We start from the raw sequence: 243,793 nt of genomic DNA, 5'->3' as shown, positions 1-243,793 counted from the left end.
AAAAACCTTGCAGACAATTGGACTCCCACCTATGTGTATTCAAGATCTGTAGAAACCATACATCAATAATTAGATTATCATTTCAGGTAGACCAGACCATTGTTCAACAGAAGCGATCTTTGTTTACCCAAACCACAGGAGAGCTAGGTGTAGTGTCCTCTCCCAGCTAGGTGTTGTGTCCCCTCCTTTGGTTTAAATCTGTCCAGACAAGGTGACTTGCTGTGTCTGATTTAATCACCTTGATTAGAAAATGTGTATTGTGTTCTAATGCCTGGGATCCAAGACACAGAAGAAAACAAAACACACACCTACGGCCCGAGGCTATGCTGGGGGTATAAGTAGAGCAACCCAGAGAGCTTAGAGAGGAGTCACTGACCCTAGGCTAAGAGGTGATACTCTGCAGGGATTCATTGTGGGAACTATCATGTTGAATTGTATTATTGAAGTGCGCTGTTTATCACCTATTCTGTTCAATAAACCCACAATTGGTTTTTATCTACTACCGTGTCTGAGTGATCTGGTACCCCATATTTTCACACTGTCCGTTGTAACAGACAAGCGCCACTTGCTCAAATCACATTCATAATCAATGGAGGTACCAGACACATATCCAGAAGGTCAGTACAGTGTTATTTAACTTCTATGGAATATGGGAGCGGAAGACCCACTAGAGTGCCCATGTCAACACTACAATACCAGACACAGCACCTCACCTGTGCTTGTGACATCCCTAATTGGACTTTTGATGACTGGAAACATGTGGTGTGTGTTCATGTGGCATGGGTTGGGTCCGCTGGTCCATCTGAACATGTCATTGACCAGTAACCGCTATGTTGCAGTGCTTGGTGATCATTTGCAGTTCTTCACGGATTTCATGTACCCCCATACAGTGAAATATTCCAGCAGGATAATGCACCGTGTCATTAGCCCCAAGTTGTCCAGAATTGTCCAGAAGCATTTACCTTGTTCACCGCAGTATTTTCCCTTGCTGGCAGATTTTAGAAATACATTTGTGTTAGTGAAATCCTCCCCATTCCTTGAGAGATATACTTATAATATTTCACAGTATTCCACCTATTAGAGTTACAGACAGCTGTGAATAGGGAAACTATAATTATGGCCACATTGTATGTGTATCCATATATATTCAGTTAACGTTTAAGGGAGTAAATTTACTACAGCTTCTAAAAGTGACAAGTAGTAATGTTGCCCATTGCCCATGCAATTACACTGCACACCTAGGGGTAAATTTACTAAAGCTTCTAAAAGTGAAAAAGCCATGTTGCCCATAGCAACCAATCAGATTCTCTCTATCATTTCCTAGGATACAATAAAGAAATGATAGAGATAATCTGATTGGTTGCTATGGGCAACATGGCTTTTTCACTTTTAGAAGCTTTAGTAAATTTACCCCTAGGTGTGCAGTGTAATTGCATAGACGCATAAAACTCGACATACAGATGTGTCCATGTTTATCTTGGCCTTTAATAGGATTAACTAAACCAGGTCAGTCAGACTTAATCCCCTGATGTATTTTTATCTGTATTGTATTGCAGCTGAGAACAATAGATGAAGGCCTTATGTTAATAAGCCATGCTGTGCCTAGGCGCAGCAAAGAAGTCAAGATAAATGTGGACTCATCTGTACAGGTGGATATGAGCATTTTTCCTCTGTGCATGCAATCTGGGTGTAGGAACAGCAGAGTTGAGGTCAACTCTGAATCAGGCCCATAGTGTGTACTGTAATGTTTCAATTCCATGATATGTAATTTAATATAGGTAGTACACTCTCCACATATTCCATGTTCCTTGTGGTCTTGCATTGAGAACCTCTGGGGACCCATCCAGGTGTTATATCTGTAATTCTAGACCCATGTTTGCAGAACTAATTAATGTCCACGACAAGTCTGAGTAACCTTCTATATTTTGCACTGCACCAAATGCAGGGCTGAGCAGGAGTAGTACTGAACATCAGTGCCTAACCCTACCAAGCCTACTCCTCCCAACTTCTTCTAAACACATTTCATTTTTATTGCTGTTGTGATTACTACTTGCATCAAAATCTACTTATTAATAGTCAGCACTGTTCTTGGGAATACTACCACCGTCATCTATTTTATGATAGAGAGAAATTTCTTCAACATCCTTATTATAAAAGTGACTCATTGTCTTCATATCATAGTTGCTGTAGTGATTCTCACAACAACATGCCGCTATTACATTGCTTGCTGCTATCTCATGCTATTCATTGCTTTTCCATTTCATTGTGTCTACTAAAGAGACGTTAGCTAATCATAAAAAGGTGTGCGTGTGTGTTTGCATGTGAGTATTATGCACATGAAGTCCATACCATTTATGTCAGTGGTTATAGTATATGCAAGGAGTGAGACATTTAACATGGCACTGTTATCAATTTACCAGACTACAATTATAATACAGAATGGTACCTGACTAATATTCTAGTACAAAGCTTGAACAAATGGTAAAGATGGTTTGATAAGCTCTCACGTGGTTTATAGTTTGTACTTCCTTTCTTACACACTTCAGACTCAGGATGAACTAAAATTTTATCTTGTGAACATCACATTCTTCAAAAAGCTATGTGCAGATGTTTTTCATCAGTTACGGCTATACTTTTGGATTGGCTGCTTCAGCTATTCAGGTGCATAATCTTCAGTTTACAAACTTGTGTGCTATTATGGGTGACATTTAAAACACCCACAAGTATGCCACGAGGAGAAAGTACATTCTATGAGGTATGAAGAAGTTGATAAATATGGTTAAGTCTATATATATTTGGACACCTACACAATGTTTGTCATTTTAGCTGTTTACCAAAACAAATTTAAGTTACAGTTATATAATGAATATAAGAAGGGTGTAGGAATTACAGCTCTTTAATATGTAGCCCCTCTTTTTCAAGGGACCAAAAGTAACTGGACAATTGACTCAAAGCTAACGTAACATTGAGGCTATCGACACCACTTCCCTATCCTCCCTGTGTGACTCACTTTTCTCTCCTATACTGTCTCTCTAATGCCCTGAACAAGCCACATCCCTATACAATGCTTCCCTTACTTCTGCTCTTGACTCTGTTGCTCCACCAACCACTATTCATCCTCCCAGATCAACATGTAAACCCTGGCACATCACATGTACCAGATATTAGCAAAAATGCTCACGTATTGCTGAGTGACAGTGGAGGAAATGACACACTAAGGCAAACTTCCTCCATTTCAAACTTCTGCTCTCATCATTCAGTGCTGCCATCTCCCTCTCTAAACAGTCATACTTTCAGAAGCTCATCTCCTCCCAGTCTTCCAACCCCCGGTGCCCCTTTGCCACTCTCAACTCCCTCCTCTGCCCACCACACATTGTCTCCCCTCCTCATTCTCTGTTCTTGACTTTGCCACTTACTTCACATCCAAAATGCACTCCATACGTCAGGACTTCACATCCCACCAAACCATCAGCAACCAGCCACCTCCTTTCCCTTACCAGCCCTCCCCATCCCTATTACCAACTCTGACATCTTTCTCCAATTTATGTGGTGAGGAAGTCATGGCCGTCATCCGTTCCTCCCCCCCTCCACCTCTCCACTTGACCCTATCCCCTCCAGCCTCCTTCGCTACCTCTCTCTCTCTGCCTGCTCCCATCTTGCCCACCTCCTCAATCTCTTCCTCTCATCAGGCACTGTCTCCTCTGCCTTCAAGCATGCACTCATCTTCCCTATTCTTAAAAAACCTACCCTTGATCCACACACTCTCTACAACTATTGACCCATCTATCTCCACCCTTTTGCCTCCAAACTCCTTGAGCGTATTGACTATAACCACCTTACTGCCTTTCTTTCTTCCCACGCACTGCTTAACCCATTCCAGTCTGGCTTCCGTCCTCTCCACTCCAGCGAAACTGCCCTCACAGAAGTCTGCAATGCCCTAAGGCCCTTATCCACTCACTGGTCACCTCCAGACTGGACTACTGTAATCTTCTCCTATCTGGCACCCCTGGCAAATACCACTCTCCACTCCAATCTATCCTCAGTGCTGCTGCCCGGCTCATATTCCTCACTAAACATACTACAACCACTTCCCCTCTATTACAAGCCTCTCACTGGCTCTCCTTCCCCTTCAGAATCCATTTCAAGCTTCTCACACGTTCTTGCAAAGCCCTTACCCACTCCTCTCCCAGTTACATCTCTGACCTTATCTTCTTTTACACTCTTGTCCATACTCTTCGCTCTGCTAATGCACGCCGACTATCCTGCCCACTGATTACCTCCTCCCACTCCTACCTCCAATATTTTGCATGTGCTGTTCCCTTTCTCTGGATTCTATACCTCTCCCCCTCAAACTCTCCACCTCTCTACAAAACTTCAAACGGGCTCTCAAGACCCACTTCTTCACCAAACCCAGCCATCTCTCATCCTTAGCTCTCTGTGGCCTATTTTCTACCCCATCTTTGTCACCCCTGTGCGTGTGCCCCTACCCTCTAGAACAGGCATTCCCAACCACGGTCCTCAAGGCACACTAACAGTGCAGGTTTTTGTGATATCCTGGCATCAGCACAGGTGACTTAATTAGTAGCTCAGTTATTTTGATTTAACCGTCTGTGCTGCAGCCTGGATCTCACTAAAACCTGCACTGTTGGTGTGCCTTGAGGACCGTGGTTGGGAATGCCTGCTCTAGAATGTAAGTTTTCACAAGCAGGGCCCTCTTCCCTCATGTGCTTTTACATCTCTAACTTAACCCATCTTCTTTTCAATACTTCCTTTGATGGCACCAAATCCCTTAGTTTTCTGCTGCCCTGGTACTTATTTCAGTGTTGTCTGACACAGCTATGTTTATGTACTTGCCCTATAATTGAATTGTTAGTCACTGTTTTCTTGTTTTGCTTATTTGATTATGTACTCTGTAATTGAGCACTGCAGATCCCATGTGGCGCCATATAAATAAAGGATAATAATAATAATAATAATAGTAATAATAATTTTATTTATATAGAGCTCTTTCTCCAACAGGACTCAAGACGCTTAACGGATACATAGCATAATATAGTACAGAAAATAATGAAGTACAGAAAAGCTTTTCATAAAATACAGAAGCATGTAGATACTAAAGGGACATTATGGAAATGCTAGAGTAAACAGGAAAGTCTTGAGTCTACTTTTGAAGGATTCTATAGTTGGGGCCTCTCACACTGTGCGGGAAAGTGAGTTCCATAGAGTCAGAGCCGCATGACTAAAAGCTCGACCCCCAGATGAATTACGGGAGATTCTAGGTACTGCTACAAGTCCTTCATCTACAGATCGCAGTAATCGAGTGGGGCAGTATGGGGTCAGAAGCTGCCTCAGGTACCTTGGGCCCTGGTCATGTAGTGCTTTGAAACTCAGTAAGCCAATCTTGAAGATGATTTGCCATTTTACAGGCAGCCAGTGAAGGGAGTAGATTCTGGGTGTTATGTGGCTAAAACGGGCCTGGTCGGTTAACAGCCTGGCAGCTGTGTTTTGCACCAGCAGTAAGGGGTGCAATTCTTTTGCTGGGAGACCAAGGTAGAGGGCATTACAGTAGTATAATTGAGATGATACAAATGCATGGATGACTTTTGGCAGATCATCTGAGGGAATTAAAGCTGTTTCATGGACAGGTTTGGGCTATTCCTTTTTTATTTATTCATCAATTAAGCAAGCAAAAAGTCTGGAGATAATTCCATGTGTGGCATTTGTATTTGTCCAAGGAGCTCTCCATGCAAGTGAAAGATGCCATCCTTAGTCTGCAAAAGTAAAACAAAATCCACCAGAGAGATAGCGAGAACCTTAGGGGTGGCAAAATCAACACTTTGGTACATTTTGAGAAAAAGAATGTACTGGTGAACTCAGCAACACAAAAAGAAGAGAACAGTGGTCGATAATCACTGGATCATTTCCATTGTACAAAAAACACTTCACAACATCCAACCAAGTGAAAAACACTCTCCAGGAGGTAGGGATATTATTAACCAAGTCTACCATAAAGAGACGACTTCACAAAAGCAAATACAAAGGGTTTACCACAAGGTGCAAAACATTTGTAAGCCTCAAGAATAGAAAGGCCAGATTAGACATTGCCAAAAAAATATTTAAAAAAGCCAGACCAGTTTGTCAATCTCTTCCTGGTTCCTGCAGCATCTGATGGAAACAATAAGAATAGCCTATAACTATCTATTCTCAGAAAATTAAATAAACAAGCCTATTTAAAAAAAGGACTTACCTCCCTTGGGCATTAGTTGGCATATGGGGGGTCATTCCGACCCGTTCGCACGCATTGGTTTATCGCTGCGGTACGAACGGGTCTGGAATGAGCTTGCACGGCGACCGCACTGTACTTGCGTGACATTGCCCGGCAACATGGGTCACCGGGTTACGTCCAGGAGTACGAAGAAAGCGGTCGCACAGCCAACCGCAAGAAGATTGACAGAAAGAAGGCGTACCTGGGCGTCACCGGACCATTGGAGACCGTTTTCGGGGAGTGGAGAAGGAAATGCAGGCGTGTCCAGCAGAATGGAGGGCGGATGTCTGACGTCAAAGCCAGCCACAGCATCGCAGAGTTCGTCATACAGGGTAAGTATGTCCAGGGCTAGTCTTCTTTTACTTTAATTTTTTTTTAGCTTAGCAGGGCTAACAATAACAAAACTACTAAACAACAAAAATAATAGGAAAGAAAAACAACAGCAAAAAAAAACAAACCCCAAAAAACAGAAGACAATATGCTAAACATGAGAATACGCAGATTCCCAGTTTACAACGTTACTGCATTACAGTCATAACAAAGAGAACGTGCAGGCTTATCTCTCAAGTATACCTTTCGTAAATCAGGAGAAATGACATGACAACCAACTTAATCAGATATCACGCTCAAATACTTCCAAACAGCCAACTCGCTAATTATAGTTATAATTATAGAGCACTGACAGCAAGTACGAGCAAACGGGTGGCCGGCCGCAGGTCCCAGGGGTGACATACGAGAGGGACAGTCCCATTGCTAGCATAAACCCCTCTCACACAGCTCCACATGCATTCTACGAAGCTTGGCCCATCCCCCCAACAGTCCATTTTAGACACACAGTGGAGAGTGTCAGCCACTACAGTTCGTTGAGTTAGGAGAGCTGAGCCATCTACCCCACAGGTCATAATACTTCTGCCCCGCCTTCCTAGCCATGTATACGTATTTCTCGTGAGCGGCCGTTGTATTAACAAGCGAAACCCAAGACTGTACTGTGGGAGCATCCGTAGCCAGCCATAGTCTAGCAACACACACCTTAGCTAGAGCGCACAGATTGATCAGGTATTGTTTGCTAGGAGCATCTAGGGCGTCATCCTCCAAGGCCGACAACACACACACCGTCGGGGTACACACAACCGAAGGAATTACAGTGGACACCATGACATCAATAATACCGGACCAGAATATTGCCATCTTAGGGCAAAGCCAAATAACATGCCAGAAATCAGCACCCAAACCGCCACACTTAGGGCATCTGGCCGAGTGGGTACCGCCTATGCGGGCTAATCGCACCGGCGTCATATACACTCTGTGCACAATAAACAACTGAATTTGTTGATATCTAGTAGTAGTGGTAGATAATTGTGGAGAGCATAAAGCTCCCTCCCAGATCTCATCTGAAATTGGCCCCAGGTCGGATTCCCATTTATGTCTAAGAGAAGACTAGCAGTGAGTCCAATTTTAGTGATATAGATATCTTTATTAAATGATTTTTTGTCCTAAATTTTTTTCACATCGCAAGGAATTTAATCAATTAAAGTAAAAGTTATATTTTAGATTCATTCTTTTTCTACAGTGCGCCAACCAAGAGACAATCCTTTTCTATATGCTACTGTTTCCTATCTTTATTGTCTATGGCAGCAACCCCAGTTTTCAATTGAAATATTAATTCATTATTTATACAACTGTGGATTCTACTTTACAATTGTAATATTATAATATTCAATTATAGACTAGTGAAGAAGACACCCACTTCCCTTTCCCTTTATTTAGTACTACAATCTTACTAGCAGCAATATCCTTGCCTGTGGAGCCATTTTTGTGGAAAGCAATGATGACTGCACGTTTCCCTGCAGGTAACCATGGTTAACAGAGGAAGAACAATGATTTCAAGCACCACCCTCCTTTTAAAGCTTCCAGTCTGTTATTCTAACTCAATCAGCATGACAGATTGATCTCCAGCCTTGTCCTCATCAACACTCTCACCTGTGTTAACAAGCGAATCACTGACATGTCAGCTGGTCCTTTGGTGACAGGGCTGAAATGCAGTGGAAATGTTTTTGGGATTAAGTTAATTGTCATGGCAAAGAGGGACTTTGCAATTAATTGTCATCCATCTGATCACTCTTCATGACATTCTGGAGTATATGCAATAAGCAAATTGCAATCATAAAAACTGATGCAGCAGACTTTGTGAAAATTATTATTTGTGTCATTCTCAAAACTTCTGGCCATGGCTGTATATGCTCATCGGGTCACTAGGTTATGTGCTCAAGCATAACATTGGTGAATGTTTATTTAAGATATAATATTGAAATATATATGACAATAGCATGGTTACAATATATGAATTCCTTTTTAATTTCTAAATATAAAGTGCATACAGCAATTCTTATGAACAGAGCCACCATCATGGGGTACAAGGGATACTGATGTTCCAGGCAACCCAGTATGCACTGCGGCTCCCCCACTGTCTGATTGGCCACTGACAGTGATGATCATCTGCAGGATGCAGTAGCAGAACAGGATTTTGATGGTGGTGGGGCATAAAAGTTGCATGCCCCGAGTTCACCTCTCATTAGACGACAGAGACTTTAATGACCTTTGTCTCCTCCTATTCCCCCACCTCCAACTTGCCTCCTTTCTTCTCCTCTTCCACCTGTCTTGGAACAGCCTGTCCTACTGTACAGTAACAGTGGTACACAGACGTTTCCTAAGTCTGCCTCTGCCCCCATTCCTTAACAAGTGTGCCTCTGACATCCACTACCCAAGTTAGTCCCCTACTTCATGTGTTCCTGTGACCCACTCTTGCCATGTGTTCCTCTGCCCCCTCCCCATTTTCTCTATCTCTGCTGCCCTCCCCATCTATGACTTGGTCTCCCCTCCCCATGGCTGAAAGACAGTATGCAATGCCACATAACTGAGGATGGAGGTAAGCACGATTTTCTATTTAATAAATTATTTGGACTATTAAGTAATATATGCGGGATATCCCCCAGAAACACCCATTTTCAGGGAATATCCACAAATGTTAAAAATTCCCCAGATGTATCTAGGGATCAACCGCAGGATGATCTATGGATGGCATTAGCCGTTGTATACTACAGGACACACTCTGCCAAAAAGTACCAGTAGTAGTCATCTGCATTAATGATCCCTTCACATCTAACACATCGCATGGATGGGCTCCTTTCACAACCCATGTCCTTGGCTATCCTTTCTGATAAAGCTGGGCGATATTTAATTTCTTATTGCCGCACATAGTGGCAATAAGGAATTTTAATTAGCGGGTCCTAAACCTGATAATTAATATCTGTCCTCTATAATTGTGCTATCACCTTCAGTAACCCCCAACAATTACACTTTCTAAGTGTATCTAATATTCTGAACTTATTTTGTAACTTGTTCCTTTTCTGGGGGACGGTCTGATGGAATATAAGGAAGTGTAATGGACTTATAGTGTTGTGTGTGTGTGAGTGTGTGTGTTGGGGGTGGGGGTGGGGGGGTCATCCCAGCATATGCCTCCTCTGGGCTCCATGCTGCATCTCTGCATCCACTGGGTCACAGGAGGAGGTGAGGGGCCATGTCTGTTCATCTTATCTGGTCCCCACAATTTCTGATGGCGGCCCTGCTTATCTTCTAAAGTATTGCAGATTGGCCACCTAGAAAGAAAGAAAGAAACTCAATTAATATCTACTTTTCGTGCATTTACAAATAATTTATATTAATTAACTTTTCCAATTTCACTTTATCATACTGGTGACATTAGCAGACAATGGACCTGACTAAGAGGTTAATTCTACGGCATGCTAGGTTGCAAATGTTTGCAGAGTTGCAGCGGTGGTAATATGAAAATGCTAGTTTCAGCCTCCCACTTGTGTATTCGTGTGCACCGGACCGTGCAAGCACTGAGACAGCCACTTTCAATGCCTGTGAAATGTGCAATTATATTTCCAAACTACTTATTTATTTCAGTATTGTGAGGATACATTTCATATATGGGTTAAGAGGGGCCATTTATCATTTACTATTTGCAGCTTAATACCTGGAAACACCTGTTTTCGGAGAATATCTGCAAATATTCAGTATCAGCCTGATGTATGAAGGAGGGACTGCAGCAGATATCTCTGAATAAAGGCGGAGCCGCCATAGGTTTCTATGGGGAATGCGATGCTGTCAGATTTACCTAGTTCTGAAATGTGAAGCATACTGATGTTTGGCCTCAGTAGCTAATGCCATCTGAAGATGATGTTAGCCTCTGTAGCTTATAGGTTACAATTCACAAAATTTACCAGGAGAGATTTCCTCTGGGACCCTCCCTGGTAATGACTGTCGCCCATGAGTGGTCAGTAGGCCGCACATGTGCAGGTGTCCTGACACTGCTGATGCAGTCTCTTCACTCCAAGCATATCACAGGGCTAATTTCAGAGCTTTGATACACTCCAGCGGGATGCAGTTATGTGACCGACGGTCAGGAGACCTCCCCCTACATTCCACATCCCTGAAAATTCAGACGGTCGGCATGCCGTCCAACAGGGACTATTCCCACTCGTGGCTGTCCACGACACCCTTAGAGTGGGAATAGTACCTGTGGCGACTGCTGGTCGCCACCAAACCTGCAGCGTTGCGTGCGCAGTGAGCCTGCAAGGGCCTTACTACACTCACCTCCCCCATCGGTATTCTGCTGCCAGGATCTTGGTGGAGGTATGCTGACCACCAGTCTCCTGACTGCTGGTCACGCATACCCAACCCATTCCAGTGGTATAGTCACATACTGCAATACGATTTTAGGTGCAAATATTGCACCCATATCCCACTGCAATTGTGACTAATGATAAATGGGTGACTTAAGCAGTGCATGCGAGAAACTAGACATTTGATAGGCTAAAGTAATTGGATGCAGTAGCAGGAAAGGTGCATGCATGAATACGCATTTCCGTGCATATGTATCATCATAATGCACTACTATCATATGTGTCAGACAACAAGTGTGCATACTTAGGGTCCGTTTAATTATTTATTGGGTTTTAAATGCGAGCATTCAAATTTCTTATTGTTGCTATTTGTGGCAAAAAGAAATTCTGTACCACCCGGATAAATTAAGAATCACATAGAGGGACAGGGGTCCCAAAAAGAGCACATACTTATGATAAGTCAAGTAAAATGAAAGTAAAATGATTGCAACATTGATCACTTTACTTTCTGGTGTGGGACCCCCTGCTGCCTGATGTGCATTCAAAGTCATCAGACAACACATGTGCAAGTGGCTATCTGGAGATGGCGTTAGCTAACGGGTCAAAGCGCCGCAATATTGAACTTGGTAAAATTGCCAATATATGAGCCCCATAGAAATCTACTGATAGGAAATGGGCGAACGCCGATATGTGCTGTGGAACCCAAAGAATTTCTCCAAAGAATGCCTAAGTTTAATTGATATCCTCTGAAAACATCTATTTTGGGGGGATTTCTTGCAATTGTTGTGTCATAAATATACCACTTAGGCACCATGGTTACATGAGAAAGGTACAGCTCATACTTGGCTACTCTCCCGGATCCTGTGGGAGACACATGATTTTTCGGGTAGTCCCCCGCACCCCTGGAAGAGTGGGCAATCCTCCCGCATCCGCCCACTTCCTAGTGAAGTTGGCAGAATGGAGGAGATAAATACCTTGTATACCCAGTCCGTTGTAGGAGGTGGAGCCTAGTGACACAATTCCATTGTAATTGCGTCATTATAGCACCGCGCCTATGAAAAGTACGTCATTTTACTGCGAGGGGTAAGGACGCAGTTGGCCCGTCTTTGCCCCATCACTGCCCACCTTTCACTTCCATTCGGGCTTCTCCCGAAGAGGAGAATTCAGATCTTGGCAAAGCTTGGTACATAGTAACTTGTAAGTGATTATTTTTTTATATCTTATTTGTACGCACTTTTTTAATTTTAATGAAGTGTCATATGAAGAAGCGGGAATATCATCTTGACAATTATTAATAAATGTAAGTCACATTTACTATATAATTTTTTTTAAAACATAAATACAAATTAGACTAAATTAATTAAATGAAACACGTTATTTTCCACTTTAAAAATTAAATGGAAATGTTTCATGCTGCAGTAAATATGGAGTTAAGTAATGTGAATAGGCAGCCATAACTTTATATATTATAGTAGCCACATTAATGAATTAAGCTTCCTTTTTCAAAAGAAGGATTTCACAACTTCTCCTGGTGACTTTGGAATAGGGAATGTCCTTTTTGGTGCAGGTTCTACCAATAAAAAAAGTCAATAGCACTTCTTATAAATAGCTTCAAATTTATTTAAGAGTACATGCAGTTTGTTCAAACACCCCACAGATGGCAGGAAAAACAACATTTTGCATGACACATGGAAGGAAAAGCGCATAAACTGGTTATGCGTTACAGATACACTGCCTGCTTCTTCAGACTTGTTTATCCCAATTTTTCCCAAGTAATGTCTTTCATGTGCAATAGATGGAGAACAGTGAGATATTTCTCAAGTAATGTACTCATAGTGCAGTGAAGGGGAGCTGTGAGATCAGAGCGTCAGCATTCCATTCTTAGGGCCAGATTCAAATGTCCCCGTCCCTCCCGCCACCCTATCGCGCCCGCCGGCAGTATTCTAATGTTAACGCGGGCAGGCGCAACAAGTTCGTTTCAGCTTGCTACCCCTGGGAATAGCGAGCTGAAATGCGTGTAAAGAGACCCATTTGGGTGCCCAAATGAGTCTTTTCACAAACGCGCCCATTACGTTAGTCGGATCTAGGTGCTTTGTGCACCTAAACCCGAGTGTAATGGGTGCGATCAGCGCGACAACAGGGGGCATTTGAATATCACCACGCAATCTCCCATCACTTTAGACGGAAGATCGGGGGTGCAATAAGATTTAAATCCCCCTTAGTGTTTAAGTCTCAAGCCAAAATAGCAGCGTACCCATGAAACGCATAAAACCGTTTATGCTGTTCTTCTTCCATATGCCATATGCACATCGTTGTTTTCCCTGCCACCTGTGGGGTGTTTCAACAAACTGCAATGAACTCTTAAATACATTTGAAATGCATTTTTGATACACATACTCATTAAGGAAATACAGATTCTACTCAAATAAAATAGACGCAGTATGTACAACTCTACATGAGCCACTTAGTGTTTTTCAAATATTCATTGTTATTGTTTATGTATTTTTGTTCTTGATTTTTGTTCTTATTCTTATTAAAAATAATTGTAATTCACTTCAAAGCTGAAGTATATATTGTATCACTTATCAATAATGCCTATGTATAACAAAAATATTAAAATCTATATTAATGCCTGAGGATTGTGTCTTTTTAAGAATTCTGCTGTTTGATATATTTTCCCCCAAAGTATAATTAAGTCCTTTTAATAACTTACAAAGTGAAGTCCACGGGTAGAACTGGCATGTGCCCATGTGCAACCAAATGTGAAACTAACTTGGTGTCCTCGTCACCCTTAGTGATAACTGTTTTTAAACCCAAACTAAGGATATATAATGTCCATTACAGGGTGGTTACTTCTAATACAAAAGGTCTTTCCAGGTGTGTAGTCATTATTTGTACATAAAAATGAAGGCTAACCCCAAAAGCATCATAAATAATGTTTCTATATAGGAAAACAGTTTATGTTCCATGCATGATGGATGTCACTCATTAATATGCACAAAGAATGAAACATCAATTAAACAAAGTTGTCTCATGTGCATCCATGAATTTTTTAAAAAGTGAACTTTCATCTCCAGTTATAAACCCTTTATCAACCATCATTATTGATACATAAATTCATCATTAATCACCATTCACCAACATCTTGCATTAACCTCCTCTTAACTCCTAACTATCTGAATTCCGCTTTTTCTTCATGGAATGTAATTTTGCACTGTACTTTCAAGTTTTGTGGAATTTATCATATTTATATATTGTGGAATTTTGTGGACTTTACAATACAAGAACAGATTTGGGATGATGCTGGTCAATTCATTCTGTTGTGTATTGTCGTTGATGTAGGGGAAGGCCAGGAAACCTCCTCCGAATGAAGAAAAAGGCGAATATTCCCTGGACAGTTTTGATATTGCTGTGAATCTTTAGTGCAGTGGTAAGTGCAAGAGTTCTTCTGTCATAAAACTATATAAATAACTTTCTACAGTCAATCTTGGATTCTGCCTTCTGGTCATGTCTTACTGTAACTTGACTGCCCCTAAGTCATTTTACAATTACTGATCTACAGCCTGAATGCATTCAAATACTGTACTGCACATCTGATGTGTCAAGTAAGAATGAGAAGCAAACTAGTAATACTACCTTTGCTACTCACACATAAAATAGCTCATATGAATTCTTGTAGGTAGTTTGACTCATTTATCTTGTGACTACAAAAGGCAACACATCTTGTTAAATATTTTCAGGAAGCAATGTTTGGAACAGCTTTCATATGACTGCTTAGATAATAGTATAACCGTATCTAATTTATCTGATCAGGTCCACAGTGTGAGCATGCATTGCCATTCTCCTTTACACACATTTGTGTAATTTTCAAGATATTATAACAATTATTTATTATTATTTATTAAGTTATTTATATAGCGCACACACATTCCGCAGTGCTTTACAGAGACTATTTGCCCATTCACATTGATCCCTGCCCCAGTGGAGCTTACAATCTATATTCCCTACCACATGTACATAAGCACACATTCATACTAGGGTTAATTTGTGTTGGGATCCAATTGACCTACCAGTATATTTTTGGATTGTGGGAGGAAACCGGAGTACCCGGAGGAAACCCACACAAGCACGGGGAGAATATACAAACTTTGCACAGGCAGAGCCATGGTGGGAATCGAATCCATGACCTCAGTGCTGTGAGGTGGTAATGCTAACTATTACACCAGGCTTTTTCAACCAGTGTGCCGTGGCACACTAGTGTGCCGTGACCAGTTGCAAGGTGTGCCGCGGAGCCAGAGCAGCTTACTGTACTTTCAGAGTGAACTGTTGGCCCGGGCTCTTCTTAGAGGATCAGTCGTGCGCCGACCTTGACCTATGCCTTGAAGATGCTGCGGTGTGATATCACGGACACTGTGTCTCACCACCCAGCCAGCCCACCCACATACACATATTCCAGTTCCTGCCTGCACACAGCTTTCCTTGCCCACCCACATCCACACCTGCCGACCGCCCGCTGCTCAGTATTCGCAGCACTCCACTATCAACAACCCCCGCCACTGAGGGACAGGAAGGAGGACAGCTGACCGGTAGGGGCTAATATTTGTTATTTTATTTCTCCTGTGGGGAACAATAAGATTTATGTGGGGAGAATAAGGATTTATGGATTTATGGGGGGAATAATGTGAATAATTTATGTGGGGAGCAATAGGATTTATGTGGGGAGAAATGTGATTGATTTATGTGTGAGCAACATGATTTATGTGGGGAGCAATAGGATTTATGTAAGGAGCAACATGATTTATGTGGGGAGCAATAGGATTTATGTAGGGAGCAACATGATTTATGTGGGGAGCAATAGGATTTATATAGGGAGCAACATGATTTATGTGGGGAGCAATGGTGGTCATTCCGAGTTGTTCGCTCGCTGCCGTTTTCAGCAGAATTGCGATCAGGCTAAAATCCGGCAGTTCTGCGCTAGCGTATGGGCCGCAGGGCGCACGCGCTAAGTACTTTCACACAAAACTATGCAATTTTACACAGGGCGGAGCAACGCTTTTCAGTCGCTCTGCTGATCGGTAAGTGATTGACAGGAAGTGGGTGTTTCTGGGTGGTAACTGAGCGTTTTCCGGGAGTGTGCTAAAAAACGCAGGCGTGCCAGACGAAAACGCAGGAGTGGCTGGGGAAACGGGGGTGTGGCTGGCCAAACGCAGGGCGTGTTTGTGACGTCAAACCAGGAACCAAACAGTCTGCAGTGATCGCAATCTAGGAGTAGGTCTGGAGCTACTCAGAAACTGCAGGGAAATATTTAATAGCAGAACTGCTAATCTTTCGTTTGCAATTCTGCTAAGCTAAAATACACTCCCAGAGGGCGGCGGCCTAGCGTGTGCAATGCTGCTAAAAGCAGCTAGCGAGCGATCAACTCGGAATGAGGGCCAATGTGATTGTTTTTTCTGTGTAGGCCAATGTATGTGTGTTGTTTTTTTTTATTACTGTGAGGGCCAATGTGTGTGTGTTGTTTTTTTCTGTGGGGAACTGATGGTGTGCCTTGGCAATCTTAAAATATTGTTTGGTGTGCCGCAAGTAAATAAAGGTTGAAAATCACTGTATTACACCTCAAAAATGTTAAATGTTCAATTCAGATACATGAATGTAAAATAGCACTATGTACAGATCTATTAAAAAGTAAAGTATTACCACGGGATGCATACCCAACCCATTACCACTGGTACTCTTTTCCAGACAGTTTCAGCTCCTATCTTTAGGACAGTGCATTAATGGGAACATACTATAGAAAAATGAAAAAGCTAAGATCAAATTTATGTATCTATATATGAATGTATTTCTGTCCCTTTGAGTGAACCAATCCGCACTGCATTTCTGCCCTTCCCTGCTAACATGATAACTTGCTGCGCATAATAGAGAGCATGGTGGGCATACTTGGTATAAGCATTCCAGCTATTTCATTTATAATAAACAGCTCTTTAATACAGAGATTTTGGTATTTATTAGTGTCAGATAGATTAAAACAAACTGGTCTCTAAATGATCACTTCATCCAGTGGTTTCCTTACCCTTGGGGTAGTTAGTGGTGAAAGGTAAGTAGCTAAGGCAGTTATACAGGAGTTTTGTGCAGTACCCTGGGAGATCCATAGGGCTCCAGTACAGTGTGTGGGGCAGTGCTGTAACTAGGTGTGTACGGAGAGGGCACCGCACATAGCGCTGAAGGGTGTCATGAGCCACTGCTGTGGCTCATTCCTATTTGCATTCTGTTTATGTTATATTTCTGTTTGCATGCCAGGGTTTCTCATGTACTTGTTTAGAGTACTGTTGCTGGCCGCCCTTGGTGAGTTTGTGTAACTGCAGCCTGTTTCCACTGCAGCCTCACCTGTCAGATAATTAGGCCATTATGTGATGAGTCTGTGTAACTGCAGTCTGTTTCTTGTATGTGTGGCCTGTGCTCTCTCTCCTGTCAGTTAATTAGGACATTACCTTGTGTCTGGCTTCCAGCCATCCTGATAGGGGCATGCTTCCTTTATTACCCAACCTGCCCTTCAGCTGAGGCTGGTTATAGATTCTTTTTCCTGTATGTACTAGTGCCTGGTCCCTGTCCTATGGTGTGGAATCTTGAACTTGTACAGTTGGTGTCGTTGCATTGCTTGGGATTCCCGGTCCAGTTTGAATCGTGTGTGTCCTGTCAGAGTTTGGAGCACATTACCCTTGTTACCTGAGTCCCTGATAGTACATGTGAGACCTTGCCTGTAAGAAGTATCAGACAGCTCCGGTATTTCTTGCCTTGTCTTGCTAAGTCCTGCCTAGCCTGGAATCCAGGGGTCTCCTGCAGCTAAGTGTTCTTGTTGTTTATACTTTACTTTGACAAATTCTTTAGGAACTCATTGTGCAATGATTTATTATTCATTCCATCCCGTGCATTGTTGTACATGTATATACGGTTTAGTTGTTTATAACATCTAAGAGTATTGTTGCTCCCACAGTTTATTTGGTTGCTTATTATATCTTACACATTACTGCATTCTCAGTCACTTGTGTATTCAGTGTCATTGCTCTCAGTACTCTGTGCCTTGTAATACGTGTAATATGTTTGTGTTAATAACTCTCTCTTCAGTCGGTGCCTTGGTTCCTATGTTGGGATTTCGGCGGCCGCACATATAATCTGTTCATTTTCCGTTTTGTATGTTCTCCCATTAGCAGTTATGCTAGTCTTAGTCTCAGTTGGTGCCTTGTAACATTGTAAGACCTGGGGGCAGTGCAGTCTGGGCGGACCTAATTCGCCCATTCAAACACAGCTGCTAAAGGAGAAGACTAGCTCTGCAGGCACCAAGTGACTACTGGGAGAAATAATGGAGTTAGGGGTAGAGTAGGCATTGCTGCGGTCATTCCTAACTAGCCTAGCTTCAATCGTGAGTACTGGAACGATCCAGATTTCTGAAACTACATTGGTGAATGTTACTAATAACGTTTAGAAATGGGAATCTTTCTTTGTTTTTTGTGGTAATCCTTTTACTGTATATGGAAACTAGGTAATAAATACTGTAGTCAACCTTTTAATGGTAATAATAACTCTAGACATTATTATTCTTTTTTTTTTGTAACTGTTTTGTTACGTTATTAGTAACATTCACCAATGTAGTTTCAGAAATCTGGATCGTATTAGAACTAAAGAAACTGTATTTGAACCAAAGCTATGACTACAAAAGTTTAATTATTATGCACACAAATGTTCACAATGGGGTGTGGCAATAACCCCACAGCAGTGCCGTAACTAGACTTTTTGGTGATAGAATTTGCAACCCCCCCATTTTTCCAATAGGGACATAAGGTGCATGCCTCGCGGGGAAGGGGCATGACAGGATTGATCCCAAGCAAGTTTCAACATACGACTAGTAATAAAGTGTAAACCACAAAAATGTGGCTAAGCCTAAAATTACTTATCTGACTAGTATTTCTCTTTTCTATGTGTCGCAAATAAAATTGCTTAATATTGTATTACCCCGTGTGTGTAGACATGATGCAGAATTCAGTTAGGTACGTGCTGCTTATATATATTATTATATATTATATATGTTATTATTATTATTATATATATTATGCATGTAATCAGCCTCATTTGCTTATAGGAGAGATACAAGCTTGTGGGGAAGTCAGGATGAAAGGCATTTGGCCCCTTAACTTACGGTGACATTGTAAAATACTTGTATGTGTATATAGGGCTCTCCCAATTATAATTGTTTAAGTTGTTTTAGGGGTTATTTTAAGTATATTTGCTATATACACATGAACTGCTATGGCATACCTGCTTCTTGTTGATGGGCATAGGGATAAACAGCACAGTGCCAATACTGATCTCAGATGAGATCTAACCTCCAAACATAATACGCACAGATGTTCTTTTCATTGTTTATACATGGCCTAAGCATCTGTTATGATATCTATACTGATTTTGTAAATAACAAAGCAATGTTAGACGCTGCAAAACACAAAGTCAGCTGCTACAGTATGCTGGTTTTCTGGCGTGGGACTACAGGAAGCTGCCAGATAAACATCTCTATACGGTAGTAGGGTTTGAGATAGAATCAGCAGATCAGTTACAGCTTCTGAAAGCATATCTGGTGTGCTAGTCTAGTTTCTATGACTTTACAGTGCAGAATGTAGCTGTGTGCCAAAGTGGTATTAAAATTATATTACAAAAAATATAAAAAGTATGATTACATTCTAATGAATCTGAAATTTGCATTTGGAAGATGTAATCTATGTACTGAAAGCTGCTAGCTACAGTAAATCATTAAGCCATTATGGTGAATGTATGCAAATGCACTATATGCAGAGCTGCATGCCTCTTGTGATTCAGGGTTCTATTTACTAAGCCTTGGATAGAGGTAAAGGGGAGAGAGATAAAGTACCATCCAATCAGCTCCTAACTGCCATGTTACAGGCTGTGTTTAAAAAATGACAGGAGCTGCTTGGCTGGCACTTTATCTCTCTTTTCACTGTATCACTCACCAAGGCTTAGTAAATAGACCCCTGAGAATGGGGAAGGGATGCAGACGGATTACAGTAAAGGCATGTTACTGCAAGTGCAAATGCAGTCTGATGAAGCCGTGCTACATACTGTACCTGCCTACTCTTCCAGACATTCTTACATTTCAGACAGCAATTAAAGTCTCCAAGAAGAGTAGCAACTTCACAGATCTGAAATTGGGTAATTTTAAGGTCTTGATGATGAGATTCATGGTGAATCGTGGAAACGTGGCCACGTCCTGCTGCACGATGCAGCAATTATGTGATTCACAGCATCATGCTTCCCATACCTCCCGCCAGGACTGCTCCACAATCTCCCAGAGGACACCATCAAAATGTTGTAGTATTTAAATACCTATTAATGGAACCAGCTGGCTTAACTCTAAACCAGGGGTTTGCTCTGGCTGCACTAATCGCTAGTTTCTTTTGACTGGAGACTATTTGATCAATCCACTTGACAATAGCACAATAGCAAGTACAAGTGATTAGCACAGGCTTGACTGCAACAGCAGGTATGTAGTCTATAGCTGGATACACACTATAAGATTATCTGTCCAATCTGGCTGGTTAGAACAAAAATCTGCTAATGTCTGGGAGCAAATGAAAATCAACAGTTTGCTGCAAAATACCGGAAACTGGATAAAAGCGGTTGTTCGGATAAATTGGTTATATCAAACGGATTTAATCAATTTGTCTAAATTACCATTTTTGTCCGTTTTCCAGTGTTTGGGAGCAAATGGACACCTGTCATTTGCTCCCACACATTAGCAGATTTTCGTTCCAACCAGAAAGATTGGACAGATAATCTTATAGTGTGTATACAGCTTAATTCCTCAAATGCCCGTGCAACCTATTTTATGTAGGAGAGACCTGACGGATGCTTAAGGAGATAAACAGCCTGTATCTGTCATCTATAAAGAGGAGATTGAGTGGTTGAAGCACACAGATGGACCTTAAAAATGTACCTGTAGCAAGACATTTCATTGAGAAGCAACACAAAGTCAAACAATTGAAGTGCTTCATTATAGATCATATTCCACCATTAACAAGCGGCAATAGAGAAAGGATGCTGCTGCAGCAGTCTGTCCCCTGATGGACTGAATGAAGATTTTAGGATGGGCTGCTTTCTATGATTCCCTAATTTTGACTTGTGAGATGTATACATGCCTTGGAGATCCTGTTGTATTTCTTATAATGGCATCTTGTGTTTTTGATGAGATATTACATAGACACACCTTGGAGATACCGCCGTGTCTCATAATGGTGTTGTAGCTGCTGCACTCAAAGAAAGACCAAAAGACAGCTGAAGTGAGTTGTGGAAATTGAAAACAATTTAGAACCCCTTTATTGATTCTTTCTTCAGCGATAAGTAGAAATGAAATGAGCTTACATTAAGCAACGTGGACGTAGCGCCAACAGGAATGTGTATCATAAAGAAGGGCCCGCCCCCAGAACTGAAGCTAAGCAATAAAGGATAAATTTGGCATTTCTGCTTATGATAGAACATTATTATCCTTTATTGTACATTTATATTGTTACATTATATCTGCAATTGTATTTTGCAGCATGTATTTAACATGATTTACAGTATTTCCCTTTCTGCATTCTCCATTCACAGTTGTCTTTTCCCTTTTACTGAATTGGTATTTATTTATGGTAAACTAATTTTATTTATACTTACCCCTATCAAAACAAAGGGTTTTGGAAACAATTCTTAACAAATTACTTTTCTTTTTTTTGGGGTTTTTGAGTGCTACTCCTTCTTACTATATATTGTTATAGTACCTACTGGTACTATTGGAAGTCACCAACCAGTATATATGGTATATGGTACAGAAATACAGTCTATACAAGCACCTTGGTTGTCGAGACATGGATACTTATACATTTTTTTTAATCCTGGTTTATCCATTAAGTTTGTATATTACTCTGGTAACTTGGTTAATGGCATTTACAACATCTTGGGGACAGACTTTGGTGCCTTGTACCTTTCTAGTCACGCTTTTATGGATACCACAATAGTAAAATAATCTAATAAAATGCAATAATAATTCTAAAAGTCCAAAAATGCCTTAGTTAGCCTTAAGCCTTGATGGCTGAGGCCAATTGATGATCAAAAGCTTATTTAAATCTATTTGTAGCCTCAAATAAGAAATAACACAGCTTTGAAAAGTCATCAGGTTATTTCTCAAGTTTACTAAACAATGGGCTTGAAGGCAAAATCAGACTTTGCATATATGTTTCTGTCCTGGTTGGCAGGTCTTTTGAAAATAACGGAATGTCATCTAACTAAACAACAATGGAAGGTTGGAGAACAACTTAAAAAATAATAACATTTCTGGAAGATGGCTTGGGCATTACTGAGACCAAATAACTCTTTCAGACATACTCTAAAATCCCAGGTCTTTGCACTTGAACACGCATTAACCCTGGATTTCTGTATGTCTGAAAGGCACCAACCTGGGAACACATTCCCGTATCAGTTCCCCTGCTCTTGACCAGGGGTTTTCCCAGGACTTTCGTCCTGGTAGAAAACCTGGGTTAAGTGTAAATGGTGCAACCTGGAGTTTTACTCCCATGTCACACTTAGAAGCCTCTGATAGGCTGCAGGGCTGTCTTTTCATATGGGCTCAATAGGCACTTGTCCAAGGGCCCCAGGAGTCTAAGGGGTCCTAGGTTGATAGCTGAGGGTCCCCTCTTTCCAGGGGTACCAGAATTTTTAAAATCGTCAGTGGGGAACCTGAGATATCCGACTTCTAAGCAGTGATCCCCATCCGAGCCTGTTAATTGCTCTTCCCAGCCAGATATCTCGGGTTCTGTCTGACTTAGATTTTTTCTGATGGTATACTACAAAAGCTGGGACTCTCCCTTTTTGGTGGACACTGCAGCTTGTCTCCACTATGACCAGAACCAGACATATCAGCCTTCCAGCAGCTGGTCCCTGCTCCATCTACACATGCTTGAAATGCAGTTTTATATGTTCGTTGGTGGATTGCTCTGGCTCCTGAACTCTGATCCTCAAGACCCCAGTACCTCCTGAAAGGCAGGACTCTCCCAAGTCTCCAGTACCACCTGAAAGGCAGGACTCTCTAATGTTTTACCCCAAAGAAAGCTAAGAACTCTACTTCCAGGAACTGGAAAAATCTGCAGTCAAGCAAGCTGCCCTCCCACCGGAAAATGATGAACATTAAGCCCACTCCACTATCCACCCTTCACCTGTTTATTAAACCCTGCCCTACCACCCTGGAAGTCATGTACAGGTACCCCTTCATTCAACCCAATGCTCCTTCCACAGTTTAGTGTTCTACCTCCCACCTCATCTCCCACCATCTGTGCAGTAAAAGAGTAATGAGCACAAATTGCTGCTCCAGGTCCTACATGCTGAGAGGAAGATAGAACACCCCCTACCACCTGCGGGACATCAAAGCTGACGCTGATAGCACCTCCCTCCCCTACCGATGCAGGATGGGTAGGGGCCCCAGTGCATTGCTTTGCCCAGGGGTCGACACTGCTGTTAAGATGGCCCTGATAGGCTGTGCAGGCTGCCTTTAGGGGGCAGGGTCCTTGATGCCTGGAGGGGCAGAGTCCATGATGCAGGGAAGGGGCAGTGTCCATGATGCAGGGATGGGCTACGGACTGTGTTTGTGTGATTGCTTGAGTGTGTATGAGCATGACATGTATGTGTATATGACATGTATGTGTGTGAATGTATGATTGTGATGTGTGTGTATGACATGTATGTAGCCTGGCAACCCTGGCTTGTAGAATATCAGGGCAGACCCAGCTTATGTCTGAAAGGGGACGACCCGGGAATATCCCTGGTCTCAGGTGTAGTGTAAAAGGGGGTCTCCAGCAAAAACCTGGGATTTTGTTGCAGTGAAAAACCCAGGTCTGAGCTGGGAAATTCCCGGGTCATATGTGTGAAAGTGGTACAAATTGCATGACCAGATATTCGCAGTAAAAGACAGATAAGAAGCAGCTCCTGCTATCAGTGTTGCTCTCTATCAAACCCTCTGGTGCTGATTGCAGTACAGGGTGGTTTGACTGGGAAACAACCAATGAGAGAGCTGCAAAAGCTGTGTCTATCTGGCTTTCACTGTGCCACTGTCTGGAGTCTCACCTCCTGTTCACTGCATTAGCAAATGTGAGGATGCAGATCCCAGATCAGACAAGTACACAGGCTCTTTATATCAAAACAATTGTAAAACACATCATCATTTAGGATTTGATTTCTTAATAGAGCTGACATATTGATTTAGTTTTTCCCTATACAGGTTGAGTATCCCATATCCAAATATTCCGAAATACGGAATATTCCGAAATACGGACATTTTTGAGTGAGAGTGAGATAGTGAAACCTTTGTTTTTTGATGGCTCAATGTACACAAACATTGTTTAATACACAAAGTTATTAATAATATTGTATTAAATGACCTTCAGGCTGTGTGTAGAAGGTGTATAAGAAACATAAATGAATTGTGTGAATGTAGACACACTTCGCCAAATGCACAAAGTTATAAAAAATATTGGCTAAAATTACCTTCAGGCTGTGTGTATAAGGTGTATATGTAACATAAATACATTCTGTGCTTAGGCCCTCATTCCGAGTCGTTTGCTCGGTATTTTTCATCGCATCGCAGTGAAATTCCGCTTAGTACGCATGCGCAATATTCGCACTGCGACTGCGCCAAGTAATTTTACAATGGAGATAGTATTTTTACTCACGGCTTTTTCATCGCTCCGGCGATCGTAGTGTGATTGACAGGAAATGGGTGTTACTGGGCGGAAACACGGCGTTTTCGGGGCGTGTGGATAAAAACGCTACCGTTTCCGGAAAAAACGCAGGAGTGGCCGGAGAAACGGGGGAGTGTCTGGGCGAACGCTGGGTGTGTTTATGACGTCAAACCAGGAACGACAAGCACTGAACTGATCGCAGATGCCGAGTAAGTCTGAAGCTACTCTGAAACTGCTAAGTAGTTTGTAATCGCAATATTGCGAATACATCGGTCACAATTTTAAGAAGCTAAGATACACTCCCAGTAGGCGTAGGCTTAGCCTGAGCAACTCTGCTAAATTCGCCTTGCGAGCGATCAACTCGGAATGAGGGCCTTAGATTTAGGTCCCATCACCATGATATCTCATTATGGTATGCAATTATTCCAAAGTACGGAAAAATCCCATATCCAAAATACCTCTGGTCCCAAGCATTTTGGATAAGGGATACTCAACCTGTAATTACAATTGAGAGACAGCTCAGTTGAATAATTATTTCCATGTTATTGATTGATAATATGTGTCACATTTTGGGTCAAGATGTATTTTTAATCTGTGTATTCCAGCAATTTTTATTCACTTACATCACTTATATTTTGCCTACCCACACCACGATTAACACATTAGTGTCTTTCACTCTCTCGTTTTTCCCTATTTTTATTGTTCTTCACTGTCTGATTTTTGTAAATAGGATGATTACATTATCCAATACTAGCCTGATTACCAGTGGATAATGTCCACCCTGCAAACCAATTGTAGATGGTATATCAACAGTCTGTACTTTTATTTTATCCCATATATTGTACTAATAGGCAATCTGGACTTCAAACATACTGTACTGTTTTCTTTTTTTTGTCGTTTGTGTGTAGTTTGTAGAAATGTACTCCATGTTATTATGTGATTTGTGCTAGTGGAGTAGTATTTTATTGGATTCAATTAATAAAGGGTAATACATACAGAGAGAGCACTGTTCAGTGGGCCTAATTCAGACCTGATCGCAGCAGCAAAATTGTACACTGCAGGTGGGGCAAATGTAACATATGCAGAGAGAGTTAGAGTTGGGTGGGGTGTGTTTAAACTGAAATCTAAATTGCAGTGTAAAAATAAAGCAGCCAATATTTACCCTGCACGGAAACAAAATAACCCACTCAAATCTAACACTCTCTGCACATGTTATATCTGCTTCACCTGCAGTGCACATGGGCCCTCATTCCGAGTTGTTCGCTCGCAAGGCGAATGTAGCAGAGTTACACACGCTAAGCCGCCGCCTACTGGGAGTGAATCTTAGCTTCTTAAAATTGCGACCGATGTACGCGCAATATTGCGATTACAAACGAGTTAGCAGTTTCAGAGTAGCTCCAGACTTACTCTGCCTGTGCGATCATTTCAGTGCTTGTCGTTCCTGGTTGTCGTCACAAACACACCCAGCGTTCGCCCAGGCACTCCCACCGTTTCCCCGGCCACTCCTGCGTTTTTTCCGGAAACGGTAGCGTTTTCAGCCACACGCCCCTGAAACGCCGTGTATCCGCCCAGTAACACCCATTTCCTGTCAATCACATTACGATCGCCGGAGCGAAGAAAAAGCCGTGAGTAAAAATACTTTCTTCATAGTAAAGTTACTTGGCGCAGTCGCAGTGCGAACATTGCGCATGCGTACTAAGCGGATTTTCACTGCGATGCGATGAAAAATACCGAGCGAACAACTCGGAATGAGGGCCATGGTTTTGAACAATTTTGCTGCTGCTATCAGGTCTGAATTAGGCCCCGTGTCCCTTCCTTTCCTTGTACAATATTGATTTACTCTCGGGAGCACCCAACTCTGCACTGTGTTAATAGATGATAATATTAGTACATCAACAGTTAATAGTTAAATAGATTTATATCATTTATTAGATCTCCTGATCACCACCTTACATATCCTGCCCCCCTTCCTGAACTGAGTATTATTGTATAGTGTGTATAAATTATAATTTCTGCATTTTGCTGATAAACCAAAATCGTGGTCACAAACACGCTCCTTTGATTATTGGATCAGATAGCAAAGATAGAAAATGTCAGCCTCAGTCTTCTGATATTGGGCCTACTGTATTTCAGACCTGATCGTAGATGTGCTAATCTACGATCAGTCATACAGACATTCGGGGGGACGCCCAGCACAGGGCTAGTCCGCTCCTCATGTCAGGCCCGACCCCCCGCACAAGTACAAAAGCATCGCACAGCGGCAATCCTTTTGTACTGGAAGAGTAGCTCCCTGTCAGCGCAGCTCCTGCGTGCTGGCAGGAGCTACTCGATACTGTGAGGGTCGCAGTGGCTGCGTGTGACGACATGCAGCTGTCGCGGCCCGCCCGCCCAATGGCCCGGGCGGACTGCGCCCCCTAACAGGCGGCCAAATGCTTCCGGCCTGCCCCCTCCTGCCCAGCAACTGCCTCTGCCTGTCAATCAGGCAGAGGTGATCGCAGGGCTGATACAGCCATCGGCTGTCTGGAATGCGATGGCGCACTGCGGCGCCGGCGCATGCGGAGTTTAGACCTGATCGCTGCTGTGCGAAAACGCACAGCAGCGATCAGGTCTGAATTAGCTCCATTGTGCATTGTTTGTGCAATGTTTGTGGTCGGGAATATATGTTTGTGGGCGGGAATATGCAAATTCAGTGTGATGTGGCAGAAAATTGGTTACTTAAAAAAAAAAATCACTTAAGCTGGGCAAAGACTATATAATTATCTGGCAGATTTGGCTGGTTGGAATGAAAATCTGGTAATGGATGAGAGCAAATGACAATTGACCATTTTCTCCCAAACACTGGACAATGGACAAAACCTGTCGCTCATACAAATTGGTTAAGGGGGTAATTCAGACCTGATCACTAGGGTGCATTATTTGCATCCCTGCGATCAGGTAGTCGCCACCTACAGGGGAAGGGTATGGTGTGTGTGCAGGTGTGAGTTTGCTTTTGCTGCAGAGCTGCACAAACATAAGTTTGTGCAGTCTCTGCACTGCCCAGGACTTACCCGCTGCGATGATCGGGGCCGGAGCTGACGTCAGAAAGCCTCCAGCCTAACGCCGGGTACCTCCTGCGTTTTCCCGGACACTTCCTGGATACAGTCAGTTGCCACCCACATACAGCCTCTTCCTGTCAATCTGATTGCTGACCGGCGATCCCCATTGCTGCGGTCCGTTGTGCCTGCACATTGCGGTGCATATGCATGCGCAGTACAGACCTGATCGCAGGCTGTGAGAAAATGCAGCCTAGCAATCAGGTCTGAATTACCCCTAAATCTGTGATTTAACCAATTTGTCTGAATAACAGGTTTTGTCCATTTTCCAGTGTTTGGGAGAAAATGGTCAATTGTAATTTGCGCTCATCCATTACCGGATTTTCATTCCAACCAGCCAGATCTGCCAGATAACTGTATAGTATATGCCCAGCTTAAGTATGTTACTCGCCCATAGGGGAATGAACAGCAGTGTCAGGTGACTTGTTTCATCCGGTGCTTCGGCTAGAGTTCAGGTGACCTAACTTTAAGAAGTGAAGCTCAAGAGGTGCCTGGAAACAATTGTAAAATCTTGTCTCTGCTGACCTTTGGATGGCGCTAAGTGAATTGAAGTTTTCACACTTTATGGGAGGAATGGCTAAGTATAAAGAGCCAAGGAGTCTACAATACATAAAAAACTGGGTGATGCTGTTGTAATGGTGAAGTGCCTTAGGAATCAGACAAGCAGTGCACACAAATACACAGAAACATACCTTTCTTCCTGAAGCATTTGAAACAATGTCTTCTTAATCTAACCACTAATGTTATTGCAACGATCAGGAAAACAACCATACATAGAACGATAATTATTGTTTTTGTCTCTGGAATATTGCCACCAAGATCTGAAACAATAAATAGAAAGAAATTACCATGTGTAACATTTTCACGTTTCATGCAATAACAATATTCCTATAAAACCTAGATGATATATAAAGAGGGTAGACTTTTAGACAAAACAAAACCTGCCATACTTGTTATGGTTGCATATATTACATTACATACAAACACACTGGTGGCATTCTTTCTACAATACAAATCAGATATTGCTTGGGAAGTTGTCTGGTACAGAAGTTCCCACAAATAGGTTTCTTTGTTTTAACCCCAAAGTAGCTTGTCTGAAGATTGTGCCGGCCATTCTACCATCTTCTCCTTTCCTCCAGTGACAGATTTTACCTAGGTGCTACAGCACTGCAGCTCTCCCAGTAAAATCTGCCACTCGCAGCGGCAGTGACTTCCCATTGAAAGCAGTTACTGCTAATCACAACCAGGCAGGCAAGACAATGCAGAACCCCTGCCAGGTAAGGAGCCACTGCTGGTTATGAAATAGCCTGTAGATATGTTTTGGGTCATTATCTTGTTGTAGGATGAACTCTACACCATCTAGGCATAAACCAGGGGGAATTGTATGGCACCGCAAAATGCTGTGGTAGTCTTTTAGGTTGAAGGTACCAGTCATGTTGTGCAAATCTGAGACTGGGGAAACAGCAAATGAGTCCCAGACCACCACACATCCTCTTCCATGTTTGACAGTTGGTGTCACATTTACTAACTTCTCTGTGGTTTTAAGTCCAATCACTTTAAATGGTGGACTTAAACTTTAAATGGTGGACTTGCCAGGAACTGGCTGCTTTACAAGTCATCATTTAGTAAACAAATCCCACACATTGAGGAACCATCCTTTCGCCTACTAACATTCACTACGGTTAATTTTGTTTGGAGCCAATTAACCTACAAGTATATTTTTGGATTGTGGGATGAAACCGGAGAACCCGGAGGAAACCCACGCAATTACAGGGAGAATATACAAACTCCACACAGTTAGGGCCATGGTAGGAATCAAACCCATAACCTCAGTGCTGTGAGGCAGTAATGCGAACTATTACACCATCCGTACTACCCTGATATATGCTATATATGCTATATAGTACTCTTAAAAGGACTCATTCACAGTATTTTCTAAACTTGTATTGCAAACAGAGCACAACTATGGAAAAATGCCAGGGAAACTATCAATGATATCTACACAAACTGCAACAATATATGGGGTACAGAGGAGATTGTGATTAATTGGAGCTGACACCATAAAAACATTGTATGATCCTTAAGCTGCATCCACACTATGAGATATTGCATACAATATTGCTGATATTGTATGATTGCATACAATATTGCATAGTGTTTAAACAAGATTTATCATATGATGCACGGCCCCGCGCGTCACATTTGACATCCAACATCTGACCTGCATGCAGTCTTGATGGTGCAATACTGTGAACTTTTTTGTAGTGGGTACATACAACCATATGATTTTACGGCGTTGATGTCAGCCTAGACCCTTCTCTTCCTTCTTGTACTTGTGCTGCCTTAAAAACGACTCCAGCCCCGTAAGATATAATTTCATCTTATCTTATTATTTCATTGTATAGTGTGTATGCCTGACATCCTATGTCGGGAAATTGTATACAATATTGCATGGTGCGCACATCATACTAGTGTGTACATAGCCTAAAAGTGAAGATAAGCATATATTAAAGAAAACTGATGCAATACGTTATTATTTATTTATTAACATTTTCTTATGTAGCGCAGCAGATTCCGTTGTGCTCGACAATTGGAAATAACAATAATATAACAAAACTGGGTGATAACAAACAGTCATAGAGGTAGGAAGGCCCTGCTCGCAAGCTTACAATCTAAAGGACTTATAGTTTTTAAGGCTTGAGAAACATTGTTTCTTTTTTTGATATTGTATATCCTTCAAGCTATGGGGGTATCCAATTACCCGCGGCTAGCTGTATCGCCGGGAGCTATCCTATTAACCCCAATGCGGCATGCTCCTCCCCCCAATGCCGGCTCTTATAGCGGATTATAGTTCGGGTGCCTGAGGCCCCCGAAGCAAAAACTGCAATAAGTGGGCTGCCAGAGCTGCGATAACATATGGGATCTGGGACTTATCCTCGATCACATGTGCTTTTGCGTGATCTCGGGTCAAGTTTTCAACAGATGAAAACGGCCTGTAATAGGACACTGTGATAATGACCATCAGTCATTAATCGCGATATCTGGCTGTTTTCATCAGCCAAAAACAGATTGAGGGTAAATTGGATACCCCCCTATTTGTATATTGTGTATATGAAACATAAATACATTTCATTAACACTTTGGTCTCATCCACAAGGTATCACATTATGGTATGCAAATATTCCAAAATATGGAAAAATCAGAAGGCCAAAATACTTCTGGTCACAAGCATTTCGGAAATGGGAGACTCAACCTGTATTACAATTATTATTTTATTATTATTATTATTATTATTATCTACTAGGAAACACTTCATATAAGTCTCCCCTGTACTAAGAGGCGTGACTTCCACATTATCAAGTGGGTGAGGTTTCTGATTATGATAATTTCATCATCATGCCCCTGCCCACTCAGTGTTGATTGAGTGATGCTGAAAGGTGTAATTGTGTCAGCATTGCACACCTGTGAAGACATCAAGCCCTCTTCTGGAAGGATTGCCTCCTGTCTCAGGAGTCTAAGAGGTTACAGTCTAATCTGAGTAACTCACGGACATTTCAGGACAGTAGGCAACTTTAGATGACTTTAGTTGAACTGTGCATTCCACCCTGAAGGCATTTTGAGGGATCTTCACAAGCAAAGCAAGCAATCACTAGTAACTATTCACCCAATACTTTACTTACTATTGTGTTTATTTCATAAGGTACGCTCTGTGCAAAAATGAGCTGTAATCCATAGCAAGTTAACCAGTAGCAAATGCAGGCTTTCTAAAGGGGGGGATTTCATGCCACACTCATGACCAATGTGCCCAATAGTTTCCTACTCTCCAAATCCCAGTTGGCTCTCCCGGACACCTGAAAGAGTAGGCAAGGTCCTCATTGCTGCCCACTATCTGAGTGAAGTAGGGGTGTGGGCAGCTTGATGATGTAATTTGCATCGACACATGTCATCATGACCCTGCCATCTGGCTTCACAATGCAGGGAATCTTGGTTTTATAGAGCGTGGAGGGGGCATAATGATGTAGCCATGGGGTCAAGCATCTGTTCATCCAGTTTGACTGCATCACACAGTCCCCACCTGGCTGCCCCCTCCCAGAGAGGACAGCCAACAAGTCGGCAACTATGGTATACACGAGGCATGGCTATCATTTTAGACAAATACACTGGCAGTGCTGCATGCACTACTGTTAGTTGTGTTCAATTCTGAAACAGAGCAGTGTGACTGATCAAAGCGGGTGCTCAAATGCTAGGTACACACTATGTAATATTTTTCATTCAACTGACGAGCGACACATCACACAGTACAAAACATATTGTGTCAGCCCTGCAGCAGAGCCGATTTCAATATATTGGCACATCTGGATGTCTGTACGGCTGATTGTGCCATATGCCTGCCAGGAACTGTCAACAATAATGTCACTACGGGTTTTTGTGGCAGAATATGTCAGCCGGTGTATTGGTAAGTGTATATGCACAATGGGACTGATTGAGGTCCAGTTGTAGTAGCAACGAATGTCGCAAAGTACCGATGTTCAGTACTTTACGCATGTGCCAGACCCATACTGTGCAAGTGCTGACGGGTCTGTGACATCAGTTGCACTACTACTGATTGACATTCTGATGCCGTTTGGAGGCAGCGGAGAAGGGGCAGTGTGTCTCCGCTGTTATGGGGGAGGGAGATTTCTTGACCTCTTTGGTGTTGCTGTGGTGGCCAGCTTGTGCAACCCAAAGGGTCAAACCGCCAGCCTATGGTGTAGCAGATGATCCGATGCTGTTTCCTAGGATACCGATGGCGGAATACCGACAGCCGACAATGCAGACAGCCAGAATACTGGCTCAGCAGGGCTATTCCCACTCATGAGTGTCCACGACACCCATAGAGTGGGAATAGATAAGGTGGCAAAAGCAACAAGCCACCGAGCCCGCTGCGTGGGGAGCGCAGCGATCCTGCAAGGGGACCCGTAGCGCTCGCCCCGCTGGCGGCATCCTGCTGGGCGGGAAGCCACCATCGGGATACTGACAGCAGGCATCCCATCTGCCGGCAAATCATATGTAACCAATTAATACCCCTTTTACACTCGCACTCCCGGGTCACTCCCGGGATGCTTCCCGGGATGCGTCCCAGGATGCCTTCCCGGGACTGACCCCTTTCACACTGCACTAAGACCTGGGATCGACCCGGGACAGCCCCATTTACACTGATCCCGGGATATCCCTGCAAATGCATATGCATGTCATTAGAAATGGCCTTTTTTGGCTCACATAGATGAGGTCACACTAGTCAACAAAGGGAGGGGTGGTGCCTGCTCACACCATTGCTGCAGTCATGGCCGACGGAGTACCAGTGTGTATGCCTGAGCTCATGATTCTTTCTGCTTTGCAGATGTTTCATACAGCCACTGACAGCATGATGCAGCTTGTCACACTGTGCAGTATACTGCACATATATTTTATGAGGAGGAGGAGGGCGCAATTTATGCTGGATAGGGCTGCTAGTCGCCGCCAATATTTGCGCAGGAGGAGAGCCCTCATATCATCCAGGATGAGTACCATCCTGAGCGTGAGTATGGGCCCTAACCGCTCATTTTGGTCCAGAGATCGCCGGCACGGAGAAGCCTTTATGAGGACCGTGGAAGCTTACCAGGATGAGGAGTGGATGGCTAACTTCCGTGTGTCTCGTGCAACCTTTAACTACATCCTGGAATTACTTACCCCAGCACTTGACATGCAGACCACCAGGCTTAGGAGACCCATCGAGGCACGCAGGAGATTAGCTATTGCATTGTGGTGGTATGCTACCCCAGGAGAGTACCGCTCAGTCTCATGCTTGTTCGGTGTTGCGATCTCCACCTGCTGTGTCATAGTCCACCAGGTGACTAAAGCAATTGTATCTACCTTATACAAGCGCTTCATATCTCTACCACAAGGACAGTGCTTACAGGATACCATCAAAGGATTTGTGAAGCGAGGCTAGCCGCAGTGTGGAGGAGCGATTGATGGGACACACATCCCCATTATTGCCCCACGTGACAACCATGCTGACTATTTTAATAGGAAGGGCTGGCACTCCATCATATTACAGGCTGTTGTGGACCACAAATATTGGTAAGTGTTTATTTTTGGGGTGGTGGGATGAGTTGCATGTGTGAGTTTTACATTCTAACTTTTTTAAATTTTACTGTTCTTTAGTTTCCTAGATGTGTTTATTGGCTGGCCAGGCCGATCTCATGACTCCCGAGTTCTTGCCAATTCTGACCTGTACAACATCGTAGAGGAGAACCAGGGAGGCTGGCTGTACCCCAAAGAGTGCGCAAAGATTGTGAATGGGGTGGAGATCCCTGTCCACATCATCGGGGATGCTGCATACCCTTTACGCCCCTGGATTATGAAAGGCTACACCCAACAGGTCCAGTTAACCCCAGAGCAACAAACCTATACTCACACCCTGAGTTCAGCAAGGATGGTGGTTGAGAATGCCTTTGGCAGGTTAAAAGGAAGATGGCGTTGTTTGATGAAGCGCAATGATGTGGACCTAAAGAATATGCCTAATGTAGTAGCTGCGTGCTGTATACTGCACAACATCTGTGAACTGAAAAATGAGCTATTCCTTCCTGAGTGGACTGTGCAGGACCCTGAGGTTATAAACCCACATGTGGAAGGTGCTTTGTTTGGGACTGCCTCAAACTCCGCTGCAGAACAAATACGCCACACTATTACGTCCAACCTTGCAGCACTGGTACAATAGTGTTTAAGAATCAGCACAAAATGTTTGGTGAATTACGTTTTTTTTATTTTGTATTCCACCTTTGATCTTTGGTTTCAATATTTATGATTTTCCAAAAAAACCACATTGCCACAAACTTTGTATACAGTATATGCAGAAACAATGTAGAAAACACTGAAAACATGGTCTACTGTTACGCACAAATGGGAATGTTATGCATAGATTTGCAAACAAGTTTTGATTGGCATAAAAAAAAAAACACTGGTAGGCTTGTAGATACAACACCATAAACCACAGTGTCCCTGCAGTATATTATTACTGTGTAAAAAATAAATAAAAAGTGCTTTAATGTAGACACTATACAAAACAGAACATAGAAAAAAAATTAAATAAGGCACAAACAGTTGTGCATAAACAATGACCACACTGTGGTTATTTAACAACAAATAACAACAATAAGAAATTCACTGTGTTTCACGGCAAATTGCGCAATACAGTAAACTCTGTGCTTTGCGCACTAGATGGTGCAGTATTTGGGGCATAGTATGGGCCAGGATTAAATGATGAAAACCCCTGCTCAGGGTATTGTGAGTTGTGGTGTTGGATTGGTGCTCTTGAGGTATTGGTCATACGCTCATAGAACGCCATGTTCATTTGGTGCAATTCCCTGTGGCGGTCATACTGCTCTCTACTCATGCGTTCCTGCATTGTCATGACTTGGGAAATAAATGCATCATGCATTTGGCGTTCTGCCTCTAGAAACCTGTCGAGCCTTGCATCCTCCTGTGCGGACATTGTAGCGTCCATCTCTCGGAGTTGGTCGACAAGGACATTTGACATGGCTTTAGCCACTTGCTCCGCTCTGTTCAGTTTCTTCCTTCTAGGCGGTACGGTGTAAACTGTGAAGAGAAGAAATACAAAATGAGCGTATATAAAAATAGCAGCGTTAGCAAACATGTGTTTGTGGCATTAATCCACCTACACACTAGCTACTCTGCAACATTGAACTATTTATAAAAATGCAAAGCCCCCCTGGGTGGGGGCAGAAATTGCAAAGCGTGCCACCGTGCCAGCAGCGTGCTGAGCGCAGTGATCCTGCAAGGGGCTCATTTGCGCTCGCCACGCTGCTGCCACACTGGCCACTCATACTACACACATAACCGGATGATTAACAATTGTGGATTTGTGCTATGAGTGTTATTTTCTAAACATGTACTTACTGTTTTTCTGTAAAGTTGGGGTGACGGTACTTTGTACAGTCCCACTGTCACTGGTCTGAGCTTCCACAACGTCTTCAATGGTTGCAGTTATGCTGTCGTCGTTTCTGGATGTGTTTATGGACGGCTGGGAGGATGTGTCGCTGTCCTCAGGTGTGTCGTCAATTAACAACGGGGATGACGGACAGACGTCACTGCTTGTCTGTGTCTCTTCTGGAGTGCCTTCTGTAGCAGTGTACTGTGAACTGGAAGACAGACTCACCGGACTGCATATAGCTGTGTTTCCAAAGATATTGGCACAGATGTCATAGTACTGCCAGTCGATACGGCCAACACCGCTCTTTTTCCTGTTGTTGTCATGCACCTTCAGAAACTGCTTTTTAAGAGTTTTCATTTTGTTTAACACTTGCTGCTGTGTGCGGATGATTCCCCTGGCTTCCAGCATCTTGGAGATGTTTTTATAAATCACTGCATCTTTAACTGTGCCTGTGATCTGCCTCATTATTTCCTCCTCTCCCCTAATGCTCAGCAACTCTCTAACCTCCTGGTCTGTCCAGGTCGCCATGCTGCCTTCCTCACACGCATCAAGGACGCTCCCCAGGGCTCTGAAAGATGACATCATCTTTTCTGAGCCCATGAAAGCTCCAATCGGAGGCCTTTTAACAGTCCCGGGTAGTGAATCCCGGGACGGGCCCTTTCACACTACCAAGCTTCCCGGGACGGTCCCAGGACCAACCCTGGTCGAGACCAGGGTTGAAATCCCGGGATGCTCGACCCGGGAAATTGTCCCTGTACCCTTTCACACTGACAAAAATCCCGGGATGATGCGCGTTCACGTGCAATATCCCGGGATTTTCATGCAAGTGTAAAAGGGGTATAAGAGTACACCATCAGAATCAGTTGGCTGCCTCCTACCTGTTCACAAGCAGTTACTGCTTGTGTCTTTGCCGCTTGTCTGGATCCTGGAATATTAGGTTCCTCCTTGGAAAAAGTGTATGTGCAAGAAATATAGAAAGCCCCAACCAGTCCCCAACTTAAATCAATAGCACACTCATTTAGTACTTCCTCCCTGCACCAAGTTTAGACATTAAATTGGGTGTACTACGAATGGCCGGCTGTTGGGAACCTGGCAACAGCCGAAATGCCGGCAGCGGTGTAATTGCAAAAGAGCCTCTTGCGGGCACGCTGCGCTCACCACGCTGCGGGCACAGTGGCACGCGCCAGAGGGAGAATAGTTGTCGGCATACCGGTGGTCAGAATCCCGGCAATGGTATGCTGAGTGCCGGGATTCTGACAGCCAGTATATCGAGTGCCACCCATTAAATTAATAGCATTCTCAGCAGTAACATTAAATTATATTATCACATACAGTATATTAAATAAATCTATTTCCCTCCCAAACAGACCTTTAATTAAATATTTGCATTCACAGTTAATAAATAGCCATGATTCTCCCCAAATGCAGTCCCACTTTTAATTAAAAGCAAGTAAAAAAAACAACATTTAAGTTAACCTTCCATTCATCCTACCTTAGATTAATACCATGACCCCACTTTTAAATTAAATAGCCTCCACCATAACCTCACTAATAGATTAATAACCTTAACCCACCAATAAAAGATTAGCTCCTACCACTGTTCAATTAAATGCCAACCACCCACCCATATTTCCTATTTCCTTCCCCGTCACCACACATACTTTCTTTTATTTAGCGTTGCACGCTGCAGGGTCAGATACTTCTGTCTGTCTCTTTTACTCCCTGTATACATGGGATAGGGCGAATGTCATGCTGGTGCAATAGCAAGAACGCAGACATGATATAAGGGAAGGTAAGGGAGGAACGGCTGAGGACAATGCAAGACCACTTGCAGTAAGTTTGCTGTACTGGGCTTAGGGGCCAGCCACCAGGAGCAATACAGTGTCCCAAGACCACCTTATTTCCAGGTTGGGGGATTTTTCCAGTCAACATGACCGCCCTATGTGCATGCCTAAATAAGGTGACTGGACCTAGTCAGAGGCCAACCAGTCCAGGGCGTATGAAGCTTACTGACAATTGCACCTCCATCATCCTAAGTGCGCACCTGCAGAGATATTGGGGTATATGCAATTGCGGTCGAATTCGCGGCAATTTTCACCGTTTTTTAATTCGACTCAATTCGACAGGTGAATCCCGGAAGGTGGCTTCCGGAATTCACCATATTCAATAAAAAACGGATTCGCCAGAGTCGCGGGCGAAAATCGGCCGATTTGGCGGATTTTGCCGCGATTTTAAAAAACGGGAAAAACCCGAAAAAAAAATGGCGTGGGGTCCCCCCTCCAAAGCATAACCAGCCTCGGGCTCTTCGAGCTGGTCCTGGTTCTAAAAATGCAGGGGAAAAATTGGGCAGGGATCCCCCGTATTTTTAAAACCAGCACCGGGCTCTGCGCCTGGTGCTGGTGCCAAAAATACGGGGGACAAAAAGAGTAGGGGTCCCCCGTATTTTTAACACCAGCATCGGGCTCCACTAGCTGGACAGATAATGCCACAGCCGGGGGTCACTTTTATGCCGTGCCCTGCGGCCGTGGCATTAACTACCCAACTAGTCACCCCTGGCCGGGGTACCCTGGGGGAGTGGGGACCCCTACAATCAAGGGGTCCCCCCCCCCCAGCCACCCAAGGGCCAGGGGTGAAGCCCGAGGCTGTCCCCCCCCATCCAATGGGCTGCGGATGGGGGGGCTGATAGCCTTTTGTGATAATAAAAAGATATTGTTTTTTCCATTAGTACTACAAGTCCCAGCAAGCCTCCCCCGCAAGCTGGTACTTGGAGAACCACAAGTACCAGCATGCGGGAGAAAAACGGGCCCGCTGGTACCTGTAGTACTACTGGAAAAAAAATACCCAAATAAAAACAGGACACACACTCCGTGAAAGTAAAACTTTATTTCATACGCCGACACACACATACTTACCTATGTTGACACGCCGACTGCCACGGTCTCCGACGATCCGAGGTACCTGTGAAAAAATTATACTCACCTTCCAGCGTCCAGAGGTACATCCAGGTCCAGAGATAATCCACGTACTTGGCAAAACAAAAAAACGAACAACGATCCATACCGGACTAGAAAGGGGTCCAATGCTTTCACATCAGACCCCTTTCTCCCGAATGCCGGGACATCACGTGACTCCTGTCACTGAAGTCCCTTCAGCCAATCAGGAAGCGCTACTTCCGTGGCGCTCATCTGATTGGCTGTGCGCTGTCTGTGATGTGACAGCGCATCGCAAAGCCGCTCCATTACTTTCAATGGTGGGAATTTAGCGGCTAGCGGGGGGGTCACCCGCCGGTCAGCCGCTGACCGGCGGGTGACCTCACCGCTAGCCGCTAAGTTCCCACCATTGAATATAATGGACTGGGCTGTGCGATGCGCTGTCTGCTCAGACGCACAGAGCCAATCAGATGAGCGCAACGAAGTTGCGCTTCCTGATTGGCTATAGAGACCTTTCTGTGACAGCTGTCACTGACAGGTCTCTCTGCATTCGGGGATAGGGGTCCCATGTGTCAGCATGGGACCCCTTTCAGTCCGGCATGGAGCGGGTGTTCGGTTTGTTTTTTTCTCCAAGTACGTGGATTTATCTCTGGAGCCTGGTTGAGGTGAGTATATTGATCTTTTATTTTCAGGTACCCCTGGATTCTACATGGAGAAGAGGACCGATGTCGGCGTGTGAACATAGGTAAGTATGTGTGTGTCGACGTATGAAATAAAGTTTTACTTTCACGGTGTGTGTGTCCTGTTTTTATTTGGGTATTTTTTTTCCAGTAGTACTACAGGTACCAGCGGGCCCGTTTTTCTCCCGCATGCTGGTACTTGTGGTTCTCCAAGTACCAGCTTGCGGGGGAGGCTTGCTGGGACTTGTAGTACTGCTGGAAAAAACAATATTCTTTTCATGATCACAAAAGGCTATCAGCCCCCCCATCCGCAGCCCATTGGATGGGGGGGGACAGCCTCGGGCTTCACCCCTGGCCCTTGGGTGGCTGGGGGGGGGGACCCCTTGATTGAAGGGGTCCCCACTCCCCCAGGGTACCCCGGCCAGGGGTGACTAGTTGGATATTTAATGCCACGGCCGCAGGGCACGGCATAAAAGTGACCCCCGGCTGTGGCATTATCTGTCCAGCTAGTGGAGCCCGATGCTGGTGTTAAAAATACGGGGGACCCCTACGCTTTTTGTCCCCCGTATTTTTGGCACCAGCACCAGGCGCAGAGCCCGGTGCTGGTTTTAAAAATACGGGGGATCCCCTGTCAATTTTCCCCCCGCATTTTTAGAACCAGGACCAGCTCGAAGAGCCCGAGGCTGGTTATGCTTTGGAGGGGGGACCCCACGCCATTTTTTTTTAGGATTTTACCGTTCCAGCAATAAAAAAAAAAAATAATAATAATAATATTTTAAAAAATATATAAATAATATTTGTGCCTCCAAAAAAAAAAAAAAAGTACCTAATCCCTTCTAATATAAATAGATCTGCTATTCCCAAAAAAAAAAACACAAAAAAAAACATGTTTAAATTTTTTTTATTTGTTTTCACCCTCCAAAGTGTGGCGGATTGAAAATGACGAATTTGCTGTCTAAAAGCACTGCTGTCGAATTTCCAAACTTGAATTGAATATGCTTTGGTCGAATTGCAGCACTTATATCATTGCAGAAAAGTCGAATTTGCAAAAATTCGAATTTCAAAAAGTCGAATTTTGAAAGTCCGTTTTTTGGTCGGAAAGCACTGAATTGCATAGGCGAATTTTTTTTTTGGTCGAAAATGACCCGAAATTCGACAATTTCGGGAATTCGACCGCAATTGCATATACCCCATACTGTATACAGGCACGCACGCACACACGCACGCACACACAGTATATTTCTAATCTTAATTGACTAGTAACCGAATCAAATTGGTTACTGTGGTTTCCATCTTTTCACACACTGCACAATGCAATAAATACATTCCCAGATACCAAAAGATGCTAAATACACAGCTAATCGCTGTCGTTGAAACAACTAGGTTCGGGGACGATTTTCTGATATCATTCAAATCATTTTCTATGAAACCTGACTTTGAAGTGCACTTTAGTCAATTTTATAAATTAGTAATGGGTTGTCTGCCCGGGATGTAGTTATGTGACTGGCGTTCAGGAGACCGCCGGTCACCCGTCTGCCCTACATGACCTGCCCACCTGGAAATAACTCTTGAGTGGCTGTGGGTGATCCAGTACTGTATTAGGCATATATAAAAGGAAACCGCTCCTGGCATCACCTTCCAAAAGAACGAGAGACTGTATAGGATAGAGTGAATATAAGCACCCTGTTTGTTATGTAGCTAAGCTAGTTGGAGCTGGTTTTTGTGTTGATAATTTTTAATAGGTGCTGATGTATGTCAATTAAACATTATCCAATAGGGAGTAGTTAAGTAGGCGGGTTCCCTGGTTGTTTAGGTAGCTAAGCTAGTTAGATCTGGTTTTGTGTTGATATTTTCTAATAGGTTAGTAATAGATGTCAATCAAGCATTATCCAATGGGGAGTAGTCGGGTAGGCGGGGTAGATTAGTTTATTTAAGTGCTGGCAGAGGATTCATATTCCTCTTGCCATTTTGTGATCCCTGGACTGGTAAAGTATTGTGTATCACTCTGCAGGTGTTTCATTAATCATAAATTGAATTTTGGGTTTTCAATTTTTATGTTATTATATCAATTAGCTTAACTATAATTGATTGGTTTTGTTTCATTATATTACTAAAAGTTTTGTTGTGAGGTAAATTTCGGGAGCTATATTTGTCAGTTTCTGCTGCTATTTTAATTGCTTCTTGTTAGCTATAATGCCTCGTCCCCGCCGCAGTGCGCCCCCTCCCCGCCGTTTAGTTGAGGTATCTAGACCTCTTTCTTCAGCAGCTGCCTCTCCGGCCGTGAGGGGAGCGCGGCGTTTCTCTGTGAGGGGAGCCGGTCACGCAGCTCCCAGCGCTCGCGCGGCCTCCAGCACTCGCGCGGCTCCGTCGGAGGTAGCGGTGACGAGTCACCCGCCTCCCTCTCCGTCCCCCTCAGTGCTGCGGGCCTGGCTGTCGGGAGCGACAGCCAGCCCTGCGAGCACACCCCGCCGGCCATCCCCAGCATTAAGCAGCGGGTCCGGTGCCTCGGCACCCGCCGCTCCAAGCCCCGCCCCGTTACCATGGCGACGGACCCGGCGGCCGTCAGCCCCTCTCCCACAGCTTTAGGAGCTGGGGAGGGGAGAGCAGGGGCAGGGATAGGCGGGCAGACATTAGTAACCCAAGGGAGAGGCAATATATTAGCCTCTCCCATTTTGGGTGAAAGTAATAATAATGTAAACGTGGTGGGGGCAACAGGGAATTTAAGGAGTTCCCCAGGACCTGCAGTAGCAGGTTTGGATGCGACAAGGGGATTGTTTGCAATCCCCCCCCTCCCCCTTTTTCCCATCAATTTAATGTGCAGACAAGGGGGAATTTTCAACCCCAGCAAGGGTCCTGGTCCCCGTATTTTAGTCAAGGGGCACAAGGAAATGTCGCGCAGCTGCCTTTAACAGGACAGCAGCATTTCTTTAACCCTCAATATACCCAGCAGTTAGGTAATTTATATCAGCCGTTTGCTTTCCCACAATTTATGCATATTCCGAGCCCCCCGCAGGCGGGCCCTCAATATGGGCATTGGTTTCAGCCTGCGCCTAATCAATTTACGGGTGTTCATCAGACAGGGATGCCTCCTCTGCCACAAGTTCCTCCACCAGCTAGACCCCCATCACCAAGGCAGTCAGAGAGTCAGACAAACGTGCGCTCTCAAGCACGTGCATCGTCGGTTGCACCCGATGGGTCAGACGGGGCGGGGCGGGCAGGAAGTAACGCTGTTTTATTGAGTCCGCAGGTGTCAGCGTCTCACGCAGCTTCGTTAGATCCGTCGGCAGACGGTGGGATTTCGCAGGATCAACAATCATCGAGTCAAGTTGCGGCGGGCGCGTCGCACAACGTGGGACAGGAGACCGCAGGAGACCCAGGCGAAGGTCCTTCTACATCAGGAGCTGGTAAGATAGTTACAGAAATTCAGCTTAGCGCAAAATCTTCGCATTCTGCCGAATCTTCGGATACGTCTAGCTCGCTGGAGAATCCGCGTAAATTTATGCGGACATTCGTTCAGCATCTTAGGGGAAAGCGTAAGGTTTCAAAGGGAGGGCGCAGTGTAGCGGGCAGTTTGGCTCCAGATGCGTCAGGCGATAGTGTGCATTGTGCAAATACGGCAATATTGAGGGGAGTAAGGTCTAAGGTGAGGGAGCGTATAAAGAAAGGGCGCTTCGTAGATATGTTCGCGATTACACACGAAGCTAAAAAGGCTCTAGATACAGCAAAGGCCGGGGGGCCAGTGGTGGAAGAGGCAAGGAGGAGTTATCCCAATTGGCTTACGGGGATGTACATTTTTGCGGCTTGTTCTATAGAATCTCGTCCATCGGAGTTTCTTAACGTGATTAAATATCTGCATCTTATTCATAATATGTTTCTGACGGCTAGACATAATGTTTGGCGTCAGTGCGACGAACTATTTAGAAAGAAGCAAGACGGTCAGAAATTGCTAAGTTTAGGTTTCAAAGATGTAGAGGTTTGGTTGGAGGTAACTCATAGTAATAGGTCTTTTACGGAGTCGATGGGTCGTAAACAGCCCTTTCAGTTTAGACCAGGCTTTAACACAGGAGGAAGGGGAAAATGTTACGCGTTCAATAATGCGCAATGCAGTAGGGGAACAACATGTAGATATAGACATATCTGCTAGAGATGAGCGCCGGAAATTTTTCGGGTTTTGTGTTTTGGTTTTGTGTTCGGTTCCGCGGCCGTGTTTTGGGTTCGACCGCGTTTTGGCAAAACCTCACCGAATTTTTTTTGTCGGATTCGGGTGTGTTTTGGATTCGGGTGTTTTTTTCAAAAAACCCTAAAAAACAGCTTAAATCATAGAATTTGGGGGTAATTTTGATCCCAAAGTATTATTAACCTCAAAAAACATAATTTACACTCATTTTCAGCCTATTCTGAACACATCACACCTCACAATATTATTTTTAGTCCTAAAATTTGCACCGAGGTCGCTGTGTGAGTAAGATAAGCGACCCTAGTGGCCGACACAAACACCGGGCCCATCTAGGAGTGGCACTGCAGTGTCACGCAGGATGTCCCTTCCAAAAAACCCTCCCCAAACAGCACATGACGCAAAGAAAAAAAGAGGCGCAATGAGGTAGCTGTGTGAGTAAGATTAGCGACCCTAGTGGCCGACACAAACACCGGGCCCATCTAGGAGTGGCACTGCAGTGTCACGCAGGATGTCCCTTCCAAAAAACCCTCCCCAAACAGCACATGACGCAAAGAAAAAAAGAGGCGCAATGAGGTAGCTGACTGTGTGAGAAAGATAAGCGACCCTAGTGGCCGACACAAACACCGGGCCCATCTAGGAGTGGCACTGCAGTGTCACGCAGGATGTCCCTTCCAAAAAACCCTCCCCAAACAGCACATGACGCAAAGAAAAAAAGAGGCGCAATGAGGTAGCTGACTGTGTGAGAAAGATAAGCGACCCTAGTGGCCGACACAAACACCGGGCCCATCTAGGAGTGGCACTGCAGTGTCACGCAGGATGTCCCTTCCAAAAAACCCTCCCCAAACAGCACATGACGCAAAGAAAAAAAGAGGCGCAATGAGGTAGCTGACTGTGTGAGAAAGATAAGCGACCCTAGTGGCCGACACAAACACCGGGCCCATCTAGGAGTGGCACTGCAGTGTCACGCAGGATGTCCCTTCCAAAAAACCCTCCCCAAACAGCACATGACGCAAAGAAAAAAAGAGGCGCAATGAGGTAGCTGTGTGAGAAAGATAAGCGACCCTAGTGGCCGACACAAACACCGGGCCCATCTAGGAGTGGCACTGCAGTGTCACGCAGGATGTCCCTTCCAAAAAACCCTCCCCAAACAGCACATGACGCAAAGAAAAAAAGAGGCGCAATGAGGTAGCTGTGTGAGTAAGATTAGCGACCCTAGTGGCCGACACAAACACCGGGCCCATCTAGGAGTGGCACTGCAGTGTCACGCAGGATGGCCCTTCCAAAAAACCCTCCCCAAACAGCACATGACGCAAAGAAAAAAAGAGGCGCAATGAGGTAGCTGACTGTGTGAGTAAGATTAGCGACCCTAGTGGCCGACACAAACACCGGGCACATCTAGGAGTGGCACTGCAGTGTCACGCAGGATGTCCCTTCCAAAAAACCCTCCCCAAACAGCACATGACGCAAAGAAAAAAAGAGGCGCAATGAGGTAGCTGTGTGAGTAAGATTAGCGACCCTAGTGGCCGACACAAACACCGGGCCCATCTAGGAGTGGCACTGCAGTGTCACGCAGGATGTCCCTTCCAAAAAACCCTCCCCAATCAGCACATGATGCAAAGAAAAAGAAAAGAAAAAAGAGGTGCAAGATGGAATTATCCTTGGGCCCTCCCACCCACCCTTATGTTGTATAAACAAAACAGGACATGCACACTTTAACCAACCCATCATTTCAGTGACAGGGTCTGCCACACGACTGTGACTGATATGACGGGTTGGTTTGGACCCCCCCCAAAAAAGAAGCAATTAATCTCTCCTTGCACAAACTGGCTCTACAGAGGCAAGATGTCCACCTCATCTTCACCCTCCGATATATCACCGTGTACATCCCCCTCCTCACAGATTATCAATTCGTCCCCACTGGAATCCACCATCTCAGCTCCCTGTGTACTTTGTGGAGGCAATTGCTGCTGGTCAATGTCTCCGCGGAGGAATTGATTATAATTCATTTTAATGAACATCATCTTCTCCACATTTTCTGGATGTAACCTCGTACGCCGATTGCTGACAAGGTGAGCGGCGGCACTAAACACTCTTTCGGAGTACACACTTGTGGGAGGGCAACTTAGGTAGAATAAAGCCAGTTTGTGCAAGGGCCTCCAAATTGCCTCTTTTTCCTGCCAGTATAAGTACGGACTGTGTGACGTGCCTACTTGGATGCGGTCACTCATATAATCCTCCACCATTCTATCAATGTTGAGAGAATCATATGCAGTGACAGTAGACGACATGTCCGTAATCGTTGTCAGGTCCTTCAGTCCGGACCAGATGTCAGCATCAGCAGTCGCTCCAGACTGCCCTGCATCACCGCCAGCGGGTGGGCTCGGAATTCTGAGCCTTTTCCTCGCACCCCCAGTTGCGGGAGAATGTGAAGGAGGAGATGTTGACAGGTCGCGTTCCGCTTGACTTGACAATTTTGTCACCAGCAGGTCTTTCAACCCCAGCAGACCTGTGTCTGCCGGAAAGAGAGATCCAAGGTAGGCTTTAAATCTAGGATCGAGCACGGTGGCCAAAATGTAGTGCTCTGATTTCAACAGATTGACCACCCGTGAATCCTTGTTAAGCGAATTAAGGGCTGCATCCACAAGTCCCACATGCCTAGCGGAATCGCTCCGTGTTAGCTCCTTCTTCAATGCCTCCAGCTTCTTCTGCAAAAGCCTGATGAGGGGAATGACCTGACTCAGGCTGGCAGTGTCTGAACTGACTTCACGTGTGGCAAGTTCAAAGGGCATCAGAACCTTGCACAACGTTGAAATCATTCTCCACTGCACTTGAGACAGGTGCATTCCATCTCCTATATCGTGCTCAATTGTATAGGCTTGAATGGCCTTTTGCTGCTCCTCCAACCTCTGAAGCATATAGAGGGTTGAATTCCACCTCGTTACCACTTCTTGCTTCAGATGATGGCAGGGCAGGTTCAGTAGTTTTTGGTGGTGCTCCAGTCTTCTGTACGTGGTGCCTGTACGCCGAAAGTGTCCCGCAATTTTTCTGGCCACCGACAGCATCTCTTGCACGCCCCTGTCGTTTTTAAAAAAATTCTGCACCACCAAATTCAAGGTATGTGCAAAACATGGGACGTGCTGGAATTTGCCCATATTTAATGCACACACAATATTGCTGGCGTTGTCCGATGCCACAAATCCACAGGAGAGTCCAATTGGGGTAAGCCATTCCGCGATGATCTTCCTCAGTTGCCGTAAGAGGTTTTCAGCTGTGTGCGTATTCTGGAAAGCGGTGATACAAAGCGTAGCCTGCCTAGGAAAGAGTTGGCGTTTGCGAGATGCTGCTACTGGTGCCGCCGCTGCTGTTCTTGCGGCGGGAGTCCATACATCTACCCAGTGGGCTGTCACAGTCATATAGTCCTGACCCTGCCCTGCTCCACTTGTCCACATGTCCGTGGTTAAGTGGACATTGGGTACAACTGCATTTTTTAGGACACTGGTGAGTCTTTTTCTGACGTCCGTGTACATTCTCGGTATCGCCTGCCTAGAGAAGTGGAACCTAGATGGTATTTGGTAACGGGGGCACACTGCCTCAATAAATTGTCTAGTTCCCTGTGAACTAACGGCGGATACCGGACGCACGTCTAACACCAACATAGTTGTCAAGGACTCAGTTATCCGCTTTGCAGTAGGATGACTGCTGTGATATTTCATCTTCCTCGCAAAGGACTGTTGAACAGTCAATTGCTTACTGGAAGTAGTACAAGTGGGCTTACGACTTCCCCTCTGGGATGACCATCGACTCCCAGCGGCAACAACAGCAGCGCCAGCAGCAGTAGGCGTTACACGCAAGGATGCATCGGAGGAATCCCAGGCAGGAGAGGACTCGTCAGACTTGCCAGTGACATGGCCTGCAGGACTATTGGCATTCCTGGGGAAGGAGGAAATTGACACTGAGGGAGTTGGTGGGGTGGTTTGCGTGAGCTTGGTTACAAGAGGAAGGGATTTACTGGTCAGTGGACTGCTTCCGCTGTCACCCAAAGTTTTTGAACTTGTCACTGACTTATTATGAATGCGCTGCAGGTGACGTATAAGGGAGGATGTTCCGAGGTGGTTAACGTCCTTACCCCTACTTATTACAGCTTGACAAAGGGAACACACGGCTTGACACCTGTTGTCCGCATTTCTGGTGAAATACCTCCACACCGAAGAGCTGATTTTTTTGGTATTTTCACCTGGCATGTCAACGGCCATATTCCTCCCACGGACAACAGGTGTCTCCCCGGGTGCCTGACTTAAACAAACCACCTCACCATCAGAATCCTCCTGGTCAATTTCCTCCCCAGCGCCAGCAACACCCATATCCTCCTCATCCTGGTGTACTTCAACACTGACATCTTCAATCTGACTATCAGGAACTGGACTGCGGGTGCTCCTTCCAGCACTTGCAGGGGGCATGCAAATAGTGGAAGGCGCATGCTCTTCACGTCCAGTGTTGGGAAGGTCAGGCATCGCAAACGACACAATTGGACTCTCCTTGTGGATTTGGGATTTCAAAGAACGCACAGTTCTTTGCGGTGCTTTTGCCAGCTTGAGTCTTTTCAGTTTTCTAGCGAGAGGCTGAGTGCTTCCATCCTCATGTGAAGCTGAACCACTAGCCATGAACATAGGCCAGGGCCTCAGCCGTTCCTTGCCACTCCGTGTGGTAAATGGCATATTGGCAAGTTTACGCTTCTCCTCCGACAATTTTATTTTAGGTTTTGGAGTCCTTTTTTTTCTGATATTTGGTGTTTTGGATTTGACATGCTCTGTACTATGACATTGGGCATCGGCCTTGGCAGACGACGTTGCTGGCATTTCATCGTCTCGGCCATGACTAGTGGCAGCAGCTTCAGCACGAGGTGGAAGTGGATCTTGATCTTTCCCTAATTTTGGAACCTCAACTTTTTTGTTCTCCATATTTTATAGGCAGAACTAAAAGGCACCTCAGGTAAACAATGGAGATGGATGGATTGGATACTAGTATACAATTATGGACGGACTGCCACGGTTAGGTGGTATAAAAAAACCACGGTTAGGTGGTATATATTATAATAATAATACAATTATGGATGGACGGACTGCCTGCCGACTGCCGACACAGAGGTAGCCACAGCCGTGAACTACCGCACTGTACACTGGTTGATAAAGAGATAGTAGTATACTCGTAACAACTAGTATGACACTATGACGACGGTATAAAGAATGAAAAAAAAACCACGGTTAGGTGGTATATATTATAATAATAATACAATTATGGATGGACGGACTGCCTGCCGACTGCCGACACAGAGGTAGCCACAGCCGTGAACTACCGCACTGTACACTGGTTGATAAAGAGATAGTAGTATACTCGTAACAACTAGTATGACACTATGACGACGGTATAAAGAATGAAAAAAAACCCACGGTTAGGTGGTATATATTATAATAATAATACAATTATGGATGGACGGACTGCCTGCCGACTGCCGACACAGAGGTAGCCACAGCCGTGAACTACCGCACTGTACACTGGTTGATAAAGAGATAGTAGTATACTCGTAACAACTAGTATGACACTATGACGACGGTATAAAGAATGAAAAAAAAACCACGGTTAGGTGGTATATATTATAATAATAATACAATTATGGATGGACGGACTGCCTGCCGACTGCCGACACAGAGGTAGCCACAGCCGTGAACTACCGCACTGTACACTGGTTGATAAAGAGATAGTAGTATACTCGTAACAACTAGTATGACACTATGACGACGGTATAAAGAAAGAAAAAAAAATACCACAGTTAGGTGGTATATATTATAATAATAATACAATTATGGATGGACGGACTGCCTGCCGACTGCCGACACAGAGGTAGCCACAGCCGTGAACTACCGCACTGTACACTGGTTGATAAAGAGATAGTAGTATACTCGTAACAACTAGTATGACACTATGACGACGGTATAAAGAATGAAAAAAAAACCACGGTTAGGTGGTATATATTATAATAATAATACAATTATGGATGGACGGACTGCCTGCCGACTGCCGACACAGAGGTAGCCACAGCCGTGAACTACCGCACTGTACACTGGTTGATAAAGAGATAGTAGTATACTCGTAACAACTAGTATGACACTATGACGACGGTATAAAGAATGAAAAAAAAACCACGGTTAGGTGGTATATATTATAATAATAATACAATTATGGATGGACGGACTGCCTGCCGACTGCCGACACAGAGGTAGCCACAGCCGTGAACTACCGCACTGTACACTGGTTGATAAAGAGATAGTAGTATACTCGTAACAACTAGTATGACACTATGACGGTATAAAGAATGAAAAAAAAACCACGGTTAGGTGGTATATATTATAATAATAATACAATTATGGATGGACGGACTGCCTGCCGACTGCCGACACAGAGGTAGCCACAGCCGTGAACTACCGCACTGTACACTGGTTGATAAAGAGATAGTAGTATACTCGTAACAACTAGTATGACACTATGACGACGGTATAAAGAAAGAAAAAAAAATACTACGGTTAGGTGGTATATATTGTAATACAATTATGGATGGACGGACTGCCTGCCGAGTTCCGACTGCCGACACAGAGGTAGCCACAGCCGTGAACTACCGCACTGTACTGTGTCTGCTGCTAATATAGACTGGTTGATAAAGAGATAGTATACAATACATACAACAATATACTACTATACTGGTGGTCAGGCACTGGTCACCACTAGTCACACTGGCAGTGGCACTCCTGCAGCAAAAGTGTGCACTGTTTAATTTTAAATTAATATAATATTATGTACTCCTGGGGGCTCCTGCTATAACAACCTGCAGTGCTCCCCAGTCTCCCCCACAATTATTATAAGCTTTGCCTTTTATACATTGATGTGCAGCACACTGGGCTGAGCTGAGTGCACACAGACTGAGTCACACTGTGTGACTGGCTGCTGCTGTGTATCGTTTTTTTTCAGGCAGAGAACGGATATAGCAGAGAACGGATATATTATATTAAAATAAATAAAAGTTAACTAACAACAACTGCACTGGTCACTGTGGTAAACTCTGTCTGACTCTGCACAATCTCTCTCTCTCTTCTAATCTAATTTCTAATTGAGAGGACGCCAGCCACGTCCTCTCCCTATCAATCTCAATGCACGTGTGAAAATGGCGGCGACGCGCGGCTCCTTATATAGAATCCGAGTCTCGCGAGAATCCGACAGCGTCATGATGACGTTCGGGCGCGCTCGGGTTAACCGAGCAAGGCGGGAGGATCCGAGTCTGCTCGGACCCGTGAAAAAAACGTGAAGTTCGTGCGGGTTCGGTTTCAGAGAAACCGAACCCGCTCATCTCTAATATCTGCATGCTGTGCGGCGGAGGTCACGCAGCAAAGGATTGCAGCAGGTCCGCAACTCAATCAGGGGGTAGAGGGGAGCAGAGGGCCGCGAATAGGTAAAGCCGAGTCCCCGGTAGATGTAGTAGTTTTAGAGCATTGGTTGGACCGCTATCCTCTCAGGGAGGAGGCGGCATTTTTATTGCAAGGTTTTAAGTTCGGTTTTAAATTGCCAATAGTTAGGCCAGTATTTGTTTTAGCCAGGAGGAATCTTAAATCAGCTAGAGATTATCCAGAAATAGTAAGAGCCAAAATTGCTGCTGAAGTTAGTTTGGGGCGTATGTGTGGACCTTTTAAAAGTCCGCCTTTAGCTGATTTTTGTGTTTCGCCATTGGGGGTAGTTCCAAAAAAGGAGCCGGGTAAATTTCGGATAATTCAGCACCTTTCCTATCCGGAAGGGGGCTCAATAAACGAGGCTCTCGACCCTTCTTTGTGTAGCGTTAAGTATCAGTCTTTTGAGGAAGCCGTTGATATGGTTCAAGGTTTTGGGGTAGGAGCTATGTTAGCAAAAGTGGATATAGAGTCGGCTTTCAGATTGTTGCCGCTGCATCCGGATTCATTTAAATACATGGGTTTCAAGCTTGAGGGCCAATTTTATGTGGACAGGTGTTTGCCGATGGGCTGTTCAATTTCGTGTTCTTATTTTGAATGTTTTAGTTCATTTTTACAGTGGTGTGTGAAGGCTGGCACAGGTCAGACAGGAGTCGCTCATTATTTGGATGATTTCTTGTTAGCAGGTCCTGCGAGTAGCTCGGCATGTCATGAATTGCTATTTTCGGTGCAAGCTCTTTTTTCAGTAATGGGTGTACCTGTAGCTAAGGAAAAAACGGAGGGGCCTGTGACCCGTTTATCTTATCTGGGTATAGAGATTGATACTGAAGCAGGACTTTGTCGGTTGCCGGCGGAAAAAGTAAATGGTTTAAGGAGTTTATTGGAGAATTTTATTTCTGCAAAAAAGATGACTCTGAAGCAGGTACAATCACTTCTGGGGTTATTAAATTTTTCTTGTAGGGTCATTCCGATGGGAAGGATTTTTAGTCGTAGGCTAGAAAGAGCCACAGCAGGGGTAAAGAAATCGCACCATTTTATTCGCATTTCATCAGAATTGAAGGAAGATTGTAAGGTTTGGTTAGAATTTTTGAGAGAATTTAATGGGGTTTGTATTTGGTTGCAGGAAGAGGTAAGCAATAGAGATTTGCAATTTTTCACAGATGCATCAGGGTCCCTAGGTTTCGGTGCATATTTTGAAGGTGAATGGTGTGCGGAAGCTTGGCCTGAGGAATGGTGTAGGAAAGGGCTTACTAATAACATGCTTTTACTTGAGCTTTTTCCAATCATTGTCGCGGTGGAGATATGGGGATATAAACTAGGTAATCAAAGGGTTTTGTTTTGGTGCGACAATCTAGGGGTGGTTCAAGCAATCAACAACCAAAAGTCTTCATGTTATCATGCGTTGAAGTTGTTAAGGCATTTAACTCTTAAATGTATGCAGAAGAATATAGAGTTAAGTGCTAGGCATGTGCCTGGGGTGAGGAACGAGGTAGCGGATGCTTTGTCCCGTTTTCAATGGGATAGATTTAGAGCATTAGCTCCAGCGGCTAGATTAGAGGGTTTGTCATGTCCTAAATTTGTATGGCAGATCATCAATCCGGCATGAAAGCGTTAGCATTGAAGGCATTGGCACCTGGGACGTTGAGATCGTATTCTGCAGCATGGAATGAGTGGCAGGCGTACATGAATTCGGAAGGTGGTGGTAAGAGTGTGCAGGATGTTATGTTAGCGTTTGTATGGTTAGGGCATGAAAAGGGTCGTTCTAAAGCGGCTATGTCGGGTGCTTTAGCAGGAATCTCATATTTTTCACGTTTAGAAGGGTTGATCGACCCAACTAAATCTTTTATGTTGTCAAAGGCAATGAAGGGGTGGTCTAAAGAGCAGGCAAATATAAGAGATGAGCGTAGGCCAATTGACATCAAGCTTTTGAAAGATCTAATTATGGCCGTTTCGGGTATTGCGATAGGAGAGTTAGAGGTTAAACTTTTTAGTTTGGCATTTGCAGTGGCCTTTTTTGGTGCATTAAGAGTAGGTGAACTAGTTGCGAAAAACAAGGGTTCAGTTGATACGGGTATATTGTTGAGTAATGTAGTAGTTAGGAGTGATAAGCTTCTTATTAAGATACACCGGTCCAAAACAGATCAGTTGGGAAGGGGTAAATGGATTTCTGTTCCTATGCATTTGGAGCCGAGCATCTGCCCAGTAAGATTAGCTGAGGCCTTCGGGCGAATTCGTCCGAAAGGGGGGGATCAGTGGTTGGTACATAGGGATCGGAGTCCTTTAACTAAATTTCAATTCACAAGTATTTTTAACAAATGTTTAATTGCATTGGGCCTTCCATTAGAGCATTACGGGACGCATTCTTTCAGGATAGGAGCAGCGACTTGCGCAGCAGTGGCAGGCTCTTCCAAGGAAGAGATTAAGAGGTTGGGACGGTGGAAGTCAGATGCTTACAAGCGTTATGTTAGAGGGGATAAGTTGCATTAGTAGAGGCATCCTGCGAGTTTGTTATTTCGGAAACCCAGGGCCATAAGCTACCCGCCGTTAAAGGGGGATTGGAGTTCTTTTCACCTTTTCCCTCACAAGAATTTTTGAGGTTTGGTGTCGTTCACCTCCATCTGGGTCGCCAAAATAACTAAGTTTTATCCCTCCCTGTTTTTTAAAGGTTTGTTGAATCATAAGTTAAATAAAATATTTTATTTGTTTTGCTGTTTTTTCTGCAGGTTTTTTGACATTGTCAAGCCGGGTGTGGATTGTGGGGCATTCATATGTCTATTGGGCTAGTAGGCACAAGGCATCTAAGTCGTTCGCTTTTAAAGTGAGGTGGATAGGTATAAGGGGAATGAGATGGAGCAATTTATTGAGTGTGCTTTGGGATGGTGAAAAGAAGTGGGGTGCCCCTGATTGTTTGTTGATACACTTAGGAGGCAATGATTTAGGTACTTGTAAGGGTATAGAGTTAATTAATAGCATAAAGAAAGATTTTCAAATAATTGCTGAGCATTGGCCGGCGGTTAAGGTGGTATGGTCAGAAGTGGTACCGCGTAGATTTTGGAGGGGCACCCAAGGGGGAGTGGCGTTAGATAAAGTGAGAAGGAAACTCAATGCCGCAACCTCCAGATTTGTTATTAGTTTAAAAGGGAAAGTGGTTAAGAATCCAGATTTGCGTTACGAGAAGGTAGAATTGTACAGATTAGATGGAGTGCATTTATCGGAAGATGGTTTGGAGTTGTTTGTCACAGCATTGTTGGAAGGTTTAAACGAATTGTGAAGGGAGGCTGGTTTGGTGGCGGTTTCGAAGTCTGGAGTCTTCGAATGTGGCGGAAAGCAGTGCTATTCGGCGGCTCAATTTAGCGCAGCAGAGCTTGGCTAGCATTTCCCCTTTGAAAAAGGCGAGTCGGTCACTACCTCAGGGGAGGACCAGGTCACCATCTTAAGGAGGGACCAGCACTGTGCTAATTAAGGGGAGATGGTTCTACCCAGGACGGACTGCGCAAGGGGCGGAAACTCCGCCCCATTTATTTAAAGATTCTAAAGTTTTAAGCCATGGCCGAGTTGCCACTGCTTTTTGCGCCACCGGTGATTAACAATTCTAATTCCAATTTAATAAATTTGGCTGTGACCTCCAATTTTTCCAATCTATACAGTTGTACGTGTCATTATTTCTAGGTTATTTGGTTCTAGTTTGCATAATAATAAAACATATGGGTGACTTAAAAAGAACGAGAGACTGTATAGGATAGAGTGAATATAAGCACCCTGTTTGTTATGTAGCTAAGCTAGTTGGAGCTGGTTTTTGTGTTGATAATTTTTAATAGGTGCTGATGTATGTCAATTAAACATTATCCAATAGGGAGTAGTTAAGTAGGCGGGTTCCCTGGTTGTTTAGGTAGCTAAGCTAGTTAGATCTGGTTTTGTGTTGATATTTTCTAATAGGTTAGTAATAGATGTCAATCAAGCATTATCCAATGGGGAGTAGTCGGGTAGGCGGGGTAGATTAGTTTATTTAAGTGCTGGCAGAGGATTCATATTCCTCTTGCCATTTTGTGATCCCACCCACCCACCCAGCAATTTAAATTCGTGAATTGTGTTTTTCTGTCAATGTACTTTGAAAGTTTTTTATCGTTGGAATAATAAGTTATAATTATTCCAGCAAGTGAGAGGCGCAGCGGGCGGAAAGCAGTGCTATTCGGCGGCTCAATTTAGCGCAGCAGAGCTTGGCTAGCATTTTCCCTTTGAGAAAGGCGAGTCGGTCACTACCTCAGGGGAGGACCAGGTCACCATCTTAAGGAGGGACCAGCACTGTGCTAATTAAGGGGAGATGGTTCTACCCAGGACGGACTGCGCAAGGGGCGGAAACTCCGCCCCATTTATTTAAAGATTCTAAAGTTTTAAGCCATGGCCGAGTTGCCACTGCTTTTTGCGCCACCGGTGATTAACAATTCTAATTCCAATTTAATAAATTTGGCTGTGACCTCCAATTTTTCCAATCTATACAGTTGTACGTGTCATTATTTCTAGGTTATTTGGTTCTAGTTTGCATAATAATAAAACATATGGGTGACTTATTATTTTTGTAAGAAGGAATTTGATTCTCATCCAATTTTCAAAAATATGTACAACAAACAAAGTGATGTAACTGTTGCCAATACATAATAAGGTCCAGCTGTATTATATTTGCACTGTAAATAACGCCAGTGCTTTGCATAGGTAGAAGGAAGTGGAGCCTTAAAATACCAGCATCATTTTCCCTTTCATTTACAGGACAAGTCTATTATCAGTCCAATAGTTCTAGACTGCGTGGAAGATAAACAACATACACATACCAGACTTGATGTAAGTGTAGTTTGTAAATTATATTGTGGTCTAGATGGATTACTAGATCACGCAGTCAATTATATTTTATTGTCAAGATGAAGCTGATGAGCATTATATTCTACACAAGTAAATATTTGTGAGTTTTTATAGTAAGTGTAATATGCACCATGGTGTGCAATATTATGCTATCTTGTAGGGACAAACACTGTAAGTAGAATATTTAACTTTTAATATTGATTCATAAATAAAAACAGGCTTCTATTACTCGGTGCTAACCCCCCCCAAAAAAAAAACATGCAACATTACACAAAAGAGAAAATAACTCATACACTCATATAGTGACAAGCACCAATGAACAACATACAATATAATAAAATCTGTTTTCTGTATGTGTGCCTGTCTAACCACATGGATATATAGAAGGGGTGAGATAATCATCCGACTGCAGTGTTGTGAATTTAATAATAGTTTCACTAGAAATAGAAATGTTATTGCAGCATATTGCGCAAACAGCAATTAATGAGCCACAAAATGCAATAACTAAGGTCACATTATATTCTCAGTATAGGGGTTAAACATAGTAGTGCTTAGCTTTGCCAATATATACATATAGCACAAGGGACCTGATTCAGAGATGAACGCAGATTGCTGCATACGCAGCCAGATCTGCGACCATCTCCTCACATGCTGGGCGCCTCCCAGCTCAAGGCAAGGCCACCCAGCAGCATGTGTGAAGGGCTGCCTGCCGACACATCCAACTAAAGTTGACCCCTGGCTGCGCTGTCAGGTGGTCGGCTGCCATTTTTTTTATTAGAGCGGCTGCGTATAAAATCATGCAACTGCCCCGAAAATGGTTACGGCACTCCCCCATTCGGCGCACGCCCCCGCCCCCCAATGCCAGATCGCTGCCTTGTGAATGCCCAACGCTGTCAATTATACTGTGGCCGCATCCTTCCTGGATGCGCCCGCAAAGTTTAGGGACCATATGGATGCAGCCGCTGCTTATGGACGTGCGGCTGCGTCCATCTCTGAATCAGCCCCAAAATTTGCATAAGATTTATAGTGCGCGTACCTACAAACTGGTTACTCATCCTGTCCCTTATTTGTTTGCATACCTGAAGATGCTGTGGACGTAACCATTATCATATACACCTGACACTAACAGGATATTAGTGCACAGTATCATTACAGTGATTCATTTGTTTATTTATACTCAAGGCTGAAGCGTTCCCTCTCCCCTTTTTGAACTCTCTGCTAGTAATCTATGGAGCGTAGGGACCGTCAGGATCTTAAAGAAGCGCATATATTTCAAAAGTTTAGTATGTATAGAGTGATGAGAGTCAGGTATTGTACATGCAATGCTTTGCCTGACTGAGGGCAACACCGTATCTTCCAACATTTAGGCTCACTGGATTGGGGCAGTGATGTGACTGCATCACGATGGGTGTGTGTCTGAATAACGGTGGAGGCGTGTCCAATTCGGAAAAGTGCAACACCCTCTATGTACCTCCACCCATTCATTCACTGCTGCGAGCACCACTTATGCTGTTCTGCCGAGACAGTCACAGTTGGGATGAATGCAACATGGAGTGACCCAACATATCATGGGGGAGAATTCTGAGTGTACAAATAGTAACAGCAGTCTCTATTTTTTGATCCCTAATTATCTCTATATTAACCATTTCAGTACTGAGGGTGATCTCGCACCTGTGATGAACTTTTTAGCATTTGTCTGCTAATTCCTTCTAACATGTCACATAAAAAACAGAATTACCCAAAAAGTTTTTTGTTTTTTTTAATTGAGATTGTAAAAGTGAACTAAGATTAAATTTGGGCATTCTCTCTTATAAACACTACCAAACAAATACTTTGTGGCTCTTGATTTGGCATCACACCACCTTTCCAAAACAGCAAAAATGCATCATTTAACACATAGGGGGTCATTCCGAGTTGATCGCTCGCTAGCTACTTTTAGCAGCCATGCAAACGCATTGTCGGTCAACCCCATAGAGTCGGCATGCATTAGGTCGCCAGGTACAAAAGGTCAACAGATGAAAAGTCGACAGTGGTTAAGGTTGACAGGTATAAAAGGTCGACAGGGTCAAAAGGTTGATATGACAATGGTTGACACAAAAATAGTCGACACATGTTTTCTGGCCACATCTTGTATATGTCATGGTTTGTGATAAACATCAGTAGAATTGTAGACACTGACAAGCTGGCTTTGCTCACCACGTTTTGGGCAAGGTGGCTCGCTCCACTACCACTGTGCTCGCTACAGGCTTGCTATTCCCAATCAACCTTTGTCATTTTGACCTTTTCAACCTGTTGACCTTAAGTACAGTTGACCTTTTGTACTTGTCGACCTAATGCGTGTCAGCCATATAGGGTCGATATAATGACTAACTAGAAAGTGCAGATCTATCATCTGGATATCCTTTCAAAACAATGTTTTCTGTGGTACAAGGTGCTATTGGACCCGATTCAGAGGTGGATGCAATTTCAGTTCTTTCCACAAATACCCACTAGTTTGTGGTCTACGCATGTATCTGAGCCTACAATGGTCTTGTGACAGCAGTCACAAAGTGGTTTTATCCTCAGTTTAATTTGCAGACTGCAATCATTTTAGCACTGAAGTGGTTGAAGAAACCACTCTTATCAGCTCAGATGTTTTATTTAATAAGTTATTTATGTGCAATTTCACTCTGATACAAACTAATTGGCTTTTATTAATGTAATGTTAACTTTTGACACTGCAGACCAAAGTCCAAAACTCAATTTTAACTATGAAGAATGTCAGTACTTTGCATGTCAGAAGGAAGTTGATTCTTTAAATACCAGCTTAACTTTCCCATGCATGTCTATTTCCTGCAATGCACTTTATGAAGTTTTAGTCTATATGGAATATAAGCAATTTACACATAGGGGGTTATTCAGGTTTGCTAATGGGCAAACCCATGTGCACTGCAGTTGGGACAGATGTAACGTGTAGAGTTAGATTTGGGTGGGTTATATTGTTCTGTGCAGGGTAAATACTGCCTGCTTTATTTTTACACTGCAATTTAGATTTCACATGTTACATCTCCCCCACCTGTAGCACAACATGGTTTTACCCATTAGTGTGCTTTTTTTGGTTTGCTAACAACCCTGAATAAGGCCCATAGCACACTCATACAATAGGTGTACTGGTACAGAGGAAGGGAATTTGTACAGTTTAAGCTAGTGTTTTTACATAACAAAGTATTATGTTATACTGTGGGATAGACAAACCTACAATATAACTTACTGTTCTGCGAGGCTGTATTCACGTTTGACGTAGATTCACGTGCTCTGTGAATGGCATCTTCAAGATCTGAAACAAAGGTTTTTTTGGGTTTTTTTTTAAATATACTAATAGCATTAAAGTGAAAGATAATTTAATCAATCCCTTAGATATAGACAGTAATAGCATAACATTTTCTATAAAATGGCAGTATTGCTATGGTTCCCTATAATGAAAAGAAAGATTGCTTTAGACCAAAAATTTTATATGTATATAAATCTGAATCCAGGTTTGCTAATAAGGGATTGTCTATTGTTATTTCCTTGCTCATGCTTGTCGACACTAAACATAACAACAAAAAACAGCTTACTGGCAGTGACGTGTGGTGAGGTGAGGCAGAGCCTTTCCTGTTATACTAATGTATATGCCAGAGTTTGACTATTTAAAGTGTATGAAAAATAAGAAAGAGTTACGGTAAAACTTAACTTCGCGAACTCTTTTTTTCTTCACAGATCATGGGATCCACAGGGTTAACCTTGGGTATGATCTGGTGGAGACCAGATCTGGCACGAACAATAAAGCTTTGCGAGGCTCGCAGGATGCAGTGGGCTCCTCTGCCTTCATACCCCGCCCCTATGCTCAGGCACATCAGTTTTAGTTAACAAGACCAAAGCACGAGCTGGAGAAAGAAGAGAAGAAAGTATGGTACACACAGAAAATCACACTCTCATAGAGAAGAGAAGGGAACTGGTGACCGTAAGGCAACCCATTGAAGCGTGGTGTGTCAGGGTGGGCTCCCTGTGGATCCCATGGACCTCGAAGAAAAAGAGTTAACGAAGGTAAGTTTTACCATAACTCTTTCTATTCTTCTTCAGGTCCATGGTCTCCACAGAGTTAACCTTGGGATGTCACAAAGCAGTTGTTATAGGGAGGGAACGCTCCAAAGCTGAAAAGAGTTCTTGGCGGCCAAAGGTTGCATCCTGAGAACCAAATTTATCAAAGGCATAGAATCTAAGAAACATGTTGGCAGAAGACCATGTGGTAGCCTTGCATAATTGTTCAGCAGATGCTCTGAGGCGTGCTGCCAACGAATGACCCACAGAGCAGGTAGAATGAGCAGATACTGTACTTGGAACTGTGTGTAAGCCTGTGAGATGGTTATGCGAAGCCAACGTGTCAATGTGTGTTTATTGGCTGGCCAGCCCCGCTTACGAAATCCATAGAGGATGAATAAGGCATCTGTTTTCCTAACAGAACTAGTGCAGTGCACGTAGATCCTAAGAGCACAGACCATATCCAATGAGGCCTCCTCTGGTGAGAGACCAGGTTCCTGGAAGGCCGGTACCACAATTGGTTCGTTGACATGAAATGTAGATACTACCTTAGGTAGGTACAAGGGCGTAGCTACCATAGGTGCAGGGAGTGCAGCTGCTATGCCCAGAGCTGAGAGGGGCCCATCTTCCCTGTCATAGTTACATGTGTTACACACATTTTTCACCATTGCTATAATGCTGGAGGGCATTATAATGTTACATAATATGAAGTGGAGCACTATAATGTGGCACAATATGAAGAATAGAACTATGGGCATAATATTAACATGGGGCACTGTAATGTGACATAATAGTATGTCATACTATGAATTGGGGATACTGTGTGGCATAATGTGTACTGGCAGCCCTACAAAGTGACATAGTATTGACTAGGGCACTACTGTGGGGCATAACATTAACGAAGGCACTGCTATGGTTCAGAAAATGAACTTAGACACTATTACAGGACATAACATTAACAATTGCTGCAGAAAGGCGTCTTGCTAAAATCATTGGGACAGGTGCCTCTTCAAAATGTTACTATGGGGCCCACAAAGTTCTGGCTACGCCCCTGGGTAGGTAACCATGTTTAGTCCTAAGGACTGCTCGGTTGTGTTGGAATATCAGAAATGGGAACTTCCAGGAGAGAGCTCCCAAATCAGACTCCACGGGCTGAAGAGCTAGTAGAAAAAGTCTTAGCGGTGAGCCACTTGAGGGTCTACCATTTCCAGTGGTTCAAATGGACTGCGTTGTAGAGCCCTAAGAACCAATGACAGGTCCCAAGGAGCTATAGGAGGGACGAATGGAGACTGTATCCAGAGTACCCCCTGAAGGAAGGTACGCACATTTGGCAAAGGAGCCAGTCTCTTCTGGAACCAGACAAAGCCAAGACCTGGACCTTGAGAGAAGCCAGGCGGAGACCGATGGTGAGGCCTGCCTGCATGAAGGCTAACAATCTAGGCATCCGAAAGACCTTGGGGTCGTAGTGATGACGAGCACACCACTGTAAATAGGAGTGCCAAATCCGGTGAAAAGCCTGAAGCATAGTCGGAACCACCTCCCCAGAGAAACCTTTTTCCCTTAGGAGGATGTCTCAAGAGCCACGCTGTCAAAAACAGACGAGGCAGGTCCGGATGGAGGCAGGGCCATTGGGAGAGTAGGTCTGGACGAAGAGGCAGAGAGAAGGGCTCGTCTATGGAGAGATCTATTAGATCCATGAACCAATGGGGTCTGTGCCTTGCTGGAGCCACGAGTACAATCATGCCGCCATTCTCTTTGAATATTCGCAGGACTCTGGGAAGTAGACACTGGAGGGAAGAGATAGGCCAGATGAAGGCCCAGGGGACTGTAAAAGTTTCCACGAAGCTCACTCTGGGATCTTATGTCCTGGCCCCGTACACTGGAACCTTGTGTCTGGAGGCCATCAGATCGACATTTGGAAGTCACCATTTGCGCACCACCGTCCGGAATACCTGTGGGTGGAGAAACCATTCCCAGGCGTGAATGTCTTGTCGACTGAGGAAGCATGCTTCCCAGTTGAGGACTACTGGAATGAAGATTGTGGATAAGGCTAGGAGGTGAAGTTCTGCGCAGGCGAGAATCCTTGTTACCTCCTGCATCACTGCCACACTGCGAGTGCCACCCTGTGAATTTATATATGCCACTGCCATGGCGTTGTCTGACTGGATCTGTACTGGAGAACCCTGGAGCAGGGCCTGGGCCATCAGAAGGGCCTGATAGACAGCTTGAAGTTCCAGGAAGTTGATTTGGAGATCCCTTTCCGACAAAGACCAGCAACCCTGAAAGAAGTGACTGCCAGTGACAGCCCCTCCTTCCCCGTCCCCTGAGACTGGCATCCATGGTGAGGAGTGTCCAGTGTTGGATCCAGAACGGTCGGCCCTTGTCTAAATTGGTTGTGTGTAACCACCATGACAGAGATGTCAGAAGAGATTGGGACAGAATCAAGGTTTTCGGATTTGATTTGAGATGGTAACCCTGTCCATTCCGAGAGTATCAGGCGCTGTACAGGCCTGGAGTGAAATTGGACATATTTCACCATGTCTAACACTGAGACCATGGAGCCTAGGGTCTGCATCGCTGAATGAACCGAGACCCCAGGACTGCAGACCAGGTTGTGAATGCCCAACTGTAATGTTGCAATCTTGTACTGAGGGCGGAATATACGTTGTATCCTGGCATCCAGCAGTGCTCCCTGGTGCTGCATTCTTTGGGATGGGATGAGCAAGGATTTGGGCCAGTTGATTAGCCATCCATGGTACTGAAGGAAGGCCACCGAATATCCGAATTCCCCATTTCCGAAGGGAAGAACCTGGAATTGGAAATGCTGTTGTAGAGCAGCAAAGTGAAGATATCGTTGATGACAGGGTGCAATAGGTACATGGAGGTACGCATCCTGAATATCCGAGGAGACCATGAAGTCTGTAGATCGCATAGCCAGGACAATGGACTGAAGAGTTTTCATACGGAACCTAGGGACCTTGAGGTACTTGTTCAGCAATTTTAAATTCAGAATTGGATGGTATGATCCATTTGGTTTCTGAACCAAAAAGAGGGTAGAATAAAACCCCTGACCCTGCTGAGACTGTGGAACAGGGATAATAACCCCCAACTGTAGGAGGGATTGTATGACTCCAGACAGTGCTTGTGCTTTGTTTGGGTCCGGTGACGGAGTAGTAGGGAAATATTGTCTGGGAAGACGCTTCAGGAAGGAAAGAGCATACCCGTGAGAGACCATTTCTAGGACCCAGGTGTCTGTGGTGACCTGACGCAATGTGTGGGTGAATTGAAGAAGTTGGCCTCCAACCATGGGGTCACCCAGAAAGTGGATTGCCCCGTCAGGCAGGGAATTTGTCCCCTGGCTTGGAAGTTGGACGTTTGGCAGCCCAAGCCGTTATGGTCTTGGGTTTAGAAGTCTTGACTGTGCGAAACCCTCTCGTGAATGCCTGACCCTTCATTTTGCCACTGACAAAAAGACTGAAAAGACGAAGTCCTAGGTCATGCTGACGATGCTGAAGGCGGACAGGCTATCGTAGAGGTAGCAAATTTTTCCACAATTTTGTCCAGTTCTGATCCAAACAGGAGGTTACCTGTGTATGGCAAGGCTTCCAGGGTCTTCTCTGCATCTGAATCTGCTTTCCAAGATCGGAGCCACACAATGCGGCAAGCTGCAATGGAAACAGCAGAATATGAATCTGCTTTCCAAGATCGGAGCCACACAATGCGGCGAGCTGCAATGGAAACAGCAGAAGCCTTAGAGGATAACAGGACTGTGTCCAGAGCTGCTTCCCCAATGTAATAGGTTGCGTGTATTATTGAGTAGAGACAACTGGTCCTTGGTGGGATCAGAGGTGAAACTTTGTTCAAGGTTCAAGTCTCTATGGCCTTAGCCACCCAGGCTGTACCCAGGCCGGTATAACCATTGCTCCTGTGAGGGAGTACATAGACTTGAGACACATGTCCAACTACCTATCCAGCAAATCCCTAATTGAAAATGCAATAGGGATAGGGAATATTGAACTTTTAATTAAATGTCTCACACAAGCATCCACCATAAGTGGAGTCTCCCACTTTGTACAATCAGCTGGTGGTAGCAGATAAATGGAGATGAGCTTCTTAAGGACTGTACATTTCTTAGTAGGAGTTTTCCATGCCTTATGGCTTCTGTGAAGTGGTCCGAATGAGGAAACTCTGCTAAAATTACTTTGTGCCATTTACGCAGAGGGTATTTAGTAGTAGGGGCTGGTTCAGCATCTTCTAGCTGAAGTGACAACTTCACTGCCCTAATTAATGCAGCCACATGAAATTTGCGGCCTCCTCCTCCCCTGAGAGGAATTCAGTATCTGAAACCTCAGCCTGCTCGGCAGTAATTAATGATTCCTCTAAATCAGAGAGGGGATAGATTGTGAGGAAGGCACAGGCTGCTTAGACGTAGAGGGTGCAAGCAATGTACCTTGACCTCGCATGTTTGAAAAGCAGCCTAGGAAGCTCTGTATATGTGGTAGGGACGGGTGGGGCTGCAATTGCCTGATAAACAGGCTGTAATGAATATGGAAATCCCATAGAGGGAGCCTTTGAGGACTGCAGTGGTTACAGTATAGCCATAGTGGGAACCACGGGCTGCAGTGGTTGTGGTATACCCATAGTGGAAGCCACAGGCAGGGGTAGCAATATGGTCAGCTATCTTAGCAGTGTAGTAAAAGATGCCCATGGGGTTCTTGTACAAGTGCTGGAGGGCCTGTGGTGATGGGAGGCACCATACAGGTTGTCCACTAACCATCATGTTTCAATTCCTGAGGTAAGACCTCTGTGTTACAGGTTTTACATGCTACCATTTTAGAAGCCCCTGACTGCTTGGTCTTAGCTTTGTTAGACATAGCAAAATTATTGTGAACACACACAAATATGGCAATGTTCAGAGTGTAACAGGAGTTATGTGACAAAGAGGGTCATTCCGAGTTGATCGTAGCTGTGCTGTATTTAGCACAGCTACGATCATCTTTCCTGATATGCGGGGGGACTCCCTGCACAGAGCTAGTCCGCCCCGCATGTCAGTGCCGCCCCCCCCCCCCCCCCTCCCGCAGAAGTCCAAAGGCAGAGCCCTGCAAAATGACCTCCAGCAAGCCTCCCCTGCAGTGCACATGGTTTTGCCCAATTGCAAAAAAAAATCCTGCTGCGATCAACTTGGAATTACCTCCAGTTTTTATAGCTCTCATTTTGGGGGTAATTCCAAGTTGATCGCAGCAGGAATTTTGTTAGCAGTTGGGCAAAACCATGTGCACTGCAGGGGAGGCATATATAACATGTGCAGAAAGAGTTAGATTTGGGTGGATTATTTTGTTTCTGTGCAGGGTAAATACTGGCTGCTTTATTTTTACACTGCAAATTAGATTGCAGATTGAAAACACCACACCCAAATCTAACTCTCTCTGCAGATGTTAAATCTGCCTCCCCTGCAGTGCACATGGTTTTGCCCAACTGCTAACAAAATTCCTGCTGCGATCAACTTGGAATTACCCCCTTTATGTCAAACATTATAGATACAGACGTAGCCATGCTCATCCAGCCTGTGGCTTAGCCGCATGGGCGCACGCGCCACACCGAGATGCGGGTACAACTTAGTACACCAAGCTGTGACCGTATTCCTATAGATGCATGCATGCACACTTGCCCTGCCTGGTTTGCCGCAAATACGGAAAACTGTAGGCTGAATGAGTGTGGCTACATCTGTAAGTCCTTGCTCATCTTTGCTGCAATGCGATTGCACAATGCATTTGTTATGGATTGTGGTTGTGGCTAGTCACAGGTGCACGTTCATGGGCACTCGAAAACCAGTCACACCTGGGGGCTTTTTTAACTTGATTGTTCTAAAATGGAGCCCAGTGGTCTGGGTGGTCTCTCCTCAGGATAAAGATTGTGCTGGACCTTTTTGTCTCCCCAGCAGCTGCTTTGTGATTTCCTTTTTCTTAAGCATTACTACCCAGTAGGACTACATATCCCAGCACATTCTCCTTATCTGTGTGAGTGCTGTATTTAAGGGGGTCCAATAATAAAGGTGGGCTGTATGTACTAAATCCAGTACCCTCACAGGTGCGATGAGGAAGTACATATCTGTACATGCGATTGTTGCAAGGCATTAAGTCTACATCTATATAATGTAAGGTAAGGTCTCCATGTTACCCCCTCTCAATACAATTAGTGCTGATCTATTTCACTGCAATAAGGGTACAGATGTCGGATAGGAAAATGCATATTATTATCAGAAATAAAATTTGATAAGTAACATTAATAATATTATCCACGTGTCCCATCAAGAATCACCTTTATTATGTACAATGAGATGTAATGTTCAGGTTATGCAATGTAAAAGTAGCATTTTTCACACATTAAAAAACAATATAATATTACATAGATTAAACAATCTTATTAAGTGTCAAAAAGTACCTGACTGCTGAAAGGAAGCTTCTGTTTTCTCATTCGTTGCTTTGTTCCAGAATACACAGTTGTAGCTTTGAGTTATATCTATGCCTCTGATTGTGCTGGTTGTGTTATAAAAGCCATCCACAGTCCGAGTGTGGGAAGTATTATATGATGGGGAACTTACATTATTACCATTTTTTTTCCAATATACTTCTGCCTCAGGAAAGCCTAATGACTGACATGTCAAAGATACGTCATTGTCTTCAGGTGATATGTTAACGGAATCCTGAATGTTTATGAAAGATGCTGCAACAATAGAAAAAAAAGTGGTTAAAGAATATTAATTTCTAATCTGCAGTATATAATGTTGTTTTATTGTTTACTGTGCTAATTTATCTTATGGCAAATCAGAATCACCATCTTCTTTATTGGCCAGGTGTACTCATGTACACTAGGAATTTTTTGTGGTACAATGCATCGCCAAGCAGCAACATGAAGCGGGAATACATAGCATAAGAAGGGGGAAAAAACATATACATTACAAACATTACACGTATGAGTTCATACTGCACATTGCAACTGTACGATAGACTCGACACATTAGACATATTATACATGTATAACTAAAAACGAGGGCTGCTTGGCACAGCAGCATCGAGGCAGCCATCCACGGCACCATCTTGAACTCAAACAATGCATATAATACAGAATATTTAAGTAATGCATCAAAAGATAAACCACACAGACATAAAAAAAAACCTTGAGCACACAGAAAGCATAATGTATGATTGGTGTAGGCATTTTGGGTAATAGCCTCCAAGGGTTGTGTATTCCACCCTCACAAGGTATCAGGTGCAGCAGCCATCTTGGGCGCACTGCGTAGGATTACCCAAGGTGGAATAGTCCACCCCTAGAAGAGATACCACAAAATGGGGAGATTGCAGAGTCCTAAAGTTTAGAGTAGGGTTCCAACAAAACCATCAGGTTCATGTATTTTTCGGTATCCGGACTCCAGGTCGACAACAAAAAGGTCGACACACCTTAGGTCGACGCCAATTGGTCGACACACCTTAGGTCGACATGGACAAAAGGTCGACATGGACACAATGTCGACATGAAAAAGGTCGACGTGGAAAAAGGTCGACATGACTTTTTCGCAATTTTTTTCTTTTTTGGAACTTTTTCATACTTAACGATCCATGTGGACTACGATTGGAACGGTAATCTGTGCCGAGCGAAGCGAAGGCACCATGCCCGAAGCATGGCGAGCGAAGCGAGCCATGTGAGGGGACGCGGTGCACTAATTGGGGTTCCCGGTCACTCTACGAAGAAAACGGCACCAAAAAAACATAAAAAACTCATGTCAACCTTTTTCCATGTCGACCTTGTTCCTGTTGACCTTTTGTCCATGTCGACCTTTTGTCCATGTCGACCTAAGGTGTGTCGACCAATTGGCATCGACCTAAGGTGTGTCGACCTTTTTGTTGTCGACCCTCAGTCCCAGACCCGTATTTTTCATCCCATCCACAAGTGCACCAGATAAGGCAGCCATGTTGGGCGCACTACGAAGGTTATACAGTGGGAGATGAGCCATACAAGGGCCAAAATGCATGTATGGGAAAGCTGACACGTGTGTAGGAGTATGCTATACCCTGCATGGAAAGATCCAAATGAAGCACACCCTGCCCACAGAGAAACCATCCGAGGCAGCCATGTGGGATGCACTGCATAGGTTGCTGCTGGCAGGGTGTGCAATCAATGGAGGTAAACATTACAAGAATAGCACACAGTGGGGTGGAAGTACGCTGTAAGAAGAAAAATAAGAGAAAAACACATTTGCAGGAAAACTGTACTAACATTATTTTGCAAAAATTATAAATGTCCTGGTCACCTGTGGTTGGGTGTGAGAATGTGGGGAGCACACTAATGTCCAATGGAAATGACCCAGCAAAGTCTGGTCATGGTGCGCACGCCCCTCAGTTCCCTGTTCAGCTTGAGGGGTAGTCCCGAAAATTTCACATCACTGAGTGTATTTATAAATACACAGAAAAACGATAGATGAGTATACATCTGTCTGTATGTGACATTTCATTTTCTGTACAAGGCTGTCTTTAGATGAAATAGTGATTGTATCTGTTGTGGTTGGAATATCTCACTTCTGTCAAGGAAGTAGTTTATAGAGTACATGGAGGGATACCAGGGATGACTGTAAATACAGGGAATGATTGTAATGGAAGTCATACAGGGTTAATACAGTACCTTCTCAGTAGGCCACTTTCCATTGAGGCATCAAAGATCTGGACTACTAGGAGTTGCGGCCAAGTCTGTTTTGCAGACAGATCTTGCGATTTTTCGCTCTGTGCATGTGTCTTAGCCAAGCATACCACTTTGAGTAACTACGGCTGATTCAGAGTTGTACATATTTCATCAACGTCTCCACTTGCGACTGAATGGGTGTAACCGGGAAGAAACTGGACGTTCCACATAGGATAAACGTTCTGAAGTGTGTAGACAGAGTTGCAGACTATTCAGAGTTAAGCTTACTCCCAACTCCAAATACAGGCAAGGAGTCACATTTATTTTCTAGAATGAAATGATGCCGATTTGCATGCAATTCCAAAGCTGGCCCATATTGTGGGGCACAAGATGAGTCGGGGCTTATGAACGTTGGAAGCTTGGTTAAGAGCCCCCAAGTATTAATTTTTTTTTTTGCCATGTCTGTGGCTTCTGTCCCTTCATTTATATGATGGCTCTCTTCCTGTCACCGTTCATCCCTCGATCCAAGCTGCTGCCACAGGTGGCCCTTTTGCCTTACCCTGGCATCACCATTAACCTTCTAGCCTTCAGCAGCCACAGGCAAAAGGAGAGTACTACTGATCCTCTGCAGCTGTGCTGAGAAGGCAAGGTGCAGTCCAGTACCCAACAAACTCAAAACACAAGGTCATCATTAACAGTAATTGGACACTATTTTAATTAAAAACTGATATTTCAATAAAAATATTAACAGCAACTGTAGCTTTACAATTTAATTGTAACCTTTACATAACACTAATTTTGAAGTCCTAACTATTAACTAAAACTACAGCTGTGGGTATATTTACTAAAAGTCTATGAGATTCGATTTTCATCATTTTTTTGTCGATGTTTGGTCGATTTTTGGTTGATTTGTGTTTCAGGGTCTAAATCACACATTTACTAACAGATGATTTTTTATGTCCTTTTAAAAAAATACATCAAAAATCATCTGTTACTAAATGTGGGATTTAGGGGTATATTAACTGAAAGTCGATCTGGGCCAATTTTTGATCAATGATTGGTTGATTTTGTATTTCAGGGTCTAAATTTCACATTTACTAACAGATGATTTTTTAAATTTTTTTCCCCAATGTCATAAATCATCAAATTCATCCAAAAATCTTTTAAAATCGACTTTTAGTAAATATATCCCCTAGTCCCAGAGGTACACTTGGGGTTGATTTGCCACCACACCCAGCAAATTACCCACACTCGAGTCACATTTCTAAGTTAGGGCGAACAAGCTCTTAGTAAGTACTTGCTGAGAGTGATGTGAAGCATCGGCTGGTAAGTGCAACACTAATTGCATTAATTGGAGTTGGAGGGACAGTATTACTAATTTTTGTAGATTTATGTTACTGTATAAGATACTATATTAATTTGAAAGGGGGCCAAGTTGTGTTTGTTACACATAAGGGTCTTAGCGTTACTTACAAAGTCCAGTAGTCATAGATCTCTGCTCTACATATATAATGCTACAACTTCCAAAATGTAAACAATCAGCCATGTTGGACTCTTTCAGATGAGTCACCTGAGCATCCCAGTCATGCTCACCTGATCATCTGCTCAAATGAGCCTGAATTGCTTCCTATTTAAACCTGCACCTGGATCCAGCACATTGCCTCCCAGGGATTGTTCTAGGCTCGAGACATCAGTATCTCTATTGTTTCCTGTTTCCTGTTCACAACTGTGACTTCTGCATTCTCTGTGGTCTCCAGTTTCCGCATTCAAGTACCATTATAATCCATCTGCCTCCAGTGTCCTCTGCTGCCGTACACCTGCGTGTCTGCATTACCAGCTCACGCTGTGAGCGCTGCCAGCCACTGCTCCCGCTTGTGCCTGTCTTCACATCCGGTCTCTGGTAACTGCATCATCCCACAGAGTCTTCTCTCTCTCCTGCTCTGGACTCTGTCTACTCAGTCCTCACCTTGGGTGTACATACAAGCTATCGGCTACACTATCCTGCGGTTATTGATAGGTCTCCCTGCTCTGTAGTTCTTCCATGAGCAAGAACTACCTAAAGACTCCACGTTTCACCTTTGCTACAGTTATGCCCAAGGGTCTCGAAACTGATCTATAGAATAGACCATGGCAGTGTCTATTTAAAGATGGTTAGTATTAATGAGTGTCTTCTTCTCATTAATTATTCCTCAATCTTATTTTATCTAACACACATTATTATGTTTACAAATGTAGCCAGCTACATCTTTGCTGCGATGCGTATGTTATGTGCAAAGATTAAATGCGGCATGCTGCGAATAGTCACATTCCCTATGGGCATTTTTTTTGCAATTGGTTTGCTAAACATGAATATATCTGTATATGCATAACCTATCCTATGTCAAGGCCTGTTCATTCTCATGGCAACCCTATCTGATCATTTTCTTTGCAACTCTAAGCATGGGTTACAATGGCATGGCAACAGAGTGAGTGGTGTGTGGTTCCAAGTGTGGTTGCTCTCTGACCTACTGTACCTGAGGATAGAATCTCAGAGGATTATTTATTTGGTCTTAACCCCTCAATGTGAAGAATACAGAATAGAATCACCTGCATTAGCCAAGATGTGCAGCCTTCCTTCTCTACATGGTAGACTGCCTCACAGGGGTCTACATGGTAGACTGCCCCACAGGGGTATAGGGGAAATCCCTGGTGGGCATCACTGCCTCAGAGCCCCAACCACTCCCATAATGTCAGATTGTTATTCTATGAGAGGGTTAATTGAGAGGGTGAATTAACCACAAGAATAGGAATATGGATGAACATGGGTGCTTTTTTTTGTTTTTTGAAATAATATTTTTTTTTATTGATTAAACAGCAATAACACATAGAAAATAAACAGAGTACAAGCAATGCTACATTCAAGTCTCACAAGACTCCAGGTACAGAAACATGGACACAATGCATTGCACAATGGCCCTCATTCCGAGTTGTTCGCTTGCTAGCTGCTTTTAGCAGCATTGCACACGCTAGGCCGCTGCCCTCTGGGAGTGTATCTTAGCTTAGCAGAAGAGCGAACGAAAGATTAGCAGAACTGCTACTAAATATTTTCTTGCAGTTTCTGAGTAGCTCCAGACCTACTCCTAGATTGCGATCAGCTCAGTCCGTTTAGTTCCTGGTTTGACGTCACAAACATGCCCCCGTTTCTTCAGACACTCCCGCATTTTTCCCTGACATGCCTGCGTTTTTTAGCACACTCCCGGAAAACGCTCAGTTACCACCCAGAAACGCCCCTTTCCTGTCAATCATTCACCGATCAGCAGTGCGACTGGAAAGAGCCGCACGAACACCAGCAAATCTACTAAGTTTTGTGTAAAATAACTTAGTGCATGCGCTCTGCGTACCATGCACATTTAGCAACAAATCGCAGCATAGCGAAAATCGGCAACGAGCGAGCAACTCGGAATGACCACCAATGTACAATACTAGGCAACCTTACAGATAAGCAAACACATATAGGGGAGAAACAAGAGGGCCAGACAGAGACAAACAAGGGTAGACATGGAGATAAGCACAATCATTAGTACGTGCATGTCACTCATGAGTCGAACAGTATATTGCGGTGAGAGGAAATCACGGGACAGAATTGTCTTTCGGAGAATGTAAAACCGACAAATCTACTGGATCATTGTATATAAGGCCTAATTCAGGTTGAATCGCAAATCACGATCCAACTGGAATTTTTATGCTTGGCCCGCAGGTGCATGTGCAGCGCCCATCCTGCACATGCGCCTGTATTTTCTGTGGGGGGTCCGCAGAAAATGCGATTGTCTCTGCCTGTCAAGGCAGTCGCGGAGCAGGGGATCAGAGGACAGTTAACGCTTCATTTCTAGAGAGGAGACGGTGCGACGTGAACGGGGGTTGGAGTCGGCTAAATAGGGGCGTGTCATGGATGTGATCACATGCAGCCACCGTGATCATGGAGAAGGTGGCGGGTCTCCTGCTGGCGCATCCTGGGATCTTCACATTAAAGATACCTTTATGGGTTTATACTGGCCATCTGCTGTGTGAGTACGGTATGCCATCTAGGACATTCCACTCTGCACGTCATATGATCCATGAATTAAGAGATAATTGAAAGAGATATTCTTGGACTTATTCCTTGTGGTTGACATATTACACTATATTGTTTTTATTTCTCTTTCATGTCTCTATTAAAACTCCAGTGAATTTCATTGAGAATTACACCCACCTAAGAGGAGAAGCCTTGGTTATCGGTCATCCCATTAGAGGAAAGTATTATTGTTCAAGCGCTTAAGATCTATGTACACTCTCTTTTTTGTATTACATTGTTGTTTTATGAAGTAAGGTGAAACTTCTGGGAGTTGTATTGGGTCCAGCCGCTGTAGTGCCTGAATGTGATTTACTCAACTTTGTTCCATTAATATGCTTAATGCATAGCACAGAAGCTGATTTCCATAACTGCGCTTTAGCAGCCTTAGTAGTAATCAATATGTGCCCTAGGAGATAAGCGTCGCCACTAAGGAGCTGCTGTGAAGAGTAATGAAATAACGCCACCATAGGGTCAGCAGGAATTGTCACTAGTAACACATCCTGTATAAGAGAAAACACCTCAGACCAGAGCGGATGGAGCACAGGGCGTTCCCAAAAAATATGATAAATACTCCCTATACAGCCACAGTTCCTCCAGCAATACCGGGAAGTAGAAGGCTATGTTGCCGCTCTGGTGTGAAGTATGCCCTCTGACACAATTTATATGAAATCTCAGAGTGGCTCAAACATCTTGACATCTTAAAATAGTTTAATTAAACTTTTAACAAAAAGTTTAGTTACTATGAAATTCTACCATTTTGTTATACCACCTCTGTGTTGTGGAGAGGTCAATCTAGACAATAACAGTTTAGGGAAAGGAGGGAGAGCATACGCCCCATCTAGGTAGGTGGTCAGCCAATGACATAATTGAAGATTTTTTTTTTTTAAATTCAGTAATTTTTTATTGATAGTGTTTTACATATACAAACAAAAAAAAAAACATACAGCAGCTAAACCTAGCTCAACAAACAGGTCAAGTACAAAAAATAGTATATCAAAAACATCAATGACATTGGATTTAGTATATCTGTTAAACAAGATATGACATGTAGCAGGCAACATATCGCATATATATAGTCAATACAACAATAAGGAGTCATTTCTAAAGCCTCCATGCTTCCCGCATCGCCCCAGAGCAAACAGGCATAATATCACATTCCGTATTAGCTACAGTATACATTACACAGGATACCTTCCCCTTTCCATCACGTCCCACCCACTCCAATGGCTGACGTATTCCATCTATCCCATTTATTAGAGTATTTAACCAGCATGTCACTAGATCTAAACATTGCTCGTTCATGGCCAGAAACCTCGTTGACCAGAGCCCGCCAATGAGATATATTGGGTAATTCAGGGGAGAACCATTTTCTGGCTATCAAGACTTTTGCCAGAGTGGTTAAGCATAGTACATAACGATATATGACCAGAGAATGCGTCTCTTCAAGGTCTAACCCGAACAGGCACAATCTAGAGTTCATTGCTGGCAATGATGGTTCTGTAAGGACAATATCATTCCAAACTGCAGCCCAAAAAGGTGCCAACCTTGGGCATGACCATAATAGGTGCCAAAAGTCAGCACCCTCCCCATTGCACTTCGGACAGCAGGTATCAGAGCGAAGATGTGCACTATACAACATTACTGGGGTACGATATGTTCTATGTAAGGTATACAAATATACCTGCTGATATCGAACACACGGGGTGGTATAACGAATGGATCCCAAAATCTGTATCCATTGTTCATTGGAGAGATCGCCAATATTACCTTCCCATTTAAGTTTCAAGGGGTCAAACAGATGAGAATTAACCTGCACATTCAATGCGGCATAAATCAGAGATATGTATCCCCTGGACCCAAACGAAAGGAGCAATTTCTTGACTGGAGACACCGATATAGTTAAGGGGGCCTTACCCAGCTGCGCCTGCAGTGCATGACGCAGCTGGAGGTAGTGAAAAAAAGCAGTATTAGCAACAGCATAGTCGCCACGTAGCCGCTCAAATGATTTAAGTATACCATTATCATAAAGCTGAGCAAATGTTGTAACTCCCATCCGCCGCCATAAAGTATCCGAGGATAGGGGCAGTAGCTCCCTATAAGAGGCATTAAACCACAGGGGTGTATCAGTATCAATGTCTTGCCAGTCAAAAAAGGTGTGCGCCAATCGCCAGACCAGAAGAGCCTGTCTAAGAATAGGGGGAAGACCAGAGAGAGTAGAGCCAGATAGCAAAAAATTAAGTAGAGAGAGAGGAGACTCCAACCACTCGGCATAGAACCACAACAATGTGTCCCCACCTGCATCCAGGAGCCAACAAGAAAGGTAAACCAGCTGAGAGGCCAAGTAGTATAGTTTCAAATTAGAGAGCCCAAGACCTCCATCTAACTTGGACTTAACCAGGGCCTTCATAGCCACCCTAGGCGTCCCGCCTCCCCAAACAAAAGAGTTCAATAGAGGAAAAAACTTTTTTAGGTATGTACACAGGAGAATGTTGCAGCACATACAGATACCTGGGTTGGATAGACATTTTAAATAAATTAATACGGCCCATCACAGTGAGAGGAAGCTTCTTCCACAGGTGATCCTTCTTTTTAAAATTACGTGTCACAGGCTCCACATTTAACGCAACATAGTCCTGCGGACAAGGAGAGATCCAAATCCCCAAATATTTAAACTGGAGGGTCCACTGCAGCGGGCAAGAGGAGTCCGTCACATCAGGGAGAACACCAGATATGGGGTAGATATTGGACTTGTTCCAATTTATCTGTAAACCAGAATAAGTTCCAAAATGATTAATTAACTGCAACATAGTGAGTAACGAATTCTCAGAATCATTAAGAAATAAAAGCATATCGTCAGCATATAATGCGATAGTATCAACATGGCTCCCAACCTTAATGCCTACAATGTCCGAGGACATACGTATGCAACTAGCTAGCGGTTCAATTGCAAGGGCAAATAGGGCCGGAGAGAGTGGGCAGCCCTGCCTCGTACCCCTCTCCAGTGAAAAGGGTCGTCACACATGACCATTGACTGAAACACGAGCAGCCGGGGAAGAATAGAGCAACTGGACCCACCGAACAAATTTAGGACCGAACGCAAATTTATGAAGCACTTCCCACAGGTACCCCCATTCTACCGAGTCAAAGGCCTTGGCAGCATCCAGGGACACCACCACTGCCCCGCCTCGGACCTGTCCCCCCTCTGCAGATGGCAAAAGAGTCTTCGGAGGTTCTGTACCGTAGACTTCCCCGGCATAAAACCCGTTTGGTCACAGTGGACAATAGATGCAACAACTTTATTTAAATGAACAGCTAAAATTTTAGCCAAAATTTTTACATCTGTAGATAATAGGGAAATAGGGCGATAGGAGTCCGGGGAGGTGGGGTCCTTACCCGGCTTAAGAATTACTATTATTATAGCCTCAGACATCGAGGGGGGCAAAGAACCGTAGTCAAATAAAGTGTTAAATAGTTCAACCAAATAAGGGGTATAGTATTCTTTAAAGCGTTTGTACAATTCAATGGGTATTCCGTCACACCCGGGAGCCTTATTATTGGGGAACGATGCTATAGCAGCATCTAATTCCTCAGTGGTGAATGGGGAATCCAAATATTCAACAGATTCCGGAGACAGTTGGGGCAATTGTACTAACATTGAAAGACGTTAGACTGGAAAACAGGAGAAAAGAAGAGAAAAGGAGAAAAAGGTGAAATGACACAATGACAGAGAATACCTCATCAGAGCAGCAGGCGTACAAATACGCAAAATGGGGGAGGAGAAAAAGTTCGGAGCAATCGAGAAACAAGGACGCCAGAACACACCATGACTATAAAGATACATTGCAGCCTTAAATCACCAGCAGTACTTGAGCATAACAAAAAATACCAATATTTAAGCAAAAAAACAATAAAAAGCAACAACCCAACCACCCCCCATCCTGTACATCCATCAGGAACCTAGATCTACCTATATCCCCAACCAAGCTTCCCGTTACCTAAACTAAAAAAAAACTAAATAGTAAAGGTCGTAAAAAGGGAACAGTTAGGAGTAGACACCCCCAACTACTATATCACAGCAAGGGCTCCCTGTAAAGGAGAGTGGCCCCCGGTAAAAAGACATACAAATAAACCTTAACATACAAAAGTCAACCATATGAACTCTCACATAATAAAAAAAAAAGAAAAACCTGAGAGAGAGAGAAAAAACCACAGAATAAACCTGCGGTACAATAGGAGCTCCATTCAGCGAGGTGCACGGGGTCTCTGCTCCAGCCATGCCTCGGCCTCTCTCGGAGAGTTGAAGAAATGGGTAGAGCCCTCATATATCACCCGCAGTCTGGCAGGGAACAGCATTGAATACTGAATCTGCCTGTCCCTCAGCTTTCGTTTGACCTGAAGAAATTGGGACCTGGATTTCTGTACATCCATAGCAAAGTCAGGAAAAACAGACACAGAGTGGTTATCGAACTGCAATGGACCGTGCAACCTGGCCAGGCGGAGAATGACATCCCGATCCTTGAAGTGGAGCATGCGGGCAATAAAGGTGCGCGCTGGGGCACCGGGAGGGGGGGCCTGAAAGGGTAAACGATGTGCGCGCTCCACCGCAAATTGTGCACTAAAATCATCTTTTTTAAACACATTGAGTAGCCAGTCCTCCAAGAATTTTTCTGAATGTGTACCCTCAGCTCGCTCAGGCAGCCCCACAAAGCGTACGTTATTTCTTCGTAAGCGGCCCTCCATATCCGACAACTTGGTTTTAATAGCAGCCATCTGGGATGAAAGGTCAGCGACACTATCCTTGAGTGGTGCAGTCACATCTTCAATGTCAGAGACACATTGCTCTACACCGCCCACACGCTCACGCAGCCTTTGCATGTCATGACGAATAATTGAGATATCAGCCTGAACCTGGCCGATCTTGTCCGTCACCCTCGTCTCAGACGTATTGATGGCTTGCAGAATTTGCTGTGTGGATTGCATGACATCAGTAACAGAGGTTTCCTCCGAAGCGTGCTGCGGTGAGGGAGGTGGTGTAGCCTGGGTACGCGGGGGTGTCGGCCCGCGTGGATTTCTAGCAAATCTTTCCAAGCGCGCAGCAGTGGCAGCAGCATTGCCGTTTTTTCCCATAGCACTGCAGGAGGAATAATCGCTTCAGGAAAAAAAGAGTAAATAAGCACAAAGAGAGTGGCAAAGTCTTATATAGTGAAGCTTGGAGTACAGAAGCTGCTTCAGGGAATTAAGAAACACAAAATGCACCCCTGAGTGTGATCAAACAGGATCCAAGATAAACAGGGCACAGTCAGTATTCATAGAAGGCAGTGCAGCACATCAGAATTGTAATCCAAATATGTTGAGAGAGACTCAGGCCCAATGCAGGGCCCAGGCATAAACATATATACTGCAGCACACTGGGTGGGAAGCAGCAGGCCTCTGTAATTGCCAGCAGCAGTTAATAATGGAGCATGTGTCCCAGCACCACAGAGAGGGGAGGGGAGAGTACCTTGTGCAGGGAGAGGTCACAAGCAGGGCAGAAGGCGCTGCTACGGGCCGGGGAGGTCCCTCCACAATGTCCAAATCTCTGCAGGTACAAGGCGCACAGCGGCGCCAGACGTCTCAGGGGGTGCAGGAGAGGTTCACACAGCAGCAGATGAGTGTCAATTCCAAAAACACCGGGGTTAAGGATGGGTTCAAGGATGAAGAATAGGGAGCTACAGCAGCCTGCTGCTTACTCCATGCTGTGCCAGGCCACGCCCCAATTGAAGATTTTTTTAAACAAATCTTGTTTAGGGATATGAAATTGCGTTTGTAGGTGGGGGAAGGACACTAATCACCCTTCAGGAAAAATATCTCTTAAGCTCGATAGGCCTGCTAAATGCCACGTATCAAGCATCAAATCAGGAATGAGCCATGCTATAGTCAAAAGCGTAAGGTCAGGGATGGGCAAAGATACATCATCATTTACAGAGACAATTCCATGCAACATGGACAAAGTTGTCCTAATCGCAGCTCCCGGACCAAGCAGCTGGGTGTGGAGGTAGCCAAAGCAAGTCTGTAAGTGTCACAGATGATACAGAGGAACGCTCTATCATTACCCAGGGCTTCGGCGTCAGGGAAGCAAACCAATCTCGAACCTGATTAAGTATGCAGGCTGCATGGTAGCCGTCTAGATTAGGGTATGCCACACCACCTATATGTTTGGGTAGAACATGAATCCGTCTGGCAATGTGAGGCCGAGCACCTTTCCAAACATATTGGGATAGGATCTTATTAAATTTATCAACTACAGATATGGGGAGAGGTCTGGGGATAGCACGGAATAGATACATAAGATTTGGGAGTAGGATTATTTTAGCAGCTGCAATATGCCCCAACCAAGATATCTCATAAATTAGCCAATCTTTAACAAGTTTCTCAAAGCTGCATAGCAACACATTATAAATAATCACAATCAAACAAATCACTGTCGCTAGATAAATGAACCCCCAAATATTTAATAGATCTATATTGCCATGCATACCTATATTTATACCTATATCCATGTATACCTATATTTATCTTTAAGCAACTGAACCACCTCTTCCGAAATGTTTAAGGGAAGAGCCTCAGTCTTGGACGCATTCAATTTATAATAAGAAATATGAGAATACTCATCTAACATCTGGTGGAGTGACGGGAGGGATTTTCGGGATACAGCAAACATAAGAGGATATCATCCTCAAATAAATTAATAGTATGAGATATTCCCCCTATCTCAGGTTCCCTGATGTTGGCAGCAGATCTAATCTTTTCAGCCAGAGGTTCAATGGACAAAGCAAACATTATGGGAGACAAAGGACATCCCTGCCTTGTCAATATCAAACCCCAAGGATAGACAGCCGTTCACAATTACCTTCATGGAAGGAGAGGAATAAAGGGCCAGAACAGAGTCTACAATCCGGCCGGAAAAAGCCAAATCTTGTCAGTACCGACTGTAGATAGCTCCAATGCGATCTATTGAACGCCTTCTCGGCATCCAAAGACAGAACTAATAGCGATTCCCTACAGAATCACAGTATTCAATGATGTTGAAGACTCTATGAGTGTTATCAAGAGCCTGCCTGCCCGGAATGAATCCAACCTGGTCAGCTGTAATTAATGAAGGAAGAAGGGGACCGAGGCGAGAAGTAATTAGTTTAGCAAACAATTTAATATCCGTATTCAGTAGGGCTATGAGGCGATCATTTTGTACGGAAGAAGGGACCTTACCCGGTTTTGGAATCGTTACAGTTTGTGCTTCCATCATTTCCTTAGGAAGTCTCCCAGAGGTAGACGCCTTATTGAAGACTGCCAAAAGAACAGGCGCCAAACTACTTTTATAACACTTATAAAAATTAGCAGGATAACCATCCGGGCCCAGGTCTTTGTCAGCTGGCATAGCATAAATAACAGCCTCCACTTCAGGCAGAGACCAGGAAGCACAGAGAGATTGTCAAGTGTCCAAATCCAGGGCAGGCAGGTTCAAACCACTCAAAAAAGTGTCAACATCAGAATCATATGGTTGAGCGGTGTTAGAGTCTGTATGCAAATTATAAAGTTGGGAATAGTATTCTGCGAAAGCATTTGCAATATCAGATGGGTCCGAAACTTTAGCACCTGTGGAATTGTACACATGGTGCACTCGTGCTTTCGCATGACGACCTCTCAACTTCCTAGGAGGCTTTATTGCCAAAACCATAAAATCTCTAATTCAGGCGAGACAGATTGCGTTGAACTTCTCAGAGAGAAAGTATTAATCTTCTCTCGTGCCTGAAGTTTATAAAGCAATCTATTAGTGGGTTTCACTTTGTGCGCAACTTCAAACCCAGCAGCCTCTTTTTCCGCTGCTTGAAAACTAAGTCTATAAGCCTTCTTAAGTCTGGCAGCGGTTTGAATGGCCGACCCCCGCACCACAGCCTTAAGGAAACACCAATGAATAAAAGTGTTCGTCTCCTCGGGGTGGTTAGTTTGGAGGTACAGGGATATGGAGTTCTGAATGGCCTGTTGGGCCTCTGGCTGAGACAAAACAAAGTTACCAAGTCGCCATGGGCCTGGGGCAGCTCTACGTGTCTCCAAGTCCCAGTGAACAAAAAAGGGGGAGTGATCAGAAAATGTCATGGGCAGTATGTCAATCCGACGTATAGACGACAAAGTCCACCTATCCGTCAGAACCAAATCAATCCTAAAGTAGGGGCGATGGACATGAGAATAGTAAGTATAATCCTGATCTGTCGGGTGTTTCACTCGCCAGGCATCGTGCAGGTCATATTCTCCTAACAAATTTACGAAATCCAGAGTCAGATTCCGGGGGCGCAGCAGGTTTCAAAGCAGTTGAGCGGGATCTATCAACTTGAGGTTCCAGAACCATATTAAAATAACAGAGAATCAGAACAGCCCCCTTAGCATGTTTCTGGAGAACCGTGCAAAATGTCCTACAAAAATGGAGTTGTCTAGAGTTAGGGGCATAGCAGGAGACTACGGTAACTTCAGCATGGTCAAGTCGCCCAATCAAGATCAGGTATCCCCCTTCAGGGTCTGAATTTTGAAAGGCTAAAACAAATGAACAATGTTGGGAAATAAGTATGGCCACTCCAGCTTTTTTAACAGGACCATTGGCTATATAGCAGTGAGGGTATCTAGTATCACAAAAATGGGGATGGTCTGACTTGCGGAAATGCGTTTCCTGGACCGCAACAATATGTGCTTTCAGCTTATGAAAGGAGGACAGAGCTAATTTCCTCTTTTGCAGTGAGTTCAAACCTTTGGCGTTAATTGAGACAAAGATAACCATGATTAAAATTAAACAATATTATCAGAGACAAGCGATGATCAAAACGTGCACTAAAAGGAATTATGAAGAATATAGACAGAGAAAGAGGAACACAAGACAAAGGACACATGAGGAGGTACACATATAAAAAAACAAAAACAAACAGACTCTAGGAGGAGTCATAGTATGGTGCCAAAAACAAACGCCTCATTCATAAAATACAGGGGGGGGGGGGGGGGGGGGGCGGTGGTAGTGGCCTACTGCCCAGCACTCGTCCAAAAAACAGCAAGAGCGAGCTCAGACTCAAACCAATTAAAACTTGGTACAATTATCAATCTGCATAAAAGCAAGGCAAAAAAAAAAAAAAAGAACCTTAGAGGCCTCAACAATACTGACCAAAGCTGTATATAAGATACGGTTAAGATATGGTTAATGCCTTAATACGTTCCATAGTACAGGCAAAAATTAATAGCAAATGAGACCACATTACTATGGTATCGATGCCTTATGATCATAACGGGGAGAGAAAAACAGAAAACAAGTAGACGAGTCAATGAAAAGTCAGTACAAACAAGAAACCTCAGTCAATGAAGGAGTCTATGAATGCTTTACAACCGTCACTCAGTGAAGGCGGCGGTCTGGGGAAGAGGCGCCCGAATCCCCGTAGAGGTTCCATCTGGCAAGAAGCTTCATACCATCTTCCACTGAAGCAATGGACACAGTGGAACCCTTCCTAGAGACCAGGAGCCTAGTCGGAAAACCCCATTGACAGACTATGCCTTCCTTCAGAAGAACGGCCGTGACAGGCTGGAATGAGCATCTTTTAGTCAGAGTAGCCTGAAAGAAGTCTCCAAAAAGTTGTATGTGTCCCAATACATCCTCAGAAGAAGATGACATTCTGGCAGCTTTAAGCAAGGCTTCCTTAATATGAAAGACGTGCACTCTCATTAAGACGTCATGAGGGAAACCGGGGTAAATCAGACCTGATTGCTCGCTAGCGTTTCTTGCAGCGCTGTGATCAGGTCAGAACTGTGCATGCGTATGCACCGCAATGTGGGTGTCCGACGTCAATTCCGGCCCGGACAGGCAGAAGTGATCGCATCGGCTGAGTAAATCCTGGGCAACTCAGAACCTGCACAAAGTTTTTTTGTACTGAGCAGCTGCACATGCATTGCACACTTGCACAGCTAAAATACACTCCCCGGTGGGCAACGACTATGAGAATGCAGGACTGCAAAAAACAGCTAGCGAGTGATCAGGTCTGAATTAACCCCACCATCCGGAGCATTCCTAGCTCCCGGCAATATGTGGATACGATCGATTAGGAGATCGGATGTGGAAGCTGATGGCAACAGCTTCTTAAACAGTTCAATCACCACATCATGCAGAATACTATTAGAGACGTTTTCAGGAATGCCCCGCAACTTGAGATTATTCCTACGCGATCTGTCCTCCAAATCAGCCATTTTATCACGTAGGAAGGCCACCTCAACCTCTAAGGTGTCGTGGGAGACAACCAGATCATTATGGGAACTCACCACCTCCCCCATTTTAGATTACAAATGATCAGTGTGCTTTCCAAGATCATCTGTGGATTGTTGACAGGCTTGGAGCGTTGCACGAAAATCCGCACCGACTTAGTTCATGAACTGAGCCAGTAGGATCTTCATGGTGCCCACAGACAAGGCATCACTGTCCCCCATCTGTAATGGGACAGTGTCACTTTAGGAAGCAGACAACACTGCTACAGCAGCAGGGGGAGGGGGAGATTTTGTGCCAACACTAGAATTGATTTTCGCCTGAGTGGTCACACAGTGAGGCGATGATTTGAAGAAAGCCACCTGTGAAACAGACTTGGAGACTTTTCTTCAGAGGCATGATGATATAAAGCAAAATCAGAGGAGATCAAGGCGAACACAGAAGGCGCAGTGTGAAGACTCTCTCCAGTCAGTTCTATAATAACATCTCAGAGCATGGACGAGTGCAGGAGGGAAAAAGGTGAACCATTAGTGCAGGCAGCTACATCATGGAATGAGGAGACCATCACAGAGTAACTGTGCATACCCCACTGGAAGGCAAGTATGCCCCACACACAAAAGGACCAACTGCATCCCTGGAAACCGCTATTAATTGCAGGGACATAGAAGGATGGGCAATGAAGTGGTTAATGAGGGGTTAGGAGCAGATGAGGCATAAACAGTATGTACTTCCACAACTTCCGCTAATATCCCTTTTCCACTAGAAGTCTCGGGTCTGACCCGGGATTTGGAACATGGTTCCAAGCCAGGTCAGACCCGAAATGAACCCCTTTTCTGCAACCCAGGTGCAGTGCACCCAGGTGCAGTGTCTCCTGGCCGGCACTTGGAGATGACATCTCTAAACATGCTGTAAACTGCACCCAGGTGCACCCAGGTGCAGTGTCTCCTGGCCGGCGCTTGGAGATGACATCTCTAAACATGCTGTAAACGGGTCCCGGGTCGGATGACCCGGGTAACCCATTTACACTACACCCTTACCCAGGTCATTCCCGGATCCAACCCAGGTAGCTACCCTGGTTTTTCCAGAGGGAGCCGTTTCCACTGCAAAAAAAACCCGGGTCGATGCGCGCCCCTGTCCAAAAACACGTTTTTTTTTTAGCTAGTGGAAAAGTGGTATAAGAGAACCCAGGGGGCACCACAGCAGTTGCGGCTCCCAGACTCCAATACGGTGGGCTCACGTGCAGCAGTATGTGTATGGGATCCCTGCACTTATCAGCCGACAAGCGGGTTCCCCGGAGACAGCACAGCAGTGAAGGCGCACTGCTCCCGGAAACCAGGTCTCTCCGGCAGTGTGATTAGCCGCGACTGAGCCCCAAGCTCCGGTGGCGGCGAGTAGCAGGAGACATGAGCCGCCAGTTACAGGAGACACTCAAAGACGCAGGCAGATCAGGACTCTGTGCTGTCCGAATCCCAGTCCATGAAAGACGGCAGGGGAGCAAGAAGCGGGTCTGGGGCAAATTGCAACCTTCACCTCCAGCTGCAAACTCGATGCCCCAGCTTACAGCGCGATCGAAGGCCGCAACCTGCAGAGAGGCAGGGGGCCTGTCCCAGGTCTGCACCCTCCTGAGGTACAGGGAGGACACACTGGGAAGCCCCAGGCAGGGCTCAGAAGTAGAATTTGGGGTATCCAGCAGGAGCTGCAAGACTCGCTTTGTTTATTTCTATACAAATTACATAAAGATTTGTTCTGCTTTCAATCGAAATTACTGGTTGGGTTAAAAGATCTAGGGCCAGATTCTGATATGTATGTATTTGCACAGCTGCAGGGAAGCACTGTGCAATACCATACAAATAAAATGCAAATGCAGCAGAAGGCGACAGTAGGAGATAGACGCCTTCCGCATGCATCTGCGAGATCTGAGTGCTGTGTCTGAGGATGCAGCATCATATCACCATTGTAACCATCAGTTACGAATCGTGATGGTAGCAGCCCTCGGTCAGTCTGTATAACCTATAGCTTACACAGACTGGACCGGATCTTTATATCTGCAAACGATGATGCAGACCCTGGGCCCAGCATGTCTGCACAAGATGCGGTTAAGTTGCCGGCTGTCAGGATCTGGCAGTCTGAATACTGACACCGGAATCATGACACCCGTCAGAATGCCAATGCCAGAATACCGAAAGGATCAGAAGACAGACGCCAGAATCTCGGGAGCCGGCATCCCGATTATAAGTATAGTGGGAGGGTTAGGGCCGGGAGGGGGAAGGTTAGGTTTAGGCGCCACCTGGGGGGGGGGCATTTAGGCTGAGAGGGGGGAGGTTAAGGTTAGGCACTTAGGGGGGAGGTTAGGGTTTGGCTGAGGGAAGGGAGGGGTAAGGGAGGGGGGGGAAAACATACTTACTACTTAGCTCTCCCCTGTCGGGATTTCACAGACTGGGATGACGGCATTAGTATTGTGGCTGTCAGAATCCCGTCTGCCGGTCATTCATACTGAGCCCGCCTACCCACCGGGTCACCTCCCCCGCTCCACCTCCCAAATGCCACAGCATGTCACTCATGCTACGACTAAGTGTGGTCAGCAAACAATATTGCAAGATCCGTTCTGCAAATGTGCATAACAGGTCTTGAGCTTGCGCAGACTCATAACCATCAGATTTGTATGTAAACCATGCATACAAATTCGAATCAGTCCCGTTATGTTTTCCTGTGTGAATATAAGCCTAACCCCCCATTCCCTGCATTACTTTCCCGTGTGAAAATAACCCTAACTCTCCCCCTTAGTGTCTAAACCTAATCTCCCCCGCTGGTGCCTAACCTCCGTCGCAGCAGCCTAACCCTAACCTTCCAAAAGCAGCCCCCCACCCGCAGCCTAACCCCCCGGGAGGCACCGAAACCTAAGCTCCCTATCCCCACTCTCTCCCACAGCCCTGACCTGTTATACTTAAGTTCGGGATGCTGGCTGTCGGGATTCTGGCATTGTTATCCTGATCCTGTCAGGATTCTACCATTGGCATTTTGACAGTTTTCGGGATTCCGCGTCAGTATTCCGACTGCTGGGATCCACACAGCCAGCATCTTAAACGCATCTCGTAATAACTTTTCTTTTACATTTTCATGTATTTGGCCTTTTCTAGACCTAATGCAGTTCTCATTGAGTTTTAGACACCGGACTGGAGTCCGGTATCTTATGTACAGCACATTAATGTGATATATATATATATATATATATATAATCAATCAATCAATCAATCAATCGTGTACGGCGACACTCAGGTAAATGAAGACAGGACAACAACAATAAACAACAACATTACTCCAGCCACAAAGCAATATCAGTACGTGGCTGAATGTACAGGCAACAGGTGTATCTTGTTATGATCTATGTACATGTGGATGTGTATATGTTTCTATGGTGACGGGTTTCACTGGTGATGTCATCAAAGTACTCACGGCATTGTGGAAGAGACACCGGCGGCGCTGGACAGCGTGGTGAATGGTGAGCACATAAAAGGGTGAGTGTACTTGCTTGTTTTTTATGCCCTGATGAAAAAGCGGAGTCTTTGAAACGTTGGCTACAGAGGCTGGTGTCCTGTCTTCATTTACCTGAGTGCCGCTGTACATGATTGTTTACATGGGGGAGCTGCAGAGGTCTCCTTAAACGGAGGGCAATGGGAAAGGTACCGTTCTGTTATGCGGAGAAGTGCTAGGCTCATTGTGATATTTTTTATATATATATATATATATATATATATATATATATTACTAGTGATGAGCGGGTTCGGTTCCTCGGAATCCGAACCCCCCCGAACTTCATCCATTTTACACGGTTCCGAGGCAGATTCGAATCTTCCCGCCTTGCTCGGTTAACCCAAGCGCGCCCGAACGTCATCATTCCGCTGTCGGATTCTCACGAGATTCGTATTCTATATAAGGAGCCGTGCGTCGCCGCCATTTTTCACTCATGCATTGGAAATGATAGTGAGAGGACGTGGCTGGCGTCCTCTCAGTTTTATTCAGGTGGCTACAAATATCTGTGCTCACTGCTTTATTGTGGGGACTGGGGAGCAGCTGTATTATATAGGAGGAGTACAGTGCAGAGTTTTGCTGACCAGTGACCACCAGTATTATACGTTCTCTGCCTGAAAAACGCTCCATATTTGTGCTCAGTGTGCTGCATATATCTGTGCTCACACTGCTTTATTGTGGGGTCTGGGGAGCAGCTGTATTATATAGGAGGAGTACAGTGCAGAGTTTTGCTGACCAGTGACCACCAGTATTATACGTTCTCTGGCTGAAAAACGCTCCATATTTGTGCTCAGTGTGCTGCATATATCTGTGCTCACACTGCTTTATTGTGGGGACTGGGGACCAGCAGTATTATATAGGAGGAGTACAGTGCAGAGTTTTGCTGACCAGTGACCAGTGACCACCAGTATTATACGTTCTCTGCCTGAAAAACGCTCCATATCTGTGCTCAGTGTGCTGCATATATCTGTGCTCACACTGCTTTATTGTGGGGACTGGGGACCACCAGTATTATATAGGTGGAGTACAGTGCAGAGTTTTGCTGACCAGTGACCAGTGACCACCAGTATTATACGTTCTCTGCCTGAAAAACGCTCCATATCTGTGCTCAGTGTGCTGCAAATATCTGTGCTCACACTGATTTATTGTGGGGACTGGGGACCACCAGTATTATATAGGAGTACAGTGCAGAGTTTTGCTGACCAGTGACCACCAGTATTATACGTTCTCTGCCTGAAAAACGCTCCATATCTGTGCTCAGTGTGCTGCATATATCTGTGCTCACACTGCTTTATTGTGGGGACTGGGGACCACCAGTATTATATAGGAGGAGTACAGTGCAGAGTTTTGCTGACCAGTGACCACCAGTATTATACGCTCTCTGCCTGAAAAACGCTCCATATCTGTGCTCAGTGTGCTGCATAAATCTGTGCTCACACTGCTTTATTGTGGGGACTGTGGACCACCAGTATTATATAGGAGGAGTACAGTGCAGAGTTTTGCTGACCAGTGACCACCAGTATTATACGTTCTCTGCCTGAAAAACGCTCCATATCTGTGCTCAGTGTGCTGCATATATCTGTGCTCACACTGCTTTATTGTGGGGAATGGGGACAACCAGTATTATATAGGAGGAGTACAGTGCAGAGTTTTGCTGACCAGTGACCACCAGTATTATACGTTCTCTGCATGAAAAACGCTCCATAACTGTGCTCAGTGTGCTGCATATATCTGTGCTCACACTGCTTTATTGTGGGGAATGGGGACAACCAGTATTATATAGGAGGAGTACAGTGCAGAGTTTTGCTGACCAGTGACCACCAGTATTATACGTTCTCTGCCTGAAAAACGCTCCATATCTGTGCTCAGTGTGCTGCATATATCTGTGCTCACACTGCTTTATTGTGGGGACTGGGGACCAACAGTATTATATAGGAGGAGTACAGTGCAGAGTTTTGCTGACCAGTGACCACCAGTATTATACGTTCTCTGCCTGAAAAATGCTCCATATCTGTGCTCAGTGTGCTGCATATATCTGTGCTCACACTGCTTTATTGTGGGGACTGGGGACCACCAGTATTATATAGGAGGAGTACAGTGCAGAGTTTTGCTGACCAGTGACCACCAGTATTATACGTTCTCTGCCTGAAAAACGCTCCATATCTGTGCTGCATTGTAGTATATAGTAGGAGTACAGTGCATAATTTTGCTGACCACCAGTATATAATATATAGCAGTACGGTACAGTAGGCCACTGCTCTACCTACCTCTGTGTCGTCAAGTATACTATCCATCCATACCTGTGGTGCATTTCAGTTTTGCACAGTTTGCTGACCACCAGTATATAATATATAGCAGTACGGTACAGAAGGCCACTGCTCTACCTACCTCTGTGTCGTCAAGTATACTATCCATCCATACCTGTGGTTCATTTCAGTTGTGCGCAGTATATATAGTAGTAGGCCATTGCTATTGATACTGGCATATAATTCCACACATTAAAAAATGGAGAACAAAAATGTGGAGGGTAAACTAGGGAAAAATCAAGAACCACTTCCACCTCGTGCTGAAGCTGCTGCCACTAGTCATGGCCGAGACGATGAAATGCCATTAACGTCGTCTGCCAAGGCCGATGCACAATGTCATAGTAGAGAGCATGTAAAATCTAAAAAAATAAATCTCAATAAAATGACCCAAAAAATCTAAATCAAAATCGTCTGAGAAGCGTAAACTTGCCAATGTGCCATTTACGACACGGAGTGGCAAGGAACGGCTGAGGCCCTGGCCTATGTTCAAGGCTAGTGGTTCAGCTTCACCTGAGGATGGAAGCACTCATCCTCCTGCTAGAAAACTTAAAAGAGTTAAGATGGCAAAAGCACAGCAAAGAACTGTGCGTTCTTCTAAATCACAAATACCCAAGGAGAGTCCAATTTTGTCAGTTGCAATGCCTGACCTTCCCAACACTGGACGGGAAGAGGTTGCGCCTTCCACCATTTGCACTTCCCCTGCAATTGCTGGAAGGAGCACCCGCAGTCAAGTTTCTGATAGTCAAATTGAAGATGTCACTGTTGAAGTACACCAGGATGAGGATATGGGTGTTGCTGGCGCTGGGGAGGAAATTGACAAGGAGGATTCTGATGGTGAGGTGGTTTGTTTAAGTCAGGCACCCGGGGAGACACCTGTTGTCCATGGGACGAATATGGCCATTGACATGCCTGGTCAAAATACAAAAAAAATCACCTCTTCGGTGTGGAATTATTTCAACAGAAATGCGGACAACTGGTGTCAAGCCGTGTGTTGCCTTTGTCAAGCTGTAATAAGTAGGGGTAAGGACGTTAACCACCTAGGAACATCCTCCCTTATACGTCACATGGACCGCATTCATCAGAAGTCAGTGACAAGTTCAAAAACTTTGGATGACAGCGGAAGCAGTCCACTGACCACTAAATCCCTCCCTCTTGTAACCAAGCTCCTGCACACCACACCACCAACTCCCTCAGTGTCAATTTCCTCCTTAGACAGGAAAGCCAATAGTCCTGCAGGCCATGTCACTGTCAAGTCTGACGAGTCCTCTCCTGCCTGGGATTCCTCCGATGCATCCTTGAGTGTAACGCCTACTGCTGCTGGCGCTGCTGTTGTTGCTGCTGGGAGTCGATCGTCATCCCAGAGGGGAAGTCGGAAGACCACTTGTACTACTTCCAGTAGTACAAGTGCGAGGAAGATGAAATATCACAGCAGTCATCCTGCTGCAAAGCGGATAACTCAGGCCTTGGCAGCCTGGGCGGTGAGAAACGTGTGTCCGGTATCCACCGTTAATTCACAGGCAACTAGAGACTTGATTGAGGTACTGTGTCCCCGGTACCAAATACCATCTAGGTTCCATTTCTCTAGGCAGGCGATACCGAAAATGTACACAGACGTCAGAAAAAGAGTCACCAATGTCCTAAAAAATGCAGTTGTACCCAATGTCCACTTAACCACGGACATGTGGACAAGTGGAGCAGGGCAGACTAAGGACTATATGACTGTGACAGCCCACTGGGTAGATGTATTGCCTCCCGCAGCAAGAACAGCAGCGGCGGCACCAGTAGCAGCATCTCGCAAACGCCAACTCGTTCCTAGGCAGGCTACGCTTTGTATCACCGCTTTCCATAAGAGGCACACAGCTGACAACCTCTTACGGAAACTGAGGAACATCATCGCAGAATGGCTTACCCCAATTGGACTCTCCTGGGGATTTGTGACATCGGACAATGCCACCAATATTGTGCGTGCATTACATATGGGCAAATTCCAGCACGTCCCATGTTTTGCACATACATTGAATTTGGTGGTGCAGAATTATTTAAAAAACGACAGGGGCGTGCAAGAGATGCTGTCGGTGGCCTGAAGAATTGCGGGCCACTTTCGGCATTCAGCCACCGCATGCCGAAGACTGGAGCACCAGCAAACACTCCTGAACCTGCCCTGCCATCATCTGAAGCAAGAGGTGGTAACAAGGTGGAATTCAACCCTCTATATGCTTCAGAGGATGGAGGAGCAGCAAAAGGCCATTCAAGCCTATACATCTGCCTACGATATAGGCAAAGGAGGGGGAATGCACCTGACTCAAGCGCAGTGGAGAATGATTTCAACGTTGTGCAGCTGCTCACCTTGTCAGCAATCGGCGTACAAGGTTACTTCCAGAAAATGTGGAGAAGATGATGTTCATCAAAATGAATTATAATCAATTCCTCCGTGGAGACATTCACCAGCAGCAATTGCCTCCAGAAAGTACACAGGGACCTGAGATGGTGGATTCCAGTGGGGACGAATTAATGATCTGTGAGGAGGGGGATGTACACAGTGAAAGGGGTGAGGAATCGGACGATGAGGAGGAGGTGGACATCTTGCCTCTGTAGAGCCAGTTTGTGCAAGGAGAGATTGATTGCTTCTTTTTTGGTGGGGGCCCAAACCAACCAGTCATTTCAGTCACAGTCGTGTGGCAGACCCAGTGGCTGAAATGATGTGCATGTCCTGTTTATACAACATAAGGGTGGGTGGAAGGGCCCAAGACAATTCCATCTTGCACCTCTTTTTTCTTTGCATCATGTTCTGTTTGGGGACTATTTTTTTAATCTGCCATCCTGTCTGACACTGCAGTGCCACTCCTAGATGGGCCGGGTATTTGTGTCGGCCACTTGGGTCACTTAGCTTAGTCACACAGCTATCTCATTGCGCCTCTTTTTTTCTTTGCATCATGTGCTGTTTGGGGACATTTTTTTTAATCTGCCATCCTGTCTGACACTGCAGTGCCACTCCTGGATGGGCCAGGTGTTTATGTCGGCCACTTGGGTCGCTTAGCTTAGTCATCCAGCGACCTTGGTGCAAATTTTAGGACTAAAAATAATATTGTGAGGTGTGAGGTGTTCAGAATAGACTGGAAATGAGTGGAAATTATGGCTATTGAGGTTAATAATACTATGGGATCAAAATTACCCAAAAATTCTATGATTTAAGCTGTTTTTGAGGGGGTTTTGTAAAAAAACACCCGAATCCAAAACACACCCGAATCCGACAAAATTTTTTCACTATATATTACTCTGTACTCATAACAATCTTATCAGTGTTTCAATGCAAATTCTATAACGGAGTACATTTTGATGCTACTAAAGGACAATGGTGGTCATTCCGAGTTGATCGCAGCCAGCAACTTTTTGCTGCTGCTGCTGCGATCAACAGTCCACGCCTATGGGGAAGTGTATTTTAGCTTATCAGGGCTGTGATCCCTTGTGCAGCCCTGCTAAGCTAATTAAAATTCAAGCAGAAGACTAGCCCTGGACATACTTACCCTGTGCGATGGATCCAGCGATGATGGGCCCGGCTTTGACATCACTCCTCCGCCCTCCGTTGTCCTGGACACACCTGCGTTATACTCACCGAACCCAGAAAACGCTCTCCAACGGTCCGGATCTGCCCCTCCACGCCTCCTTGCTGTCAATCTTCTTAGCAGTCGCCACTGCGACCGCTCCCATCGGAAGCCGCAACGTAACCCGGCAACAATGTCGCGCATGCGCCCTGCGCCCGCCGCGCATGCGCATTCTGCACCCGTTCGCACAGCAGCGAAAAACCGCTGTGTGCGAACGGGTCGGAATGACCCCCTATGTGTGCTATATAAATAGCTGGGAATAAATAAATAAATAAATATATATATATATATACTGTATATATATAGACAAGATTATCAACATGTGCTTTATCATTATACATGTTACATTATAGTGCATTTCAAGGACTATAGTGTGTTCACTACTATACCTAATTTGGTAGATTATTCTGCATTATCTATCAGTATTTACTATATATTTATAAAGGGGCCCAGACCATGACCTGTAGTATCCATGTTAACATCCACAGTAACAGAGAAGCAGTGTTGGAGTAGAGCATGAAGGGGGTACTGGGGGAATGCAGAGGTAGGAGCACATGATTAAGGGGTGAGCCAGCCAACACTGGAGGTATGGCCAATCATTAAAAAGGGCATAGCCTACAGACAACATGTAGACAGTTAAAAGTCCGATAGGACAGATGTCAGATATTAATAAGACCGACACACAAAAGACCGACAAAGCATATATAGACAGTTAAAAGTCCGATAGGACAGATGTCAGATATTAATAATACCGACACACAAAAGACAAAGCATATATATAGACAGTTAAAAGTCCGATAGGACAGATGTCAGATATTAATAAGACAGACACACAAAAGACAAAGCATATATATATAAAGACAGTTAAAAGTCCGACAGGACAGATGTCAGATATTAATAAGACAGACACACAAAAGACCGACAAAGCATATATATAGACAGATAAAAGTCCGACATGACATATGTCAGATATGAACAAGACCGACACACATTCATTGCCAAAATATAATATTACACATAACAGACAGTTAGTAGACAAGTATTCTTACTCAGAAACAGGGCCATATCTTCAGTCCTGAGACTTGTAGTTCTCCTAACCACCCCTGTACACTCAGTCACGGCGTCGGGTCCATACCTGGACGCAACGCTCTCAATAGCTATTGCGGGTGGACGGGACTCATAGCGTCTCATCCTGGATGGCCCGCTATAGCCTGCAATAGCTTCGGCTACGGAGGGGTGCCGGGGGGGCCTTGCGCGTATGACTTTAGCCTGTATGAGTTGGGCCTGCTAGTTAGAATGCTGACAGGTCTGGCTGGGACCTGTAGTTCCACGGATGAGGGTATCGACGGGGGTAACGCTATTAGCGTAGGCGCGTCTTAGCTTAGACGGCATGCTGTTGCTGGGGTGACGATGGAGGCGTCCAGGACAGGGCGCCCCGAAATAGCGGGGGGCCGGACGGGAGAGGGGTGACTGAGGGGAAGGGGTGCGCTGCAGGGACTGGGGGGAGGTGTGGGGGGGCCTTGCGCGTATGTCTTTAGCCTATATGAGTTGGACTTGCTAGTTAGAAAGCTGACAGGTCTGGCTGGGACCTGTAGTTCCACGGATTAGGGTAGCGCCGGGGGTAACGCTATTAGTGTAGGCGCGTCTTAGCTAAGACGGAATGCCGTTGCTGGGGTGACGATGGAGGCATCCAGGACAGGGCACCCAGAAATAGCAAGGGTAGGGGGGCGGACGGGAGAGGGGTGACTGAGGGGAAGGGGTGCGCTGCAGGGACTGGGGGAGGTGTGGGAGGACCTTGCGCGCATGACTTTAGCCTGTATGAGTTGGACTTGCTAGTTAGTTATATGTATGTATTGTCGGTCATTTATCTGTCTAGGTTTGGGCTGTCGGTCTTTTACGTGTCGGTATTATTGGGGTCTGTTTTATGAATTGTCGGTCTCTTTTACTGTCTATGTATGCGCTGTCGGTTTATTTGCGTGTCGGTCTAATGCACGTCTGACTTGTGTTTTGTCGGTCTTTTGTGTGTCTGTGTATATACTGTAGGTCTGTTGTGGTTCGGTATCATTGTTGTCTGATGGAGGACGTTTCGGTCTGTTTTGTTGTCGATGTATGCGCTGTCGGTTTTGGGGTTGTCGATGTGACTGTTGTATGACTTCTGAACTGTCGGTCTTTGTTCTGTCGGGCTGTTGGCCTTGTCGGTGTTTCCCTTGTCTATATGTTACCTTTGTCTGAGTTTTATCTGTCGGTGTTTCACCACTGTCTGACTGGTGTCTGTCTGTCTTCTGTTGTCGGTCTTTTCGCTGTCTGCATTCTTCCAGTCGGCGTGTCAGCTGGAACCCGTGCTGACCAGCCTAGACTCAAATGCCTAGTGCTGGTCTTTTTTTTTTTTTTTTATAGATCCTAGGGATCTGGTCAGCTTTGTGGGGGTTTTTCAAACAAACTCGACCGGCACAGTTTTCCCAGTATTGGAGCGGGATGTAGTTGTGTGACTGGCGGTCACTATACCGACACCGGGATCTCAGCAGATTCAGAACCTGACAGTCAGCAGACTAACGGGGACTATTCTATGTCCACGACACCCATAGAGTGGAAATAGAACCTGTGGTGAGCGCAGTGAGCCACCGAGCCCACAAGGGGCTTCGTTGAGCTCACCCCCCCCTCCTCCCCCCGGCAGTCTATACATCGGAATCCCGGCACCGGTATGGTGACTGGCAGGATCCCAAATGGCGGTCACCCGAACCCAGACCCATTGGAGCATTTCTGCATGTGCATGCTTTCTAGACTTTTTCTGTGTGGTTTCTCAGGGCCTGATTCTGATTTGTATGGTATTGCATAGCCACTGGGAAGTGCCTGTGCTATACCATAGAAATTACATGCAAATGCAGTAGGAGGCATCCATAGCAGGGACGTGCAGTCAGGGGAGGCAGGGGAGGCAGTGCCTCCCCTGTCATTATTGATTAAAATAATACAAACCAGATATTTATGACACAGATTCTGTGTCACAAGTACCTGCTTTAGCCTTTGTATTATTTTAATCATATTTTGCCTTGTAAAAATGATTATAAATGGGTTCGGTGGCACCTTTCTCGGTGCCTCCTGCTGTCTCTGTGAAAGAGCTGAAAGCGGGGGGCGGGGACAAAAATTGGGCAGTAATAGCCAATTAAAAAAAGCCCAGTAAGCGGCACTAGTAGAAGTGCCTCTTAGACAGAGGCGTGCTTTCAGCCCATATGAAAGCACGCCCATCACTAGAGCAGATGTAATTGAGTAGTGGGCAGGGACTGACTGGCTGTTCTTCAGATGGCCTGTCCCTCCCACCTTCTACTCCCCCGCTGCCAACCACTGCTGCTGCTACTCTCCATCTGCCTGATGCCCACCCCGCTGCGCCGCTCCGTCACTTGCCTGCTTAGAGCACCCGTGTCACTCCTCCACTCTGCCTGTGCTCTGTCAGTACTGTTGCTGATGCCCTGGGAAGGGAAGGAGGGGGTCCAGCAGCACCAGCGCAAGACTTCCCCGGGACATGCCCCCTTCCTGCGGATGCCATGCTCAGGGGGGAAGTGGGGAGGACACAGGAGACAGCGCAGGAGAGGGGGGATAAACGGGCTGCCGCTGCTCCAGCTGAGCAGCAAACATGCTGTGCTGCTCGGCGGCAGGGCGGATTGGCTTGGCCGGACGCCAGAGCGATTGCAGGTCCCATTGTTTCATCAGCTCTGCCCATCACCAAACCCCCCCCCTTCCCGGACTGGCTGCCGCAAGCGTTAGCCACTTGTCCAGCTTACATTAGCGGCTACCAATAATGCCCCCCCCCCCTGCGCAGGGAGATCGGGCTTCAGTAGAGGTCCTGCCCCCTCCCGACTGTCACACAGACAGCGCCAGCTCTGGGGAATGTCTGTACTACAAACATTGGCCAGCCCCAGTGATGAGGGGGGCACTGCTGCAGCCAGGCATTTAGGAATTGAAGCTGTATAGCTGGTGTGGAGATGTGGTGCCACCCACCTCCCCAACCTGATCGTAGGCCACGTCCACACCCCATGTCCAAGTTCCCCTGGACCATGCAGAGAAGAGACGGGTGTGAGCTACCAGAGCATCGGAACTCATCACTTCAACTCAGTCTGGCCGAGTGTCCATCCGTCCTGTGTGAGCCTGCTGTCAGCATGGAGGAAGCAACGGTGGCTGGGACTCGGGAGCTGTAAAGAGAAGGTGAGATCCTTGTCTAATAGGCCCTACACACTGGCCGATACTACTGAAAGATATGAACGATCTCGTTCATATCGTTCAACGTTGGTGCTGGCTCGTTTAAACATGCAAGCCAATATGGTCAATCTCGTCCATATTAGGTTGCACTGCTCGGGTGATGGAGGGAGTGAAGAAACTCACTCCCCCCGTCATCTCCACCCTGCCACTGGGTAGCGTATCGGCCGTCAGGCACCTCGGCGGCACATCGCCATGTGTGTAGGGCCATTAACTTTTGCTCGCCAAGTTCAATCCTTTCCTGACTTTCCACTACTACTTCCATCCTGCCCCCTACCACTACTACTCTTAGTCTGGCCCCTGCTCCCTACTACTACTTCCAGTCTGCCCCTGCTCCCCACCACTACTACTTCCAGTCTGTCCCCACTGCTCCTCACTACTAAAAAATCCACCAGAAGTAAGGCGCCCTAATTAAACCTGTGCTGATGTGCTGTTGACTGCTCTCAAAAAACAGAGTAATAGCGACCCTGTATAACAATAAAAAAGGAAAAAAATAGAGAGCGCAACAGACTTAATACTTAATATTAAAATTTAATCACAAAGCCCATGTTATCTGGGTGTATAAAAATACCAAGTAATAGTGTACATATGTACATATAGAACCTAAAATAAATAAATGGGATCCTCCAAAACAGATTACTACTACTACTCTCAGCCTGCCCCTGCTCAGCACTTCTACTGCTCCCATCCTGCCCTCTGCTTTTAACTATTACTCCCACCCTGCTCCCTGGTGTGACAGAGTGTGTAAAGCTTGTGCTCCATGCCTCACAGTACAGTACCCATCCTAACGAACACCCCTGCCTCTGGAACATACTCGTGATACGCTCTACCGTCCGTCCTACTTAACATACAGTACCTCCGAGGCCAGCGGGTACATATACTATCCACCTTACTACCTCTTCCCCCCGGCCCTAGGAACACACATTCCCCACCCTGCACACTGGCCCCCTAGACATAGTACCCCCCCCCCCCCCCCCAACAATGGGGCAGCGGCCATTAGCAGCGGCAGTAGCCGGGATTGGCTTGGAGGCAGTAGGAGTCTTCGGTGGGACTCAACGGACATCATGGATGCAGTGCCTCCCCAGCCACTGACCTCACCACAGGCCACTGGTCTGTAGCAAATAGACGCCTCCTGCATGCATCTGCGATCCGCGTGCTGCATCCGAAGACACAGCCCTCGGTCAGTCTGTGCAACCCAAAATTTATGCAGACTGGCCGTCTGAACTGGGCAGCTGGGTCAAGGAAGTCTGCCTCCTGGGTGTGGTAGGTCTCCAGAACGGACCCAGTCGCTGCCCCCCAAACACAGCAGCATGTCAATAATGCTAACAATCAGATTTGTATGTAAACCATTGTATTTGCGCACAAATCTGAATCAGTCCATCAGTGCGGTGCTTTCGAGCTTAGTATATATCGACAGGACACCCACCAGGTAATATATTTCTACCAAAGGGGTGAGTTTCAAGCTCAAAGACATGGTGAGGGTGTAGAGTAGTGGGGGAAGGGGTGCGCCATGCATACAAACTGTCCTTGGCAACAATATTTCTCATAGTGTCCCCAATTTTCAGCATTGCTTAACACAAGGACAGCACAATAGAACAGGGAGAGATTAATTATGTTAACTACTAACCTGTGACGTCAAGTTTAATATTTTGGAAGTCAGACCCCCCAAGTTCTAATGCACAGAGGTACGTCCCTGCGTCGCTCAGTTTCACATCCTGGATCTGTAAAATGGCCTGTCCATTGTTCAGTTCTTCTAATAACAAAGTTGCTCTCCCTTTATATGTGCTCTCCTGGGTTAGCAAATCTTCCTTTCCATTCTTAAACATAATTACTTGTCTTGGCAATGACTGCTTTGGGCTCACATATTGCCACGAGACTTTCAGTTCATTTATGTCTTCCTTTTTTGAGAGTGGAAACTTGCATGTCATTTGTACTCTGTCCCCATATCTCGCTGTGTAAGTCAACTTGGGAGCTGTCACTATAAATAATGCTAAATATGAAAAGGAAAATATGACTAATCGATACGTAACAATCTACATAATTTACATTGTTAATAAATATAAATGTAAAAGCAACACTGCATTGCATTGACTGGAAATGACAGCATTACAAACAAGAAAGATGCAGACATTAATAGTAAAAGTAGTGCATGCCCTAATAGCAGGCTTTTGCACATATGCAGAGAACACACTTCATGATGCATCTGGATCTGCATGGCAGTATACTGTATGTGCCTAGTTTGCAAAACATCATCATCATGTATTTGCTCCTAACAGATGCACGTGTGCATAATTGCTGGTCTAAATATGACTCACTTTCTGAAATCTTTCAAAAATCTTGATAGAACTTCCCCTCAGCGTAAATAATGCATCCCACTGCAATAATGCATTTGTGTGCGTTTTCAGTGCATTACTACATAAAAATATGCCACTCGAGCTGGCATAGTGTCCACTCTACCCCACTGTGCACATTACTTTTTTTAAGTAATTCGGTGCAGGCTCATTTGTGGGATTGCAGTCTGCCACTGGACTGAGCATCCAGGCAAAACTAAAAATGCCACTTGAATGTACTGCCTAATATATCTTTTTTTATCACCTTTATCATTACTGACACTGCAAGGTGGGGTTGCCACTAAAGGGCCCCTGCAATGGTGGGACAGAGACCTGGCAGAGCGAGGGCCTCTTTTGAGCATGTGCTGATCACATGTACACAGTGAAACTCCAAGCGGGGCTTCACTGCACATGTGCCAGACACACAAAAGCTCAGAAGATACCACCACTCGGTCAATCTCACAGCAGTGCAATTACTTCCCCTGAATTTCATTAATTACATTTTTACATGTCTATTTAAAACACGTGTTGCATCCTTATCTGTACTAAGGCTCTCATTCAGCTTCAGTTGCAGTTTTGTGATTTTAGCAAAACTGCAACCGGCTGTGATCACATGCTGGGGGCAACCCAGCAGGCAAGGCCGCCCAGAATGCAAATACCCGGTAGCGATGCGATCACAATTCAATTGCGATTTGTGGATGCCCCTCTGCCTCCGCAGCCAGGCTGCAAAGGCAGGCGCAGGAAAGTCCTTAACAATTTCCCTTTGAACTCCCTAGCAGTCCCGGACTCACAATATAGTGCAATACAAATAAGATATATCTTAAAGATCTTAGGAGTATGCATGCTGTCGTTAACAATAGCTTCAGATCTAAAGATACATCAAACGACCCGCAGGACCGCGCACTGGATTGTTAACGTTAGTGAAGTGCAATCAATTTTCACTTTTACTTTCGATATATATCTATCCAATGTATCGAAATTGTGCGCATCACCCCTAAAGTCTTTCCAGTGTTTGGGCACCTTTAGGGTGCCTTACTGATTTAGAATATTTAATTTGATCTGCCCAAGCCAATTCAACTCCCATTCCAGTCTGTACTGTACTTACATTTTATTGAGGTCCATAGACTCCATACCTATTTAAACAGCCTGTACTATTTTAGCATGTGAAACTCTACCTCATCTACAGTATATGTTTGAAAATATTGGTGTCTGTATTAGTTTGCCGCTTACATTTTCTTTTAAAAAAATTACCTGAAGAGTTAATATGCAATTTTGCGGAAAAGTGAAACAGATGAGACCTCTTACCTAGTACTCTGTGGAAATCAGACAGCATAAGCAACAGAAACAGGAAGCCGGACATGTTTTATCTGGAACACATCATGATAGAAAAATACAGTCATCAGCAATCTGCTGATATAGATTTGGCTGAATTAGTAACACTTTTACATATTTTGTGCATTCAATGGCTGAAAGCAAAGCAAAAAAAAAGAGCAAATAACTATGGGCCTAATTCAGATCTGATTGCAGCTGCAAATTTGTTAGCAATTGGGCAAAACCATGGGGGTCATTCCGAGTTGTTCGCTAGCTGTTTTCGTTCGTAGCGCAGCGATTAGGTAAAAAAGCAGCACTTCTGCGCATGCATATGCGTCGCAATGCGCACGCGCAACGTACTTTCACAACAGCCGATGCAGTTTCACACAAGGTATAGCGATGCTTTTCAATCGCACTGCTGGCCGCAGAGTGATTGACAGGAAGTGGGTGTTTCTGGGTGGTAACTGACCGTTTTCGGGGACTGTGTGTAAAAACGCAGGCGTGTCAGATACAAACGCAGGCGTGCCTGGGGAAACGCAGGCATGGCTGGCCGAACGCAGGGCGTGTTCGTGACGTCAAAACAGAAACTAAACAGTCTGAAGTGATCGCAAGCTAGGAGTAGGTCTGGAGCTGCGCTGCGATCCTTTCGGTCGCACTTCTGCTAAGCTAAGATACACTCCCAGAGGGTGGCGGCCTAGCGTTTGCACTGCTGCTAAAAGCAGCTAGCGAGCGTACAACTTGGAATGAGGGCCCATGTGCACTGCAGGAAGGGGCAGATGTAACATGTGCAGAGAGAGTTAGATTTGGGTGGGGTGTGTTCAAACTGAAATCTAAATTGCAATGTAAAAATAAAGCAGCCAGTATTTACCCTGCACAGAAACAAAATAACCCACCCAAATCTAACTCTCTCTGCACGTTATATCTGCCACACCTGCAGTGCACATGGTTTTGCCCAACAGCTAACAAATTTGCTGCTGCGATCAACTCTGAATTACCCCCTATGTACCTGGACAAACCATGCTGCACTGCAAGGGGTGCAAATACATTTATTATTTTTGCATGCCGATTAAATACTGACTACTTTTTCTATGTACAGATGTGTCTCAGCTCATCATTGCCGTAAACAAGTAGGATGAACGGCCGCATCGCAATTGCAACTAGCCTCGCCTGATTGTGACCCATTTGTGGGGAGCATGCAATCCTAGCTGCTTTTAGCAGCATTAAAAATGCTAGGCCGCCGCCCTCTGGGAGTGTATCTTAGCTTAGCAGAATAGCGAATGAAAGATTAGCAGAACTGCTACTAAATAATTTGCTGCAGTTTCTGAGTAGCTCCAGACCTACTCCTAGATTGCGATCATCTCAGTCCATTTAGTTCCTGGTTTGACGTCACAAACACGCCCTGCGTTCGGCCAGCCACTCCCCCGCTTCTCCAGCCACTCCTGGGTTTTTACCTGATACGCCTGCGTTTTTTAGCACACTCCCTGAAAACGGACACTTTCCGCCCAGAAACACCCACTTCCTGTCAATCATACTACGATCACTCGAGCGCTGAAAAAACGTTGCTCGAGCTTGTGTAAATCTACTAAATTTTGTGTTAAATTACTTAACGCATGCGCGCTGCGTACCATGTGCATGCGCATTTTCCACCTAATCGCTCTGTTGCGAAAAACGGCAACAAGCGAACAACTCTGAATGACCACATGTGTGCGTATGCAGAGCACCCACACAACCGCGGGCACACTATTTGCTGCAAACAACATGTGACTTTTAGCAGTCACGGGTAAGATGACCAAGAATTCATCTATAATCCACAAATGCTGGACAGCTATTTTTTTTATACAGCAATTTCAGTTTAGATACACCCCTCACAAATCCAAATGTTACTTTTAATATGCCCCAACTACAATGTAGCATGATTTTGCCAAGATGCAACGTTACTATTTTCGTTTGTTTTAATCCCAGCTCAGCCCCTAATCCTCTATTACATCAAACTGTAACAATACAGATTTACATTATATATACATGATATACATTAAGTGGAAAAGATAGCACAAAATGAGGCAGCCATTGAATTATACCATTGGGAAATAGTCAATGCGCCATTTTACGTGTTTTACCTCCATTAAAACATGTAGCGTGAGATAAGAGTTTTATGCAGTGGTGAGGATTGTCTTAATACAGGATCAAGCATATTGTTCCAATTCAGTTATGATAAAGCCCTAATAGTATTATACCCCTTTCACACTGCACAAATAACCCGGTATCAACCCAGCATATTGCCGGGTCAACACGGGTCGGTGTATGGTGTGAAAGGGCTGATCGATTTCCCGGGTTGAATACCGGGTCAGTGGCAGTGTGAATGGGTTCCTGGGTGTCGATGCAACCCGGGACCCGTTCACTACAATAGGGAGAGGCGGCGCAGAGATGAGCTCATCTCCCAGCGCCGGCTCCACCCCCCCACCGCTATGGCAACCGGCCCGGCATATTGCTGGGTCGGGAAGCTAGTGCTTAGGCTCCAATGCCAGATCCCACCTGGGAAAAACTTGTTTCCAATTCCCGGGTGGGATCCGGCATTGGCTGTGTGAAAGGGGTATTACTAATACCCCTTTCATAACTAGCTAGCCACGGTAACCCGGGTTCTGGCTTGGTGTTAAAGGGTTTACCTGGGTTGTGTATAGCTGGTCTGCTACCCGGGTTAAAAAAATGTGGCAAAGAGCCGGATCACCAGCACTTGGAGATGATGTCATCTCCAAGTGCTGGCAAAGGGACAACCCAGCAATAATACAGGTCTAGTCAGGTGTGTGTGTTAGACTGAAGGCAGAAGGATCTTACTGCATTCCTTGCCAAAAGAAAACACACACAATCCGGTGTGATACATTTGCCACACAATGTATCAGATAGTATATATCTAGATGTTTCAATTGTTAAAAAGAAATATAACTGGAAAAAAATTACATACATAAATGCATTGATATATAGCATGATTATGTGAAAAACATATATGTGTGAGATGCTACACGGATAGATTATATGTTTATACCAAGCAAAATCATAATAAAAATAATAGAAATGGAGACAAAAATAAGAATAAAGATAAAAACAATGACGGTCTATCCGTTTAGAGGTCATTGTAATCTAATTTACAGAGCATAAATGGTTTAAAATTTCCCTGGAAACCAGTTATGGATGATATAAATGCCTTATTGTCAAAAATCTATCTAAGGGCAGATATACGGATAGTAATAGCCTCATATTAAACATATAAAGGAGGTTTGGAAAGGGATTCTGTTGAAATACCAAATTTATTCTGATATATACAGATACTGAACAATGGGAATGATCCTCAATATGAGGTTCAATACTAACTACACTATCAAAACATAGATGATAAATGTAGGAGAAATATTATGATGAGGATAAAAATGGAAGGAGGGAAGGAAGAGGGAGTATTAAGTGGCCAAGGAATACACCCTAAATTAATTCCAAGTCAGTGGTTTTATTTAGGCCCCCGGGGATTTGAGGGACTGAAGTCTCAGAATCCAGGCAGCTTCCTGCCTGCACAGGGTTCTGAAATGGTCCCCCCCTCGACTGGTGGCTGGGATATGTTCCAGTACTATCAGCTCGAGTCCCACAGGGTCACCATTGTGGTAGTTCACAGAGTGACGAGGTACACTGTGATTTGTACATCTGTTCAGAATATTCCTACTATGTTACATGAAACGTATTTTCAAAGGACATATAGTTCGACTCACATAATAAAGTTGACAAGTGCATTTCAAAAGATACACCACGTATTGAGTATTACAATTCGTAAAAGTTTTCAAAGCGTACTCTTTCTTTGATACAGATAATATCACATGTTTGGTTTTGTTGTCCAGAAACCCACAGGTGGTGCGTTTAGTATGGTTGCACCTATAGAAGCCAAGGACTTTTGGTCCCACTAGGGTGCGTTGAATGCTTTCTTGTTTTGAAGCCCCTTTGAAAAACTTGAGGCCAGAATATTCTTCAGATTACGTGCCTTTTTAAATATAATTGAAGGTGTTTGTTCTAAATTGTCAGCAAGAACAAGATCTGTGAACATAAGTCTATAATTTTTCTTTATAATAGTGGAAATTTTCTTAGCCTGTACCAGAGGCGTCACTCACCTCCTTAACACCCGGGGCGGCGGCTGAAAAAGGGGACGGGGCTTCACAGGAATGGGTGGGACTTAATTAGAGGGGCGGGGCTTTGAGGGTGGCACTTGTTTTTAGTCCATGGAAGGACCGAAAAGGGGGTGGGGCGTTGTGGGAAGGGGCGGGGCTTCACGTCCCGACACCATTTTTTTTGTCACTTGGGGGGTGTGGGAGGTGAGGGCTGACTCCCGGGGAGTGCTGTACCTGCAGTGCTAGCTCCTACACAGTGACAGGAGCCGAGTGCTGCACATAATATAACAGTGCAGCATTCGGCTCCTGTCACTTACAGGAGCCGGTATTTTGGTGTCATCCCTCGGTGGGTGACACTCGGGAGCGGGCCGCACCCCCCTTGTGACGCCACTGGCCTGTACATTGTACTTCGATATAAAAGATAAATTATAATTCTTCTAGATTTAGTAACATGGTTATCCTGTTGATTCTCATCGCCCTGAGTAACTTGTCTCATGCTGAGTGACATTTTCTGTTTAGAAGTAAACATTTCGGCTCTAACTAGGTCCCCAGAGTATTTAAGAGCCTCCTCTAGTACTTTTTGTGGGTATTCACATTCTTTAAAGGTAGCAATTAATTCACTGGCCTGTTTCTTATAAGTGGTATCAGAAGAGATATCCATCTCAGAATAGCAATTCACTGGCTCGGATGGGGACCACTGCTTTGAAGTCAGATATCTCCGGTTCCCCAGGGCTGATTTTACAAAAATCTGGTACCCCTGTAAAAGGGGACCCTCAGCTATCAGCCTAGGGCCCTTGGGCAACTGTCTATTGAGCCCATACAAAAAGACGACCCTGATGCAGTATGCATACTAACACATTTGCTGCATGACTGCTATGTAATGTAGCTATTACACTGTATTGTGGTCTAAAACTGAAATTACAGCAATGTTAACATAAAATGTCTCAATTCTCTCAATTTAGGAAAACAGGAACTATACTAAATGTCGCCTTCAACAGAACAGCTGTTGTTAGATATAAAATTATTCTGAAGTCACTGCCTGAAGGTTGCATCTATTTGTTGAACATTTATCCCAAGTCGATAACAGTCATTTTTGTAACAGAATTGTACTAGAACTGTTGCATCTATACCAGCGGTCGCTAGACGCGTGCTGGCTGCTGCCAAACTTCGGGGGAAGGCCGCAATTAATTCCCCCAGGGCAGGTCCATAGCGCTCCTCCGTCATGGAGGAGACAGACGCTAGAGGTCATACTTGACCTCTAGCGTCTGTCAGGCAGCACAGTGCTGTAGATATCCGGAAGTGCAGGGCGCTCCCAGCACTTCCATTTCACACCTGAAACAAGCATTATACCACTGACAACAAGCATGACATGCAGAGCATTACACCCCTGGCAGCGAGCATGACATACAGAGCATTACACCCCTGGCAACAAGCATGACACGCAGAGTATTACACCACTGGCAACGAGCATGACACGCAGAGCATTACACCCCTGTAACGAGCATTACACCCCTGGCAACAAGACCCCTGATAACAAGCATGACACGCAGAGCATTACACCCCTGGCAATGAGCATGACACGCAGAGCATTGCACCCCTGGCAATGAGCATGACACACAGAGTATTACACCCCTGGCAACAAGCATGATACGCAGGGCATTACACCCCTGTAACAAGCATTACACCCCTGGCAACAAGAGCCCTGACAACAAGCATGACATGCAGAGCATTACACCCCTGGCAACAAGCATGACACACAGAGCGTTACACCCCTGGAAACGAACATGACACGCAGAGCATTACACCCCTGGCAACAAGCATGACACGCAAAGCACTACACCCCTGTAACAAGCATTACACCCCCGGCAACAAGACCCTTGCCAACAAGCATGACATGCAGAGCATTACACCCCTGGCAACAAGCATGACATGCAGAGCAATACACACCTGGCAATGGACATTACACCACTGGCAACAAGACCCCTGGCAATGAGCATGACACCCCTGGCAACAAGCATGAAACCTAGAGCATGAAAACCCTGGCAACGAGCATGAAACCACTGGCAATGAGCATGAGACCCCTTACAACGAGCAGGTGATTTAAAATTAATTAGAAGCCTTAATGTGGGGCATAATGTGTAATGGACATTGCGGTGTGTGGCATAATGTGTCATGGGCATTGCGGTGTGTGGCATAATGTGTCAAGGGCATTACGATGTGTGACATAAAGTATCATGGGCACTGCAGTGTGTTGCATAATGTGTAACAGACATTACATGTGTGGCATATTGTGTAAGTGGCATTAAGGTGTGTGGTATAATGTGTCATGGGCATTGCGGTATGTAGCATAATGTGTAATGGGCATTACCATAAGGAGGAAAAATTACAAATAATGTAACAGGCATGAATCAGGATTTTTTTTTTCCTGTGGTGGCCAATATCTGGGTGTGCAGGTTGCAAAACTGGGGTATAAGATTGTCATTTCCTGCATACCACACCCCTTGCAGTGAGGCCACACCCTCTTTTTGGAGCACGCATGCCCATGGCTCATGCTAATTCTTTACTTTTAATATAGCAATGGGAGGGGCGCCAGAAACTTTTTTGGCAGGATGTTGCAAAATTTATAGCTACGCCACTGCCCACGAGTCCAGTCTTAACACTGAGAGAGCGCCAGCAACCATTCAAGTAAAGCATTTTTTTAAAAAAAAGTTGAGTAGCTCCTCAGGAGGTTTAATTTTCTCGAGTAGCTCACACCCCAATTAAGATTGGAGACCACTGATCTTTACGTTATGGAACAGTGCGTACTGGTCTTCAGTAATTTTATGGTCAATCCCCCGACCACAACTGGGGGATTGAGAATTTGCAGTGAAGCACCACTTATATGTTTAAATAATCATGAGCACTAGTGGAGTGTATTTATTGCAGTATTCGGTCTCTTCGGACTTAGGTTGACAATGTCTAGGTCGACCACTATTGGTCGACAGTAAGTAGGTTGACATGGTCTCTAGATCGACATGTTCTAGGCCGACATGACAGAAGGTCGACATGAGTTTTTCATTTTTTTTTACTTTTTCATGCTTTATGATCCACGTGGACTACAATTGAGAACGGTAACCTGTGCCGAGCACAGCGGTAGCGGAGCGAGGCACCTTGCCTCGCGAGCCATGAAATGGGACACGGTGCACTAATTGGGGTTCCTGGTCACTCTATGGAGAAAACAACACAAAAAATAAATAAAAAACTCATGTCGACCTTGTACATGTCGACCTAGAGACTAAGTCCACCTAGAAACCATGTCGACCTACTTACTGTCGACCAATAGTGGTCGACCTAGACACTGTCAACCTAAGTGTGGTCGACCGTATAATCCACACCCAGGGCCGGTGCAATGTCGCTCAACACCCTAGGTAAAACTTCTGCCTACTGCGCCCCCCCCCCCTCCCCCTCCACTCCCAATACCCTATTTCAACCCAGGAAAGGGAAGAGGGGTAAGTCAGGAGGGGTGGCTATAAGACAGAACGGGGAGCAGGAGAGTGAGACAGAGGGAGAGAGAGAGAGAGAGAGGGTTTCAGGGAGAGAGAGAAAAAGAGGGGGGAACAAGGGAGAGAGAGAAGGGGGAAAATGAGTGAGAGAGACTGTATCAGGGAGAAAGAGAAGAGTGAGTGAGATAGTGAAAGATGGTGTCAGAGAGAGAGAGAGAGAGAGAGAGAGAGAGAGAGAGAGAAAGGGTGTCAGGGAGAGAGGGGGGAGCGAGAAAGAAACAAAGAGAGAGAGAGAGAGGGTGTCAGGGAGAGAGGGGGGTTATCAGCGGGAGAGAGAGAGAGAGAGAGAGGGTGTCAACCAATGAGAGGGAGGTTTCAACAAGAACAGCAATTTAAGTTAAAGTAATTAGAGAGGGGTCAAAGAAAAGTCCACATCAAAAAGACATCAAATAACTAGCATATATTTTATGTAGCAGGTGGAGGTGCACCCAGAGAGTAAATATAGTATTGACAGAAAAAAGACATAAAGAAACTCTCTTGGAATTAGTTAAAACTTAAATTTTATTAGTTCTAATTAGAATAGATATACGATAGCTCTCAGATAAATTTCACATCGGGCATAATACAAGAAAGAAATTTCTAGGGTTGGCGAAAATATGAGGAATAATATTAAGAAATTTGAGTTTAATGACTCAATTCAAAACATATAGGTAGTCCTATATAAATATATTGACAGTCTGATACTGTTAGAAAATTGTACAGAACCTGAAATGTAGATAATAAAAAAGAATGATGCTTCGATATACTGTAAAGGGGGGTACTCACGGAGCGATCGCTGCTTAAAAACTAAGCAATCTGACTAGATTGCTTAGATTTTAAGCCTGATCGCTCCGTGTGTACCCCCTACAGCAATAGCGATGCGCAGCCCCGCGCATCGCTATCGCTGGTGCTAGATTGGCCTGCCGTGCAGGCCAATCTAGAGGGTCGCTCATTTCACCCGCTGGGTGAAATGAACGCCTCCCCGTCTCCCCCCCGCACGCTCAGCACACATCGCGCTGTGCTGAGCAGCGGGAGAGATGTGTGCTGAGCGGTTCGCTCAGCACACATCTCTCCCACGTCGGCCTGTGAGTACTGGCCTTAAGGCGTTTCACCAATTATAGGTCAGACTGACACTATATTAGGCCGAAGCAATTTCCACACACACAATAAATTAGTAACACGTGCAGTCACAAAATACATGATTGGCATATGCAGTCCATCTCAATAACCTGGATGTTAATGGTTAACAGATTCCCTCTGTATGATAACAAACAATAGTGTGTTGCTGAACTGGAGAACAATGTGTCAATGTAAAACTTAATGTGATACAATACTGCTGTGTAAGGGTAATGAAAGAAACAAATCAGAATCATTAAAGTACAGTTCAAAATAAGTCTGCCACATAGATGGGTACAATGTATAAGTTCTGCAGTGAAAATATTACTGTTTAGTTTAGATTCAGTGATGTATCTACCACAATAAAACTATGCATGGGTACACTCAGGGCAGGGGTGATAGAAAAGAAGGTCTTACGTGTATGAGCTCTGTAGGGTAGCTGTTGCTGTTATATGCAAATGGTCACAATGATAACAGAGTGTGTCCCCGCAGAGCCGGCACTCTATAGAGGAGACAGAGGTATATAGAATGTCTGCTATTAGAAAAATGGAGGCAGATTGTCACTGATGAATTTAATTAATTAAATTCAGTGCAGGGACACTGCTGACACATGATCCAATGAGAGGACTTTGGATTGGAGAGGTAAAGAGATGAGATGAGGTTTGGGCAGAGGAATTGAGCTGGAGAGGGGTAGAACAAAGTTTCGGTGAGGTCGTGGAGAGCCGCTGCTGCCTGCTGTGTGTGACATATAGTTACAGTGGACAGCGGTGAGCGGATCCTGCCGCAGCTGTGACCGGATAGAAGGAAGAAAGAGTGGGCGGCTGTGGAGAGCGGTCGAGTCAGTAGTGTGCCCTGTTGCAGTGCCCTGTTTTGAATTGAATAATTCAACTCAAATTTCTTAATATTATTCCTGATATTTTCGCCAACACTAGAAATTTCTTTCTATTGTTATGCCTAATGTGAAATTTATCTCAGAGGCTATCGTATATATCTATTCTAATTAGAACTAATACAAGTTAAGTTTGAATTAATTCTATTTTTTCATAGACAGGCGTGCCACAATAAGACAGTTTCTTTCTCTGCTTTTTCTGTCGAGAGAGAGAGAGGGTGACAGGGAAAGAGAGAGAATGAGAGAAAGAGAGTGGAGAGCAAGAGAGAGGGTGTTAGGGAGAGAGAGGGTGTTAGGGAGAGAGAGAGAGGGTGTTAGGGAGAGAGAAAGAGAGAAGGAAAGAAAGGGGAGTAAGAAGGATGAGAGGGGAGGGAGAGTGAGGAGGAGAGAAAGGAGGGAGAGAGACGGTGTCAGGGAGAAAGGGAAAGGGAGGGGGAGTGAGCGGGAGAGAGACAGAGGGTGTCAGGGAGAGAGAGAGGGGAGCAAGAGAGAGTGTGTCAGGGAGAGAGAGGGGAGAGCCAGTGAGAGGGAGGGGGGAGCGAGCTAGAGTGAGAGACAGAGGGTGTCAAGGAGAGAGATAGAGTATCAGCAAGAGAAAGAAGGAGAGAGAGAGGGGAGAGAGAGACAAAGAGGGGGAACAGGTGGGAGAGATCAGGGGTGTCAGGGAGCGAGCAAGATGGAGACTGGGAAGAAAAAGACAGGGAGAGTGTGTCAGGGAGAGAAAGTGATATAGAGAGGGACAGATTGAGAGGAGAAAGAGGGAAAGAGAGAGGGGAGACAGAGAGAGGGTGGAGTAATGAGAGAGAGCGCATCAGGGAGAGAAAGAGAGGGATGGGAGAGAGGGAGAGAGAAAGAGATAGAGAGGGGGAGAGAGATGGAGGGGAGAGAGAGAGAGAAGGGGGGAGAGAGAGAGGGGGGAGAGAGAGAGGGGGGAGAGAGAGGGGGGGGGAGAGAGAGAGGGGGGGGAGAGAGGAGGGAGAGAGGGGGGATAGAGAGAGGTGGGAGAGGTGGAGAGGTGAAAGATAGAGAGGAGGGAGAGATAGAGAGATAGGGGGAGAAAGAGGGGAGAGATAGGGGAGAGATAGAGAGGGAGGAGGGGTGGGGGGAGACAGAGAGGGGGAGAAATAGAGAGAAATAGAGAGGGAGGAGGGGTGGGGGGAGACAGAGAGGGGGAGAGATAGAGAGGGAGGATGGGTGGGGAGAGACACACTACCTGTTTCAGCCTTGCTAGGCATCAGTACAGGTCTCTGATGGGGGCGGGCACTTCACGGCATTAGGACCCCGCCCCCTTCCTACCCGCGAATCGCGGCAATACATTCCCCTGCTGCCAGGAGCCGGCCAGGTGGACTCGAGTTGTCCCGACCGCCGATATTTGTCGCATTGTGGGGTTCCCTCAGGACAACCCCGTCTGTCCTATAATCCGGCCCTGCACACATACACAGCACGCTGGCACTACAGCGCCTCAGCAGTGCCGCCACCATGCCAGGCTCCAGCTGCCGGGGAAGAAACGCCGGCACTGCCATAATCATACTCTGACTCACCATATGTCCACATGGTGCTGCTCAGGGGATCTCTGCTGTACATGGGTCTCCTTCTGGTGCCCCTGCTTCCGTGCTGCCTGTAGAGCTGCAGGGATCCATCAGAACGGCTATCATGCAGGGGGGTCCCAGCGGAAGTGGACAAACCTGCCCACGGAACAGGGGTGGAGGAGCGCCAGGTGGGAGGCATCAGGTCACGGTGGTGTATGGAGCACATGGGGGACCAGCTGACCTATGCACGCTGACACACTGATGTCCACCCCGTCTGGCAAAAGAGATGGGCGGGCGCACGCCGCACACTCGTCAGACTACGGGTGTAAATTGCTGAACAGAACAGATCAGATCTCAGACATCAGTTCCTGCCATAACTGTGTGTCTAGAAGAAGACCTTCATTTTTCCCTCAGGCAGCAGCGGGCCGCCCTTCAGGTACCGACGCCCATAGGCAGCTGCCTAATGGAAGCGCTGGCCCTGTCCACACCCATCTATTGCATGCATCTCTTGACTGTTTATACTATTTTGGCTGAAATGTGCCTATAAATGCAGCATCTCCACCAATGATCTGCTACACCCCATGCAGCTGCTATCCGTACAGCACTGAGCTCTGCTCACTTTCCATAGATTAAAGCATACGGTTAAAATACCGCCCGTCGGCTGTCTAAATACCGCCATTCAACATTCATTATCCCTTTAAGAACTAACTACCATACTAGCTGTGGCAGCAGCTGCAACAGGTTCCAATAGCTAAGTCAGTGGTTCTCAAACTCGGTCCTCAGGACCCCACACAGTGCATGTTTTGCAGGTAATCCAGCAAGTGCACAGGTGTATTCATTATTCACTGACACATTTTAAAAGGTCCACAAGTGGAGCAAATTATTTCACTTGTGACTCTGTGAGGAGACCTGCAAAACATGCACTGTGTGGGGTCCCGAGGACAGAGTTTGAGAACCTGTGAACTAAGTGATATAAGGCCCTGTGCTAATTTAATGAGCATCTGATGAGAGATGTGTGTCACGGGATGTAGTTATGTGACCGGCAGTCTCACATTATCTCCCCCTACATCCCGCCTCTTCACCGACGGTCGGCATGCCGACCAACAGCGATTATTCCCACTCGTGGGTGTCCACAACACCCATAGAGTGAGAATAGAACCCCTGCCAACCGCAGGTCGCCACCGAGCCTGCAGCATGGCAAGCGCAACAAGCCTGCAGAGTGGCAAGTGCAGCGAGCCCACAAGGGGCTTCTTGCACTCACCCCCACCGGCATTCTGCAGCCAGGATCCCGGCGTCGGGATGCTGACCCCAGCCGCCGGTAAAACGATACACACCCACCACATAGCCTTTTATATGCTGCATTTCTGTCATACTGTTTAATAGATCATTGTGATGTCATTGCTTCCTGATTATGAAAGTGAAAGCATTAAGGCAAAATGAGACAAATCTGAAGTCAGCTGCTTCTGAGAAAGCCATCAATAAAATGATATGGATAGCTCAGTAGCTGCCAGTAAACAAGCATATTTGTATATTTGTATTACAGTGATAGCCATACAGTATATCATACCCTCCAACATTTTAAACATAAAAATCGGTACAAATTATGGAAGGGGGCGTGGTCACAGGTAAAAGGGCGTGGTCACGCCCTTTTACTATACTTTCAATGGAAGTTTGGAGAGCCAAAAATCAGTACAGACCATAAAAAAAGGTACTGTACCTGCCAAAAAGGTACAGCTGGAGGGTATGGTATATTTATAATCACTGGCGTATTTATAATGGGTGCAGTGTGTGCGATGCACACGGGCCCCCAGGATCCAGGGGGCCTTCATCGCACACCCTGCACGTTTCCCCCCGTGATTCGCGCATGTACAGTAGGAAAATCACTGGGATAATGGCCACTGCACCACTTTCCCAGAGATCTGCGCATGTGCTGTAGACTGTGGGACAGTGCTAGGGTCCCCTAGCCCAGAGTCTACACAGCACTGCCGGCTAGAGAGAAGGGGCCCAGCCGGAGCCTGCACACAGGCCTCCTCCTCTCTAGAAACGCCCCTGTTTATAATCATAGTCACTTAAACAAAAGATTATTTTATGATCTGTAAAATGACTTATAGACTATATGGCTCCAAACAACTCATTTTGTTATTCTCAGTCACAGTCATTTACTAACATAAGCTGTGAGAATGCTGCTTGATTGATGTTCTAATATAGTAACCGAAAATGGGAGTGAGGGGGTGGCTAAATTCCCAAAACTGGAGGTCTCAGCAGCTCAGCAGGGGGAATCCCTTTTCTTTTTTTTTAATCATAGTATTTATTGAAACAGTTTTACAGATAACGGGGTACAGAAATAAAACAGGGAAAAAGATCAAGGGAGCAAGGACCCAGCTTCATCAATTGTGAACTGATGCCAACAAAACCACTTCTTTAGGGGGGAAGAGGCTGGTATGGATATGGGACGCCAGTAGTCTCCATCTCAGAATGAAAGTGTACCTTCGCACATAACTTAGCCATAGTAGAAAGTGAAAGGCCTTTCTATTTATGGGCCAAGCCACCATGTGAAGCAATGAGGAGGTGAGTAAACACAAATCTATAATGTTAGGGGAGTTGGTAGGGGAAGCAAAAGTAACAATGCTATGTCAGGAGAGGGAGACAGATCACAAACAAAAAGCTTAGGTAGGGCCTTTATAGAGAGATTGTGAGTAGGAAAAGGACTCAGAAGAAGCTACACATTTGTCCCATACCTTAAGAGACTCATGTGAGGAGGGAGGGTAGTAAGAACATAAGCTTTGTAAATGATTAAACCTCACACGTCAGATGCATCCACGCGCCACTCAAGCACACTTATCTTATAAAATAAAGACACAACAACTGTAATTGGCGTGAAAGGGGTCAGCTTTTATTTTCTGACTGAGAGGAAGGCCTATTAAATACTAAAACTAAAATGCAGACTTCCCTCTCTAATGCTGCATTCAGACTGCAAATGCCGGATCCTATTCGGTAAGACAAACGTGTACTTACCGGGTGGGATCCGGCATTTGCACTCCGCTGCTGGCTTTCCGACTCGGCAATATACCGGGTCGGTTGCCATAACAACGGAGCGCGCAGCAGCAGCAGGGGCGGGGGTGGAGGCGGCGTCGGGAGATGAGCTCATCTCCAGCGCCGCCTCTCCCTATCTTGTGAATGGGAACCGTGTCGCATCGACACGGCTCCCATTCACACCGCACCTGACCCGGTAATCAACCCGGGTAAAACCCTTCTTTTTTACCGGGTTGATTTACCGGGTCAGGCGACCCGCTAAATCGGCCAGTGTGCTTTCACATCGCACACTGACCCGGTTCGACACGGCAATATGCCGTGTCGGTACCGGGTTATTTGTGCGATGTGAAAGGGGTATAACTAAGGTGGCGGGGAGAAGAACGGTTAAGCATGATAAACGTAACATGGGTGATCAATGTTATAATACAGAAAAACAAGCAATAAAAAACATATGTGTGAGGGAGCCTTCTGCCCCAGATGTTCCGGGAGCGGCCTCCTGCCTCCATCCCAGACATCGAAAAATCAAAAATCCAAGGACAGGGGTCGACCTTCTGCCACTACCCCTGCCCACCAACAGTTGCAGGGATGGAGGTACGCTCCACCCCTACATGGTAAAAATTGGGCCACCGGCTCCGCCATCCACATATGTTTATACCAGTTATATGGACCCACTTGGTAAAGCGATGCCCGTAAACTAATTATAAAACTATAAAATTTACCTAAAAGTACACCCAAACTTACTAACCTTGAACTCATAATTAAAATTAAGTAACCGTTCAGAAACCGGCCAACTGCCAGGTTACCAACCTGCCACCGCCACCTACTCCGAAAAGACTAACTACAGGGACCTAAAAAGCAGAACAAAACTAACTAAAGAGACCTAAAAGTAGAACATGGACTAACGCAACGGAACCCAAGAAAAACTACCTAAAGGGGCCTAAGAATGTGAATAATGTCCTCCAAGAAGATCAGCATGCCAGCCGGCGACAAATGCACCCCGTCAGACCAGTACTGTGTCGGATCACGGAAGGAGATACCACCGTGCGGCACGACCAGGCCGCCATGCTGGAGGACAGCACGACCGACAACCGAATTGACCCGCCTCCGAACTAGGTCAATCGCCCCGGGGTTAAAGGCTCCACGCCAAGACCGCCGAGGGACGATGTCTGACCAGAGGATCAGGCAAAACGACCAGTCAGCCATAAGTTCCAACAGCTGACGTCTGATCTCGAGGCGAATGTCGAGCCCAGTGCGGCGCACCAGATCATTGCCACCAGATGCAAGACCAGAAACCGCGGGTACCCAAATCGGCCAACTGCCGCCCGAAGCCAGTCCCGCAGGCCGTCCCCAGCGGAGGCCACTACGCCCCCACCAGCGCACAGCCTGCAGCTCCGGCCGGGTTGTGTCGCAGGCCAGAGCAGACACGAACAGCCAGTAGATGTATGAATGGCCGTCAAATCATATAAAGTGCGGATCTAACCGCCGTCCTGCAAAAGAAGGGTGTGACGCAGGTTAATAAACAAAATAAAGATAGTACGAGTAGTAGATGGGCAACCTAACTGCGTCCCTAACGAGGAGGGGGTTTTGGGGGGAAGGGTCGCCCAATTTGACTTGAGGCAAAAACACAAAACTTCGTTAGCCGGCAAAAGCCGTAATTAAAACCAACGATAAAACAAAAATTCCTCAAGGCCCCCGCAATCGCAAAGTGCAACTGCGACGAGCGGCTAGTCCTCAAAGGGGCGCACTGGGAGGAAAAAGCCTGATATAGCGTATGACTGCACCAGACCTCCACATACCCAGTGCCCGGACTTCGACTTCGGACCAACCCGCCGCAGCGGCTGCTGACGCAGCGCCGATGCGGAAAGAGTGAGTCCCAGTGTCGGCCGGAGATAGACCCAGGTACAAAAAGACAACGTTCCAAAACCGACCGGGAGTGATAGCTGGACAACGGGGAACCGTCACGATGGACGAGCCACCCGGTGGGCGTTGGAGGCCGAAGGGACGAATAAGCCTGGGCCGCGGCCACTGGACAAATTCCCCGCGCACGAGCCTGACCCATTCGAACCCACTGCCCCCTGCCGACTACGTCCGTCTTGGAGCGCTGAATCCGACACCACAAACCGTCGGGGCATACGACGACGTGGGCCGCCAGCATGGGCGAGGCAGAAGTCCGAGAGACGGACCCCAGCTCACCCACCCTGAGCGCACCGTGGAAGGCCATCGTAAAGGCCGCCATGAAGAGGCGAACCTCGTATCCCCATATCGTATCCCCGTATCCCCGTATCGTGAGCGCTGAATCCTACACCCCAAACCTTCGGGGCGTACGTCGACGGCCTTTATTGACTGAAAGGAAGGCCTATTAAATCTAAACTTGGATGAAAAAACTCCCTGTCTAACTAAGGGACGGTTGAAAATATTTATCACCCATAGCAGAAAGCAGACAGCTCATGAAAATAAAATATCTCAAAATTATAATTGAAATAATAACCTAAATGTTGGAGGGCCTTCTGCCCCGATGTTCTGGGATCGGCCTTCTGCCGCCATCCCTGAGGGCCTGCTACCCAGATGTTATGGGATCGGCCTTCTGCCACTATCCCTGAAGGCCTGCTACCCAGATGTTATGGGATCGGCCTTCTGCCACCATCCCTGAGGGCCTGCTACCCAGATGTTATGGGATCGGCCTTCTGCCACCATCCCAGACATCCCGAATCCAATGCAACTATGGGCCATCTGCCTTGTGAGGGGTCATACCCACTATGGCCCCTCTCCAGAAGGTAGCGATTCGGCCAGATAAGCCGTAAAAGTTGCAGGAGCCAAAGACCTATGGCCTAAATCCTCCAATCCGCACACAGAAGCAGGACAGAAGTCCCCTTGGATTAGAGCTGCAGGAGCTAACTGCCGAAACCACTGACAGTCGCAGCGAGAAAGGGTATCATCAATTTCGTTGCGCTCGGCCGGGACATGCTTGTCTCGCAACGTAAAGTTGGTCACCCAGCACAGCAAGACTATCTGCTCGAAGACCCGCAGTCCAGCAAGGATGTGGACTCCTGCCTAATGATGGCAAAAACCACGCCCAAATTGTCGCACCAGAAGACCACCTGTTTGTTACGCAGGGCATAGCGCCAGAGCGCCACTGCGCCCAGTATGGGAAAAATATCCAGCAACAGCAAGAATCGCAAGCACCAGAGGCGTCCGTGAAAAGCTCCAGAGAGGAGGTGAAACGAACTAGAAATCCGTCCCAAATACGTAAATCCCTCGAGTGCTAAACTAAGAAAATGATGAGGGCGTCTAAGCCCAACTGTCGCCCGTTCCAATTTCCCACAGAAAAACTCTACCCAATGGGATAACCGTCCAAGCAAAAAGAAACAGGCCCAAGAAGGATTGAGCCTGTTGTAGAGTAAGATTGTCCGCGGCGAGCTCATAGAGGATACCATCGGGAAGACGCAACACCTTGTCCCCAAGGAGCCTTCAGAGACCACCGACCGTATCCATCTGAATCCCGAGGTAAACAAGGAGGCGGAGGGACCCTGCCAATGGCTACCGCAGCAAGACGACACAGCGAACAGAGCCAGGTGGGCCGAGCAAAAGAAAATCATCCAGGTAGTGCGACATACCCCACTCGCCCGTCGCCTGCTGCAGACCCCAGCGGAGGAAAGAACTGCACCTTGCAAAGTCAGCACACGAGAGAGAAAAAACCCACAGGGAGGCAGCGATGGATGTATTAGCCATCATCCAGTTGAAAACCCATAAATCGAAAGGCGAAAGGGTGCAGCGGGGGGAGCGAAATGCTGACGCGATGTCCAATTCACACATCACCGCCCCCGGACCAAACGACTGAATGGCATCTATGGCCGAATCAAACTTACAGATTGGTAAACGACCCTACCCGATAATAGGGATAGCCTCATTAACCGATGACCCGAGAGGACAGGAAAGATGGATGAGAAAACCTATCATCCCGCCCAACGACAATGCAGCCGCAAGCTTCTGCCGGAGCACGCCCGGAAACTCCCGAGCCGAATGCAAGTTCGTACTAGCCCCGGGATCCGCCAGTCCATGTATCGGCAAGAGGCAACCAGGTGTGAAAACCCGAGTGTAAGAATAGGGCATCCACCGGCCGCGGGAACCGTCGCAGCCAGGGTATGAGCACCCGAAGTCTAATTGGGGTGGGGGCTGTGGCCAGCGCTTGGGGCCGCGGGAGCGCGGCTCTGCGGGCTGCAATTACCCCTGTGCCGTGTACTGGGGCAGTCCTTGATCCCGTGGCCTCCGCCACAGCTGATGAAGGAGTGACGAATGCGACACCGCCGCCCCAAACCGCATTGGGCAGGATTGAAAGCGAAGAATTAACCATGCCCCGCGCGCAATGAACCCACTCAAAAGCTGGCACAATGAGAGGCAGGTCGTGGAACCCGTCGTTCCTGCTGTACCGGCTGAACCCTGAGGCAGCTCCGAGCACAATACCACATCCTTTTTACCGAAGGTATAGATCTGCCGCCCATGCTGTCTGCGCCGGAAGTCCTAGTAGTAACGCCGCCAAGTATGGTACAGCACGTGTATAAGGAATTGAAGGCGTACAATGTTCATGTGTTCGTCCGGGCGCGACTCTGAGTAACACGCCGCAAAGATCAACATGCAGCTAACTCAAGTCGGGTAGGAGCGCAAAGCGTCCTCGCTGCCCCGGCCCTTTTGCTTAGCCGAAAGCAAGGCTATACACGCATCACTAGGAAGAGCAAAATATAGACAGATAGGCCCTTACGGATCCGGTCTCAGACCCGGGGCCGGAGACCACGGTGCACTGCCGTGTTGGCGCAGTGAACGGTGTCCGACTCCCCCGACACTTGCGAGGCGGAAGAGGTTGAATGCCGTCGCTCGCGGTGTTTGCGACGCTTGACCCTGTGCAAACCGTCGCAGGAGGAGGACACACCCTCCGAGGACGTGGAGGCAAGGGAAGAGTCCGTGCCCCTGCGCCTATCGAGCTTGCCGGTAACCCTACGCGCACTGCTGCCGCTGCAAGAGGAGCGGGACTGAGTACTAGATCCCCCCCTACTACGGGGGTAACTGCGCTCCCCTTGGACCAGTCAGGGTCCGATGAAGACTCACCAGTACGAGGGGGAACTCCGTCCGTCCCAGCAGCCGCCATACGACTTGTAGATGCGCCGACTGACTCCATTCCTGGCCCAACGTCCGCGGCTGGGGAAACAAAAGCGACAATGTTCCCCTGTTCCCCCAACGGACCCGCAGCCGCCGGGGGTGGGGCAGGCGGGGCGACCATCACGCCAGAGGACAGGAGCGGGGTAAGAGATTGCCCATTGTTATCCGCCAAAAAAGCGGCGGCCCATCCCGGTCTCCCGGGTACGGAGGATAACAAGGGAGCCACCGTAGACACGACAGCAGCACAAATTGCGGACAAGATGGTGGCGTCCACCACGGGTGCAGCCGCCGTGACAGGGGCTCTAAGATCAGACCCGGCACGCGAGTCGCGTGCCCCACGGGAGGTACTCAAACCTCCCGTCTGGAGCAAGGCCCCAGGAGGAGAAGCCGGAGAGTCGCCAGAACTAGAAGGAGGCAGCTCAACTTCGGACTGAGGGCTGTCCGCTGCAGCTACGGAGGCAGACATCTGGACGCGTGGAGGGACGGATCGCTCGCCTCCTGCCGTCGCACGCCACCCCCGTATGAGACCGGTATGGCTGCACGGTGACGGCTGGCGGCAGTACAAAGTGGGCCACGAGCAGACCCGGGAGGGGCCGGCATCACGGGTCCAACCACGGCAGGAGAGGCCAGGTGGCCCGTCCCACCGCGGGCGGACGCGGCACGCCCCAGGCCGACAGTCCCAGCAATATCCGGCGGCAGCAGCAGCCCATCCGCAGCCGCAGAGCGGGTGTGTCGCCCCGCCCTGCCACAGGAGGGCGCCTGCCGTGAGCATGTACCTGGGGAGCAGGAACAGGCCTCATATGGGCCCCCCAATTCATCGTGTGAAAAGTGGCACGCGAAGCTGCCCAGACCCCTGGCGTCTGGCAGCCGCACGATCCCCCCTCTCACCCAATGAGAGTGTGTCCCCCCTCCCTGTGTGTTTTTTATCTCTTTGTGGCTGCCCCCCCGGGCGGGAGATTGCCGCCGATGCGCAGGGCGGGAGATCGGTCCCGGCCCCACGTGGCTAGCCTGGCCGCCAGCAGCCCTGAGCGGCGGATCCAGGGACGGCAGGACACCGTCCCTGGCAGGCCACCTCAGGCGGCCGCCAACCTCCGGCGCTATGTCCAGCGCCGCAGCCAGCAGCGGTGACGGAGGCCTAAGGAAAGAGCGGGCGGGCGGCCGAGGACGGCCGCGCACGGCCGCAGACTTCTGCATCAGAGCGGGTGTGCAGCGGGCGCAGCAGGTCTACCCCTTGCCGGCCGGACAACAGCAGTGTCCATGAGCCGTGCGGGGAACCGTGCGGGGAGCCCTGCGCTGCGCCTAGACCAGTCCATGTCTCGACATGAGGAGAAAAGGAGGGGGGGGGGGGGGGGAAGGGGAGGCTGCAAAATGACAAGGACAGGAATAGAGGTAGGAGAAGCTAAGATAAAGAAAAAGGCAGAGAAAGGTTAGAAGGGAGAATATAGGGAGAAAAGGAATAAAGAGCTAGGAAAAAGGAAAGGGTTATAGGAAATTAAGTAATTTACAAAATTAATGCTTAGCAGTTCCACGAGAAGAGCTGAAAAGAGGGAGGAAGTACCATGTCAGCAGCCTATATGTATGACAGGCCAGCCCCTATACATGATCCAGCCAATCAGCCCCTCGGACCCTCTCTCTACGTTCCTCCCACCACCAAACATTAACCCCTTCCAAGCCAAGGTGATGCATTGAGCGGCGCTGCGGAAGCCCAGACGGTGCGTTTATGCTGCTATGGTCACAGTATGTTCCCTACGCAGTCTTTCTGCTTTAAAAATATGGGCATTCTAGTATAAAGTCCCGCACCTCCGGCTTCTCACACCCTATTACATTTACCCCCAAATGTCTGACAACGGCACATGTTTGAATCCCCTGTATGATGAGCTCTGTTTTGTGTATTTTAATACAGAGAATGATGTACACTTGTATGTTGTTCCAATATTAATTATATTTGTATGGGCATAGACTAAGATGTAGGAGTAGTCAGAAATAGTAGATGAGTCTATGGCAGGAGCCAGATGCTGACGCTGAGGTGGGTCTGAGTGCTTTAAATGCCAGGGCCTATTTTTACTCCTATTCCGGCCCAGGTGAAAGCCAAACCTCTTCAAAACTTATTGTACAGTATGTAAAGCCAATGTAAGCGATCAAATGCCTCTTTGGTGTGAGGGAAAGTAAAACAAACTCCTCGCCAGAATTATTAATCAAGTCTATCAACCAATTTGTCAATCTCCAACAACTGAGTTGTTATAGAGCCTGAACCCGACTAAAACTTCCTACAGTATCACAAGAGGGGGATGGTTGGACTTTGTATGTTGCCCAATGCGAATAAGACATAACATTTAGGACAAACGATGAAAGTCCAGGAATTGCTTCCCATGGTGGAGCATCTAAATCGAGCCATGCATCTCACACCACAGCGCTCAATAAGTATAGATGTTCGAGGACACATCTGTAATCTATTACTGCTGCTAATAGCAGAGATAACAGGTTTTAATTAACGTGGAAAAACTACAGACATTGATAAATATTAAATAGACCCCAATACTTCACTATATTGTCAATTTCCTTGCCAAATAAATGTGCCCCCCTCCCTCTCCCCCTTCTCAGGACCTTGTCACTGAGTTCTACATCCTGTAAAAACACAGTGGCCAGTGATCTGGACGATTGCTGGTATGAAGAATTTTTTTTTTTTATGAATCAGCACATTATCTTTCAGTAAACAATGCCTTAATCATACTCAGGGAATTTCCAATAACTTCCTCTTAAAAATGTTTATCACAAGGATTTTTTCTTACCACAGGCATGAGCACTACAATGAACCCCAAAACAATCTGCCTCGTTTTTCTCCAGCACCCATTACTAAGGGATGTGTGTTATTCTGCAGCAGCAGCTGCATGCATAATGAGTCTATAGATGGTCAGTGAAGCTAGGCTTTGTAATCCAAATTACAGAATGTGTCTATCCACTGAATTGTGTGATTAATCTCAGACATTGGGCCTAATTCAGACACTCCTCTAAAACGGTCAGTTGCCACCCACAAATGGCCTCTTCCTGTCAGTCACCTTGCGATCGTCCGTGCGATCGTTTTTTTTCGCACCATCCCGTCACTGCCCGTCGCTGTGGACCGACGCACCTGTGCAGTGCGGTGCATACGCATGCGCAGTTCAGACCTGATCACAGGCTGTACGAAAATGCAGCCCAGCGATCAGGTCTGAATTACCCCCATAGAGAAGATATTCATATTCGGGAGAACTATATCCATGGGAGCCCTTTGAAGTAATACTGTTCTGCACAAATGATTGGTTGAAACAGTATTAATATGAGTGAAAGTTCTTTATCAGTCAGTGGCGCACGCAGGGGGATTCCGAGTACCTGGAAAACCCCCTGAGGACCTGAATTTAATAGTTTAGAGACAGAGACAGTTGTGTCTTCGTCTCTGCAAAAGCCGCGACCGCAATCGCGACCACGGGGCTGCAGTATCAGAGAGCTCCATTGCTCTCTATAAACAGAATGTCCGGAGGGAGCTGCTGGCCACTCATACTCAACCACAGCAGCTCCCTCCTTCTTCTTACTAGTGCAAGGAAAAAGTAAATTTTTTACCATAAATGGCAAAAAAACAACAGGCGCTGTAACCGGGCTGGTTTTCTAAGCCGCTGTTGGAAACGGGATGATAGTCGTTCACCCCAATGGCATAAATATGAACAAAACAAGAAATACCAACTGCGCTAACATATGAATAGTATTTTTATATTAATTAAAATCAATATCACAAATACACATGTACATAAACAAACTGAATAATATAAACCGGCACTGATAGTGCCAAAAAACACAATATTAAAACTGAGCCTTAGTAAGCCTGCAACGCATGCGTTGACGTGAAAAAACAGGTATCCAGGTGAAGGAGAATAATTACCAGGTCCCTGGTGGTGATTCAGCCGGGTATCCCACCTAGCGGGGTTCTGGAGCAATCTCTCTATCCCACGCAATGAAGATGGTGGTTCTCCCTTTATTAATGTCCACACCGAAGGGACTGGAATCTCCGGATGGTAAACAACGTCCTGTGTATCACTTGCAGGAATCCTCAGGAGTGCCCAGGTCAGAGGGGGTTTTTTCACGTCAACGCATGCGTTGCAGGACTTGTTATCATCCTCCAACAATCAGTTGTTATACTGGTCATTTTTGCACAAAGACTGCCCCAAGTGAATAATCACTGTCAGAGAGTGGCTTACTAAGGCTCAGTTTTAATATTGTGTTTTTTGGCACTATCAGTGCCGGTTTATATTATTCAGTTTGTTTATGTACATGTGTATTTGTGATATTGATTTTAATTAATATAAAAATACTATTCATATGTTAGCGCAGTTGGTATTTCTTGTTTTCTTCTTACTAGTGCCTGTCTCCTGCAAGCCCCTGGGCTGGTATGTATAAATGTAGTACTGTACCTTTGTGTATGTATGTATGTATGTATGTACATACATACAGCATGTGTGTGCTTGTGTATGTATGTGTGTGAATGAGTGCTTGTGTATGTACAATATGTATGTGTGTGTGTGTGCTTGTGTATGTATGTATGAAAATAATGTGTGTGTGCTACACATATATATGGCATAAAAACGTTTGGATATTGAAGAAGTGCTGGTTTCTTCTGCAACATAGCCCCAGTTGGAGCCTCATGGTGTGGTTATACTTATATATATATATATAGTAGCGTGAAGTGGGCGGCACTCAAACAGACTTCTCAGCAAGTATAAAGATGATCCATTTATTATGCCAACATGTTTTGGGGATCCAACCCCGTCCTTAGGGCCAGACAAGACGACCCCCGTCCCGCTGCCCTGCAAAGTTTATTAAATTCATAGGCTTTCCCACTGCCCCATCAAAAATCTGAACTGAGCATGCGTGGCCACGGACCTCGCGGTTGTAGGTAGCGTCTCTCGTCTTGCCCAACAGAGCCTGTGATTAGCTTCATTATTGGTACATTTTATTCTTGCCTGTGTCAGCGGAGGTGGATGCAGTTTCTTCTCCACCCTCCCTGCCCCAGAAACTGTAAGTAGTACTCAGAGTGTGCCCTGTGGTGCAGCAGCAGGCAGCGAGATAACCAGGTGGGATGGGATGAAGGGCATTTGGCAGGGGCCTCCAAGCCTCTAGTTATGCCACTGCCACTCTCCCTCGCTTTTGTTTCTTTGTCACCTTTTATGTTTGGTGAGAAAGTATGGCAGTTTAGAAGCAGAGGCTTCACTCACCCATTAGACACCCGGTGCGGTAGCAACAAAAGGGGACGTGGCTTCACGGGACGGGCATGGCTTTGTGGAGGTGGCATGGCTAAGTGTCCCGACCCCTATTTTCATCACTTCAGAGATCTGGGGAGATGTGGGCTGCCCCCAGGGACTGCTGTGTCTGCAGTGCTGGCTTCTACACAGTGACAGGAGCCTGGTTGCTGCACATAATGTTACAATGCAGCACCCGGTTCCTTTCACTGAGCAGGAGCTGACACCCCTCGGTGGGTGACATCCCAGGCAGCCTGTACACCCTTGCTGTTGAAATGTGCTCCCCTTCAATAAATCATAGGCTGAAATCTCCCTAATGTGGTCAGCATCACCACCTTACTGGGCCGACCTTTTACGTGTGTTATTGGTATGTAAGATGGACACCTTGTATACTTTATTTCTCTTACATCCTAGAGGATACTGGGGTCCATTTAGTACCATAGGGGTATAGACGGGTCCACTAGGAGCCATGGGCACTTTAAGAATTTGATAGTGTGAGCTGGCTCCTCCCTTTATGCCCCTCCTACCAGACTCAGTTTAGAAAATGTGCCCGGAGGAGCCGGTCACGCTGAAGGAAGCTCCTGAAGCGTTTTCTGCATTTATTTTTCTATTTGTTGTTTTCAGGCAGGGCTGGTTGGCACCAGCCTGTCTGCTTCGTGGGACTTAGGGGGGGAAACGGCCCAACCTCTTAAATGGTTAATGGTCCCGTTCCCCGCTGACAGGACATTGAGCTCCTGAGGGAGCTATTCGCAAGCCCCACCACGGTGAGCATACAGTCCCGCTGCACGCCGCCACCCCTAACAGAGCCAGAAGAATGAACAGTGTTGAGTACTAAGCCGGCGCCCCGGCTAGCGGGACTCCAGCCATTATGGCGGCATGAGGGTACGGAGATGCACGTCTTCTACATGGGGCGGAATGTGTCTCCGGACACAGTACACGACTGCTTCCCTGTACACTGTACACAGTACCCATACTGGAACTACAGCCTTAAAACGGTTTTCTCCATTTTAAGCACCAGATTCCTCAGCCAGTATAAAAAAAGCGGGAAAACCGCGCCATTTAGTGGGCGGGGCTTCACTATGAGAGGATCCAGCAGCTCACCAGCGCCATTTTACCTCTGCAGTGTACACAGACGCTGACAGGACAGGGACGTGCAGCTCCTCCAGTGTAACTCCAGATTACCTTAGCGGTACCAGGGGGTCATAGCAGGGGGGGGGGGATGACTATTAGTGTACTAAGTCCTCTATCTGGGTACTTAGTCTGCGACCCGGCTAAGCTTGGCATTAGCGATAAGGGTGCGGTGGGGGGCTGGCTCCAAACATCTCTGTGTCTCCCTGAAGGGCTCTTTGTGGGTTAATTGTGCTTAACCTTTCCTGTGTGTGTGTGTACTGTCACATTACATTATGTCAGGCAGAGAGTGTGTGTCTTGTACCGCGGAGTGTTCCTCTTCACCAGGGGGCTCAGTACTGGGTACTCAGGGTTCACAGGCTAACGGGGCTGAACTGGAATGGGTTAATTCTCTTAAGGGAATGATCTCAACTCTTTCTTCAAAATTGTTTCGTAATGAGAAAGAGACGCAAGACTTAAAACAAACCGTGGATGAGTTTATTAATAGCGACTCAGACCCCAAAACAGCATCTCAGTACCCTCCCATTTGTCCGCAAAAACGATCTCTGACCCATATCCTGCAGTCTGACTCTGACAGGTCAGACATGGAGGAGGGAGAGGTGGACTCAGAAGTGGGGGTGATGCAGCTCTGTCACAGGTAATAGAGGCTCTTATAGAGGCTATCAGAGATGTTCTGCATATTCCTAATAAAGTGTCAGAGGAGTGTGAGGAATCATATTTTAATGTAAAAAAGAAGTCCTCAGTCACTTTTCCTGTGTCAAAGGAATTGAATACCCTGTTCGAAGAACCATGGGTTAATCCTGATAAGAAGTTTCAGATCCCTAAAAGGTTGCTCTCATCTTTTCCTTTTCCTTTGGAGGATAAGAAAAAATGGAAAATCCACCTATAGTGAACACATCAGTCTCTAGGCTGTCACGTAAAATTGTATTGCCTGTTCCTGGTGCAGCCTCCCTGATGGACACGGCTGATCGTAAAATTGAGACTACTCTCAAATCATTGTACACAGCTGCGGGGGTGGCCCAAAGACCTACTACTGACTACTCTCAAATCATTGTACACAGCTGCGGGGGTGGCCCAAAGACCTACTATTGCATGTGCGTGGATCACTAAAGCCATTGCTAAATGGTCAGGTAACCTAATTGAGGGGTTAGATTCCTTATCTAGGGGGGATGTTGTCTTACAGGACTCTGCGAACTTTATGGTGGAAGCCTTAAAGGAAATAGGATTGCTTAATGCATGCACTACTGCTATGCCGGAGTCGGCACGCAGGTGCCTGTGGCTAGGCCAGTGGACTGCTGACGTGGATTCCAGGAAAGGCGTGGAAGGCCTGCCATTCACAGGAGAGGCCCTGTTCGGAGATGAATTCGACAAATGGATCTCCACAGCTACTGCGGGTAAGTCTACATATCTTCCTTCCGCAGCCCCCCCCAACAAAGAAGACTTATTCAGCTTCTAAGTTACAGCCCTTTTGGACGGCCAAGTTCAAGGGCAAATCCAGAGGTGCTTCTATGTCCTCCAGCGGCGCAAGAGGTAAACCACGCAAACCAGCAACAGCAAGTGCTCAGGAACAGAGCTCAGGCTCTGCTTCCTCAAAGATTTCAGCATGACGGTGGACCGCAATACCTGGAATGCTGTCAGGTGGGAGCAAGCCTACAATTCTTCAGTCAGATCTGGTCAAATTCGTGCCAGGATCCCTGGGTCATAAATCTTATTTCCCAGGGCTACAGACTAGAGTTCCAAGAGCTCCCAACTCACAGATTCTTCAAATCAGGCTTGCCAGTTTCACAAGAGGCAAGTATAACTTTACAACATGCCATCCAGAAACTGGTACAGACTCACGTCATTGTTCCAGTTCCACCTCATCAGTTAAATAAGGGATACTATTCCAACTTGTTGGTAGTACCGAAGCCGGACGGTTCAGTAAGACCTGAAGTCGTTGAACCCGTATTTACGAGTATTCAAATTCAGAGATGGAGTCTCTGAGAGCGATGATCTCAGGTCTGGAGGAAGGGGAATTCCTAGTGTCTCTAGATATCAAGGATGCGTACCTTCACATTCCGATCTGTCCGCCTCATCAGGCTTATCTACGGTTTGCACTGCAGGACTATCACTACCAGTTCCAGGCCCTGCCATTTGGTCTCTCCACGGCACCGATAGTGTTCACCAAGGTGATGGCAGAGATGATGTTTCTCATCCGCAAACAGGGAGTGAACATAATTCCGTACCTGGACGAACTCCTGATAAAAGCACCGTCCAGGGAAAGGTTGCTGCACAGCATTGCTCTCTCAACCAAACTTCTCCAGTATCATGGGTGGATTCTGAATCTTCCGAAATCTCACCTAGAGCCAACAAGGAGGCTTCCATTCCTGGGAATGATACTGGATATGGAGTCGCAGAAGGTGTTCCTTCCGTTGGAAAAAGCATTGGTAAACCAGTCGATGGTTTGGAATGTCCTGAAGCCAACCCGGATATCGGTGCATCTGTGCATTCGTCTTCTGGGGAAAATGGTGGCCTCTTACGAGGCTCTTCAATACAGAAGGTTTCACGCAAGACCCTTCCAGCTCGATCTGTTGGACAAATGGTCCGGATCACATCTTTACATGCACCAGAGGATCTATCTGTCGCCACAAGCCAGGATCTCCCTTTTGTGGTGGCTACAGACTTCTCACCTCGTAGAAGGTCGGAGGTTCGGAATTCAGAACTGGATTCTGCTAACCAGAGACGCAAGCCTCAGCAGTTGGGGAGTAGTCACTCAGGGGGTGCATTTTCAAGGAAGATGGTGAAGTCAGGAAGCCGTCCTTCCAATCAACATTCTGGAACTCAGGGCAGTATACATTGCCTTTCTGCAGGCCTCACATCTTCGTCAAGATCGGGCATTTCAGGTACAGTCAGACAATGTGACGGCAGTAACGTACATAAACCGACAGGGCGGAACGAAAAGCAGAGCGGCAATGTCAGAGGTGTCAAGAATTCTCCACTGGGCAGAAAGAAACGCTGTGGCATTGTCAGCAGTCTTCATTCTGGGAGTAGACAACTGGGAAGCAGACTTCCTCAGCAGGCACGACCTGCACCCAGGGGAGTTGGGTCTTCACCCGGAGGTGTTCAGGTGCTTGTCAAGTCGATGGGGATATCCACAGATCAACATGATGGCCTCTCGTCTCAACAAGAAGCTAAAGCTGTATTGTTCCAGGTCGAGAGACCCACAGGTGGTGGCGGTAGATGCCCTGATGACTCCATGGGTCTATCAGATGGTGTACATGTTTCCTCCACTTCCTCTGATCCCAAGAATTCTAAAAAGAATAAAAAGGGAAAAGATTCAAGCAATTCTAATTGCTCCGGACTGGCCAAGAAGGGCCTGGTATGCGGATCTTCTGGAGATGCTCCTCGATGATCCGTGTCCTCTACCTCTTCGCGAGGATCTTCTGCAACAGGGCCCATTCGTCTATCAGGACTTACCGAGGCTACGTTTGACAGCATGGAAGTTGAACGGCTGATTCTAGCCAGGAGAGGTATCCCTACTATGTTCCCAGCCAGAAAGGTGGTAACGTCTAAGCATTACCATCGTATTTGGAAGAAATACATCTCTTGGTGTGAAAACAGAAAATTTTCTGCTATAGATTTCCATCTAGGATGTTTCCTGCTTTTTCTACAAGCTAGAGTGGATGTGGGCCTACGTCTGGGCTCCATAAAAGTCCAGATTTTGGCCTTGTACATTTTCTTTCAGAAACAGTTGACTTCTCTCCCTGAGGTCCAGACGTTCTTGAAAGGTGTTCTACACATCCAACCCCCCTTCGTTTCTCCCACGGCACCTTGGGATCTCGATGTGGTACTGCATTTCCTCCAATCGGACTGGTTTGAGCCGCTGCAGGAGGTGGACGTAAAATATCTTGCGTGGAAAACCGTCACACTGTTGTCCTTGGCTTCAGCAGGACGTGTGTCGGAGCTGGGAGCTTTGTCTCACAAAAGACCATATTTGATTTTCCATGAGGACAGAGCTGAACTCAGAACTCGTCAGCAATTTCTTCCTAAGGTGGTGTCTGCTTTTCACATCAACCAACCTATTGCAGTGTCGGTTGTCACTGACACCTCGTCTACTTCAAAGTCTTTGGATGTTGTGAGGGCTTTGAAAGTGTATGTAAAAAGAACAGCTCGTCACAGAAAGACGGACTCGCTGTTTGTCCTTTATGATCCCAATGAGATTGGGTGTCCTGCTTCTAAGCAGACTATTGCACGTTGGATCACACTTACTATCCAGCATGCTTATTCCACGGCAAGTCTGCCGTGTCCAGAATCTGTACATGCCCACTCTACCTGGTCGGTGGGTTCTTCCTGGGCGGCTGCCTGGGGTGTCTCAGCTTTACAGCTCTGCTGAGCAGTTACTTGGTCAGGTTCAAACAAGTTTTGGCAAGTTCTACAAGTTCGACACTTTGGCCTCTGAGGACCTTCAGTTTGGTCAATCAGTTCTGCAGGAACCTCAGCACTCTCCCACCCGGTTTGGGAGCCTTGGTACATCCCCATGGTACTAAATGGACCCTAGTATCCTCTAGGACATAAGAGAAAATAGGATTTTAATTACCTACCAGTAAATCCTTTTCTCGTAGTCCATAGAGGATACTGGGTGCCCGCCCAGTGCTTCGCATTTCCTGCACTGTTACTTGATTAAGTAATGTTCGTTCAGCCGTTGCTGTTCCTGTTTCAAGTTTGGTTAGCTTGGCTTTCCTCTTGTTGTGTGTGCCGGTTCAGAATCTCACCACTATCCTTATATATCCTTCTCTCGGAGTATGTCCGTCTCCTCGGACACAGTTTCCTAGACTGAGTCTAGGAGGGGCATAGAGGGAGTAGCCAGCCCACACTATAATTCTTAAAGTGCCTATGGCTCCTAGTGGACCCGTCTATACATGTGGCACTAAATGAACCCCAGTATCCTCTACGGACTACGAGAAAAGGATTTACCGGTAAGTAATTAAAATCCTATTTTTGTTGTGTATTGTTGTTGTTTAAATTGGCCCATCTTCTCAATTTCATCTTGTTGGAAGTATTTGCATTTGTCAAGTGGTTTCACTGATAGCTGGCTGTTGTTTTTTTCACTAATATATTAGTTTAATTGCTAAACAAAAGTGAAAAAAGTAAACCCAATCTATGGGGCTAATTCAGACCTGATCGGCACACAGCAGCGATCAGGCCTGAACTGCGCATGCACCGGCGCCGCAGTGTGCCGACGCATGCCAGACAGCCGACAGCTGTCTTTAGCTAGCGATCGCCTCTGCCTGATTGACAGGCAGAGGCGGTTGCTGTGTGGGAGGGGGCGGGATGGCAGTGTTAAGCCGCCGTTTAAGGGGTGCGGTCCGGCCAAAGCAGGCCGCAGTGGCTGCATGACAACCCTGGCAGCGATGAGTAGCTCCCGGCCAGCGCGCGCAGGATCTGCGCTGGCCGGGAGCTACTCCTGAAGTACAAAAGCATCACCGCCGTGCGATGCTTTTGTACTTCTGCGACTGGGCAGGGACTGACATACTGGGTGGGCTAGCCCTGTGCTGGGCGTCCCCCCGCATGTCTGTGTGCCTGATTGTAGATGTGCTAAATTTAGTACAGCTACGATCAACTCTGAATCACCCCCTATGTCTCATGTTGTTATTTATACAGTTTTAGGGGTCTAGGCCCTCATTCCGAGTTGTTCGCTCGCAAGCTGCTTTTAGCAGCTTTGCACACGCTAAGCCGCCGCCTACTGGGAGTGAATCTTAGCTTATCAAAATTGCGATCGAAAGATTCGCAATATTGCGAAAAGACTTCTCTGTGCAGTCTCTGAGTAGCTCGAGACTTACTCTGCCAGTGCGATCAGTTCAGTGCTTGTCGTTCCTTGTTTGACGTCACAAACACACCCAGCGTTCGCCCAGACACTCCTCCGTTTCTCCAGCCACTCCCGCGTTTTTCCCAGAAACTGTAGCGTTTTTTCACACACTCCCATAAAACGGCCAGTTTCCGCCCAGAAACACCCACTTCCTGTCAATCACATTACGATCACCAGAACTAAGAAAAAACCTCGTAATGCCGTGAGTAAAATTCCTAACTGCATAGCAAATTTACTTGGCGCAGTCGCAGTGCGAACATTGCGCATGCGCAATAAGCGGAAAATCGCTGCGATGCGAAGAAATTTACCGAGCGAACAACTCGAAATGACCACCCTAGTATGTACTAAGCCTTCAAAAGTGATAAAGTGAGGAGAGACAAAGTACCAACCATCTGAACAGTGGCGTAACTACTGCCCCCGCAGTCCTCGCGGTGGCTTGGGGGCGAGGGGCTGTGGGGGCGCCACTGACTTAGAACAGATTGACATGCGGACGAGCGTCCGCATGTCAATCTGCGGTCTCCTTCCCTCTCCTGCTGTGTTGGAGGGACACGGAGGGCACCGCGCGCGCCTCTCCAGTGTCCCTCCTGGCTCTCCGGCCGGTCTAATAAAGGAAGTGCCGTTCGTGAGCTCTGATTGGCTCACGAACCGGCACTTCCTTTATTAGACCCGCAGGAGAGCCAGGAAGGACACGGGAGAGGCGCGCGCTGTGCCCTCCGTGTCCCTCCAACACAAAGGAGCGGCGGGGGGGGGGGGGGGGGTTTGAATAGTGGAGCAGGCACTGTGGGGGAATATCTGGCACTGAGGGCATGTACCTGGCGGCACTGTGGGGGAATATCTGGCACTGGGGGCATATACCTGGCACTGTGTGGAGGAATACCTGGCACTGTGGGGCAATATCTGGTACTGGGGGGAGCAGGCACTGAGGGGGCTTATATGACACTGTGGGGGAATATCTGGCACTGGGGTCATATACCTGGCACTGTGGGGGAATATCTGGCACTGTGGGGAGCAGGCACTGAGGGGGCTTATGTGGCAGTGTGGGGGAATATCTGACACTGGGGGCATATACCTGGCACTGTGGGGGAATATCTGGCACTGGGGGGAGCAGGCACTGAGGGGACATATGTGGCACTGTGGGGGAATATCTGGCACTGGGGGCAAATACCTGGCACTGTGGGGGCATATCTGGCACTGGGGGGAGCAGGCACTGAGGGGGCATATGTGGCACTGTGGGGGAATATCTGGCACTGGGGGCATATACCTGGCACTGTGGGGGAATATCTGGCACTGGGGGCATATGTGGCACTGGGGGGGTATATTTGGCACTGGGGGCATGTACCTGGCACTGTGGGGGAATATCTGGCACTGGGGGCATATGTGGCACTGGGAGCACGGCCCTACCAACAAGCACTACCCCCTAGCAACGAGCATGACACCCAGTGCATGAAACCCCTGGCAACGAGCATGACACCCTGAGCATGAAAATCCCTGGCACCGTGCATGGAACCAAGAGCATGAAACCCCTGGCAATGAGCAGGTAATTTAAAAGTAATTAGAAGCCTTACTGTAGAACTTAATGTGTAATGGGCATTACGGTGTGTGGCATAATGTATCACGGACATTGCGGTGTGTGTCATAATGTGTCAGGCATTACGGTGTGTTGTATACTATATCACGATCATTGTGGTATGTGGTATAATGTCTCAGGGTCATTGCTGTGTGTGTCATAATGTGTCACAGACATTGTATGTGCTATAATGTATCAGGGGCATTGCAGTGTGTAGCATAATGTATAACAGGCATTGCGATTCCTGTCATAATGTGTCACAGGCATTACGGTGTGTTGCATAATGTGTCGGGGGCATTACAGTGTGTGCATATTGTGTCATGTGCATTATTGTGTGTGGCATAATGTCTAAGGGCCATTGCAGTATGTGGCATAATGTATACTGGGCATTACTATAAGGAGGAAAAATGACAAATAATGTAAGGGGCATGAATCAGGAATATTTTTCTTTCCTGTGGTGGCTAACGTCTGGGCGTGCAGGTTGCAAAACTGGGGTATAAGGTAGTCTTTTCCTGCAATGCCACGCCCCTTTATGCGAAGCCACGCCCATTTAAACGAAGCCACACACCCTTTTTGGCGCCGCGCGCCTTTGCAGCGCGCATATTTGCCCCTTTACTACTGCCAATTATGGGGGGGGGGGGGGCGCCGAAGAATTTTTTGGCTTGGGGGAGAAAAATTTCTAGTTACGCCACTGCATCTGAATAAAGGGAGATGGGGAATGGATATCTTCTGCACTAGTCAGTCTTTTGTTCTAATTTATTTCTTTGTGTTTTGTTGTTTACAAAAAAGTCCCCAATTTTTATCTTGAAACAAATTCTAATTCATCAACAGGAGGTGCTCCCATGGACAATAAAAATAGGAAATGGCAATGTTCAGAGAAGGACTAGGTCTCTTGGTTGGCGCACTTATGAAGAAAGTTTATATTTAAAATATAACTTTTATTAATATTGTTAAAATTGCCTTAAAATGTGAAAAATAAAGAGCAAAAATATAAATATACTGTATATATTATATTTTTGCTCTTTATTTTTCACATTTCAAGTCAATTATAACAATATTAATAAAAGCTATATTTTAAATAGAAATGTTCTTCATAAGTGCGCCAACCAAGAGACAGTCCTTCTCTATACATTGCCATTTAAAGTACCAACCAATCAGCTCCTAACTGCCATGTTCAGGCTGTGTTTTAAAAATATCAGGAGCTGGTACTTTGGCCCTCATTCCGAGTTGATCGGTCGCAAGGCGAATTTAGCAGAGTTACACACGCTAAGCCGCCGCCTACTGGGAGTGAATCTTAGCTTCTTAAAATTGCGACCGATGTATTCGCAATATTGCGATTACTAACTACTTAGCAGTTTCAGAGTAGCTTCAGACTTACTCTGCCTGTGCGATCAGTTCAGTGCTTGTCGTTCCTGGTTGACGTCACAAACACACCCAGCGTTCGCCCAGGCACTCCCACCGTTTCCCCGGCCACTCCTGCGTTTTTTCCGGAAACGGTAGCGTTTTCAGCCACACGCCCCTGAAACGCCGTGTTTCCGCCCAGTAACACCCATTTCCTGTCAATCACATTACGATCGCCGGAGCGAAGAAAAAGCCGTGAGTAAAAATACTTTCATCATAGTAAAGTTACTTGGCGCAGTCGCAGTGCGAACATTGCGCATGCGTACTAAGCGGAATTTCACTGCGATGCGATGAAAAATACCGAGCGAACAACTCGGAATGAGGGCCTTTATCTCCATCCACTTTATTTCTCTCCAAGGTTTAGTACATAGACCACTAAACTGGCCATACATCAGAATGATTTCTTTCCAACCAGGAAATGATAATCAGGCAGTGTGTGGAAGCAAACGATAATCAGACGTTTGTTCCCACTCGCTGAAAAACATCAGGAAACGGTTGCAACTAGTTGGGAAAAATCAAACCTAATAGCTCTAGTGTAGGGGGAACCTTCCCCACAACTAAACTATAAGTAGGTGGAGACTGGCTGTCAGCGTCCACCAACTTTTGACACACTCGGCTACAGTCCAAACAGCAGATGAGATGGGCTGTTTAAGTTACCACTAGGCTCATGCTAGATTATATCAGCACACTTGCAGTGGGCACCGTGGTCCTTCCTAAATTCTCGATTCTTTGGGCACTCTCAGTTCTACGGGAACCTCATTGATAATACTTTAAACCTAGTTCCTATGAGGGTAATACTCAGAAACTAGTTTACCTAAGTTGCATTTAATGATACACCTTGTTCACTTGCATCTGTAAACCCTGTGATCTACGCAGTTTGAACCGAACTGCAAGTTTAAAAAATAAGAATTTACTCACCGGTAATTCTATTTCTCGTAGTCCGTAGTGGATGCTGGGAACTCCGTAAGGACCATGGGGAATAGACGGCTCCGCAGGAGACTGGGCACATCTAAAGAAAGAATTAGGACTATCTGGTGTGCACTGGCTCCTCCCCCTATGACCCTCCTCCAAGCCTCAGTTAGGACACTGTGCCCGGAAGAGCTGACACAATAAGGTAGGATTTTGAATCCCGGGTAAGACTCATACCAGCCACACCAATCACACCGTATAACTCGTGATAGGAACCCCGGTTAACAGTATGATAACAAAAGGAGCCTCTGAACAGATGGCTCGCAATAACAACCCGATTTGTGTAACAATAACTATTTACAAGTATTGCAGACAATCCGCACTTGGGATGGGCGCCCAGCATCCACTACGGACTACGAGAAATAGAATTACCGGTGAGTAAATTCTTATTTTCTCTGACGTCCTAGTGGATGCTGGGAACTCCGTAAGGACCATGCGGATTATACCAAAGCTCCCAAACGGGCGGGAGAGTGCGGACGACTCTGCAACACCGAATGAGAGAACTCCAGGTCCTCAGCCAGGGTATCAAATTTGTAGAATTTTGCAAACGTGTTTGCCCCTGACCAAGTAGCAGCTCGGCAAAGTTGTAAAGCCGAGACCCCTCGGGCAGCCGCCCAAGATGAGCCCACCTTCCTTGTGGAATGGGCTTTTACAGATTTAGGCTGCGGTAGTCCTACCGCAGAATGCGCCAGCTGAATAGTGCTACAAATCCAGCGCGCAATAGTCTGCTTAGAAGCAGGAGCACCCATTTTGTTGGGTGCATACAGGATAAATAGCGAGTCAGTTTTCCTGACTCCAGCCGTCCTGGAAACATAAATTTTCAGGGCCCTGACTACGTCCAGTAACTTGGAATCCTCCAAGTTCCCAGTAGCCGCAGGAACCACAATAGGCTGGTTCAAGTGAAACGCTGATACCACCTTCGGGAGAAACTGAGGACGAGTCCTCAATTCTGCCCTATCCATATGGAAAATCAGATAAGGGCTTTTATAGGACAAAGCCGCCAATTCTGACACACGCCTGGCCGAAGCCAGGGCCAACAGCATGACCACTTTCCACGTGAGATATTTCAAATCCACAGTCTTAAGTGGTTCAAACCAATGTGGTTTCAGGAACTCCAAAACCACATTGAGATCCCAAGGTGCCACTGGGGGCACAAAAGGAGGCTGAATATGTAGAACTCCCTTGACAAAAGTCTGGACTTCAGGCAGGGAAGCCAGTTCTTTCTGGAAAAAAATCGACAGGGCCGAAATCTGGACCTTAATGGACCCCAATTTGAGGCCCAACGTCACCCCTGTTTGCAGGAAATGCAGGAATCGACCCAGTTGAAATTCCTCCGTTGGGGCCTTCCTGGCCTCACACCACGCAACATATTTTCGCCAAATGCGGTGATAATGGTTTGCGGTGACATCCTTCCTGGCTTTGATCAGGGTAGGAATGACTTCCTCCGGAATACCCTTTTCCTTCAGGATCCGGTGTTCAACCGCCATGCCGTCAAACGCAGCCGCGGTAAGTCTTGGAACAGACAGGGCCCCTGCTGCAGCAGGTCCTGTCTGAGTGGCAGAGGCCAAGGGTCCTCTGAAAGCATCTCTTGAAGTTCCGGGTACCAAGCTCTTCTTGGCCAATCCGGAACCACGAGTATAGTTTTCACTCCTCGCCTTCGTATTATTCTCAGTACCTTGGGAATGAGAGGCAGAGGAGGAAACACATAAACCGACTGGTACACCCACGGTGTTACTAGAGCGTCCACAGCGATCGCCTGAGGGTCCCTTGACCTGGCGTAATATCTTTTTAGCTTTTTGTTGAGGCGGGACGCCATCATGTCCACCTGTGGTCTTTCCCACCGGTTTACCAGCATTTGGAAGACTTCTGGATGAAGTCCCCATTCTCCCGGGTGGAGGTCGTGCCTGCTGAGGAAGTCTGCTTCCCAGTTGTCCACTCCCGGAATGAACACTGCTGTCAGTGCTAACACATGATTTTCCGCCCATCGGAGAATCCTTGTGGCTTCTGCCATTGCCCTCCTGCTTCTTGTGCCGCCCTGTCTGTTTACATGGGCGACCGCCGTGATGTTGTCTGATTGGATCAGTACCGGCTGGTTCTGAAGCAGGGGCCTTGCTTGGCTTAGGGCATGTCACGAACCGGTCTCTTACCTTTGCGGGTTCTGGGGTTCATCCGTTGCCAGTGCGGTTGCTCGCGGTGCTGTGCGCCCGTGTGGGGACGCGGCGTGATCGGTGGCACAGGTAATGCAGAATCTGGGAACTGTGAGTGCGGGGACCAAATGGCCTAAGGCACTGCGGTGTGTCTGCTGTATAGGAGGTGGCCATGTTGGAGACCAAATAGGTAATACAGAGCACTTGTGAAAACACCTGTGGGCAGGTGTAAGCCAATCCCGTGCTTGTGCTGCCTTTAAGTAGGCTGGGATTATGTTACTCTGGGCCAGTGCTTTGTTGTATCAACGCTGTGCTCTAGCTCTGAGCTCTCTCCGTGCATTCCTGTGTGATTCCCGTGGTCCAGATATCGCCTCCGTTCCCAGAGGTCCGTCTGCAGCCTTCACTGCTGAAAGATCCACCGGCTCTCCGCTGTGCTGTCAGTTAATTGCTCACCTACTGGAAACAGTTGAATTCCCAGAGTCTTGCATGAGGTTACCTTGTCGGCCTACCATTCAAAGTTTGGAGGATTCCATTTCCCTCAGCTGTTCGTTTGTTCAACTCTGCATTTAACCCATTCATCACCTTGTCATCTACTACAGTTTCACAGTGGTCTCCGGAACCCGCAAGTAATCCAATTCAGTACTTTATATTTGCTATGTTGTCATAACAAGGATAATTCTTCACAGTCTCTCAGTTAACTCTCAAAACTCCATTGCAAATCCTTACAGTTATTTCTTCATGTCTGCATTATCCAGTTAATCACATTCTGCAGTTCAGCATCTAAGCTTGTTTATATTTGGACAATTCAACATTTATTCATCAGCTTGTTTTTGCATACAGTACCATGAACATTTCTTTTATTTGTCTTTGAAATTTATCCTGCATATTATTTCTGCCATTCCTGCAATACTTCAGTATGATATGATGATTAACAAACTTGTCATTTAACTCTTTACTGGAATTGTTAATTTCAATAAATATATATAGAACGGAACTTTCTTCGTCCTCCCTGCTTCTTCATACCCCAGCACCTACACCTGTGGTTGGTCCCGGGTTAACGGATTCACAAAAACACCCGGACCTGACAGTAAGCACTGGCCACATGGATCCGTCAAGTGACCAATTCGCAGGAGGCGGTGCTACGTCAGATATCCTTTCCCGTCTGGAAAACCAGGAGTCTATACAGACACAAATAGTGCAGTTTATGAAAACTTTGGCAGACCGTTTAGAGACTCTTCATATGGCTATTAAAACGTCTCAAGTCCAGATTCCAACTCCGGTTGTCCCAGTAACCACTACAGCTTCTCCTGTGACGCTGCCTACGTCCCGCTTGCAGTTACCCTCTCCGAGTAAGTTTGACGGAACTCCAAAACTTTGCAGAGGATTCCTGAATCAATGCGAGATCCAGTTCGAACTGTTATCCGCTAGTTTCCCATCAGCTCGTTCTAAGGTTGCATATATTATTGCCCTCCTCTCCGGTCAGGCTCTGGAGTGGGCATCACCATTATGGGAAAGAGGTGATCCTATCCTCTCTAATTACAAGGAGTTCGTATCATCCTTCCGGAGAATCTTTGACGAACCAGGCAGGACCACCTCAGCATCTTTGGAGATTCTCCGTCTACGTCAAAGTTTACGTCCTGTCAGTCAATATATTATTCAGTTTCGCACGTTGTCTTCAGAGTTAAACTGGAATGAGGAGGCCCTGATCGCCGCGTTTTGGAATGGACTTTCAGAGAGATTCAAGGATGATTTAACTATCCGGGATGTGCCAACTAAACTGGATGAATTGATTTCTCTCTGTAACAAACTTGACCTACGTTACAGGGAGCGAAGTTTAGAGAAATCCAGGGCAGAGCGATCCAGTCCACGTTATCATCCTTGGCCTCGACAAGATTCTTCACCACAGTCTCCGGTAACGACAGAAGAACCTATGCAGATTGGACGCTCTCGCCTCACAGAGGAGGAACGACTTCGTCGTCGACAGGGTAACCTCTGCATGTACTGTGGGTCCTCCGAACATTTAGTTAAATTCTGCAAACTCCGACCGGGAAACTCTCGCCTCCTAGCTTATTCAAGAGAGGTTAAGCTAGGAGTTACTTTAGAATCACGTTCTGGGAAAGAGCCAACCTTGTCCATTAAATTAGAAGTTCCAAGTTCTACAGTGAAAGTTTCAGCTCTCCTAGATTCCGGGGCAGCCGAGAACTTCATTTCCTCAGCCTTTGTCATACGGTCTAAAGTTCAAACCATGCCTCTGGAAGCAGCAGTTGCTGTTACAGCAGTGGATGGAAGTCGAATTCCAGATGGTATAATTACTCATCGAACCGTATGTCTCAAGATGAAAATTGGTGTGCTCCATTCCGAATACCTCTCCTTCTACGTGATTCCCAAAGCCTCTCAAGATGTGATACTTGGTTTACCTTGGCTGCAGAAACATAATCCTCAACTTAATTGGCAAACCATGGAAGTCCTTTCGTGGGGTAAATCTTGTACCAAGGACTGTGTAGCTTCAATTGTACCTCTCCGGTCAATTAGCCTTCTCGATCTACCTCCGGTGTATCAATCCTTTGCGGATGTTTCCGGTAAACAAGCAGCAGACTCTCTACCTCCTCATCGCGAATGGGACTGCCCAGTCGTCCTGGTTCCGGGCAAAACCCCTCCTAGGGGACAAATTTATCCGCTATCCATCCCAGAGACGCAAGCTATCCGAGATTGGTCCACTCCTACAACTCTCAAGGGGATTCAGCGATTTCTTGGCTTTGCTAATTTCTATAGGAGATTCATTAAGAATTATTCTACGTTAGCTGCTCCCATCACAGCTCTAACTCGCAAGGGAGCAAATCCTACGAACTGGTCTTCTGAAGCAATCAAAGCCTTCTCTGATTTAAAGCAAGCCTTTGTGTCAGCCCCCATTCTTCGACAGCCTGATTTGAATCGTCCCTTTCTACTAGAGGTGGATGCATCTACAGAAGCAGTAGGAGCTGTGTTGTCACAAGTCTTTGAAGATAAAAAGGTCCATCCCTGCGGATATTTCTCCCGTAAGTTCCTCCCGGCCGAACGTAATTATGCAATCGGTGAGCAAGAATTACTTGCCATCAAGTTGGCATTTGAGGAGTGGAGATACCTTCTAGAAGGAGCACAACATCGCATTACAGTTTATACTGATCATAAGAATCTTCTATATCTGCAGTCAGCTCAGTGCTTGAATCCACGACAAGCTCGATGGGCGCTTTTCTTCACACGATTTAATTTCAAGCTCACCTATCGTCCAGGGTCTCAGAACAAAAAGGCAGATGCCCTTTCCCGGTCCTTTGCTTCTTCTGAATTAAATGATGCTACCACGAATCAAGCCATTGTAAATCCTACAACCTTTTTAATGACTCGAACCTCTCCAGTTCCTCCGCCTGGCAAGACCTTTGTTGCCACAAATCTTCGAAAACGGCTGCTTACCTGGGCTCACTCCTCTTCCTTCATGGGTCATCCTGGGGTTCTAAAAGACTCTCAAGTTTATTCAACAGTCTTATTGGTGGCCACGTCTCAAAGCCGATGTCCAAGAGTTTATTGCAGCATGTCCTAAATGTGCCCAACATAAGAGTCCAAGAAGTTCTCCACCAGGTTTATTACATCCATTATCCATACCCAAACAACCATGGACTCATATCTCAATGGATTTCGTGACCGATCTACCTCCATCAAAAGGGCGAAATACCATTTGGGTGATAGTGGATCGATTTTCGAAAATGGCACATTTCATTCCATTAACTGGGTTACCATCAGCCCCTTTACTAGCCAAATTGTTCATCTCTGAAATCTTCAAGTTGCATGGCCTTCCTCGAGAGATCATCTCTGATCGGAGAACACAGTTTGTGGCCAAGTTTTGGAGGTCGCTTTGTTCATCTTTAAATGTCAAGTTGAACTTTTCTTCTGCATATCATCCTCAGACAGATGGACAAACTGAGAGAGTAAACCAAGACCTTGAAACATTTCTCCGGCTATATATATCGTCCTCACAGGATGACTGGGTTGACTACCTTCCATTGGCAGAATTTGCTCATAATAATCTCTTCCATTTGTCTTCAGAATCTACGCCCTTTTATGTTAACTTCGGCTTTCATCCTCGTGTGCCGGAGTTCCATCCATTGCCAGCCCTAGAGGTTCCAGCAGCAGATCAAGAGCTTCAACGTCTATCCAGAATCTGGAGTTGTGTGCATAAGTCGTTGGTCAAAACTTCCGCTCGTTATAAATCTTTTGCAGATAGAAAACGTAAAGCTGTACCGAATTACAAGGTGGGAGACCAAGTTTGGATTTCTACGCGCAATCTCAAGTTCAAAGTTCCTTCTAAGAAATTTGCTCCCAAGTTTATTGGTCCATTTCCCATTGTAAAAGTACTCAACCCTGTGTCATACAAAGTCAAGTTGCCACCGTCTTTGAGAATTCCTAACGCCTTTCATACATCTTTACTGAAGCCTTTGATTCTCAATAAGTTCCGTACTACCCAGCCCAAATCTCCTAAAGTTCACTCTTTGCAGAATGAGGAATTTGAAGTTAAAGAGATTGTGGACTCACGTTCCCGATATGGACATTTACAGTTTCTGGTCGACTGGAAGGGTTACGGTCCGGAGGAGAGATCCTGGGTTTTCTCTGAAGATGTTCATGCTCCAAGACTGGTACAGAAATACTTCTCCAAAAATCCTGATAAGGTTCAAAGGTGTTCGGAGACCACCCGTAGAAGAGGGGGTACTGTCACGAACCGGTCTCTTACCTTTGCGGGTTCTGGGGTTCATCCGTTGCCAGTGCGGTTGCTCGCGGTGCTGTGCGCCCGTGTGGGGACGCGGCGTGATCGGTGGCACAGGTAATGCAGAATCTGGGAACTGTGAGTGCGGGGACCAAATGGCCTAAGGCACTGCGGTGTGTCTGCTGTATAGGAGGTGGCCATGTTGGAGACCAAATAGGTAATACAGAGCACTTGTGAAAACACCTGTGGGCAGGTGTAAGCCAATCCAGTGCTTGTGCTGCCTTTAAGTAGGCTGGGATTATGTTACTCTGGGCCAGTGCTTTGTTGTATCAACGCTGTGCTCTAGCTCTGAGCTCTCTCCGTGCATTCCTGTGTGATTCCCGTGGTCCAGATATCGCCTCCGTTCCCAGAGGTCCGTCTGCAGCCTTCACTGCTGAAAGATCCACCGGCTCTCCGCTGTGCTGTCAGTTAATTGCTCACCTACTGGAAACAGTTGAATTCCCAGAGTCTTGCATGAGGTTACCTTGTCGGCCTACCATTCAAAGTTTGGAGGATTCCATTTCCCTCAGCTGTTCGTTTGTTCAACTCTGCATTTAACCCATTCATCACCTTGTCATCTACTACAGTTTCACAGTGATCTCCGGAACCCGCAAGTAATCCAATTCAGTACTTTATATTTGCTATGTTGTCATAACAAGGATAATTCTTCACAGTCTCTCAGTTAACTCTCAAAACTCCATTGCAAATCCTTACAGTTATTTCTTCATGTCTGCATTATCCAGTTAATCACATTCTGCAGTTCAGCATCTAAGCTTGTTTATATTTGGACAATTCAACATTTATTCATCAGCTTGTTTTTGCATACAGTACCATGAACATTTCTTTTATTTGTCTTTGAGATTTATCCTGCATATTATTTCTGCCATTCCTGCAATACTTCAGTATGATATGATGATTAACAAACTTGTCATTTAACTCTTTACTGGAATTGTTAATTTCAATAAATATATATAGAACGGAACTTTCTTCGTCCTCCCTGCTTCTTCATACCCCAGCACCTACACCTGTGGTTGGTCCCGGGTTAACGGATTCACAAAAACACCCGGACCTGACAGTAAGCACTGGCCACATGGATCCGTCAAGTGACCAATTCGCAGGAGGCGGTGCTACGTCAGATATCCTTTCCCGTCTGGAAAACCAGGAGTCTATACAGACACAAATAGTGCAGTTCATGCAAACTTTGGCAGACCGTTTAGAGACTCTTCATATGGCTATTAAAACGTCTCAAGTCCAGATTCCAACTCCGGTTGTCCCAGTAACCACTACAGCTTCTCCTGTGACGCTGCCTACGTCCCGCTTGCAGTTACCCTCTCCGAGTAAGTTTGACGGAACTCCAAAACTTTGCAGAGGATTCCTGAATCAATGCGAGATCCAGTTCGAACTGTTATCCGCTAGTTTCCCATCAGCTCGTTCTAAGGTTGCATATATTATTGCCCTCCTCTCCGGTCAGGCTCTGGAGTGGGCATCACCATTATGGGAAAGAGGTGATCCTATCCTCTCTAATTACAAGGAGTTCGTATCATCCTTCCGGAGAATCTTTGACGAACCAGGCAGGACCACCTCAGCATCTTTGGAGATTCTCCGTCTACGTCAAAGTTTACGTCCTGTCAGTCAATATATTATTCAGTTTCGCACGTTGTCTTCAGAGTTAAACTGGAATGAGGAGGCCCTGATCGCCGCGTTTTGGAATGGACTTTCAGAGAGATTCAAGGATGATTTAACTATCCGGGATGTGCCAACTAAACTGGATGAATTGATTTCTCTCTGTAACAAACTTGACCTACGTTACAGGGAGCGAAGTTTAGAGAAATCCAGGGCAGAGCGATCCAGTCCACGTTATCATCCTTGGCCTCGACAAGATTCTTCATCACAGTCTCCGGTAACGACAGAAGAACCTATGCAGATTGGGCGCTCTCGCCTCACAGAGGAGGAACGACTTCGTCGTCGACAGGGTAACCTCTGCATGTACTGTGGGTCCTCCGAACATTTAGTTAAATTCTGCAAACTCCGACCGGGAAACTCTCGCCTCCTAGCTTATTCAAGAGAGGTTAAGCTAGGAGTTACTTTAGAATCACGTTCTGGGAAAGAGCCAACCTTGTCCATTAAATTAGAAGTTCCAAGTTCTACAGTGAAAGTTTCAGCTCTCCTAGATTCCGGGGCAGCCGAGAACTTCATTTCCTCAGCCTTTGTCATACGGTCTAAAGTTCAAACCATGCCTCTGGAAGCAGCAGTTGCTGTTACAGCAGTGGATGGAAGTCGAATTCCAGATGGTATAATTACTCATCGAACCGTATGTCTCAAGATGAAAATTGGTGTGCTCCATTCCGAATACCTCTCCTTCTACGTGATTCCCAAAGCCTCTCAAGATGTGATACTTGGTTTACCTTGGCTGCAGAAACATAATCCTCAACTTAATTGGCAAACCATGGAAGTCCTTTCGTGGGGTAAATCTTGTACCAAGGACTGTGTAGCTTCAATTGTACCTCTCCGGTCAATTAGCCTTCTCGATCTACCTCCGGTGTATCAATCCTTTGCGGATGTTTCCAGTAAACAAGCAGCAGACTCTCTACCTCCTCATCGCGAATGGGACTGCCCAGTCGTCCTGGTTCCGGGCAAAACCCCTCCTAGGGGACAAATTTATCCGCTATCCATCCCAGAGACGCAAGCTATCCGAGATTGGTCCACTCCTACAACTCTCAAGGGGATTCAGCGATTTCTTGGCTTTGCTAATTTCTATAGGAGATTCATTAAGAATTATTCTACGTTAGCTGCTCCCATCACAGCTCTAACTCGCAAGGGAGCAAATCCTACGAACTTGTCTTCTGAAGCAATCAAAGCCTTCTCTGATTTAAAGCAAGCCTTTGTGTCAGCCCCCATTCTTCGACAGCCTGATTTGAATCGTCCCTTTCTACTAGAGGTGGATGCATCTACAGAAGCAGTAGGAGCTGTGTTGTCACAAGTCTTTGAAGATAAAAAGGTCCATCCCTGCGGATATTTCTCCCGTAAGTTCCTCCCGGCCGAACGTAATTATGCAATCGGTGAGCAAGAATTACTTGCCATCAAGTTGGCATTTGAGGAGTGGAGATACCTTCTAGAAGGAGCACAACATCGCATTACAGTTTATACTGATCATAAGAATCTTCTATATCTGCAGTCAGCTCAGTGCTTGAATCCACGACAAGCTCGATGGGCGCTTTTCTTCACACGATTTAATTTCAAGCTCACCTATCGTCCAGGGTCTCAGAACAAAAAGGCAGATGCCCTTTCCCGGTCCTTTGCTTCTTCTGAATTAAATGATGCTACCACGAATCAAGCCATTGTAAATCCTACGTCCTTTTTAATGACTCGAACCTCTCCAGTTCCTCCGCCTGGCAAGACCTTTGTCGCCACAAATCTTCGAAAACGGCTGCTTACCTGGGCTCACTCCTCTTCCTTCATGGGTCATCCTGGGGTTCTAAAAGACTCTCAAGTATATTCAACAGTCTTATTGGTGGCCACGTCTCAAAGCCGATGTCCAAGAGTTTATTGCAGCATGTCCTAAATGTGCCCAACATAAGAGTCCAAGAAGTTCTCCACCAGGTTTATTACATCCATTATCCATAACCAAACAACCATGGACTCATATCTCAATGGATTTCGTGACCGATCTACCTCCATCAAAAGGGCGAAATACCATTTGGGTGATAGTGGATCGATTTTCGAAAATGGCACATTTCATTCCATTAACTGGGTTACCATCAGCCCCTTTACTAGCCAAATTGTTCATCTCTGAAATCTTCAAGTTGCATGGCCTTCCTCGAGAGATCATCTCTGATCGGAGAACACAGTTTGTGGCCAAGTTTTGGAGGTCGCTTTGTTCATCTTTAAATGTCAAGTTGAACTTTTCTTCTGCATATCATCCTCAGACAGATGGACAAACTGAGAGAGTAAACCAAGACCTTGAAACATTTCTCCGGCTATATATATCGTCCTCACAGGATGACTGGGTTGACTACCTTCCATTGGCAGAATTTGCTCATAATAATCTCTTCCATTTGTCTTCAGAATCTACGCCCTTTTATGTTAACTTCGGCTTTCATCCTCGTGTGCCGGAGTTCCATCCATTGCCAGCCCTAGAGGTTCCAGCAGCAGATCAAGAGCTTCAACGTCTATCCAGAATCTGGAGTTGTGTGCATAAGTCGTTGGTCAAAACTTCCGCTCGTTATAAATCTTTTGCAGATAGAAAACGTAAAGCTGTACCGAATTACAAGGTGGGAGACCAAGTTTGGATTTCTACGTGCAATCTCAAGTTCAAAGTTCCTTCTAAGAAATTTGCTCCCAAGTTTATTGGTCCATTTCCCATTGTAAAAGTACTCAACCCTGTGTCATACAAAGTCAAGTTGCCACCGTCTTTGAGAATTCCTAACGCCTTTCATACATCTTTACTGAAGCCTTTGATTCTCAATAAGTTCCGTACTACCCAGCCCAAATCTCCTAAAGTTCACTCTTTGCAGAATGAGGAATTTGAAGTTAAAGAGATTGTGGACTCACGTTCCCGATATGGACATTTACAGTTTCTGGTCGACTGGAAGGGTTACGGTCCGGAGGAGAGATCCTGGGTTTTCTCTGAAGATGTTCATGCTCCAAGACTGGTACAGAAATACTTCTCCAAAAATCCTGATAAGGTTCAAAGGTGTTCGGAGACCACCCGTAGAAGAGGGGGTACTGTCACGAACCGGTCTCTTACCTTTGTGGGTTCTGGGGTTCATCCGTTGCCAGTGCGGTTGCTCGCGGTGCTGTGCGCCCGTGTGGGGACGCGGCGTGATCGGTGGCACAGGTAATGCAGAATCTGGGAACTGTGAGTGCGGGGACCAAATGGCCTAAGGCACTGCGGTGTGTCTGCTGTATAGGAGGTGGCCATGTTGGAGACCAAATAGGTAATACAGAGCACTTGTGAAAACACCTGTGGGCAGGTGTAAGCCAATCCCGTGCTTGTGCTGCCTTTAAGTAGGCTGGGATTATGTTACTCTGGGCCAGTGCTTTGTTGTATCAACGCTGTGCTCTAGCTCTGAGCTCTCTCCGTGCATTCCTGTGTGATTCCCGTGGTCCAGATATAGCCTCCGTTCCCAGAGGTCCGTCTGCAGCCTTCACTGCTGAAAGATCCACCGGCTCTCCGCTGTGCTGTCAGTTAATTGCTCACCTACTGGAAACAGTTGAATTCCCAGAGTCTTGCATGAGGTTACCTTGTCGGCCTACCATTCAAAGTTTGGAGGATTCCATTTCCCTCAGCTGTTCGTTTGTTCAACTCTGCATTTAACCCATTCATCACCTTGTCATCTACTACAGTTTCACAGTGATCTCCGGAACCCGCAAGTAATCCAATTCAGTACTTTATATTTGCTATGTTGTCATAACAAGGATAATTCTTCACAGTCTCTCAGTTAATTCTCAAAACTCCATTGCAAATCCTTACAGTTATTTCTTCATGTCTGCATTATCCAGTTAATCACATTCTGCAGTTCAGCATCTAAGCTTGTTTATATTTGGACAATTCAACATTTATTCATCAGCTTGTTTTTGCATACAGTACCATGAACATTTCTTTTATTTGTCTTTGAGATTTATCCTGCATATTATTTCTGCCATTCCTGCAATACTTCAGTATGATATGATGATTAACAAACTTGTCATTTAACTCTTTACTGGAATTGTTAATTTCAATAAATATATATAGAACGGAACTTTCTTCGTCCTCCCTGCTTCTTCATACCCCAGCACCTACACCTGTGGTTGGTCCCGGGTTAACGGATTCACAAAAACACCCGGACCTGACAGGGCATTGTAGATGGCCCTTAGCTCCAAAATATTTATGTGAAGCGAAATCTCCTGATCTGACCACAGTCCTTGGAAATTTCTTCCCTGTGTGACTGCCCCCCAGCCCCGAAGGCTGGCATCCGTGGTCACCAGGACCCAGTCCTGTATTCCGAATCTGCGGCCCTCTAGTAGATGAGCCCTCTGCAGCCACCACAGCAGCGACACCCTGGTCCTTGCCGACAGGGTTATCCGCTGTTGCATCTGGAGATGGGACCCGGACCATTTGTCCAACAGGTCCCACTGGAAAGTCCTTGCGTGGAACCTTCCGAATGGAATTGCTTCATACGAAGCCACCATTTTTCCCAGGACTCGTGTGCATTGATGTACCGACACCTGTCCCGGTTTTAGGAGGTCTCTGACTAGAGATGACAACTCCTCGGCTTTTTCCACTGGAAGAAACACTTTTTTCTGGTTTGTGTCCAGAATCATTCCCAGGAACAGAAGACGTGTCGTCGGGACCAGCTGTGACTTTTGAATATTGAGAATCCAGCCGTGCTGATGTAGCACTTCCCGAGAAAGTGCTACCCCCACTACCAACTGTTCTTTGGACCTCGCCTTTATCAGGAGATCGTCCAAGTACGGGATAATTAAAACTCCCTTCTTGCGAAGGAGTATCATCATTTCGGCCATTACCTTGGTAAAGACCCTCGGTGCCGTGGATAACCCAAACGGCAGCGTCTGGAACTGATAGTGACAGTCCTGTACCACAAATCTGAGGTACTCCTGGTGAAGGGGGTAAATGGGGACATGTAGGTACGCATCCTTGATGTCCAGGGAGACCATGTAATCCCCCTCTTCCAGGCTCGCAATAACCGCCCTGAGCGATTCCATCTTGAACTTGAACCTTTTGATATAAGTGTTCAAGGTTTTTAAATTTAAGATGGGTCTCACCGAACCGTCCGGTTTCGGTACCACAAACATTGTGGAATAGTAACCCTTTCCTTGCTGAAGGAGGGGTACCTTGACAATCACTTGCTGTGAATACAGTTTTTGGATAGCCACCAACACTGCCTCCCTGGCAGAGGGAGTTGCTGGTAAGGCAGATTTTAGAAAACGGCGGGGGGGGGGGGACGTCTCGAATTCCAGCCTGTACCCCTGAGATACTACTTGAAGGGTCCAGGGATCCACCTGTGAGAGAGCCCACTGTGTGCTGAAATTTCTGAGACGGGCCCCCACCGTACCCGGGTCCGCCTGTGAAGCCCCAGCGTCATGCTGTGGACTTACCGGACGCGGGGGAGGACTTTTGCTCTTGGGAACTTGCTGAATGCTGCAGCTTTTTCCCTCTACCTTTGCCTCTCGGCAGAAAGGACGCGCCTCGAGCCCTCTTGTGTTTTTGGGGCCGAAAGGACTGTACTTGATAATACGGTGCTTTCTTTTGCTGTGGGGTAGCTTGTGGCAAAAATGTCGATTTCCCAGCCGTAGCTGTGGAAACGAGGTCTGAAAGACCATCCCCAAACAGTTCCACCCCCTTATAAGGCAAAACTTCCATGTGCCTCTTAGAATCGGCATCACCTGACCACTGCCGAGTCCATAACCCCCTTCTGGCGGCAATGGACATTGCACTTATTTTTGATGCCAGCCGGCAAATATCCCTCTGTGCATCACGCATGTATAAGACAGCGTCTTTTATATGCTCTACTATCAGCAAAATATTGTCCCTATCTAGGGTATCAATATTATCCAACAGGGAATCTGACCACGCAGCAGCAGCACTGCACATCCATGCTGATGCAATCGCTGGTCGCAATATAATGCCCGTGTGTGTATATATAGCTTTTAGGGTAGCTTCCTGCTTTCTATCGGCAGGATCCTTTAGGGCGGCCGTATCCGGAGACGGTAGTGCCACCTGTTTTGATAAACGTGTAAGCGCTTTATCTACCCTAGGGAATGTTTCCCAACGTGACCTATCCTCTGGCGGGAAAGGGTACGCTGCCAATAGCCGTTTTAAAATTATCAATTTCTTATCGGGGGAAGTCCACGCTTCCGCACACACCTCATTTAATTCCTCAGATGCAGGAAAAACTACTGGGAGTTTTTTCTCACCGAACATAATACCCTTTTTTGTGGTACCGGGGGTACTATCAGAAATGTGTAATACATTTTTCATTGCCTCAATCATGTAACGGGTGGACCTATTGGAGGGTACACTAGTCTCATCGTCGTCGACACTGGAGTCGGTATCCGTGTCGACATCTGTGTCTGCCATCTGAGGTAGCGGGCGTTTTAAAGCCCCTGATGACATTTGAGACGCTGGAACAGTCACAAGCTGAGTAGCCGGCTGTCCTATGTCGTCAAACCTTTTATGTAAGGAGCTGACACTGTCACGTAATTCCTTCCATAAGTCCATCCACACAGGTGTCGACCCCTCAGGGGGTGACAACACATTTACAGGCATTTGCTCTGCCTCCACATCATTTTCCTCATCATACATGTCGACACAGCGGTACCGACACACAGCACACACACAGGGAATGCTCTGACAGAGGACAGGACCCCACAAAGCCCTTTGGGGAGACAGAGGGAGAGTATGCCAGCACAGCGCTATATACCACAGGGATATCACCTATAAAGTGTGTTTTCCCCTTATAGCTGCATATATATTATACTGCGCCTAAATTTGTGCCCCCCCTCTCTTTTTTACCCTTTCTGTAGTGCAGGACTGCAGGGGAGAGCCAGGGAGCGATCCTTCCAGCGGAGCTGTGAGGGAAAATGGCGCCAGTGTGCTGAATGAGATGGCTCCGCCTCTTTTTCGGCGGGCTTTCTCCCGCAATTTTAAGATTTCTGGCAGGGGTTAATATACACCTATATAGCCTCTGGGGCTATATATGGTGTCAGTTTGCCAGCCAAGGTGTTATTTATTGCTGCTCAGGGCGCCCCCCCCCCAGCGCCCTGCACCCATCAGTGACCGCAGTGTGTGGTGTGCATGAGGAGCACTGCAGTGCTGTGCGCTACCTTGGAGAAGACAGAAGTCTTCAGCCGCCGATTTTCCGGACCTTCTTGCTTCTGGCTCTGTAAGGGGGACGGCGGCGCGGCTCCGGGAACGGACGACGAGGTCGGGTCCTGTGTGCGATCCCTCTGGAGCTAATGGTGTCCAGTAGCCTAAGAAGCCCAAGCTACCACCACTTAGGTAGGTTCGCTTCTTCTCCCCTTAGTCCCTCGGTGCAGTGAGCCTGTTGCCAGCAGGTCTCACTAAAAATAAAAAACCTAAATTATACTTTCTTTCTAGGAGCTCAGGAGAGCCCCTAGTGTGCATCCAGCTCAGCCGGGCACAGAAATCTAACTGAGGCTTGGAGGAGGGTCATAGGGGGAGGAGCCAGTACACACCAGATAGTCCTAATTCTTTCTTTAGATGTGCCCAGTCTCCTGCGGAGCCGTCTATTCCCCATGGTCCTTACAGAGTTCCCAGCATCCACTAGGACGTCAGATAAATATATATTTTTTAAATATGTCTATTGTTTGTACTTGCTGGTGTACTGTACTCCAGTGCGGTTTGTTCACGTGCATCTGTATGACTTGTGATCCACGCAGTTCGAATCCATATGCAAGTTTAAAAACGAAAAAAAAAAATTAAACAAAGCTGCCACTGATAGCACCCCCCATCTGTACTGCTTGAAGATGGTTAAGGGCCCCAGTGCATTGCTTTGCCCAGGGGCCTACGCTGCTGCAGTGGCGTGCGGTGAGGTCAGTGGCTGGCGAGGCACTGCAGCCATAATGTCCGCCGAGTCCCACCAACAACCCCTACCGCCGTCGAGCCAATGTACGCTACCGCCCCTGAGCCGATGCCCACTAAAATGGCTAAAACAAAGTTGGAGAAAGAACCTCTGACGTCACCAGCGCCGAACAGGGAACCTGAAATGTACACTTGCGGGCTCGCTTAATTTGCCGTGCTTTGGGCACTGTGGCTTGCTCTGCTCGCCACCAGGTTACTAAAGGGAGTAGTTGATGGCGTGCATAGTGAAAGAGCTATCCCGCCAGCCTAGCTCCTCCCCCCGAACATCAGAGGTCCTTTAGCTCACTTGGATCTACCATGCCCACTACTGACACTGTCCCTGCATGTGCGAAAGGCACACAAGCTCTCGGAAAATTGGGCGTAGTCTTGCAATGAGGATGTGACCAAACAACAAGTCCTCAATGGGAATGCTGTATCCATATGATGAAGGAGAAGGTGATGCCTTGGAAAGGCAGAGGGTGACGAGAGATGGTGATGGGGAGACAGTGATGCAGGGGAGATGCAGTGGGTGACGGAGAGAGGCAGTGGGTGACGGGGAGAGGGTGACAGGTAAAGGGGTGATGGAGAGAGGCAGTGGGTGACAGGAAGAGGGTGATGCCAGGGAGCTGGTGACAGGGAAAGGGTGACAGCAGTCGGTGCCAACTGCAGGTGACAGGAAGTGGGTGACGCCAGGGATAGGGTGATGCCAGGGAGAGGGTGACAGCAGTGGGTGACAACGGAATTTTCTGCGCTATATAAGAAACTGTTAATAAATAAACACTGTGGAGAGCACATTACTATCCCACTCTGTTGGCAGTATATCATAGAATATAAGCAGTACAACCCGGTCCCCGGTGAGCTTAGACCAGGGGCGGCCAACCAGTGAAAGTCAAAGAGCCAAAAAATCTTGTTAGGTACGTCAAAGAGCCGAAGGTAAGCATGCACAAATGGGGTGTGGCCTTGTGCCCGCTAGGCCACGCCCTGGTATAATATACATTGAAAAATCCAGATCCACATAAATATATTTTTAAAGCCAGATCCAACATAAAATACATTGAAGAAGTCACTTCCGCATAAAATAATTGAAAAAGCCAGAACCATATCAAATATAATGAAAGACGATTCACATAGTACACTTCAGCGAGCAATCTGCTTGTCACAACTGAGGGCCTGAGCTGACGGGAGGCAGCCTCAGTTGTAGGGGCTGAGATGTACCGGAACCTGGGAGGTTGTATCAGACCCCTGGACATGTAAGTAACATAATAACTGCCCGAAGGCGTGACCACGACAACTTAGATAAAAGTCAATGATGTTTATTATGACAACTCCGCATCACAGCAGCAATAAAGGAAAACGTAAAAGTCAGCAAAGAATAAATACAGTTCCTGAGTACTACAGCATGGCAGGAGCCACAGGGCACTGGTAGTGTGAGATAGTTCTTATGATCTTCTAGATGGAAAGTCCTTACCAGGCCCGGCTGTAGCAATGGAGATAACCCAGGATTGTACCAGCTGGTGTTCCAGGAAGAGCTGGGTTGCTGAAGGTAAAACAGCTGCTGTGGATACTGGCTGGAACCAGACTGTTGTTAGCACGGAGTGGATACTGGCTGGAACCAGTTAAATAATAAATGAACTTTGGGAGCGATGAAATGTGAACTGAAATGTAGAACTTGAGAGCGGAGAAATAATAATTCCGGTGGAGAGTGGTAAAGTGTAGAAAGGACACCGGCCCTTTAAGGGAAGCTGTATTCTGCTGGAAGCTGAGGCTGGAAGCAGGTAGTGTTGTAGCTGGAAACAGATGAATCCACAATGGATTGGAGAGTCAGGCTACACCGCAGGTGGAATGCTGGTGCGGGTCTCTATGGTGGAAGTCTTGAGACAGGAGCTGGAACCTGGAAGACAATCATAGAAGAGAGACAAACAGGAACTAGGTTTGACAACCAAAGCACTGACGTCTTCCTTGCTCAGGCACAGCTTACTTATACCTGCAGCAAGGAAGGGGTTGGCTAGGCAATTATGCAAATCAACAATACAAACAGCAGATTGGTGGAAATGATCAGATGACAGAATCCAAGATGGCTGCGCCCATGCAGACACTTGGAGGGAAGTTTGGTTTGTAATCCATGTGGTCTGGGAAACAGTAATGGCGGCGCCGGCCACCGGAGACAGGAGACGCCAGGCTGATAGATGCACATTTAACCACGCGGGCACAGCGGAGGCCGCGGCTGATGAAAACACCACTCTGACACTCTGCATGTGGAAACTCAGGAACAGCGGAATCTGGTCCTGGAACGCTGAGCCCGCCTTAGGAGGCATCTGAAGGGTAAGTAATGGCGTCCAGATACCCGGATCGTGACAGCACCCCCCCCTTTAGGAGTGGCCCCAGGACACTTCTTAGGCTTTAAAGGAAACTTTGCGTGGAAATTTCGGACCAAGGCAGGAGCATGGACGTCAGAGGCATTGGTCCAAGAGCGTTCTTCAGGACCATAGCCCTTCCAGTCAATGAGATACTGAAGTTGACCGTAACGGTGACGTGAGTCCAGGATCTTGGCCACTTCATACTCAACGCCTCGTTGAGTTTGGACTTTCGGAGTTGGTGGAAGTGAGGAATGAAACCGATTCAAGATTAGCGGTTTCAACAGGGAAACATGGAATGTCCTGGGTATTTTTAAGAAGGGAGGTAACTGGAGTCTGTAAGCAACAGGATTGATGACTTGATCAATTTTAAAAGGACCGATGTAGCGAGGTGCAAACTTCATACTGGGAACTCTTAACCTCAAATTCTTCGTGGATAACCATACCCGATCACCCACCTTGAGAGCAGGAACTGCTCGACGCTTCTTATCCGCAAACTTCTTGTACCTGAACGATGCCTTGAGCAGAGCTGATCGTACGCTCTTCCAGATATTGGCAAACTGATGCAAGGTGATATCCACTGCGGGAACAGAAGTTGCTGGAAGCGGTTGGAACTCAGGGACTTTAGGGTGGAATCCAAAGTTGGTGAAGAATGGTGTTGAAGAAGATGAAGAATGATACTGGTTGTTATGACAGAACTCGGCCCAGGGAAGTAATTGAACCCAGTCATCTTGAGAGGAGGACACATAGATGCGGAGGAAGGCCTCCAAGTCCTGATTCACCCTCTCAGTTTGACCATTGGTCTGAGGATGGTAAGCCGTGGAAAACTTTAACTTGACTTGGAGGACTTGACATAAACTTCGCCAGAATTTGGCTGTGAATTGAACTCCTCGATCTGAGATAATTTCTTCAGGAAGACCGTGGAGTCGGAAGATCTCTTGTATGAATACTTGAGCCAACTTGGAAGCTGACGGAAGACCGGTGAGAGGAATGAAGTGTGCCATCTTGGTGAACCGGTCAACTACCACCCAGATGGTATTGAACTTGTTGCACATGGGCAAATCTGTAATAAAATCCATCGACAAATGGGTCCATGGTCGACGGGGAACAGATAGTGGAACCAGTTGCCCCGCAGGCGACTGGCGGGATACTTTATGTTGAGCACACTTTGGGCAAGATGCAATAAACTCCAAAACGTCCTTTTTCAGAGTTGGCCACCAATAGGACCTAGAGATAAACTCCAGGGTTTTTTGGATACCTGTATGTCCGGCAAAACGGGAAGCATGGGCCCAATGCATGAGCTTCTTCCTTAGTGTCGGCTTCACAAAACTTTTCCCTGATGGGGGCGTAGAGTCCATCCCTACCGTGGAGAATGCCAACGGATTTATAATAGGATGCTTGTCTGAAGACTCTGACTCATTTTCTTGCTCCCATGAGCGGGAAAGGGCATCGGCCTTGCGATTCTGAGAGCCCGGACAGAACTGGAGTTTAAAGTCGAACCTGGAAAAGAAAAGTGCCCATCTGGCCTGACGAGGGTTGAGACATTGTGCGCCTTTTAGATATAGAAGGTTCTTGTGGTCTGTAAGGATGGTGATTGAATGAGAAGCTCCCTCCAACAGATATCTCCACTCCTCTAGAGCGAGCTTGATGGCTAGCAACTCCTGGTCGCCAATGGCATAGTTGCGCTCCGCTGGGGAGAACTTCCGTGAGAAGAAACTGCAAGGATGTAAATGACCATCTTTAGCCCTCTGAGATAACACCGCTCCTACTCCAACGGAGGAGGCATCCACCTCTAAGATGAAAGGAGAGTCGACGTCAGGCTGTTTCAGGACAGGTGCAGAGATGAACCTCTGTTTTAAAAGATGAAAAGCTTGCATGGCTTCTTCAGACCACTTGGACGGGTTAGCACCCTTCTTGGTGAAAGCAGTAATAGGCGCCACAATGGTGGAAAAGTCTCGTATAAACTTTCGGTAATAATTGGCGAACCCTAAGAACCTCTGGACCCCTTTGAGGGTTAAGGGTACTGGCCAATTCTGGATTGCTTGTAGTTTCTCAGGATCCATCTCTAGTCCGGAACCGGACACAATGTACCCTAGAAACGGAATGGACTTGACTTCAAAGACGCATTTCTCTAATTTGCAGTAGAGATGATTGACACGGAGACGGGACAGAACCTCCTTTACCCAGAAACGATGTTCCTCTAAATTGTTGGCAAAAATGAGGATATCATCTAGATAGACCACGACATGACGGTATAGAATGTCTCTGAAGATCTCATTGACGAAATGCTGGAAGACAGCTGGAGCATTGCTCAATCCGAAGGGCATGACGAGGTACTCATAATGTCCGTCACGGGTGTTAAATGCGGTCTTCCACTCGTCACCCTCACGGATCCGGATGAGATTGTATGCACCTCTCAGGTCCAGCTTTGTAAAGATGGTAGCTCCGCTAACTCTGTCAAAGAGCTCAGTAATCAGGGGTAAAGGATAGCGGTTCTTGATGGTAATGTCGTTCAAACCTCTGTAGTCGATGCACGGCCGCAGACCACCATCTTTCTTCTTTACAAAAAAGAAGCCTGCGCCGGCTGGAGAAGAAGAAGGTCGAATGAACCCCTTTGCTAGGTTCTCTTTTATGTATTCCTCCATAGAATGCGTCTCGGGGAGAGACAACGGATAAGTTCGGCCTCGAGGTGGAACCTTCCCTGGAACGAGATCAATCGGGCAGTCCCATTCTCTATGAGGGGGAAGGATATCAGCAGAAGCTTTACTGAACACATCCGTGAAATCTTGATATGGAGGAGGTGGAACATCAGACGACCTGGGGGAAGAGGAACAGACAGGCAACACTTTAAACAAACATGTCTTAGTACAGGAGGAACCCCATGCCAGGATTTGCGTAGTCGTCCAATCAATTGTAGGATTGTGAAGACGGAGCCATGGAAGGCCCAGGACCACAGGATGTGTGGCTCTTGGAATCACTAAAAGTGAAATAAGTTCGGAATGAAGAACTCCCACTCTCAGACGAACTGGTAGAGTCCTTAGAGAAATAACTGTATCAAAAATTTTACTGCCATCCACAGCAGTTAAGGAAAAGGACGAAGGAAGTCTCTCGGTGGGTAGGGACCACCGTTTAACATAGGCTTCGGTAATAAAGTTCCCAGCTGCTCCGGAATCCAGGAGGGCAATGACGTTCTGATAACGTTGAGCAACTTGAAGCGAGACTGGGAGGTTACAATCTTGAGGAGATGGAGAGGAGATCATTACTCCTAGCCGGCCCTCTCCTTGGCGAGCTAGGATTTGGAGTTTCCCGGACGTTTGGGACAGGCATTAATGGTGTGAGACGGAGCTGCACAGTACAAACAGAGAAACTCGGAGAGACGTCTTCGGCGCTCAGCAGGAGTTAAACGGGAACGGCCAATTTGCATGGGTTCATCTTTAGTTGGTGACAGTTGGCGAGGAGGAGGAGCAGAAGATTTTGGAGCAGATGATCTTCCACGCTCAGTTGCTCTCTCTCTGAAACGTAAGTCAACTTTCGTACAAAGTGAGATTAACTCATCTAACTTGGAGGGTAAGTCTCTGGTAGCTAACTCATCTTTAATACGCTCGGATAAACCATGCCAGAATGCAGCATACAGGGCCTCGTCGTTCCATGCCAGTTCGGATGCCAGGATCTGGAACTGTATAAGATATTGTCCTACAGTACGTGATCCCTGGCGTAAACGGAGAATCTCAGACGAAGCTGAAGTTACCCGGCCTGGCTCGTCGAAGATGCGCCTGAATGTTGACACGAATGCAGTGTAAGAAGATAGCAGGGTGTCGGACCTCTCCCATAACGGTGATGCCCAATCGAGGGCTGAGCCACTGAGAAGAGAAATAATGTAGGCAATTTTTGTACGGTCACTGGGGAAATTGCCAGGTTGTAGCTCAAACTGAATCTCACACTGGTTGAGAAATCCCCTGCAGAATCTTGGAGATCCGTCAAATTTTGCTGGCGTTGGAAGATGAAGACGTGGAGCAGGAATGGGTAAGGTGGGTGGGGTTATAGCTGGAGTCACTGTGGTTGACGCACCAGACGCGCCTGATCCACGGAGAGTGGTCTGAATCCCATCCAGCCGAGTAGAGAGATCCTGGAGACAGCGGATGATGTGGCCCTGTGCAGCCTCCTGATGTTCTAGTCGGGCTGCCAGTTCTTGCATCGGCCTGGCCGCTTGATCCTGGTCTCCGGCTGGATTCATTAGGTCAGTGCTTACTGTCACAACTGAGGGCCTGAGCTGACGGGAGGCAGCCTCAGTTGTAGGGGCTGAGATGTACCGGAACCTGGGAGGTTGTATCAGACCCCTGGACATGTAAGTAACATAATAACTGCCCGAAGGCGTGACCACGACAACTTAGATAAAAGTCAATGATGTTTATTATGACAACTCCGCATCACAGCAGCAATAAAGGAAAACGTAAAAGTCAGCAAAGAATAAATACAGTTCCTGAGTACTACAGCATGGCAGGAGCCACAGGGCACTGGTAGTGTGAGATAGTTCTTATGATCTTCTAGATGGAAAGTCCTTACCAGGCCCGGCTGTAGCAATGGAGATAACCCAGGATTGTACCAGCTGGTGTTCCAGGAAGAGCTGGGTTGCTGAAGGTAAAACAGCTGCTGTGGATACTGGCTGGAACCAGACTGTTGTTAGCACGGAGTGGATACTGGCTGGAACCAGTTAAATAATAAATGAACTTTGGGAGCGATGAAATGTGAACTGAAATGTAGAACTTGAGAGCGGAGAAATAATAATTCCGGTGGAGAGTGGTAAAGTGTAGAAAGGACACCGGCCCTTTAAGGGAAGCTGTATTCTGCTGGAAGCTGAGGCTGGAAGCAGGTAGTGTTGTAGCTGGAAACAGATGAATCCACAATGGATTGGAGAGTCAGGCTACACCGCAGGTGGAATGCTGGTGCGGGTCTCTATGGTGGAAGTCTTGAGACAGGAGCTGGAACCTGGAAGACAATCATAGAAGAGAGACAAACAGGAACTAGGTTTGACAACCAAAGCACTGACGTCTTCCTTGCTCAGGCACAGCTTACTTATACCTGCAGCAAGGAAGGGGTTGGCTAGGCAATTATGCAAATCAACAATACAAACAGCAGATTGGTGGAAATGATCAGATGACAGAATCCAAGATGGCTGCGCCCATGCAGACACTTGGAGGGAAGTTTGGTTTGTAATCCATGTGGTCTGGGAAACAGTAATGGCGGCGCCGGCCACCGGAGACAGGAGACGCCAGGCTGATAGATGCACATTTAACCACGCGGGCACAGCGGAGGCCGCGGCTGATGAAAACACCACTCTGACACTCTGCATGTGGAAACTCAGGAACAGCGGAATCTGGTCCTGGAACGCTGAGCCCGCCTTAGGAGGCATCTGAAGGGTAAGTAATGGCGTCCAGATACCCGGATCGTGACACTGCTGTGTTACTCCAGTCAGCTCCCCTACATGTCACTCCTGCTAGCACCCGCCTATGTCACTTCATCCAGTTTTCCTATGTGTCACTCCTGCTCATGCCATTGTAGCAGCTCCTTATTACCCCTTTCACACCGCACAAATATCCCGGTATCGACCCGGGTTGGTGTGCGGTGTGAATGGGCCATGGTTGAATTCCTGGGTTGCCTGACCTGATAATTCAACCCGGGTTATAAGCAGTGTTATTCCTGGGTTGAATACCAGGTCAGTGGCAGCGTAAACGGGTTCCTGGGTTGATGGGATCCGTTTACTACATAGGGAGAGGAGGCGCGTAGATGAGTTCATCTCCCAACGCTGCCGCCCCCCCCTCCCCCCTGCTGCAAATTGCCGAGTCGGGAAGCCACCTGTTAGGGTCCAATGCTGGATGGACTGTTTCTAATTCCCGGGTGGGATCCTGCATTGGCGATGTGAAAGGGGCTTAAGGATCCTCTGTTTGATGGGGGGTGTTTTATCTCTAGTATCTGGCTTCCTCAGTCCATAGCCCTTGTAGTGCCTCCGCGTGTCTTTTTGGAGTGCAGTGGTTACCGGATCTATTGTGGTAATGTGACTTCAAGTGTCGGGAGCCACATTTAAAGAAAGAAAGAGCCACATGCGGCTCAAGAGCCACAGGTTGGCCACCCCTGGCTTAGACCATGTCAAATTAAAGTATCCGCCACTCTCCCACGCAAATCCTGGCCAGCCCCTGCTGCAGCCGGTAACAGAGAGAGGAAACAACAAACCTGCTCCCTGTGGTGGGGCTGCTCTTCCTCCAGCACTTCCTAGCTCCACAAGTACAGGGCCTTGTCTGGGAGCAGGGCTGGTGTATGGTGGCACTGCGCCAAGGAAAAATTTTAGCCTACCACCCAACCTCCCTCAAAAACCCGCACAAGTGACTTTTGGGAAAAGCTGGTGAGCAGACTCTAGGACAGCACCAGAGTCTACTCATACACCTTTCAGACCGCCACCTATTAACACGGGTTATTGGCACATGAACGCACATAACCCGTGTGCGGTCTGAAAGGTGCAAGGGTTAAAATACTGGGTCGAGCGACTCTGTATTTTAAACTTGGTTGCGAGCAGGGTTGAACTCGTGTTCAACCCGGCTCACTGTGCGGTATGAACGGGAGCTGGGTCGATGCGATCTGTTTCTCGTTCACTGTGTGTGTATATGGGCTGCGTTTGGAGATCATGTGATCTCCAAGCGCCGCAACCGCAGCGTCACCACTGACGTCACCAACTCAGCAATATGCCGGGTTGCAGACAGCAGTGGCAAGGGGCCTGCAGCGGGTTGCACACTGTGAGCTCCCGTATCAGGCTCCAGTGTGCGACCCGCCTCAGGCGGTCTGAAAGGGGTATTACTTGTACCGCTGGCTAGAGAAGGGGGCCCGGATAAAGACGGCACATTGACCCCTCCTTGCTGAAAACACCTGGCTGTGTGCGTGCACAGATTAAAATAAAACCAAATCCCACAAAACATCACAACCCCCCTCCCCCATAGACACACACACACACGCACACACACACACACACACACACACACACACACACACAGACACACACACACACACACACACACACACACACACACACACACACTACATTACACCATCCCCAAATAACTTCAATATACAGGTACTATGATACAAGATAGTACACCATGATGGTGATACAACCCCCACCCCACCCGATATTATTTACCAAACCACTCCCCTAAAGATAATACTAATACAAAACCCTTATATAATATTAATATATTATATACCCCAACCCCCATATATAAAAAAAACACCCATCCCCCCTCCCACCCCCACCCCCCAAATACCTCACAGATCCTCACCTTTGATTGTGGGAGGTTCAGCTGCAGTGTCTATATATTCCCTCCCTGGTTTGTCCCACGGAGCTGGCTGGGAAGAAATCATATCTTCCAAAGTAGAGGCGGAAAGGGGCGTGACCTCCGCAGTGAGGGGGCGGGGCCTCAGGAGGGGAATAGGAATGGATGTATCGCTGCAGCCTGCAGTAGAGATTGGTTGCTGGTGCAGGGGGAGGGAGTGGCCATGCAAAGAGGGTAGGGGGGAGCAGGTATCGGGCACTGCTGCTGCTGCCTGTGCTGCAGCAGACATGTCAGACTGTGACATGTCTGCATGATCAGACAGCAGCTGAAAGGGGTGTGTGCGTGTGGGGGAGGGGGGCAGCGGCCGCAGCTTACAGTGTCCGCTGCTTATGTTCAGACAATAGGGGAGGGGGACAATTACATCTGCCTGTGAGGGGGCGTGCTTTCATATGAGCTGAAAGCACGCCCCAGTCTAAAGCGGCACTTCTGCAAGGTGCCGCTACTGCTAGATTTTTTTACGGGCTTTCACTGCCCAGCGCTTGGCCCCGCCCCCCTCTTCCTGCTCTCTTACACTGACAGCTGGAGGCACCGACATCGGTGCCTCTGAAACACATGTAAAACAGGTTTTTTACACGGAAAAAATGATTCAAATAATATCAACACTAAAGCAGATACTTATGACACAGAATATGTGTCATAAGTATCTTCTTTGTATTATTTTAATCATTAATGACAGGGGAGGCACTGCCTCCCCTGACTGCACGTCCCTGCGCTGCTGTCAAGTCATCTCTGCCTACACACATATATAAATATATATGCAGCACTGGTTACACCCCCATATCAGTAGCTACACAACTGCAGTGTTGGTCACACCCTGTGTGGTGGCACGCAGTAGGCCCTTCAGAAATTTCAGCTCCAGGCCTATGACGTCCTTAATCTGGCACACAGCCCTTTGCTGACACACAATCTGGCCCACAGCCCTTTGATGACACAGTCCTTAGTGCTGCACCCCACAATCTGAAACAGCCACAGCAGTAGTGCCACTGTAATGCTTGCAGCCCACAACCCTTCAGTGACACAGTCCGTAGTGCTGCACCCCACAATCTGAAACAGCCACAGCAGTAGTGCCACAGTAGTGCTTGCAGCCCACAGCCCTTCACTGACACAGTCCTTAGTGCTGCACCCCACAATCTGAAACAGCCACAGCAGTAGTGCCACAGTAATGCTTGCAGCCCACAACCCTTCACTGACACAGTCCGTAGTGCTGCACCCCACAATCTGAAACAGCCACAGCAGTAGTGCCACAGTAATGCTTGCAGCCCACAACCCTTCACTGACACAGTCCTTAGTGCTGCACCCCACAGTCTGAAACAGCCACAGCAGTAGTGCCACAGTAGTGCTTGCAACCCACAGCCCTTCACTGACACAGTCCTTAGTGCTGCACCCCACAATCTGAAACAGCCACAGCAGTAGTGCCACAGTAGTGCTTGCAGCCCACAGCCCTTCACTGACACAGTCCGTAGTGCTGCACCCCACAATCTGAAACAGCCACAGCAGTAGTGCCACAGTAATGCTTGCAGCCCACAACCCTTCAGTGACACAGTCCTTAGTGCTGCACCCCACAATCTGAAACAGCCACAGCAGTAGTGCCACAGTAATGCTTGCAGCCCACAACCCTTCACTGACACAGTCCTTAGTGCTGCACCCCACAGTCTGAAACAGCCACAGCAGTAGTGCCACAGTAGTGCTTGCAGCCCACAGCCCTTCACTGACACAGTCCTTAGTGCTGCACCCCACAATCTGAAACAGCCACAGCAGTAGTGCCACAGTAATGCTTGCAGCCCACAACCCTTCACTGACACAGTCCTTAGTGCTGCACCCCACAATCTGAAACAGCCACAGCCGTAGTGCCACAGTAGTGCTTGCAGCCCACAGCCCTTCACTGACACAGTCCGTAGTGCTGCACCCCACAATCTGAAACAGCCACAGCAGTAGTGCCACAGTAATGCTTGCAACCCACAGCCCTTCACTGACACAGTCCTTAGTGCTGCACCCCACAGTCTGAAACAGCCACAGCAGTAGTGCCACAGTAATGCTTGCAACCCACAGCCCTTCACTGACACAGTCCTTAGTGCTGCACCCCACAGTCTGAAACAGCCACAGCAGTAGTGCCACAGTAATGCTTGCAACCCACAGCCCTTCACTGACACAGTCCTTAGTGCTGCACCCCACAGTCTGAAACAGCCACAGCAGTAGTGCCACAGTAATGCTTGCACCCCACAACCCTTCACTGACACAGTCCTTAGTGCTGCACCCCACAGTCTGAAACAGCCACAGCAGTAGTGCCACAGTAATGCTTGCACCCCACAACCCTTCAGTGACACAGTAATCTTAGTGTTCCATCCTTTCAGTCTGACACACCACAGTAGTAATGGCAGCCCACAGCCCTTCACTGACACAGTCTTCTTAGTGCTGCAACCCACAGCCCTTCAGTCTGACACCCCACAGTAGTGCATGGGGTTGGGTTTGGGTGACCGTCATTTGGGATCCCGACCCCGGGAATAGTCAGTGTTAGCATGCCGATTGTCGAACTGTCCAACACCCGGGATTCCATTGTCGGTATGGTGAATTGCGGTCTTCCGACCGCCGGTCACATGACTACATCCCATTGCTTGTACCCCACAGCCCTTCACTTACACAGCATGCAGCCCACAGCCCTTCATAGTCTGCCACAGCAGTGCTTATTTGCACCTCAGAGCCCTTCACTGACAGTCTTCTTAGTACTTCAGCCCATGGTCCTTCGGTCTGACACACAGTAGTGCTTGTACCCCACAGCCCTTCACTGACACAGTCCTTAGTGCTGCACCCCACAGTCTGAAACAGCCACAGCAGTAGTGTCACAGTAATGCTTGCACCCCACAACCCTTCACTGACACAGTAATCTTAGTGTTCCATCCTTTCAGTCTGACACACCACAGTAGTAATGGCAGCCCACAGCCCTTCACTGACACAGTCTTCTTAGTGCTGCAACCCACAGCCCTTCAGTCTGACACCCTACAGTAGTGCATGGGGTTGGGTTGGGTGACCGTCATTTGTGATCCCCGCAGTCAGCATACCAACCCCGGGAATAGTCCCGGTTAGTCAGCATGCCGATTGTCGGACTGTCCAACGCTCAGGATTCAATCGTCGGTATGGTGAATTGCGGTCTTCCAACCGCCGGTCACATGACTATATCCTAGTGCTTGTTCCCCACAGCCCTTCACTGACACAGCATGCAGCCCACAGCCCTTCAAAGTCTGCCACAGCAGTTCTTTTTTTGCACCTCAGAGCCCTTCACTGACAGTCTTCTTAGTGCTGCAGCTCATGGTCCTTCAGTCTGACACACCACTGTAGTGCTTGCACCCCATAGCCCTTCACTGACACAGTCTTCTTAGTGCTGCAGCCCACAGCCCTTTAGTCTGAAACATCACAGTAGTGCTTGTACCCCACAGCACTTCACTGACACAGTAAAAAGAAATCTTGCCTTACCTTTCCCTGTTCATCACCACACACAGAGATGTTCCACCGACTAGCTTCTGCTTATACTGAGCAATGCATAGAATTTTACTTTCAGTTTCTTTTAGCTGTAATACCAGTAACTGCAGATCACTATGAACTCTCCTGACACGCTTCCAGAGTCTCATATTTTGCATGATGTTTATTACATTTCTATAAATGAAGGTGATTATAAAAATTAGAATGCAGTTTACACAATGCACGAAGGGCCTACTTGCCTACTGTCCCAAACTGCCCAGGATACTCACAAATCTGTGTGTGTTTGTGGTAGGAGAGAGAAATCTCCTGCATCACGCCCACTTCTCCCAGAAATGGTGTCATCATATCCCTGCCACCCACAACATAATGGTGCAAATAGCAGCATTACATTGTGGGAGCAGCGCCACAATAATGCAATAGGTGGCATCATGCCCCTGACCCTCCACATGGACCTTTGAGGATCTCCCAAACCAAAACCAAAAATGTAGGTCAGTAATACAGAATAGAAACATGGGTTATTTCATTAGGCTGTGTTGTGCTGTTCTAGAATGGAGCCTCAAAGAGATGCTCAGGAAATCTTGTTATGTTCAGAGCACATAATAGCCAAATATAATGTGCTCTAATAATTAATCTGTATCTAGATTTTTGCATATTGCAGTCTTGCAGTGATGTTTCTATAATGCATGCAGTGCATATAGACCCCTGTCTGCCGCCAGCGCCATTATTCTGGCGATTTCATTGGAAATATTCTGTGCCATAATTCTGAAGTAATCACCATATAAATGTGTCAAATTGCTGTAGAGAATTGTGAAAATATACTGCACGTGCAGAAAAGTCTGGCCCAGTGCTACAGTCTTTGTGATTTTCTGTGCATGGGCCAGCGCCTTTTTATTTTTTCAGGTTGACGGGCCCCACTAACATCTGCACACACCCTCCCTCCACTGCAGACAACTCCCCTTATACGTTGGAGAGGTGGAAAGCTAATGGGCCGGTAAGGCAAGCATATGAGTACAGTATAGGTGCATACACACATGGTGAGATTTTGACGATGCGATTTTGACTGTGTGCTTGCGATATTGGCTATGTGTGATTTTGACTAAGTGCCAATTTTGACTATACTTTGTACTAGATAGTCAAAACTGATTTTCCTGCACAGTCTATCTAACCTTGTGATACCGTCCCCGCCAGTGGCAAACGCAGGATTTGCATGGGGGGGTTTCCAGAACTGGGCGGAGCCAATCACGGGGGTGGGGACTGAGGTGACCCAGTATATGCTGGGTCCGTAAAACTAGTGTGTCTGTGTGTGTGTGTGTATATATCAGTGCCGTAACTAGGCATTTCTCTGACGTCCTAAGTGGATGCTGGGGACTCCGTAAGGACCATGGGGAATAGCGGCTCCGCAGTAGACAGGGCACAAAAGTAAAAGCTTTAGGATCAGGTGGTGTGCACTGGCTCCTCCCCCTATGACCCTCCTCCAAGCCTCAGTTAGGTTTTTGTGCCCGGCCGAGAAGGGTGCAATCTAGGTGGCTCTCCTAAAGAGCTGCGTCGCACGGTGAGAATCGGATAAGTCCGAATCTCACCGTGTGTATGCACCCTTAGAGTAAAAGTTTTGTTAGGTTTTTTATTTTCAGTGAGTCCTGCTGGCAACAGACTCACTGCAACGAGGGACTTAGGGGAGAAGAAGTGAACTCACCTGCGTGCAGGATGGATTGGCTTCTTAGGCTACTGGACACTAGCTCCAGAGGGACGATCACAGGTACAGCCTGGATGGGTCACCGGAGCCGCGCCGCCGACCCCCTTGCAGATGCTGAAGAGAGAAGAGGTCCAGAAATCGGCGGCTGAAGACTTCCCAGTCTTCTTAAGGTAGTGCACAGCACGGCAGCTGTGCGCCATTGCTCTCAGCACACTTCACACCAACGGTCACTGAGGGTGCAGGGCGCTGGGGGGGGCGCCCTGGGCAGCAATGAAAGTACCTATGCTGGCTAAAAATACAGCACATATAGCCTCTGGGGCTATATGGATGTATTTAACCCCTGCCAGGTTGTCAGAAAAACGGGAGAAGAAGCCCGCCGAAAAGGGGGCGGGGCCTATTCTCCTCAGCACACAGCGCCATTTTCCTACACAGCTCCGCTGCTAGGAAGGCTCCCAGGCTCTCCCCTGCACTGCACTACAGAAACAGGGTTAAAACAGAGAGGGGGGGGCATTTTGTGTGGTGATATTATAATATATTAAGATGCTATAAGGGAAAACACTTATATAAGGTTGTCCCTGTATAATTATAGCGTTTTGGTGTGTGCTGGCAAACTCTCCCTCTGTCTCCCCAAAGGGCTAGTGGGGTCCTGTCCTCTATCAGAGCATTCCCTGTGTGTGTGCTGTGTGTCGGTACGTGTGTGTCGACATGTATGAGGACAATGTTGGTGAGGAGGCGGAGCAATTGCCTGTAATGGTGATGTCACTCTCTAGGGAGTCGACACCGGAATGGATGGCTTATTTAGGGAATTACGTGATAATGTCAACACGCTGCAAGGTCGGTTGACGACATGAGACGGCCGGCAAACCAATTAGTACCTGTCCAGGCGTCTCAAACACCGTCAGGGGCTTTAAAACGCCCATTACCTCAGTCGGTCGACACAGACACAGACACGGACACTGACTCCAGTGTCGACGGTGAAGAAACAAACGTATTTTCCATTAGGGCCACACGTTACATGTTAAGGGCAATGAAGGAGGTGTTACATATTTCTGATACTACAAGTACCACAAAAAAGGGTATTATGTGGGGTGTGAAAAAACTACCTGTAGTTTTTCCTGAATCAGATAAATTAAATGAAGTGTGTGATGATGCGTGGGTTTCCCCCGATAGAAAATTATTGGCGTTATACCCTTTCCCGCCAGAAGTTAGGGCGCGTTGGGAAACACCCCCTAGGGTGGATAAGGCGCTCACACGCTTATCAAAACAAGTGGCGTTACCGTCTCCAGATACGGCCGCCCTCAAGGAGCCAGCTGATAGGAGGCTGGAAAATATCCTAAAAAGTATATACACACATACTGGTGTTATACTGCGACCAGCGATCGCCTCAGCCTGGATGTGCAGCGCTGGGGTGGCTTGGTCGGATTCCCTGACTGAAAATATTGATACCCTTGACAGGGACAGTATTTTATTGACTATACAGCATTTAAAAGATGCATTTCTATATATGCGAGATGCACAGAGGGATATTTGCACTCTGGCATCAAGAGTAAGTGCGATGTCCATGTCTGCCAGAAGATGTTTATGGACACGACAGTGGTCAGGTGATGCAGATTCCAAACGGCACATGGAAGTATTGCCGTATAAAGGGGAGGAGTTATTTGGGGTCGGTCCATCGGACCTGGTGGCCACGGCAACAGCTGGAAAATCCACCTTTTTTACCCCAAGTCACATCTCAGCAGAAAAAGACACCGTCTTTTCAGCCTCAGTCCTTTCGTCCCCATAAGGGCAAGCGGGCAAAAGGCCAGTCATATCTGCCCAGGGGTAGAGGAAAGGGAAGAAGACTGCAGCAGGCAGCTCCTTCCCAGGAACAGAAGCCCTCCACCGCTTCTGCCAAGTCCTCAGCATGACGCTGGGGCCGTACAAGCGGACTCAGGTGCGGTGGGGGGTCGTCTCAAGAGTTTCAGCGCGCAGTGGGCTCACTCGCAAGTGGACCCCTGGATCCTACAAGTAGTATCCCAGGGGTACAGATTGGAAGTTCGAGACGTCTCCCCCTCGCAGGTTCCTGAAGTCTGCTTTACCAACGTCTCCCTCCGACAGGGAGGCAGTATTGGAAACAATTCACAAGCTGTATTCCCAGCAGGTGATAATCAAAGTACCCCTCCTACAACAAGGAAAGGGGTATTATTCCACACTATTTGTGGTACTGAAGCCAGACGGCTCGGTGAGACCTATTCTAAATCTGAAATCTTTGAACACTTACATACAAAGGTTCAAATCAAGATGGAGTCACTCAGAGCAGTGATAGCGAACCAGGAAGAAGGGGACTATATGGTGTCCCTGGACATCAAGGATGCTTACCTCCATGTCCCAATTTGCCCTTCTCACCAAGGGTACCTCAGGTTCGTGGTACAGAACTGTCACTATCAGTTTCAGACGCTGCCGTTTGGATTGTCCACGGCACCCCGGGTCTTTACCAAGGTAATGGCCGAAATGATGATTCTTCTTCAAAGAAAAGGCGTCTTAATTATCCCTTACTTGGACGATCTCCTGATAAGGGCAAGGTCCAGAGAACAGTTGGAGGTCGGAGTAGCACTATCTCAAGTAGTTCTACGACAGCACGGGTGGATTCTAAATATTCCAAAATCGCAGCTGATTCCGACGACACGTCTGCTGTTCCTAGGGATGATTCTGGACACAGTCCAGAAAAAGGTGTTTCTCCCGGAGGAGAAAGCCAGGGAGTTATCCGAGCTAGTCAGGAACCTCCTAGAACCAGGCCAAGTGTCAGTGCATCAATGCACAAGAGTCCTGGGAAAAATGGTGGCTTCTTACGAAGCGATTCCATTCGGCAGATTTCACGCAAGAATTTTTCAGTGGGATCTGCTGGACGAATGGTCCAGATCGCATCTTCAGATGCATCAGCGGATAATCCTGTCTCCAAGGACAAGGGTGTCTCTTCTGTGGTGGCTGCAGAGTGCTCATCTACTAGAGGGCAGCAGATTCGGCATTCAGGACTGGGTCCTGGTGACCACGGATGCCAGCCTGAGAGGCTGGGGAGCAGTCACACAGGGAAGAAATTTCCAAGGAGTGTGGTCAAGTCTGGAGACTTCTCTCCACATAAATATACTGGAGCTAAGGGCAATTTACAATGCTCTGAGCCTAGGAAGACCTCTGCTTCAAAGTCAACCGGTGCTGATCCAGTCGGACAACATCACGGCAGTCGCCCACGTAAACAGACAGGGCGGCACAAGAAGCAGGAGGGCAATGGCAGCAAGGATTCTTCGCTGGGCGAAAAATCATGTGATAACACTGTCAGCGGTGTTCATTCCGGGAGTGGACAACTGGGAAGCAGACTTCCTCAGCAGGCACGACCTCCACCCGGGAGAGTGGGGACTTCATCTGGAAGTCTTCCACATGATTGTGAACCGTTGGGAAAGACCAAAGGTGGACATGATGGCGTCCCGTCTGAACAAAAAACTGGACAGGTATTGCGCCAGGTCAAGAGACCCTCAGGCAATAGCAGGGACGCTCTGGTAACACCGTGGGTGTACCAGTCGGTGTATGTGTTCCCTCCTCTGCCTCTCATACCCAAGGTACTGAGAATTATAAGACGGAGAGGAGTAAGAACTATACTCGTGGCTCCGGATTGGCCAAGAAGGACTTGGTACCCGGAACTTCAAGAGATACTTGCTTCAGCAAGGATCATGTCTGTTCCAAGACTTACCGCGGCTGCGTTTGACGGCATGGCGGTTGAACGACGGATCCTAAGGGAAAAAGGCATTCCGGAAGAGGTCATCCCTACCCTGGTCAGAGCCAGGAAGGAGGTGACCGCACAACATTATCGCCACATTTGGCGAAAATATGTTGCATGGTGTGAGGCCAGGAAGGCCCCACGGAGGAATTTCAACTCGGTCGATTCCTGCATTTCCTGCAAACAGGAGTGTCTATGGGCCTCAAATTGGGGTCCATTAAGGTTCAAATTTCGGCCCTGTCGATTTTCTTCCAGAAAGAATTGGCTTCAGTTCCTGAAGTCCAGAAGTTTGTCAAGGGAGTACTGCATATACAACCCCCTTTTGTGCCTCCAGTGGCACTGTGGGATCTCAACGTAGTTCTGGGATTCCTCAAATCACATTGGTTTAAACCGCTCAAATCTGTGGATTTGAAATATCTCACATGGAAAGTGACCATGCTGTTGGCCCTGGCCTCGGCCAGGCGAGTGTCAGAATTGGCGGCTTTGTCTCACAAAAGCCCATATCTGATTGTCCATTCGGACAGGGCAGAGCTGCGGACTCGTCCCCAGTTTCTCCCTAAGGTGGTGTCAGCGTTTCACCTGAACCAGCTTATTGTGGTACCTGCGGCTACTAGGGACTTGGAGGACTCCAAGTTGCTAGATGTTGTCAGGGCCCTGAAAATATATGTTTCCAGGACGGCTGGAGTCAGGAAAACTGACTTGCTGTTATCCTGTATGCACCCAACAAACTGGGTGCTCTTGCTTCTAAGCAGACGATTGCTAGTTGGATGTGTAGTACAATTCAGCTTGCACATTCTGTGGCAGGCCTGCCACAGCCAAAATATGTAAATGCCCATTCCACAAGGAAGGTGGGCTCATCTTGGGCGGCTGCCCGAGGGGTCTCGGCTTTACAACTTTGCCGAGCTGCTACTTGGTCAGGGGCAAACACGTTTGCAAAATTCTACAAATTTGATACCCTGGCTGAGGAGGACCTGGAGTTCTCTCATTCGGTGCTGCAGAGTCATCCGCACTCTCCCGCCCGTTTGGGAGCTTTGGTATAATCCCCATGGTCCTTACGGAGTCCCCAGCATCCACTTAGGACGTCAGAGAAAATAAGAATTTACTTACCGATAATTCTATTTCTCGTAAGTCCGTAGTGGATGCTGGGCGCCCATCCCAAGTGCGGATTGTCTGCAATACTTGTACATAGTTATTGTTAACTAAAACGGGTTATTATTGTTGTGAGCCATCTTTTCAGAGGCTCCGCTGTTATCATGCTGTTAACTGGGTTCAGATCACAGGTTGTACAGTGTGATTGGTGTGGCTGGTATGAGTCTTACCCGGGATTCAAAATCCTTCCTTATTGTGTACGCTCGTCCGGGCACAGTATCCTAACTGAGGCTTGGAGGAGGATCATAGGGGGAGGAGCCAGTGCACACCACCTGATCCTAAAGCTTTTACTTTTGTGCCCTGTCTCCTGCGGAGCCGCTATTCCCCATGGTCCTTACGGAGTCCCCAGCATCCACTACGGACTACGAGAAATAGAATTATCGGTAAGTAAATTCTTATTTTTAGCGCTGTGTGCAAGAAATGGCATTGGCGCCCCCCCCCCCCCACACACACCTTATGTAAAATATGGGCAGTGCGCGCCGTAGGCGCGCGCAAAAAAATTAGGGGCGTGGCGTCATGGGGAAAGGGTGTGGCCACAAAATTGTACCAATTCATACTACGGTGCACAGTAGTCTCCATTATTCAAATTACACCGCACAGTAGCGCAGAGCCCCTTTTTACACATTACGGCAGAGAGCGTGCCCTTTTTACACATTACAGCAGACAGCGTCCCCTTTTTACACATTATGGCAGACAGCGTCCCCTTTTTACACATTACGGCAGACAGCGTCCCCTAACTAGGCATTACGGCAGACAGCGTCCCCTAACTAGGCATTACGGCAGAAAGCGTCCCCTTTTTACACATTACAGCAGACAGCGTCCCCTTTTTACACATTACGGCAGACAGCGTCCCCTAACTAGGCATTACGGCAGACAGCGTCCCCTAACTAGGCATTACGGCAGAAAGCGTCCCCTTTTTACACATTACGGCAGACTGCGTCCCCTTTTTACACATTACGGCAGACTGCGTCCCCTTTTTACACATTACGGCAGACTGCGTCCCCTTTTTACACATTACGGCAGACTGCGTCCCCTTTTTACACGTTACGGATTTTATATATATATATATATACACATACATACATACACATATACAGACACACACAGAGAAAAAACGTCTGGCACTCAGCTACAATAAATCCACACACACATGAGGGCACAATGAGGTGAATTTCGCAAGTGGCGGTGCCCCTGACCCCCACTTACCACAGAGCAGGAGGACTGTGCTGCTACTTGTGGGGCTTTTCCTCAGACACGTTGGGGGTGACAGGTGCGTTGGGCGCTTGGGGAGTTAATAGCGCGATGCACATGCTATTGCTGCCAAACTTTTCTGGCTCCTCGTCCTCTGCTGCGGAGTGCTGTCCTCCTCCCTGTCAGCATGTCGCCAGATCACCCCACCGCTGCCCGTGCCCCGTAGTGCTCCTCTTCCTGCGTCCTGGGAGCATCCTGCCTGGCGTGGTTGCGGCCGCGGCTCTCATGAACCAGGAAGTGGTGCGCATGTGACCTGTCATGCTGCGCCGCCCGCTCGCCGTAGCTTCAGCACCGCTGCAAAGGGGGATTAATGTCCCCTTCAGCAGCAGCAGCAGACCTGGCCTCTTCTGCCTCCCCGCTCCGATGCTCTGTACAGTGGAGCTGAGGCTCGCCAATAGAGCTGTACGGAGCTCTGATGCTCCGTACACAGAGCTCCGTACAGCGTTAATACAGGGCCGTGACTGCGCTCCCCATATACATATATCTACACACACACATATATATATATATACACATATACACGGGTGGTCTTCAGTATGCAGGCGGTCGGGCTCACGGCGACCAGCATACCGGCGCCGGGAGCCTGACGGCCGGCATACCGACACTTATTCTACCTCGTGAGGGTCCACGACCCCCCTGGAGGGAGAATAGAATAGTGTGGCGCGCGTAGCGTGGCGAGCGCAGCAAGCCCGCAAGGGGCTCATTTGCGCTCGCCACACTGTTGGTAAGCCGGCCTCCCGGCACCGGTATGCTGGTCGCCGGGAGGCCGGCCGCCGGGAGATCATAGTGAACCCATATACACATATACATAGCATATTAAACATGCATACATATATATATATATATATATATATATATATAAAACAAACGGGAACAGCCCGGCACTCCGCTCTAAATGTAAGCAACTGCTGTGGTGCCCTCCCAATCAGGGACACAGAGTCCCGAATAGACAAATATGGTAATGCGGGCGGCACTCCGAACAGACTTCACAGCGTAGGTAAATGAATCTTTATTGGGCCAATAAAGATTCATTTACCTACGCTGTGAAGTCTGTTCGGAGTGCCGCCCGCATTACCATATTTATATATATATATATATATATATATATATATATACACACACACACATACAGTACACATATATATATATACATCATATGTGTGTGTGTTTGTATGTATGTATGTATGTATGTATGTATATACATGTGTATATATGTAGGCACATGGATATATATGTACTATAATTAAAATAAAGTAAACTTTTATTGCACTTGCAAGTGCCACCAGGAAGACAGCAGGCTGCAGAGGACGCTAGACAGTCATTAATAATACTCATGCAGCTAAAAAAAAATAAAAAAAAAATTTTTTTATTTTTTTTTAGTGGAGGGGGGTTTCTGGGTACTCGGAAACCCCCCCTGGGTGCGCCACTGCCCGCGGGACCCCGCATGGGGACTGCATCAGTAACGCAAGGTGGATAACACCTTGTGATTTGCACTAAACTTTCCTTGCAATTTTGACTATATAGTCAAAATAGAAAGGCAATATTTCACCATGTGTACACACCTTAACGGTGTTTACATCATCAAAATGGAGGGTGATGTGGTGATGCCGCTCTCACCCTCCCTTTTGATGATGTCATCAATGGGCAGAGGCGGATTGGGCATAGGGTCTACAGGGAAGATTCCCGGTGGGCCGACGCACCCACGGGGCCTGTTTTGTTTGAGGACACGTGGTCCTATTTATAGACATGAGTAAGATGCAAAAAAATTTGCATATATGAAAATGACTTTACCACTTAGCCTGTGATTGCAGATGATCTAGTGTATGCTCTGTCTGCCTGCTTGGCTGACATATAAGATTGACTGAATAGTGATTGGGATACGGATGGTGTAATGAGCAAGAAAATATATCTTTCTAAAGAATGATATTGTTTCCTAAATTCTGAAGGTGTATCATATAATGTGCTCATAATATTTAATTTTATTTCCTTTTAACTTCCCCCTTGATGCTGGACATCCCCACTATCTGGAAAGTTTGGGGGGAGGGTGCTGCTGCCATGGCCCATGGCTAGACCTTACACCTCTGGTGCTGCCCATGTGGGGCCACTAGTACAAATTTTTCCAGGGCCGCTTTTTGTTCCCAATCCGCCCCTGTCAATGGGCATGGAGATAGGTATGCATCCATAAGTGTGTTCGAGCTTCTGGATTCTTGGATGGCAGCTTGTAAGTGTGCGGTTCTAAATAAATAAAGTTTAAACATTTTTAGTAATCCATCTCTACTTCTGCTAACTCAGCTGTGTTAGCACCTAAATTACGGGAAAATAAGCTCTATAGAGCACACAAAGTGGCTGTAAGTGAGGGCAGCCGTGTTACAGCAATTTGCTACCTTATGCTACTGCATGTACTCCACTAATGCAGGAATTGTGCATTTGAAAGCATAAACCTCACACCGATCGTTTAATTTTACACCGGCCTCCTCATCTATCATCATTACAATCTGCACTTGCACCAGACCCGTGCTACATGCAGGGGATTCCCCTCCCCATATGCACAACTCACAATGGCATGGAGCATTTGATCCTGTGGCACTCCCTCAAGACTGCCTTACCACCGCCCAAATCACACCCTGAAAAACCCTATTTTATAGAAGGACAGATCCAGTCAAGTTGCATTCGACTCAAAATAAAACGGAGATATACAAAATGCATAAAATCACTTCTGATCATGCGCTGTATGCAAAAGCTCACTATTTGCGTCCATGAAGAGAGGTCTGTGTGACTTAGAATCAGCCCTTGTGAGTTTTAAATTTGTAATGGAAAAAGCAAAGGTCCTAATTTGCCTCAAGACATAAATAATAAGCAGATTATTTGTACGCAATTTTATAAATACAACATCTATAAAGCATACACATTTATAAAAAGGTGCCACTTCCACAGCCTGTCATGTGGCTAAAAAGGTAACTGCCCGAGAGCACAAAGCAAAGTTGGCTATCCGAATGTACCCTGTTCTATGGGTGTAAGCGTGTAGAGCTGATCCTATAATGACTACCCTCTCATTATTATTCATGCACGCTAAATTGGTCTGCATTTCAGCAGGCACCAAAACTGGCAATTGTACTTCAGCACATCAGTGCAGTATGTAGCACCATTTACTGGTCACTGCATGACTAACACACAATCCTGAAAGACAGGGGCATAGCCAGAACTTTGTGGGCCCCATAGCAACATTTTAAAGGGCCCCCTGTCCCCATGCTTCTACAGAGACATTTCTCTGCAGCAGTTGTTAATTTTATGCCCTATAATAGTGTCCTTGTTCATTTACTGAACCATAGTGGAGCCTTATTTAATGTTATTCCCCATAGCAGTGCCCTAGTTTCTTTTATGAATTCGTAGTAATGCTTAAGTTCACCCTATGTCACATTTCACAGCTGCCGGTGCACATTATGCCGCACAGTACCCCAAATTCACATTATGATATATAGTGCTCCCTGTTCATATTATTATTATTATTATTATTATTATTATTATTACTACTACAGTGCCCCGGTTCATATTACAGTAGCATTAAAATGCCCTCCAGTTCATTTTATACAACACTACAGTAAGCAGGTCCAGGGGCATACCTAAAAATTTTGCAGGCAAACATGGCAAAAATTTATATAACACATGTATCTTTGACAGGGAAGGTGCCCCTCTCAGCTCTGGGCCCCATAGCAGCTGCACTGCCTGCACCTATGGTAGCTACGCCCTTGCTAAAAGAAAACAAGTCAAATTGTAATCAGTAAATACAAAAAACATAATGGTCAATCAGTGGCGTAACTATGGTGTGGCTAGACTGGCAGATGTCCATGGGCCCACAAGGTAAAAGGGGCCCACTGAGATCCAGCATCTGGACGGCCCAAAGCCACGGTCTTGATTTGCTGTATCCCAGATGATCGTCTGCTGCAACCACGCCAACGCTGCTGCCTGCTGGGCCCGTCTGAACTCCCACTGTCAGCCGTCTACCTGAAGAGGCTGGGGCCTGCCATTGGGTCCTGCCTGTGGAGGTTGATATCCCTGCTGGTACACCTGTGGCTGCCCATTGATGTGTCTGTCCCCTGGGAGTGCCTCTGACTAGCATTCTGTACAGCTCCCTCCTCATCTACCAATTCCCTGTTTAGCTCTGCTAGTACTTACACAGTTGCAGCTGCACATGTAATCCTAAGGCTAGGGCAACACATAGCGGCGAAGCTGGTCCCGCTGAACGGGAACCGCTTGGCCGGAAGGAGGGTTTTGTGATCACACGGATCCTGTTCTGCCGGATGCCACAGAACAGGATCTGGCAGTGACACGACAGAATTTCAATAGAACACAGTGCTGCACAGCAAATGTATTTGTTTAATTTGAAATCCTGTTGCCCTGTCTTCTGGCTTAAACGCGGCATGCTGCAGTTGGACCTGGCGGCGGCACCACCGCATATGTGTGGGCGCCTGCATAGGAGCCCATGTGCAGGCTCCTTCCGGACAAGCATTTGGACACTGTGTGTCATCCTGGCCTAAGGGTTTATAGAATTCAGATAGGGGGCCCACCTAGTTACACCATTGTGGGCAATAAAAATGAAATACTACATTAATTTACAGGGCACAAGGTAGCTTTCATTGGAGTGGAAGATTCTATTATTAGTTCCAGTAGCTATGAAATGATTATGAAATAATGGCAATCATGCTTCACTGACAGTGAACACAGAAAACATCAGCCAAGCATGAAGAACATTACCATTTAGTTTGTGTCAAGTGTTTCAGCGTCTCATAGGAGAGCTTTAAGGAATGTTATGCAAAGTCTTTGGTTGTTCTTAGGGCCTAATTCAGACCTGGTTGCTGCAGCAGCAGCGATCGCATGCTGAAGCCCTGTGCCATCTGTGCACGCACAGCAGCCGCACTGTGCGTGCACACATAGTGAGATGCAAAGCCATCTCACTAGTGCAATCGCCTCTGCCTGATTGACAGGCAGAGGCGGTCGCGGGGCACTTCAGCTGCGCTTTCGGGGCATGGTCCGGACAATGCAGGGAGTGTCCAGACCGTGTGCGGGGCAGGGCAGGCCGTGTCGGCTGTGTGACGTCACACGCAGCCGCCGCAGCCAAAAACATGACGGGTAGCTGCCTGCCTTCGCAGCGCAGGCAGGGAGCTACTCGGCAGATGCGGAATCATCGATGCCATGCAATGCTTTTGCACCTCTGCATGGAAGGCAGGACCCGGCATGCGGGCGGACTTGCCCTGTGCTGGGCGTCCCCCCCACATGCCTAAGATTTTGATTGTAGATGTCCGTTTTTCCCCACATCTACAATCAGGTCTGAATTAGGCCCTACATATTATAGCTGTAAGGCTCAAGGCCTGAGAAACCTATATGTAGGAAATTAAGCTCAACAGGGCACTTCTCTGTTTAATCAATCAGGTGTGTCTGGATATAAACTTGTGGATACTTATAAATATATATATATATATATACATATATCATTTTTTCTTAAACACACACATGCAGCATATATGTATACACACAAGTGCATACTGTATATTTGTAATATATATATTTTTTATATACATTATTCCTAAACACACACATGCAGCATATATGTATACACGCAAATGCACAAATGCGAAAAAGGTGCATTTTTGGGGAAAATACACAAAAAGACACTCGGCATTAGTAAATGTGCTCATGACTAGGTATGACTAGTAGGGCTGATTCACATGAGTGTAGCAATGATGAGGGAGGACGCATCTGTATATCATAAAATATTTTATATATATATATACTGTATCTACTATATAAAAGCGAAAATTTGTCCTTCTGTCTTTCTAAATATTCCACAGTTTACAAGCGAAGATCATGAAATTTTACATATTAAAACACGGCCGAGGCAACTAAAACAATTAGAAATCCCTAGCAGTCCTAGGGGGGAGACAGCAGCACAGAGTATATCAGGAGACAGCATAACTCCGGAATTGCTGGAGCAATGTACTCACAAATCGGTACACATATGCCTTACAGTCTTGGAACAAGCACTGTGGGAGGAAGACACCCCTAGCACCCCTAGGGGTGAGGCAGCAGCACTGAGTATTTCAGCAGACAGCATAACTCTGGAATGTCTGCAGCAATTTACAACAAACTTGGTACACATATGACTTACACTTTGGAAACAAACACTGTGGGGGTCAGACACCCCTAGCACCCCAAGGGGTGGGACAGCAGCACAGAGTATGTCAGCAGACAGCAAAACTGTGGAAGGCCTTGAGCAATTTACACCAAACTTGGTACACGTCTCACTTACAATCTGGGTTTATGCTTATAGGACTATTTTGAGATCCATAAACTACTAGCAAGCAATATTTTCAGTAAGCGATTACTCTCTTATATTATTCTTTTTTACCTTTTTTAATGTATTTACAACCCACTACATGTTGTTTAAATATAGGAATCCTCTTGATATGAAATCAGGTTATTTAGAGTTGTTTAATCTGGAGAATTTGTTAAAAAACATCTAATAACTTTTTAGTAAGTACTCAATCATTCATAACCTCATTGATTCTAAATAAGCACAGTTACAAACTTTAAGAATGATGGTCTAATTACCTTATTATCATCCAAATAGGCACAGTTGTTTGCACTTGCCATTTGTGCAACCAATTCGTTTGTTATCATCTGATTATGAGAACCATTCCTATCATCTGATCATGAAAATTCATCTGATTTGAAAATCAATGAGTACTTTTATATTGGTCCCTTTACTCCTTATGACCATACACACAGATTTTGAGGTCTACGTACTCTGAACATACATTTGTTAATTGTTTTGGAGTCTTTCAATTGACTATCATTAATTAATTAACCGTTCTGGATAATCTATATAAGTATTAGCTGTCAATTTGAATGGACTAGCTAAGAAGCATGGTTTAATATACTCCTAAAGTTGGATGAGTAGAAAGAGTGTAACTATTCAATGTAAATACATTTGGTATAAGACTAATAAGTATACATATACGTGTGTATATATATATATATATATATATATATATATATATATACATACATATATATATATATATACATACATACATACACATACATATATATATATATATATATATATATATATCTGTGCTTAGAGAATCCCCTAAAATTGGAAAAGTATTGTGAATTATGTACTATCTTTGTACCTAATTGTGTCATCTTTGTATAATTTTTGTATTTAATTTAAAAGATTATGTAATTGCTCTGTTCATTAAGACACCCTTTTTTCTTGTTTTCTTTCTTTTTCACATCTAAGACACCCCTGTAGAAGTCGCTACAGACAAAACGCATTGGATGAAAGTTTTTTTGTCATTGTGGCATAAGTGGAAAAAAGCCATCTCTGATTGTATGTCGACACCTATTGGTGTATTATAATGTCTGTGAAAAATAACTATATTCTTAATACTTGTTAAGTGTTTTAATCATGTTTTTATTTATTTATTTATTAACAGTTTCTTATATAGCGCAGCATATTCCGTTGCGCTTTACAATTAGAACAACATTAATAGAACAAAACTGGGTAAAAACAGACAGACAGAGGTAGGAAGGCCCTGCTCGCAAGCTTACAATCTATAGGGTTTTATTAAATATTTAAAATATATGTCAAAGTTTATTGGGTGTACTTATGGAAACAGGCATAAGGTGTTATTAGTTCATCCTTATCACTCTGCAGATATATCTGCTTTTGAAAGTAACTAGTGAGAACACTTTAATACAATATAATCAGAGTGCTCCCCAAAAATAATGTTTGCAAGTTCAGAGTGAAGCTCCATTAGAACCCTTGGGTGAATACCATCCGGACCTGGTGACTTATTAATCTTTAAATGTTTTAATCGGTCACAGACTACGTCCTCGCTTAAATAAGTACCTATCAGTGGGATATTCTCATTATTGAGATTGTGTGTCAGTCCCTGAATTGGGTCCTCTCTAGTAAATACTGTTGAAAAAAAACTCATTTAGTGTGTCCACAATGTCATTATCATTTTTGCTTAAGACTCCCAACTTGTCTTTTAAAGGGCCTATACTCTCCTTCTTTAATCTCTTGCTATGAATGTATTTAAAGAATTTTTTGGGATTCGCTTTGCTTTCCATTGCTACTAGTTTTTCAGTATCTACTTTAGCCGCAAGGGGCTGCTTTGCACTGATCAGCAGCCTGGTGATCCCTCTGTGAGAGCACGGTTCCTGTGTGCCTTCCCAGCTAATAGAGCTGTAATTTAGAGCGGAGGAGGGCCCAGGGCTGTAGCCGGTGCCGAGCAACAGTGTGCAGTGTACAGTGGCACATAGGGTGGCGTTGTTGAAGCCTCCCCCACTGATGCCTCACCCCCTTCTGTAAACATATGGGTGAGAGGGAAGAGCTGAAAGAGCTGTCACCTTTATGCATGCCAAATGGAATAGGCTGTACATGCTTCCCCTGCCACCTCTCACAACAGCTGTAAACATTGAGAGAGTGGTAGGGAGGCTGGTAGCACTGCCCATATTGCACAGGTACATCATAAAGGTATCTCCCTCTCCTGCAGTTGTATACTGTAAACATTAGCAGGGGATAAGAGGTGGGCTGGAGGTCGTGTCATTCTCTCCTGCATACCGAAGCTGTGCGTAGAGAGCAGAGATTAAAGGGAAGGACGGAGCCAGCATACCCATTACTGAGCAGTGAGAGCCAGTCTGAGGGAGAGATGCAGGCAGCACAACTTGTACCCCTTTTCCACCTACGAGCACGGGTCGCAGCCGGGAGCCTGACACGAGAGCTGCCCCCTGCTGCGACCCGTGCTTGGCCCCTTTTCCATCAGCAGTCACAACCCGGCATATGCCGGGTTGGTGACGCTTCTAGTGACGCGGCAGGGGCGGCGCAGGGAGATCACATGATCTCCCAGCACCGCCCTTCCATACAGTGTAAACGGGAGCCGTGTCGCATCGACACGGCTCCCGTTTACACTACAACCCTACCCGGATCATTCCCGTGTCCTACCCAGGTAGATAGCCGGGTAGGATTCACGGGTCACTTGATCCGGGTTTACCCTTTTCCACTTGCAAAAAACACGGGTAAATGCGCGCCCCCGTGCATTTACCCGTGTTTTTTGAGCTAGTGGAAAAGGGGTATAATTGTGGAGTGGTGAGAACTGAACTTGCCCTCACTCACTACATCCATGAACACTTGACATTTTATGGGCTGCATTTTAATGACTGTAAAGCACTAGTACAAAGAAAGTTATAAGCCAAATACACAGTCGTATTCATTACTATGTGCAGCCTTATCTGGCGACAAGCTACAATATAAGGAGTGATTTTCCAGTATATTACACAGATAAGAGAGTCATCTGAAGTGGACTGGCAGACAAGCGTAACAAGACTTTGGTAACATTAAGGACACATTAATTGTATCAGTGCTCTCTTGCTAAACAAAGTATCGATAGAATCTGGGAGCACTGCCAGGCTGTCTACACATATTGGATACATGAGTAAAGGAAACAAAATTGAAACAGTTGCTTTACGGCTAAGCGAGAGTAATTTACCCTGTGGAAGCTTCCAGGCAGCATAACATATTCTACAGGAGTATATATAAATCCAATCAGAATAATTATCTCCTAAACAAGATTGGAAAGAGTTCAGCATATATGCTGATTTATTGAACAGCAGCATAGGATATTTGAAATTGAGTACAGCTTTGCAGATTGCCGAATAATAACCCAACACTATTGCTTTGGACTATACATTATATTAGTACAAGAATAGTATACAAATGTATGTATTTTCCTATAGTCATTACCTTCACTAGTTTATATGTACGTGAAAGTGTGTCATGCATGACGTTTAAAACCAAGTGTACACCTAGGGGTTTTTTATTGCCTAGGCAAATTCTGGTAGCTACCAAAAGGTAATTTTTGTAATGCATGCAGGTAAACTGTATAGGCCTTGAGGGTAGGATTAGAAGGGAAAGTGTAATGTACAACGTGTATTCTATTGTTATATTACTATTTATGTGGTACTACATTACTATATTCTAATTAAATACTATCATATTTAATTAAAGCACTATTAAATGGAGTGTGAATAATTTATTTAGCATAAGGAATAAATAGAATATAATAGGCTGTACCAAGCCAGCTCTGTAAAGTATAGAAAATAAGGACATTAAGTTAAGCTTGGGTGGAGGCACAGTGTATTGCAAGTATAGTAGAACATAGCACATCTTAATATACGTAACCAGGGGTTACATATCTATCTATCTATCTATCTATCTATCTATCTATCTATCTATCTATCTATCTATCTATCTACAATATTATTATTATTATTATTATTATTTTCTCATACGTCCTAGAGGATGCTGGGGACGCTTCAAGAACCATGGCGTATAGACAGGATCCGCAGGAGACATGGGCACTTTAAGACTTTGAATAGGTGTGAACTGGCTCCTCCCTCTATGCCCCTCCTCCAGACTCCAGTTTAGATTCTGTGCCAAGTGAGACTGGTCACACACAGGGGAGCTCTACTGAGTTTCTCTGAAAAGACTTTATGTTAGGTTTATTATTTTCAGGGAGACCTGCTGGCAACAGGCTCCCTGCATCGTGGGACTGAGGGGAGAGAAGCAGACCTACTTCTGTGAGTTTCAAGGCTCTGCTTCTTTGGCTACTGGACACCATTAGCTCCAGAGGGTCTGATCACTAGGTACGCCTAGATGCTCGTTCCCGGAGCCCGCCGTCACCCCCATTGCAGAGCCAGAAGTCAGAAGACGGGGGAGAAGAAGAAGATCAGAAGACTTCAGTGACGGCTTTGAGGTACCGCACAGCGGCCGTGCTGTGCGCCATGCTCCCATGCACACAGGCACTGTAGGGTGCAGGGCGGGGGGGGGGGGGGGGGGAGGGGGGGTGGCGCCCTCGGCAGCATATAAATCCTCAACAAAGACTAAGACTGGCAAATGAATATATAAGTGCCCAGGCACTAGGTTTAACCCCCGCCAGTATAAATATATGTAAGTAATAGCGGTGCTGAAGCGCACCATTAAGGGGGCGGGGCTTACCCCTCACAGCTCATTCCAGCGCCATTTTCTCCTCACAGAGACGCTAGTCCTTCCAAAACACTGCTGTACAGATCACAGTGAAAAACGAGGGGGGGGGGGGGGGGGACACAGTTGTTTGGTGCATTATAAGTTAAAAATAAAAAAAAGCACATTATATAATGAGCGCTATGGAAATGAGCTGGTAAACTCCTTCTGTGTTTCCCTGACAGAATGTACTGGGGTCTATCCCTTATAGCCAGTGTAATGTGTTTGGTAAAAAAAGAAAATGGGAGCGCTGGATGAATCTATTATATATTTTTTTATTATTAATGTTATTATATTAAGCACATAAAAATACAATACATAGAATAGCCTAATACACTGTTAGAACAATGATAATAAAAAATTCTTATATAAATATGTATAGGGCTGCCATGTCTCCTGAACCGATATGTGTAAAAAAAGTCTAATAGACCTTGATTAAGAGCTGCACTGATGCTTCATAAAATTCAGCCGTGTGTCCACGAGCTGAAATACACGTAGGAAGGAAACTGATGAGAGGTACCTCTATTAGAAATCACTGTTGAAATAAACGATCTCTCTTCTCCTTATACACATATAAGCCGCATTGGCAGACAGTGTCCCAGTGTTAGAAATGCGGACACCGGCACTGTATTGATATGTAATGAATAGAAGGTGATAATCAAATTCACTTGTAGTGTATCACCTGATGTAGGAGCCTCTCCGTTGAAAGTGCTGTACTAAGCCGGGTTTGCAGCGGCTCTATGCAAATGGGAGTACAGCTGGTCACGCCGCTAGTGGACTATCCACTCGATTGCGGTTATATTTCTCTGCTGTAGATGCTGTACCAATCCGAATGTGCAGCGGTACAGTAAGGTGAAGAAGCAGATTATCCAGCCGCTGGAGAAAAGTCCGTTTGATTGCGGCTATGCTCCACTCAGTGTATACAGCTCAAGAGGTATCGGGAGAGTGCAGCAGTCAGATGAAGTCCTTCAATGGAGTACCTTAACGCGTTTCTCGGCCTGCAGCACTGGCCGTTTTCCTTCTGATGAAACGGCCAGTGCTGCAGGCCGAGAAACGCGTTAAGGTACTCCATTGAAGGACTTCATCTGACTGCTGCACTCTCCCGATACCTCTTGAGCTGTATACACTGAGTGGAGCATAGCCACAATCAAACAGACTTTTCTCCAGCGGCTGGATAATCTGCTTCTTCACCTTACTGTACCGCTGCACATTCGGATTGGTACAGCATCTACAGCAGAGAAATATAACCGCAATCGAGTGGATAGTCCACTAGCGGCGTGACCAGCTGTACTCCCATTTGCATAGAGCCGCTGCAAACCCGGCTTAGTACAGCACTTTCAACGGAGAGGCTCCTACATCAGGTGATACACTACAAGTGAATTTGATTATCACCTTCTATTCATTACATATCAATACAGTGCCGGTGTCCGCATTTCTAACACTGGGACACTGTCTGCCAATGCGGCTTATATGTGTATAAGGAGAAGAGAGATCGTTTATTTCAACAGTGATTTCTAATAGAGGTACCTCTCATCAGTTTCTTTCCTACATGTATTTCAGCTCGTGGACGCACGGCTGAATTTTATGAAGCATCAGTGCAGCTCTTAATCAAGGTCTATTAGACTTTTTTTTACACATATCGGTTCAGGAGACATGGCAGTCCTATACATATTTATATAAGAATTTTTTATTATCATTGTTCTAACAGTTTATTAGGCTATTCTATGTATTGTATTTTTATGTGCTTAATATAATAACATTAATAATAAAAAAATATATAATAGATTCATCCAGCGCTCCCATTTTCTTTTTTTACAATATTTTTGATCCATTGTTGGGGCTGCCCGCCCACAACTGGTGAGCAGCCGTCTGAATCTAATTGGATTGTGTGTGTATTGTGGAGCGACAATTCTTTGTATACATAATGTGTTTGGTACACGTGTGTCAGCATATCTGAAGCTGAGTGCTCTGCCACAAACGGCTGTGGGAATGACTGTCGGCACCGCCGACTCCTAATGGTACTTGGTACATGTGAATACGTGCCAACATGTCAGTAGATGTATGTTCTTCCCAAGAGAAAACTATATGGGAGACACAGACGTGTAGTGGTGACCCTGTCGGCACCAACAATATCTGACTGGGTAAAAAAATGGCATGATAATGTGATGCATATCAAAAAGGGCTATACCTATATGTATATGTATGTATAGTAAGGTTACATAGGTCTGTGGCACGAACACAGACGTAGTAATATTTATGGAGGGTGTCATTCATAGAATAGATTTCCCTCAGACCCCTCGGGATCACATAAATGTTATTTTGCCCAGTTACTACTCCCGGAGATCGACACAACTACTGTTTCTTATGTCGACCATAATGTTTCCTGACTAGATCCACAAAATCGGCATTCAGTACAAGTTTCATACACATTAAGAACGTATTAACGTCACTAGGGACCCTGCTGTTCCTGTCAAAAGGGATATTTATATATGAGTTATATATATATGTATATATATATATATATATATATATATATATATAGATAGATATTTGTGTGTATAGGTGTATTTAAAGGTATATATATATGTATATATAATTTTTTTTATAATGAATGCTGAGGTAAAGTTATTCCTTCTCATGTGCTGAGCGGCCTTGACAAAATGTTTTCAAATCCTCAAGAGGATTCCGAGTGTTTATACTTTTCCTGCCGTGGAGAGAATAAAGTGAGAGTCACCCCCTGTTCTGCACGGGGCCCTGTCCCAAAGGAGTGTATGCAGTAAGATATGTGATACTCTAATTATGTGTCCGCACAGAGCCGGCCTTAGGCATAGGCAAACCAGGCAAATGCCTAGGGCATTTGGTATGCTTAGGGGCACCAGCCGCTTCTGCTGATCAAAATTATATGCGGCATGCCTATATTCTGTGTGTGACTGCGGCTGTATCTGCATACGAAATGCTACGTTGCAGTGTATTCCTGGAAATCACTGTAAAGTAGCATTTCATATGCAGATACAGCCGCAGTCGCACACAGAATATAGGCATACTGCAATATCATTTTAAACAGCAGAAGCTGCTTGTGCGTCCTAACCACATAGTAATGCAAATAAGATGCATTTTCATCAACAAAAGGCGCCCAACATTAGCAGAGCTGCCTACTGACTCATGCCAGGCATCTCCTGAAGAACTAGCGGTGGTGCTAGGGTGCACCAGCCAAAATCTTGCCTAGGGCATCATATTGATTAGGGCCGGCTCTGTGTCCGCATGTACGTTGATTATACTTGCATTACGTGCGCATGGGGGAGTAGTTGTATGCAGGGTACTCCTTAAGTTGGGTCATATCTATAACATTGCAGCAGACTGCCGTGCGACCACAAGGGATATAGGACTTTTGGGTTCGTGGGCCAATTCCATGGCGGTCTCGACTAGGAGGGCGTTGTGGATTCACCAATGGAATACTGAGGCTGACTCCGAGAAGAACTGGAGTCTCTTCCCTATGAAGGTGAAACCTGGTTTGGGGATGGCCTTGTTAAGTTGATCTCGGCAGATACCACTGGTAAGTCTACCTTCTTGCCCTATGTTCCCTCACAACGGTTGGTGGCACATTATTGTAGGATGCAGTCATTTCGACCGAATAGATACGGATTTCCCTTTCTTTGCAGGTAGAGGAAGGTGAAAAGTTAAGAGGTCAGCAGTCTTTTCAAGTTTGCAGATGCAGAAATCATCCTCTGTTTCTGCCACATCCACCGCATGACGCTGGGTCTATCTTGCGGGAGCCCACACCGGTGGGACCAAGTATAATACTCTTCAGTCAGTCCTGGAACGACATGGACCACTGAGTTTAAGAATAGAGTCCCAAGGGGGACATACTGCAGTTTCCAGATGTTTTCCTGCACCGATTTTTTCAAATAGACCTTACCGATTCTACTCTGGACGGGGAGGTAGTATGCGATGCCATACAAGAGTTGTGTCCGGATCAGGTCATTGTCCTGCTGTCCAAGTCACACAAAAAAAAGAAGAAGCTGTTATTCAAGCTTTTTCGTACTCCCGAGGCCGGACGGCTCGGTCAGAACAATCCTATCTCTAAAATCCCAAAAATTTCTACTTAAGAAGTTGAACTGCAAGCTGGAATCACTCAGCACATGGATCTCCAATCTGAAAAAGGAGAAAGGGGGTCTAATTATGGTTTCTTCCGCATTAGGCTTACCTGGGTTTGCTATTCAGGATTGTCATTACCAATTCGCATGAGTGATGGCGGTATGATGGTTTTCCTTCGATAGTAAAAGAGTAATTATTATTCTGTACTGGGATGCTCTCCTGATTACGGCGAGGTCAAGAAACCAAGTGGTGCAAAACGTTGCATTCTCCCTGACAGTTCTTCAACAAAGTGGTTGGCTCCTGAACATGCCAGAATCACTGTTGATCCCAACGACACAGTTGTCGGCGTTGGAAATACTGTTAGATACAGAACTATTGAGAGTTTGTTTCTTCCAGTGGAAAAAGCTCTGAGGATCCAGAGTCGGGTCAGATCTGCAACTGGGTCAATCCATCATTACATTCCGTTGATGAAAAAGATGGTTGCGGCCTACAAGACCATTCAGTGAGCAGGTTAAATGCCAGAGTGTTTTTAGCGGGACCAGTTGGACAATTGGTCCAGTTTCCACCTGGGATAATCCTGTTTCACTCCTGTAGTAGCGGCGCAGTTCTCAAAAGCGCAGGTTTAGGTTCCAGGACTGGATCCTAGGGACCACGGATGCATGCCTTAGAGGCGGGGGAGCTGTCACACGGGAGGAATACTTCCAAGGAAGAGGGTCAAGTTAGTATACTTGTCACCACATTAACAGTCTAGAGGTAAGGGCTATTTATAACGGTTTTCTACAAACAAAAACAAAACCAGCAATGGCAGAAGCCAGAAAGATTTTCCGCTGGGCGACGAAATCATATGCACGCTCTGTCAGCGGTGTTCGTTCCAGGGGTGGACAACTGGGAAGTAGGCTTCCTCGGCAGACACGTTCTTCATCCAGGAGAGTGGTGTCTTCATTCAGAGGTTTTCACAGAAGTGACAAGTCATTGAGGGATTCCTATAATAGACAAGATGACGTCTCGCCTCAATAAGAAGCTTCAGAGATATTGTTACAGGTCAAGGGACCCTCAAGCAATAGCAGTGGGTGTTTCAGTCGGTCTATGCATCCCCTCCGCTTCCACTCATTCCAAAGGTGCTAAAGATCATAAGAAGAACAAAGGTTCAAGCGATCCTCATTGTTCCAGATTGGCCAAGAGGGCTTAGTATCCAGATCTTCAGGAATTACTCATAGGAGATCCCTGGCCTCTTCCTCTGAAGGAGGATCTGTTACAGTAGGGGCCGTGCATGTTTCAAGACTTACCACAAATTCGTTTGATGGCTTGGAGGTTGGACGCCAGATCCTAGCCCGAAAGGGTTTTCCCAAGAAGGTCATCCCTACTCTTATTCAGGCCAGAAAAGGAGTAACCTCTAAACATTACCACCGTATTTGGAGAAAATACGTGTCTTGGTGTAAATCCAAGAAGGCTCCTACGGAAGAATTTCAGTTAGGACGTTTTCTCCATTTTCTACAAGCCGGTGTGGATGCGGGCCTAAAGCTGGGCTCAATTAAAAGTTCAAATTTCGGCTTTATCAGTTTTCTTCCAAAAACATTTGGCCTCACTACCAGAAGTTCAGACCGTCGTGAAAGGCGTATTGCACATCCAACCTCCTTTTGTGCCCCCTGTGGCACCATAAGATCTTAACGTGGTGTTGCAGTTCCTCCAATCTCATTGGTTTTAACCTTTATAGGAGGTAGAGTTGAACTTCCTTACTTGGAAAGTGATCAAGCTGTTGGCCTTGGCCTCTGCAAGACAGGTGTCTGAATTGGCGGCTTTGTCTCACAAGAGCCCCTATTTGATCTTCCATGAAGATAGAGCGGAGTTGAGAATTCGTCAGCAATTTTTGCTAAAAGTGGTGTCATCGTTTCACATGAACCAACCTATTGTGGTGCCAGTGGCTACTGACGCCTTATAAGAATCAAAGTCTCTAGATGTGGTCAGAGCTTTGAAAATTTATGTAGCCAGAACGGCTCAGATTAGGAAAACGGAGGCTCTGTTTGTCCTATATGATCCCAACAAGATAGGGGCTCCTGCTTCCAAGCAGACTATTGCACGCTGGATCTGTCATACGATTCAGCATACTCATTCTACGGCTGGATTGCCGTTACCGAAATCGGTGAAGACCCATTCTTCCAGAAAGGTTGGCGCATCCTGGGCGACTGCCCGAGGGGTCTCGGCATTATGGCTTTGCCGAGCAGCTACTTGGTCGGGTTCAAACACCTTTGCAAAGTTTTACAAGTTTTATACCCTGGCTGATGAGGACCTCTTGCTGGGTCAATCGGTGCTGCAGAGTCATCCGCACTCTCCCGCCCGTTCTAGAGCTTTGGTATAAACCCCATGGTTCTTGAAGCATCCTCAGCATCCTCTAGAACGTATGAGAAAATAGGATTTTAATACCTACCGGTAAATCCTTTTCTCTTAGTCCGTAGAGGATGCTGGGCGCCCATCCCAGTGCATACTGTATCTGCAGTTATTGGGTATGGTTACACACATGGTGTGTTGCGTTTAAGTCAGCCTGTTGCTGACGTTATTCATGCCGTTGCATGCAGTTTGCTGCTATTGGTTGTGTTTACACACAGGTTACGTTTTCTGTCAGCGTATTGCTGCATATTCTTCATGCTGTCGGCTGGTGTTCTATTGAATGCCACGTTCTGCGGCAAGCCGGTAAGATGCTCACCGTGGTTTAACAATAAATTCTTTCCTCGAAATGTCCGTCTCCCTGGGCACAGTTACTTAAACTGGAGTCTGGAGGAGAGGCATAGAGGGAGGAGCCAGTTCACACCCATTCAAAGTCTTAAAGTGCCCATGTCTCCTGCGGATCCTGTCTATACCCCATGGTTCTTGAAGCATCCCCAGCATCCTCTATGGACTAAGAGAAAAGGATTTAGGTATGAAAATCCTATTATTATTATTATTATTATTATTATTATTATCCTTTATTTAAAGTTGAAGACAATATAGGGCAAGTTCAGGGAATATAAACATAGCTACATCAGCAGATGACACCGAAATAAGTATCAGGGTGACAGAAAACTGCAGGAGTTGGTGCAATCGAAGGTGGTTAAAGTAAGAAAAGGATAAGCACGTGAGCTATCTAGTCATCATGTAGGTGGTGTGGCGGGTAAGTCCAGCTGAACCTGAGCAGGCAACATTCAGTGACAAATATGCCATAATGAAATTATATCTTGGCTCCATCACCTGAAAATGTTGTGGTGCCCCTAACAGTTTCGGACACATACTCTCAGCATGCCCTCATTAAACTTAGCCTATTTGCTAACACCCCACTGCAACCCAGTTATGACCATTCAGCCTCAAGTGGAGATGCAAATTATGCATATGAATAGCCTGTAGATGCATGCGTGTGGCTACAGAGCATGCGCAATGCTACAAAATGCAAGATACATCTACAAAACGGACATGTGTGCAACTCCGCATTGACGTCACAGTGTGGCAATAAATGTCCCTCAGTGTGTTGTTCATTAGAAGCCATAACATCTATCACCAATTGTACAATGTGAGCGATTCTACTATTTTGGCAGAAACTATATGCAAAATAAACACAAAACAAATTACATGTATTTGTTAAAAAAACATATATTACAAAAGAGAAAACTAATACAGAATTTGGATCCAGCAGCCAATATCATGGACCCGCCAGACAAACCCTCTCATGTAAACATATTCTTCTGATAAAGTGCTCAGTTGCAAGGATTTTTTTTCCATTCATTGTTGTTTTTTTCTTTATTCAGTCTTGTATTATGTGTTTTCAACTTCTGTAAAATTAATGTTAGTTGTTAAAACCAGTTAAATAGAAATACAAAGAATATATCTGTCAATTGGTTTCAATTACCTATTACATGCTAATTTAAAGTGTTATAATTAATTTTTAATTGTTGTGTCACAATATTGTGAGTAAATTACATAACTGTCTGCACTATATGCAGTATGTAGTGTGAGTTGTGCAATTTACTCAGAACATTGTATACTAACGGGTTCCCCTTTGCTCGTTAAAGGGCTGTGTATACTACAAGCATGGTATTCTGCACCTAGGTAATCTAGAAAAGTTATATTTAGTTATTTGTTGCCCATAGCAGGAATCAGTTACTTGTCACGACAACATACTCTGCTTATAACAATAAAATTGAAAGTACAGTAGATAGTTAATATTAATTTTACTAAATATTATACTGTATTTTTCACCAACCCTAGTAGCATGACTGCATCAGCCTCTATATAGAAATCGATATAAGATGGGGTGAAGAAAGGGAACATTATTAAGTAAGGGGTACTATTAGAAGTGGCAAGATGATAGAAATGAGTGTTGATAAATTGGTTAAAGGATGGATGATCATGGGGCTAATGGGTGGAAGGGGGTGATGATGGCATTACAGGATGGAATGGGGGTGATGATGGAGTTAGAGGATGGAATGGGGGTGATGATGGTGTTAGAGGATGGAATGGGGGTGATGATGGTGTTAGAGGATGGAATGAAGGTGATGAGAGGCATAAAGATCAGATTAGAAAAAGAGCTTGAAATGGGGGTCATAACGATTGTGGGAAACGTTTGAATGTCATTCAAAGTCTTTCATCCTTAAGGTCTCCTAAGTTTTAAGAAATAAAAAAACATTTTTAAGGGTTTAGGAGGGACCTTACTTATTACATATTATTTACCAAACATAGAAGAAAGATCTGCAAGCCCTCTGCACATAACTGTTACTTGGAATCTTCCTATTACCACAGGTTGAAGTTTATATGTAAAGGTTCTTATCTTACAGTACCTACAATGAGAGCCACTGATTCTTTCTGTAACAAGCAGTCATCAAACCATACTTTCAAATAAATTAGATTAGTGCAATAAAAATAGTACCTGCTGTTTTGAGTGTATATTTTTAAATGTTTCAGAGCTTTATTTACCTATGGCAGTATGTTCAGAGTTGTGGTCAGAACATTTTCCGGTAGACAACATACTGGCATTAATACAGTGAGTCTCATTTGTATGTATGTTGTTGTATAAGTTTGTTCCCTTCACAGAAAGACTTTTCCAGCGACCTGAAAGCATCAGAAAAAAAACTATATAAAATTTTGACAAAACTATACAAACCCAACTTTGGGGGTTATTCAAGTCGCATTGCATTTTGCCGGCGCCCTTGCGAATGCAGAGGTCCAGTCCTGTGCGTGCTCGGCCAATGCGATTGAAAATTTCAAATGGAAACTATTGAATATGAAATCTCATTTTAGGTAATGCAGTTACAATTTCTAGTCCGGTTGTATCACATGATCCCTGAAATTTATTTAATAGACAGTGGTTTATTAGATATATCAGCCTATTATAGCTGTCAGTGGACTCATTATTTCAGGCTGTACTCAGGGCCCAAACATGAGTCTCATTCTAGTTTATATGTAATTACTACGTGCTGCTTCTACTTTGTTACTTATACCTTGTCCCGAAGAACAGCATGCATAAATTCACAGCACTCTATTCAGCTCAATGGCAATCTAAGAAGTATATTTACTAAAGTGAGGGTTTTTAGAAGTGGAGATGTTGCCCATAGTAACCAATTAGATTCTGGCTATTATCTTCTGGAAGGTGCTAGATAAACAACAAGTAGAATCTCCACTTTTTTAAAAAAGCACTTTAGTAAATATACCTATGGTGGCCAATCCTGGGATCGAGATCAGCAGGATCCCAGGATTTAGGCCGGAAAGTGGCCGGGATTCAATCCCAGTACTGGAACTTCCAATCCCAGGGATTTTGGGATTAGCCAGTCCACTGTTTTTTTCAGTGTCGGGCAGCATTGAACGTCTTCAGCAGGCTCAGACGCTGCACGGCTCCTTCTTCTCAGCTCCCCCCTGCACCTGATTGTGCATACTGCCGGTGGTGCCATGAGGTCTGTGGTCACACTGCGCAGTCTGATGCCAGCCGCCTCCCGTGCCACACATGCCGTCCTCAGCCTGCAGCCAGTGAACCCTCCAACTGTAATGTCTAGGATGGTGAGTACTTGTGTGGGCTGGGGTGACCTGGACAGGTCCAGAGGAGGGGGGAAATCACTGAAGCTTTTAATTTTGAAAACTTCAACCCAATCCCGGGTATCCCAGGAGTCCTGGGATTGACCATTTTTCAATCCCGATACTCGGGATTGAAAAAAGGGCCCAGGATTAGCCTCCCTAAATTTACCCCTATGTGTTTTTTGGTGCACAAATGCCATCCGGATTCTACACTGCCTGTTGTATGAGGCAGTGCTCCAATATACAGTAGCCTCCCAAAGAGCACACTACTGTATTATATGTGGGAGGCAAAATATTTTGGAAAGTGTTCCAACTAATTGTTAACCACAGCATTGTAACTTGTTCCAAATAGCTTCTGAAAAGATTTAAAAACAAAACAAAAAACATTTCATTCACAATGATACTGTATACAAACTTCATTACCCCTACACTGCTATTGCCTTTCCAATCACAATGACCATCACTGCCTGATAAAGGACCTATTATGACCATTATATTATTCTCATACTCTCCATATGTTTATTATTAATAAATGAATTCACCCACAACATACTTGTACATAACGTATCTTCCTGCCACACAAATTTGTTATGCCATGGACCAATGGTTCTCAACCTATACTCTCATGTTTTCCCAATATCTCATGTTTTGAGGATTTCTGTCTGGAAGCGGGTGGGATAATTACTGGCTCAGCAAGAGAGCGAACTCCTGTGTGCATGCTTTAAGGAATCCACCAAACAGGACCACTCGAGGGTACTTGAGTACTGGAGTTAAGATGGACAATGTAATGCTGAACGCATCCTGTATGGGGGATGGGTTTGCGAGACCGCAGGTATCCGGGCAGTGTTATGCCAGAGGAGGGGGGGCGGTGTCTGCGCAACAAGCCCCTTGTGGGCTCACCACAGGTTCTATTCCCACTCTATGGGTGTTGTGGACACCCATGAGTGGGAATAGTCCCTGTTGGTCGGCATGCCCCGTATGAAAATGGTCATGTAATTCTTGTTCTCCGGAGAGCTTTAAGTTTTAGATACAGTATCATTCAGCTAAACCCATAAATATCTGGTGGGCAGGATGAATATTTTAGTGGAATAGTGGAATCACAAAGTATTAGCCCATCTGTTGGCGTTATCATAACATAAGTCTAGTTGGCAGTTTAAAAGCAGATAGGGATACAAGAAGCCAGAGCCAATTAACAAATCTAAATGTGCACAGCAGCACAGTGTATTTCAGAACATGTCCGCTCATGTGAGAGAGCAAGCATGGACAAGGCTGCTTGTGGTAGATAAAATGACTGGAAATTAGTATCACACTAGACTACAATTCTAATAATGTTTTTAAGGACTGATACCAATTAAGAAATTAACCACCATGGCTTAAATATACAATAGCACAGATAAAGGTGTTCACAAACTGCACACTGGTATGTGTTTCAAAAACTCCCTAAAGGGTGTGTTTAATCAGGAAGGAATTCAGATTGTTTCTGTTTTGGCATGAGAGGCAGTTTCCATGCCTGGGAAATGTATGCTTCCATCCCTTAAACACATTCATTAGCAAGTGTCTGCAAAACTTTCCTTCATGGAGTTTGTGATCCCACCCATCAGAGCAGTGTCATAAAGTGAGAAGCATAATAGAGGCAAAAAGAGGGTCCCACAACATCTAATGTAGGAAGATTGTCCAAAGCACCTCAATATGGTACACAGAGACAGATTCAGAGATGCACTGTAATGCAGCTGTGAATACGTACACAGCCACTGTAGGAAAATATACAATGCTGCAGGAACCTATATTTATACTGAGATGCCCATTGGCAGCTTTGCGAGCCTCAGCGTCGGTAGCAGATCAGTTGATTATCAAACTTCTGAGTTCTGAGTGAACTATGATTGTGCAGCATGGCCACAGGAAGACAGAGGACAGAACCATTGCAGCTGTGTACTGAATGGCAGTCGCAGGCAGAGACACGCCCCATGATTGCGAGATTACCGCCACTCCCCATAACCACACCCAAACAGTCCCTGAATGTCGATCACTTTGTGAATAAATCCTCTCTGCGACCGCCGTTGCAAGGCCATTGTGGCACATCCGCAGTGTGACTTAGACGCGTGCATATCACTCAATTGTGGCCATCTCTGAATCAGGCCCACAATTCATACTGTACATAACACTTGTCTGGGAACATATCAGAGGAGGGCGGTACTAAAGCTAGGTACACACTACACAATATTTTAAACAAAATTGCTGATAACAACCGTTTGTTACAATATTTTCATAATATCATTCCGTGTGTATGCACTAGATCGTTAGCACTCTTGTGGGTCACTAGTGACATTCTCCGTGCATGCAGCTCAATCTGGGGATGTCGCTAGCGATGCCATGCTGCCGAATGTAGCATGATGCCGCTCTTCCCCTCGCCGTTGCTCCATCGCTGCCGACATCGGCAAGTGTGTATGCGCTTGCCAATGTCAGCACCCTGCTGGGTCTTGTTGCTAGCAAGGTTGCTGGGTACACACATCGTCTAGTGTATACCCAGCTTTAGTGTGAACAGTCACAGAGTTGTTGGTTTTTTGTTCTTCACAATTACCTATATGCTGGTTTTCATAGCAGATTTTCTAAATGAACTACATTCTCATCATCGCACTGAGTAATAAAGTACATGATATTAGCTGGGTTAACTTACCGAGTACTATTAGCACAGTAACAGTTAGTATAAGTAATATTATGACAGTGACAGCAGCAAATATCCAATCTCTGCTTTTCTCTTTACTGTTAGTTTCTGACACTGAAACAGTATAAAACATTGTAAGTACAGATCAGCATGCATAGTGTTAAACAGCAATGCATCACATAATACCACAGAGAAAATACAGATTATTGTGTAAGTATTACAGGTGTTTTGGGGGGAGATGACACAAATATTTAATGATAAACAGACTCATTAATTGCTTCCTCAGACATGGACAGGGGTTTTGCTTTCAGTGTTATTATCACAACTATAACATAAGATCTCTAATGATCATACAAGTCTGCTACTGGTAATGCACCTATTTTCTCTTTTATTGAATAATACTTCAGCAAGTGGTACAAATAATATATTATTTCATTTCACTGTGTTTCATACACAGGAATATTTTACACAATTATATGAATGTACACACACACACACACACACACACACACACACACACACACACACACACACACACACACACAATACAGTAAACCCGGCACTCCATCTTGTTTTATTTTTTTGGGGAAGATGGCTGTGCTGTTGGTATTGGTTTGGGTCTGTGTTATTTTCCTTAACATTATCTGTGATATTCAGATGTAAGAAAATAGGGGGGGGGGGGGGGGGGGGTGTCATTAAATCCTTAGTGGGCCTATTGATGTATAGTATGTGCTGCAAAATGTATGTTGTACAGGGTAATGGTGCAATGTTAGAAGTGCAAAAATATTTGACTAATTAGAAAGCCAATTTGCAATAGAGCAACTATAACGGTCAAACCATTCAGTGTCTGTGGTGATCTTAATGGGGTTTTCCAAGGCGTGCTTGGGCACATCCATGTCGTTGTGTTGGCAGGGACCAATAATGGTTACACAAAGGATATTAGATATTGTGAAGGGAAGAAGGAAACTACAGAAAGATATCAGTACCTGGTAAAGTAAATGTTAGCCATGTTGAGTTTTTAATTGCTTTGTTCCAAAATAAGCAGGTGAACGTCCTATTAGCTGCGTCCAAGATTCTGATGACACTGGTGACATTAAACAGTCTTTCATCAGTTAGAGTGTAGCTGGTGTTAGGGACAAGGCTCAGGTTCCCTCTGTCACTCTGCCAGGTGACCTCAGCCTCTGGATATCCGAATGATTGACAGGAAATCTCCTTCATTGTCTCTCCTGACAAGGTGACCACATCTGTGACTCGTGTTGTTATTTCTTTGTATGGAGCTGGGGAAAATGCACAGCATATTGTATAAAATACAAATACTATACTACTACAACTTAGTAACTCATTAAAAAATATATGTTCCCTTGTCAGTGAAAATAAACCATCCAAGCACTACTCCTATCTTTTCTGCTACATTTGACCTAAAACATATTTTAAAATCATACAAAAAGTCTACTTATAGAAAATCAAATTGAACAAATGTACATTATAGTATGCCCACTTTTGTGTAAATAGCTGGTATTGGCTCATGTGGTGTATGGAACCTAATGGCAGGAAAAGGTTTAAAGGGATACTGCAAGATACCCATTGGTGACATACTCAGTATCCCTTTAAATCAACTAGCGTTTGATAGTGCAAAGACCAGGAGATGACAGGACAAGACAGAGGTGAAGTTGGAAGCAAGCAAAGACTAAAGTCTGACAGTGTAAATGGAATGCAGGCTAATGGTCAGGCTATTGAGCAGGCTGGGATAAAGATGGTCAGTTCATAAACAGGGAACATAAACAGAGATGTTCAGGAACAAGCTAGATTACCAACTGGTAGCAAAATGACTTTAAGTATAGTGGTATGTAAATAGCACTGAATGCACTGAATGTCCTTGTAAATCCAGTTGAAATCAGGTGCAAACCTACAGTACATATGGCTACTAGCGATGAGCGGGTTCGGTTTCCGAGAAACCGAACCCCCCCCGAGCTTAACCTTTTTTACACGGGTCCGAGCAGACTCGGATCCTCCCACCTTGCTCGGTTAACCCGAGCGCGCCCGAACGTCATCATCCCGCTGTCGGATTCTCGCGAGATTCGGATTCTATAAGCAGCCGCGCGTCGCCGCCATTTTCACACGTGCATTGGAGATGATAGGGAGAGGACGTGGCTGGCCTCCTCTCCGTTTAGTAGAAGTCAGAAGACAGTTGATTTCATTTGATTGCTTGTGCTTGTCTATTACTATAATTGTGGGGAGGATTGGGGAGCAGCTGTTAGGAGGAGTACAGTGCAGAGTTTAGTTTTTATCCGTTCTCTGCCTGAAAAAAACGCTCCATACCATATCTGTGCTCAGTGTGCTGCATGATATATCTGTGCTGAGTGCTCACACTGCTTAATTGTGGGGACTGGGGAGCAGCTATAGCAGGAGTACAGTGCAGAGTTTTGCTGACAGTGACCACCAGTATACGTTTGCCTGAAAAACACTCCATATCTGTGCTCACAGTGTGCTGCTTTATTGTGGGGACTGGGGACCACCAGTATAATTAATATTATATATAGGAGGAGTACAGTGCAGAGTGCACTGCTGTACCTACCTCTGTGTCATCATCCATTAAGTATACTATCCATCTACATTCCTATACCTGTGGTGCATTTTAGTTTAGCAGTTTGCTGACAGTGTCCACCAGGTCCAGTATACTATATATAGCAGTACGGTAGGCCACTGCTGTACCTACCTCTGTGTCGTCACTCGTCATCCATTAAGTATACTATCCATCCATCTACATTGTATACCTGTGGTGCCTTTTTTTTAGACTAGTTTAGCAGTTTGCTGACAGTGTCCACCAGGTCCAGTATACTGTATATAGCAGTACGGTAGGCCACTGCTGTGTACCTACCTCTGTGTCGTCACTCGTCATCCATAAAATATACTAGTATCCATCCATCTACATTGTATACCTGTGGTGCCTTTTTTTTAGACTAGTTTAGCAGTTTGCTGACAGTGTCCACCAGGTCCAGTATACTGTATATAGCAGTACGGTAGGCCACTGCTGTGTACCTACCTCTGTGTCGTCACTCGTCATCCATAAAGTATACTAGTATCCATCCATCTACATTGTATACCTGTGGTGCCTTTTTTTTAGACTAGTTTAGCAGTTTGCTGACAGTGTCCACCAGGTCCAGTATACTGTATATAGCAGTACGGTAGGCCACTGCTGTGTACCTACCTCTGTGTCGTCACTCGTCATCCATAAAGTATACTAGTATCCATCCATCTACATTGTATACCTGTGGTGCCTTTTTTTAGACTAGTTTAGCAGTTTGCTGACAGTGTCCACCAGGTCCAGTATACTGTATATAGCAGTACGGTAGGCCACTGCTGTGTACCTACCTCTGTGTCGTCACTCGTCATCCATAAAATATACTAGTATCCATCCATCTACATTGTATACCTGTGGTGCCTTTTTTTTAGACTAGTTTAGCAGTTTGCTGACAGTGTCCACCAGGTCCAGTATACTGTATATAGCAGTACGGTAGGCCACTGCTGTGTACCTACCTCTGTGTCGTCACTCGTCATCCATAAAGTATATGATAGAGATAAAAGCTTAGCTACCATGCTTAATTATAATAATGCAATTCATTTTAATATTACAAAGAGATTTGATTAAACTAGCTTGAACATATGGAAAATATAAAAGCTTGTGTTATATAACATCGTGTGTGAAAGTGAGCATCTGGTACCCTGCTCTCTCCTCAGAAACAGAAAACATCTAAATGTAGCTCCAGATAAGCAGAAGGACAAGGGGCATATGAAGTTATATAATTGTGTTAATCATTTACTGCCAATATTTGTGTATAAATATCGAAGCTGACCAAAATAAAGCAGATTACTTATGAGACATGCGGCTGTGTGTGTCTTCTTGAGTTTTCTCAGCAATACATTACGACCTGGTATCCAGAAGTGACATGATAATCAAAGGGACCAACCAGAGCTACCTAGACAGCTCTATCATTTAATGGGGGACTCTACGGGATGACTAACACAAGGAAAGGCATCTAATGAGAGTTTCTGTGTTGGAGGCGAATTGTTCTCAAGGACTCTGATTTCACATTGGGTGAGTAAAACGATGGGACTGCAGCCATATTTTGCTCAAAAATCAGACTTCTTGAGTGTAGTTCTAAGTCCATTATAGAGACAATGTGCATTTATGTTTTTCCTTGAACTGTCATTATGAAACCCGATTATCTTGTCACACAGCCTAGATTGCTTGAATTATGTTGTATTGCGCAGCTAAAAAGTATTGCTTGTTGTAATCTAAGGCAGATACAGGTGTATTGCTTGCGCAGCTAAAGTTTATTGCTTGTTGCAGCTACAGTATAAAGCTAAGGCATAAGGCGTAAGGCATATTGCAGTGTTGACATATGTTTGTATGTTCTATGTGTATGAAAGTTGGGTCAGCCATTTACGGGACCTGAATGCTAGCTAGAATTTGTGGTATGCTGACCAACAGTTGACGCCACAAATGAACAGCTTACTGTCTTGTCTGTGTCATGTAAACTGTCTGTTTTAAGATAACAAGAAACGGTGTAAAGTGTATAAAGGAGGTTGGTCCATAAGGTCATCAAAGACGGCCCTTGGCACGCGCAACCGTAGGCTTGTCCTGTCACCTGTCAATGGAAGCACCTGGGTGGTCATATGAGACACAACTTACCTCGCCTGCACCATTGATAAAAAACATTGTTACATGTTGTACAAAGTCCAATGTTGCTGAATGACTGAATCTGTGTCTATGTCTTATTAGCGCATGCGCCCACAGAACAATTGGAATAGTATACAAAGGCGTACCTAGTTTGCAATTGTGTGCGGTACAGAGGTGTACTAAGGTTAATTATTATGCAGGATTTACCCAGTGTCTTTTGCAACGTAGATAACCATCTCAGAATAGGAAAGGCATTTTAACAGAATTTGCTAGTATTGTGGGATATCATTTGGATGCTCAATTGTTATCAGTGCATAGAAATGAACCATATCCTTTATGCTTAGCTGATTAACCTACTGATCATTTTTTAAAAATACCAGCAGTGTCCAACAAGTTGTCACAAAAGTTAGAAGACTGAATATGGTGTTTTAGATTGCATGTATTGTAAATGTGATTTAGTACAGTCAGACAAGTTCAGTAGAAACAAAAATAGGCTGAGAAAGGTTTGTGTCCAGACAAAACTTATAGCCAGTGATATACAGATACTTCTCGTTCAAAGACATATCCCTCTTCACCGCAGGTGGATTCGGCCACACCCAGAGGGCTTAATTACCCCAATGGGAGGGAAAGGGAGTAAGATGAAGCGCTTAGCAGAACGTGAGGGAAGGAGAGGAATTTAGCGTATTAACGCTATCCTTAAAAGAGCTAATTTTCCAAAGGATGGAATCTTAGATACAGAGGCTTGGAAAAGGTTCCTGGCCACAGATAGTCACTGGTTACAAAAGAAAGGTTATTTGGACACTGTAAATATATGGCTTATTGTTTCACAAGAACTGGAAGATGAGGAAAGAATTAGACAGGAAGATTGTAGGTCTAATATAATACCACCACCCAATGTTACAATAACATGTTATGCTATTTATAATGATGGGAATGTGGAAGGGGGGTCAGCCCCCTCAGCAGTATCAATGCATGCAGAATCAAGGACACATGATAAAGCGGGAGTTTTAACTCCTTCAGCAACATATGCAGAACAAATGACACCTGAAAAACGTTATGAAAATACTTTAAGTTATAAAATAAATCCAGAAGGTACACTGGTTCTTAGGGATGTTATCCACTACCCTGAAAGAAAGTGTCTTTATTGTGGGAGATGTGTTCCGGAGGGAAGTGAAAAATGTTTCTTTTGTGGTAACTGGGTAGAGACAAATTCAGGACCATGTGAATCACAAAATGTTAAACCAAAAACTCCAGGGATATTTAGGAGGTTGTGGAACTTTGCTAGTAGTCCTAACAGAGATCCAAGAGGAATATCTCGTAAAAATTACAATGTAATGCCTGTTAGAGTTAGTAGTCATGCTAATCCCAGACATACAACTGACAGGTTACCTGGGGCTGAAGGTTATATTGCAGCATATGTGGAGCAGGAACAATACATACCCTGGCTCCCTTCAGAGGTTATGCGTACTCTTAATGACTTACCAGATATCAGAAAAAGTCCAGCTGAATTTGAAAAAAAGATTAAACAAGTGTATCTTGTGTATAGACCATGTTGGGTTGATTTAGAACAGATTCTTAGAGCTTCCATAGGAATAGGTGAATATAATATGCTTCTTGCCATAGCTCCCCAGGAGGCAGATAGTGATAGGGGGAAAATTGAGAATGCTCCCCTTGAAGCCAACCGCTATACTATGGCTTCAGGCTCACAACTGTTGTATAGAGTACAAGTCAGATGTAAGCAAATCAGAGACACTGCACCAGCTGAACATGATCTGGTATAAAAAAAACCTCAGCATAAGGGAATACTCTAACAACGCCAGACTGTTTAAGACCAGGTTCCTTAATGGACTTAGACCTGAATACAGGTAGCAGTTGTATGCAGTCCGACCAGAAGCAAATTTGATGAACATTACCTCACTAGTAGAAGTCCTAGAAGGGATTCAAGATAACGAGAAAGAAAGGAGAGATAAGAGAACTTCCAAAGCACCAGCTGTTACTATACATGTAGTGCAGGCTGCGCAGTCTAACACCAAGACAAATAAGGTCCAAAATCAAGGTAAAGGTGTAAATAACTCCAGGCCCTACACCACAAGAAATGTGCAGGGTGAAGACATGACTGGTAAATGTTTTTCGTGCAAGGTTTCAGGTCATCAGAAGAAGAAAAGCAGAAAATACCAGACATGGCTGAAATATAAGGACTCTGTCCCAACCTTCACGGTACAACAGGAATGACTGAATCCTGCTACGGGGTCCACCTACTCAAGTGACACCTACACTGACCCCATAAAAGGTACTGTTATGCTTACTCTACCTACAGGAAACACCCTAGAATGCCTTTTGGACACTGGAGCAGCAGTCACTGTACTTAAGAAAACTGACGTCCCAGAAGAACTCTTAACCAGCCACTATGTCGATGGGACAGGACTGGGAGGACAGCCCCTCCCTCTTCAAAGAGTGAATTTGTTGGGGGCTGATATCCTTAACATCATGCAAGCTACTATTCAGTATACCCCACAAGGAATCAAGTATACCAGCAATATTCCAGCTATCATGAAGCCTAGCATTGAAGCAGCAATTGAAGTTTATCTACATGCAAGTTTTGTATGACAGCACAAAGAAAGAGGCTTCAAGCTACACCACAGAGCAAGTTGAAGAAATTCCATGAGGAGAAAGGCCATGCACTTGGAGTCATTACACAGATGCATGGAAGCAAGCAACGCCCAGTAGCTTATCTTTCAAGCAAACTGGACAACATTATCCAAGGAGCACCCACCTGCATCAGAGCAGTTGCAGCAACAGCAGTTCTCAAACAGAAATGCATAGACATTGTGCTTAATCATGAACTGGTCATTCAGGTACCACATGCGGTGACTGAAATACTACAGCAAGCCAGAACCAAGCACTTATCAGCTGCAAGACTCACCAAGTATGAAGTAGCTTTACTAAGTGCCACAAATGTCACCATCAAAAGATGTACCACCCTCAACCCAGCAACTCTACTACCAGCCCTATTGCAGGAAGAAGGAGCAGAGTATGAATCTCTAGATTCAAAAGGAGGGAGAAGAGAGACATATAATATCTCTAGCAATGGTACCCAGAATAACCAGGATGATGAGGACCACATGAACTATGGGAATGCAGAAAGTGATGAAAATATTCACAATAAAAATTTTTTTTTTCCCATGACTGCATGGCTCTGATGGAACAAGAAACTCAACCACTACCTCATGTCACAGACACAACCCTTCCTGATGCACAGCACAATCTCTATGTGGATGGTTCAAGATACTATGAGGATGGGATTCCTTATACAGGATACGCAGTAACCACTAAACATGAAGTTGTGGACTCAGGATCCCTACCATTCCAGCACAAGATTGTGGGCCAGATATGGAAAAGCAGAGGCTTCAAGAAGGCAAGTGGCGAAAACATACAATGTGCTTCCCTGATCAGACAACAGTTGAGAGCTCTGCAAGGGCCACAGAAAATGTTGCAGTAATGAAGATCCAGGCACATGAAGAAATTACACTCCTGAAACAAGAGGCAACAATCTGGCAAGATGCTGAAGCAAAGAGGGCAGCAAAATGCCCCCAGCAGATAAGGCAAGCCTATACAGTAACCATTCCAGTGCCAGACCAAATGCCTGATTATGCTACGCTGATTGAACTTCAGAACAAAGCAGAAGAGAGTGAGAAAGAAGCCTGTGGAAAGAGAAAGCAACGAAACAACCAGTAAAGGTAGCCATCTACACCACACATACAGAAGTAACAGAAAGAAACAAAGCCTCAAATGCCTGATCTACAGGATTTGAAGAAATTTCAGGAACAAGCATGTCCTAAAGAAAAAGCAGCATGGCAGAGAAGAGGAGCCAGACAAGAAGAAGAAACTGACTTATGAAAATTAGAAGAAAAGTTATACTTACCCAGAAGCTTATACCCCCGTATGTGTTAAGTCAGCCATGGACTCACACACCTGGGAAATGATCAGATGGGAAACTTAGTCACAGAAAAGATGGATAGCTCCAGAATTTTATCCAGATGCAACCAAGTTTGTACAAGCCTGCTGGATATGTGGAAATGTCCAATCCAGGACAGAAGGTCAAGACAACCCTTGGAGCAATCCCCAAAAGTTATTTTCCATACTGCAAATTGACTATAACTAACTGCCAAAGATGTATTGATAGTCACAGACATTTTTCAGTTATTGGCCAATGGCAAAAGCTACAGCAAGATCAATAGATAGAAAATTAAGTTCAGAAGATATTTGCAGATAAGGAGTACCAGAAGTTACAGTATCAGATTAGTGAGTGTGTCACAGAAACCAGAAAGGGATGCTAAAGTGTTCTTACTGAAGAAACTGACACCTCTGTGTTCTCTAGTTTTTTTTTTATCTCCCAGATTCAGGAGCAGATCTGAATCCCCACAAGCTTTAACCAGGAGATTGGGTGTATCTGGAAAGACACGTGAAAAAGTCACTTGAGCCCAGATTTGATGGTCCATATCGAGTGTTTCTGACCACGCCCACTTCTGTGTCAATTAAGGAAAGAGAAACTTGGGTTCCACTGCAATTTTGCTCAAGTTAAGTTTGAACGATGAAATATGCAAACATGCAAAGGAGATTGTTGAAATAGTGATGTTTTTTAGCAAATTGCATATATCTGAATTTAAGATTCTATTTTGTTTCCCTTCCTTTCAGCTTGAAAGAAATTTGTAAAGTGTAAACTCAAAGAAGAAACTACAGAAGAGCTTGGCAAGAAGGAGCTGTGAGCAGTCTACCTTAATGGATATGATGTGAACGGTTCTTTACCTTCCGTGGGATAGAGTGACAAGCACCGTCCTATGGGAACATAGCCTTTAGCACCATTATAGCTAGACTGTTTGCTTAGTCTCTTGTAGGTAGAGTTTATGTGATGCCTTGTAGCTCAACTGTAATGTCATATTGTAATACCAGATGAACCTGTAATGTTTGATTATTATAAATAGGAGGGAAACTGATAGAGATAAAAGCTTAGCTACCATGCTTAATTATAATAATGCAATTCATTTTAATATTACAAAGAGATTTGATTAAACTAGCTTGAACATATGGAAAATATAAAAGCTTGTGTTATATAACATCGTGTGTGAAAGTGAGCATCTGGTACCCTGCTCTCTCCTCAGAAACAGAAAACATCTAAATGTAGCTCCAGATAAGCAGAAGGACAAGGGGCATATGAAGTTATATAATTGTGTTAATCATTTACTGCCAATATTTGTGTATAAATATCGAAGCTGACCAAAATAAAGCAGATTACTTATGAGACATGCGGCTGTGTGTGTCTTCTTGAGTTTTCTCAGCAATACATTACGACCTGGTATCCAGAGGTGACATGATAATAGAGGGACCAAACCAGAGCTACCTAGACAGCTCTATCATATACTAGTATCCATCCATCTACATTGTATACCTGTGGTGCCTTTTTTTTAGACTAGTTTAGCAGTTTGCTGACAGTGTCCACCAGGTCCAGTATACTGTATATAGCAGTACGGTAGGCCACTGCTGTGTACCTACCTCTGTGTCGTCACTCGTCATCCATAAAGTATACTAGTATCCATCCATCTACATTGTATACCTGTGGTGCCTTTTTTTTAGACTAGTTTAGCAGTTTGCTGACAGTGTCCACCAGGTCCAGTATACTGTATATAGCAGTACGGTAGGCCACTGCTGTGTACCTACCTCTGTGTTGTCACTCGTCATCCATAAAGTATACTAGTATCCATCCATCCATCTACATTGTATACCTGTGGTGCCTTTTTTTTAGACTAGTTTAGCAGTTTGCTGACAGTGTCCACCAGGTCCAGTATACTGTATATAGCAGTACGGTAGGCCACTGCTGTGTACCTACCTCTGTGTCGTCACTCGTCATCCATTAAGTATACTAGTATCCATCCATCTACATTGTATACCTGTGGTGCCTTTTAGTTGTGCGCAGTAAATATAGTAGTAGGCCATTGCTATTGATACTGGCATATAATTCCACACATTACAAAATGGAGAACAAAAATGTGGAGGTTAAAGGGAAAGATCAAGATCCACTTCCACCTCGTGCTGAAGCTGCTGCCACTAGTCATGGCCGAGACGATGAAATGCCATCAACGTCGTCTGCCAAGGCCGATGCCCAATGTCATAGTAGAGAGCATGTAAAATCCAAAACACAAAAGTTCAGTAAAATGACCCAAAAATCAAAATAAAAAGCGTCTGAGGAGAAGCGTAAACTTGCCAATATGCCATTTACGACACGGAGTGGCAAGGAACGGCTGAGGCCCTGGCCTATGTTCATGGCTAGTGGTTCAGCTTCAAATGAGGATGGAAGCACTCATCCTCTCGCTATAAAAAAGAAAAGACTTAAGCTGGCAAAAGCACAGCAAAGAACTGTGCGTTCTTCAAAATCACAAATCCCCAAGGAGAGTCCAATTCTGTCGGTTGCGATGCCTGACCTTCCCAACACTGGACGGGAAGAGCTTGCGCCTTCCACCATTTGCACGCCCCCTGCAAGTGCTGGAAGGAGCACCCGCAGTCCAGTTCCTGATAGTCAAATTGAAGATGTCACTGTTGAAGTACACCAGGATGAGGATATGGGTGTTGCTGGCGCAGGGGAGGAAATTGACAAGGAGGATTCTGATGGTGAGGTGGTTTGTTTAAGTCAGGCACCCGGGGAGACACCTGTTGTCCGTGGGAGGAATATGGCCCTTGACATGCCTGGTCAAAATACAAAAAAAATCAGCTCTTTGGTGTGGATTTATTTCAACAGAAATGCGGACAACAGGTGTCAAGCTGTGTGTTGCCTTTGTCAAGCTGTAATAAGTAGGGGTAAGGACGTTAACCACCTCGGAACATCCTCCCTTATACGTCACCTGCAGCGCATTCATCATAAGTCAGTGACAAGTTCAAAAACTTTGGGTGACAGCGGAAGCAGTCCACTGACCACTAAATCCCTTCCTCTTGTAACCAAGCTCCTGCAAACCACACCACCAACTCCCTCAGTGTCAATTTCCTCCTTACCCAGGAAAGCCAATAGTCCTGCAGGCCATGTCACTGGCAAGTCTGACGAGTCCTCTCCTGCCTGGGATTCCTCCGATGCATCCTTGAGTGTAACGCCTACTGCTGCTGGCGCTGCTGTTGTTGCTGCTGGGAGTCGATCATCATCCCAGAGGGGAAGTCGGAAGACCACTTGTACTACTTCCAGTAAGCAATTGACTGTCCAACAGTCCTTTGCGAGGAAGATTAAATATCACAGCAGTCATCCTGCTGCAAAGCGGATAACTGAGGCCTTGGCAGCCTGGGCGGTGAGAAACGTGGTTCCGGTATCCATCGTTAATTCAGAGCCAACTAGAGACTTGATTGAGGTACCTTGTCCCCGGTACCAAATACCATCTAGGTTCCATTTCTCTAGGCAGGCGGTACCGAAAATTTACACAGACCTCAGAAAAAGACTCACCAGTGTCCTAAAAAATGCAGTTGTACCCAATGTCCACTTAACCACGGACATGTGGACAAGTGGAGCAGGGCAGACTCAGGACTATATGACTGTGACAGCCCACTGGGTAGATGTATTGCCTCCCGCAGCAAGAACAGCAGCGGCGGCACCAGTAGCAGCATCTCGCAAACGCCAACTCGTTCCTAGGCAGGCTACGCTTTGTATCACCGCTTTCCAGAATAGCCACACAGCTGAAAACCTCTTACGGCAACTGAGGAAGATCATCGCAGAATGGCTTACCCCAATTTGACTCTCCTGGGGATTTGTGACATCGGACAACGCCAGCAATATTGTGCGTGCATTACATCTGGGCAAATTCCATCACGTCCCATGTTTTGCACATACCTTGAATTTGGTGGTGCAGAATTATTTAAAAAATGACAGGGGCGTGCAAGAGATGCTGTCGGTGGCCCGAAGAATTGCGGGCCACTTTCGGCGTTCAGGCACCGTGTACCGAAGACTGGAGCACCACCAAACATTCCTGAACCTGCCCTGCCATCATCTGAAGCAAGAGGTGGTAACGAGGTGGAATTCAACCCTCTATATGGTTCAGAGGATGGAGGAGCAGCAAAAGGCCATTCAAGCCTATACATCTGGCCACGATATAGGCAAAGGAGGTGGAATGCACCTGACTCAAGCGCAGTGGAGAATGATTTCAACGTTGTGCAAGGTTCTGCAACCCTTTGAACTTGCCACACGTGAAGTCAGTTCAGACACTGCCAGCCAGTCAGGTCATTCCCCTCATCAGGCTTTTGCAGAAGAAGCTGGAGACATTGAAGGAGGAGCTAAAACAGAGCGATTCCGCTAGGCATGTGGGACTTGTGGATGGAGCCCTTAATTCGCTTAACCAGGATTCACGGGTGGTCAATCTGTTGAAATCAGAGCACTACATTTTGGCTACCGTGCTCGATCCTAGATTTAAAACCTACGTTGTATCTCTCTTTCCGGCAGACACAAGTCTGCAGAGGTTCAAAGACCTGCTGGTGAGAAAATTGTCAAGTCAAGCGGAACGTGACCCGTCACCATCTCCTCCTTCACATTCTCCCGCAACTGGGGGTGCGAGGAAAAGGCTAAGAATTCCGAGCCCACCCGCTGGCGGTGATGCAGGGCAGTCTGGAGCGAGTGCTGACATCTGGTCCGGACTGAAGGACCTGGAAACGATTACTGACATGTCGTCTACTGTCACTGCATATGATTCTGTCACCATTGAAAGAATGGTGGAGGATTATATGAGTGACCGCATCCAAGTCAGACAGTCCGTACGTATACTGGCAGGAAAAAGAGGCAATTTGGAGGCCCTTGCAGAAACTGGCTTTATTCTACCTAAGTTGCCCTCCCTCCAGTGTGTACTCCGAAAGAGTGTTTAGTGCAGCCGCTCACCTTGTCAGCAATCGGCGTACGAGTTTACTTCCAGAAAATGTGGAGAAGATGATGTTCATTAAAATGAATTATAATCAATTCCTCCGTGGAGACATTTACCAGCAGCAATTGCCTCCAGAAAGTACACGGGGACCTGAGATGGTGGATTCCAGTGGGGACGAATTAATAATCTGTGAGGAGGGGGATGTACACAGTGAAAGGGGTGAGGAATCGGAGGACGATGATGAGGTGGACATCTTGCCTCTGCAGAGCCAGTTTGTGCAAGGAGAGATTGATTGCTTCTTTTTTGGTGGGGGCCCAAACCAACCAGTCATTTCAGTCACAGTCGTGTGGCAGACCCTGTCGCTAAAATGATGGGTTCGTTAAAGTGTGCATGTCCTGTTTATACAACATAAGGGTGGGTGGGAGGGCCCAAGGACACTTCCATCTTGCCAGGTGTTTGTGTCGGCCACTTGGGTCGCTTAGCTTAGTCACACAGCTACCTCATTGCGCCTCTTTTTTTCTTTGCATCATGTGCTGTTTGGGGAGTATTTTTTTGAAGGGCCATCCTGCCTGACACTGCAGTGCCACTCCTAGATGGGCCAGGTGTTTGTGTCGGCCACTTGGGTCGCTTAGCTTAGTCACACAGCTACCTCATTGCGCCTCTTTTTTCTTTGCATCATGTGCTGTTTGGGGAGTATTATTTGAAAGGGCCATCCTGCCTGACACTGCAGTGCCACTCCTAGATGGGCCAGGTGTTTGTGTCGGCCACTTGTGTCGCTTAGCTTAGTCACACAGCCACCTTGGTGCGCCTCTTTTTTTCTTTGCATCATGTGCTGTTTGGGGAATATTTTTTGGAAGGGCCATCCTGTCTTGATTGACACTGCAGTGCCACTCCTAGATGGGCCAGGTGTTTGTGTCGGCCACTTGTGTCGCTTAGCTTAGTCACACAGCCACCTTGGTGCGCCTCTTTTTTTCTGTGCATCATGTGCTGTTTGGGGAGTATTTTTTTGAAGGGCCATCCTGCCTGACACTGCAGTGCCACTCCTAGATGGGCCAGGTGTTTGTGTCGGCCACTTGGGTCGCTTAGCTTAGTCACACAGCTACCTCCTTGCGCCTCTTTTTTTCTTTGCATCATGTGCTGTTTGAGGACTATTTTTTTGAAGTGCCATCCTGTCTGACACTGCAGTGCCACTCTTAGATGGGCCAGGTGTTTGTGTCGGCCACTTGGGTAGCTTAGCTTAGTCACACAGCTACCTCATTGCGCCTCTTTTTTTCTTTGCATCATGTGCTGTTTGGGGAGTATTTTTTGGAAGGGCCATCCTACCTGACACTGCAGTGCCACTCCTAGATGGGCCAGGTGTTTGTGTCGGCCACTTGTGTCGCTTAGCTTAGTCACACAGCGACCTTGGTGCGCCTCTTTTTTTCTTTGCATCATGTGCTGTTTGGGGAGTATTTTTTGGAAGGGCCATCCTGTCTTGATTGACACTGCAGTGCCATTCCTAGATGGGCCAGGTGTTTGTGTCGGCCACTTGTGTCGCTTAGCTTAGTCACACAGCCACCTTGGTGCGCCTCTTTTTTTCTTTGCATCATGTGCTGTTTGGGGAATATTTTTTGGAAGGGCCATCCTGTCTTGATTGACACTGCAGTGCCACTCCTAGATGGGCCAGGTGTTTGTGTCGGCCACTTGTGTCGCTTAGCTTAGTCACACAGCCACCTTGGTGCGCCTCTTTTTTTCTGTGCATCATGTGCTGTTTGGGGAGTATTTTTTTGAAGGGCCATCCTGCCTGACACTGCAGTGCCACTCCTAGATGGGCCAGGTGTTTGTGTCGGCCACTTGGGTCGCTTAGCTTAGTCACACAGCTACCTCCTTGCGCCTCTTTTTTTCTTTGCATCATGTGCTGTTTGAGGACTATTTTTTTGAAGTGCCATCCTGTCTGACACTGAAGTGCCACTCCTAGATGGGCCAGGTGTTTGTGTCGGCCACTTGGGTAGCTTAGCTTAGTCACACAGCTACCTCATTGCGCCTCTTTTTTTCTTTGCATCATGTGCTGTTTGGGGAGTATTTTTTGGAAGGGCCATCCTGCCTGACACTGCAGTGCCACTCCTAGATGGGCCAGGTGTTTGTGTCGGCCACTTGTGTCGCTTAGCTTAGTCACACAGCGACCTTGGTGCGCCTCTTTTTTTCTTTGCATCATGTGCTGTTTGGGGAGGATTTTTTGGAAGGGCCATCCTGTCTTGATTGACACTGCAGTGCCACTCCTAGATGGGCCAGGTGTTTGTGTCGGCCACTTGTGTCGCTTAGCTTAGTCACACAGCCACCTTGGTGTGCCTCTTTTTTTCTTTGCATCATGTGCTGTTTGGGGACTATTTTTTTGAAGTGCCATCCTGTCTGACACTGCAGTGCCACTCCTAGATGGGCCAGGTGTTTGTGTCGGCCACTTGGGTCGCTTAGCTTAGCCATCCAGCGACCTCGGGCAAATTTTAGGACTAAAAATAATATTGTGAGGTGTTCAGAATAGACTGAAAATGAGTGGAAATTATGGTTATTGAGGTTAATAATACTATGGGATCAAAATGACCCCCAAATTCTATGATTTAAACTGTTTTTGAGGGTTTTTTGAAAAAAACACCCGAATCCAAAACACACCCGAATCCGACAAAAAATTTTCGGTAAGGTTTTGCCAAAACGCGTCCGAATCCAAAACACGGCCGCGGAACCGAACCCAAAACCAAAACACAAAACCCGAAAAATTTCCGGTGCACATCACTAATGGCTACACAATCCAACTGTGAAACATTATAGAAATACCTATCTGTGGACACATTCCAAAGAAAATGTAAAATGCACTGCAGGAGATTCACTCACTAATAATCACCTCTAGCGCAATAGATCAGTAGGTAGGTCACATGTTATGTGCAATAGACATACTATAGCACAGTACTGGAGATGGAAAAGGGGAAAGGGCTACTATCTGTAAAATAAAGAATTAAGAATAAAAGATGCTGCATGAACATGTGTTTGCATGTATGTTGATATTAAAGTGCCCTCTATAAGTGTCATCAATGACAGTCAAACTTTTCTCACTTTAACATGCACTGATGTAACGTCTAGAATAAAGCTAGTTATATAAGAATAAACCACTCTCCTACGAAACTTGAAATAGTTATCTGAATGTGTTTCAAATAGTATATGATGTGCCCATACTCTACAGGATTTCCAGGTAAGTATTATGGGATCTTGCAGAAGAGAAAGGGAATGTACAGTACATTTATGTTAATGCATCCTGCAGTTGCTGGCTTATAAATATTATTAACAGAGTGCAGAACATGAAGAAAAGCACATGGGGAATATGGTATAGTATAAAATTAGAACTTTCTATGACTATTTCCACATTTGCTGAGACAAGATAAATTATATGTAGAGAGTTCATATTCCAATAGGATTACCATCAGCAGCGGGTGTGTGTACTGTAACTGCAGGAAATCATACACTGTCTATAACACTACAGATAAGTGCAGCAGAACCTTAAGTTATAACATGCTGTGCAGCTTCATAACCACAAGACAAAACTATGGAAAAACCTGATTCTTTACATTTTTAAAACCATATATATATAACTCATAAATGACCTAAATGTGGCATACCTCTATTTGGTATGGCTAAGGGTGTATAAAATTCCATTTGTTAAATTATTAAAATGTCTACACTTACAAGGCTTACATTATCATTAGACTGAGGGACGTTTTAAAAATGAAGGGATCTATTTACTAAGCCTTGGATGGAGATAAAGTCGCTGGAGATAAAGTGCCATCCAATTGGCTCCTAACTGCCATTTTTCAAACGCAGTCTGTGGCATGGCAGTTAGGAGCCGACTGGCTGGTACTTTATCTTCAGCGACTTTATCTACATCCAAGGCTTAGTAAATAGACCACTAAATGAGGCATCAAAGAGGGATTTCTTAGGCCAGGTACCTCAACTGGAAGACATGTCTGCTGACCCGCCAACACAACGGCTGATTGGGTAAGCTATACACACATTTACCATTTGGCCACTTGATATATCAGTCCAGACCTCTGTAGGGAGACCACTGCCCGCCTAGCTGTGATGTCAGTATTGGCGGCACCTGGTGGGTCACCTGTATACACAGCCACACATGCCCATATACAGTATAACAGCATCAGCTGTGCTGCAATGCCAATCTCATTTGTCTATGAACAATATTGTTCACAGACATATTGGGTGCAAAGAACATTTGTCACTAGAATTAACAATATATCTGTCTAGTGTGTAGCCAGCTGGAGTATTAGGGGTCTATTAATGCTACTTAATAAGGGAGCAGTTAACTCAAAGTTTCTTAATGGGGGATTTGAACATTCTCCATGTACTAGTAAAGGAGGACAGACTCTTAATTTAAGATTTTTTTTCCAAAAAAATGTATATAGGGGATGTTGAAAGCTTTTCTGTAGATAAGGAATAAATGGGATTTCAGAGTGGAAATAAGAGTCATTAAGCAATTTATTTATTTTTATGCCAAGTCAGCATATTATGAATTATTTACGATTGTGGTTGTGGACAGTTTTAAACTGAGACTGGTTAACAACAGTCAGGCAAAGAGGTAAAAAGACCCAGCTCACAAGCTAACAATCTATAGGATAACAGCAGTTAGATTAATAAGGATAACTGCGGCACATCTATATATTGCATATCTGTTCAGCAAGAATGCAAGGGTGAAAAATACTTGGTGAACAATAAGATCCAGTCACACAGCAATGTTGGTTATCATCCCTATACAAAGAGAATACCTGTAAGTTTTGTGTGAACTGTATATAGAGATGACAATCAGCTTTAATAGAGGGGCAATAATTGGATAGAATAGCCTAAGGAATTATGTGAATGATAGGATGTCGTTTTTGATCGATGGAATTTATTTGCCGTTTGTGGACAGGTTGGAATTTTTTTCCGTAGTGAGGCTAAATTGTCTCCCTTCATACTGGAAGGTTTTGTTTTACTGTCCTGTGGAAGACACTTACAGCAGAATGTGAGATGTTGAACTTGATCATCTTGCCTCATTCAATCTTACTAACCTATATACAGTACTTGAGAATTAAAACAAGGTACTGTATGTATAAAATGATCAGATGATGGAGTAAACATTACCTTGTACTTCCAGAGTAATCATTTTATAGTCGGATCCTTGAGAGGATATAATGCAAAAATATTGTCCAGCATCAGTAATCGTCACGTTACGTATTTGCAGAACAGCGCGGCCATTATACAGTTCATGTGATAAAAGTTTCACTCGGTCTGTGTAGTCTTTGTCTTGCAATATTAGGACTTCCCTGCCATTTAAATACTTCACTAGTTCTACGCTTTTCTCATTATCTCTGCTGTGTTTCCATAAAACATTCAAATTTTTTACATCAGATTCCGATGTCATTGGGAAATGGCATTCCATGGTGACATCACTCCCATATTCCACAGTGTACTGCGATTTCATGGTCTGCACCGTAAATAATGCTGAAATATAAAATATACATTAAGTTAGAAAACAGTGACACAGGCAGAGGCGTTCGTGAGGCGGCGACCGAGCGTTTTCAGGGTGGCGGTGGGGAAACGGGGGCATGTCGACTGCATTTTCAGGGCGGCTGTGTGTTGTCATATGCAGCCGCTCCGATCAAAAAAATTGCGGCAAGACTCCTGCCGTTGCAGCAAGGCATCTTCAGTTTCTGCGCTCACGCTCTAATTGCAGTGCAATGGCAATTAGAGCGTGATCGCAGTGGGTGGGTGGTGGGTAGCATGCTGGGCGGCTTTGCCCTGTGATTGATGGCCCCCAGCATGCAAAAAAAAGGATTGAATATTCAAAAATGCAGTATCTGCAATCATTACTGAATGGGGTCCATTATCTCTTTGCATAAACGTAATATAAGTGTCAATAAAAGCCTTTGACACTCATGAAATGCTTAACATTTTACTACAGTATGCCATAGTAACATCTGACAAAAAGGTCTAAAAACACTGAAGCAGAAAACTTTGTGAAAACCAATACTTGTGCCATTCTCAAAACTTGTTGCCATGGCTGTATACCAGTAGTTGTCAGGTAATAGAAATAACTGTTAGATTTTTACTTTGTTACAAAAATGTTTCTGGATTCTGAAAACTGGAAACCGCATGAGATAAATGACTAAAAAACATTTTAGTTCAAATACTTAAAAACATTTATAACAAGAGTGTATTGTTTTATTAACAGTATTTCAATATACAGTATACTGTGAAATTCACATTTTTATTCAAGAGAAAATAATTTTATTTATAGTAGTAATAATGCTAATGTTTCATTTAAAGAATAAAGAGGGGAAAAATAATAAATTCCTTACCATTAAGAACAGTGCAACAATTCCACAAGAGAATGGCTTTCAGAATAGTGCTGTGCATGGCTGTCTGGAACCTAAAACAGAGAATCTGTTATATATTTCTATAACTCTTAGAAATGATTGAGATATGTCAACTATCGTTCAAGAAAATGAAAAATGTAAATCAGCAAAGTATGGAAAGGTAATAATTGGTTCAAGTTCATAGCAAAATTGGGGTTGTTTAACACATTACAGATAATACTGCACATTGCTATACAAAGTAATTCTTTTTCTTAACCCCATCTAGCGGAAACTCCTGTGGTTTATGTGCAAATGGAAACCATCATGTTTTAAAACACCTACGTCAGGGTTTGTTGTTCAGAGGCTAACAAATTCTTTGTGACACGCGCTTGTAAAGACTTTGTTTTGTATGTGACAATGCAAGTACTAAATTGGCAACTTCCAACCCCTGCTATTGTTTTGCAGTAGTTCCTTTGTGGAAGTGAAAATAAGCTGGTGACCATCCTTATTTTGTGTTTTAAAGACACCAATACGTATTCTATTTACTTTCACCACTTTTCTTAACACTCTGCTGAGCATGTTTGCAACTTTCATATTTCAGATCACACTCATTATGAGTCAGTAATTTTTCTGTGTTGTATACACACAAATCACATTTATTTATTTATTTTTCAGAAGACTTTGCATTTTCAGAAAATACAGTTTCTTTGATTATAACCCCTGAGACAATCAACCCCTAAATGGTCAAAAAAGTATGTTAATTTTTTTAAAATAATTATTTATTATTATTATTATTATTATTATTATTATTACTACTACAATTGCACAAAAGTGAAACACAAGAAAATGTGAGTGGGTTTTATTTGCTATAGTGTACAAAGAAACAGTTTGATGTTCTACTGTAGCATTGAATATTATAATGACATTTTTGTATTATTATTATTATTTTTATTATTATTATTATTAACATAATAATACTAATACTAATACTACTACTACTACTAATAATAATAATAATAATAAAAAGTATTTGCTATTGTGCACTGTTTTTAATTAAATGTATAAACTGCAAGAATAATATGGGAACTGCTGAAACAAATGGATTACCAAACCTTTCTGACTATACAAAAGATATAACATTTAATTCAATTGGTTGTTTTGAAAATGGAGTATTTTCCCCAAAATAAACTGAGAAGAATTTTGGAAACAATACTTTGGGTGGTATCCAATTACCACAGATAATTGTTGTGCTGGGGGCTATGCAATTTGCCCCGATAAGCCAGCGGTTATTCTCGATGCCGGCATTTAAAATGGATTATGCGGCACGGGAAGCATAATCCACGATAAGTGCCCCTTTTATCCATGATAAGTGCCACTTTTAGCCACGATAAGTGAACCCTTTTACCACGATAAGTGCTGCGAAAATACATAAGTCCATGGCTTTTTGCGAGAGGCAATTGGATAGCGGTGAAAAGTAAAATCATGAAAAACACCCCTTTTCGCTGTCGCAGCACTATGGTAGCTAATTGGATACCGCCCTTTGTGTAATATCCTAAATAATAACTTAGAAGTATTCCTGTTTAACTGTTTGGATAATATACAGTGCTTCCAGAAAGTATTCACAGCGCTTCACTTTTTTCCACATTTTGTTATGTTACAGCCTTATTCCATAATGGAATAAATTCATTTTTTCCCTCAAAATTCTACATACAAATCCCCATAATGACAATGTGAAAAAGATTTTTTTGAGACTTTTGCAAATTTATCAAAAATAAAGAACTAAAAAATCACATGTACATGAGCATTCACAGCCTTTGTTCAACACTTTGTTGATGCACCTTTGTCAGCAATTACTGCCACAAGTCTTTTTGAATATGATGCAACAAGCTTGGTCCATTTCGGCCATTCCTCTTTGCAGCACCTCTCAAGCTCCATCAGGTTGGATAGGAAGTGTCAGTGCACAGCCATTTTCAGATCTCTCCAGACATGTTCAATCGGATTCAAGTTTGGGCTCCGGCTGGGCCACTCAAGGACATTCACAGAGTTGTCCTGGAGCCACTCCTTTGATATCTTGGCTGTGTGCTTAGGGTCATTGTCCTACCGAAAGATGAACTGTCGCCCCAGTCTGAGGTCAAGATTGCCCTGGAGGTTTTCATCTAGGATGTCTCTGTACATTGCTGCATTCACCTTTCCCTCTATCCTGATTAGTCTCCCAGTTCTTTCCACTGAAAAACATCCCCACAGTATGATGCTGCCACTACCATGCTTCACTGTAGGGATGGTAGAGAATTTTGTTTTTCATGGTCTGAGAGTCCTTCAGGTGCATTTTGGCAAACTCCAGGTGGGTTGCTATGTGCTTTTTACTAAGGAGTGGCTTCCGTCTGGCCACTCTACCATACAGGCCTGATTGGTGGTTTGCTGCAGAGATGGTTGTCCTTCTGAAAGGTTCTCCTCTCTCCATAGAGGAATGGTGTAGCAATGACAGAGTGACCATTGGGTTCTTGGTCACCCACCTGACTAGGGCCCTTCTCCCCCGATTGCTCAGTTTAGACGGCGGGCCAGCTCTAGGAAGAGTCCTGGTGGTTCTGAACTTCTTCCATTTATGAATGACGGAGGCCACTGTGCTCATTGGGACCCTCAAAGCAGCAGATAGTTTTTGGTACCCTTCCCCAGATATGTGCCTTGAGACAATCCTGTCTCAGAGGTCTACAGACAATTCCTTTTACTTCATGCTTGGTTTGTGCTCAGACATGCACTGTCAAGTGTGGGACCTTATATAGACAGGTGTGTGCCTTTCCAAATCATGTCCAATCAACTGAATTTACCACAGGTAGACTCCAATTAAGCTGTAGAAACAGGATGCACCTGAGCTCATTTTTGAGCTTCATGGCAGAGGCTGTGAACACTTATGTGATTTTGTAGTTTTTTTGTTTTGCAAATTTGCAAAAATCACAAAAAAAAAACTTTTTTCACATTGTCATTATGGGGTATTGTATGTAGAATTTTGAGGGAAAAAATTAATTTATTCCATTTTAGAATAAGGCTGTAACATAACAAAATGTGAAAAAAGTAAAGCGCTGTGAATACTTTCTGGATGCACTGTACTACAATGATAGTAATTGATCATATACAAGACATTAATACTGCGGACAGTTCGAAACCAGTATTTTTTGACCCTATCGTATGACTCAAACAAAAGACGTTGATACTTATTACAGCACTCCCAAACAGAAGTAATTGGTGCAGCCTCCAAAGATAAAGATATCCCCAATCCAGTTGTTTCCAAACTTTTTTGAATTACGGCGCCCTAGAATATCAGAATTTTCTTCACGGCACCCCAAGGCCAAAAATTTCTTATTGAGAAATTTAGAAAGAAATATTACATTAAGTAGATTGCATTTATATGTCATCCTTAGGGTCAGTTGTGTGGTGAGGGACAAGATTTGCTTCTGTTTGGCCACATATTTTATGACTGGCAGCCACCAGCACTGGTTTTGCCTATTATATTGACCATGAATAATTTGAATTGGTCCTGGACCACCAACCCAGGGCACCCCTGCAAGTGTCCCAAGGCACCCCAGGGAGCCACGGCACACAGTTTGGGAACCTCTGCCCCAATCTTTTACATACAGAGTTCAAAAATTGTCCTTGGAGATGGCGCTCCCTTCTGTTCTTAATGTTCCTCAGTGAAATTTGTTTTTATACACATAAAATAGAGTCACGATTTACTCCAAAATAGGTAGTCCTCACTCCTCAGGCACAGGCAGTCAAATGCTTTCCACGTGGGGTCTTCCTCCGGATGGCAACGTGTATCGGTTTCCCTTCGTCAGGCCTCGGATCCGGGACTCTATTTTATGCAATAGTCTGATTTCTCACTCAGACAAATAGTCATCTGGAGTCCTTGAAGTGGATCCATTTAACAAAGGGGATTCGTTTGCTTGCTATTTGCCTTGGAAATACATCTATGCTGTATATCCTCACTTTGGGGATATTAGGAAGGTAATCATATCTCCACAGGGGGCGTACATTTTAAATGATTGTGGACATCTATCCTTCTATTTTAACCAAAACGCTTTTACTTCGAATAAGTTTGAGGTTCTTTTAAGGTAATAGGAGTAATAAGAGGGGTACTAAGGAGGTGATTGGTCCCCACTTTTTCTATTTCCATTACCTATCTTATGACTATCTGTTTTAAAATATTCCACTTTATAGTATGGATCTAATTTATAAAACATTTCTAAATGATTAAATAAAGGTTATAGTTATAAAGTATGATTCACTGTGTCCAGCGCGCACCACATTATTTGTACTCTACTAATTGTTTTTGTTTCCAGAAGAGCAGATATTTTTTTACAGAAGAGCAGATATGCACACATCACATCCGTGATTTATTTATTTATTAAATATAAAATTGCATTGTAAAGGATACAGAGGCATGTAAAACACAAAGAAAAAGGCTTGCTATTTGGGAAACTCTTCACGTTGGGCACAATTCAGACTTGGAAGCATTGCTGATGTCAGACATAATGGTGCAATGTTTTTTGTACTGCGAATGTGTCTCAGTCGCACCCTCTGAGTTGCTCAACCGCTAACATAAGAGGCCATATTCAGTCAAAGAAACTGCATCTACCATAGGGCACCGATTGGTATTACTGTGTGTATGTAGGCTGAAAGTGGGCATCTCAGGCCTGGCACATTTGAATACATGGATGTACACAAGGGAAGGTCGTTGTAGCGGCATTGCATAGAATTGCAGCCGGGCAACCACCAATAGACACAGCTCTAAGTGCTTCTAATAGCGGTTGAGCATAACCTAGTCCTGAGGCCGCTCCACCATCCCCCTGCCTCATGCCTTGAACATCTCAGCTTTTCTTAAATACTGTCATCAGGCTACCTCCCGCTTGCTTGCACCTCATGTCATCTGTCTGTCGACCCTTCCCACTAGATTGTTAGCTCTTCAGAGCAGGGCCCTCTTTCCTCTTGTTATCTAAGCCCTCTTCTCGACATATTTTCACTCGCAGCCGTCCCCTACTCAGCGACCATCTTTACCCACTTTTTCTCCTGCAGGTAAAGGCTCATCTATGGCCACCAGCCCCTAGTATGTCAGGGCCGGGTGTTTTTGTTAATCCGTTAACCCTGGACCAACCGAAGGTGTAGGTGCTGGGGTATGATGAAAACAGGGAGGACGAAGAAAGTTCAGTTTCATATATTTATTAAAGGCAACAATTCCAGTAAGAAGTTAAATGACAATTATTAGTCACCATATATATACTGACGTATTGCAATGAATGGTATAATGATAAACAGGATGCATTGAAGAAATGTTCATACAACTGAGTTTAAACAGGCTTGTGAATGAAGAATTGTCCAAATGAAGCAATGATTGGTGCCAAACTGTAAGGAGTGTTAACTGGAAATTGTAGACATAAATGAATAACTGTAGAGATTTGTACTGAAGCTTAAAGGTTAAACTGAAAGGCTGTGAAGAATTGTCCTTGATTGCAGCAACAATGAAAATACAATACTGAATGGAATACTTGCAAGTTGTGAAGATAACACTTGAAGCACTGTGAAACTGCAGCAGATGACAATGGTGAAGAATGAGTTAAACTAGATGATGAGAGAATGAGAACCAGGATGAAGTGGAAACTTCCACAGACTGTGATTATAGCAGGCAGTCACTTAATAGAGAAACAGGACTCTGGGGATTCCACTTGTTGCCACTTGGAGAGTGATTAACTGACAGCACAGCAGGGAGCTGGTGGATTTCTTGTGGTGAAGGATGCAGGCAGACCTCTGGGAGCGGAGGCGATATCAGGACCACTGGAACTACACATATCACGGAGAGAGCACAGGGCTAGGGCATAGAGTAGATACAACAAAGCACTGGCTCAGAGTAACATAATCCCAGCCTACTTAAAGGCAGCACAAGCATGGGATTGGCTAACACTTACCCACAGGTGTTTCACAAGTGCTCTCAGGTGCTCATTTGGTCTCCAACATGGCCGCCTCCTATACTGCAGACACACAGCGGTGCCTTCGCCATTCGGTTCCCGCACTCCCATCTCCCAGAACCTGCATCACCTCTGCTGCTGACCACGCAGCGTCCCCACATGGCCGCATAGCACCGCAAGCAACCGTGCTGGCAACGGACGGACCCCAGAACCCGCAGTGGTAAGTGATCGGTTCGTGACATAGTAGTACGATGATCACTCCCTCACTACTTACATCTTAGCTGTATTATGTCTTGAGAATTGTGGTGCTCTTTGTTACCTGTACTCTATTTCTGTTATTTATTTACTGTAATGCTAAGTTTTGTCTCCCTGTACTGTCCTTTGTACGGCGCTGCAAAACACTTGAGGCGCCTTATAAATAAAATGTAATAATATTAATAATAATAATAATAATAATAGTAATAATAATAATAATAATAATAATAATGCAGCTCTAGGCTCTTCTGCATCCACCTGTGAATCAGCATATCATGAAATGAGATAGCATTATCTTTCTAAACCTGCAATGCAAAGTTTTATAGAAAATGGTGTGAAAATATTCTTTTCATGTCTTTATTATTTTAGTAAAAAGGAGTGATTGTCTTACTCTTCTGATTAGCTTCAGGACTATTGGGAAAATGGCACTCCATTATGGACTGAATTTGTGTTTTGGGTGCTGGGAATATAAATAGGGAAGAGGTTCCAGACTGTGCACTTGAATTATACATTATGCATACAGGGCTGGTTCTTGCCCTTGTGGCGCCCCGGGCAAAAGTTAGGGACGTGGCTTAATGCAGGGGCGTGGCCAGTCACGCCCCCATTTGTAGCGCCGCTGAAAGGAAATTAAAAAATAAACAAACAAAGTATACTTACTATACCCCGCTCCTGATTCCAGACATGCAGACCTCCCCCCGGCGCCGCTCTTCTCCTCGGATCTATGGGAGAGACGTCAGTCATGAATTATGACCCCTAGCATCTGTGCTACAATGCTGTGCGGTGCGTGATGACGTCATTGCGCACCGCACAGCAAAGGTCCTCTCCATGAAGGGAAACTAGACGCTTAGCGTCTGATTCCCTTCACAGCGGGGGGACCAGCGCCATGAAGGGAAACTAGACGCGTAGCGTCTGGTTCCCTTCTCACAGCGGGGGGGAGGCACAGCGCGGGGGCACTGCTGGGGGGCACTCTGCACAGTGACGGATCTTGCCATGGTGCGGCGCCCTCCGGATGGCGCCGGTGCCCTCCGGAAGGCGGCGCCCCGGGCAAAAGTCCTCCTTGCCGTGGCAAGATCTGCCACTGTATGCATATACATTATGCATATGTTCCTTTATAATGTACCGGACTATGGTGTATTTTCTATCATGCATTGCTGTTATCAATCTGCTACTGTACATTATCATGCATGAACTAGCAATATTGATTGTACAATATATATCAAGGGCCCCAACCCATGCAGTCTCTAATAGTTGTGTAAGCCAATGTGGTGGCTGATCACACCCCTATGCATGGGTGTAAGTCAAATTGTATATTCAATGAAAGTCATTGTATATTCGATATTTAGAACACCATGATATTTATAATGGATGCACCTTATACGCATTGTATAGGTAATACGGTAAGGCGCGAATTACCGTAACGGTGAATTACCACACACTGGGCGGATTATGGTAGAAGGCACATTTTGTTCATAAATATCATACTGTAACACATGGCAAACATTCCTATATTTCACATAAAATACACATATCCACCATCAACCCAAAACACAGATTTAATATATACATATATGTTTAACAGCAACAAAGACGCAATAAAGATTGTATAAGCATAGGGACACATTATCTCACCATGTCTGGTATCTGAATGATCGTCATTTCATTAGCTGATATCCGGTAGTAGCGAAGAGATTATAGCATGTTGTATTCGCAAAATATTAGCAGATATAAGATATGTGGACATACTGTAATGTGCATAGTAATTAAGCAAGCAGCAGCCAGTTGGTCGGCGTTATACTGAGGGCATCAACAGTCACATTCCTGAGAGCAATACCTTTGAATGGACCAATGGATCGCCGAGTTATGAAAAATGTTTACATCACGGACTATTGAGAGAGGACTTAGCTTGATGTATTGTACAAACTGTATAAAATAGTGACCCAGAACCAGGCGCTCTCTCTCACACACGCGCGCACACACACACTCATGCACTCTCATACACACACACACACACACACACACACACACACACACACACACACACACACACACTTCTCAGAAGCCTGATGACTGGCTGCCTGGAATCAGGGAAACTTGTGTATGTATATTGGCTTTAACTGTTACTCTCTCATTGTGTGTAAATCTGATTGTGCGTTGGACCACAATTAACAGTATATGATACCGTACTCTCTTTTATTAAGGTATTAGCATGCATATAACCGCACGAAGCTTGCGTCCGCAGCAAACTATTTTGTATTGTTTTTTAATTAAGGGACTTATACACCTTAGTCCGACACTGGCAAGATAGTAGAATAAAAAGAGTGCAGATTGCTAGATACTGTAAGATACAGACTGCTGGAAGCGTACAGCACTGAAATCACTAGCTGATAGCAAGGACAGGCTGGAACCTGTGAATCACAGAAGGAAGGAATCAGAGCTACTGGCAACAGTCAACAGTCAGGCTGAGCACAGAAGTCTGGAGCCTAGACGCAGCTGAGGCAGCAACGTTTTCTGGGTGATTTGCTGGGAATCTTGGGAATCCTTTTATCCACCTTGCCATTTAGCGAATGGAGGAGGACGTCAGCTGATTTGCAGTTGGTGAAGCAAGATCAGCTCATTACCGGCAACATGGCGGCGCCCATCATCTGTGGTGGCGGGAACAGTCTGTGTGGAACCTACAGGGAGCAATGGGGTGTCACAGCAGCTGCAACGGGGGCTTCTGAGCAGCAGCCAGCACACTGACCACGGGACACCTGGAGCTAGACTGAGTGCTGCACCAGTAAAGAACGGGGTGTAAGTCCCCGTAGCCTGACAGTGTGCAGGTGAATGCTGAAATACAGATGGAGCCACACTAATCATGGCTCCTTCTGTGAATAGGCGCGCCTGCCTAGGCATGCCTAGGACTCGGCTTCTCCGCCTCCGACTGGGCACGTGCGCCCGTGACGGAGACGCACCCCATTCACTTGAATGGAGAGCATCTCTGCCCGCGCACCCAGACAGAGACGCTCTGAATGGGAGCATCTCTGTGCACACTCGGCATGACTAGGCGGACAGATCGCCTAGTCACGCCGGGATTGCTTGTTTGCGATGGAGCCGCCTCAGATGAGCGCGGCTCCATCTGTACTTGCAATTTCCCCTCTCCAGCATTATAAGGAAACCAACAAAACATTGGGATTTCTTTACCCAATAATGTAGAGTTCATGGTGAACTGGTCCTTAGCACTTTAGGGGGTCATGTAAATGACAAGTAACACTTCTATTTAGCACTGAATGGGTTAATAGAGACCGTTAATTACTACTAAGAATCAGACGTTGGGAGCAATTACCTATTAAAACTCCTGTTATAATTCCTGTTCTTAAAATACCATCTTATGTTTCCTATGTTTGTAATTCAAGCCTTAAATACTTAATTTTTTTCCCTGAGCAATAGGGACACCATATTAATTAGATATTTACTACCATATATAATATTAGATAATTTTCTGAGAAATCATTTTGATGACAATGTTCCTGTTTCCTGCATAGTGCTTACTGAAAAATCTTATTTGCACTGGGAAAGTACTGTGAGTCATTTCTCAGTTAAGAAGGGACTAGTGTGCATGTTGACTAAGGTGTAAGGGCCTAATTCACTAATATCCCTTTCAGACAGAGAAATCAACCCTGTAATTTCCTGGCACGGTAAGGGTCAATCCAGGTTTTTGTTTCTTTCTGAAAGGGTCAACCCGGGACTGAATTCCCGGGACTTCGACCCAGGTTTCCGCCTGGGTTTTTCCCGGATCTTACATGGGTTGCCGGCTGTCTGAAAGGGTCCGACCTGGGATTTTAGAAACGGGTCGCGGTTAACAGCGCTTATTGGCTGAGCTGGCGGGGCACTGGCGATTGGCTGAGCAGAAGGTTCTCTCTGATTGGATGAGCGGGCGTGGAACTGGTGCTGGCTTCTGAGGTCACAATTGTGCAGCAGGGGAGATGGAGAGAGACAGCATGGCACATTGGAAGGAGGAAGAGATCAGGGAGCTGCTTTCTGTTAGAGGGGAGGAGGAGATCCGGAAGCAGATTACTGGGACAGTGAAGGACACCACAATGTACACCAACATTGCCAAGATGCTTACCTCAAGGGGCATTGAGCTGACACAGCAGCAGGTAGTGAATAAATTGAAAGCTCTCAGAAAATTTTACAACAAAGTTCACGACCACAACAGGAGGAAAAGTGATGCTGCTAGAATGGAGTGGGTTTACTATGATCAGTGCAATGACATTTTTAGCAATTCTGCATTGGTTAATCCCATTGCCATTTCATTGTCCAGTTGTGCGTCCTCACGAAGCGCTACCCCAGACAGTAGCCAATGCATCCCACTGACGCCACCAATGTTCTGTGAAGACCACAAAACTGGGAAAAACCCAGGATTTTGCGATTTTTCTGCTTGAAAGTGGTATAAGGATTGCAAATGCAAAGCTGCTGCAGTCCTTAGCAATGCAAATGCAGGAGGAGGTGCATATCACTCATTGTGTATGAGATCAAAGAACAATGCTGCCATTAGAAATCGAGGGACCCAGGACTGAGAAAATAGGGATTTCAAAATGTACCATATTTTGTGCACATAATAAACTCAGTTGTTCAGAATTTGTGGAAAATAAATGACAGGTCCAAGCAGGAGATGCTGGCTGTAGCTTGTAAAATTTCTGGGCATTTTTCGGTATTCATTATAGCAGCTGCAAACAAAAGTTCCATTTGCCATGCAAATAACAGGTAGTAACCACGTGGAATTCCACCCTTTGTATGCTTCAGCAACTGGAGAAACACCAACAAGCAATTAGGATGTACACATCAAGCCATGAGATGGGGAGAGAGGGATGTAAAGATACAGGATTCCAGTTCACTCAGGCATAGTGGTTAAATGAACACCAATGGTGGTTTATTGAACAGAATAGGTTATATAAACAACTCAGCAGTCCTCAGTATTACAATTACACATGACAGTTCCCACAGTTAACCCCCCGGTAGAACATCACTTTTTAGACTAGGATCAGTGACTAATTTCTCCAGATAAATATCCTGGTTCAAGGTCCCACATCCAATATAATGGGTTCCACAGCAGAACCCTGGCAGAACTTTACCTCTAGCCTAGGGTCAGATAATCTTCCTTATACCCTGAACTGCTCTTTCTTATATAACTCCAGAAAAATAATGGAGAACAAAAATTTGGAGAATAAAATAGGGAAAGATCAAGAACCACTTCCTCCTAGTGCTGAAGCTGCTGCCACTAGCCATGACATAGACGATGAAATGCCATCATCGTCTGCCAAGGTCGATGCCCAATGTGATAGTAGAGGGCATGTAAAATCCAAAAAGCCAAAGTTCAGTAAAAAGATCCAAAAAAAGACATTTAAAATGGTCTGAGGAGAAACGTAAACTTGCCAATATGCCATTTACGACACGGAGTGGCAAGGAATGGCTGAGGCCCTGGCCTATGTTCATGACTAGTGGTTCAGCTTCACATGACGATGGAAGCCCTCATAACTGAAGACTTGACACTTATGGTGTTAGACGTGCATCCGGTATCCACCATTAGTGCAGTGGGATTTAGATAATTGATGGAGGTATTGTGTTCCAGGTACCAAATCCCATCTAGATTCCACTTCACTAGGCAGGCGATACCGAGATTTTGCCATTTAATTCCAGTGATTTGGACGTACAGTATAATTCCAGTGATTTTGCCAATTAATTCCAGTGATTTGTACATATAATTCTAGTGTTTTGGACATATAATTCCAGTGTGTTTGACTTTATTTTGTGTTTTAAGGCATAGGAATAAAATACACATTTCCTAATTAAGATGATTAAATCAGACACTATTCAAATGATTATCTTGCCCAATCTCCCATCTAAAGTGACGGGAGATCGTGGGAGCGATATTCAAGTATATGTAGTTTTCACGCTGATTGCACCCATGGAGGTCGTGTTTAACTGCGTAAAGCAGCTATACCCAACCAAAGTGTTGGGCGCAATCGCAAAAAGTGCCGCTTGGGCACCCAAATGGGGTCTGTTTTCGTGCATTTGCAGCTCGACACCCCAGGAGGGCGCAATCTGAAATGCAGGCGCTGGCAGCCATCACGTCTGAATGGAGCTACAATTGAATAGCTCTGTTTGGGCGCCCCCTAGTGCCGCCCAAAGAACCACTCTTTCTGCCCACATTTGGAACAAAAAGGGGGGGGACGACACTACTCCTAACTAGATCTCCTGTGGTTTATGGAAACAAAGTTTACTTCTGTTACACAAAAGTCTGGAATACCTGACCTGATAATGTAATTATTGGTGTACAGACTTGTTCCCTTGGCATATGTAAACAATAGAAAACTAGGACTAACATAAATACATTACCTAGAGTTGTAAAGATAACATAACACAATTGCATATATTACCAATATTAAGGCTAATTCAAACATTATGGGAGGTGTGCAGAGACATGCTTTGGGTAATGAACAAATACAAATACTGAATGTAGATAGTTGTATAGGGTGACATGGGGATAAAAAAATAATTATTCTCTCTGTTTTATGCAAACTGCTGAAGCCATTTGAAATTATATGAAGTGAGTTCAGACACTGCCAACCTGATTCAGGTCATACATTAATTAAATTACTAGAAAAGCAGATAGAGACGCTGAAGGATGAGATGAAACTAAGCAATTCCACTAAGTATGTTGGACTTGTAGATCAAGTTCTTTATTTGCTTCACCAGAACCAAGGGGTTTGAAATATTTTGCACTTGGATCACTACATTTTGGCATCCATGCTTCATTATAGGTTTAAGTCCTATGTGTAATATCTTTCTTTCCAACTGATATAGATATTAAGAGATACAAAGAGCTCATTATGAGCAAGTTGTCAGCTAAAGTGACACATGTATTCTACACTACATCAGTTTCTCCTGCAAATGTTACTGCCAGAAAAATAACTGACTTTTTCCAAGAGACCCACTAATGATGATGATGATGAGCAAGTCAGTGTACCAGCGTAAAACATTATGACCTCTTGTCAGGCTTACTGTAAAAGAAATGCCTACATATATTGACAACTCTACCGTAATGATAATCTACAAATGTGCATCTCACACAGTCCCTTGGAATATTGGGAAGAAAAAAGGCAATTTGGTACACCTTGTGCAAACAAGCTATGGTTTACTTAAGCTGCTCATTATCCAGTGTGTACTCAGAAAGAGGCTGGAGTTGGGGGTGGGGCTGCACTGTGGTTGATTATACTGTAAAACAAAGCACAAGATCTCCATCACTGTAGGGTGTGTGGCTTGATGCAGTGTCTAGTGACCTATCCAGGAAGATTCCCAGTACACAGCCAGTAGCAGCCAACATGATGAAGAAACTGATGGTTAATATGGATAAAATGCAAAGGAATGTGCTAGTGAGTGGCTGCTGGGGCTGGCCCACTCCCCTTCTATAGGCAACATACCCCACTGCCACAGGGAGAAAGCAGATAGTGCACAATAAGCTTTAGGGGGCTTCTGTAGAGGTTCTGAAACATTTAATAATGTGTTATTTTATGTTGGGAACATCTTCATGATAAGTGACCAGAAAGAAGGGATTATGGATATCTATGTGGATTGGGAAAGTTTATGGGGGCTGGCATGCCACACTGACAGAAAGAAAAAGTGCCCCCTGCAAATTTGCGAATGCATAGCAGATCGCTATCCACTTGCAGATGCATACGCAAATTCTGAAACATCGAACAGTATTTGCTGTCTGAGCAAATGTGAGTAGGTTTGAGACTGCCACTAATCTGTGATTGAGATGGACTGGAAATGGTCTGCGCTGACATCAGAGACCAACCCCAAAATGCCTGGGCACACCTGCGTTTTTTTCTGACACACCCAGAAAACGGCACGTTTCCTCCCAGAAATGCAGTCTTCCTGTTAGTCAAACAGAGGCTACATTGCATCTACAATCTGTATGCATTTTCTGTTGCTATTTACACGCGTGCGCAATGTGAATGCTACACATGCGCAGTCATACTATAATCGCTCCATTTGCAAATTCTCTAAATAGCAATCTATGCTGAATTAGGCCCTTGCTCTCTAGGCAAGGGAGAGATTTCAGTGTTTGGACTATGAATAAGAACTTAGAAGACAAAAGGGTTAGTGCAATATGTTTGTTGTCTTATTTTTTACCCACAAGTTGGTTTTATATATACACATATTTATATATATATATATATATATATATATATATATATATAGGGTAACAAAGTATATACGGCTGCACCTTTGTATAATGCACACATGACCCATTATATTCATATACAGTATGTCTTTTGTTGTTTCTGTGTACACACTTGGCCGATGGCACCGCCGTCTGATGAACCTAGTGACCATGCAACTGATTTTGATAAGCATACACACTTACCATGATATATCTGGCCAGTCAGAACCACCAAGTTGTGATGTTATTGTCAGCGTTTCCTGCAGCCAGCTCCACGGTCAGTCAGTCATCCATACACCCAGGTAGATGCACTGATATATATGCAAGATATATTGCCACCTGCTGAGCTGCATGGCCAATGCGATATGTCTGTAAACGTCATTCACAGACATATCGTGTTTACACAAGGGCCAATGCACTTAAAGATATATTGGGACAGATGTATGAAGCCTGGAGAAGGGATAAAGAATTGATAAAGCAGTGATAAGTGCAAGGTGATAACGTACCAGTTAGTCAGCTCCTGTCATTTTTCAAATCCATAATGATTGGCTAGTGCATTATCACCTTGCACTTATCACTGCTTTATCACTTCTTTAGCACTTCTCCAGGTTAGTACATCTGCCCTATTGTTTGTCATCTGTACTAGTAATATTTCACATAGTGTGTGCACAGCATTACTTTCAAACGAATTTAAAAGGCAAAAACAACATGTATATATAAAGGGGTATGGGTGGTTGGGTCGACTCAACTTAGGTCGACAGTCATTAGGTTGACCATGAAAGATCGACATGCATTAGGTCGACAGGGTCATTAGGTCGACATGGTCATTAGTTCGACATGTACTAAGCCGACAGGTCAAAAGGTCGACATGGTTTTTTTGGGGGGAAATTGTGTTGTTTTCTTCGTAAAGTGACGGGGAACTCCAATTATTGCACTGTGTCCCCTTACATGGCTCGCGGCTTCAGGCAAGGTGTCTCGCTCCACTACTGCTGTGCTCGGCACAGGTTACCGTTCCCAATTGTAGTCCACGTGGATTGTCAAGTATGAAAAAGTCCAAAAAATGGGAAAAATTTCAAAAACTCATGTCAACCTTTTGACCTAATGACCATGTCGACCTATTGTCCATGTCGACCTAATGCATGTCGACCTTCAGTTGTCGACCTAATGACTGTCAACCTAAGCTGTGTCAACCTAATGACTGTATCCCATCTAAAGATATGTGACTAACACACCACAGCAGTTACTGGAAGATACCGTCTTACTCAGCCACATTGTACAGAATTATTCCAACAGTTCCCTGATACTAATACATTGAAATACATACTTCGGGTAATACAATGCGAGACAACCGGAGCTCCGAGACTCCGGCCGAACTCATACATTTTTTTTAAAGCGTCAATCTTTTAAAAGGCAAAACCAACCTGGTTTTGCCTTGTAATGATTGCCTCTTTAAAAAAACATACAAGTTCAGCCGGAATCTCGGAGCTCCGGCCGTCTCACACTACATTACATCCGGCCCCTGATTTTCTATGGTATATAAAATTGAAGCTCACCTTTCTTGCCAGACTGCAGTTTTTGATATAACACTAAACTGATGCAATTTGTATTTATACTATGACTTTAACTTGGGAAATTACTAGAAAAAAGTCCAAGCAGGAAGAGCTTTACTAATATATACGAGTATACTTTTATTATGTTAGCAAACAAACTACAGTAGTGCAGTATTTCCTTCGTTCTCTAGAATACTTTAGGAGTTATTGCAAATACTTTAGGAGTTATTGTACATAAAGATGAGGCAGTTTTTCCTGAGGCAACGTTCTGAAATAAATGTTAAAGATTTGTATATACAACCTGAGATGACTGCAAATGTTTATAGCATTGCTGCTAACATGGCATAGGTATATCATTCTGTAAATAGGATCTGCTATGTCAGGATCATTTTAGTGCATTCTAGTATACATATGAGGCATAGGGCTCTATTTATAAGGAATAAAGACCTTTTCTCCTGCAAAAAAATAAATAAATCAGAATTAGAGCTCTCTAGTGTTTCCGTCACCCAGAGAGGAAGTGGCATTATGCACTTGTATGGGGAAAAAGAGAAAGTTCTCCCACAGAGCACTGCACACCGCTTCCTGGACATCTGTCCTGTACATGCGCCAGGAGGCACCTGCACAGTGAGCTTCCTTTAGCACTCATTCTGCATATGGCATTTTTTTTCTTTCTGGAAAAGACCCTAACCTCATGGCATGACCCGGTATTTCAATTTATGTACCACAAGAAACTCTGTCCATATATCCAGCCCTTCTGATCAGAGATTCACAATCTCATTGACTCTGTAACTGGGATATCCATACCAGACACCCCTTTATATGGGTTGGGCTGGTGACCAGTGGCTGGGATCGGGGCGATTAGCATACTGACGTCGGGATCCCGGCTGCCAGAATGCCAGCAAGAGGCGAGTGCCTCGAAGCCCATTGCTGGTTTGCTACACTTGCTACGCTGCGGGCATGGACACCCATGAGTGGGAATAGTCCTGGACCCCCTGCCGGCATTCTGGCAGTCAGGATCTTGGCATCGATATGCTGACCGCCGGGATCCCGACCACCGCGATCATAACTACATACCCTTTATATTCACTGCTGTCTTGCCCTATTCCACACATCCCACGATCATCTCAAAAACGATCCAACACATACTGAGCGCAGCTAAATGTCATATCGCGTTATAGTGGAAGTCGACTACACCCCCTCGCTGTCAGCCACTATCAATGCGATCTGGTCTACATATGGATTGGAAGTAATGATCTCATTCCTACATGACACCCTGGGACATTTTATTAAAGTTTGGTCCCTTTGGACAGATCACCTCGAGGCCGAACCGCCTTTACCCATGATAAAGTTTCACTATCTTTTGATTAGTATCTATTTACCTTAGCGATGCACACCGACTGGCTTCCCTTTCCTTCACTATCTCCTATCCCACCTTCTTTATTCCCACCTCCATTGTCTTTTATTTTCTTTGTTTAGCACTTATTTACGCCCTTCTCTATGCATATAGTTAGTAATCATGATATACTTATTTATATCAGTCTCTCTTGGTAGATAGTCTGCCATTAGTTATCCTCTCCTATCGTACAGGCCGGACTGTCTCGTCTAGATTTACTGTTTACCCGTTCTTGTTGATTTTGACCAAAACCAAACAGCTGTTATACTTTTGTCATCTTCAATTCTTTTAGATGTTGCAAAGAAATAAAAAATTCTAGTTTACAATGCTTTAAAAAAATATACCACAAAAAAACTCAAGTTGAAAAGGTGCAAAATTTGTCAGCAGAGTGTTGCAGTTCTTTGTAACTACAGTAGACCCCAAAGTCATAGTCAGCATCTCCCACCGGTTCCCATGAGCAGCTCCAGGTGTAAGAGATACTTGCTATAATACTATGTTTTTCTAACTATCCGGTAGGTCTTTTTCTTTTTTTCAAGAAATATTTTTATTGGAAAAAGTCTCAAAAACCAATGCAGACAAAAAGATGTTGATGAAACAGAACATTTCAAACTGACATTCAGGACATCACAAGGGACATCGCAAGAAAAGAGGTGCATCAACTGCATACTGTGTGGCAATAACTTTTTATAAAACCAAATATAACAAGGACGATAGAATATACCGACCAGAAAACCAGTATAGAAGAGAGAATAGGATAGAAAAAGGAAAGAAGAGGGAGAGGGAGGAGAGATGAAGAAGAGGGGGACCACCATGAAAAGCTCCGGATATAAATTCATAAAATGAGGAAAAGAAAACATATATCGCATGTAAACATACAAACATACAAACAGAAATACAACCCTTTCAGGTAAAGGTAAAATAATTCCAAGGTGAGAAATCATATTCGTGAAATACAGGTTTTAGAGTATGAGAACCAAGGTTCCCAAATTCGGACATATTTATCAGACCTATCACGCAAGGAGGCAGTAATTATCTCCATCGTGAAAATATACCATATTTTAGACATTACCATACTGAGAGGAGGAGACAAGGATTTTTTCCAATATTTAGCTATCGCACATCTGGCAGCATGGAGAATTTGGAGAACAAGTATATTAGCAATGTTACCTAAGTCAGGCAATGGAAGGCCTAACAAGGCCGTCCAGGGACCTAAGACCACCTTAGAAAGGATGGACCCAATAAGGGTTCCAATTTGATCCCAGAAAGGACGTATTTTGGGGCAGGACCACCAAATGTGTTTAAAATCTCCATCTTGACCACATTCTCTCCAACATAATGGGGAAGACCCAGGGTAAATCTTGTGTAATTTTGTCAGAACTAAATACCATCTGGTATAGACTTTATACGAATTATTCTTAATTAGAGAGGAAATAGAGGACTGAGACACATTTTATCTTATGATTTCCCATGAGTCCTCCCCAGGCAGAGGGCCCAGATCCTGTTCCCATTTACTTTCATGTGGGAGGACATCAGCTGAGTTTAGAGAGCATAGAAGACCATAAAGTACGTAGATAATACCTTGTCGTACAGGGGAGTAAATACAAAGTCTTTCAAAAGGGGTAAGCTGGCGGCATACCACAGCTTTTGGTAAGGACTTTAGAAAGGAGCAAAGTTGCAAGTACTCGTAAAGCATAGGGTGGGAGATTCCATATTTGTAGCTTAGAGCTTCAAAAGAGTGCCAGGAGGTACCTGTAATAAAATCGAAAACTAGTCGAGGCCGTGGGCTCAGGTGAAACCATGAATGTGAACGTAGGGAGGAGCCGGGAGGGAAATCTGGGTTGTCCCAGATAGAGGTGATGGGGGACGGGAAAGTGGAAAGCTTATAGTGCCGGGTGCAGAAAACCCAGAGAGAACAGCTGAATTTTGTAGTAGGAGCGCAAGGCGGCACCTCCAAATTAGGTTTAAATGGCGTAAGGAGGGATAGCAAAGTGGAAGTCTTGGCTAACATAAGTTCAATTTGTACCCAGGGTAGATGAGGGGTTTGAGAAAACCAAGTGAGTGCCTGACTTAAGTGAGTAGCCTGATAATATTTTTGTATATCCGGTAAGCCCCTGCCCCCAGCAGCTGGGCTTCTTATTAAGGTGGAGATCCTAATTCTGGGGGGTTTATTAGACCAAATAAATTTCATTAAAAGTTTCTGCATTCGGCACAAAGTCCCCGCGGGGATGCGCACCGGAATTGTTTGAAACAAATCTAAGAGCCTGGGCAGGATGTTCATTTTAACTGAGACTATTCATCCAAACCAAGCTATTATTTGTTTGTCCCACGCTCATAGATCGGACTATGGATCGGACTATGTGCAGAGAGAGCTAGATTTGGGTGTGGTGAGTTCAATCTGCAATCTAAATTGCAGTGTAAAAATAAAGCAGCCAGTATTTACCCTGCACAGAAACAAAATAACCCACCCAAATCTAACTCTCTCTGCAAATGTTATATCTGCCCCCCCTGCAGTGCACATGGTTTTGCCCAACTGCTAAAAAATTTCCTGCTGCGATCAACTTGGTATTACCCCCATAATACAGTTAGGGAGGATCGGGAAATTCTCGGAGTATAGAGACCCATAGGAGTTTGTAAAAAAGATGCCCAAGTATTTTCTTTTCTTGGAGTGCCAGGAGAAATTTAAATTAGTGGCTAGGAGATACCTGGTATCCTCACTAAGGTGTAGGGGGAGAGCCTCTGATTTGGCATAATTAATACGGTATCCTGAGTAAAAAGAATACGAAGACAGCGTCCGAAACAAGTTAGGGATAAAGGTATGAGGGAAGGAGAGGGTTAACAAAACATCGTCCGCAAACAGTGAAAGTTTGAACTCCATGTCTCCAACTACAATACCCTTTATATCAGAGTTAGCCCTTACCATACACGCCAGTGGTTCAATCGTCATGTCAAGTATTAAGGGTGACAACGGCCGGTAGGTCTTTTTTTAATCATGGGTAATTCGATTATATGTACAGTACTATGATATTAGTAATTCTATCCCACATTTACAGCCGGGTTACAAAACAGAAAGACTTTTATTATTGGTGCTATCACTATGAGTGTGTGGTATATCTACTGTATGTGAGATACTTGTTCTGGTCATCGACACAGTACAGTCTTTGCACTAGCCTAGTACAGCTTACCTGGCAGTATGCACAATGCACATTTCATACCAGGAAAGTAAGTTCATGCCTAGCGCTCGAGGGTGAAATAGATTGTGGTGCCCACTTAAAAACTTTATTATAATAATTAGTGCATATTTTTGAAAACCAACTTCTGCTTTCCTTTCTTTCAGCAGAGCTGCAGATCATTGTATACACTTTGATTTGTTATCAGATACATTCCAGACTCTTCAGCTGAAGGGTTCTTCAAAGAGGTTTACTGAGCATGGACAGCAGTCAGCAGTGACTGCAGCAAATCACTATGAAATGAGTGGAGAGAGATATTCTCTAGTTCAGAAGCCTCCTCTGTCTTTTTTTCTTGGCGCCCCTCTGAGAACTGGAGCCCGGTGGCAAATGTCTCTGTTGTGTCTGGGAATTATGCCACTGATTCATAGTGTTTTCTTTTTAATAAGCATTTTATCCGTGTGTGACCTATCTTTTTAGTGTTTAGTGTTTGTATACAGATGCAATTCAACAGCACTGGTTTGCAGTATAAAGTAACTGTAAATACTGAAACTTGGGGAGATCAATAGATATCACTACTGTGGCATACATTACCTGGGGAGAAACAGTGGGGGTCATTCCGAGTTGATCGCACGCTGCAACTTTTTGCAGCCCGTGCAATCAACTAGACGCCGCCTATGGGGGAGTGTATTTTTGCATAGCAAGGCTGCGATCGCTTATGCAGCCGAGCTATGCAAAAACATTTTGTGCAGTTTCTAAGTAGGTCTGGACTTACTTACCCACTGCGATGACTTCAGCGTCTCAGGTCCCGGAATTGACGTCAGACATCCACCCACCAAACACCTCAACACGTCGGCGTTTGGATCTCCACTCCCCGAAAAAACGGTCAGTTGACACCAGAGCCGGCCCTAACCAATATGATGCCCTAGGCAAGATTTTGGCTGGTGCCCCCTAGCACAACCGCTGGTTCCGCCTCTGACCTTGCACCTCTTTCCCAGCACCCTCACCCGTAGCAGTCCTTATTTTGGTGTTTGTACCCCCTATATTTTAAATAGGAACAGTTCGCACATTTGGCGCACAGACCAAAAAGGGGTGTGTTTTTGCTGGCAAGGGGCATGGCCACACAATAGTAACCCCAATTCCAATTACCCCACACAGTACTGCAACTTTATTCACATTTGATCATGCGATAGTGTCCATAATTCATATTAAATCCCACAGTAGTACTACTTTACCTTAAAAGTTACTCCTCACAGTAGAGCCCCTTATTCACATTACATCACACTGAATTGCTCCTTATTCACATTACACCACACCCTATTGCTCTTTATTCACATTAGACGACACAGTAGTGCCCTTTCTATACGCAACGCCACATACAGCACCTTATACACATAATGCCACACATTAGTAATGCATTTATACACATAATTCCACACAGTAACGCCCCTTACACATATGAGACACATTATTAATGTCCTTATAAACATAATGCGCCTTACACATTATGACAACCTTTATTAATGCCCTTTTACAAATAATGTCCCTTACACATATGCCGCACATTATTAATGCCCTTATACACATAATGACACACATACAGTACTACCCTGTTACACATATGCCGCACATTATTAATGCCCTTATACATAGTGCCCCTTACACATATGTTACACATTATTAATGCATTTTTACATGACACACATAATGCTCCTTACACATATTCCGAACACTACTGCACAACCAACCCACTCACATGCACACAGCACTCACACTGCCACTAACACTGTGACCTCTGCCTCTGCTTGCGTACAGAAGTGTCCTCATAAATCTTGCTTCAATGCTAACGTTGGGCACCTTTTTTAATGAAAATGCATCTTATTTGCATTGCTATGTGGCTAGGATGCATAAGCAGCTTCTGCTGATTAAAATAATATGCAGCATGCCTATATACAGCGTGAGACTGTGGCTGTATCTGCATATGAAATGGTACACACAGAATATAGGCATGTCGCATATCATTTTAATCAGCAGAAGCTGCTGATGCCCCTAGGCATATCAATGCCCTAGGCAATTGCCTAGTTTGCCTATATCTATGGCCGGCTCTGGTTGACACCCCAGAACGCCTTCCTCCTGTCAATCACAGTGCAATCGTAGCAGCAATCATTTTCTTCTTTAATTCAGTCGCTGCCCCGCGTGCCCAGTCGCTGCGCAGCGACACGCCTGCGCATTACGGCCGCTGCGCATGCGTATTACAGACCCGTTCGCACGGCTGCGAAAAAAAAGCAGCTTGCGAACGGGTCGGAATGACCCCCAGTGTACAACATTCATTACAATGAAATAGCAGTTTAAAAAAAAATTATTATAACCAGCAGAGAAAGAATGAGGTAAAGATGAGTTTTGTCTGTGAGTACTATTTAACCATTCATTCTTGTAAGGAGAAGAAGATCTTCCTTAACTACTGTATCTTGAATGTTTATCTTACAAGGACATGATATAAAGAATCAGAGAGCAGAACTTCCTTAAGCTGTCAGTGTTTTCCAGTATTACCAGTTAGTGAACACAAACAAGACTGATATAATAATGTTTATATACAGGAAAGTACAGAAACATTTTAAAAGTATAATACACACATAACTAAGAAAAACCTCACATCCATTATGTTATCTTACCTTACCAGTTACAGACACATTCAGCGAACTCATCTATTAGATCTCTGCTCTGTTTCCTTAAATGACAACATATAAGTATTTCATAAAGGGGGAAGTTCCGTACAGTTTCCCGAAGTCTTTATGGGAAATTGATTATTCATTTTACAACCATATAAATTTATTTCTGTAAGCCAAAGTGAAGGGATATTTTGAAAAATCATCTTTTAATGTTCCTCAAATGTTGAAAAATCATCTTTTCGGAAATCCTTTTAATAGTAGGATCAGCTTTAATGCTTAAAATAAAAGAGGGACAGCTAGTAAAAATGTCACTACATTCCACTGACTGTACAGAGATAGCCAAATGTACTACGCTATTATACAAACTTCTGTGTTTGTAATTCACTAAGCGAAACAGCAAATTGACAGGTCTCAGGCTGGTGCTTCCTTGCCTGCTGTGTTGCTTGCACCTGGTGGGGATACCAATTCCTGAGATCTCAATGGGCCCATGCTGCCTGTTTTGCAGGTCAGCAGCAAGGGGGTCTAGAGTCCTCTCTACAGCACTCTCACCAGCTCGGTGTTCTGGGTGCTGCCATGTTGGAGTGGTTAGCTGACAATTGAATCACCAATGGGAACCCAGATTCGGGACACATGAGCTCACGCACCAATCACAGCACAAGCAGGGGTGCAACAGTCCTTCAGGTGCTGCAGCAAATTGCCAGAGCAATGTAGCTATTCCTGGCATGTCCTTTGGTCAGGAATAGCTACTGGTCCCAGCCAGTTGTCAGCAATATCTAACGTGGTTCCAGTGTCTGGTTACTGCCTATCTGAAGCTTAGCCAGTCCCAGTCTGGCATCTGTGCCAGCTAGCCCTTTCCAGCCTGGCATCCGAAGCTTAGCCGTTTCTAGCCCAGTATCTGAGCCTATTAGCAGATTCAAGCACAGCATCTGTGCCATCTAGCCGGTTCCAGTCTGTCATCCATAGCTTAGCCAGTTACAGCCCGGCATCTGTGCTTATTAGCTGGTTCCAGCCCGGCATATGTAACTTAGCCGGTTTTAGCCCAGCATCCATAGCTTAGCCTGTTCCAGCCCAGCATCCACTCATTAGCCTTTCCCAGCCCGGCATCTGTAACTCTGTCAGTCCTAGTCCAGTATCCGAGTCAATTTTCCAGGTCCAGTCTAGCATCTGTATATATACAGCTAGTTCAAGCCCAGCTTCTTAGCAAACTAGTTACTGACCAGCAATCCAGTCCACCATTAAGAGTCTGTGTCATCCTATGCATTAGAACTACATACGCCAGCCCAGCTTCCTGCACATGAGCGCAACTACCGAATCTGCCCTAGAGTCTTCTTCAGGAACACATAAACCCAATAATCTGACACTACGATTTAATGCAGATGGGGAAACAGGCTTCCCTTATATACCTATTTGGCTATTGGGCCATTTTGTTAATTTCATACTTGCCGACTGTCCCTGAATGGCAGGGAGAATTCCTTAAATAGTTGTGACCTCCCTGACTCATGAGTCTCACAATCTCCCTGAGACTGGGAAGGGATATCATCACACTTCTCACCATAGATGAAACACTGTGGAGAAGAATAAGGAATAAGAGCATGTGTGCTACAAGAAAATGGCCACTGCTCTCCAGCTCACTGATGGCTAAATGAGTGGCTGTGTGCCTGAGGATGTGTGCTGATTTACTGGAGATGTGTGTTCCATAACAGGGTCTGTATGTCGCCATACAGGCAGTGTTGGGCTGGGCTTTAGGGGCCCACCAAGGGAATGCAATGGAAGGAGCCCTCTGAAGGAGTGTGAGCAGCCATTGGCTAGATGTGGTCATCAAATAGAGAGGTGTGGCCAAAGAAATTAGAGATGAAAAGATCATGAATGGAGGAAAGTTTGTTGCAGACAGAGCTAGCATTCCAGAAAGTGCACAAGAATGGGGGAAAGGGAAGTGGGAGATGTATCAGGATTACCGAAGGAAAAGCAACAAGGTTAGTAGTAGGGGAATATAGTTGTCTTTTCCCCCTAACTCTGTCTGATTCTGTTGGACTTTGCAGTGAATTCTGGGGGGACCTGAACTAGACTTCCAGACTATTGAAGCCTCAGAAGGTGAATTGTTGGTCCTGTATCATCATTCAATAGCCTCCAGCTACTATATACCACTCCAAGGCAGGGTTGCTATCAGCTAAGAGGTCCCAGCCGCTTGCAGATTTAATTGCTAATTAATCACCCTTAGACAGGACAGTGCAAGGTGTAAGTGTTGGCTGGAGAGTGTTATGAATGACTCAGTGGGCCGAATTCAAATGATATCGCTCCTGCTATCTCCTGTCTAAAGTGACGGGAGATAGAGGGATGATATGCAAATGTGTCCCGTTATTGCGCTGATTGCGCTCATTATAGTCTGGTTTAGGAGCATCAAGCACCTAAACCAGACTCAAGTAATGAGTCTCTTCACATGCATTTAAGCTTGCTACCTCAAGGAGGTACTGAGCTGAAATGAAGTTGTTGCAACTGTCGGCAGTAATATTAGAATAGCGACGGCGGGTGCGATAGGGGACAGGAGGGGGGACGAAAGATTTGAATCCGGCCCAGTGAGTGTTATGAATGACTATATCTGTGTCTCTGCTATCCCCTTTTCTGTGTCTCTGCTCTCCCTATATCTGTGCCTTTGCCTCCTCTTAACATATATGTGCCTCTGTCTGCTCCCTATCTGTAACTCTGCTAACTTCCTATATGTATCTTTGTTCCATTTACCCAGTAGTGCTTCTCCCCATTTGTGCCTCTGCCACTTTTACCAAGGTGTGCCTCTGACCCCTCACCATTCATTGTTGAATGGGTGACCAACCAGGCCTTTGGGATGGAGTACCTGAGTAAGTGATGGGCCCTGCCCTTTTCATTTGTACTGGGCCCCACGATTTCTGATGGCAGCCCTGCTCCAAGGTACCAATATCTGAGCATGACTGTGTTGTTCTGCCTTCTAGAAGAACCATGTACATCGCGAGTTGGTAGTTATAGTTATTTTAAATTGTGGAGGTCACTATGGGAACAGGACATTAATGCACGGTGCCTACCTATTAAGTTGAACTTTATTCAAGAGGGTGCATGCTATGTGTTTTTAATGCAAACATTATTTTCTATGCTTTTACTATAATTTACAATTATTGGTATGCAACTGAATTTTTAAATAAAAAAATTTATTATTAAATCCTGCAAATTCATTTAATCTGGTGTCTTTGGTATAGCATTTCTTTCCTCAACAAGCGCTGTTTCCTTTCTATTCTCTAAATTGCATGGTTTTGAGGACTGACTACCCCTATCATCAAACAGCTGCCAGGACAGTGTAGCCCACTGTAGCGTCTGTTTGGACTTGTTATTTCCCAA

The 243,793-nt window shown here is 45.4% G+C and overlaps 2 protein-coding genes across 2 annotated transcripts; both read right to left on the bottom strand.

Annotated features, from left to right (window-relative positions):
• Positions 1–4,973: 4,973 nt before the first annotated feature.
• LOC134897198 (programmed cell death 1 ligand 1-like) lies at positions 4,974–165,847 on the bottom strand. The gene is made up of 7 exons (XM_063913983.1): positions 165,589–165,847; positions 100,326–100,387; positions 98,318–98,680; positions 66,421–66,702; positions 59,171–59,236; positions 28,507–28,635; positions 4,974–9,921 (listed from the first exon to the last, which is right to left on the bottom strand). Exons 2-7 carry the CDS (start codon positions 100,378–100,380, stop codon positions 9,899–9,901), a joined length of 918 nt encoding a protein of 305 aa, XP_063770053.1. The 5' UTR covers positions 100,381–100,387; positions 165,589–165,847; the 3' UTR covers positions 4,974–9,898.
• A 26,451-nt stretch (positions 165,848–192,298) lies between these two features.
• LOC134897182 (programmed cell death 1 ligand 1-like) lies at positions 192,299–240,497 on the bottom strand. The gene is made up of 7 exons (XM_063913982.1): positions 240,434–240,497; positions 217,243–217,313; positions 216,026–216,385; positions 198,295–198,585; positions 197,321–197,422; positions 193,555–193,689; positions 192,299–192,413 (listed from the first exon to the last, which is right to left on the bottom strand). Exons 2-7 carry the CDS (start codon positions 217,298–217,300, stop codon positions 192,397–192,399), a joined length of 963 nt encoding a protein of 320 aa, XP_063770052.1. The 5' UTR covers positions 217,301–217,313; positions 240,434–240,497; the 3' UTR covers positions 192,299–192,396.
• Between the last annotated feature and the right edge of the window lie 3,296 nt (positions 240,498–243,793).

The sequence above is a fragment of the Pseudophryne corroboree genome, chromosome 1 (genome assembly GCF_028390025.1).
Source record: "Pseudophryne corroboree isolate aPseCor3 chromosome 1, aPseCor3.hap2, whole genome shotgun sequence".
NCBI classification, from domain to species: domain Eukaryota; kingdom Metazoa; phylum Chordata; class Amphibia; order Anura; family Myobatrachidae; genus Pseudophryne; species Pseudophryne corroboree.
This window is presented reverse-complemented; position numbering and strand designations above follow the sequence as displayed.

Coding starts and splice junctions, on each gene's coding strand:
- LOC134897198 (XM_063913983.1), bottom strand. CDS start 100,380: ATGTCCGGCTTCCTGTTTCTGTTGCTTATGCTGTCTGATTTCCACAGA. Junction 59,237..66,420: donor AGCTTCCTTTCAGCAGTCAG/GTACTTTTTGAC, acceptor CCTTTGTTTCAG/ATCTTGAAGATGCCATTCAC. Junction 28,636..59,170: donor GAATACAGCCTCGCAGAACA/GTAAGTTATATT, acceptor TTATTGTTTCAG/ATCTTGGTGGCAATATTCCA.
- LOC134897182 (XM_063913982.1), bottom strand. CDS start 217,300: ATGCACAGCACTATTCTGAAAGCCATTCTCTTGTGGAATTGTTGCACT. Junction 216,386..217,242: donor TTGTTGCACTGTTCTTAATG/GTAAGGAATTTA, acceptor TTTATATTTCAG/CATTATTTACGGTGCAGACC. Junction 197,423..198,294: donor GCTAACATTTACTTTACCAG/GTACTGATATCT, acceptor ATACTGTTTCAG/TGTCAGAAACTAACAGTAAA.